Genomic DNA, 215,425 nt, shown 5'->3' with positions numbered 1-215,425 from the left:
TCCTTCCCCCTATATTTTCAAATCTATGACCCCCCAACTTCATTTTTTTAATTTGAGAGGGTGCAGTATAAAGGTTTTACTGTGAATAAGAGAGAAAATGTCTGGAGGCATCTAGAAGAATTCAGAGCAGATAGTAGATTGGACATGAGCAGAGCTGGGAAACAGGAGAGGATAGTGCAGATAGTAAGAGATGAAGAGAGGGAGCATAGCCTGAGAAATAGCTAGAAATAGAGCCATGAGGATGGTGAGAGAAAGGACCAGGAGGCTAGTTTGGGCTTTGAAATGTACTGTGAATGGGGACAGAAGGAACCTGAAGTAGGCCTATTCTTTGATTAATAGCCACAGGGATATGTCAGTGGAAGGCACCCATGTCCTCCTGCCTGACTTAAGAGAAACTTGACAGAGTTTCCCTTTCACAAAGTTTCCATTTCACAAGTCCCTGAGAAATGTTGGATTTTCTAACATTTAGAAATCCTAGAGTCCAGCTTGACCTCATTTATGGTTATTTGGACTACCTGAGACGCAACAGTTGTCTCTTTAAACATTGATGCATAAATAACATAAGCTAAACATGAAAGTACAGCCAGCTAAGTCTTGTTTTCTGTTCTGTTTGTTTCCAGGGCTGGTTGGATTAAAAGATTTTAGGGACTCACCTTTCCTGTTAGTGGTTTTTGTCTCTACCTCTTCATCTAGGGGTCCCAGTGAAATTTTTTCTGATCTATACTAGGGTAGTCAGTGTTATCATTGTTCAGGTCTTAATTACGTGAACCCATCTTTTGAGATTTCATGTGTGTCAGTTCCCTGTCCTACCTACATGGCAAAATTATACAGCATTCATTCTGGTCTTCTGGCTCTTCAAAGTTTTTTTTACTAGTCTTCCTTGAACTTTAGATGTAGTAGTTGTGTTGTAGATGTGTCTCATGGGGCTAGACTGTACACAGGCATTTGCTTGCATCTGATTACTTAAAGCTTTCTTAAGAAGTCTCTACTACAAAAAGAAGCTCGGAGAGAAGCCTTATACCTGTGGGTATAAGATAAATACTTAGAAAGTAATTATGGTGACAATATTAGATTTTCCCCTTGAACCTTTAGCCATGGGTAGGTGGGTAGGTTTGCAATTCTATATTACCCTCCTAGTACAGAAGTCGTTACTCCAACTAATGGACATTATTCTACCTTTAAGGATATTTTGCCATGGCATTCATGGTTGTGATTGATATGCATTATAGATGGAAGGATTATTAGTCTTGTAAAGTCTCCATGACCACATGGTCAGCAGCATAAAAATCCAGGGGAGGCAAGAAGGTGGTTTGATTCAACATGACTAAGCAGTCAGTGTTAGTTCAAACTCCATTACATTGACCTCAAGTAATTTATTTAGGCATGTTTAGGCATATCACAATTTGGTGACTGGTTTTCATTTCCTATTGTGAATATAGCAGCAAAATTCAGATAAAAAATTGTCCTTTGGATACATGTCAAAGACTTGTACAGGTACGATAGATGGATTCATTTTCAGCTCTCACAGAGAATTTCAGTGAAGCCACCAGCTATACAGTAGCTGTACCAGCTAGCAGTCCTACTGGCAGCAAATGAGGTTATTCCTCACATCATCAGCATTTGATTTTAATCATTCTGACCACACTGAGTAATAAATACATGATAGGTTATTTTCCCCACCACCAGTGAAATAAATCAATTCAAGCCAGATTAGAATATGTTAAAAGCAGGTTTATTGACAGGTCACTTTCAGGTGGGTTGGAGTCCAGGGAGGTAGACATGGGAAAAAGAGAAGGAGGGAAAAGAAAAGAGAAACAGCTAGTACAGAGAGGAGAGGGAGGGAGACAAAATGTCTAGATTTCTTTTTCCCGGTGGGGGAAGAACAGAACAGCCCCTGAACTAGAACAGTGTTAGAGATAGGATATGACAGCTACTGAGGGATACTTGGAGAACCTGGAAAGCATGTCTGCTTTGATATGTAAAATATGCACAGTCCTTTGTCCCTGGACAAGGATGTTCTATTTTCTAATTTAAAAAAATATACAATACATTCTGATAAAAATTTTCATCCTTTCCCAGCTACCTAACTCCATGCCCTTTCTTTCTTTAAAAAACAAGCAAACAAGAAGAATCAAACCAAGCAACAAAACCAACAGACACAAAAATAAAACCATAATGTACAAGCAAACCACTAGTAAGAAAAAATTCACAAAGTTCTATTGTGTTATCTACTGTTAGGTATAGAGTCTGTTTTCTAAGTGTGGTTAATAAAACTACTGAGAATTGAAAAAAGTTAATTATCCCTTTGAAAATTGGTGGCAGCTATAGAAAGTTCCATGGTTAGAGATAGGAGGACACTTTCTTCCCTTATTTAGCATTGAGATTGAACCTGTACATGGTGTCACACTGACTTCATATGTACATCAGTATTGTTATGTTTAGATTTCCCTGGAGTCATTCCCCCCTGACCCTTAGAATCTTTCTACCTCTTCCACATAGAGAAGCTTTCGGTGAAGACATACCTTTTAGGATTGAATGCTCCAAAATCTCTCAAGCTTGTTGTCAAGTTGTAGGTTACTTATTTCAATTTACTGCAACAAAATTCTTTGATGATAGCTGAATGATGCACTGATCTATAGGCCTAAAAAAATATTGGGTAACTAGATTGCTATGTTTCTTTAGCAGGACACAAGAATTAAGTGTTTCTAGTCTCAAGGTTGTTGACCACCTGAGCAGTATCAGGCATGGGCTCCATCTCTTAGAGTAGGCCTTAAATTCAATAAGTGGATTGTTAATTTAGTACTATTGCTACATAAGCATATCTTCGAAGCATGTCACCATCATGGTAGATTGTAGGGTTTGTAGTTAGGATGATAGCTACTTAATTTCTTCCTTGATTTTAAACTGTTGAGTTGCATCATTGTACCCTTCCTGTTTAAAAAAAAAATTGTTATGTGTGTTCTCGCCACATGATGAACAGCCATACATTTATGCCTGAAACTCTCAAAATCTGAAAAGCACTTGATTTACTGTGACTGGAAATATAATTTGAGTTTTAGAAATATAATCAGTAGTCTATGGAAATTCAGCAAAAGTAATCTTAATGTCTGAATCATTGTCTTTCTAGATACATATACTGAATTTTCAGTATTTCTCTTTATTGAATTCAGATTGTATATTCTTGACTGGCAGTGGTTTTCAGGTTCTGAATTGCCATCAGCATTTCATTCAGGCTTTATTTTATTTTCCTTAAATATTGGAGGGCTAGAGAGATGGTTCAGTGGTTAGAGCACTGACTGCTCTTCCAGAGGTCCTGAGTTCAAATCCCAGCAACCACATGGTGGCTCACAACCATCTGTAATGGGATCTGATGCCCTTTTCTGGTGTGTCTGAAGACAGCTACAGTGTACTTATATATAATAAATAAATAAATCTTTAAAAAATATATTTGTTTGGTTTGAGGCAGGATATCTCTTGTAGCCCTTGTACTTGATGTGAGTACTAACTAGAGTAACTAAAAAAACTGCCTCTGCCTCCTGAGTCCTGAGATTAAAGGTTTGTGCTACCACACTGGGCTAAATATTTGAAAATTGTGTGTGAATAGGATTCCCTGAAAAAACTAGAGTAATTGCATCCCCCTATAGATGAAGTTATATTGATTTTGAGCCACTTGATGTGGGATGGAAGGACTCAGCTTTAATTATCTTCAATAGCAAATACACATTTTCTTATCTGATAAGCTGTCTAGACTGTGTTGATTTCACTCAGGCATTTATTCTCTAGGTTTACTAAGTTGTTTGTGCCTTCTTCAAACTCTTTGAATTAGTTAATGCAATTTATGGTTGATATTTTATATTCTATGTCCTGAGGCTCATTAAGTTACTAAAGATCATTTCTATAGGAGTAGTAAGTATATTTGAAGCCAAATAATATTTGACCTTTCATATTGTTTATTTATGATAATTTCTGGGCATTTGAATTGTTTATATTAGTTTTGTCTTAAAGACACGGTTGCATAGGGCTGTCAAACATGATGTATTTTCTGAACTAAGTTTGTCTGGATATTTTAGTAGATCATCAGGGTTCCATAGCGTATACTATAGCACAGAGGCGTGGAACCATATGAGTTTGAAGATGGGGTGAGTTCAGGGGCCTTTGGTTTAAGATTCACTCTTTTTGGGTGTAGCACAGGATATGTTAGTAAGGCCAAACTCAGGGATAGATACGATAAGTGCAAAGTCTAATAAGCAGGTTAATAGGGAAAGTACAGGGGTAAGTTTCTTGGATCAAGTAGGCATTTACCTAACTTTATTTATTACACACATTGCCTACAGTTAGCCATTTTCAATAAATAGGTCTGTTATCTAATTTGGTTGTTAGCATGTAAATAGTATACAAATTCTCTCTACCAGGTATATTTCAATAACTAGTCTAATTTGACTGCAAAATGTCAATTACTCTTTCTAACTTTTAGTAGTATATATTGGTCTTTGTCTATTCTTTAGCATTTTTGAGATAGGCTTTTTTCATATTTTTATTGGATATTTTATGTATTTACACTTCAAATATTATCTTCTTTTCCCTACCCCCTTTCTCCCCTCCCTCCACTCCTTGCTTCTGTGGAGATCCTCCCACCCACACTTCCACCTCAACACCCTGGCATTCCCCTACACTGGGGAAACAAGCCTTCACAGAACCAAGGGTTACTCTTATTAATGCTAAACAAGGCCATTCTCTGCTACATATGCGGCTGGAGCCATTAGTTCTGTGCTCCCCCCTTCCCCCCCCCCAGCCACCATGTATACTCTTTTGATGGTGGTTTACTCCCTGGGATCTCTGGTAGTCTGGTTGATTGATATTGTTATTCTTCCTATGGTGTTGCAATCCCCCCAGGTCCTTAAGTCTTTTCTCTAACTCCACCATTACGGTCCCCTTGCTCAGTCCAATGGTTTAGCTGCAAGCATCCTCATCTTTATCAGTAGGGCTCAGGCAGAGTCAGGAGACATCCATATGAGGCTTCTGTCGGCAAGCACTTCTTGACACCAAACCAAGTCACTATTACCTAGACAGTTGTCCCAGGTTCCTGTAATCTCCTTGTGCAATGTGGGCACTTCTTTGGTAAGACCCAGAAAATGAAAAGGCTTTTTATGTGGAGGAGAAACCTGGGTGAGATCAACTTCACCTTCTCATAGGCAACATAGAACAATTAATTCTCCAGGTGTCTTGTTTGTCTAGTTCAGGCCAGGATACTTAAGGCAGTCTTTTCCAGTGGTTATACCATAGATTATAATTTATCTTTCTCATATCTCTGAGGTTTTCGAAGACTTGACTAGTGAAACAAGTGAATTTTTGCTATTGCTTTTAAACTCACTTTACAGTGATTGCTCCCAGCAATCAACTATATGTGTTTCGTGGTGAGTAATTAGACAGGATAAAGTGAAAATATTAAAGTTTATGTAAGGTCTGAGGGTACAAAAGCTTCTGAGAAAATTTTTGAGAGTCTAAAAAAGTGTTTTAAGGTTGGTAAATGAAATTATGAAGGTTGAAAGACTTAATAAACTTAAATGGTGATAAGAAAGTGATCTAAGTATATGAGAGGAATGAAAATGACTCAAATTTCTTCCACTCACTATGCTTTTATATTAAAGCTTCAGAGCTGAAGAGATGGCTCAGTGGTTTGCTCTTCCATAGATACTGAGTTCAAATCCCTGCAACCACATGGTGGCTCACAGTCATCTATATGGAATCCCATGCACTCTTCTGGTGTATCTAAAAACAGCTGTGATGTACTCTAAATCTTTAAAAAAAAAAAAGACTTCGAAGTTCAGATTTTAAATTGTTTTCCAAGTCTCTAAATAATATAGGCATGAGTCTGCTGCTCTTTCTACAATGTGGATTTCAATTCTGATTACAAACAGTGGTAATATTAGTATATCTAAAGTTTATCTCTTTGTATAGAAATTTTAAAAATAAGCTTTAGGAAATCCAACCCAATCCACTCCTCACAGGTCTAATGGACTCCAGTACTGTCAATCAGCAGCCTCTTAACCTTTCTATCTGCCTATTTCTGAAGGTAGCATCTATTCCCTTTTAGACAACCGCCTCTCCTTAAACTATCAAGAGCATAGACCTGAAAGAAACAAATTCACTCCATAAACCCTTTAACTTTGTCTTCTGCCTTTCACATATATATCTCTTCTAGCAGCCTGTCTGGTCCAGATGTTCCTTCAAAAACCTGCATCCAAAACAGCTTAGCTCCAAAAGTTACTAGTCCCACATGGTTTCACAACCTCAACCATAAGTAAAACAGCCTTCTCTTCCAAGACTTGGCCAACAATCTATCATTTTGGACACCTCCTCCCATAGCAGGAAATATTCATAGATTGTCCCATATTTATTATCAGCAAAAGGCTAGGATGTTGGGATTCAGACCCAGGACAAATGGCTGAGATGCATATTTAACATACCAAATTGGACCCAGGCTTCAGGTTCTCCCAACATCCCTCAGTCTCTACCTGCTACAGTGCATGGCTGGCATAACCTCTACCCTGAACTTTCCAGCCCAGATACTGGGCTTCCCCTCCCCTAAAAACTCTTCAATTTATAAAGCAGACATCTTGGTCTCTCTCCCTCCTCTGAGTGCCCATTCTTTTTCTTGCTCCCTTTCCTTTCTTCTTCCCCTATGTCTCTCTCCCAATGGCAACATATTTGGTCTTGTTCCTCGGGGCCAGTGAATCTACCCAAGAGCAGGATCCTAATAAACCTGTGTTGTGGATTGGTTCTCATGCTACTTATGTTAACTTGGGTCCCAAAATCACATAGGAACTCACACATCACACAGAGTCCCTTCCCCCAGTTGGCTTTGATTGTTAATTAGAGTTACTGATGGCCAGTGGCTGGGAAGGGAGACTGAAGGGGAAAATGAATCACCATTGCCAGGAAAAAAAATATGATGCAGAATTGAGAGATGTAGAAGAGAGAGCATACAATCATGTAGAGACTGTCCCACTTGGGGATCTTTCCATGTGCAACCACCAAACCCAGACACTATTGCTGATGCCAAGAAGCGCTTGTTGACAGTAGCCTGGTATAGCTGTCTCCTGAGAGACTTTGCCAGAGAATGACAAATACAGAGGCAAATGCTAGCAGTAAACCACTGAACTAAAAATGAGGTCCCCAGTGGAGGAGTTAGAGATTGAAGGATTGAAGGAGCTGAAGGGGCTTGCAACCCCATACAATGCCAACCAACTAGAGCTCCCAGGGACTAAACCACTACCCTAAGACTGTAGATGGACTGACCCAGGGCTCTAGCTGTGTATGTAGCAGAGAATAGCCTTGTTGGGCACCAGAGGGAAGAGAAGTCCTTGGTTCTACCAAGATTGGACCCCTAGTGTATCGGAATGTCAGGTCAGGGAAGGGGAAGGGGTGAGTGGTTGGGAGGGGTCTCAGCAGAAGGGGGAGGGGAATGGGATGAGGATTTTTGGATGGGAAACTGGAAAGGGGGATAACATTTGAAATGTAAATAAATTTTAAAAATAAAAAATTAGTTAGCAATTTTAAAATTGCAAACAAAGAATTAAATACTAAACCACCATCCAAAGACTATACATGGACTGACCTGTGGCTCCAACTGCATATGTAGCACAGGATGGCTTTGCTGTGCACCAGAGGGAGGAGACAAATGTGGACTCCCCGGTGTAAGGGAATGTCAGGGCAGAGAGGCAGGAAGGGGGCAGCGTGAATGGGTGGAGGAACACCTTTATAGAAAAAGGGGAGGATCAAACAAGTTCATGTTCCCAGGCCAAGAAATGAAGACCTATCCCACTCCAAATGTTTTCTTAATTGTCCATTAATAGGTAAAGAATATAGGAATTGCTGTTATCTAAACTAAAGTGTTTATAACAGTCCATTGGTTATGTCTTAATTAACTACATGCAGCTGACCTGCTCCTTTGACCCCCTTATCAGTCTGACCTAGAGACCCAATGTCTAGGAAAATGAATTAAGGACCTTGAAGCCAAGTGACTGGATAAGATCCAGTCTCCAGGGTATATTCCCATAATGTCAAAAGACAATTTGATAATACTGTAGCTCCCCCACACCCTCAAGCCAATGCTTTGTGATCCCATCCTATAAAAGTGCTTTATTTTCTGAGCACTCAGGGAGATGGCCAGTGTGGGTTCTGAACCACTCTCCCAAAGCAAGATTGTATAATATTTTCATTGTTGTAAGACAGGATCTCCCTATGTAGAGTTGAGTTATCTGTCTGCCTTTACCTCCTGCATTCTGAGATTCAAAGAGATTCACCATTCTGCCTATCTTTGTAGTGAATATTTGTCAGCTCCAGAATTCAGCACAGACAGAAGTAGAAGAAATAAGTCAGCAGAGGAAAATAAAAAGATGAACTACTGGTACTTCAGAACTGTTAAAACCAGAGAATTTTGAAGAGAAAAATTGGTTTTGGACCCTGATACAAGGGACTAAAGTGCATATTTTACATATCAAGGCAGACTTGGTCTTCAGATTTTTCCCAGTATCCCTCAGTCCCAACCTGTTATATCCTACCCACACCCCTGAACCTTCCAGATCAGGGTTTGGGCTGTGTTTACCCCAGATGCTCCGCTCTATATAATTTCCTCCTCTTCCTCTTCTTCTTCCTCCTCCTCCTCTTTCTCCTTTTCTCTCTCTTCCTCCTCTCCCTTCTCCTCCATTTCTCCCTCCTCCTCCTCCTTTTCTCCCTCCTCTTCCCTTTCTCTCCTCCCCTTTCCCTTCTTCCCCTCCTTCCTCTCCTCCTTCCTTCTTCCTTTCTTTTCTTTTCCTCCTCCTCTTCCTCCTTCTCTCTTTCTCCCTTCTCTTTCTGTGTGCATGAGCTTTCTCTCTTTGTTTCCCCACCTCCCATTATCTCTCTAGGACTTCCCTGGTGTCAGTTATTGGGGCCAGTGAACATGCCCAAGAGCAGCTTCCCAATAAACATGCCTATATATAACATATCAAAGACCAAACCAACAATATCCAATAAAAGCAAGCATTATTTAATAGTGGCTTAGAAGTTCTACACTGACAACATTCATATCCAGGATTCCAAGAGAAATGACCCTGAATTTAAACCAGTTAGGTGGTCTTCAAAAAATAATCCTCTACAATTCTATGAGCTTTCCAACTTTGTTCAATCAGGGGCAAGCATACATCCTTATTTACTTCTTGTCTGCATATCTCCCACCTATGTGTGATCAAGCACATATGTGCATTTGGGGCAACAAACATTGCTATTGAGCTAAACACTTAATTTCACAAAACCACTGTTCTGTAAAGTTATCTGTCCTTAGGAAAGTGTGAGTTACACATTAACTTTAAAGGAGGCCCAGAGCTGATTTTTACTGGTTTGAAAAGTGGCAACTCCAAACCAGGCAGCTAATATCTGAGAGTAAAGCAGCAGAGGCTGTACAGATTCTAAGAATCAATTTTTGTAGTGTATAGCAGGCTTCTGGAAGCCCAGAAACTGCTTTACAGGTTAAATTGGGTGCAGGTGGGGAATAGGTACTATTGTTTCTAAAACCTCTTGGCTAAAGGGTAAGAGATAAGTCTTACCCTTGCCTGTTTTTGCAACTTAAGGCTTCCAGGTCTGCAAAGAGTTTTAGTTGCTTTCCAGAATTCCATGGAAACTTTTGCAAAGACTTGGGCATGTTTTGTGAGCCTGGTTTTTGGGGTAGGGAATTTTCTTTTAAGGGACTTAGGTAGCATATGCAAGTCAGTCCTGAACACAATTCAAGTCATCTTAAATTTACAAAATGTGCTATTTCAAAAATTAAAAACAACAAGAAAGAATAACAATCAAACTCCAAAAAATAACAACCAACAAACCAACAAAAAAAGCAAGCTAAAACCCCACATGTGTTGGAAACTTATGATACTGGTAGTAGGGATAGGGAGCGAGGATCATTGTGAAGGTCCAGTCCTAGTAAGTAAAAGTAATACAAACCAATTAAAAATTCTTGAGAACAACAAAACCAGAACTTGTTTTATTATATTTATTATTGTTTTATATAATTGAATGCTCATCATTGGATCATATTTACAAGTGTTTCAACCAAAAGTTCAAAATAAATGGTATTGTTTTCAAATGGTTATTGCATCTTCAAAATGCAATAAGGGATTTTTTTTCATAAGGCATAACCTTTGTGAGGGTCTTTTCCTTCACTATGCTCTGTGGTCTATGGCTAAAGTCACATGACTTAAAGTTTTTAGTTTGATGTGATTGAGTGGATGAGTAATCGATGAGTTATGGTAGTGACAAAACAGGATCCAGTTATTCAATGAAGAATAGCTCAATTGTAACTTCAAACGTTTTGTTTTCTTGAAGTGTGAGTCATTACTTTGTTAAAGTTTGCGAGAATTAGTATTAGGGGACACTGATTCTGGGAACTTCACCGGGGATGTTCTATAGGACAACAGGAATGTTAAAAGCAAACGTATTTGGTGTCTTGGGTTTCATATGTCCTAGGGAAAGATAGTTGATATATTTTTCTTAGTGCTGTTTGTTCCTTGTAAGAGCACTATAGCAATCAAATGAAAGAGCCTGGATATTTAGTCTTGTATAAGAAATAGTTACTAAACTACCTAAAACTTAAATCACTGTGGTCAGCAGAGCTCCTAGGCTGACATCATAAGCTAGCGAACTAGCAAGTTTAGCTGCACTGGTGATGACGTAAGTCAACAAAAGTCACGTGAGATAAAACGGTTGTTTCCATTGGAAAGCCTGGCTTTAGGAAGAGGTTATGGCCTCTGTGTGCGGTTCACACTGACTCGATTATAACAACTTTATGCAGATGCCAGTGAAGTTTGATATTCTAAGAATCTCGGGTAGGTTCTGCAACAATGCCTGCCTCTTGCGTTCATCACCTGCGTGATAATGTGACCAGATAGCTTCTGCCGCTTTCTCCTTTGCCACGGAGTTTATCGTGGCCCACAGCGGCGCCCACAACTGCGGCGGTAAAGTTGGCATGGTGGTTTCAAGCAACGATTGAAGCTATCATTTCAAAAGAAGATCTGGATTGTTAGTGGTGGTGAGCCTAGACGTGGAACTTAGACTTTTTTTACATTTCCGTGAAATCATACGGATTGTCTCTCACTACTGCTGTCCTAGGTAATGAGGAAAAGAAAATGGCGGCGGAAAAGGCTAGAGGCGAGGGCGAAGAGGGGTCCTTCAGTCTCACAGTCGAAGAGAAGAAGGCGCTTTGTGGATTAGACAGGTACGAACTGCTAATACTGACAGGCTGTCTTTCTCTCTTCGGATTCAAGAGACTCTCCAGGAGTCCCAGCTGGATCTTGCTTACCGTGACGGCTCGCTTTCGCTTAGCACTGATACCAATGATTGGAAGGTTTGTTATTAACGTCTTTTGGTGAGCATTAACAAGAGCCATGTATTTCTTCCACAGCAGCTTCTTCGGGTTCTTGAGCCTATGCAAAGATGGCGTCAAGATGAAGACGCTGTTGAACAAGGTAAGCAACTATGGACATAACTGCTTATATTTTTCTCCTAAGTTTTTCAGTGTTACAAACCTGGAGCCTCTCCCTACCCTGAAAATGCTCATTGTAGCTTTTAGGGATCTTTGAAACTTTTTTTTTCTTCCCGGTTTCTCTTTTCTTGGCTTTCTTTCCTGATAGTTTAAGGCCCTGTCTCAGCATACAGCTCTGAGCATGGCTTATCTTGCAGTTTTTGTGAGGTCATCTGTATCTCCGTTATGAAAAAACGCTTGGTTGTTGCAGCCTCTTGTGCTATGCACGTTTTATTATTTTCCCATAAAGGACAAGTTACAGATAACTTAGGGAGATAGTTTGCATACTTAAAAAGATTTTTTTAGGATGCTGTAGTAGTAATACAGAATGATGCAGAAATAATACTGTGAATACTATTTTGTAAAGTTATTTTTTTTTCTCCCTTGGAGTTTTGTTTCCGGAAAGTGAGAGGGGACAAGGCATTTCCTATTTGAAAGTTGGCACTGTCATTTAGTTAATGGCTGCTGGTATCAATCAAGATGGCGGGAAATAGAGGGAGGAGAAATGAAACAGTATAAGAGAGGAAACAGGGCAATTTTAGCAAGAAAATATTACACCTAGCTAGTACAGCTTACTGAAAATTATTCCCCATTACTTAAAAGGAGAATTATCACGTTCTTTTAAATCATTAAAAGATTTTTAAGTATTATATTTAGATACTTGTAAACCATGGCATAAAAGCAAAGATCTGTGACATCTTACATGTTTATAACCATTATATTTTTTCCTTTCTAACTGAAATCAGTGATTATGATTATAAATTTGATAATTTCATGCTACTAGTGAAGTAGTAATTATATTCTTAATATATGGGTGTTGTGTACTTAAATTTATATGTATACATATATATGTTTATATATGCATATTATACACACACGTAAGTTATGGTTTAGTTTGGTTTATTTTGGTTGTGAACCTAGCCTTTAAGGACTGAGTCCAAGGTTTAAACATTTTTAAGTGATATGTATAGAATATGATATGTATATTTCTGTTCATTAATATGTTATTAGGTTCCATGTTCTGTACATTTGATATTTTAAATTACCTCCTCACACTTTTAAGACTTCACGGTAAAAACTTAAAGACCTGGTTCTGTGTAGTTTTTTAAGATATAATTATTTATCTATACCTTAAATTTTTTGATTTTTTTATTTTTTCAGAGTTGTAGTTCTCATACCCTAAAAAAAAAGACTTGGTGTTGAATGTATTTTTGGAGTGACTACTGTAATTTTTGAGACATAGTCTCAACTATGTGTGATCCTGGAACTCACAGACAGAAATATCATTTCTGCTTTCTCATTGCTGAGATTAAAGACCTGTATTACTAAAACTGGCTTCTTTTAAATTTAATAATTTTGTATATATTCATGTCTGGAAGTCATAGGACAAATTGTTGGAGTCAATTCTCTTCTTCCACCATGTCAGCTTTGGCAGCAAGTCCTATTAATAGCTAAGCTACCTCCTTGAACTTTCAACTTATGTGAATAGTGTTTTGACTGCTTGTATGTTTCTTCCACTTGAGTGTCTGGTTCTAGTAAGGAGTCCAGAAAGGACAGATCATAATGAAGTGGAATTAGTGAAGGTTTTGAGCTACTATGTGGGCTTTTGGAATCAAACCAGTGTCCTCTTGAAGAGCTCTTTAGTTTAAGCATATATTTTTCAGGTGCTTTGTAATATAAACTTAAATGTTAGAGAACTGTTGTCAAATCTCAAGATAACAGGTATTGTTTTGAACTCTAGTTCAATAGCATTTTAGAAATGAAGTTCAAAACAAAATATGAGAAACTATCAAGTGCCACTGTTCTTAGAACAGTTATGAGTTGTGGCTTTGTTAACATTGGATAATATGTATTATTATAGTTTTAGGAATTTTTTTCTTAGATCAGTCTTTCTTAATCTTTCTAACGCCCTTTAATGCAGTTCCTCATTTTGTGATGACTTCCAATTATTTTGTTCTTACCCATAACTGTAATTTTGCTACTGTTAAAAATCATTATGTAAATATCTGAATATATTATATGTGACCACAAAGGAATTTTGACCTACAGGTTGAGAACAATTATTTTAGACACCTTGTTCTGTATTTTCTTGCCCTGGGAACTTCAAACTTGTACAAGTATCCATCCCTCAGCCTCCAAGTATTGAGATTTAGACATGAGCCACTAGTCTTAAACAGTTATTAACATGTTTTTCACTTACTCAAAATGTATTATAATTTCAAATGACCCAATTATTAAAAACTGAGGTATATAAAGGGCAATTGATGGATGGTGGTGGTATACCACCAGCACTGTGTAGAAGCAGTTGAATCTCATTTATGAGTTTGAGGCCAACCAAATTTATTTTGAGGCAGAGTCTCACTTTGTAGCTAGTGTAGACTGTAGACTGACCTGGAACTCAAAAGATTCTTCTTCCTTTACAGGAAAAAAAGGCATGTGCCACCCCTTCAAGCCTAAATTTCATTTCTGTTATTTGTTTTATTTGATTAGAATGTATACTGTGTACTTTGTGTTTATAGTGCCAACACAGGGCATCAGATTCCTTGAGACTAGAATTACAAATGGTTAAGTTCCATATAGTTTTTGAAAAGTTTTGAAACTACTAGAATAGCAGTTAAGTGCTCCTAACTGCTCTTGCATCTTTTCATTTCCTAAATCTTATTTTTAAAATAACCTTAGTGCTAGGCTCATATGAGTTAGAAAACTATGTAGATGAGGGTAACCTCCTAGATCACTAGAAGTGATCTTTCTGCCTATATAATGAGACAGGAACTTTGCTACTTTAGCCACATTTTTTTTTTTAAGGTTTATTTTATTTATATATGCGATTACACTGTCTCTGTCTTCAGACACATCAGAAGAGGGCATCAGATCTCATTACAGATGGTTATGAGCCACCATGTGGTTGCTGGGATTTGAACTCAGGACCTCTGGGAGAGTAGTCAGTGCTCTTAAACTCTGGGCCATCTCCCCAGCCCCAAGCCACATTTTAATAAATGGTTTGTTTAAGTTTGTGCATGTTTCTTGTAGTGCATCTTAGTAAAGACAAGTATCTTGGACCGATTTTCATTTTTTTAAACTTAAGCTTCCCACCGCTAGGCCATAATTCTCTCTCTTTTTTTTTAAAGATTTATTTACTTTATGTATATGAGTGTATACTGCTGTCTTCAGACACACCAGAAGAGAGCATTTGGGGGCATAAGATCCAATTACATACAAATGGGAATTGAATTCAGGACTTATAAAGATTTATTTATTATATATAAGTACATTGTAGCTGTCGTCAGATACACCAGAAGACAGTGTCAGATCTCATTACATAGTAGTGCTTGGTGGGATTTGAACTCAGGATCTCGGAAGAACAGTCAGTGCTCTTAACCTCTGAGCCATTTCTCTAGCCCCCTATTTTCACTTAGTAGCCTTTTCCTTTTTTTCCCTTTTTTTTTAAATTTAGATTTTTAAAAAGGTTTTTTGTTTGTTTGTTCTTTTGGTTTTTGGTTTTTGAACATAGAGTTTCTCAGTGTGGCTCTACTGGAACTCACTCTATTGACAAGGCTGACCTCCTGCCTCTGCCTCCCAGCCTGATAACCTCCATTTTTTAAAGGGAAGTTTTTATTGACTGTACAATTGGTATGTAATTGTTGCATTTGGCTTTTTTGCACACCAATATATAGAGGTGTTCTTGTTTATACATAGGCATTTCTTTTTTTTTTTTTTAATTATTGGCTGTGTAATATAATACCACCCTAAGTTTGATTAATTAAAAATCTGTTAATTTGAACTCAATCCATAGGATTCAGGTTTGCTTATTTAAATCAACTTTTATGAATTCTTGACCCTTACAGTATATTAAGGCTGGCTTTTCACTCTTTTAAGAAAGTGTATTTTTTGTGAATGTGAATGCACATGTTTTTATGAGTGTATACCCAAGTCTGTATAGGTGCCCAAGAAAAACAAAAGGCACTGGGTTCCCTGGAGCTGGAGCTGTACAAAATTATGAGTGTGGTTGGGAAAAAGTATGTTTATTTTATTATTCTCATAAAAACTTAAAAGGTTTTGATACTAATGAAAAAAGTTACTTTATGGAATAATAGTCTTTTAAGTCCTTTTTCAGAGGTTTTGGTAGAAAATAAGTATTACTTAGTACAGATTTAAGAAATCATGGGCCTAGGGCATCAGATCTCATTACAGATGGTTGTGAGCCACCATGTGGTTGCTGGGAATTGAACTCAGGATCTTGGGGAGAACAGCCAGTGCTCTTAACCACTGAGCCATCTCTCCAGCCCAAAGAAGTAACAATTTTAGCCACTCCAGCCCAAAGAAGTTACAATTTTAGCCTGTCTGGGTTTTTTGGTCAGTGTCGGGTGGAGGAAGTCACATTTGAATTATTTTTATTTACGTTAATACATGGTCACTGTCTTCGGACACACCAGAAGAGAGACATCAGATCTCATTACAGATGGTTGTGAGCCACCATGTGGTTGCTTCAGATTCTGATTTTTTTTTTATTTTTCTTTTTCTTTTTTCTTTTTTTCGGAGCTGGGGACCAAACCCAGGGCCTTACGCTTGCTAGGCAAGCGCTCTAGTACTGAGCTAAATCCCCAACCCCTCTGATTATTAGTAAGTGTGATTCCACTTTCATTTTTCATTCCCTTCCCTTTTTTTCTGTGTATTTGTTTATATTTAGTATATAGTGTTGGAATGTATTTGAAATACAAGAAAAGTATTAAACATTTGACATTTGTAGTACTTAAATGCTGAAATCAGTTTCTGATAAAATTATATCTTGCATTTGCATAAATAGGCAAATAATTAATTAATAACTGAAGATAGTTCATTAGCCCTTGAAACCACAAAAGATGCTTAGAACAATATGCATTCTTTAAGATCACACCTGCAAAACAGTTCCACTGAGTGCCAAGCATTTAAACATAGCCAAACAGACTATTCTTTTTTTTTTTTTTAAGATTTATTTATTTTATTTATATGAGTACACCATCACTGTTTTCAGACACAGGAGAACAGGGCATCAAATCCCATTACAGATGGCTGTGAGCCACCATGTGGTTGCTGGGAATTGAACTCAGAACCTCTGGAAGAGCAGTCAGTGCTCTTAACTGCTGAGCCATCTCTCCAGGCCCAAATAGACTATTCTGATTCAAACTAATATAGTAGGTTTGGGGATGTTTGTTTTGTTTTTGTTTTTATTTTTCACTATGTAACTTGCTGGCTTTTACTGGCTGAGGTCTTCTTGTGTTCATAAATGCAATTGTTAGAGGAATAAAGTAAAATTTAAAAAAATATAATAAACCCTGTAATTGAATTTACATACATCTCAATTTGTATTTACCATATGTTTAAAAAAATTAACATGAGTATATGGATTCTGAATTTAATATATTCACCCTGCACATGTTTTAGTTCCTTTGTTGTGTGATAAGGACCAAAGTAACAATTTAGCCTTGAAATTCTTGTCTAAATTTAGTTATGTACTCCTTTGTTACTTTATCGAGCTTTTGTTTCTTTTTAAAGTACATTTTAAAAATTATGTGTATGGTATGTTTCAGTAAGTGTATGTTTTTATGTGGGTGTGTGCAATGGAGTACTGGTGCCTGAGGAGGAGGCCACAGGTATTTAATCCCCTGGAGGTGTAGTTTTAGATAGTGATGAGCCACTTGATATGGGTGCTGAGACGTAAATTCTGATTTTCTGTAAAAGCAGGCAAAGCTCTTAACTACTAAGCAATCTCTATCTGTTTTATCTCTGTTTGTTTGTTTGTTTGTTTGTTTGTTTGTTTAATTTTTTAGGCTGGGTTTCAGTATGTAGTCTTGGCTTCCCTGGAATTTACTCTGTCTGGCTTTGAACTCACAGATTATCTACCTATCTTTGCCTCCTGAGCATTGGGAATGTGAGCCATAGACTCTCGTGGTCATAATGTCTGCACTCATACTGTGACAAAATCCTGTCTTTCATAGAGAATATATTGGAGGCTGGAGAAATGGCTCAGTGATTAGAGCACTGACTGCTCTTCCAGAGGTCCTGAGTTCAAATCCTAGCAACCACATGGTGGCTCACAACCATCTGTAATGAGATCTGATGCCTTCTTCTGGTGTGTCTGAAGACAATGACAATGTACTTATATATAATAAATAAGTAAATCTTAAAAATATAGATATTATATTTATGAATTATGACTTTCATATTCATAAACTGTATATAGTTTTTGAGGTAGAGTTTTACCTATTCTAATGTAGAATTTAATTTTAATTTAAATATTTGTATGTTTCATTTTTAGGCAATTCATTGCTATGAATCTTTAATAGTAAAAGCTGAAGGAAAAGTGGAATCAGATTTCTTTTGTCAATTAGGTCACTTCAATCTCTTACTGGAAGATTATTCAAAAGGTAATTCTTTTCTTTTGAAATGTCTAATTTATGTTTGTTTATATAGTTCTAGTAGTTTTGGTTATTGGAGGTACATGCTACTTCATATGCAAATACTCTGTACATTTGATAATTCAGTAAAACTCTTCAATATCCTATAAGTACATTGCTGTTTTGTTTGCCTCTGTGGAAATCTAAGTGCTTTTAAGTCTTAATCATGTTTCAAAGCAACTTTGATACCCTGTCTACCTATACAAATATGGATAATTTCAGGAAAGTGTGGATAATACAGGTTTCTTATTTTCCTTTAATAGTTTCCATTTTAGTCAGAATGTGTTTAAAAGCCTGTTTAACTAGCCAATTGTGAAGCTTTTAATCCTAGTACTCTGAATGCTGAGACAGGAGGACCTAGTTTGAAGCTATCATGGTCTAGTTAGGTAGGACAGGGTTGTATAGTGAGACACTGTCTCAGTCAAAGACACAAATGTCTGTTGCCATATTCCTCTAAAGAAATACACATAGATTGTTTCTTTTGTGTTGCATTATATAAGTAAGCAAATTTCTAAGTCTTTGAAAGTCTTTTTAGAGGCTGGTATCTTGGGATAGTTGTTTAGGGAGTATCTGTTAAAAAGATCATTATTTAGTAACTTAAAATGACTTAATTTTTGTCTATAGAAATATTTCCTTAGTAAAGAGAAAAAAAAACCTATGTTAAAGGCAAGACTATTATAATTTTTGATGCAAGTAATATCTAGATATCTTGTAATTACCAGCAAGTATAGTTGATGACAGTGAACTACTTGTTACGGGGTTAAAAGTGGGGAGTGGAAGGGGTTGGGGATTTAGCTCAGTGGTAGAGCGCTTGCCTAGCAAGCACAAGGCCCTGGGTTCGGGCCCCAGCTCCGAAAAAAAGAAAAGAATAAAAAAAGTGGGGAGTGGGGATAGAACTGAGTTGTAGGAAAGCTTGCTGAGCATGTTTGAAATCCTGAGCTCCATGCTTAATACCTAAGTAAAGTCCATATATACAATGTAAAATAATTACAACTTAAATGTCATTAAAAACAGGAAGTAGGGCACAGTATATCAGCAAAGAAGATGCTTCTTCAGAAAGAATGTCACAAAATATAAATTTCCATGACATTTTTATTTTATTTTATCTTTTGTTTTTATGAGACATGGTTTCTCTGTGTAACAGAACCCTGACCATCCTGGCCATCAAAGACCATGCTGTCCTTGAATCTTGAGATTTATCTGTCTCTGTCTCCCAAGTACTGGCATTTAAGATGTGTACCACTATGCCCAGCTTCATGAATTACTGATGATGTTTTCCACAAGGGTTTAATAATAATGTATTAACTATATGTATGAAATAAGAATAATGCTAATTAAATAGAAACACCCATAAAACAAGTTTATGTAGTAATTAGTGAACATATTATTAGATTTCAGAAGAGTTAAAATTTTGAATTTTTAATGGTGAGTAATTTAAATATTGCTATGTTAGAGTTTAATGTTGTAGACGAAAAATGTTTAATTGTAGATTTGTTCTATAATGTTCTTGAGTACTGATTAATATTTTCTATGAGTTTTTTTAGAATGATAGAATTTTTTACCAAATTTAAAATTTTAAGAATATACTACAGAGGGGTTGGGGATTTAGCTCAGTGGTAGAGCGCTTGCCTAAGAAGCGCAAGGCCCGGGTTTGGGGATTTAGCTCAGTGGTAGAGCGCTTGCCTAGGAAGCGCAAGGCCCTGGGTTCGGTCCCCAGCTCTGAAAAAAAAAAAAAAAAAGAAGCACAAGGCCCTGGGTTCGGTCCCCAGCTCCAAAAAAAAAAAAAAAAAAAAGAATATACTACAGAGTATACCAACTTTAATATAACCATCTCATAACAAAATATTTCAAATTGAGTATCTGTATATGTAACAGGATGGTTTTAATAGCTCTGTAGTTTTCTATTGTTTATAGGAAGTTTGTTTGTTTGTTTGTTTGTTTGTTTGTTTGTTTGTTTGAGACAGGGTTTTACGTTATAGATTTTGTTGACCTGAAACTTGCTACAAGGACCAGGCAGGCCTGAAACCCACAACCTGCCCAATGATTAAAGGCATTCACAACCATTAATGTCATATACAGCGTATATAATCAGTATATTGATTTTTCCATGTACCAGCCAATTTTGTGCTTTTATTAATAATGTTGTATTGTAGATTTTGTCTAATTTTTGTATTATGTTAATTGGGTCCTCAAAATTGTACAAGAATATACACATAAGACATTGATGTTCCCTGCCCCCAGTTGGTTTTGATTGGTTAATAAAGTTGCTAGTGGCCAGTGACTGGGCAGGGAGACACAGGGGGATTTTTAGGATTCCTGGGCAAGGGATCAGGAGAAGGGTGAGAGATAGAGCTGTCATGTCCGGAAAGGAGTAGCTGCCAGGCCTGAGAGCTGCAGAAAAGAGAGCATAACAATCATGTAAAAGCTGGGGAAGGGCAGCCCCAGGGAGGCTTGTCTTAGTCAGGGTTTCTATTCCAGCACAAACATGACCAAGAAGCAAGTTGGGGAAGACAAACATACTTAAGAAGCAAGTTGGGGAGGAAAGGGTTTATTCAGCTTACACTTCCACATTGCTCTTCATCACCAAAGGAAGTCAGGACTGGAGCTCAAGCAGGTCAGGAAGCAGGAGCTGATGCAGAGGACATGGAGAGATGCTGCTTACCTGATTGCTTTTCCTGCCTTGCTCAGCTTACTTTCTTATAGAATCCAAGACCACCAGCCCAGAGATGGTACCACTTACAATGGGCTGGGCTCTTCTCCCTTGATCACCAGTCAAGAAAATGCCTTACAGCTGGATCTCATGGAGACATTTCCTCAATGGAGATTTCTTTCTCTGTAATAACTCCAATTAGTGTCAAGTTGACACATAAAAACAGCTAGTACAGGCCCCCTTTACTGGGTCTAGGGCAACACTATAAAATATGGATTTTAATAATCCAGCCTAATCCAGGCAAGATAGAAAATGGCATAGACCCATCAGAAATGAAGTACTTTTCAAGGAGGGTGAAAATACAGACAGGGTAGTAGAGGGATGTAGTTATAAATATAAACTAAAGCCATGTAAGTATCAGAGGAGAGTTAGCCACATGGAGGTTTGGGAGTGGCCCAGTCACTGAGCTGTTTAAAGCATATTAAAATATAAAGCTGTCTGTATATCTGTCTGGGTGTGGGTGTGTGGGTGTGGGTGAATGTGTCCTCCATTTAGGAACCCATAACCTTGGGGTAGGTAGCAAGAAGCATGCTTTGTTACTGTTGCCAGGTCCATTTGATTAGTTTTAATTGACACAACAATGGTGACATAAGTAATAAAGACTGATATTATATGGTACTCGGGTCCCATGATTGCATGGGAAACACTTTTTTGGCTGAGCCATCTACCCCTTAATAACTTTCTACCACATCACATTAGGATGTCCTTTGAAGATTTTTCTAGTGTATTTTGTACAAAATCATTCAACTATTACTATTTTCTTACAGTGCTAAGATCAAACATAGGACTTGCATATATTGTTTAGGAGCTCCTTCCCTGAAGTATACATTAACTCTTTCCCTATATTTTTTATTTTTTGGACACAGAGCTTTCCCTTTTACCATTTTAGATGTTTATTGATGTTGTCTGTGCTCAGGTGTTGTTTATGCTGCCATATTTGTGAGACTACCATTTTAGATAGTCTTGGGTTTTTGTTTGTTTGTTTTATTTTTGTAGACAGGATTTTTCTGTGTGATCCTGGCTGTTCTAGAACTTACTCTATAGACCAGTCTGGCCTCAAATTCATAGATCTTCCTGCCTCTGACTCCTGAGTGCTGGGATTAAAGGGGTATGCTGCCTTGCTTGACTGATAGACAGAAATCATATGTCCACTCTGTATTGGGGTATATTTATCAGGTTTTTGTTTGTTTGTTTGCTTAAACGAACAGAACTTACAGAATTAGTATATATGTACACTAAAAGATGATTTACTAGAGTTATTTATAGCTGTGGTCCAGGTCCAAAATGGCTGCCTTCCAACTGAAGGACCAAGAGCTATGGTCCTTAACTGTAGTTTAACCCACAAATCTAGATGTATCAGCAATCCCAGTCTAGTGCTGGGATCCTATAGAATTACTAGAGCACTGTTGATCTTCAGACTGCAATGGCTTCCCAAAAACCTACATTCAAATTTCAGCAATAGGATAGATTAACTTGTCCTGTAACTCACTCTGTAGAACATGCTGGCCTTAAAGTACACAAACACTCTGCCTGCCCATGCTTCCAGAATGCTGGGATTAAAGGTGTGCACCACCACTGCCTGGCTGATATCTTTACTCATACTATCTTTTCGTCTTTTCCCCTGAGACTAAATAAATGAATTTTACGCAGATCAATGGACAAATTTGTTGTAGTAAATCTCCAACCCCAATAAGCTCATGCAAAGCCACACAATTCAGTTACAATACTTTAAAGCTGCATACCTAGATTGGGCAGATTTACCACTACATCTATTCTCTAGGTGTGAGATCCCTTGCTATTTTCTGCTTCTCCAGGCCATATGATTCTTCTCCATCTTCCTTCTACCTCATCTTCCTCTGTCCTTCCTCTCCCCTTCCTCCACTCTCTAAAATCTCCAGGCCCACTTTTCTTTCCACTGGTTAACAGACTCTAGCCTTTATTTGACCAGGGAGAAGGTTCACATTAAAATCACCCAAGTATGTGATCCATTCCTCATCAGGGCAACCCCTCTTTTTTTTTTTTTTTTTTTTTTTTAAGATTTATTTATTTATTATATATGAGTACACTGTAGCTGTCTTCAGACATGCCAAAAGTGGCATGGGATCCCATTACAGATGGTTGTGAGCCACCATGTGGTTGCTGGGAATTGAACTGAGGACCCCTGGAAGAGCAGTCAGTGCTCTTCTTTTTTTTTTCTTTTTCTTTTTCTTTTTCTTTTTTTCTTTCCGGGGCTGGAGATCGAACCCAGGACCTTGTGCTTCCTAGGCAAGCACTCTACTACTGAGCCAAATCCCCAACCCCGCAGTCAGTGCTCTTTAACCACTGAGCCATTTCTCTAGCCCTCATAGAACTTTCTTATTCTTTAACAAAGAATAGGCTGAAAGGCAGCTTGAAGAATCAAAATTCTGTGTTCGTAGCTATGTTTTGCCTACAGCTTCTGAGAAGCAACAAAGGACAGCAGCAAGATTTTACATACTTCTGGAAGATACCTGGACTCCCTCGATAGACAACTTGAAAGGATTTTTTAGTTTGTTTTCTTATGCTTAGTACTAGGGATTTTTTTTTAAGACCATTGTTTTATGGGAAGTATTGTCAGCCCAAGTCACATAATTTTAAGGTGTGTGTCTGTGTGTCTGTGTGTGTGTGTGTGTGTGTGTGTGTGTGTCTGTGTGTGTCTGTGTGTGTGTGTTGTGTGTGTGTGTATCTGTATCTGTATAAAGATAAATATATATTGTATATATTTTAGTTAAATATAAAAAATATTTGAGGCTTTATCAAATAACTTTGATGTGTTTTGTTCCTCCTTACTCATCCTTTTTTATTCATATCCCTCCCTACTTCAGTTGGAGATTGCTTCCCAGTTTTCTATTTCCTTTCTCATCAATGATTTCTATTCCCCTTTCAAGTCTCCTCAACCCCACTCCTCCATTACCCTATTCCTGTATTTTTTTTTGCTGGTTTCTGATTATTCTATGGTGTATCACATATGGAGATTTGTTCCTAGGAGTGACAGATTCTGAATTGCCTCATTCAGTGTACCCTCCAGGTCCGTTATTTATCAGAAAATTTCATGATTTTATTTTTCTTTAAAGCTAAATAGTATATAATAGTGTATATGTACTTCATTTTCATTATCCATTTCTTCTTTGAAGAACGTTTAGATTGTTCTCATTTCCTAGGTGTCTTAGAGTTTCCATTCTGTGCAAGGCAACTCCTATGTGACTAGTTCAGAGATTCAGTCTGTTATCATCAAGATGAGAAGCATGGCAGCATCCAGGCAGACAAACTACAAACTCTCCATCTCCATGTCTGATGTAAAATCTTTGTATCTCTAAATCCTTTTATCTTTGTTGACTATAACTAATAACCTTCATCCTCTTAGTCTACTAACAGTTTTCCTTAATAGGTATCCCATGGCTCAGATATCTCTAACATCTTGGGGTATCCAAGCAACTTTAGCTTCACAGCTTCTTATTCCAGTATCTGGGATCCACACATGACCTTCTGGGTTCCTCCAGGGATTGGGTCTCTTCTCCAGTTCTGCTGTCTGGTTGACTCCAATATATTGCTGTAATATTTTTGGTGATCATCCATACTGACATTTCTTTTTTTTTTTTTAACATTTATTTATTATGTATTCATACAGCTTTCTGCCTGCATGTATGCTTGCAGGCCAGCTTTCTGTTGTGCAACTCCTTCACTACCTAAGCTTGGCTGTCTTGAATCTTGTACTGCAGATTGGTTTGAACTCTGAATGGCTGTCTCCTGGGATCACAGGCATGAACCACCACACCTAGACTTAAGCTTTTTTTCACCTAGAACTCGCTCTGTCCCTTGAACTGAGATCTGTTTGCTTTTGTCTCCTGGGATTAAAGTTGTGTACCACCATGCTTGGGCCAAAGTATTCATGACCAGTATTCCTCAAGATCCAGATAAAAACTGTCTGTCTTCTAGCCTCAAGATCTGGATCATAAGGATGACCTCCATTTCCTGATTGTAGGTCCCTCCACCTTTAAAGTTCAAATGAAAACAATTACCAGGCAATAGTGCCTAAGATTATATAACTATTCCTTCTTCAACTGAAGCACAAAAACAATAAGCTTTGCTGGATGGAATCTTGACCCAGTTCACCACTCTCTTAATCTGTGCATCTCCTTGAACATAGGATTTAGCTCCATTCTACTACTTGGTGCCCCTTTATTCTTTGAAGCATACATTTTGTACTTTTCCTTTTGAAGCTTGCAATGCTTGATCAAAATGTTCTTCATGTTACTATACCATAGAACAAAGTCTCTGCTTTGACTTAATTTGTCAATGAAATTAATCTGAATCTCTTTACCTTAGCCTCAGGTAGATTCTTCATACCAGGCAAAATAAGCCACACTGTTCACTAGAAGACCACAAAAATAGTTTTTTAGGCCACATACTGAATTCTTCTCCACTGAAACCTTTGGTCCAGGTCTGCACAGTTCAAATTGCCCTGTGCACCAATGTCTTCCATATTTCTACTAGGATGACCCATTAAGCCTCCCATAAAGCATACTTACTGCGTTCCAAAGTCCCCAAATCTACATTCTTCCAAACAAAAGCATGGTCAGGCCAGTCACAACAATACTCCAGTCCATGGTTCCAGCTTCTGTCTTAGGTACGTTTTCCATTGCTGTGAACAGACACCATGAATAAAGGACAGGATTTAACTGGGGCTAGCTTATAGGTTCAGGGGTTCAGTGCAGTATCATCATTGTAGGAAGCATGGCAGCATCAGGCATACATGTTGCTTTAGGAGCTGAAAGTTCTACATCTTATTCCAAAGGGAACCATAAAAAGATTGATTCATGGATAGTTATGAGGATGGTCTCATTGCCCACCCCCACAGTAACGAGGCCACATCTAATCCGACAAGACTAAACCTCCTAATAGTGCCACTCTTTGACCCAAACCAATCACACTAGGTGTTATTAAGGTTTTTCGATTATGATATCTAGTCTGTTGCTTAGTGAATTGTATAACTGGGTAGATTTATTTTTAATTTTTGTTTTCTCTGTGCTTATTGCTTATTCTTATCTTAGTGCTTATTCCTGTGAACAGACACCATGACCAATGTAAATTTTGTAAGTGTCAACATTTAATTGGGGCTGGCTTACAGGTTCAGAGGTTCAGTCCATTATCATCAAGGCGGGAGCATGGCAACATCTAGGCAGGCATGGTGTAGGAGGAGCTGAGTTCTACATCTTCATCTGAAGGAAGCCTGGAACAGACTGAGCATCCTCAGGCAGCTAGGAGGAGGGTCTCCAAGCCCACCCCACAGTGACACACTTCCTTCAACAAGGTCACACCTCCTAATAGTTCCACTCCCTGGGCCAAGCATATGCAAACCATCACATTGGTTTGTCTTATTTTGTCAAGTAGCCCTGGAATGTCTTGCTGAAGATGAGGCTAGTCTCTAACTCAGAGATCCACCTGCCTGTTTCCCTCAAGTGCTGGAATTAAAGGTGTGTACCCAGTTTTGTGTTTTGCTTATTGAGAACTTTCCATTTTTATTTCTAGGATTTCTGGTATGCTGACTAGCAGTGAATGAGAGAAACTTCATTATACCCACAACCTCTGCAACATCTGTTGTTACTTGTTTTGTTAACATTAGCTATTGATGTGATGAAACATCATGTCCAAAGAGCAAGTTGGAGAGAAAAGGGTTTAATCTCTTGTACATCACTGACTTTGTTCATCACCAAAGGAAATCAGGACAGGAATTCAAACAGGACTGGAGGCAAAAGTTGATGCAGAGGCCTTGAAGGGATTCTGCTTACTGGCTTGCTCCTAATGGTTTGCTCAGCCTGTTTTGTTATAGGACCCAAGACAACCAGCTTAAGGATAGTACTGTCCACAATAAACTGAAGTTCTTCCTCTCAATATTTAATTAAGAAAATGCCTTACAGCCAGATCTTGTGGAGACATTTTCTTAAAATTCCCACCTTTCAGATTAACTGTAGTTTGTGTGTCAAGTTGACTCAAGACTAGTCAGCATAGTATGGTAGTCTAGGTTAACATATTGTGTTTGGCATGCATTGTTTAGGCTTTCTGGCTTTCAGAGAGTTTCTTTTGTATTTTGTTTGTTTGTTTGTTTGTTTGTTTTTGTTTTTTTGTTTTTTGGGGTTTTTTTTTTTTTCCCAGAGCTGGGGACCGAACTGAAGGCCTTGCGCTTGCTAGGCAAGCGCTCTACCGCTGAGCTAAGTCCCCAACCCCTTTGTTTTGTTTTTAAAGACAGCCAAATCTTTTTTTTTTTTTTATTAGGAGAATGGGTCTCTAGGGTAGGGGGTAGGCCCCGGGCCCTCACTGCAAGGCTTGTTCATTGGCACTGCCTCCGAAATTCTGTGGCTTTATCACATCTGGAAGCTCTGGAGGACTAGAGAAGGGCTTGATGAGCAAAGCTTTGAAGGTGTCATCTGCTTGAAAGGCCAGGCCCACTGTGGCTGGGACCTGTGGCCTTGCTGTTGACTAGTGAATCCACATTTAACCAGAGTTTTTCCATCATTGAGGAGCAGGTCTTCCTGAAGAGAGAAGTAGGATTTGTGGAGAGGTCCTAGTACAGCTACTGCATCTCTGGCAGCCACTTCAGTATGCCCTTGAAGATGCGCTTCAGTTCAAACAAGGCGATCTCAACTCCTTGGTGTCCATAAAAATGGTCCATAAAGAAGGTGGTTTTGGGAGTTGGGCATTTAGCTCAGTGGTATAACGCTTGCCTAGCAAGTGCAAGGTCCTGGGTTCGGTCCTCAGCTCCGGAAAAAAAAAAAAGAAGGTGGTTTTGTGGCGCCAGATCATGAGAAACACATTCATCCCAGCGGCTCCTTCTGACTCGACACACCAGTGAGGCTGCCGCTTTCACAGTTTTTAATTAAGAAATTAACTGTTATTTTAGTGGGGTTTTTTTTATTTTCATTTTTTTATCTTAAACCTTTTTTCTTTGTTTTTGTTTTTTTATATGTAGCATTTTCACTATGATATGCCATGGGTATTTTTATCAACTGGGTGTTCTCTGTGTTTCTTGTGTCTGTGTGAATATGTCTTAATTTTAGAAAATTTTTTATTTGCTTTTTTAAAAATTATTTATGTATATGAATACATCATAGCTGTGTTCAGACACACCAGAAGGGGGCATCAGATCTCATTACAGATGGTTGTGAGCCACCATGAGGTCGCTGGAAATTGAACTCAAGACCTCTGGAAGAGCACTGACTGCTCTTAAACGCTGAGCCATCTCTCCAGCCCTTAATTTGCTTTTTTTTTTTTTCTTTTTTTTTTTTTAAAGAGGTAGGGTGTCTTAGTGTTATAGCTTTGATGAAACACCATGACCAAAAGCAAACTGGACAGGTTCATCATTGAAAGAAGCCAGCAGAGGATTCGAATAGGTCAGAAACCTGAAGTCATGAGCTGATGTAGAGGCCAAGTTGCTGCTTACAGGCTTGCTCCTGTGGTTTTCTCAGTCTTTCTCAAGCTTAGGGATGGGACCACCCATCATATCACATTGTGTGAGCACCTTTTCACATGCTTCTGTGACATCTTTACATCTGTATTCATGTATCTGTTTAGGTGTTAGCCTGCCTATTTTTAAATCAAATTGCTTATTTTACTATCGTTGAGTTTTAATCAGCTTTGACAGGTTTGGACAACATTCCCTTATCAGATAAATCTTTTGTAAATTTTTTTTTCTCATGTAGTGGTTGAGAAATTCTTTTCATTCTTTCCATGTGTCACAGAGCAGAAACATTCTGACTGTCCCGGAACTCACTCTGTAGGCCAGGTTGATCTTGAATTCCCGAATGCTGGGATTATAGATGTGTGCAACCGTCCCTGGCCAGAGGCATTTTTTTTTTTTTTTATTTGAGGTTCCTTCCTTTACTGATGATGTTAGCTTGTATCAAGTTGCCAGAAAACAGTCCAGCAAACAGGTTTACAATGAAGTCCTGACTGCTCTGTAACCTGATAGACTGAATGCTAGTGATTCACCACACCTGGCACCTTTTTGCTCTTGTTGAAGGTCTGGTCTGTGCCACTGACCTGGGATATTTCTTATAATTGGGAGATTTAATCTTTTCATGGTTCTCTTACATATTCTAATGTTTGTCTAGTTTCTCTGTATTCAAATCATGCTACTCTATCTTCTGCTTGATTGATTTTACATGTTGAGGCTTTCTTTTGAGCTCTATAGTTGGATTATTACATTTTCAACTCCATATTTATTTCAGCTTGAGAATTCTTTATTCTTTCTCTCTCTCTGCTGGAGTTCAGCTATAGTGGGGTTCAGGTCCCAAAGGGGTTGTGTGTCAGTGAGGGAAGGAGACAGACAAGATCTGAAGGTTAAACAGGATAGCTTATGTGTTTATTCAAAAAAGGAAAGGGGGAGAGTGGCATAGACCTTTTATAGTTGCAAAGTAGTTTAATCACAGGCAATTTTGAAAGCAGACTTAATAATTTCAAGAAATGTATGATCTTTTCACAGACTGTTTTTTAACCTGTTTTATTCCTACTTTTCAATATCCAGAGTGATGTTGGAGCCTGGGGTTAGCCATGCACTGACCAAACGGACAACAGTTTCAGATATAATGAAAATTTACTGATTGATCAGGACCATAGGAAGGAAAAACATACTTGTGGTATTATTTTGTCCTCAGGGCAAAGCCATGTTCAAAAAGTAGTAACTCGGGGTTGGGGATTTAGCTCAGTGGTAGAGCGCTTGCCTAGCAAGCGCAAGGCCCTGGGTTCGGTCCCCAGCTCCGAAAAAAAAAGAACCAAAAAAAACAAACAAACAAACAAAAAGTAGTAACTCCAAAAAGTGGATGAGCTAAATTTCACCTTGTGAGTAACTTGGAAAGTGAATACAAAAGGGCTACAGTTATGTTAAAAAGAGCAGGCAACAACAGTCATGAACTTTATTACAGTATTTTCTTTAAAAGAAAAGCAGTAAGTTCAACAAGCATTTAAGTCTCTATTACTCTCTAAGGTTTCCCCAACCCTTTATATTTCCTCCTGCACAATCTCAGTCTTCATGTTCAGGAGGTACCAGACATTGAATCCTGAGAAACAAACTTATAAGAGCAATTTTTATTCCTCCTGAGGCATGATGCATTGTTTGCACCATGTAGTATAACAAGCATTGAGCTTTTTCTGTGCTCCTATGTGCTTTACTCTTACAATATGGGCCTGTACTCCTTATTCATTTCTCAAAGGAAGGTGCTGATAGCTTACTCTTTCAGATATACCATACCATCCTAACTCCTTCAGGGCACAATTTCTATATGACAGAAGGGATCACATCAGTCTAACTTCTTAACAGAATCTGCTCCCATGGGTCATACTAGGTCTTGCCATTCATTTTGTAAGTCATGTACCCAGGGAATCAATTGTGGGCATTTGCCAGGGGCCAGCTACAGAGGGGATCTTCTTTTTTGTTGGTTCTTCTTTTTTTTTTTTTTTTGGTTCTTTTTTTCGGAGCTGGGGACCGAATTGTTGGTTCTTCTTGAGGCATCAGAAGGCGAAGAACGTCAGTGGAGGGTATGTCTTACAAGATATTTAGGGTTGCTCTACAATAATAAAAAGCTTACTTATCGGGGCTGGGGATTTAGCTCAGTGGTAGAGCGCTTACCTAGGAAGCGCAAGGCCCTGGGTTCGGTCCCCAGCTCCGGGAAAAAAAAAAAAAAAAAGCTTACTTATCTAAGTCTAAGTTATCTTGCTACTATAGCTGACTTGCCTTCTGTGATCCTCTGAGGCACCTAGCACCTTTTCCTAAAGCAGCAAAGAATTAACTAAAGCCTTTCTTCTATCAGTAGGAATTACACCTAACTTTCAGTCTGCTGGTTGGAAGACACAGGAAGAAACAGGGACACTTTGAAAAGTGATTACAGAGTTTATTACTAAGTGTAAAAAGCTTTCAATGAAAGCTATCTAAGGGGGAAAGTGGAAAGATCATGGGATGGGGTTGGGGGAGGAAAATTTCTTCTAAGGGAAAAAAGTTCCTTCTATCTCTCTCATATCTCTTTATTCATGTATTATTTATACATCTTTCAGAATATATGATCACATGCTACAAAGTTCACAAGTTCACACAAAAAGTCAAATCATAAATTGATATAGAAGTTTACAATAATAATGTTTATATTCATATTTATTAGGAGTAATTAATCTATCTAAACATCACCTGTCACAGATCCATAGGTTCAGTGTAAGTTTAAAACCAAAAGTAAGCTATTAGTAAAGATTTGTATAGATAAGCCCAGTCCTATATCTTCTGTCCTAGCACCTATAATTAATAGTTCTCTTTTTATGACCTTTGGTTAATTGGTTTTTTTTTTTAAGATTTATTTATTTACTATATGAATACACTGTAGCTGTCTTCAGACACACCACAAGAAGGAACTGGATCCCATTACAGATGGTTGTGAGCCCCCATGTGGTTACTGGGAATTGAACTCAGGACCTCTGGAAGAGCAGTCAGTGCTCTTAACCGCTGAGCCATCTCTCCGGCCCCTTGGTTAATTGTTTTACAACCTCTTGGAATGGGCTCTGAGTAGGAGAAAGTCTGGTTACCATCTAAAAGCAATTAACTGGTGACACATGGGAGACTGGGAGAGTTCTCACTGCAGTTTTGACTATGAGAAAAAGGACCTAATAGCAGTCCCACTATAAAAGAACTTAATAATCACTGATATTTAGAACTTCTTATAGGATCATCATTAATACTTAAAAAGTCATCTGTCTGTCTATATAGCATCACAGAATAGTACATCTTCATAGTCCTGCAGAGATCTGCTCCAAAGGGGTGTGCTACACACACACACACACACACACACACACACACACACACACACACACACACAGGAAAAGTATATTACTAGCAGGAATCGTTCCTAATATGAGTTCCCCCAAGGCCTTTCTTCATAAAGGTGAACCTGTTGCAGATTATATAATAATCCAAAGCAGGCCATCTCAGGGAGTTCTTAGCTTATTCCATTATGGGTACTTGACAGGCACTATTCTATACTTACTGAGTTCTTGCCCTCAACAGCCAAGTTATTACACTTGTGTGTGTATATATATACACACACACATATATATACACACATATATATATATATACACACACACACACACATATATATATATATATATATATATATATATATATATTTTTAAATTCTTGGTGCATTCAAGGGGTTACAGTGGGGATTCTTGTGTAGAAGTAGGCAGTTTCATGCTGTGTGGTTCCATGGTTGTGGAGACCTTTTCTATAGAATTATTTAGAGATCTGCTGTCATATAACTTCACATTCTCTACTAAAGTCCAAAGAAAACTTTCCAAAGGAATAAAACATAAGGGAACTCCCATAACACATAGTATATAAATCATCAAAGATGAAAGTAAAAGGTTGTTCGAGAATTGTGATATCAGTATGTATGGGTTTGTCAGGTGGTTACTATGCAGTCAGTCTATTCAGTCTCTCTTTACTGAATCTGTTTTCAAATTTTGAATTGTCTTCCTTATTCCACCAGTCTTGTCTGTTGTTTCTTTGCATCACTCAGACATTTATTGCAATTTCCTTGGAGTGCAATGAAATACCTGGTAATTTTTTTAATTAATTGAATTCTTTCTTTTTCTTTTTCTCCCTCCCTACCCATCCACCCTTCCTATAATTTTTTTTCTTTCTTTCTTTCTTTCATAGGGTTTCACTTTGTAGATCTGGCTATACAGGTTTAAAGATGTGTGCTACTGTCTCTAAACTTTTCAAATTCTTTGATAATTGTTCTTTTAAATTTTGTGTCCTAGGGATTATCTTGGCTGTTCATCTACATAGTTAAGAGAAACTATTGATTAATGGGTTTGATGGGAAATAGGCTATAGTTTCCTTTTTTTTCTCTTTGACCTGGTGTAAGGACTTTTTTCTTTGGTCTTGTGCTTGATGTGAGAATCTGGCTTATACAAGGTAGCTGTGTCATCTGAGCTGCGTAAGGTAAGATTGGTAGATGACTTGTTTAATTAATTGTACCAGAGAAAAATGGTTCCTAAACCATGGGTAAGCAGCCAACCTGTGGATATTGAGATGGAAGTTTTCAACAGGAAGGATGGGATGGGAAAGGAGCATCTGGAAGAAAGAGAACTTATAGTTCCTGGGTTTAAGGCTAGGCCTGTGGGTTGTATCTCAGAATTTGGAGAGCCAACTGACAAAGCCCAGAGTATCAGGGCAAGGTGCTTTTTTTTTTTTTTTTTTTTTATTTGGTTCTTTTTTTTCAGAGCTGGGGACCGAACCCAGGGCCTTGCGCTTCCTAGGCAAGCGCTCTACCACTGAGCTAAATCCCCAGCCCCAAGGGGCTTTTTATATAAGGGTTCTGTACAGTCACAGAACTTACAGAATGTCTCTGTATTTTAAAGGAAATTTTGGAATGACTTACGATCTGCAGTTCAAGTATCTCAACAATGGGCAACTGTGAATGGGAATAAGAATCTAGTAGTTGGTCAGTGTCATAATGCTAGGCATTTCAGGTTATCTTCTATATAAGCTACAATCCTGAATAAGTAGGTTCCAATAGATGTGCTGGCAGTAACTTCCGAAGAGAAAGTAATTTCCTTTTCCCATAGTGCTTGTTCTTTCCCAGGCTGGCCTTGAACTCAGAGAGATCTGCTTGACTCTGTAGTCCTTCTATTAAAGGCATGTACCACCTTGCCTGAACCTGTGCTTCAAGATCCAGATCAAAAGCCTGTCTAGTTCAAGACCTGAGTCATTGGTGTGCCTTCCTTTTTAAAATTATAGTTCATTCCAGATATAATCAAGTTGACAACTGGGAATAGCCATTACAGTTTTTGATGAGTTTGGAAGACATAGAGAAAAAGAAAATGCTATCTGAAGTTAGAAAAGGTTGTTATGGTTACGTTATCTTCAGAGATTTAAGAAACCGTATTGGGAGAGGGACTTCTTAGAAGTTTAAGCACATTATCTCATTAAGAAGAGTTCTTTTTAAGAATGTTTTTTAATGTTTTTCTCTGTGTAGCCATGCCTGGCTGAACTCAAATACTCACCTGCTTCTATTATCTGACTGTTGGGATTAAAAGCATGAGTGACCACTGCATGGCTTAATTATTTCATTTTCAGTTGTGCATGTGCTTGTGTCTGTGTAACTCTGCATATTCACAGAACTGCAGGTTCCTTCAGGGTAGAGAGCAAAGTACCTTCCAGTACTATGATGATTAGTTACTAGGGGTGAAAGCTCTAGATAGGCAGAGGTACCAGCTTGCTTTGTGTTCAATGAGTTCTATAGATGTTATCTTCAGTAATAGGACCTTACTACTAGTTATGGAGAGCAACCAGTAGTCTTGGCAAAAAGTCTGAGTTGTTCAGGGACTTCAGTAGGGATGCTTTGACCAACATGTATTAGAATAACTGATTCCTGGCACTGAAAGTGTGCCAGGTGCAAAACATGTAAAAGTGGGACATCTTCTCTAGCGTTTATTTTCAAGATTCCACTTAGATTTCATTTTGTATATTTTGAGAAGTTTCTAGTGTAGTAGATTTCCACCTAACCTCTGACATGGCCCTTGTGTGTTCTTTTGTGTCTGGGTTACCTCACTCAGGATGATATTTTCTAGTTCCATCCATTTGCCTATGAATTTCATGAAGTCACTGTTTTTAATAGTTGAGTAGTCCTTAAATGGGAGCACCAGCATTTTGGTCATCGTTCTTCTTGACCCTCCTGTCACCTGTGGATTGCATCTTGGGTAGTTCGAGCTTTTTGGCATTTAATATCAACTTATCAATGAGTGAATACCATGTTTGTTTTTCTGTGATTGGGTGACCACACTCAGGATGATATTTTCCAGTTCCATCCATTTGCCTATGAATTTCATAAAGTCATTGTTTTTGATAACTGAGTAGTATTCCATTGTGTAGATGTACCACATTTTCTGTATCCATTCCTCTGTTGAAGGGCATCTGGGTTCTTTCCAGCTTCTGGCTATTATAAATAAGGCTGCTGGGGTTGGGGATTTAGCTCAGTGGTAGAGCGCTTGTCTAGCAAGTGCAAGGTCCTGGGTTCGGTCCCCAGCTCCGAAAAAAAGAAAAAGAAAAAAAATAAATAAGGCTGCTATGAACATAGTTGAGCACGTGTCTTTTTTATATGTTGGGGCATCTTTTGGGTATATGTCCAAGAGAGGTATAGCTGAGTCCTCAGGTAGTTCAATGTTCAATTTTCTGAGGAACCTCCAGACTGATTTCCAGAATGGTTGTACCAGTCTGCAATCCCACCAACAATGGAGGAGTGTTCCTCTTTCTCCACATTCTCGCTATCATCTGCTGTCTCCTGAGTTTTTGATCTTGGCCGTTCTCACTGGTGTGAGGTGAAATCTCAGGGTTGTTTTGATTTGCATTTCCCTTATGACTAAAGATGTTGAACATTTCTTTAGGTGTTTCTCAGTCAGTTGGCATTCCTCAGCTGTGAATTCTTTGTTTAGTTCTGACCCCATTTTTTAATAGGGTTATTTGTCTCCCTGTGGTCTAACTTCTTGAGTTCTTTGTATATTTTGGATATAAGGCCTCTATCAGTTGTAGGATTGGTAAAGATCTTTTCCCAATCTGTTGGTTGCAATTTTGTCCTAACAACAGTGTCCTTTGCCTTACAGAAGCTTTGCAGTTTTATGAGGTCCTATTGTCAATTCTTGATCTTAGAGCATAAGCCATTGGTGTTCTTTTCAGTGCCCATGTGTTCAAGACTCTTTCTCACTTTTTCTTCTATTAGTTTGAGTGTATCTGGTGTGATGTGGAGGTCCTTAACCCATTTGGACTTAAGCTTTGTACAGGGTGATAAGCATGGATCGATTTGCATTCTTCTACATGCTGACCTCCAGTTGAACCAGCACCATTTGCTGAAAATGCTATCTTTTTTCCATTGGATGGTTTTGGCTCTTTTGTCAAAAATCAAGTGACCATAGGTGTGTGGGTTCATTTCTGGGTCTTCAGTTCTATTCCACTGATCTACCAGTACCTGTACCAGTACCATGCAGTTTTTATCACTGTTCCTCTGTAATGGAACTTTAGTTCAGGGACAGTGATTTCCCCCAGAAGTTCCTTTATTTATTGTTAAGAATAGTTTTCTCTATCCTGGGTTTTTTTTTTTTTTTTTTTTTTTTTTTTTTATTTTCCAAACAAATTTGCAAATTGCTCTTTCTAATTCTATGAAGAATTGAGTTGGAATTTTCATGAGGACATTGAATTTGTAGATTGCTTTTGGCAAAATGGCCATTTTGACTATATTAATCCTGCCAATCCATGAGGTCTTTCCATTCCTGAGATCTTCAATTTCTTTCTGTAGAGACTTAAGGTTCTTGTAATACAGATCTTTCACTTGCTTGGCTAGAGTCATACCAAGGTATTTTATATTATTTGTGACTATTATTTTATATCCACACACTTTGCTGAAGTTGTTTATTAGGTTTAGGAGTTCTGGTGGAATTTTTGGGGTCACTTAGGTATACAATCTTATCATCTGCAAATAGTGATATTTTGACTTCTTTATTTCCAATTTGTATCCCTTTGACCTCCTTTTGTTGTCTGATTGCTCTGGCTAGAACTTAGAATACTAGTATTAAATAGCTAGGGAATTTTTATTGGGATTGGTTCAAGTTTCTGTCCATTTAGTTTGATGTCGGCTACTGGTTTGCTGTATATGGCTTTTACTATGTTTAGGTATGGGCCTTGAATTCCTGTTCTTTTCAGGACTTTTATCATGAAGGGGTGTTGAATTTTGTCAGATGCTTTTTCAGTATTTAGTGAAATGATCATGTGTGTTTTTTTTTTCCCTTGAGTTTGTTTCTATAATGGATTATGTTGATAGTGAACTATCCTTGCATTTCTGGTATGAAGCCTACTTGATCATGGTAAATGATCCTTTTGATATGTTCTCGGATATGGTTTGTGAGAATTTTATTGAGTATTTTTGCATAGATATTCATAAGGGAAATTGGTCTGAAGTTCTCTTTCTTTGTTGGGTCTTTGTGTGGTTTAGGTATAAGAGTAATTGTGGCTTCAAAGAAGGAATTTGGTAATGCTCTGTCTGATTCTATTTTGTAGAATAGTTTGGATAGTATTGGTAGGAGGTCTTCTGTGAAGGTCTGATATAATTCTGCACTGACCCCATCTGGTCCTGGGCTTTTTGGTTGGGAGAGTTTCAATGACAGACTACTTCTGTAATTTTAGGAGTTATGGTGTGGTTTAAATGGTTTATCTGATTTTGATTTAACTTTGGTACCTGGTATCTGTCTAGAAAATCGTCCATTTCACCCAGATTTTCCAGTTTTGTTGAATATAGGCTTTTGTAGTAGGATCTAATAATTTTTTTAATTTCCTCAGGTTATATTGTTATGTCTCCCTTTTCATTTCTTTTTTTTTTTTAAGATTTTATTTATTGTATATGAGTACACTGTAGCTGTCTTCAGGCACACCAGAAGAGGGCATCAGATCTCATTATAGATGGTTGTGAGCCACCATGTGGTTGCTGGGATTTGAACTCAGGATCTCAGGAAGAGCAGTCGGTGCTCTTAACCACTGAGCCATCTCTCCAGCCCCCTCCCTTTTCATTTCTGATTTTATTAATTTGGATACATTCCCTGTGCCCTCTGGTTAGTTTGGCTAAGGTTTTCTCTATTTTGTTGATTTTCTCAAAGAACCAGCTTTTGGTTCTGTTGATTTTTGTGTAGTCCTTTTTGTTTCTACTTGGTGTATTTCAGCCCTGAGTTTGATTATTTCCTGCCTTCTACTCCTCCTGGGTGTATTCTAGTTCTTTTAGGTGTGTTGTCAAGCTGCTCTCTCCTGTTTCTTTCTGCAGGCACTCAGAGCTATAAGTTTTCCTCTTGGCATTGCTTTCATTGTGTCCCATATGTTTGGGTATGTTGTACCTTCATTTTGATTAAATTCTAAATGGTCTTTAATTTTTCATTTATTCCTTGACCAAGTTGTCATTGAGTATAGCGTTATTCAACTTCCATGTATATGTGGGTTTTCTGTCCTTTTTGTTGTTGTTGAAGACCAACCTTAGTGCATGGTGATCTGATGAGATCCATGGGATAATTTCTATTTTCCTGTATCTGTTGAGACATGTTTTGTGACATTTGAGTCAAGTGACATGTTTTGAGAGGGTACCATGAGGTTCTGAGAAGAAGGAATATTCTTTTGTTTTAGGATGAAATGTTCAATAAATATCTATTAAGTCCATTTGGTTTATAACTTCTGTTAGTTTCTCTATGTCTCTGTTTAGTTTCTGTTGCATAGATGAGAGTGGGTGTTGAAGTCTTGTACTGTTATTGTGTTTGGTGCAATGTCTTGTTTGATTTTAGTAAAGTTTCTTTTATGAATGTTGGTGCCCTTATATTAGATAAATATTCAGAACTGAGAGCTCATCTTGGTGGATTTTTCTTTTGATGAGTATGAAATGTCCTTCCTTATCTTTTTTGATAACTTTTGATTGAAAGTTGATTTTATTTGATATTAGAATAGCTACTCCAGCTTTTTTCTTGGGACCATTTGCTTGGAAAAAATTTCCCATCCTTTTACTATAAAGTAGTGTCTATATTGTCACTGAGGTGCATTTTCTGAATGCAGCAAAATGCTGGGCCCTCTTTATGTATCCAGTCTGTTAGTCCATGTCTTTTTATTGGGGAATTGAGTCCATTGATGTTAAGAGATATTAAGGAATAGTGATAGTTTCCTATTATTTTATTGTTAGAGGTGGAATTATGTTTGTGTGGCTGTCTTTTGGTTTTGTTGCAAGGAGATTACTTTCTTGCTTTTTTTTTTCAGGGTGTAGTTTCCCTCCTTGTGTTGGGGTTTTTCATCTCTTATGCTTTGTAGGGCTGGATTTGTAGAAAGATATTGTGCAAATTTGGTTTTGTCATGGAATATCTTTGTTTCTTCCTCAATACTAATTGAGAGTTTTGCTGCATACAGTAGCCCAGGCTGGCATTAGGTTTCTCTTAGGATCTGTATGACATCTGCCCAGGATCTTCTGGCTTTCATAGTCTCTGTTGAGAAGTCTGGTGTAATTCTGATAGGTCTGCTTTATATAGTACTTGACCTTTTTCCCTTACTGTGTTTTAATATTCTGTGTTCTGTTGCATTTGGTGTTTTGACTCTTATGTAATGGGACGAATTTCTTTTCTGGTCCAATCTATTTGGAGTTCTATACTCTTCTTGTATATTTATGGGCATCTCTTTCTTTCGGTTACTGGCTCTTTAATTTGGGAATCTTCGTTCTGTTCTATACCTTTTCTTAGGTTGGCTCTTCTCACTGTGTCCTGGGTTTCCTAGATGTTTTGGATTAGGAGCGTTTTGCTTTTTGCATTTTCCTTGACTATTGTGTTCATGTTTTCTATGGGACCTTCTGCCCCTGAGATTCTCTGTTCAACCTCTTGTATTCTGTTGATGATGCTTTTGTCTATGACTCCTGATCTCTTTCATAGGTTTTCTATCTGCAGGGTTCTTTCCCTTTGTGATTTCTTTATGGTTTCTCTTTCCAGTTTTAGATCCTGAATGGTTTTGTTCATTCCCTTCACCTGTTTGGTTGTGTTTTCCTGTAATTCTTTAAAGAATTTTTGTGTTACCTCTTTAAGGGCTTGTACTTGTTTACCTATGCTGTCTTGTGTTTCTTTAAGACACTTATTTATGTCCTTCTTAAAGTCCTCCATCACTATCATGAGATGTGATTTTAAATTCAAATCTTGCTTTTCTGCTGTGTTTGGATGTTCAGTATTTGCTTTGTTGGGAGAACTGGGTTCTGATGATGCCAAGTAGTCTTGGTTTCTGTTGCTTAGTTAGGTTCTTGTTCTTGTCTCTTGCCATCTGATTGTCTCTGATGTTAGTTGGTCTTGCTGTCTCTGACTGGAGCTTGTCCTTCCTGTGGGCCTGGGAGCCTGTGTGATCTTTTCAGTGAGAGTGTTTTTGGCAGACTGGTTGTGTGTGAAAGAGCTGTGGAACTGCCCCTTCTGTGAGAGCAATGGAGACTGAAAGGGTCCTATCCTAAGCAGGGCTTCAACGCCCCATGTGCTCCTGGCATGTCTCTATGGACAGTGAATGGAGGAAAAGTGGGGTCCCATCTGTGGGCTCTGGGCTTAGGAGGGAGAGTGATCTTGGCAGACCAGCTCTTTGTAGGCAACTTTTGTGTCTGAGAGCTATGGAACATCTCTGGGTCTTGGAGCAGATGGAGCCCAGAATGTTTTTATGTTTTTTCAAGACATAGTTTTTCTGATCTCCAAGTAAGATTCATCTTCATTAAATATTCATCAACTGCCACTACATCAGAAACTACATAAAGTCTCACCAGTGTGACTGCCTAATACAACCTAAACAAGACAATAGACATGCTAAATTGGTTGACTCTGAGTCCTAAATTTCACACAGAGAATTACAGGCTTAGAGTTGGAAAAACAGTCTTACCCAGAGAAAAACTAATTAGTTATCCAGTATCAAGCAGTCAGCCATAATAATATACACATGTGTTATAATTCTTATTATTTAGGAAAACATACATGTATGCATTTATGAACAGTTAATATTAAAAGAAGCCATGAATAGAAAGACAGTAGGGAGGGTGAGTTTGGGTAGAAAAGAATAAAAGAGAAATCGTAATTATAATCTTTAAAATAAGAGAAAAAATATAAAAAACCCAAAAGAACAGATCAGGGGCACTAACAACCAAGTCTCACATGACAGAAGTAGAGAATCATCTCTAACTAAAAATATTTGATGAGCATTTCTCTCCTAAAAATATTTAACTAAATGTGGGCAAAGATGGCTGAGCTCATAAAGCACTGACTTCTTACATCATTGCAGAACCTATTTGTTGGAAAGAGAAAATGAAACACTAAAATTTATCTTCTAAACTGTGTTTACACAATTTTTTTATTTGCCAGAGTAGTTTGTCTTTAATATTTATTTATTTATTTATTTTAGTTATTCTTGTTACCATTTTTTTCCTGTAAGACATTTCCTCTCTAGGCTTTACTTCCTCCCTATTTCTGCAGCCATGTAACCACATCTGAGTCAGGGTTTGTGGTTGGAATAAGAAATGTAGATCATCTGGGTCCCCCACTATTAACCATTCTTAGTTTTGGATTCACAGAACCTAATGATCTACTCAGTTCATGCATTCCAAAAATCTAAAACAGTTACATAAAGGTGGAAGATAAAGGATTTAGCATTGAATCTGCAGTACTGCATTTCCACAATTAAAACCTTTATTATTAGTCTTATAGAATCTTCAACATGGATTTATTTTCTGAAAATTTTATTTCACAGTACTTGTTTATTGTTGGGAAATGAGAACTTTGTTTTTAGTATCTTTTTGTGGAATCTTGAAGCACAACTGACTAATTATTTTTCTTTTTCAGCATTGTCATCTTACCAGAGATACTACAGTTTACAGACTGACTACTGGAAGGTCAGTGCACATTTCAGTGGTAATTTTGATTTGTGTGTTGAGTATACATTATAGTTAAAGTGTATGTTTTAATGACTAAGAGATGTGGAAATGAGAAAAGGGAAGTGCTTATTTTTAGTTAGATATTATCACCAGACTAATGTACAAAAACCTATGTTGGAGGATGAAAAGTATCTTAAGTTTCTTGTCTGCTTTTTGCTTTTTTTACAGTTATCTTATTTTTAATTATGGGTATGTTTTGTACATGTGAATGCAGGTGCTCAGGGCATCAGACTTCAGTGCTAGGAATATAGTTCAGATATGATTAGAGTCCTGCTAGTGCAGTATTTTCTAATTACTTTCTTGCTTTTCAGTTATTTAACTTTCATTGTTATGATAAAATACTTGACAAAAACAGTTTAATAGGGATTTTGACTATAAGGATGTCTTTTGTGAATAACCAGGTTTAATTAATCAAGGAAAGAGATCTGTCTGTCAGAGTATCTTTGGAGCAATCTGTCACTTTGGGAAGTTACTACAGTTGGATGTCTTCAGTGCTTGCTAAATTACTGCAGGTCAGAAAACAGAGAACCATGAATACTAAGTAGTTGAGTATTTTATACTTGGGACAGAGCTTCCTATATGTAAGAATTTTCTTCCTAAGGCAGTTAACCAATTAGAAACTTTACTGTAATACTTCCTTTGAGTTTGCAGGTGTCCTTCCCTAGTTCTTCTGATTACTTTTGGATTTGGATTGTTAGATCTAACAAATTTCTATACCAGCTTGTTTTGTAGGTTCATTTGCTTGGGATTTCTCATCCTTTATCATGAGGTGATCTCTATATGTGATAGTGAAATATGTTTCTTGGATGCAGCAGATAGATAGAACCTGTTTACTAATCCAATTTATTAGTCTGCATATTTGAAGAGGAAATGAGACCTCTTACATTACATTTTATTTACGAATGATCATTATTGATTCATGTTATTTTATTATTGTGGTATCCCCAGCTTTGTACCCTTGATTTGCTGATTTGGAGTTATTCTTCATGTTTTGTTGGGTGTGGTTATTAAATTCTAGTTTTCTTTCTAATGTGGTATCTACAACTGGATTTAAATTAGGTTTTACTGTAGAATGCTTTCCTTATTCCATTGAAAGTTTTACATAGTAGTCTAGGCTGGCATCTGTGGTCGCTTTCTGTCTAGGTCCATCTGGATTTGAGAGTCTACACTGAGAAGTTATGTTTTAAACTACTAATGAGTCTGCCTTTTGTGTTACTTTGTCCTTTTCTTTTACAGCGTTTTGATTTTTTGTTTGGGTTTTTTTTTTTTTTTTTTTTTTTTTTTTTTGTGGTGTTTGTTTGACATAAGGTTTCTCGTATAACCCTGTGTAATTCTAGAACTCACTCTGTATAGACCATGCTGGTCTTGCACTCAGAAGCGCCTCTTAGTGCTGACATTAAAGGCATGTACCACCATTGCCCACTTTTCTTTACAGCTTTTAATATTCTTTCTTTGTTCTGTATGTTTCGTATTTTTATTATTATGTTTTAGAGAATTCTTTTATACCTTGATGGAACCTCCTTCTTTAATTTGGAAAGTTCATTCTTTGTTTTGTTGAAAATATTTTTCAGAGCCATTGACCTGGGTTTCTTTACTTTTTCTCTTTTGTAGATTTGGTCTTTTCATGGTGTCCTACATTTCTTGGATTTTTTTTTTTTTTAATTTAACATTTTGTTTGAGGCATTCTTTTCATCTAGCTATAGATGCGGGCTAGGAGAAAAATCTTCAATGGCTGAGGTTCTTTTTCATTTCTTGTATTCTGTTGGCAAAGCTTGCCCCTGAGGTTTTTGTTTGACTTCCTAAGTTTGTCATTTCCAATTTTATCAAAGTTAATGTTTTCTTTAGTGATTTTGTTTCTCCTGATAAGACAAATTATTTTCTATTAATTAATTATTTTTTATATGCCCAATTTTGTTCCCCTTCTGTTCCACCCCTACCCTCAGACTTTCACATCCCATATCTCCTCCCTGCCCTGTTCCCCACACTCCCCCACCTCCATACTTCCCCCACAGACCTCCCCTCCCCTCCCCTCCCCTCTCCTCCCACCCACCCTACCCACCCTACCCCACCAGACCTCTAAACTTGTTGGGGCCTCCAGTCTCTTGAGGGTTAGGTGCCTCATCTTTGTCTGAACCCAGGCCCACAAGTCCTCTGCTGTATACGTGTTGGAGACCTCATGAAAGCTGGTGTATGCTGCCTGGTTGGTGATCCAGGGTCTAAGACAGCACAGGGGTCCAGGTTAATTGAGACTGCTGGTCCTCCTACATGGTGGCCCTCCTCCTCAGCTTCCTCCAGCTTTTCCCTAATTCAACCAGAGGGGTCAGCAGCTTCTGTTCATTGTTTGGGTGCACATATCTGTATTTGACTCTTTCAGCTGCTTGTTGAGTACTTTGGAGAGCAGTCATGGTAGGTCCCTTTTTATGAATGCCACCAGTAATGGTGTCAGATCCTGGGAACTCCTGTTGAGCTGTTGCCCATTTTGGGCCTGTCGCTAGATGTTCTCCAGGTCTCTGGTGCATTCTAGAGGATCTTCCCAACCTCCTTCCTTTTGAGGTTGCCTGTTTCCATTCTTTCTGCTGGCCCTCAGGTCCTCAGTCCTTTTCCCCCACCCAAGACCAGATCGTGTTCCCCTCTACCCCCACCCTCATTCCCTTTCCCTCTCCTGTCTCTTCCTCCGTTCCCCTTTGTGGTTACTTTCTCCCCCGCAAGGGGGACTGAGGCCTCCTTACTTGGGCCCTTCAGTTTGAGTTTTATGGACTGTGTCTTGGGTATTCTGTATTCCTCCATCTCAGCCTCTCCCTACCCCCTAGCTAATATCTACTTATTAGTGGGAATATACCTTGCATGTCCTTTTGAGTCTGAGTTCCCTCACACAGGATGACATTTTCTAGTTCTATCCATTTGCCTGCAAAACTCAGGATTTCCTCGTTAATAACAGCTCAGTAGTATTCCATTGTATAAATGAACCACATTTTCTGTATCCATTTTTCTGTCGTGGGACATTTGAGTTGTTTCCAGCTTCTTTCTATCACAAATAAGGTTCCTATGAATATAGCAGAACTACGCCCCTGTGGCGTGGAGCATCTTTTGGGTATATACCTAAGAGAGGTATGGCTGGGTCCTCAGGTAATTCAACGTCCAATTTTCCGAGGAAACTCCAGACTGATTTCCAGAATGGTTGTACCAGTTTGCAATCCCACCAACAATGGAGGAGTGTTCCTCTTTCTCCACATCCTCGCCAGCATCTGCTGTCACCTGAGTTTTTGATCTTACCCATTCTCACTGGTGTGAGGTGAAGTCTCAGGGTTGTTTTGATTTGCATTTCCCTTATGACTAAAGATGTTGAACATTTCTCAGTGCTTCTCAGCCATTCGAGATTCCTCTTTTGTGAATTCTGGTTTAATCGTATACCCCATATTTTGATTGGGTTGTTTGGTTTTTTTGGTGATGAGCTTCTTGAGATCTTTACATATTTCCGATATTAGCCCTCTATCAGATGTGGGATTAGTGAAGGTTTTTTTCCCAATCTGTAGAATGCTAGTTTAAGACAAATTATTTTCATTATTTCATTTTACTGTTGTGGTTTCAGGGTTTTTTTCCCCCCACAGATTTATTTATATAATCTGTTTAGGCCCTTCAATATATATATGTAGTTGCTGTTTTGCTTAAGCTATTATATTCCTCAGCCTACTACCAGTTTCTGATGAAGATATATTGCTGAAGGGATGTTTTTAGTGTTGGTTTTTGTTGTTGTTTTATTTGTGTAGTAGTTTTGTCTAGGCATCTGTAGTTAGGATGTTTGAGTTGATTCTAGGTGATATCTAGCTAGTCTTGTCTTGTCGAATGGGTATTCTGCTCCTTAGTTTTTGTTGCCCTCCCTGTATTTCAGAAAGTGTGGTGGCTGTTGGTTGTGGTAGAGAAAAGAATACCTGTTAAGGTCAGTGGGTGACAGAAAAGAGATGATAGAATTCTCTTCATACCTAGAGGTGGAAGTTGAAGGTGTAGAGGTAGTACCTACAATTACATAGCTATAAGATAGAATTCTCTAGAGAGACAAAGATGAAAGGGCTAGGGAACTCTGAGTTGGAACCATGACTTGGAGTCATGTTAAATTGGGATGAATGCTACCTGTAAGGAAGTTTTTACTGGGCTGAGGTTAAGAATGGAGAGAATGGAGAGATCTTTGCCAGGGTTGGAATCTTAGAGTTCCCTAGATAGTGTTTGTCCGTGTCAGGGACTGAAACAATTGGAATGGATTAGATGGGAGATCAGAGAGGGTTTAAAGGAAGGAGGAATGCTAGTTTCACACCAAGGTTTGACTTTAGGTAGAGTGAATGCAGAGGCCCTGTTCAGAACTGTGGGTGAAACTGGATAGATTGTATTGGAAGGAGAGTGAAAGACCCCTACCTGTGTCCCAGCCTTATTTCTTCATTGGAGTCCCAGTTAGGGTGCTTATGTATGGCAAACTGAGCCAATAATGACAGAATGAAAATGGATTGGAAGGGAAGGCTTAAACAGTCCCTGGTAAGGGCTAGTGGAAAGATTTGACACAATCACCAGGGGTTGGAGCAGTGTTGACCAACTTGTCTCAAAGACACAGAGCCTCACCTAGTCACTAGTAGGTTTCTAAGTAGGCACTAACAGTCTCTCCCTCCCTCCCTCCCTCTACCTCCTTCCCTTTCTGCCTTCCTCCTCCCTTCCTTCATTCTTTGTTTATTTTGTTTTGTGAGACAGGGCTTCTCTGTGTTGTCTTGGCTGCCCTAGAACTCACTCTGTAGACCAGGCTGGTCTTGAACACCTGTCTGCCTCTTCCTTCCTGAGTGCTGGCTTTAAAGGCATTCTCACCACCTCCCAGTTTACAGTATGTATTCTTTTTTTTTTTATTTTTTAGCTATGGTTGGTCTGCAAACTCAGATTTCAACAGAAACGTGATACAGTATGTATTCTTAATTCCATTCATCCTCATATTCTTAACTCCAGTCATCTCTCAAACTCTAGTGGTAGAGTATATTATTTTAGATGCTTATTATCCCTCTGAATTTTAATGTTTTACCTAGTAGAATCAAAGGACCATTTTAAGAAATTAAGGTATATTTTAAGTAGCTGGGTGTCATTGTACATGCCTTTCATTCCAGCATTTGGGAAGCAGAAGACAGGGGAAATCTCAGTTTGAGGCAACCATATCCCAAAAGCAATTTTTTTTTGGTTGATTATTATAGGCTTTCTCTGGTATAGTAATATTCTTCAGGTATTCCTATCATCTGTTTTTGTTCATGGACATAGAAATAATTTAGATAGGACACATACCATTGTACATTTGCATAAAAGCAACTGTTATAAGATCGTTTACTTTGGTGCACAGTACATGTGTTGGTCGTTTTGGGTAAGAGTGATACAATAATCTTTTCTTTATTTTGTGCTAAATAAAGAGAAATTCACTGCATGTTGGGGCAATGGGAACCAAACTGCTTAAGAAAAACTCGGAAAATATTGTGTTCTTTTATCTTATGACTCATGGATTCCAAATCATGTTACTTTGATGTGTTTACTGTATGTTCACTTTGCTTTCTTTTTTTTTTTTTTTTTTTTTTTTGGTTCTTTTTTTTCGGAGCTGGGGACCAAACCCAGGGCCTTGCGCTTCCTAGGTAAGCGCTCTACCACTGAGCTAAATCCCCAGCCCCCACTTTGCTTTCTTTTTATGACTGATTGCAACTAGTATTATTTATGGTAGCAAAGATTTGTTTTATTTTTTTCACTATTGATAAAACAAATTAATACAGTATAATTTTTCAGGGAAATATTAATCAAATTATATCTGATTTGTGGATATTTGTGTGAGGATTCAAGTGCTAAGGGTGACCTTAAGCAGTGTATTTCAATTAATTGAATACAAATAAATGTATCATAAATTATTAGTAATGTTGGGGTCTAGGAGTCACTTCATAAACTACTTGAACATTGATCTCTATCAGACAGGGATAGTTCATTTAATGCTATAGCCCAGGTCTGATCCATCATGGTCCAGACTCAGGAATTGACTATTATGCTGTTTCAAGATCCTATGGGTCTTTGAAGCTTAAAACCTGTGCCAAGTTATTTCACTAAGCAGGATTTAGGGATAAGGGATTTCCTTTGGAACATGTGTTTGTTGTACATTCAGCCTGCTCTCACTGGTTGGGATATTCAAATATAGCAGGGGACTTTTTTGTGTATCATTCATGTCTCAACTTGTTAACCAGGATACAAATGTTAAGCAGGAACAAAATACGACTTTGCTTATAATATTAGAAAGTGACAGGCTAGACAGGTAATAGTTACTAAAGCCTTAAAATTCTACCTAGGCTTTAACAAATAAACTGTGTTTTAGTGTGTGTTTAATTTTTCAGAAATAACTGTCATTATGATAAATCTGATGTAATGAAAGAAATCATTTCTTAGCAGATAAAAGATTTGAATAGGTTACAGTCAGGATGTGGATTATGAAAAGTGGGCCCTTGCTAGAAGAAGTTGATGGTAAATTAAATTGAAAACAATACCTTGCTTACCACAATGGATCAAATATTCTGAAAATGTACTTTAAAATAAGTTCAGTCTCTTAAATTGTCTTACTTCATAGAAATGTGAAACAAACATAGGAAAGGATGGAAATTATTCTGGGTGTAGATGATTTGGTACACAGATCTGATTGAAATTTCATTTAAAAATATTTAATGGTTATTTAATTGTGAGCATATGTCCCTGTTTATTTTTCCAAACCATCATTTGAAAACGAGAATTAGTAAGATTAACAACATTCATGCACTCATTGGTAAGTGGCTATTAGTCCAAATGCTTGAATTACCCTAGATGCATAGAACACATGAAACTCAAGGATGACCAAAATGTGAATGCTTCACTCCTTCTTTAAAAGGTGAACAAGAGTACCCTTACCAGGGAATAGGGAGACAAAGTTTAGAACAGAGGCAGGAGGAACACCCATTCAGAGCCTGCCCCACATGTGACCCATACATATACAGCCGCCCAATTAGACAAGATGGATGAAGCAAAGAAGTGCAGGCCGACAGGAACCAGATGTAGATCTCTCCTGAGAGACACAGCCAGAATACTGCAAATACATCAGTGTATGCCAGCAGCAAACCACTGAACTGAGAACAGGACCCCCGTTGAAGGAATCAGAGAAAGGACTGGAAGAGCTTGAAGGGGCTCGAGACCCCATATGAACAACAATGCCAAGCAACCAGAGCTTCCAGGGACTAAGCCACTACCCAAAGACTATACATGGACTGACCCTGGACTCTGACCTCATAGGTAGCAATGAATATCCTAGTAAGAGCACCAGTGGAAGGGGAAGCCCTTGGTTCTGCTAAGACTGAACCCCCAGTGAACGTGATTTGGGGGGGGGGAGGATGGCAATGGGGGGAGGGTGGGGAGAGGAACACCCATACAGAAGGGAGGGTTTAGGGGGATGTTGGTCCGGAAACCGGGAAGGGGAATAACAATCAAAATGTAAGTAAGGGGGCTGGGGATTTAGCTCAGTGGTAGAGCGCTTACCTAGGAAGCGCAAGGCCCTGGGTTCGGTCCCCAGCTCCGAAAAAAAGAACCAAAAAAAAAAAAAAAAAAGAAATGTAAGTAAGAAATAAGTTAATAAAGATGGGGAAAAAAAAGATTAACAACATTCTTTGAATAATTAGGTTTCTTAGGTTGGCTTATTAAGTACATTTAAATAAAAACTAATTTGCAAATGATGTGACCTTAAGTATCTTAGGACTTTTTTTGTCAGGAAGGGAAATAGCAGGAAATAGGCATCATTGTCATAAAGGCTAAAGAGAGTCACTAAAAGATCAGTATTCCTGGAGGTGGTGTGTGGGTGGGGGAAGATCAGTACTCCTTGACCTTCTCCTTGTGTAGCTTTCTGTCTTGTGTCATGATTATTTCTAGTAGTAGAGCAGTTGTGACCTGTATTGATATCCATCACTGGAATACATGTTCTGATTTGACATATTGTTGTTCCCACTGCTGAGATCCACTTTCAATCAGACTGGTAGTCTGATTTCTTTTTTAAAGATTTTAATTATTTTATATATATAAGTGTTCTATTTACATGTATGTCTGCATGCCAGAGAGGGCATCAGATCTATTATATATGGTTGTGAGCCACCATGTGGTTGCTGGAATTGAACTCAGGGCCTCTGGAAGAGCAAACAGCGCTCTTAACCACTGTGCCATCTCTCCAGCCCCTGGTAGTCTGATTGAGAAGCAGAGTGAGGTGCGAACACTGAAAGTGTGTGGGGAGCTGGGTGGAGACTGTAGGCATTGAGAACTCAAGAAGAAATAGACTTCTTGGAAGGCTGGTTCATGGGGAACAAAGGCTACTTAAACCTTGGAGGAGTGGGCAGATAGGAGTGGGTAGTGTTGAGTATGTATCATTGACGGGTGCTAATTCATTCAAATAAGAAATTTCCAGGCCCTAGCTGGGCATGACCTGATAAGGAGAAGAGAGGAAATTTAACCTGTAACCAGGTTGCCAAATTGTGTGACTACCTCACGGGTGGCAGAGGTGAGGATCATAAGGCTAAATGTACTTAGGACATGCAGGCCCAGGGCAGGGAGGTCTCAGAATGAGATTTTCAGTGTTTGGTTCCCCTTTCGCTTTTCTCTTGCTCCAGGCTGGCTCACTCATTTTTGTTGTGCCCACAACATAAATTACTTTTGTTACTTCTAGTCACAATAGTAGATGAGGGATATCTACCATTAGATTTCTAGATATATATCTACAGATTAGATACAAAGCCAACTACTCCAGAAATTAGAAGAGATAAATTAATAGAAGATAAAATGTTTGAGAAAATACAGAAGATCAAACATCTCAGCCTGTCATTGGGCTATTGACAGGAGTTTTAATTCAAATACAGGAAAAGACAGAGTGAGAGGGACCCATAATTGAACAATTTTGATGACATTTTTGTGTAGTTGACTATTATTTTGAGATTTATTATTGTTTATTTCTTTATATTGATTTATTTAGAGACAGAAATTCTCTGTATGGCTCTAGCTGTCTTGTAACTAACTCTCTTTGTAGACAGGCCTCAAACTCAGAAGCTACCTCTTCTGTCTCTGAGTGCTTGGATAAAGTATGTGTGTGTGACATTACATCTGGCCTGATTTATTACTATTTCTAAACATATGTATTTGTGTAGGTCTCAGGATTGCATGTACATGTTGAGTGCAGGTGGTATCTGTCGTGACAAGAGGAAGGCATTATGTTTGTTGAAGGTAAAGTCCTGATGATTGATTGTGAGCTACCTAATGTGGGTTCTGGAAATTGAACTCATGTGCTTTTCAAGAGCAGTAACTGCTGAGTCATCATCCAGTACTATAGTTGATTATTAGCCCCATCTTGTTTCATAAGGTGACTTTGGATGAATCATTTTAACATGGGGAGGAACTTGGTTGATGACATAAGTGCTTTTTTTTTTCTTTTGTTCCTTTTTCCTTCCTTCCTTCCTTCCTCCGTTCCTTTCTTCCTTCCTTTCTTTTTGACAGAATTTCTATTTATAGCATTGGCTGAAAAACATTCCGTAGACCAGGTTGGTCTCGCTCAGAGATTTGCCTACCTCTGCTCCTCAAGTAATGGGACTAAAGGTATGTGCTACCACTGCTGAACAAGGATGAGAGTGTTCTTGTTTCAGGTAGTTGTAGCCTTAGTCTTTTTCTTGAGGTAATTATTATAGCATAATTACTGGGAACTTGTAAGAGCTTCCCAAGGGCATGAAAGGGGTTATTGTACAAGCTAACAACAAAATACCATGCTCTTATCTTTGTGTATTCAGTTTTGGATGTGTAACCAGACTCTGTCTCAGCAAACTGAGCTGGGCCACTAGTCCTAGATAAACCAAACAAATGATATGAATTAATAAATCCAGAAAGGTTTCATTGTAATTAATCTAAATTTACACCAGGAACACTTCCAAGTCCATCATCTCTAGGGACTAACCTGAGGTTTAAGTTTAAATAGAAGATAGGAAATAACTACACATAAGCAGTTAAGACAAGGAATATTTCCTCCTACCAGTGACTGATTATTTATTCCCACTTGGTCTGAATTTCTTTTCTGTTTGTTCTCTGCTTTAGGATTGTACCCTCACCCAGTGAGATACTGCATCTTTTTCATACCCTAATTTGTTACAGTAAGAAATAATAACACTTTCCATTGATAGCATTTAACCAAGAGTAAGCTCAAGTTTGAATTCTTTTGTTTTCCTGTTTTCTTTCCTCTGTTATATAATCTGAATCTTTGCCTGTTTGTAAGTTGTTTATTGAATCTGTTCCTGTCGCTGTGTCTATATCTTTGTCCTGTTTATCCTTAATAGCACAGAAAGCATGACATCAGAAGCAATGGAATAGTTTACAGAAAACTTTAACAAATTTTAATTAAAATTAAAATAAATTAAATAATTGGCTCCAACTGATCCAGAAAGCAAACTTTGTTTGTTAGCCAGTATCCGAATGTTACATTCAGTATTTGCTGTTATAAAACTGTGACTAAAGGCAAACTGGGAGGAAAGGGAGTATTTTGGCTTGTGTTTCCACATTACTGTTTCTTGAAGGAACTCAGGACAGCAACTCAAACAGGGAAGGAACATGGAAGGAGGAATCGCTTTAGAAGCCATAGGGGAATACTACTATTGGCTTACTTCTCATGGCTTGCTTAGCTTGCTTTTCTTATAGATCACCAGCCCAGGAATGGCACCACCCACAATTGGCTGTGTCTTCTCACATCAGTTACTAATAAACACAATGTTCTATAGACTTGCCTACAACCTGACATTTTGGAGGCATTTTCTTAATTGAAGTTCTTCTTTTCATGGCAGTAGCTAGAGCCATGTATAGTCTTTGGGTAGTGGTTTAGTCCCTGGAAGCTCTGGTTGGTTGGCATTGTTGTTTTTATGGGGTTGCAAGCTCCTTCAACTCTTTTAATCCTTCCTCTAATTCCCCTCAAGGGGGTCCTGTTCTCAGTTCAGTGGTTTGCTGCTAGCATTGACCACTGTATTGCACATGCTCTGGATGTGTCTCTCAGGAGAGATCTATATCCCATCCCTTTCAGCATGCACTTTTTAGCTTCATCAATCTTACCTAGTTTTGGTGGCTGTATATGTATGTATGTGTATATATATATATACACATATATATATATATATATATATATATACACATACATACAGACTCTGAATGGCTGTTCCTTGAGTCTCTGCTCTAAACTTTGCTTCCATATCCCCTCCTATGGATATTTTTTTCCCCTTTAAAGAAGGAGTGGGAACATCTGCATTGGTGTTTCTTCTTGAGCTTCCTGTGGTCTGTGGATTGCATCTTGGGTAATTCAAACTTTTGGGCTAGTATCCACTTATCAGTGAGTGCATAGCATGTACGTTTTTCTGTGATTGGGTTACCTCACTCAGAATGATATTTTATAGTTCAGTCCATTTGCCTATGAATTTCATAAAGTCATTGTTTTTTATAGCTGAGTAGTACTCCATTGTGTAGATGTACCACATTTTCTGTATCCATTCCTCTGTTGAAGGGCATCTGGGTTCTTTCCAGCTTCTGGCTATTATAAATAAGGCTGCTATGAACATAGTAGAGCACGTGTCCTTGTTATATGTTGGGGCATCTTTTGGGTAAATGTCAGGAACAATATAGCTGGCTTTTCTTAGGAACTCTGATTTGCATAAGGTGGAATCTTAGGGTTGTTTTGACTTGCATTTCTCTGTTGATTAATAGTGTTGAATATTTCTTTAAGTGCTTCTTAGTCATTCAAGATTCTTCTGTTGTGAATTCTTGGTTGAGAATACTCTGTTTTAGCTCTCTACCCCTTTATGTAATTGGATTATTTCATTTTCTGAAGTCTTAACTTCTTGAGTTCATATATATATATTTTATATATTAGCCCTCTATTGGTTGTAGGGAAGATCTTTTTCCAGGTTATGTAGGGTATGGTATTTCTTAAAAATCATTAGGGCTGGATTTACAGTTCACAGTTTTGTTTTGTTTTTTTGTCCCTGTTATAATGGCAGGAAGTATGGTACTAGAGGAGGAGCCTAGAGTTCTTCATTTGGATTGAAATGCAACAGGAAGAAACAGTGAGGCACTGCATATTTCATGAGCTTCTGAAACCTCAAAGCCCGCCCCTAGTCACACATTTCCCTCAACAAGGCCACACCTACTCCAAAAGGTCACACTCATTCTAACAAGGCTACACCTCCTAATGGTGTTCCTGAGATGATGGGGTTATTTTCACTTAAACTACCACATCAAACTCAAAAACAAATATCACATTTTTTCCTCACTTAAGGATGCTGAACTCAGTGTTTAAACAAATGTGTTTGCCAGTCATGAAACTACAAAAGGGATTATAAGATCTTAATGGAGGTAAGAAATAGAGATGATAATGGATTACGTGTAAAAGAAATACAGAATAGGGGACTAACTAGAGCAAAGAAAGAGCCAAGTGGAGTAAGAGAGAAGTGAAAAAGACTAATATTGGAGAGGAATGGTTGAGAACAAACTATTACAAAACATATGCATAGGGGTTGGGGATTTAGCCCAGTGGTAGAGTGCTTGGCTAGCAAGCGCAAGGCCCTCAGGGTTCGGTCCCCAGCTCCGAAAAACAAAACAAAACAAACAAACAAACAAACAAACAAAAACAAAAAAATGCATAAAGATGCCAAGATAAAATCTGATTCTTTGCTAACATACAATGCTATAGAAAGGCAGACTAATTAATATTAAGAAATTGAGAAATCCAGTATTTTTTCTCATATTATACTGATTTATTTTTTCTTTGTTTTTTTGTTTGTTTGTTTTGTTTTTGACACAGAGTTTCATTTTGTAACCTTATATGGGTTTCTGTATATAGACTAGACATGCCTCATCACACCTGCTCCACCTCTGTGCCAAGCATAATGAGATTGTAAGGGTCCATGGTTCATCAAAGAATGATATCCCAGACTCAAATAGTATGTAAAAGTAAAAAGTATTTTATTCTGCAGAGGTCTAGCATGCTGGGGTCTCCCATTACCAAGATAGAGAGACAACCAAGTGACCTTGCAGGTTTAGTTTAAAGCATATTGGAATTCTGGGTAGATGAGCTTTATCTTACTTACTCTATCTGTAGGCATTCTAAATCATTATTGGGGGTGGAAACTTACTGGGGAAGTCTGGAAATTATTGCTGAGGAAGTCCAGGGTAGGTGACTTTTATCATACTTCATCTAGGGACATTCCATTGGGACATGGGGGCTGGAACCTGTTACTGGGGAGGTCTGGAAACTAAATAAATAAGCCACAGGTCTTTTCTATGATCCCAAAGTTTGGGTGAGCACCTCCTTTGCTATCCACTGTCTCTGATCCACAAACGGGTGAAAAGGTTTGTGAATCTCCAGGAAGGCCAAGGCCAATACCTCTAATAAGGCTCTTCTTAGAGTCTTAAAAGCCATGTCCATCTCAGGTGTCCATTCTCTCTTTTAAGAGGTCCCTGGTGTCTTTTAACAGTTTGGCAAGCAGTGTCTACAAAACCTGTGAGATCCCAGAAATTCCTGTACTTGCTTTAGGGTTGTTGCAACTGGGATGCTGAGGATGGTTTGCTTCCAGGTGTCCAACAGCATGTGTTGGACTTGCCAAGTTTTTAGGTGTAGTCTCCTAGACTGCCAATTTGAAACCTGCCTTCTTAGGATTAAAGGCATGTGCTATCACTGATCCAACAAAGGTATATGTAAAGGTATCAGTATATGTAAAGGTATCAGTATGAGCCTAGGACCCCCAAGATCAAGTTCTCAGCACAAAGTAGACTTATTTTCCTCAGAGGGAGTGAAAGCAGGGAATAAAAGACAAAGGCAGGAGATGGAGGACAAGGGAGAAGGATAAAGGGATTACTGAGAAGGAAGAGGCTTATTTGTTTCAGAGGGAAACAGGACAAAGGACTGTCTGTGGATAGAGAAAAGACAGACATAGGCATAGGTGGTTTATAAAGGTTTAAAGGGAAACCTCATATTAGGATAAGGTGTTTAATTTTGATTGGGTTAATTTGATGAGCCAAAGGGGACATTTTATTGTTTGACTTCATACTTTGGTAGTTGGAACTTTGAAATCAGCTTCAGGAATAGAAAGTGCCAAATAAGGGACTAGATCTTGATAGCTTTAGGAATGTAGTCTAACAGTTTTTAGCTAGGTAGTAGGAATAAGGGAGAAGAGAAAGGCCTACCAGATCCTTGCTCAGATAGCCATGCTCAGGCTGCCTAGAATCCCTTCACAGTAGTAGCCTACTCTGACCTGAATCCTGCTGATTCCACTGTTTTTGTCTATTCTGTAGGCAAGTGGTATCACAACTTAGCTCAGGAGTTTGACCATTAGGGATATAAACAGTCTTTCTCAATCTTGCCATCCAGTGTGCTTAAAAGAGATTAGGTAGTTGTTGGAGATTTAGCTCAGCGGTAGAGCACTTGCCTAGCAAGCGCAAGGCCCTGGGTTCGGTCCCCAGCTCCAAAAAGAAAAAAAGAAAAAAAAAAGAGATTAGGTAGCTATTGGTGTTTAGATAAATGTGGTTATATGCATAGTTGAGTAGAAGTTAGGCCCTAAGTAAATGAGGGAGGTGGTTAATTATTTTTATGATTCCCCATAGGAAAAGTCACCTTTTAAAAATAAAGATAGCTTTTGCATACATGTTACTAAAACACTTTATATTTTAGGTTTATTGGAAATTCATGTTGTGTGTTATATATTCATGTTGATATGCTCATTGAGGTAATGGTTTAATGCTTTACACCTTATCATTTACAGGATGTATCATTGAATCTGGAGCTCATTGATCTCCAGGGATCTTCTGTCCCTATACCACAAAAACAAAACAGTATTTCTGTATTTTAAGTGGATGGTAGACATTCAAACTCTTATCCTTATTTTATGGGAAAGGTGCTTAACTGAGTTTTCTTCCCAGGGCTAGAATTTAGCTATATTTTTTCTTGGTTTTGTTTTGTTTTGCTATTTTGTTTTTGTTATGAAATTCTTATTTTATATCTTGCCATTTATGTTGACGTCAGAGAACAAGTTTAGGACAGTGTTTTCATGATAAAATTTACATAGTCAGGCTTGGTGTCTTATTTTTTTTTTTTTTTTTTTTTTTTGGTTCTTTTTTTCGGAGCTGGGGATCGAACCCAGGGCCTTGCGCTTCCTAGGCAAGCGCTCTACCACTGAGCTAAATCCCCAACCCCAAAAGGGCATCGGATCTCTTTACAGATGGTTGTAAGCCACCGTGTGGTTGCTGGGAATTGAACTCATGACCTCTGGAAGAGCAGTCGGGTGCTCTTAACTGCTGAGCCATCTCTCCAGCCCCGTCTTATTTTTTTAAAAATGTTTTCTGATTTAGTTTTAAGATTTCTGTCTAATAAGTGGTTGTACATTCTGTTCCAATTAAGGCTTAGTTAGGAAAGGTCAAAGTGGATGTTTGAGTATTCTTTATCCTGGTAGGCAGCCTAAGAGTGTGTGTGTGTGTGTGTGTGTGTGTGTGTGTGTGTGTGTGTGTGTGTGTGTGTGTTTTATATATCTCATGACTAGATGTTCCTGTTATAGTAAATTTAGTTTTTTTATTAGATGGTTTATAAATATGTTTCTTACCTAAGCCAATAGAATATTCAAGATTTGATGCTATTGCAATGTGATGAAAAATTTTGGATTATCTGTGTTTGTATTTTTACTCTGAAGATAGTTAAATTACTGTATAGAGAAGCAACACAACAAAGTGTATACTGTGTGACTTCTCTGGGAAGAGTTGAACAAACATATGTTTATGCCTAATAGGGTAACAATGACAGGCCAAAGACTAGGAGAACCAGTGAAGTTAGTGATTTGATTCCAGGAGCAGAGGTGATTGATACAAAGACTCTCTAAAAGCCCATTCCACCAATAGTGATAACTTAAGAAGTTGCATCTATGGAACTTCCTTTCCTGTACAGTTTGTTGAGAAATTGCCTATGGAGAAAAGCCATTGTGCACAACAATTGTTGCACTTCTGTTACTTTGGGAAAAGACCTAGTGAATATTATGAAAGTTAACAACCTTCAGAAACTTTAGTTTCTGGGGCTGATGAAGTTCTCTCTTTTTGGAAATGTTTTTATTTAGAATAAATGCGTGTACAATAATGTGAAATAATAGAAGCAGCATATTATTTAGGGATTTGAGAGTGAAGAGATCACCCTGTCTTAGAAGCATGACATACTGAAAATGATCATTCAGATCAAATATGCTGTATAAGCATATGGGGAGTAAGAAAGTCAAAGAGCTTAATGGGGATTATGGGCTAAAGACATTTACTAAGAATCTAAACGTACTCAAAATTTCTTGAATTATTGTTTTTTGACCAATAATTATTAATTCTAAGAAGCCATGTTATGTACCCTATCAGTTTATTTAGGGTACAAAGAGGAAGTTTACAGAAATAAAATTGGTCCTACGTAGTTCTATAGTACTAGGAATAGTATGTTTAAGGGTTTGTCTTGAAGGAAGTTAAACTTTTCTAAAAATAGAAATTTAGGCCAAAAATAAATTAAGCAGTTTAGTACCATTAAGCTATGTTTGCTTTGAAAAGAATTAGTGACAAGTTCTCTTTATGTATCCATGGCTGTCTTGAAACTCTGTGTAGACCCAGATGACTCGAATTCATAAAGGTACATCTGCCTTTGCTTCTTAATACTAAGACTAAAAGTGAGTGTTACCAAGGCTGGCTGGCTGGATGTAGGTTATGTATGTATGTATGTATGTATGTATGTATGTATGTATGTATGTATGCATGTATTTTTTCTTTCTTTCTTTTTTTTATTAACTTGAGTATTTATTTACATTTCGAGTGTTATTCCCTTTCCCGGTTTCCCCGCAAACATCCCCCTAATACCTCCCCCTCCCCATCATTATGGGTGTTCCCTTCCCCAACCTTCCCCCATTGCCGCCCTCCCCCCAACAATCTAGTTCACTGGGGGTTCAGTCTTAGCAGGACCCAGGGCTTCCCCTTCCACTGGTGCTCTTACTAGGATATTCATTGCTACCTATAGGGTCAGAGTCCAGGGTCAGTCCATGTATAGTCTTTAGGTAGTGGCTTAGTCCCTGGAAGCTCTGGTTGCTTGACATTGTTGTACGTATGGGGTCTCGAGCCCCTTCAAGCTCTTCCAGTTCTTTCTCTGATTCCTTCAACGGGGGACCTATTCTCAGTTCAGTGGTTTGCTGCTGGAATTCGCCTCTGTATTTGCTGTATTCTGGCTGTGTCTCTCAGGAGCGATCTACATCCGGCTCCTGTCGGTCTGCACTTCTTTGCTTCATCCATATTGTCTAATTGGGTGGCTGTATATGTATGGGCCACATGTGGGGCAGGCTCTGAATGGGTGTTCCTTCAGTCTCTGTTTTAATCTTTGCCTCTCCCTTCCCTGCCAAGGGTATTCTTTTTCCTCATTTAAAGAAGGAGTGAAGCATTCACATTTTGATCATCTGTCTTGAGTTTCGTTTGTTCTAGGGATCTAGGGTAATTCAAGCATTTGGGCTAAAAGCCACTTATCAATGAGTGCATACCATGTATGTCTTTCTGTGATTGGGTTAGCTCACACAGGATGATATTTTCCAGTTCCAACCATTTGCCTACGAATTTCATAAACTCGATGTTTTTGATAGCTGAGTAATATTCCATTGTGTAGATGTACCACATTTTCTGTATCCATTCCTCTGTTGAAGGGCATCTGGGTTCTTTCCATTTTCTGGCTATTATAAATAAGGCTGCGATGAACATAGTGGAGCACGTGTCTCTTTTATATGTTGAGGCATCTTTTGGGTATATGCCCAAGAGAGGTATAGCTGGATCCTCAGGCAGTTCAATGTCCAATTTTCTGAGGAACCTCCAGACTGATTTCCAGAATGGTTTTACCAGTCTGCAATCCCACCAACAATGGAGGAGTGTTCCTCTTTCTCCACATCCTCGCCAGCATCTGCTGTCACCTGAGTTTTTGATCTTAGCCAATCGCACTGGTGTGAGGTGAAATCTCAGGGTTGTTTTGATTTGCATTTCCCTTATGACTAAAGATGTTGAACATTTCTTTAGGTGTTTCTCAGCCATTCGGCATTCCTCAGCTGTGAATTCTTTGTTTAGCTCTGAACCCCATTTTTTAATAGGGTTATTTGTCTCCCTCCGGTCTAACTTCTTGAGTTCTTTATATATTTTGTATATAAGCCCTCTATCTGTTGTAGCATTGGTAAAGATCTTTTCCCAATCTGTTGGTTGTTCTACTACAGTGTCCTTTGCCTTACAGAAGCTTTGCAGTTTTATGAGATCCCATTTGTCGATTCTTGATCTTAGAGCATAAGCCATTGGTGTTTTGTTCAAGAAATTTTTTCCAGTGCCCATGTGTTCCAGATCCTTCCCTAGTTTTTCTTCTATTAGTTTGAGTGTATCTGGTTTGATGTGGAGGTCCTTTATCCACTTGGACTTAAGCTTTGTACAGGGTGATAAGCATGGATCGATTTGCATTCTTCTACATGTTGACCTCCAGTTGAACCAGCACCATTTGCTGAAAATGCTATCTTTTTTCCATTTGATGGTTCTGGCTCCTTTGTCAAAAATCAAGTGCCCATAGGTGTGTGGGTTCATTTCTGGGTCTTCAATTCTTTTCCATTGGTCTATCTGTCTGTCTCTGTACCAATACCATGCATTTTTTTTTATCACTATTGCTCTGTAATACTGCTTGAGTTCAGGAATAGTGATTCCCCCTGACGTCCTTTTATTGTTGAGGATAGTTTTAGCTATCCTGGGTTTTTTGTTATTCCAGATGAATTTGCAAATTGTTCTGTCTAACTCTTTGAAGAATTGGATTGTTATTTTGATGGGGATTGCATTGAATCTGTAGATCGCTTTTGGTAAAATGGCCATTTTTACTATATTAATCCTGCCAATCCATGAGCATGGGAGATCTTTCCATCTTCTGAGGTCTTCTTCAATTTCTTTCTTCAGGGTCTTCAAGTTCTTATTGTACAGATCTTTTATTTGCTTGGTTAAAGTCACACCGAGGTACTTTATATTATTTGCATCTATTATTAAGGGTGTCGTTTCCCTAATTTCTTTCTCGGCTTGTTTCTCTTTTGTGTAGAAGTCTACTCATTTATTTGAGTTAATTTTATACCCAGCCACTTTGCTGAATTTGTTTATCAGCTTTAGAGTTCTTGGTGGAACTTTTGGGATCACTTAAATATACTATCATATCATCTGCAAATAGTGATATTTTGACTTCTTTTCCGATCTGTATCCCCTTGACCTCCTTTTGTTGTCTGATTGCTCTGGCTAGAACTTCAAAAACTATATTGAATAAGTAGGGAGAGAGTGGGCAGCCTTGTCTAGTCCCTGATTTTAGTGGGATTGCTTCAAGTTTCTCTCCATTTAGTTTAATGTTAGCAACTGGTTTGCTGTATATGGCTTTTACTATGTTTAGGTATGGGCCTTGAATTCCAATTCTTTCCAGGACTTTTATCATGAAGGGGTGTTGAATTTTGTCAAATGCTTTCTCAGCGTCTAATGAAATGATCATGTGGTTCTGTTCTTTCAGTTTGTTTATATAATGGATCACGTTGATGGTTTTCCGTATATTAAACCATCCCTGCATGCCTGGGATGAAGCCTACTTGATCATGGTGGATGATTTTTTTGATGTGCTCTTGGATTCGGTTTGCCAGAATTTTATTGAGTATTTTTGCGTCGATATTCATAAGGGAAATTGGTCTGAAGTTCTCTTTCTTTGTTGGGTCTTTGTGTGGTTTAGGTATAAGAGTAATTGTGGCTTCATAGAAGGAATTCGGTAGTGATCCATCTGTTTCAATTTTGTGGAATAGTTTGGATAATATTGGTATGAGCTCTTCTATGAAGGTCTGATAGAATTCTAAACCCATCTGGACCTGGGCTCTTTTTGGTTGGGAGACCTTTAATGACTGCTTCTATTTCCTTAGGAGTTATGGGGTTGTTTAACTGGTTTATCTGTTCCTGATTTAACTTTGGTACCTGGTATCTGTCTAGGAAATTGTCCATTTCCTGCAGATTTTCAAGTTTTGTTGAATATAGGCTTTTATAGTAGGATCTGATGATTTTTTGAGTTTCCTCTGATTCTGTAGTTATGTCTCCCTTTTCATCTGATTTTGTTAATTTGGCCACATTCTCACTCTCTGTGTCCTCTCGTTAGTCTGGCTAAGGGTTTATCTATCTTGTTGATTTTCTCAAAGAACCAACTTTTGGTTCTGTTGATTCTTTCTACGGTCCTTTTTGTTTCTACTTGGTTGATTTCAGCTCTGAGTTTGATTATTTCCTGCCTTCTACTCCTCCTGGGTGTATTTGCTTCTTTTTGTTCTAGAGCTTTTAGGTGTGCTGTCAAGCTGCTGACATATGCTCTTTCCTGTTTCTTTCTGCAGGCACTCAGCGCTATGAGTTTTCCTCTTAGCACAGCTTTCATTGTGTCCCATAAGTTTGGGTATATTGTACTTTCATTTTCATTAAATTCTAAAAAGTTTTTTATTTCTTTCTTTATTTCTTCCTTGACCAGGTTATCATTGAGTAGAGCATTGTTCAATTTCCACGTATATGTGGGCATTCTTTCCTTATTGTTATTGAAGACCAGCTTTATCCCGTGGTGGTCTGATAGCACGCATGGGATTATTTCTATCTTTCTGTACCTGTTGAGGCCCGTTTTTTGACCAATTATGTGGTCAATTTTGGAGAAACTACCATGAGGAGCTGAGAAGAAGGTATATCCTTTTGCTTTAGGATAGAATGTTCTATAAATATCTGTTAAGTCCATTTGGCTCATGACTTCTCTTAGTCTGTCTACGTCTCTGTTTAATTTCTGTTTCCATGATCTGTCCATTGATGAGAGTGGGGTGTTGAAATCTCCTACTGTTATTGTGTGAGGTGCAATGTGTGTTTTGAGTTTTAGTAAGGTTTCTTTTACGTATGTAGGTGCCCTTGTATTTGGAGTATAAATATTTAGGATTGAGAGTTCATCTTGGTGGATTTTTCCTTTGATGAATATGAAGTGTCCTTCCTTATCTTTTTTGATGGCTTTTAGTTGAAAATTGATTTTATTTGATATTGGAATGGCTACTCCAGCTTGCTTCTTCCGACCATTTGCTTGGAAAGTTGTTTTCCAGCGTTTCACTCTGAGGTAGTGTCTGTCTTTGTCTCTGAGGTGTGTTTCCTGTAGGCAGCAGAATGCAGGGTCCTCGTTGCGTATCCAGTTTGTTAATCTATGTCTTTTTATTGGGGAGTTGAGACCATTGAAGTTGAGAGATATTAAGGAATAGTGATTATTGCTTCCTGTTATATTCATATTTGGATATGAGGTTATGTTTGTGTGTTTTTCTTCTCTTTGTTTTGTTGCCAAGATGATTAGTTTCTTGCTTCTTCTAGGGTAATAGCTTGCCTCCTTATGTTGGGCTTTACCATTTATTATCCTTTGTACGGGTGGAGTTGTAGAAAGATATAGTGCAAATTTGGTTTTGTAATGGACTATCTTTTCTCCATCTATGTTAATTGAGAGTTTTGCTTGATACAGTATCCTGGCATGGCATTTGTGTTCTCTTAGGGACTGTATGACATCTGTCCGGGATCTTCTGGCTTTCATAGTCTCTGGCGAGAAGTCTGGTGTGATTCTAATAGGTCTGCCTTTATATGTTATTTGACCTTTTTCCCTTACTGCTTTTAATATTCTTTCTGTATTTTGTGCATTTGCTGTTTTGACTATTATGTGATGGGAGGAGTTTCTTTTCTGGTCCAATCTATTTGGAGTTCTGTAGGCTTCTTTTATGTCTATGGGTATCTCTTTCTTTAGGTTAGGGAAGTTTTCTTTTATGATTTTGTTGAAGATATTTACTGCTCCTTTGAGCTGGGAGTCTTCACTCTCTTCTATACCTATTATTCTTAGGTTTGATCTTCTCATTGAGTCCTGGATTTCCTGTATGTTTTGGACCACTAGCTTTTTCCGCTTTACATTATCTTTGACAGTTGAGTCGATGATTTCTATGGAATCTTCTGCTCCCGAGATTCTCTCTTCCATCTCTTGTATTCTGTTGGTGAAGCTTGTATCTACAGCTCCTTGTCTCTTCTTTTGGTTTTCTATATCCAGGGTTGTTTCCATGTGTTCTTTCTTGATTACTTCTATTTCCGTTTTTAATTCCTTCAACTGTTTGATTGTGTTTTCCTGGAATTCTTTCAGGGATTTTTGTGTCTCCTCTCTATGGGCTTCTACTTGTTTATTAATGGTTTCCTGGAATTCTTTTAGGGATTTTGCGATTCCTCTCTGTAGGCTTCTACTTGTTCTCTAAGGGAGTTCTTCACGTCTTTCCTGAAGTCCTCCAGCATCATGATCAAATATGATTTTGAAACTAGATCTTGCTTTTCTCGTGTGTTTGGATATTCCGTGTTTGCTTTGGTGGGAGAATTGGGCTCCGATGATGCCATGTAGTCTTGGTTTCTGTTGCTTGGGTTCTTGGGCTTCCCTCTCGCCATCAGATTATCTCTAGTGTTACTTTGTTCTGCTATTTCTGACAGTGGCTAGACTGTCCTATAAGCCTGTGTTTCAGGAGTGGTTTAGACCTGTTTTCCTGTTTTCTTTTAGCCAGTTATGTGGACAGAGTGTTCTGCTTTCGGGCATGTAGTTTTTCCTATCTTCATGTCTTCAGCTGTTCCTGTGGGCCTGTTTCTTGAGTTCACCAGGCAGGTCGCTTGCAGCAGAAAAGTTGGTCTTACCTGTGGTCCTGAGGCTTAAGTTTGCTCCTGGGGTGTTGCTTATGAGCTCTCTGTGGAGGCAGCAACCAGGAAGATCTGTGCCGCCCTTTTTGGGAGCTTCCGTGCACCAGGGTTCCAGATGGCTTTTGGTATTTTCCTCTGGAATCAGTAATGTGTGCAGAGTGCAGTCTCTTCTGGTTTCCCAGGCGTGTCTGTCTCTCTGAAGGTTTAGCTCTCCCTCTCACGGGATTTTGGTTCAGAGAACTGTTCATCCGGTTGGTTCCTTCAGGTTCCAGCGGTGTCTCAGATGCAGCGGACCTGCTGCTCCTGGGCTCTCCTCTATGGGAACCCAGAGACCGTATAGAGTTTTCTCTTGTGCCCGGGATGTGAGCAGGGGTGGGCAGTGTTGGTGGTCTCTTCCGCTCTGCAGCCTCAGGAGTGCCCACCTGATCAGGCGGTGAGGTCTCTCTCCCATGGGGTTTGGGAGCAGAGAGCTGCTGCGGGCAGGGATCCGCCAGTTTCATGTATTTTTTCTTAATGCTTATGAGTGTTTTGCCAGCATATATGTCTGTATACCATATTACTCACAGAGGCCAGAAGAGGGCGTTAGTTGCATTAGAACTAGAGATTTGTTGATATGTTGATCTTGGGAATTTATCCAGTGTTTGGTCTGTTGCTATGTATTACAATGCTAAGTTCAGGTCCCCTCAAGACCTGGTTGCCCCAGAGATGAAAGAGTTCACACTTAGATCTAAGTTACTATGCAACTTTACTGCCAAGTTATTTCTGATTGGTAAATAAAGATGCTGACAGCCAATAGCTGGGCAAAACAGACATAGTTGGGTTCTTGGGCTTGGGGTTAGAAGATAACTACAAAGGAGAGAAGAAGGTGAATAGAGGAAGAAGCCACCATGGGTTAGGTGAGTCAAGAAATAATGGCCATGTAGGTTTGCTAACTGAAGTTAAGAGTAGCCCAGATGAAACATGGCAGATTATCTAATGGGATTGTTGGCTGGAAAATAGACATAATGATATAGGGGATAGATACCTGCCCAGCTCTTGTGCTGATTAAGGCATACTGTAAATATATAGGTCATTTGTGTCTTTTATCTGGGAACTAAATGATCAAAGGTGGGATAGAAAGTTCAGATTGGGATTAAATTTTTCTACAAGCGTTTTGTAAGAGCAGATGATACTCTTAATAACTGAACTATTTCTCCAGCCTCCATTGCAGTTTTTAATACATGTAACAAATGGAAAACATTTAATAAAAATTACTTTGCTTTACAGAATGCTGCATTTTTATATGGTCTTGGTTTGGTCTACTTCTACTACAATGCATTTCAATGGTAAGTTTGCCACAACTGACTTTCCTCACTCTTGTGGATTGTCATCAGCTGATAGAATCCACGAGGACAACAGGAGCAGAAACCTTGAATGGGGGTTTGGAAGCCCTGTGAGTACATATGGTGAATAAACTACACTCAGACCCACAGTCAGTAGGTTTACTGAGGGAGATTGAAGGTGTATAAGGGATTAATCTTTGGGGGATTAAGGTTAGGGACATCCAGGATAAGCAAATGGCATTGGCTGGGGGCCTTAGTGTACCTGGAATGCCTCATTAGCATGGGAAGCATTTCAGGACTATCTGGTTCTAGCTGAATAGAATTTGTCAGGAAAAAAGAAATTAATCTTGAAATCAGACTAGGGCTATGTGACATTCCTCAGGTAGAGGGTTTTGAATTCCCCAGCCATGGTCAGAGAAGGAGAATCTCCCATATTGTGCCAAGTCCAGAAGCTATTGGTCATGGTTGGCATCAACTAGTGTTTTCCCAGTGAACTCTACCATGTGTAATTAATACAATATATTAATATGCACAACTTTATATTTCTACTTGTACTGTTTTTACCTTTCTGTGATTCTAATGAGTTTTGATTCTTTATTTCTCTTATAAAAGTATTGGACAGCATAATAATTCTTTGTCAGAAGACAAGAGAATAGTTTAATAGGAAAAATTTTTTTTAATATTTACTTATTTATTATATATAAGTATACTGTAGCTGTCTTCAGACACACCAGAAGAGGGCATCAGATCCTATTACAGATGGCTGTGAGCCACCATGTGGTCTCTGGGATTTGAACTCAGGACCTCTGGAAGAGCAGTCAGTGCTCTAACCACTGAGCCAATCTCTCCAGCCCAGGAAATTTTTTTTTTTTTTTGGTTCTTTTTTCGGAGCTGGGGACCGAACCCAGGGCCTTGCGCTTCCTAGGTAAGTGCTCTACCACTGAGCTAAATCCCCAGCCCCGGAAATTTTTTTAAGTTTATTTTTATTTCTATTCACAGTTATGTTTCAACACTTGAATAATTAGCTCTTTCATTTCTGTGCTGTGGTATGGTAGGCACAGGTACAATGGAACAAGAAAATACTCAAGGATATCATGATGACAATACATAGCTTCAGAGAACATGATCCTAGTAATAACTTAGTTCCTTCATACAGGTCTACCATCAAAGATTTTTCAACAGTGCTTGTACCCTAAGAATCTACTTGTGTGTTAAAATGTTGATTAGATTGGAAGAATATTGTCAACTTGGCTTATGAAAAGCTCATCAGCTGAGCAGTAAGCTTTTAACATATGGACAAATAGTGTTGTAATGTAATGGTAACTAATAATTGTAAATTTAAAAGACACATTCAGACACACTCACACACGTATTTACATGTGTGTATTTGAGTGTGGTTTGTGCATGTGATGTGTTGCAGTACCTGAAGAGTCTAGAAGAAAACATGGAACTGTAGTTTCAGTCAGTTGTGGGTCATCTGGAAATCAACTGTGGTTCTTCTGCAAGAGTAATATGTACCTTCACCATTGAACTATTTCTTTAGTTGAAGTTGTAAATTAAAAAAAAAGTTTTTCTATATGCTTTTGTGTTTTCCTTCACTGTATGTAATGTGCATACCATTTGTACAAGGCCACAGGGGCAGTTTTGGAGTTTCTGGGACTGAAGTAAAAAGAGTTGCCTTTATTCATGAAAAGTATGCCACATGCAGAATGTGGTCACCCATGCCTTTAATCCCAAAAGTCATGAAGAACTCTGAGTTCTAGGCCAGTGAGAGCTAAATAGACCCTGTCCCACCCTTCTACCATTAAACAATGTTTCTTTTTGTTATTGAAATAAAAATATTTTCTTTTTAAATATGATAGCATATAGAAAACCCAGAAAGAGAAGGTAAAAAAATTTCACTTTTCTAAATCATTGTTTTTTTTATAATAGAATATAAATGGTTTGTCACCAGACACCAGATTGTGAAAGGTAAAATAAAGCTTCTAGAATAGCATATTGCAACATTAGCATTCTTATATTCTCATTCTTTCAAGACTTTTTCATTACCTAAGAACAACAAATATTTAGGTATAGGAGTATATTCCTATATTCTCAATAGTTGGGGTATAGAGGTAGGTAGAAGGATTAGAAGAAGTTCAAGGTTATCTAAAGTTACAGAGCCATGTTCAAAAGCTTTTACTCAAGATTTTTATCAGGATATATTTTGTCAGGATATATTTTGAAAAATTTTGAAATTAGATTTGCTTCATTAGTTTCTTTTTGTTTTTTTTTTAACCAGAATTTTAATGAATATTATTAGGAAAGTAAAACACTTCCTGTATAATAGAGAATACATGTGTTGCAGACATAATTTTTTAATATTTTGTGTGTGTACCTTCTCTTTTTAGGGCAATTAGAGCATTTCAAGAAGTCCTTTATGTTGACCCTAATTTTTGCAGAGCCAAGGAAATTCATTTACGACTTGGCTTTATGTTCAAAGTAAATACAGATTATGAGTCTAGTTTAAAGGTAAGTCATTGAAGTTTTTCAGTTGTACTATAATTATATTTACTCTATCTCTGTGACTGTCTTGTTAAATGTTATTTTAAAGTATGGTAGCATTATACAAACATTTAGGATATGAACTAAATTATAAAAAGATGGAGATTGCATTTTAAGATATAGAATGGTTTTAATATGTTTCCTGTGACCACTATTATTGATATTCTGTAGGACTGCTTATTGATACTTTTGTAGTCTCATGTATCCAACTACAATCCCACTATATATAATCACAGCAGTCCTACTGGAAATAGGTTGCTGAAACATTTTACTATGTATATAAAGATAAATGTAATATATAAAATAGCAAATATATGTAGAGGAGAAGGATATGTTTTATGAGCAGCAGGAATGGTTTTGTACTATGGGTATATAAATTAGGTAGTGGACTTTTTTTCCCTGTAAGATTTCAAGCTCATCTTTAGAGGCAGATATAAGAAGGATATTAGAAAAGTGTAAGTTTCATTTAAACTTAGCTGTATAGAGTAGCTGTATAGAATAGTAGCCCACCTAGGAGGGAGCAGTGTGTAAGGATATCTCAAGGGAAGATGAATTGTGAGTTTGAGGTCACTCTGGGATAAATAAGGCCAGTAAGTTTCATTTAAACTTAGCTATATGGTAAGCTGGTATAAGCTTAGCTTAGAGTAGCTGGTATAACATAGCTATATTCACTTTGTGAAGGTTCAAGAGAATATAATTTCTCCTATCCTCTTAGTGACTTTTCAGTCACTAAGCAGTGGTTTCCTGGTGAGGAGAGTATCAGACTCAGTTAGATATCTTTAAAAAAATATATTTTCTCATAATTCCATGAGTGCCACATTTATATCACTCCTTCCTCTCTATACTCCCTATAGTTTTTCTCTTATCCCTTCTATTTCTTCTGCTTGAAATTTTGTATGTCTGTGTGTGTGTGTGTGTGTGTGTGTGTGTGTGTGTGTGTGTAACTGAATATATGTTTATAAATATATCTGTTGTGGTTTAGCATGGCATATTTGTGTTTAGAGAGTATCATCATCATCATCATCATCATCATCATCATCATCATCATCATCATCATCATAATCTGGCTTAGCTTCCAAGGAGAGTGATTCTCCCTTTCTCAGCTGTCATTAATTGCTTATAGCTTTTGTTTTAGTGAACCTTAATAAGAATTATTCTGTGAATGTTGGCATGTTAGTTGTTTTTGGGCAGTTGTGAACCACTCATCATTGGGAAATAGCATGATCTTACATGATGAGTTACCTTTCTTTTTTTTCGGAGCTGGGGACCTAACCCAGGGACTTGTGCTCACTAGGGAAGCGCTCTACCACTGAGCTAAATCCCCAACCCCTATGAGTTATCTTTCTAGACCCAAATTTTAAATATGAAGGAGAATTAATTATGATGCTTCCATTTTTTGTATTATTGGGGAAAAAAAGGGGAGAGTTAAGAATCTAAAGATGAGGGGCTGGGGATTTAGCTCAGTGGTAGAGCGCTTACCTAGGAAGCGCAAGGCCCTGGGTTCGGTCCCCAGCTCCGAAAAAAAAAAAGAACCAAAAAAAAAAAAAAGAATCTAAAGATGATTATGGTGGTTGGTAGAGTTGGATTCTTTCTTCAGTGGAATTTCTGGGATTAAAGATAGCTGGGTTCTTGCCTGGCTAGAGGTTATATCAATAGGAAGAATAGCTCCATTACCCACAATAATAGCCTTGGTGGCTTCCCTGATCTTTCACTTAGAACATATACCAATTTCTTGTTTGGCTGTAGGTAGGCCTGTATCTAAAGATTTTAGCCATTGTATTTTTATGATAAAGTGTTAGAGAATAGTAAGGCCACTTATGAGGGAGCAGTGTGTAAGGATATCTCAAGGGAAGATGAATTGTGAGTTTGAGGTCACTCTGGGCTAAATAAGGCCAGCATGGGTAAGACCTTGCTGCAAGAAATAAGGAAAATAACAGAAACTAAAATCTGGAAAAAGGTTAGGGAATGTATTTTCTGCTTGGTTTTCCTTAGTTGTATCAAAAATATGTTTGAGGTTGCAAATAACTTGATCCCAGCTACATTTGAAGTATTGGACAAGGCATGAGAGTGCATGGCTCTATCAGTGGTAAGGAAACAGAAAAGAAAAGAAGGGCACTTCGTTTTCTAATGCAGGTAGTGATTGTTTTTCTCCTTTGGCTAAGATAGACCTCATACTGTTGCCATTGGTTAGGTTTATTTATTTATTTATTTTTTTTGGTTCTTTTTTTCGGAGCTGGGGACCGAACCCAGGGCCTTGCGCTTCCTAGGCAAACGCTCTACCACTGAGCTAAATCCCCAGCCCCCTTAATTTTGTTTTTTAAGAAATATTATAGGGGCTGGGGATTTAGCTCAGTGGTAGAGCGCTTGCCTAGGAAGCGCAAGGCCCTGGGTTCGGTCCCCAGCTCCGAAAAAAAGAACCAAAAAAAAAATATTATTACTTAGATTAATTTTATGGTTATGAATGCTTTGCTTGTATTTGTTGTGTATGTGCACCCTGTTCATGCCTGGTACCTGCAGAAGTTAGAATATGACTTCACAATCCCTGGAACTAGAATGACAGATGGTTGTAGAAACTAACAATGGGGGAAGGATTTTATTGTAGATATCAGAGCAAGGTTATAAGGAGGATCTGAGGAGAGGGAAATATGTGAACTAGAGAAGTTTAGTGGTGGTGAAGAAGAGCTAGGACGCTAGCATAGATTCAATCTGAAATGTGTTTCTGGTGCTTGTGATATTGAAGGAGGCTGGAGGCCAGCAAGCACTTTGTATAGTAATAGATACAGACAACCTTTTTGATAAGAGAAATGACTCGTTTGATAGAGGGGAACTTGCATCGCAAGAACCTGAGGAATGCTGGCTTGTCTAACTCCTGAATTTGGGGTAATGAACTTTGGTTTGGACCAGACAGCTGTAAGCTACCATATAGGTTTGGTAATGGAACTTAGGTCTGTTGTAAAAAGCAACATGTGTTTCTATCAGTGAACCACCTCTTTAACACCTATAAGCTAATTATTTTCTTTCTTTTTAAAAATTAATTTATTCTTCTCTCACATATTACACTGTGACTGCATTTTCCATTCCCTCCTCTTTCCAGCATTCCCCTTTCTTTGTCCTCCCTTTCACACACCCCCGCCCCTGAGCTCCTCTGCTTTCCCTTCAGAAAGGGCCTGCCTCCCAGGGTTATCTTCTCCCTGACTCATGCCTATAATTTGAAGCTTTGGTTTTATGGTAACCTACATTTCCTGTGTTTTGAAAAAAAAAATCCATAATCTATCTTAGATATGGTATTCCTGGTTGACAGTTGACTGAATTATGTAATTTTTTAGATGTTTGGGAATATTTATTAATTTGTTTTACATCCCAAATGCAGTTTTCCCTCTCACTTTCCTCCCAGTCCTCTCCCCACCCCACCCCCATCCCTATCTGTTCCTCCTTTCCCTTCAAAAAAACCTTTCTGTCTTATTAAGGCTAGATAAGGCAACATATAGACATTTACATATGCAAAGTTTATTCTAGGTTGAAAGCAGGTGGGGTAAAAAGATTTGAATTTTTGTCATAAATACAAATTTTATAGATTTTGATAGAAATGACCAATTGGATTATTTTTACAGGTATGTCATTTACTTTTGTGTGTGAATGTTTTACCTGTGTATGTGTACCACATGTGTAACTTGTGCCTTTGTCAGAAAAGGGCATCAGATTCCATGGACCAGGAATTAGAGATGGTTCTGAGCTATCATGTAGGTGCTGATTTTTGAACCCTCTTCTCCAGTCTCAGAGTTACATTTTTTTAGGATGTTGTAACTATGAACCACCTTATTTTTATGTTTTATTTACTCTTTATTTAAAGGACAACATAAAACCCATTTATCTCCATTTAAGACCACGTTTATTTTCCTTTTAGGGCCAGGTCTGAGTTCAAAAATGTTTAAGGCACCAGCTCCAGAAATAGACCATAAATCCTAGAAAGTAGGTCATAATATACTAGTTCTAGGAAGACAGCATAAAATCCAGAACAAGATCATAAAACCCTCTCCCAAAGAACAGCTCTGGGAATAACCATAGAAATGAAGAAATATCTTATCTCAGAATAGGCCATCTGTGCTGGGCAGTCCTATCTCATCCTGTGGTTAAACATTCATGACATAGGAATGCAGACTGCTGATCATTTGTGACTCCCTTACACCTATCAATGAAATTTTAGATTACATGATCCTTCTAACTAGTTCCCCCAGCTTCCTATAAAAAGACCTTTGTCTGGGGTCACCATTTTGGAGAATGGTTAACCCCTACATGCTGGATGTTTCTGCAGAACAAATGCTCTTTGTTTTTGATTATTATCTGAGTCTCAGATCTTACATGAGTGGTTTTTTTGGACCCTTACATTATTTCTTCACCTCTTCCCCCACCTATCTCCAATGCCCCCTCTTACTGTTTTTTGAGGCACAGTTTCTGTGTGTAACCCTAGTTCTCTTATAACTTGCTATATTGATAAGGCTGGTAGACTCACCTCTCTTTGCCTCCCAAGTACCATCCTCCCTTCCATTATTTGTTTTTCGTTGCCAGCATTTATTTTCCACTAGGCATGGAGAGTAGCCATTCGAATGGTAGTGAATAGTGTTAGATCTCAAAGAAACTCAAGACAAATTGCTAACTGGGATGTTTATTTACCATATCAAAAGAGGATCATGGCTGCAAATCTTGGCAGCTTCAGTACCTACACAGGTACTTGTTACAGAATCAACTTGGTTTTTCTTTTTCCCATCCTAAACCTCATCAGCCCCTGAGCCCCAGCTTCTGTTTTTCTGTAAAACCCAGCCATTTGGGTATTTGCCTTGTTTTTCTAGTACTCTTGGATTCCAAATGTTCTTTTTGTTCCCTCTCTCTTCTCTTCTTTCTCTCCCCTCTTCTTTCTACAAATTACAGAACTTTAAAAGTTAAATGAAGAAAAATAATAATGCTTAATCTATTAATATTTTCTCTTTTTCAGCATTTTCAGCTGGCTCTAAGGGACTCTAATGTCTGTACCTTGTCCAGTGTTGAAAGTAAGTATTTGTTTTTGTGTTTTGAGCAAGGGAATTTCAAATTAAATACACTATTTTTGTGTCTAAGATTCATTTATTTGGGTGTCGTTTTAAAAAAAACTTAATAGGAATGTCCGGTCTCTCAAACATCACTAGAAAACATTTTCACAGTATCAGGCCTTTTTTTTTTTTCCTTTTTTTTTTTTTTATTAATTTGAGTATTTCTTATTTACATTTCGATTGTTATTCCTTTCCTGGTTTCCAGGCCTACATCCCCCTAATCCCTCCCCCTCCCCTTCTGAATGGCTGTTCCCCTCCCCATCCTCCCCCCATTGCCTCCCTCTCCCCAACAATCACGCTCACTGGGTTCAGTCTTGGCAGGACCCAGGGCTTCCCCTTCCACTGGTGCTCTTACTAGGATATTCATTGCTACCTATGAGGTCAGAGTCCAGGGTCAGTCCATGTATAGTCTTTGGGTAGTGGCTTAGTCCCTGGAAGCTCTGGTTGCTTGGCATTGTTGTACATATGGGATCTCGAGCCCCTTCAAACTCTTCCAGTCCTTTCTCTGATTCCTTCAACGGGGGTCCTGTTCTCAGTTCAGTGGTTTGCTGCTGGCATTCGCCTCTGTATTTGCTGTATTCTGGCTGTGTCTCTCAGGAGCGATCTACATCCGGCTCCTGTCGGCCTGCACTTCTTTGCTTCATCCATCTTGTCTAATTGGGTGGCTGTATATGTATGGGCCACATGTGGGGCAGGCTCTGAATGGGTGTTCCTTCTGTGTCTGTTCTAAACTTTGCCTCCCTATTCCCTGCCAAAGGTATTCCTGTTCCCCTTTTAAAGAAGGAGTGAAGCATTCACATTTTGATCATCCTTCTTGAGTTTCATGAGTTCTGTGCATCTAGGGTAATTCAAGCATTTGGGCTAATAGCCACTTATCAATGAGTGCATACCATGTGTGTTTTTCTGTGATTGGGTTACCTCACACAAGATGATATTTTCCAGTTCCCTCCATTTGTTTTGAATTTCATAAAGTCATTGTTTTTGTAGCTGAGTAATATTCCATTGTGTAGATGTACCACATTTTCTGTATCCATTCCTCTGTTGAAGGGCATCTGGGTTCTTTCCAGCTTCTGGCTATTATAAATAAGGCTGCTATGAACATAGTGGAGCATATGTCTTTGTTATATGTTGGGGCATCTTTTGGGTATATGCCCAAGAGAGGTATATCTGGGTCCTCAGGTAGTTCAATGTCCAATTTTCTGAGGAACCTCCAGACTGATTTCCAGAATGGTTGTACCAGTCTGCAATCCCACCAACTGTGGAGGAGTGTTCCTCTTTCTCCACATCCTCGCCATCATCTGCTGTCACCTGAGTTTTTGAACAATATCAGGTCTTATCACTGAGCCATCTTGCCAGTTCTGACTCTAACATTTTTTTTTAAATCAGATGACAGTGAAAGTTAATTTTATATAATTTGTGTTTAGCGTAATATTTACATAGAATTTGAAACAGTTTAGTCTGTAAATGAAAATTTACTTGTTACATTTTTCATTTGAACAGTTAGGTTCCTTTAAATATGTGAAGAATAAAATATGTAGTACTTTGTGAAGGATGAGTGTGTGCTATATAGTAAGTCACTATGGTACCTAAGACTAACTGTAGTATAAGATCAGAATATGAGAAGTATCACTTACCTGTTATTCTTATTTTTCTATTACCTTCATCAGATGTTTGTGTACATAGAGAAATGAAGTTTTGGATTTTGTCTGTTTTTTTTTTTTCTTTTATAATCCTATTTTCCTACAGGAAATGACATTTTTATTATCTGCACTTAATACAGAAAGCCTTTGCTTTTAAACATGTTTAAAATATTACTAATATCAGCCTTATTAGTTTAGTTGCAAATAGGATTTTTTTTTTTTTGGTTCTTTTTTTCGGAGCTGGGGACCGAACCCAGGGCCTTGCGCTTCCTAGGCAAGCGCTCTACCACTGAGCTAAATCCCCAACCCCGCAAATAGGATTTTTGATTGTGTATTCCTGTGTTGTGATTTCTTTTGCTGTATAGGAAATTTTATTATTTAATCTTAATACTTTACAGTGTAGCTTTTGATTTTTATCATGTAAAAGCATCAAAAATGACAAGTTGTTTGATTTTATAAATTAGAGTTGTAGAATACTTTTTCTTTTAGTTTATTTTCTTGAAATAATAGTCTTACTTTGTAGTATAGGCTGTTTTAAAACTCATTATATAGTCCAGAGTGGCCACAAAGTCTCAGATGTCTGTTTGCTTTCTGCTTGCTCTCAAAGATTAAACAAATAACTATTTAACAAATATTATAATAGTATTTGTATTAAAGTAACACGAGGTTACCCAGTAAAGTATTCCCAAATGTTTGTTGAGAATTTAATCTGAGTGCTGAAGAATATTTTTTAAGTGAAGTTTCTCCGGCCTGTAAATAGGGTTACTGAATCTGAATCTTTTCCTTTTCCTGTTTTTTTCTTTTTGGAGTCGTTAATCACAGATTGTGTCTTACAGACATAGTCATTTTTAAGCTCTTGAAATAGGAAATGCCTGCAAAACAAAACGCAAAATGGTCTGCCTTTGACTTTTTGGAGATTACTGTTTTACAGTTGTATTTTTTTTAGTTATTAGATCTTACTTTCATTTTTAAATATTGGAGATTTGAACTCAAGTTCTCATGTTTCTAGAGTTGGGCAGTTTTTTAGCCTTTTATATGAACTCTTTTCTATAAATTCTTTATATGTATTACCATAAATAAGTAAACCAAGTTTTTCACATGATAATTTCTTTTTCTTGTTTTTAGGAGCTCTACTTTGCTTTTTTTTTTTTTTTTCCTGAGTGCTGAGATTAAGAAGGCATATTTCACTACCACCTGGTTTATTTAATGATTTCTAATCAATGTTTTGCTAATGAGTTTATGAATTTTTAGAATGTAATTATAATTTCTCAAAAAAATGTACTCAAGTGTACACTGAATTATTATTGGTTTATAATGTATAAATTATATTATCTTTAAACTTGGCTAAATTGAAATTTACTTTTTTTTCTGATTCATTACAGTTCAGTTTCATATTGCTCACTTATTTGAAATTCAGGTAAGTGTTTAACTTTTTAAATAAGTTTTTAATTTTGTCAGAGTGACAAAATATGTGAGAAAACTTAATAGTGTATCATGCAATTTCAGAGGTTTCATTCCATGGTCTTTTGGCTTTTCTTTGTTTGTACCAAGGCAGAATGGCATGGCAAGGAACTCATGGTGCAGCAAAGATATTTGTTTCATGGTAATCAGGAAACATAGAGACAGGTAGGCAGAAATAATGGATTAAAAATATACCTTTCACAGGTTTATCACATTCTTTCTCCAAATTCACTTACCTTTTAAGTAATTTATGTAGCAGGAAATTCATCAGTGCTCTCTTTTCTGTTAAGCTTAGTATTCTTTTCTTCTCCAATAATTTTATTATTTTTTTATTCACATCATGATCCCATTGCCACTACCTTTCACAGTTCCAACCTTACAAATCCTTCCTCTCATTGCCCCATCTCCTTTCCTCAGAGAAGGGAAACCCTCCCTGGGATACCACCCCAGGGTGGAACATCTAGTTTCAGTAGGATTAGGCACATCCTCTCCCACTAAGTCCCAACAGGCAGTACTGTTAGAGGGAAGGAATACAGTGGCAGGGAACACAGACCCCGCCCCCCAATCCACTTGTTAAAAGAATCACATGAAAACCAAGGTGCATATTGCTATAAATGTATAGGGAGTCTGGTTCCAGCCCCTACATGCTCCCTGATTGGTGGCCCATGCTCTGTGAGACCCAATGGGGGTTAGTTGGTTAAACCTGTGGGTCTCCTTATCAGCACTCTCTTAAATCTAGTCACTTTTCATTATCCCCACCAGCTGTGGACCAATCAATACTTTAACACAGCATTTTGAGACAACATTTAATATTCAGGGCATAAAACTAACATTTTCATCTAATGAATTAAAAATATTTACCATTTTCATCTTTTAAATGAAATATTCATATTAGGTGATTTTTATTAAATTCTAAATTTTGTAGTTTCATATATTTTTAATATATTCATTTGATTAAATAGTTTTGAATTTCGTGGCAAACTTATTAAGATAAATGAAAGAGGATTGTTTTTTGTAGCTCTTTAGTAGTTTTTTTTTTTTTCTTTTCATTTTTTCGGAGCTGGGGACCTAACCCAGGGCCTTGCGCTTGCTAGGCCAGTGCTCTACTACTGAGCTAAATCCCCAACCCTTTTTAGTAGTTTTTAAAATTGGCTCATGTGCTTTTGATTCAATTTATTACCTAGATGTGATACTTGTTGTGTAGCAAATATTGTCATTTGGTATGATTTGCCTGTATGAATATAATTTAAAACTTTCTACATTTTAAAATAGCAATGGCAATTTTAATAAATAGTCTTTTTAAAAAGCATTTGATATTGAGAAACTGAATATACTTATGATAAACTTTGTAGGGGTACTTTATTTTTTTACAAAAGGTTGAGATTTTGCTTAGTTTATTTTACTATTTGAAATGACTACCAAGGTTACCAATATTTACTGTTTAATTTTAAAATACTTTGTTTTGTATTGTAGATTTTGTTAATAAACTCATTGTTGTAAAATAGGGAGAAACTGGCAAAAGATTGTTAAAAAGGAGTGATACTTTGGTGACAAAGGTACCCAAATAGTAGAGCAAATAATAATGATATTCATGTAGTCATTTGGGAAAAAAAAGACCCTGATTCTGTATTTTAAAACATATGCTTTTTTTCCATTTTATTGAACTTTGATTTTATTCTCATACAATATAATCTGAATACAGTTTTTTCCTTCCTCTACTCCTCCCAGTTCCGTACCATCTCCTCTTCCATCCAGATCTATTGCCTTTTTGCCACTCATTACAAAATAATAGGTTGGGGCCTGGAGAGATGGCTCAGAGGTTAAGAGCACTGACTGCTCTTCCTGAGATCCTGAGTTCAATACCCAGCAACCACATGGTGGCTCACGTGAGATCCGATGCCCTCTTCTGGCATAAAGGCATATATGCAGGCAGCATGCTGAACATAATAAATAAATTTTAAAAAAAGAAAATAACAGGTTTCTAGGAGATAAACAAAATGTAACAAAATAAAATATAAAAGACAAAACAAAAGCCATCATATCAAAATTGGACAAACCAAACCAACAGAAAAGTAAGAGTCCCAAAAGAAGATTTAAGAATCAGAGACAAATTTTGGAGTCCCCTAAAAATATAAACTGAAAACTATAGCATATATGTCAAGGACCTGGTTCAGAGCTGTGTAGGCCATGTGATTTCTGCTTCAGTCTCTGAGTTCATATTGTTTTAGAGAACCTTATTCTGTTGGTGGGGTTATTTTATTTTATTGATTTTTTTTGTTTTGTTTTATTTTGTTTTTTTACCAATTATATCCCTCTACTCTTTCCACATTCTTTTCTACTGGGTTCCTTGAACTGTGAGAGAATATATTTGAAGAGACATCCCATTTTGAGCTATGTTCCAAGGCCTCTTTCTCTCTGAGCAATGCCTAACTGTAACTCTCTCTATTTGTTTCCACCTGCAATAAGAGAAAGCCTTGTTAATGGCTGAATAAGGCACCTGTTTATGATTATATCAGAATATTATTAGGAGTTATTTTATTGTTACTGCTTAAGAGATAAGTAGTGTTTTGCTTTATTCTATGTTTGTGGACTATCTGGGTCTTGGATACCTAAACAGTGTAAGCTGTGAATTGTATCTCTTGGAGTAGGCCTTATGTTCAATCATACATTGGTTGATTAGTACCACAAGGTTTGTGCTGCCATTGCCCTAGCATATTTTACAGGCAGAACATATTATAAATCAAAGGTTTTGTTGTTGAGTTGTTAGTCTACAGAGTCACACACTAGAACATAGGAGGGGTGAAGCAAGTCTTACATATTCACTTAGTTATGGGAATGATATTGGGACAAAGAAACCTAGACATCACTTTGTCTTGGTAATACCCTGGATTGTTTGGGGATTTTCATAAAACCTTTTGATTCAATTGGATGAAATCCAGTCTCAGCACTGAAGTTGAGTAACAGGAACACTTTCCACTGTACTCTAGGGTTTTGAGTTTTGCTTGTTTCTCCAGTGGTAGAATTATAGATTTGATCCATAACTTTGTTTACTTTCTTTATTAACTTGTATCATGCCTTTTGTTTAATTTAAATCTTATCAGTTCACGATTTCATGACATATTTCTTCTTTGAGCAGAAGTATTTCACTGTTAAACTTCTATATGAGTTTGTTCGTAGAAGCAACAAAAAAAGTTTTATTGTACTTCTTTGGCAGCTTTTAACGTCACCAAGATCTTGCTGGTTCTAATAAATGTGTTTTGGAGTATGATTTTAATTGCAATTTCATAATGCCATGAACGTTTTAAAGCTCTTACGATGAGTTTTATAAGCAGTAGGTGTATGTCATACAGTAATTATGGGACAAATTATTTGACAGATAATTTATGAGAATATGTGTCATTTAAAGATCTACTGACAATACTTTTTTTTTTTTTGGTTCTTTTTTTCGGAGCTGGGGACCGACAATACTTTTTTGCATAGGAAAATTCTACATTTTATTAAATGTTATTTTATTCTTCATTCAGTGTCCCTTAGGTTTGCAACTTTTTTTTTTAATCTTTATTAACTTGAGTATTTCATCTTTACATTTCAATTGATATTCCCCTTCCCCGTTTCCTGGGAAATATCCCCCTAACCCCTGCTCCTCCCCTTCTATGTGGGCTTCCCCTCCCCATCCTTCCACCATTACCAGCCTCCCCTGCAGGGCTTCCCCTTCCCCTGCTGCCCTAACTAGGCTATTGATTGCTACCTATGAGGTTGGAGCCCAGGGTCAGTCCATGTATAGTCTTTGGGTAGTGGCTTAGTCCCTGGAAGCTCTGGTTGCTTGGCATTGTTGTTCATATGGGGTCTCGAGCCCCTTCAAGCTCTTCCAGTTCTTTCTCTGATTGCTTCAATGGGGGTCCCATTCTCAGGTCAGTGGTTTGCTGCTGGCATTCGCCTCTGTATTTGTTGTATTCTGGCTGTGTCTCTGAGGAGAGATCTACATCCGGTTCCTGTCGGCCTGCATTTCTTTGCTTCATCCATCTTGTCTAATTGGGTGGCTGTATATGTATGGGCCACATGTGGGGCAGGCTCTGAATGGGTGTTCCTTCTGTCTCTGTTTTAATCTTTTGCCTCTCTATTCCCTGCCAAGGGTATTCTTGTTCCCCTTTTAAAGAAGGAGTGAAGCATTCACATTTTGGTCATCCTTCTTGAGTTTCATGTGTTCTGTGCATCTAGGGTAATTCAAGCATTTGGGCTAATAGCCACTTATCAATGAGTGCATACCATGTGTGTTTTTCTGTGATTGGGTTACCTCACTCAGGATGATATTTTCCAGTTCCAACCATTTGCCTACGAATTTCATAAAGTCATTGTTTTTGATAGCTGAGTAGTATTCCATTGTGTAGATGTACCACATTTTCTGTATCCATTCCTATGTTGAAGGGCATCTGGGTTCTTTCCAGCTTCTGGCTATTATAAATAAGGCTGCTATGAACATAGTGGAGCACGTGTCTTTTTTATATGTTGGGGCATCTTTTGGGTATATGCCCAAGAGAGGTATATCTGGGTCCTCAGGTAGTTCAATGTCCAATTTTCTGAGGAACCTCCAGACTGATTTCCAGAATGGTTGTACCAGTCTGCAATCCCACCAACTGTGGAGGAGTGTTCCTCTTTCTCCACATCCTCACCAGCATTCCTGTCACCTCAGTTTTTGATCTTAGCCATTCTGACTGGTGTGAGGTGAAATCTCAGGGTTGTTTTGATTTGCATTTCCCTTATGACTAAAGATGTTGAACATTTCTTTAGGTGTTTCTCAGCTGTGAATTCTTTGTTTGGCTCTGAACCCCAATTTTTAATAGGGTTATTTGTCTCCCTCTGGTCTAACTTCTTGAATTCTTTGTATATTTTGGATATAAGTCCTCTATCTGTTGTAGCATTGGTAAAGATCTTTTCCCAATCTGTTGGTTGCCAGTTTGTCCTAACAACAGTGTCCTTTGCCTTACAGAAGCTTTGCAGTTTTATGAGATCCCATTTGTCGATTCTTAATCTTAGAGCATAAGCCATTGGTGTTTTGTTCAGGAAATTTTCTCCAGTGCCCATGTGTTCGAGATGCTTCCCACTTTTTCTTCTATTAGTTTGAGTGTATCTGGTTTGATGTGGAGGTCCTTTTTCCACTTGGACTTAAGTTTTGTACAGGGTGATAAGCATGGATCGATTTGCATTCTTCTACATGTTGACCTCCAGTTGAACCAGCACCATTTGCTGAAAATGTTATCTTTTTTCCATTGGATGGCTTTGGCTCCTTTGTCAAACACTCAAGTGACCATAGGTGTGTGGGTTCATTTCTGGGTTTTCAATTCTATTCCACTGGTCTATCTGTCTGTCTCTGTACCAATACCATGCATTTTTTATCAGTATTGCTCTGTAATACTGCTTGAATTCAGGGATTGTGATTACCCCAGAAGTCCTTTTATTGTTGAGGATAGTTTTAGCTATCCTGGGTTTTTTGTTATTCCAGATGAATTTGCAAATTGTTCTGTCTAACTCTTTGAAGAATTGGATTGGCATTTTGATGGGGATTGCATTGAATCTGTAGATCGCTTTTGGTAAAATGGCCATTTTTACTATATTAATCCTGCCAATCCATGAGCATGGGAGATCTTTCCATCTTCTGAGGTCTTCTTCAATTTCTTTCTTCAGAGTCTTCAAGTTCTTATTGTACAGATCTTTTACTTGTTTGTTTAAAGTCACACCGAGGTATTTTATATTATTTGGAACTATTATGAAGGGTGTCATTTCCCTAATTTCTTTCTCAGCTTGTTTCTCTTTTGTGTAGAGGAAGGCTACTGATTTATTTGAATTAATTTTATACCCAGCCACTTTGCTGAAGTTGTTTATCAGGTTTAGTAGTTCTCTGGTGGAACTTTTGGGATCACTTAAATATACTATCATATCTCTGCAAATAGTGATATTTTGACTTCTTCTTTTCCGATCTGTATCCCCTTGACCTCCTTTTGTTTGATTGCTCTGGCTAGAACTTCAAGAACTATACTGAATAAGTAGGGAGACAGTGGGCAGCCTTGTCTAGTCCCTGATTTTAGTGGGATTGCTTCAAGTTTCTCTCCATTTAGTTTAATGTTAGCAACTGGTTTGCTGTATATGGCTTTTACTATGTTTAGGTATGGGCCTTGAATTCTTATTCTTTCCAGGACTTTTATAATGAAGGGGTGTTGAATTTTGTCAAATGCTTTCTCATCATCTAATGAAATGATCATGTGGTTTTTATCTTTCAGTTTGTTTATATAATGGATCACGTTGATGGTTTTCCGTATATTGAACCATCCCTGCATGCCTGGGATGAAGCCCACTTGATCATGGTGGATGATTGTTTTGATATGCTCTTGGATTCGGTTTGCCAGAATTTTATTGAGTATTTTTGCGTCGATACTCATAAGGGAAATTGGTCTGAAGTTCTCTTTCTTTGTTGGGTCTTTGTGTGGCTTCATAGAAGGAGTTTGGTAGTGCTGCATCTGTTTCAATTTTGTGGAATAGTTTGGATAGTATTGGTATGAGGTCTTCTATGAAGGTCTGATAGAATTCTGTACTAAACCTATCTGGACCTGGGCTCTTTTTGGTTGGGAGACCTTTAATGACTGCTTCTACTTCCTTAGGAGTTATGGGGTTGTTTAAATGGTTTATCTGTTCCTGATTTAACTCTGGTACCTGGTATCTGTCTAGGAAATTGTCCATTTCCTGCAGTTTTTCAAGTTTTGTTGAATATAGGCTTTTGTAGTAACATCTGATGATTTTTTGAATTTCCTCTGATTCTGTAGTTATGTCTCCCTTTTCATTTCTGATTTTGTTAATTTGGCCACATTCTCTATCTTCTCTCATTAGTCTGGCTAAGGGTTTATATAACTTGTTGATTTTCTCAAAGAACCAACTTTTGGTTCTGTTGATTCTTTGTATGGTCCTTTTTGTTTCTACTTGGTTGATTTAATCTCTTGAGTTTGATTATTTCCTGCTTTCTCATTCTCTGGGTGTGTTTTCTTCTTTTTGTACTAGATCTTTTAGGTGTGCTGTCAAGCTGGTGACATATGCTCTCTCGTTTTTCTTTCTGCAGGCACTCAGAGCTATGAGTTTTCCTCTTAGCACAGCTTTCATTGTGTCCTATAAATTTTGGTATCTTGTACCTTCATTTTCCTCTCTTTCTTTAGGTAAGGGAAGTTTTCTTCTATGATTTTGTTAACATATTTATTGTTCCTTTGAGCTGGGAATCTTCACTCTCTTTTATACCTATTATCCTTAGGTTTGATCTTCTCATTGAGTCCTGGATTTCCTGTATGTTTTCGACCAGTAGCTTTTTCGTTTTACATTATCTTTGACAGTTGTGTTGATGATTTCTATGGAATCTTCTGCTCCTGAGCTTCTCTCTTCTATCTCTTGTATTCTGTTGGTGATGCTTATGTACGGCTTCTTGTCTCTTCCTTTGGTTTTCTATATCCAGGGTTGTTTCCATGTGTTTTTTCTTTATTGCTTCTATTTCCATTTTTAATTCCTTCAACTGTTTGATTGTGTTTTCCTGGAATTCTTTTAGGGATTTTTGCGATTCCTCCTGTAGGCTTCTACTTGTTCTCTAAGGGAGTTCTTCACGTCTTTCTTGAAGTCCTCCAGCATCATGATCAAATATGATTTTGAAACTAGATCTTTCTTTTCTGGTGTGTTTGGATATTCCCTGTTTGCTTTGGTGGGAGAATTGGGCTCCGATGATGCCATGTAGTCTTGGTTTCTGCTGCTTGGGTTCCTGCGCTTGCCTCGCCCTCAGATTATCTCTGGTGTTACTTTGTTCTGCTATTTCTGACAGTGGCTAGACTGTCCTATAGGCCTGTGTGTCAGGAGTGCTGTAGACCTGTTTTCTTTCAGTCAGAGTGTTCTGCTTTCGGGCGTGTAGTTTTTCCTATCTACAGGTCTTCAGCTCTTCCCGTGGGCCTGTGTCCTGATTTCACCAGGCAGGTCATTTGGAGCAGACAAGTTGGTCTTACCTGTGGTCCCTCGGCTCAAGTTTGCTTGTGGAGTGTTGCTTTTGAGCTCTCCATGAGGGCGGCAGCCAGGAGGGCCTGCGCCACCCTTTCCGGGAGCCCCATATACCGTGGTCCCAGATGGTGTTAGTTGTTTTCCACTGGAGTCAGAAATGTGGGTAGAGTGTAGTCTCTTCTGGCTTCCCAGGCATGTCTGGCTCTCTGAAGGTTTAGCTCTCCCTCCTAAGGGATTTGGGTATAGAGAACTGTTGTCCCTTCAGGTCCCAGCGGTGTCTGGAGTGCAGGGGACCTGCAGCTCCAGTGTCCCTATATCCGGTTCCCAGAGGCTGTATACAGTTTCTTCTTGGGCCAGGGATGTGGGCAGGAGTGGGCAGTATTGGTGGTCTCTCCTGCTCTGTACTCTCAGGAGTGCCCACCTGTCTATGAGGTGAGCTCTGTCTCCCAATGGGTTTGGGAGCAGTGAGCTGTGGGCAGGGATCGGCGAGGGTGGGGCTCTAGCCAAAAACCGGAAATCTAGGTTTTGCATCTTAAAAGGTCAACTTAAAGCTAGTATGTATTTTTTTAACTGTAGAAACTCTTAAAGCTTTTATAGCTTTCCATTTTATTTTATTTTATTTTATTTTATTTTATTTTATTTTATTTTATTTATTTATTTTGCTTCTTTTTTTCAGAGCTGGGGACCAAACCCAGGGCCTTGCGCTTCCTAGGCAAGCGCTCTACCACTGAGCTAAATCCCCAGCCCCTGCTTTCCATTTTATACATACACATTTTTTGCTGTTTGAGCTAGTTTTTGTGAATTGTGAGAAGTAAGTCTGGGGTAGATTGGTTGTCTTACATGTATCTATTAGTAGGTGTGTTAAAATTGTTTTTCTCTATGAATTTGTTCCTTTGTCAAGTGTTCTTGAGTCCTTTTATGAACTTGGTTCATTTGCTCACTGAGTATTTGAATCTATTTCTGAACTCTTATGCATCTACTTTTGAATTCTATCACTAATAACATTAACCCTAACCCTAACCCTAACCCTAACCCTAACCCTAACCCTAACCTAACCCTAACCCTATGTGTGTGTGATCAGTCATTGTTAAAGTTTGTGATTGAGTCACAACCCTTCACATTGAGTTGAGTACATTTTGTTGTTATTTAAACATGACATTGCCGAGCAACTCATTGGTAATTTGAGTTAGACTTTTTTAAATATACATACATACATACATACATACATACATACATACATACATATATATATATATATATATCTCCCCACATTTTTCTTGTCATGATCCAATATCAACCAGAATGAATCTTTCCTTGAATATGAGAAATATAAACTATCCTTTCAGGTATTTTCAGTTTTCCTTTTACGACTTTTGTTTCTTAACTTGAGCATTTCATTTTCATCATTTTTTTTTAAGTTTTCTTCTTTTATTTTACGTATGAGATACACTGTAGCTATCTTCAGACACACCAGAAGAGGCATCAGATCCCTTTACAGATGGTTGTGAGCCACCATGTGGTTGTGGGAATTGAACTCAGGACTCCTGGAAGAGCAGTCAGTGCTCTTAACTGCTGATTTATCTCTCCAGCCATTTATTGTTTTTGTTTGAGAGTACAAGTGTTTGCTGCATCAATTTTGTCATCTGTCACTCTGATGAAACTATTAGTTCCAGGAATTTGTTTGTGCCAGTTTATTCAGAATTTCTACGTAAATTATTATATTATCTTTGAATTAATCATTCTGTGCTTCTATAACTTATCTGATTTACTTTAAGCTTTCTACACTAATTATGTTTCTTCAGACATTGGGGCTTTAGACCTTTTGATATCTGCTAAAGGCCATCCTTATCTGTCTGTTGGTTTCAGAATTGATACAGCTAAGAACATTGGAAGAAGCAGATCTTAGGCCTACTTGTATTTTAAATCCTTAATTGCTTAACTTTCATTTTTTCCATGGATGTTTACGGTGTTCATATTGAGTGTGTGTGTATAACACTACTCATTTCACTGAGCATTTAGAAGTCAGAAGACAATATTAAATAAGGATCCTTGCCTCATCTTATGTTTGAGATAGGATCTCCTTTTTATTATTTAATTCTGTGATCACCAAGCTATCTGGTCCATGAACTTCTGGAATTCTCCTGTTCTTCATCCCATTTTACTAGATGTGATTCACTATGCCCAGCTCACAGGTTCTGAGTTAGTTGAACTTGAGTCCTCATATAATAAACACTTTACCTATTGGGCCATTTCCTTGAGTTTTTGTTTTCTGTTAGAATGTACTATTGGCTTTTAGCTTCTAATGTATTTGTTAAAAAAACAGAAATAGTTCATTTTCAGCAGACAAATTTGTTTTAATATAGGAGTTAATGTTCTTTTGATTCTGTAAATCAATAGTATGGAAAATATGCCCATGAACTAACTGTAAAGTTTATATAAAAAGTTGGAAAGACATTTTTAAAAGAAAAAATGCTTATACAAACCATCACATTCCACTCCCTGTCCCCCATAGGCTTGTTCTAACATATGAGTCTATCAGGACCATACCTAGCAATAGCATAATAAAAAAGCACATTTAGTCCAACTACCAAAGTCACCATCGTCTGTAGCAGTCTCAACAATGTTAAATGTCTAAAGTTCAGAGTCCCTTAATGTAATGTAATCACTTAATGTAATCCCCAAAAAAAGACAGGAAACCAGCTGGGCAAACTCCAAACTCTGCATCTCCAGGTCTGATGTCAAAGTACTCTTCAGATCTCCAACTCCTTTTTTATCTTTGTTGACTGCAACAAACTTTCATCTCCTGGGCTGGTTCGACTTCCTGTTAGTAGCTTTCCTCAGTAGGTATACCTCGACTCTGACATCTTGGGATATCCAAGTCAACTCAGCTTCACAGCTTCTTAATCTATTGTCTCTGGTCCACACATGATCTTTTGGGCTTATCCAAGCAGCTTGGGTCACTTCTCTAGCTCTGCCCTCTGTAGCACTCTAGGTTCTGGTTGACTCTGCTCCATTGCTACTGGATGATGATGATCCCATGATACTAGCATCTCCAATACACTGGACTCTTCTGCTGCAACTAGGCTTCTCATAGAACTCTCTTCATGGCCTCTTCTTTGCATGACCCCTTCAGTCCTGGGCTGTCGACTTACTGCAACTGAGGCTGTACCTTTCTCAATGGCCTTCCATGGCCTCTCATACCTTCAAAACCAGTGTTACCTGGATGAGTCTTAAAGAATTACCAAGTCCATCTGCAACATGAGGTATAACCTTGGCTACATCTGGAACACAGCTTCTTTGTGCTTTCAGAAAACACTTCCCAGAAGGTCTCACCTCAATGATGCAGATCTTTTCTTAATCACTGCTAATTTCTTAGCTCCAGGTAACCAAGATCAATTATCCCAGTAGTCCCTGCTATTCTGGACTCTAATGCCAGGTTCCCCTTATTCTGTTACCTGCTTTCTGTTTTCCAACTTCTTCACTGCCTAAGTTTGGCTGTCTTGGAAATTGCTCTGTAGTTTTATCTTGAACTCAGAGATCTGAATGGCTCTATCTCCTGGAATGAAAGATATGAACCACCACACCTGGACTTACAGCTTTCCTTCACCTAGAACTTGCTCTGTCCCAAGTCGGCCTTGAACCCAGAGATCTGCTTCCCTCTGCCATCTGAGATTAATGGTATTTACCACTATGTCTGACCTAAATTTAGCTGGGTACAGTCTTGCTCCAAAGTTCCACACCCGTTTAAACTGTTAACTCCTAGAATATTAGATTCATCTCCATTCTACTTCCTGGCACCCCTTTAACACTGAACCATGTATTATATATTTTTTTCTTTTCTCAGCTTGCTTCTTTTCATTAAAATGCTCTTCATTACTTCAAACTTTAGGAACCACACAACATAATGTATGCCTGGTTGGTTTTTTTTTTGTTTTTTTTTTTGTTTTTTTTGGTTCTTTTTTTCGGAGCTGGGGACCGAACCCAGGGCCTTGCGCTTCCTAGGTAAGCGCTCTACCACTGAGCTAAATCCCCAGCCCCTCTGGTTGTTTTAAGACTTCCTTTTTCAAAGCAGTTAATCTAAGTCTCTTCTCCTCAGTCAGACTCCTCCTCAGTCAAGGGCTGCTTTTTTTTAATAGCCACATTCTTCACCAAAATACCATAAAACAGTTTCTATGCCACATATAGAAATTCTTTCAAATGAACCATCTTGGGCAAGGTCTGAACAGTTCCAATCACTCACAGCATCAAGTCTTCTATATTCCTACTAGAATATCCCATTCAGCCCCACTTAAAGCATTCCACTGCTTTCCAAATCCAAGTCCCCAAAATCCACATTTTTCTGAATAAAAGCATGGTCAGGCCTATCACAGTAATACCCCACTTCTGAACATTCCTTTTTTTTTTTTTTTTTTTTTTTTCTTTTTCCCCCGGAGCTGGGGTCCGAACCCAGGGCCTTGAGCTCGCTAGGCAAGCGCTCTACTGCTGAGCTAAATCCCCAACCCCCAATACCCCACTTCTGGTACTAACTTCTGTCTTAGTTAGGGTTTCATTGCTGTGAACAGACACCATGACTAAGGCAACTTTAATAAGGACAACATTTAATTGGGGCTGCCTTACAGGTTCAGAAATTTAGTGCATTATCATAATGGCTGGAGCATCGCAGCCGCCATGCACCAGAAGGTTCCACCACTGGTTCTGAAGGTAGCTATCTGAAGATTGGCTTTCAGGCATCTAGGTTAAGGGTCTTAAAGCCCACACCTTCGGTGACAGCTTTCCTCCAACAGGGCCACACCTAATCCAACAAGACCACACCTCCTAGTAGTGCCACTCCCTAGGCCCTAAAGCATTATTAGTTAAAATAAAACAAAGTAAACAGTTTAAAAAAAATAACCTATACACCACAGAATGCAGTCATTCCTATATAGATATCAAGGAAAGAATATCTTTAAAATATGACATACAAATGAGGTTGGATAGTTTTATCAGTGTTCTTTATTTGAAATGCTTTGAGTAGATTTCATGTAGGTCTTCCAGAGTTGGCAGGGCTTTTTCCCGTTTTGTTTTTGTTTTTATGTTTTTGTTTTAATTGAGGTATTTTATATCTCAGGGTGGCCTGAAACAAGTTATGTATCTGGGGATGACTTTGAACTTGTGAATCTATAGTCACTACATTTCCTTGTCCTGAGACTGCTGGCATGTCTTACCATACCAGGAATTTATGTTATGTTAAAATCAGGGTGTGATCCATAAAAAGCAAGCAGTTTGACAACTGAACTGTATTCTTACACATTAATTTGGTTTTATGGACATGTAAGGTTTTTGGGTTTTTTGTTTTGTTTTGTTTTGTTTTGTCTTCAGATCTTTTATTTTTGTTCTTATGATATGTCTGTATTTAAAGTCTTTGTAAGGGTTTATTTTTGTGTAGGTGGAATTTGTTTTGCAAACACAATTGTGTCATTCTTTGATTTATGTGAAAGAACAACTTAAAAACATAGTAGTGAGGGTTGGGGATTTAGCTCAGTGGTAGAGCGCGCAAGGCCCTGGGTTCGGTCCCCAGCTCCAAAAAAAAAAAAAAAGAAAAGAAAAAAGAAAAAACATAGTAGTGAACCTATTTCGACTTTTGCTTAGTTAGGATTAATTAGTATTCTGCATTTATGTAGTATTGCCTTAAAATATTGATTTGCTCATTTAACACATTTTGTAGTTCTTAAAATCACATTTTCTTAGAAAATTTTTAAATTTATTTCATATATAATATTTAATGTATTTTATTTTTCTTTTGTTTGGCTGGCAATTTTAACTTTATGGTTAGAACAGCTAGAGATATTAATTCATTACTAATTTTTGATAGAAATGTACTCAAAAAGTTTTCTATAAACAATATAGTAAGAAACATGTTATAAAAATCATTCTAATTTCTTTATTCTTTATGACTTAAAAGAGTCTATTTATAACATAAATTTAAAATTTAAATTAATATTTTTGTTATATTGTTTTTCCAAAGACTGTAGGCAACAAGTAACACTTCTATTGCTTAATGAATTTTTCTCTTTTAAACTCTTTATAGGCTAAAAGCATTGTTATATAATATAATCTAGACATAAATTAAAATATATGAAGATATATATAGATTGTATGCAATACTGCATTATTTTATATGAGAGACTTTAGCTTTTTATATTCCGTGGGTTCTTGAAGAACTGTTATGGATACTAAGGGATGACTGATTACATTGTTTCAATTTAAAATGATTTTTATTTTTCTGTTTTGCTTTTATAGGATAAAACTTTATTGCTGTTTATTTACTGTTAAATTAGGGATATTTATACTAAACTATGTATTATCCAATTTTTTTTCTAAATAACTGTTTCCCTTCTATTTCTTAGAGGAAATACCATTCTGCAAAAGCAGCCTATGAACAACTTTTACAAATTGAAAGCCTTCCATCACAAGTCAAAGCAACTGTATTGCAACAGTTAGGTACATAGAAACTTCATTTTCATTGTGTATCCTATTAATTTATAGAGTTACAGTAAGTCTTTACCAAGTGTTTCTTTGCTAAGGAGTTTATTTTCTTTTAGATATCTGTGTTGCAGAATTAAATGTAGCAGGGATATGTTCTTTAATATATGTAATATTTTCCCTGCATTGGTCTAGAACTAGTGTACTTTTATTTATTGTTGAGCAATATTGCATATTGTTATACTTATAAATACAATTCTTTAATGTGGCTTTTTCTTTTAAGTTTTCACTAGTATCTCCTACTACTAAACCATAGGATGACAGGGCTTGAATACTCTCTTATGCTTCATTTTTCCTATCTTTCTGTTTTAAGAGTTGATTGGAGTAATGGAATTTACACAACTATTTAAGTATACAGTTTCATCTACTATCATTAAATAGTATACTCAGTTTTAAAACATTGCTCAAAAATTACAGAGTATCTAATTATTTTCTTCAAGAAGTTTTACAGTCTTAGACAAAAGAAAGTTTTCATATTCAGTTTGAACAGGTTGTTTAAAAGTTTTAACTGATCTGCTAAATAACATTAATCTTTTTTTTTGTCACTGTTGATAGGTTTCCTCAATACAAATAAAAGCATTCTTTTGTTTGAGTCTTACTTTGATTAAAGATATTCTGTATTGAGTTAGTGACAGTAAAATGTTGAACCTCTTGTATATTTTTTAAAATTTAATTTATGGTACTTGCTTTTTAAGAAAGCATTTAATTTTTGTGAGTAGGTAATGTATGTATGTGTTCACATGCTTGTTACAGTGCCTATATGGTAAAAGAACAACTTTGCAGAGTTCTCTTCTTTTACATGACTTTTCTAGATCATCCAGCTGTGTTTAATACGTTTTGTACCAGTTATATTATCTGTTTTAAACAGTTTCTTTAATTGCTTTGAATATCATTTTTGGGTAAAATGAACTTTTTGACAGTCTGTTCTATACTTTTTTGGTTTTGGAAAGAGTAGAATCACAAGTAAAATTTAATATTTGTTTTCTTCATTGTATACTTCAGGAAAACCCTTGCCTGTTGGGTACATTATTATTTTTTTTTCTTGTAGGGTCTCACTGAGTAGCACTGGCTAACCTGGAACTCACTATGTAGACAAGGCTATCTCTGTACTTAAAGAAATACCCTTGCCTCTGCCTTTTGAATGATGGAATTAAAGACACATCTGGCAATAATTGTAATTTGTAAATTATAGGTTGGATGCACCATAATATGGATCTAGTAGGAGACAATACCACCAAAGAAAGATATGCCATTCAGTATCTTCAAAAGTCATTGGAGGAAGATCCTAATTCTGGCCAATCTTGGTATTTCCTTGGAAGGTAAGGTCAGATTCTTAGACTGTCTATAGTTTATATACACTTAGAAATTGGTTTATCTAATATTATACTTAGTGATGTTTTAATTTCAACTATAATAACTACTAAGAGGTGAGAAGGAATAAGTAATGATTTCTTTTCTTTGAAGTATTTTTATTTTGTTCATTAGATTTTATTTTCATATTACCATACTCTTTTTTTTTTTAATTTATTTTATTCTATGTATGAGTTACACTGTAGCTGTCTTCACATACACCAGAAGAGGGCATTGGATTCCATTACAGATGGTCATGAGCCATCATGTGGTTGCTGGGAGTTGAACTCAGGACCTATGGAAGAGCCGTCAGTGCTCTTAACCGCTGAGCCATCTCTCCAGCCCACCATATTCTTTCTTGAGTTATTTGATAGTTTCTAATTTAGTGGTGAAACAATATTTCTTTTAAATTCTAGAAATTGATTTATATATTTTTGTAGTAAAAATTCATATTAGTCATTTCTAACGAATAGTTCACCTACATGGAAAATTACTATTAACTACTTTTGTGATTTTTTTCTTTTACATACTAATTAGAGAATATATTAGTTAAAGATAACAAATTAATGTACGACTTGAAATCTTTAATTATAAATAAATTAAGTCTGGCAAGATGGCTCACAGTGTAAAAACACTTTGTTATTCAGCCTGAGAATTGGTGTTTAATCCTTGGGCTCTGATTGAGGAAAAGAGAAAGAACCAATACATGAAAGTTATCTTCTGAGTTTCACACATGCTACATGGCATGCAGATGTGCACCTTTACACACAAACACACTAAATAATATAGGTTTATTAAAAGAAGGAAAATTTTAAACTTATGTTAAAATTAAAAAGAATATAGAAAATTGGCTTTTTTTCTTATGATTTAGTTTGAGCATTGTAAAGACTAAATATTTAATGTTGACATTGATATAAATTAAATTTCCCAAATAGGTTTTTTTCTTTTATTTTTGAGACTGTGGTTAACTTTGTAGCTCTTTTTTCCCTGCAACTGGTTGTGTAGGTCAGGCAGGCATTAAACTCTCAAAAATCTATCTGCTTTTGTCTCTAGAATGCTGGGATTAAAGCTGTGAATGTCTATGTCCAATTCCCTTGTTAGATGTTTATATTTGTATAATTTTTTTTCTTTAAGCATTTAGAATCAATGTTTTAAAATTTAAGTGTAATTATATCATTTACCTTTTCTCCATTCATCATCTTCCACATTCCTTCTCTCCAGTCTTTCCAAATTACATGCCTCATTATCCCTCAGATTGATGCTTTCTAGTCCTTCCTTAGTGTGATATACATACATATATACATACATACATACACATACATACATACACATACATACATACATTCATAGATGTATATATGTACTTGATTGGAGAAATGGACATTCATTTTTATTCATATGAATTTAGGGCTGCCCACTTTTTTTTTTTTTTTTTTTTATTAACTTGAGTATTTCTTATATACATTTCGAGTGTTATTCCCTTTCCCGGTTTCCGGGCAAACATCCCCCTCCCCCCCTCCCCTTCCTTATGGGTGTTCCCCTCCCAACCCTCCCCCCATTGCCGCCCTCCCCCCATAAACTAGTTCACTGGGGGTTCAGTCTTAGCAGGACCCAGGGCTTCCCCTTCCACTGGTGCTCTTACTAGGATATTCATTGCTACCTATGAGGTCAGAGTCCAGGGTCAGTCCATGTATAGTCTTTAGGTAGTGGCTTAGTCCCTGGAAGCTCTGGTTGCTTGGCATTGTTGTACTTTTGGGGTCTCGAGCCCCTTCAAGCTCTTACAGTTCTTTCTCTGATTCCTTCAATAGGGGACCTATTCTCAGTTCAGTGGTTTGCTGCTGGCATTCGCCTCTGTATTTGCTGTATTCTGGCTGTGTCTCTCAGGAGCGATCTACATCCGGCTCCTGTCGGTCTGCACTTCTTTGCTTCATCCATCTTGTCTAATTGGGTGGCTGTATATGTATGGGCCAAATGTGGGGCAGGCTCTGAATGGGTGTTCCTTCAGTCTCTGTTTTAATCTTTGCCTCTCCCTTCCCTGCCAAGGGTATTCTTTTTCCTCATTTAAAGAAGGAGTGAAGCATTCACATTTGATCATCCGTCTTGAGTTTCGTTTGTTCTAGGGATCTAGGGTAATTCAAGCATTTGGGCTAATAGCCACTTATCAATGAGTGCATACCATGTATGTCTTTCTGTGATTGGGTTAGCTCACTCAGGATGATATTTTCCAGTTCCAACCCTTTGCCTACGAATTTCATAAACTCGTTGTTTTTGATAGCTGAGTAATATTCCATTGTGTAGATGTACCACATTTTCTGTATCCATTCCTCTGTTGAAGGGCATCTGGGTTCTTTCCATTTTCTGGCTATTATAAATAAGGCTGCGATGAACATAGTGGAGCACGTGTCTCTTTTATATGTTGAGGCATCTTTTGGGTATATGCCCAAGAGAGGTATAGCTGGATCCTCAGGCAGTTCAATGTCCAATTTTCTGAGGAACCTCCAGACTGATTTCCAGAATGGTTTTACCAGTCTGCAATCCCACCAACAATGGAGGAGTGTTCCTCTTTCTCCACATCCTCGCCAGCATCTGCTGTCACCTGAGTTTTTGATCTTAGCCAATCGCACTGGTGTGAGGTGAAATCTCAGGGTTGTTTTGATTTGCATTTCCCTTATGACTAAAGGTGTTTCTCAGCCATTCGGCATTCCTCAGCTGTGAATTCTTTGTTTAGCTCTGAACCCCATTTTTTAATAGGGTTATTTGTCTCCCTGCGGTCTAACTTCTTGAGTTCTTTGTATATTTTGGATATAAGGCCTCTATCTGTTGTAGGATTGGTAAAGATCTTTTCCCAATCTGTTGGTTGCCGTTTTGTCCTAACCACAGTGTCCTTTGCCTTACAGAAGCTTTGCAGTTTTATGAGATCCCATTTGTCGATTCTTGATCTTAGAGCATAAGCCATTGGTGTTTTGTTCAGGAAATTTTTTCCAGTACCCATGTGTTCCAGATGCTTCCCTAGTTTTTTTTCTATTAGTTTGAGTGTGTCTGGTTTGATGTGGAGGTCCTTGATCCACTTGGACTTAAGCTTTGTACAGGGTGATAAGCATGGATCGATCTGCATTCTTCTACATGTTGCCCTCCAGTTGAACCAGCACCATTTGCTGAAAATGCTATCTTTTTTCCATTGGATGGTTTTGGCTCCTTTGTCAAAAATCAAGTGACCATAGGTGTGTGGGTTCATTTCTGGGTCTTCAATTCTATTCCATTGGTCTATCTGTCTGTCTCTGTACCAATACCATGCAGTTTTTATCACTATTGCTCTGTAATACTGCTTGAGTTCAGGGATAGTGATTCCCCCTGAAGTCCTTTTATTGTTGAGGATAGCTTTAGCTATCCTGGGTTTTTTGTTATTCCAGATGAATTTGCAAATTGTTCTGTCTAACTCTTTGAAGAATTGGATTGGTATTTTGATGGGGATTGCATTGAATCTGTAGATTGCTTTTGGTAAAATGGCCATTTTTACTATATTAATCCTGCCAATCCATGAGCATGGGAGATCTTTCCATCTTCTGAGGTCTTCTTCAATTTCTTTCCTCAGTGTCTTGAAGTTCTTATTGTACAGATCTTTTACTTGCTTGGTTAAAGTCACACCGAGGTACTTTATATTATTTGGGTCTATTATGAAGGGTGTCGTTTCCCTAATTTCTTTCTCGGCTTGTTTCTCTTTTGTATAGAGGAAGGCAACTGATTTATTTGAGTTAATTTTATACCCAGCCACTTTGCTGAAGTTGTTTATCAGCTTTAGTAGTTCTCTGGTGGAACTTTTGGGATCACTTAAATATACTATCATGTCATCTGCAAATAGTGATATTTTGACCTCTTCTTTTCCGATCTGTATCCCTTTGATCTCCTTTTGTTGTCTGATTGCTCTGGCTAGAACTTCAAGAACTATATTGAATAAGTAGGGAGAGAGTGGGGCTGCCCACTTTCCATTGGATGATCAATTACAACCTTGTTTCTCCCTTTCTCTGTAGTAATTTGTTTGTTGTTCTTTGTCTAGGAATAGTGTGGTAAGATTTTGTAGGGATAATCTTTTGTGTACTGTATAGAGGCATTACTTGTCAACAGAATGTGGATGGTAATTAGCAAAAGACAGGAAGTAGAAGGTGGGGGTTCCAGTAGAGAGACAGGAGGAACTCTATATGTAGTCAGGTACAGAAGGTTTCACAACTTGGACTCTGAGGTAGTAGGATATATGAGAGAGAGGTAACTAAGACAGGTAACTGGCTATCCATGTGTCAGACAAAGAATAGAGTAACTAGGTTATATAAGTTACAAGATAGTCAGGAAACAAGCCAAAACCTTGTGGTTTGGTTATTGTACATAAACTTCAAAGTCATTATTGGAGAACTGGAACATGGGTGAAAAAGCCCTTGGCTACTAGATTTTTTCTTCCCTTCATGTTTGTATGAACTTATTACTATTGTTCTTGCCTTGTTTAATTAGCCAAATCAGAAGCCAAGATTTTGTGTTTTATAATCTTTGTATCCTTTTCTGCAGCATTCCTGGGTCTTACATATAAGAGTTGTGTTGAAGATATATATCCATTAGGACTATGCTCCCTATAGTCTGTTGATCTCTGTATTATGTGATTTGTGTGTGTGTGTGTGTGCGTGTGTCTGTGTCTGTGTCTGTGTGTCTGTGTCTGTGTGTGTGGTATGTATGTGTGTGTATATATATATATATATATATATATATATATATATATATATACCAATATATGAGTTTCACTATTGAATCTTAAGGGATAAGAGATATCTTGCCATGTTGAGTACTATTGTGCCTTTATTGCATTTTAGTGTGAAAAATTAGACTAAAAACTAAGCATTTTTGACTTTGCTATTGACAGTTTGTAGAATCATTGCTAGCCTATTTAAATGGCTGGAGCTGTCAAATAATTTTCATTGTTTTAGATAAGATTTGATCTCTTAACAAAACTAATATGTTTGAATTATACTATTTCTCACATTTTCTTAGTCAGATAATCTGTTTCCAATAGATTGGGTTAGTCATTTTTTAAATTTCAAATAAATTTTAGTTTTTGTCTTACTTTATTTTCCTTTAAATCAAGTAAACTATGTATGAGATAAATTAATACTAGATAATTTCTTGTTCAAAAGTTATTTGGTTATTGTTGATGGTTTGTAAGAAACATTATCATGGAATTTATAACTTATAGTATTCCTGACTTTTTAAGAGTGTCCTTGGTTTTTGAAATTGTGTAGTTACTATTTTTTGTGTTTATATAGTAACTTTTTTCAGAGAAAAGCCAAGATTTGGGTTACTCTGCAGATTATATCATGTGAGATTATCCTAGAGGTACTTAGGGGGTTTATATTAAAAATATTTAGTTATTGAACTCATATTTTTTCTTAGACTTGATAATCAAATGTTATTATGAAGATGACTACCTGAAATAAGTAAAAAATTATAGTAAAAAATAGAATTGCACTTAGGAACTTTTACAAATATGTACAGGCTGAAGTAGCCTTATTTGTAAACCAAAGGAAAGGCTGGTATTTTATTAGAACAATGAAGTCCACTCAGTTCTTTATAAAAGAAGCCTTGTATATGTGATGATTAAGCAAAGTTGGTAATAGGTGATAATCTAGGAACAGCAATTACTGTATGCATCTAGTCTGAATGTCATAGTTGGAAAGTGTCGTTGAAGCCATTTACTGACTTGAACATAATCTTTTTTAAAAATACATTTAAATAAAAAATATTATACAAATTTATACCCCAGTTGTATTGCCTATTATACTCTAGTGGATGTAAATGATAAACCATTTTAATGTCAGATACTATTTGTCTTATAGTACACGTTGAGATCTATATCTATCTATAGTGATTAATGTTTCTGTTTTATGTCAAAACTGTTGTTTTTCTTTTTTTCTTGTCTTTTTTTTTGTTGTTGTTGTTATTTATTAACATTTCAAATGTTTTCCCCTCCACAAACTCCCTATCACTTTTCCTACCCACTGCCTCTATGAGGATGCTCCCCTACCTTCATACCCACTCCTGCCTGAGTGCCCTTGCCTTCCCCTATACTGAGTCATCCAGCCTCAACAACACCAAGGGGATTCTTTCCAACAGATGCCAGACAAGGCCTTCCTCTACTCACTCTCTCTCTCTCTCTCTCTCTCTCTCTCTCTCTCTCTCTCTCTCTCTCCTCCCCCATATGTGTGTGTGTGTGTGTATGTATGTATGTATGTATGTATGTGTGTGTGTGTGTGTGTGTGTGTGTGTGTATGTATGGATGTATCTGGAACCACAGATCCCTCCATGTGTACTCTTTGGTTAATGGTTTAGTCCCTGGTAGGCCTGGTGGGGTCTGGTTGGTTGATATTGTTGTTCTCCCTATGGTATTACAAATCCTTACAGCTCCTTCAGTCCTTGCCCTAACTCCTCCATTGGAGTCCCCCATGCTTAGTTCAGTGGTTGACTGAGAGCAACCACCTCTGTATTGGTCAGGTTCTGAAAGAGCCTCTCAAGAGACAGCTATATCAGGCTGTCAGTATTTCTTGGCATCAGCAATAGTGTTTGGATTTGGTGTCAGCAGATGGTATGGCAGTTTGTGGATGGTCTTTCCTAAAGTCTCTGCTCCACTCTTTGTCACTGCATTTCCTTTTCATAGGAGGAATTTCAGATTAATATTTTTGGGTTGGGTGAGTGGTCCCATCCCTCAACTGGTTGCTGTGCCTCTCCAATGGATATGATCTCTACAGATTCTATGTCCCCTTTGTTGAATATTTCACCTAACGTCCTCCCTTTTGGGTCCTGGAAACCACTTGGATCCCTGGCATCTGAGACTTTCTAATGTCTGCTCCTAGTTCCCCTTTCCCCACTGCTTCTCTCTTTTCAAATTCCTAATCATCTATACTTCTCCCCTCTTTCCTCCCATATCTGAACTGGCCCTCTTTTCCCTCCCCCTGTGCACTCCCTCTTCTTGCAGAGATTATTTTGTTCCGCCTGCTTAATAAGACTGTAGGATCCATTAGCCATTCTCACTGGTGTGAGATGGAATCCCAGGGTTGTTTTGATTTGCATTTCCCTTATGACTAAAGATGTTGAACATTTCTTTAGGTGTTTCTCAGCCATTCAGCATTCCTCAGCTGTGAATTCTTTGGTTAGCTCTGTACTCCATTTTTAATAGGGTTATTTGTCTCCCTGTGGTCTACCTTCTTGAGTTCTTTGTATATATATATTGGATGTAAGCCCTTTGTCAGATGTAGGATTGGTAAAAATTTTTTCCTAATCTGTTGGTTGCCGTTTTGTCCTAATGACACTGTCTTTTGCCTTACAGAAGCTTTGCAGTTTTATGAGATCCCATTTGTTGATCCTTACAGCATAGGCCATTGGTGTTTTGTTCAGGAAAATTTCCCCAGTGCCCATGTGTTCAAGGCTCTTCCCACTTTTTCTTCTATTAGGTTGAGTATCTGGTTTTGATATGGAGGTCCTTGATCCACTTGGACTTAAGCTTTGTACAGGGAGATAAAAATGGATCAATTTGCATTCTTCTACATGCTGACTTCCAGTTGAACCAGAACCATTTGTTGGAAATGCCGTCATTCTTCGATTGGATGGTTTTACCCCTTTGTCAAAGATCAAGTGATTATAGGTGTGTGGGATTATTTCTGGTTCTTAAACTCTGTTCCACTGATCTATCTGCCTGTCTCTATACCAATATCATGCAGTTTTTATCACTATTGTTCTGTAATACTGCTTGAGGTCAGGTATGGTAAGTCTCCCAGAAGTCCTTATATTGTTAAGAATAGTTTTAGCTATCCTGGGTTTTTTGTTAATCCGAATGAATTATCAAATTGCTCTTTCTATCTCTATAAAGAATTGAGTAGGAATTTTGATGGGGATTGCATTGAATCTATAGATTGCTTTTGGCAAAATGGCCATTTTTTTTCAGTATTATTTCTGCCAATCCATAAGCATGGGAGATCTTTCCATCTTCTGAGATCTTCTTCAGTTTCTTTCTTTAGAGACTTGAAGTTCTTTTTTTTTTTTCTTTATTAACTTGAGTATTTCTTGTTTACATTTCGATTGTTATTCCCTTTACTGGTTTCGGGACCAACATCCCCCATTTCCTCCCTCCCCCCAAAAATCACGTTCACTGGGGGTTCAGTCTTAGCAGGACCAAGGGCTTCCCCTTCCACCGGTGATCTTACCAGGCTATTCATTGCTACCTATGGGGTCAGAGCCCAGGGTCAGTCCATGTATAGTCTTTAGGTAGTGGCTTAGTCCCTGGAAGCTCTGATTGCTTGGATTGTTGTTCATGTGGGGTCTTGAGCCCCTTCAAGCTCTTCCAGTTCTTTCTCTGATTCCTTCAACGGGGGACCTATTCTCAGCTCAGTGGTTTGCTGCTGGCATTCACATATGTATTTGCTGTATTCTGGCTGTGTCTCTCAGGAGAGATCTACATCTGGTACCTGTCAGCCTGCACTTCTTTGCTTCATCCTTCTTATCTAATTGGGTAACTGTATATGTATGGGCCACATGTGGGGCAGGCTCTGAATGGGTGTTCCTTCTGTGTCTGTTCTAAACTTTGCCTCCCTATTCCCTGCCAAGAGTATTCTTGTTCCCCTTTTAAAGAAGGAGTGAAGCATCCACATTTTGGTCATCCTTCTTAAGTTTCATGTGTTCTGTACATCTAAAGTAATTTGAGTATTTGGGCTAATAGCCACTTATCAATGAGTGCATACCATGTGTGTTTTTCTGTGATTGGGTTACCTCACTCAGGATGATATTTTCCAGTTCCATCCATTTGCCTATGAATTTCATAAAGTCATTGTTTTTGATAGCTGAGTAATATTCCATTGTGTAGATGTACCACATTTTCTGTATCCATTCCTATGTTGAAGGGCATCTGGGTTCTTTCCAGCTTCTGGCTATTATAAATAAGGCTGCTATGAACATAGGGGAGCACGTGTCTTTGTTATATGTTGGGGCATCTTTTGGGTATATGCCCAAGAGAGGTATAGCTGGGTCCTCAGGTAGTTCAATGTCCAATTTTCTGAGGAACCTCCAGACTGATTTCCAGAATGGTTGTACCAGTCTGCAATCCCACCAACAATGGAGGAGTTGAACTCCATTTTTTAATTGGGTTATTTGTCTCCCTCTGGTCTAACTTCTTGAATTCTTTGTATATTTTGTATATAAGCCCAGTATCTGTTGTAGCATTGGTAAAGATCTTTTCCCAATCTGTTGGTTGCCAGTTTGTCCTAACCACAGTGTCCTTTGCCTTACAGAAGCTTTGCAGTTTTATGAGATCCCATTGTCAATTCTTGATCTTAGAGCATAAGCCGTTGGTGTTTTGTTCAGGAAATTTTTTCCGGTGCCCATGTGTTCGAGATGCTTCCCCACTTTTTCTTCTATTAGTTTGAGTGTATCAGGTTTGATGTGGACGTCCTTGATGCACTTGGCCTTAAGCTTTGTACAGGGTGATAAGCATGGATCGATTTGCATTCTTCTGCATGTTGACCTCCAGTTGAACCAGCACCATTTGCTGAACATGCTATCTTTTTTCCATTGGATGGTTTTGGCTCTTTTGTCAAACACTCAAGTGACCATAGGTATGTGGGTTCATTTCTGGGTCTTCAATTCTATTCCATTGGTCTATCTGTCTGTCTCTGTACCAATACCATGAAGTTTTTATCACTACTGCTCTGTAATACTGCTTGAGTTCAGGGATAGTGATTCCCCCAGAAGTCCTTTTATTGTTGAGGATAGTTTTAGCTATCCTGGGTTTTTTGTTATTGCAGATGAATTTGCAAATTGTTCTGTCTAACTTTTTGAAGAATTGGATTGGTATTTTGAAGGGGATTGCATTGAATCTGTAGATCGCTTTTGGTAAAATGGCCATTTTTACTATATTAATCCTGCCAATCCATGAGCATGGGAGATCTTTCCATCTTCTGAGGTCTTCTTCAATTTCTTTCTTCAGAGACTTGAAGTTCTTATTGTACAGATCTTTTACTTGCTTGGTTAAAATCACACTGAGGTATTTTATATTATTTGGGTCTATTATGAAGGGTGTCATTTCCCTAATTTCTTTCTCAGCTTGTTTCTCTTTTGTGTAGAGGAAGGCTACTGATTTATTTGAGTTAATTTTATACCCAGCCACTTTGCTGAAGTTGTCTGTCAGCTTTAGTAGTTCTCCGGTGGAACTTTTGGGATCACTTAAATATACTATCATATCATCTGCAAATAGTGATATTTTGACTTCATCTTTTCCGATCTGTATCCCCTTGACCTCCTTTTGTTGTCTGATTGCTCTGGCTAGAACTTCAAGAACTATATTGAATAAGTAGGGAGAGAGTGAGCAGCTTTGTCTAGTCTCTGATTTTAGTGGGATTGCTTCACGTTTCTCTCCATTTAGTTTAATGTTAGCAACTGGATTGCTGTATATGGCTTTTACTATGTTTAGGTATGGGCCTTGAATTCCTATTCTTTCCAGGACTTTTATCATGAACGTGTGCTGAATTTTGTCAAATGCTTTCTCAGCATCTAATGAAATGATCATGTAGTTTTGTTCTTTCAGTTTGTTTATATAATGGATCATGTTGATGGTTTTCTGTATATTAAACCATCCCTGAATGCCTGGGATGAAGCCTACTTGATCATGGTGGATGATCATTTTGATATGTCTTCAATTCGGTTTGCCAGAATTTTATTGAGTATTTTTGCATCGATATTCATAAGGGAAATTGGTCTGAAGTTCTCTTTTTTTGTTGGGTCTTTGTGTGGTTTAGGTATAAGAGAAATTGTGGCTTCATAGAAGGAATTTGATAGTGATGCAGCTGTTTCAATTTTGTGGAGTGGTTTGGACAGTGTTGGTATGAGGTCTACTATGAAGGTCTGATAGAATTCTGCACTGAACCCGTCTGGACCTGGGCTCTTTTTGGTTGGGAGACTTTTAATAACTGCTTCCATATCTTTAGGAGTTATGGGGTTTTTTAGATAGTTTATTTGTTCTTGATTTAACTTTTTGTACCCGGCATCTGTCTAGAAAATTGTCCATTTCCTCCAGATTTTCCAGATTTGTTGACTATAAGCTTTTGTAATAGGATATGATGGTTTTTTTTTTTAATTTCTTAAGGTTTCGTTGTTATATCTCCCTTTTCATTTCTGATTTTGTACCCTCTGATTAATCTGGCTAAGAGTCTGTCTCGTTGATTTTCTCAAATAACCAGCTCCTAATTTTGTTGATTCTGTTAATAGTCCTTTTTGCTTCAACTTGGTTGATTTCAGCCCTGAGTTTGATTATTTCCTGCCTTCTACTCCTCCCGGCCGTATTTGCTTCTTTTTGTTCTAGAGCTTTTAGGTGGGCTGTCCAGCTGCTGATGTATGCTCTTTCCTGTTTCTTTTTGCAGGTACTCAGAGCTATGAATTTTCCCCTTAGCACAGGTTTCATTGTGTCCCATAAGTTTGGGTATGTTGTGCCTTCATTTTAATTAAATTGTAAGAATTCTTTAATTTCTTTCTTTGTTTCTTCCTTGATGAAGTTATCGTCTAGGAGAGCATTGTTCAACTTCCATGTATATGTGGGCGTTCTGTTGTTTTTGTTATCAAAGACCAACCAGCCTTAGTCTGAGGTGATCTGGTAGATTGCACAGGATTATTTCTATCTTTCTGTATCTGTTGAGGCCTGTTTTGTGACTGACCTGTCACATGGTCAGTTTTGGAGAAGGTACCATGAAGTACTGAGATGATCATATATCCTTTTGTTTTAGGATGGAATGGTCTTTAAATATCTGTTAGGTCCATTTGGTTCATAACTTCTGTTAGTTTCTCTATGTCTTTGCTAAATTTCTGTTTCCATGATCTGTCCGTTGATGAGAGTGGGATATTGAAATCTACTATTATTGTGTGAGGTACAATGTGTGCTTTGAGCCCTAGTACGGTTTCTTTTATGAATGTAGGTGCCCTTGTATTTGGAGTATAGATATTTAGGATTGAGAGTTCATCTTGGCCGGTTTTTCCTTTGATGAATATGAAGTATCCTTCCTTATCTTTTTTGATGACTTTTGTTTGAAAGTTGATTTTATTCGGTATTAGAATGGCTACTTCAGCTTGTTTCTTCTGACCCTTTGCTTGGAAAGTTCTTTTACTCTGCGGTACTGTCTTTGTCTTTGATGTGTGTTTCCTGTATTCAGCAAAATGCGGGGTCCTTTTTATGTACCCTGTCTGTTAGTCTATGTCTTTTTATAGGTGAATTTAGTCCATTGATGTTGAGAGATATTAAGGAATAGTGATTGTTGCTTCTTGTTATTTTCATTGTTATAGGTGGAATTTGTCTTCTTTTGGTTTCATTGCAAGGAGATTATTTTTCTTTTTCTTGGGTATAGTTTCCCTCCTTATGTTGGGCTTTACCATTTATTATCCTTTGTAGGACTGGATTTGTAGAAAGATATTATGTAAATTTGGTTTTGTAATGGAATATCTTGGTTTCTCCATATATGTTAATTAAGAGTTTTGCTGGATACAGTAACCTGGCTGGAATTTGTGTTCTCTTAGGGTCTGTATAACATATGCTCATGATGGCTTTCATAGTCTGTGGTGAGAAGTCTGTTATAATTCTTATTATTGGTCTACCTTTATGTGTCACTTGACCTTTTTCCCGTACTTCATTTTTTTTTTTCTTTTTTTCGGAGCTGGGGACCAAATCCAGGGCCTTACGCTTGCTAGGCAAGCGCTCTACCACTGAGCTAAATCCCCAACCGTCCTTTACTTCTTTTAATATTCTTTCTTTGTTTTCTGCATTTGGTGTTTTGACTATTATGTGACAGAAGGAATTTCTTTTCTGGTCCAGTCTATTTGGAGTTCTGTAAGCTTCTTTTTTGTATGTTTATGGGCATCTCTTTCTTTAGGTTAGAGAAGTTTTCTTCTATGATTTTGTTGGTTTCTGTCACTCACTAGTCATTTGCACTTCTTAGAGTTTGGGTCTGTTTATTTTCCCTTTCTTTTACAGATAATAAGTATATGACCATAAAGTTAAAAATAAAGCACTGTAATTTGATAATGATAAACTTGCTATTTTTTCTGAAGAAGTAACATAAAAAAAAGTGTTTGATTGCTTTCAGTTAATTTCAAAAGGTAAAATTGAATTCATTATCAAATTCTGAACAGGTAATTTTCATGTAGATTTAAACTATTGTAATGTTGTGGAAAACCTTGTGCAGCTACTTAAGTATGGGTTTGTATGTTTAGCCCTTAAAATAACAACATTGAGGAAAATAGCCAATCTTTAACTGCCATTTATTAATAACAATGTGTTTAGTCCTTAAAATAACAATATTGAGGAAAATAGCCTAATTTTCAATGGCGTTCATTAATACCATGTGTTACCAGGTCACTTAATAACAATTGAAGAATATTATATATCAGAATTCTTATGTAAACCTACATCTATGTAATGTTATGTAGTCATAAGAGATTGTAATCTTTTCCCCTTTATGATTTGGCAAATAAGTTACACATTGGTAAGATTTTATTTATAACTGTGTATTCCCTTTTTAGGTGTTACTCGTGTATTGGGAAAGTTCAGGATGCCTTTGTATCTTATAGGCAATCCATTGATAAATCAGAAGCAAGTGCAGACACATGGTGTTCAATAGGGTAAGTCTATCTTTCTCTGTTCTGCAACGCACAAACAAATACATAATTTTTACAGTTGATATAAAGATTATTTTAACTAGTGAGTGTGTGTGTGTGTGTGTGTGTGTGTGTGTGTGTGTGTGTGTGTTCCTTGTATGTATATTATTATACTATATGGATTGATTGGTGCCCATAGAAGACAGGAAAAGATGTTAGATCTCCTGGAATTGGAGTTAGAGATAGATGGTTTTGAGCTACCATGCAGGTGCTGGGAATCAAAGCTGTGTTCTGTGCAATAACAACCATTGTTTTTTTGTTAAAGAAAGATTTGTTGATGTATTGATTTATTAAATTTATTGATTTATGTATTTAACATGTGTGTTGTGTACACCTGCCTCCTTGACTGTATGTATTTATACAATAAAATTGCACATGCCTGTGGCGGCTAGAAGATGGTGTTGAATTCCCCAGAACTGGAATTATAAACAGTTCTGTCTAAGCTGTCACATGTTTACTAGGAACCAAATTCTGGTCCTCTGCAAGAGTAACAATTTCTTTCATCCCTGGAGCCATCTCTATCTACATTACCTAATTCATCTATTAAAAACAACAAAGCAATGAAACCAACTGAAAAACTCATTATTTTTCTTTCCAGTGTGCTTTATCAACAGCAAAATCAACCTATGGATGCCTTGCAAGCTTATATATGTGCTGTACAGTTAGATCATGGACATGCAGCAGCCTGGATGGACTTAGGTATTCTTTATGAATCCTGCAACCAAACCCAGGACGCCATTAAATGCTACTTAAATGCAACTCGGAGCAAAAGCTGTAGTAACACCTCTGTGCTTATATCAAGAATTAAGTTTTTACAGGTAATCATGTATGATAACTGAAAAGTCTTAAAATGATTTTTTTCTTTTAGTTATATTCGTTTTATCTGGGTGTTCATATGTGTATCATGGACTAATTTGGAAGACAAAGTACAGTTTATAGGAGTCAGTTCACTATTTTTTTCCTATTGGCCTTGGGAATTAAATTCAGGATCTCAAGTTTCTTACTGAGGCATCACAACAGCCCCATTATTTGTTTTTGGATGTTAAGTTGTTTCATACTAGTTAGTATCTTTGTTACTTTTAATTCTTGTAAGTGTTACTTTTAATTCTTGTAAGATAAGTAGAATTTAAAACATTTTTTCACTTGATACGATAGTAATGTATATCAGTTTACATGCTGTACATTTTTATTAGGCACTTCAATATTATTATCATTCTAAAGTTGTCATAATTTCAGGAAAAAAGAACATGAACTCTGATTTTCATGTTTGGTTGAAAATTCATGGGAAGTACAACTTGAAAAGTGTGAGGATAGCTGTGTTCTGATTCTCTTAAATATATATCAGTTACTTTCTTTAGACTTAGATATTTTTCCAAATCCCTCAATTTACAGTTACAGTCCTGTAAGAATTAATTACCTATAACATTGAGGAAGATTTAGTGGACTTTATATTACTTAAATAGGCTTGTGTTAAATTTGCTTTTTACATAATTTTTCCTAGGCTCAGTTGTGTAACCTTCCACAAAGTAGTCTACAGAATAAAACTAAATTACTTCCTAGTATTGAGGAGGCATGGAGCCTACCAATCCCCGCAGAGCTTACCTCCAGGCAGGGTGCCATGAACACAGCACAGCAGGTGAGAAGTTATCTTCTGTAGGTGCCCAGCTTTTAAGGTTTTTTTCTTTCCAATCTATAATAATCAAAAACTTACTAAATAGTGGATTAGATTCTCTAAAATGTTAAAATATTTAAATTAAAACAATTAACTGTAAAGTAGTTTTTAGATCAAAATGGGAACCCTTTGAGGTGTGAAGTTACTTGGTTTACCAGTTTAAAATCTTCATGCAACTTCATGATTTGGAAGCAATTTTTACTGGGAAGAAGTTTGTTATTAAAACTTTGTTGTGGGGTTGGGGATTTAGCTCAGTGGTAGAACGCTTGCCTAGGAAGTGCAAGGTCCTGGGTTCGGTCCCCAGCTCCGAAAAAAAGAAAAAAGAAAAAAAAAACTTTGTTGTTTTCTATTTTTCAAAGAAGCTATATATTTATTTGTCCAGTGATAAATAAGAATAAATAGAATCATATTCTTAACTTTTTAAAATCTTAATTTCTTTGATTTGTTAGGCTTACAAAACTCATGCTTCAAATGTTGAACCTGTATTGGACTCTATTTAGGTACCACAGCAGTACTTGTTGTTATACATACTTATGATACCAAAGTTATAAGAGCTTTCCCATTTCTACTACAAGAAAAGAACTATTCTAACAAGTGTATAGCAGATACATGTAGTTACTTGCCCTCTTTGTGTTAATCTCTGAGTCTAAAGCAGTATATTTGTCCTTTATAATCGTTGCTTTGGCTCATTCTATTCATATTCATTAATATATTTATTTATTGCTTTTCTTATGACTGTAAAGTAGTTTTACCACCACTGTTTATTGACATTAAAATAAATATGTTTACTGTATAGTGGACAACTTTAACGTTATTTTCAATCATAGATAAGATGTAAACCTCTTAAAAATTTATTTGGAAATGTGTGTTTAGATAGTGTTTTAGTATTTAAAAGTTCATATATTGAAAATATTTCAATGAATAATCATTGTTGTCTCATTAGACATAGTTATATATGGATTTAAATAAATATTTCTAATTCTTTTCTTTTCTTTTTTCTCTATTTCTAATTTTTAAAATAAAATTTTTCCAGAATGTTTCTGATAGCTGGAATAGTGTCCACACAGCTTCACATCATCCAGTACAGCAGCAAGTTTATACACAGTGCTTCACAACACAGAAATTACAGGTATGAAGATTTTTATATATATACACAAACACACACACATACACAAATCTTAGAGGGTTAATTAAAAATGTGTGTGTGTTTTTTTTTCCTTATGTATTTTGTTGTGCTAAAGCACAATTACTTACACTAAGAAGGGTGAGTATGGGGCGGGGGAGTGTATGTGTCTAAGTGCATTAACACAAATTTGGAGAATAGAACTGACCTACAATTTCACAAGCGTAAGAGTATATTGTGGCAGGGAAGCATGGTGACAAGGGCCAAAATACTGATAGGTCACAGTGTGAATAGCAAGCAAGTGGTGAAAGCAGAGAAAGGACATTGGTGATACCAAGAAGCTTGGAAATCTCAAATCCTATCCTGTGACGTACTTCCTACAACAGTGCAGTACAAATTGATCTTCAAACAGTGCTATCAATTGAATAAGTGTTTAAATGTCTAGGTTGTGATGGGTATTTCGTTCAAATTACCACGGTCTGGATTATGTCTATGAACCATGTGCATACCCTACTTCCTAAAAAATCTAGATGAGAGGTGGAAAGGGGGCAGAGGGGCAGAATTCCTGGAACTGGAGTTGTGAGCCATGTTTTCTTGTAATGGGAGTTGAACCTGGGTACTATGGAAACAGCCAGTCTTTTTAACTGAGTCATCTCTCTAGCCTCTGTGCGTCTTTTATTATGTGGTGCTTAATCACAATTTTGAGGTAGTTTAATGAATTTTTTAACTTGAAGGATTTGGCACTAATGTTTTAAAATAAAAATTGGAAGTCTTCTACTACACAATAGAAAAAAGCCTACAAATTGCTTTTTAAAAAGATTATTTTTAATTTATGTGTATTTGAGATTTTCCTGAATATGTATCTGTGTACCACCTGCATGCTTGGTTTCGATGAAGTTTCAGAAGGTTGTGATCTGCCACACGGGTGCTTGGAATTGGAATCTGATCATCTAGAGGAGTAGACCATGCTATTAACCTTTGAGCTATTTATCCATCTCCGAATTTCTGATTAATAATACATAATATTCAGGCGTTTTTCTTGACTGTAAGGGAAGTTTTCAGTAAAACCTTTTCCTATTTTAACTACATTTTAAGACGTGTGTGTGTGTGCACATATATGTGAATGAATGCCATGTCTATGTAGGAGTTTTAAGGTGATTGTGAACCTGGGTGTTGGGAATTGAACTAACGTCAGTTGGAAGAACAGCAATATCACTTAATCTTTGACTTATCTTTCCAGTCACTGAAAGAATGTTGTCTTTTGTTTTGTTTTGCTTTGGGTTTGTTTGTTTATTTTGTTTTGTTTTTGCTTTGTTTTGTTTGTTTTCTGAGACAGACAGTTCTAGCTGGCCCAGTGTTGTATACTATGTAAACAAAGCTGGCCTCCAACTGACAGAGATTCTTCCTCTGCTGATATTAAAGGCATACACATCACATCACATCTGAAAAAAGTGAATTAACACAAGTCGATAGACGAAAGGCACCAATCATTTTCCAAATGATACAAACACATTTTCTTTTGTGTTTGAAGATAAAAAAAGACAAAAATTGCCCAAGTACAAACTTTTAGAATTCTAAATGGACAACCAATACTTGATACATCACTGCCTACAAATTTTGTCTAGCAACTATATGCTGCTCAGACCAGAATACCTAGTATCTGTCAAATTGAAGTTTACTCTGCTTATTTTGAAAAGTCTTTCTCAGGTGGACCTTTCTTCGGAAGCTGTGGCCCTTTTGGCATATGCAAATCTCTAGGAAACACAAATAGTACTATGGCAGGAAAATTTATTTTATGGATAATGGAAATGGGTCTTACCTGCCACAAAGTACATGCATTCTACCTCATAAATGCATAAATGTATAAATACAGGAGGGCCTTGGAGGTAACAGTCTTAACTCTCCTCAGGTAAAAGACTAGGAGTTTGTCAGCTCTTATACTGATAGTATATCTTCATTTGGCTGATTTTGAGAAGATAAAAGAATTCATGGAATAGTTTTAAAACTGCTGTTAAGTAATTCATACTGAGATAAAAGTCTACTGGCTTTGTTATCCAACATGAGCACAAAATAATCATCTATACCTTCTGGACTTAGTGAAGCCATTTTGTTTTCCATTTTCTTTACCAAATTCAATAAATTACAAAAGATATTCAGTTTTTTATTGTAAAAAAAGAATCTGTATTTCATGTCTTTTTCCAGCTGTAGGCTGCTATATGTCTTCAGAGCATGATTACAAAATTGTTGTTAGGGGAAATGCTTATGATCTGTAGTATAATTTTATTTCCTATATGACATCAGTATTGTTCTAGTGTGAGAAGAGCTAGTCAACTTCCATTGCAAGGTACAATAAAATATGAGATAAACTTCCATGTGGTATGAAGCTTTTGAACCTTAAGGGATTTTACAAAGAGAGAAGGCTTTGAAAAAGGCCTTTTTGTTGTTGTTAGAGGATAACTTAAAAAGATGAGTGGTCAAAGCAAGAAAGTTTTGTGAATCTTTCTTTTTTGAATCTTAAGTGGTGCTAGTAAGATTTTTAAGGTACACACATACTCCAATAGTATTCTTAGGCTATACTTTCAAGATGTTTTAGCTGTAGAGAAAACTTAGTAAGAAAACTTAGTAAGTAAACTTATGTCCTCTCTTCACATCTGTATTTTTTTGTAAAGACTTATTTGTGTATGTGAATACAATATTGCTGTCTTAAGACACACTAGAAGAGGGCATCAGATCCCATTACAGATATTTGAGATATGCCACTATGTAGTTAGTGCTAATTAGACCTCAGGACTTCTGGAAGATTAGTCAGTGTTCTTAAATTCAGAACCATCTGTCTAGTCCTTCCCTTCTCCACAACTTAATTTCTCTTAACACTTTGCATTAGGTAATGCAGTCTTCAGAGTAATTAATCCACTTTTCTGAATTTAATTTGTACTTAACAACTTAAGTTGGAGCAATCACTGATAAGATTTTAATGTCTCTGGAGTTTAGCTTTCCCAGAATATCACCTCTGTTTTTGTGCTATACCATATTCCTTCAAGATTGACATCTTTTACTTAAAAATCAACAAATAGTTTTCCCTGACTTTTATTTATACTTTTAATTCTTAAGTGATGTTGCCTCCTATGGATATATGTTTTTACTCTGGTCACTTTTTGATCTACTTATATATTATCATGAGTTAAAAGTTAGTATCATGAATCTGGAGATTTTAAATCAGTGGAATAAATACTTTGTTATCTTGGCTAAGCTAAACAGTACAACTCTAGTTTAACCTGATTATAACATTTTGTATCCCATTTTTATGATGGACACACTATTTCTAGAACTGTTGACACTTTTGAATCCAGTATTCTTATTAGGAATCAAACATTTCACTATTATTTTTAAAATATTTAATATTTAATATTCATTCACATATGCATATTATGTGATCTGATTAAATCTTCCTTTATTCCCATTAAGAGATATACTGCCTCCAGAAAAAAATTGGGTCTACTCAGTATAAGCTCTGAGTTGGTGTGTACAACCACACAGTTGTTCTTCACAGTTTTCAATAATTACATTTGAAACTTTATGAGGAAAGGATACGTAATGTAGAGGTCTCATAATCTCTTCTTCATTGCGTATTACCAGTTGTGGGATCAGGAGTGCACTTTCTTTCATAATCAACCACATATCCTCCAGTAGATGGTCCTAATTTGATGGTGATGATGATTATGATGGTAGTGGTAATGGTGGTAGTGGTGATGATGGTGAGAGTCTCTCAAATGGGTTTCAAAACAAAAGCACATGACGTTTTTTGTAGCGAGAAATGGTGGGCAGAAAAGAGAAGTTTGGAAGGGATGGGATAGAGGGTAATTTTAAATAAACCACATAATATGCATGTATGAATATTAAATAATCATCTACTATAAAAAAGAAACTTCTCTAATGAGCATTGCATCATAAAGACATGATTTGCATCTTATGCAGCAGTTAATTAAGTTCAGTCAAAAAGAAGTTGGGTATTCATACATCCTTTATACCCTTGTTGTTGTTTCTTTAATCTTACCAGTCTAGCTATGTTGTTTCATAGCTGGGTACCATAGAAGAACATTACAGTACTATGAAAGCTAATCATTATAAATGAAACTTGTCACTACAAGATTGATTTCCCACGATCCCATGACTCAGGTGTAAGGTGATTTGAGCAGTATGTCTTAACTGTCCATTTCTGGAGAGTAACTCTATGCTGTGACAGTACCTGTAATGTTTTTGTTTGTTTTGTTTTGTGGGGACTGATGGTGATACTGTAATGGAATGCAATGGCCAGCAACTGGAAAAGAGGTACCATATTTGTTACAGGTCTGTTTAAGCCATGGTGCCTGGGTAGGCATTTGTTTCCCAGTTATAATGTTACTGTCTTTGGTTTCCACATAGGATTGAAAAGGTCTTTAGTGTTATTTATCCCTCTGAATACTCCGTCCTTTTCCCTTCCTTTCAATTTCCACCCTTAACCTTTTCTATTCTGTTATTTTGCTCTTCTCCTTAAACAGGGTGTTCTATACCCTGTTATTTGAAATCTCTCTTCATGATCCCTTCCTAGTTTCCTGTCTTTAGTCAGTATTTTAATTGAAGAACACATAGCGAAGGAGTCTAAGTGAACTTGTGTTGTTATTCTCTCTGGATCATGGCAACTTTGTTCAAAATAATTTTTCTAGTTTTTTTTTCTTTTACATCTGTTTCATTTTTATTTTACAGTGAAATAATAGTCATTTATGTATATGAACTACATTTTTATTATCTGTTTATAAACTGATGGTCATGTAGACTGTTCCTGTACATTGTGACAACAATGTTCATGAATGAAGTCTTTTGAGTAGATGCTAGATCATCTTGAAGATTGGTTTCTAGCCTTTTGAACACTACCTACTCTGATTTTTATAGTAGCTACACCAGTTTGTATAATCTCACCAGCATTTCTCTTTGCCTATACTCACCCAGCATTTGTTATCTCTTTAAATTTTTATCCTGTGCTTTCTGATTTGGATTAAGATTAAATCTTAAGTACTGTTATCATTTCCCCTGCTAATTAAGCATGTTGAGCATTGAAAAGAAACTATTAGTTAACCACATGTATTATTGTTTTGAGAACTCTCATTACCTGCATGCTCTATAATATTTGCCTTTATTTTTATTCACATTTTATTATTTAAAATAATTTTAGATTTAAATGTATCTTGAACAGGTTCCTATCCCCCAATTCCTTCTAGATTCTTTTCCCCTCCATATCCATCCAACTTTAAGATATTCCTCACCAAAGAAAAACACAGTACAAAACTCCTAAAACCAAGAAAACAAAATAAAAGCCTAGATAAAGAATAATAAAACCAAACAGTACCCAAATAATAGCACAGAGACAAAACTATGAAGTGTGTTATATATCGGTTAACTACTACTCAATATGAGACAGATTTGTTCTGTACTAGTTGATAAACTCAATGTCATTTTGTTCGACAAAACTGATTTTTCACTCTCCCAGCAGTTACTAGTGACAGTTCATTTGTTAACCTTTACCCTAGTGGGTAGGTTGGTATTCATTCATTCTTCTTTTGAAAACTGTAACAAAATTAAGTATAGTAAGCTAAAATAAGAACTACTATATCAGATTCGGACAAGGCAGTCCAAAGGAAAGGCACAAGAATCCGAAACCCACTGTTTCCCACATTCAGGAATTCCATTAGAACACTTAACTGGCAATCATAATACAGACATAGAGGATGTGTGCATGTAGAAGAATTTAAATAGATCCATGCTCTAATTTTTATTTATTTTCTTTATTTTAATTATCTGTGTTCTTTGAATATCTACCTGGTAAAGATATTTTTCTCATTCTGTAGTTGTCTTTTCACTCAAATGATGGTGTTTCATGCTGTGTGCCTGCAAGTCTCATGCAGTCAGTTGATGGCCTTAGTGCCTGTTCAGTAAGGTCCTGTTCAAATAGCCTTTGGATGTTTTCTATTGCCTTTTCTATCCAGTTGAGGTTTGGGAGTGTTATATTGAGTTCCCTGATTCATTTGAAGTGGAGTTTTATATGGGTTGAGAGAAAAGGACTGAATTTCATTCTTTCTTCTACAGGAGCTGTCCAGTTTGACTAGCACCACTTGTTGAAAATGATATGTTTTCTCCAATGTATATGTTAAATGTTAAGCTCTTGCACATTGTTGTCATTTTTGTGCTCTTAAAAAACCATTATACTTTTTATGCTTCTTTCCACATCAGTGTGTCAAAGGTAAAAGATGCTACAACTAAGTCTCTGGCCTCCTTATGACAGATAAAAGATGGCCATATTTAGTAAATTTCTAGTGTTGCTTTTCTAATAGTTTCCAGGGTAAATGAAAAAAAAAAAGAATTAAAGCTTTTATGTGTGTGAATATTTTCCTGTATATTAGTTTGTGTATCATGTGTGTCCTTGATGTCCTCAGCATTTGAAGAAGCTAAAGACATTGGATTCCTTTTAACTGGAGTTAGAGTTATAAAGCACCATTTGGATGCTTAGATTCATACCCTGGTCATTTGCAAGAGCACGAAGTGCTTTTATCTGCCAAATCATTTCTGCAGTACTATTGCTGCCACTTTTGTGAGAAGTCTAATTAATTAAATGAATCATTTTGTTTTGGTGTACCATTTTTCTGCATTGGCTATTGTCTGTAGATTTTAATACATGTCTGCTCTTTGTGATGATTATTTGGTTTAGTGCTTAGTTAACTTGTTAAATGTACAACAAGTTCTTTTAACAATTTAAGAATAGTTATCCCTTTATTACTTTAAATATATTTCTTTAGAAATGTAGTTTTAAACATTCAACACCTATTTTAATTTTTGTTTATATTTTGTATTGTTATCAAATATTAGGACTTAAAAATATTACAACATACTCTGTTTTCTAGTTTGTTTGTTTTTTTAATAATTTTATTTTCCGGGTACTTCATATTTTTACATTTCAAATGTTATCCCCTTTCCCTCGCTTCCATAACCCGTTCCTCCTCCCCTTGTTCTATGAGGATGCTACCACTCTCACCCACCCACTCTCACATCAATGCTCTAGCATTCCCCTACAATGATGAAATCAGCCTTCACAAGAACAACCCCCTTTCCTCCTATTGATGCTGGACAATGCCATATTCTGCTACATATGTGGCTACATATGAGTCATGGGTCCCTCCATGTGTACTCTTTAGTTGAATATCCATATTCTTGCCAGCATCTGCTGTCACCTGAGTTTTGATCTTAGCCATTCTGATTAGTGTGAGGCGGAATCTCAGGGTTGTTTTGATTTGCATTTCCCTTATGACTAAAGATGTTGAACATTTCTTTAGGTACTTCTCAGACATACAGCATTCCTTAGAATTCCTTAGAATTCTTTGTTTAGCTCTGAACCCCATTTTTTAATAGGGTTATTTGTCTCCCTGCCATCTTAACTTCTTGAGTTCTTTGTATGTTTTGGATATAAGCCCTCTATCACTTGTAGGATTGGTAAAGATCTTTTCCCAACCTATTGGTTGTCGTTTTGTCCTAACAACAGTGTCCTTTGGTTTGCAATTTTATGAGATCCCATTTGTTGATTCTTGATCTTAGAGCGTAAGCCATTGGTGTTTTGTTCAGGAAATTTTCTCCAGTGCCCATGTGCAAGACTCTGCCCCACTTTTTCTTCTATTAGTTTGAGTGTATCCAGTTTGATGTGGAGGTCCTTGATCCACTTGGACTTAAGCTTTGTACAGGGTGATAAGTATGGATCGATCTGCATTCTTCTACATGTTGACCTCCAGTTGAATCAGCACCATTTGCTGAAAATGCTATCTTTCTTCCATTGGATGGTTTTAGCTCCTTTGTCAAAAATCAAGTGACCATAGGTGTGTGGGTTCATTTCTGGGTCTTCAATTCTATTCCACTGGTCTATCTGTCTGTCTCTGTGTCAATACCATGTTTTTATCTATTGCTCTGTAATACTGCTTGAGTTCAGGGATGGTGATTCCCCCAGAAATTATTTTATTGTTGAGGATAGTTTTCGCTATCCTGGGTTTTCTGTTATTCCAAATGAATTTGCAAATCACTCTTTACAGCTCTATAAAGAATTGAGTTGAAATTTTGATGGGAATTGCATTGAATCTGTAGATTGCTTTTGGTAAAATGGCCATTTCTACTATATTAATCCTGCCAATCCATGAGCATGGGAGATCTTTCCATCTTCTGAGGTGGTCTTCAATTTCTTTCTTCAGTGTCTTGAAGTTCTTATTGTACAGATCTTTTACTTGCTTGGTTAAAGTCACACCGAGGTATTTTATATTATTTGGGTCTATTATGAAGGGTGTCGTTTCCCTAATTTCTTTCTCAGCTTGTTTCTCTTTTGTGTAGAGGAAGGCTACTGATTTATTTGAGTTAATTTTATACCCAGCCACTTTGCTGAAGTTGTTTATCAGCTTTAGTAGTTCTCTGGTGGAACTTTTGGGATCACTTAAATATACTATCATATCATCTGCAAATAGTGATATTTTGACTTCTTCTTTTCCGATCTGTATCCCCTTGACCTCCTTTTGTTGTCTGATTGCTCTGGCTAGAACTTCAAGAACTATATTGAATAAGTAGGGAGAGAGTGGGCAGCCTTGTCTAGTCCCTGATTTTAGTGGGATTGCTTCAAGTTTCTCTCCATTTAGTTTAATGTTAGCAACTGGTTTGCTGTATATGGCTTTTACTATGTTTAGGTATGGGCCTTGAATTCCTGGTCTTTTTAAGACTTTCAACATGAAGGGGTGTTGAATTTTGTCAAATGCTTGATCATGTGGGTTTTTTTCCTTTGAGTTTGTTTATATAGTGGATTACATTGATGGATTTCTGTATATTAAACCATCCCTGCACCCCTGGGACGAAGCCTACTTAATCATGATGGATGATCGTTTTGATGTGTTCTTGGATTCGATTTGCAAGAATTTTATTGAGTATTTTTGTGTCGATATTCATAAGGGAAATTGGTCTGAAGTTCTCTTTCTTTGTTGGGTCTTTGTGTGGTTTTGGTATAAGAGTAATTGTTGCTTCATAAAAGGACTTTGACTTCATCTGTTTCAATTTTGTGGAATAGTTTGGACAGTATTGGTATGAGGTCTTCTATGAAGGTCTGATAGAATTCTGCATTAAACTCATCTGGTGCTGGGCTCCTTTTTGTTGGCTCTTTTTAATAACTGCTTCTATTTCGTTAGGAGTTATGGGGTTGTTTAGAAGGTTTATCTGTTCCTGATTTAACTTTGGTACCTGGTCCCTGTCTAGAAAATTGTCCATTTCCTTCAGATTTTCCAGTTTTGTAGGATCTGATGGTTTTGTTGTTTTTTTTTTTTTTTTTTTAGTTTCCTCAGTTTCTGTTATGTCTCCCTTTTCATTTGTGAATTTGTTCTGTGTCCTCTGGTTAGTCTGGCTAAGGGTTTCTCTATCTTCCTGATTGTCTCAAAGAACCAGCTCCTGGTTCTGTTGATTCTTTTATAGTCCTTTTCGTTTTTACTTGGTTGATTTCAGCCCTGAGTATGATATTTCCTGTCTTCTACTCCTTTGGAGTGTATTTGCTTCTTTGTGTAATAGATCTTTTAAGTGGGCTGTCTAGCTGCTCTTTCCTGTTTCTTTCTGCAGGCACTCAGAGCTATGAATTTTCCTCTTAGCACAGCTTACATTGTGTCCCATAAGTTTGGGTATGTTGTACCTTCATTTTCTTTAATTTCTTTATTTCTTTCTTGACCAAGTTATCATTGAGTAGAGCATTGTTCAGCTTCCATGTATACATCGACTTTCTGTCATTATCGTTATTGAAGTCCAGTCTTGGTCCATGGTGATCTGATAGGATACATGGGATTATTTTAATCTCTTTGTATCTGTTCTAGCCTGTTTTGTGATGATTATATGGTCAGTTTTGGAGAAAGTACCGTGAGGTGCTGAAAAGAAGGTATATCCTTTTGTTTTAGGATGGAATGTTCTATAAATATCTATTAAATCTATTTGGTTCATGACTTCTGTTATTCTCTCTGTGTCTCTGTTTAATTTCTGTTTCTATGACCTGTCCATTGATGAGAGTGGGGTGTTGAAATCTCCTACTATTATTGTGTGAGGTGCATTGTGTGTTGTGAGCTTTAGTAAGGTTTCTTTTATGTTGTTATTGAAAACCATGGTGATCTGATAGGATGTCATTGTCCAACTCTGGCTATTCTCATGGAGACCAAAATGACCTTGAACTCACAGGAAGTCAATTTTATAGCTGTAATAATGTCTGCTTTTTATCTCACACTTTTACTAACTGCTACAAAGTGTTCTAATGGGTTTTTGTTGTTGTTGATGTTGTTGTTGTTTTATCAGGATCACTTTATATTCCGATATATAAAAAAACTAATATCCTGGTTGGAGTGATTGTTCAGTGCACTTGCATTTTTATAGAGGACATGAAACAGTTTCCAGTATCTGCATGGTGGTTTACAACTATCTTTATCTCTTCCATTCCAATATTCTGATTCTCTCTTCTGTCCTCTTTTGTTATTATGCTCATATGTTACACATGTAGGCAAGTCACTCAAAAAACTTAAAAATAAGGAGAACGGAAAAATAGACAAGCGGCTAGGGACCATATTTAAGAGACCAAAGGTCATGAATACAAATACACTATTTCTAAATAGGATCTCATAAATTAAAATATATATATATATATTGTTAAATACATGTAATTTACAAAGTTCAGATAAAAATTAAATTTATCAAATGTATTAAAAATTGTAATTATCTCTTAGTTTATCTATGTTCATGACTGTAATTCATATATATTGTAACTTGTCTATTTATTAAGTATGGTGTTTTTTAATGTTAGAATGTATATGTCAGTATTGAACAATACCAACTTCTCAAATTTCTATTCAGAAAAAACTGGGAAGGGCCATTAGTAAATGGAATCAGGATAAGTATCCAAGTTAGATATTTACAATATTTAAATCAAGATTTTTTTTTTCCTTTCTTTTCTTAGGGTCTTGGTAAAGATCAACAACGTCCGTTTCAAACTGGGTCTACACGGTATATCCATGCAGCTTGCGTTGATAATCAGAATCAGAATGGAAATCATACTTTGCCTCAAAATTCAAAGGGGGATACTCAAAACCACTCTTCCTTACATATTCCTACCTCAGAAGAACAAAAGATCTTTAACTTTACCAAAGAGAGCAAGGATTCAAGAAGTAAATCCTTGAGTCCTAAAACAAGTAGGCAAGATAGAGACACATCTAATATCTATGTTAATGCAAAGGAACATTCTAAAAATATTCATGAGATCACATCAGTTCCTATTTCCAGTCTTAATAATGAAGATTCTGTGTCACCAAATTTAATAATTGTAGATAATCCTCAGCTTTCTGTCTTGGTAGGAGAAGCTATGGACAGTGTGGACCATGACTCTAGAACTTGTGACAAAGTCAATAATGTTCATCCAACCCTTCACAAAAAGCCTGATAATCTTACTGCTTCTTCACCCTCTTCAGCCAGTTCCACAGAAACACTTTCTCTAAAGGTCACTGAGCAGATGCACACACACATTGTTACCAGCTTTATCAGCCCTAACAGTGGATTAGACACAATTAATGGAGGACCTGAGAACTCAGAAAGTTCTATCAGTGTTAGTGTTGGCCTCAGACCTAGACCTCAAATCATACCATCGATGTCTGTGTCCATATACTCGAGTTCAACAGAAGTTCTGAAAGCATGCAGGTTAGTGTTTTTAAAGTTCATACGAAGGTGGAAATGATTGACTACTGTCTACATAAGAAATCATGAAATATAACTGAAACAATATATTATTTTTTTCTTTGTAAAAGATGTGAAAGACTACAGTAAGAAAAAAAAGCACTTTCATATGCAGGGTGTTCTTTTCCTTAGGCTTAGATGTTGTTATATTGCATTTTTGGTTTTCTTTTTTTTTCTTTTGTTCTTTTTGTAGACTTTATCACAGTTATATCTTTTTCTAATATTACTGTCTCTTATGCTTATTACAGTGGCCAGCCATAATTCTGGGGGTAAAGTTAACAGTAAGTTAAATCTTAAGTGGTAGAGAAGAGTAAAGCCTTGACATTCCTTTTTCAAGTTCTTGTGTTTTCTTTTTTTCTGTTTTTCATAGTTTTTGTTTTTTTTTTGTTTTGGTGGTAGCAAATATTGATTCTAATACCACAGACTGCTAAGGCGGTGCTTTTCTTAAATTTGAAGCTAAATTATAGAGGGATTGGAACAGTTGGGAAACCACTAGCCATTCTGGAGCAGCAGTCCTACTCTGTCTGAACTGTGAGATTGAGACTATAGTTATTTAATAGGTTTCATCTTTCTACCACAAAAGATGATAAAGAATAATAGTTTAACCTTTATAGAAGATACCACTACCTTTTTCAAGGTACTTTATACCTTGACTTACTTTCAACTTCTGATAGGTAGTCAAGACCTCTTTTGGGAGTATCTTGGGATAATGCCAAACAACTCAAAAGTGCTTTCTGATTCCTGATAGTACTAAATAATCATGGTAGTAGATAGCGTGGCTCTTCATGAAGCAGTGCCAGCCCAAGTACTCATTTTAAAAAATGTGTGTGTGCATGCCTGCAATATGTGCTTCTGTGTGCCCACGTACTGCTAGTAGTTCCTTTTAAAGTTGTATTAGCACATACTTAAATTCTTTTTGGAAATTCCATAAATTATAGATTCTGAGTTGGCTATATTAAGTACATAATTTGATTTGACTATTAATCTTGAACCTTCACTAAGAATCATTTCATCAAAATTTCCTTCTCTTGTATAGCTGTGTTACTTTTAAGACAGATTCTTGCTGTTTTGCTCAGGGTGGTTTAAGTGGTCCTCAGTCTCCTGTATATCTAGAACCACAGGTGTTTACCTGCATCCTCTTCTCTATCAAGCTATTACTCTCTGCTTATTATAAGGATTTATCATTTTTGCATTTATAACATTATGATTCTTTTGAGATTTGTAGAAATTCAAATGATTCCATCACTCATGGAATATTTCCTCATTTTTTTTCTGTTTTGAACTATGAGCATTTTTATTTTTCCATTGTTTTAACATTTATATAAAGTAATTTCATTTCTGACACATTTATTCTCAGGGTTGCTGCCCACTTGATAATGTTATAAAATATAAGTTTTGGTACCATGCTAATTAACATAAACATTTTCTGAAATAATTAAACATTTGACTTACATATATACTAGTTTAAAATACTGTTTATTACAGACATTGTGGTAAAATATATGTTGTATGTATTCAAACTAAGGTGGCTACAATTTTTATGTTATATGATCTTTTATAAGTTATTCAATCAGCCAGATATCTACTGTTTTTTAAATAGTTAAATTTCATTAGCTTGATTTTATTTATTTTTCCAAATCTATGATCAATATGACCTCTAATCTTTAACATAGTCTACCTTTCAAAATTTAAACTATAAAAACTAAAATATAAGATTTAACTCTAATTTGTGAGTCTTCATAGTTGATACTTAAATATTACTATTAAATTTAGAACTTATTATTAGTGAGTAATCCACATGCATCAGTGGTTTTATAATCTAAAATTCACTGTAACTTCCTAGTTGTAGTTGTGGTAACAAATCATATATATTGAAGGCTATTTTTTTTTTTTTTTTGGGAGACAGGTCTCACTATGAACCCCTGGCTGTTCTAGAAACTATTTCTATCATTAAGCCAACCAAACATTTCTATGTACATAAAGATGTTTTTGGTGTACAGAACTCACCTCCTCCATTTTTTTAAACTTCAGAACACATTGCCCTGTAATTTGGAGTGGAAATATGAAGTAAATAGAGTTTTGACTTTTTTAAAGAAATTTTTTTAGAAATAAAAATGAAGTCATTCTTTATTATCTGATATTTAAAGACAAATTCACACATGCTCATAGATAGAATGATAACCATATGACATCAGTGTATAGTGGATTTTTATATTTTTTTCTGCCACAAACTTCTAAGCTAAACTTTGAAATTAATGAGACCATGTGATGAATTCTCACGCAGATTATTCAAGTGTGCTGTATACATCAGGTAGAGGTAGTCATCATCATCAATTTAGAAATGAAAAAATTACTATCCCTTTTGATAAAGAGTTGACTCCCAGATAAGGAATGTAACTGTCATAAAGGCATCAAAGTGAGTACAGTTTTTCTTGGTGACAGCAAAGGTAATGGAGATAAAAGACAGAAGAACCTCTGGGCTTTTCAGTAATGCTGGATGCATGTTACACCTTTGCAGAAACCCCTGAAGTGGACACAAATAATGGTGTGTAAAAAATGTACAGAGTTCCAATGAAGCTTCATCAGTTGTCTAGGGTCACAGTAGGTTGATTTGGTACATAGTCCTATGAAATTTAAGTTGCTCTAAAAATGTAATCTCCCAGAAGGAGTAATATAAATCCATGCAGTTGTGTTTGATATCAATATCTAAAAGTTTGGTGTATACACTCCTTTTTCTTTTAAAAAAAATACTTTATTTCTTTATGTTAATGAATATTTAGCCCACATGCATGTCTATACACTACACAGATGCCTGTTCCCTAAGAAATTCAGAAGAGGTATCAGATCTCATGGACTGGAGTTATGGGTAATTTTGAGCTGCCATGTTGTTTCTTGGGACTGAACCTAGGTCTTCTGGAAGAGCAGCCAGTGTCCTTAATTCTTGAGTCATTTCTCCAGTTTCAAGTCTTTACTGAAATTTTAATATTTTGAGTTCTATTCCATTGATACTTTTTTTAGGCCTGACTGCTGAAATTATTTGAAAAGTTTAATAGTTTTCATAATTTACTAAATTCTATAGTTAAAAATAAGTCTTATGCCAAAAAATTGAGTTTGAGAATAATCTTTACCATGTTTCTATTAATTAACCTAGTAATTATAACTGTTAGTAAAGACAAATTAATTTAAAATTACATATTTGTATAATACATGTGAACTTGTACTGCCTATAACCATAACGTTAAAAATTAGTATAAGTTGGCTAAATTGATGGCTTTGTCCTTAAGAGCACTTGTTGCTTTTGCAGAGATTTGTGTTTGGTACCCAGTTTCTAGTAGTCTAAATCCAGGGAATCTGCTCTTTTTTGTCCTTTAAGGATACCAAACAGGCAGATACATATATGCAGGAACAATGCTCGTCCACTTAAAATAATAAGTCTTATTAAATATTATACAAGTATCCCTAGGAGAGAATGTTTTGAAAAGATTTATTTTTATTTTCTGTGTTTAAGATATTGCCTATATGAATTTTCACTACATGTGTATGTCTGGGTCTCATGGATTTGAGAAGAGGGCACCGTCTCCCCTGTACTAGAATTACAGGGGTTGATAAGCCTCCACAGGAGTGCAGGGAGTGAAAACTGGGTCCTCAGCAAGAGTAACAAGTTTTCATAATTGCTTAGCAATCTCTCCAGCCCAGAAGATAAATTTGAACAACTCAGAAAAAATGAACTTCATGGATTTTGGATAGTCCAGGAAGCTGTTTTGGCAATAGTTTTTGGTAGGATGTAGGAAAAGAAATGTAGTAGCAATATTGTTGCTAAATTTCGTGTGCATATTTAAAATTTAATGAAAATTTTAGGAAGGAATACATTAGGGTGGTAACTTTAGTTCTTATTTAAACTGGAATTGAGAAAAGAAATTAGGATATTATAACCAGTATAGACGTTTAGTAATTCATTCCATAAATGCATATTAATGCCTTATAACTGATCATTTTGATTTTTTTCTTTAAAAATTAATTTATAGCCATTATATCTTGTTATCTTTTTTCTCTTTTAAAAGGAATCTAGGTAAAAATGGTTTGTCAAATGGTCATATTCTCTTGGATATATGCCCACCTCCAAGACCACCAACTTCACCATACCCTCCCTTACCAAAAGAGAAGTTGAATCCACCCACTCCTAGTATTTATGTGAGTCTGATTAACTAACTAGAAATAAGTCAGTTTTATGGACTAACTTGAATGATATCATAATGTAAATTAATCTTTAGTGAACAATAAATGTTTACTCTTAATCAGTTGAATATGTCAGAAATATATGAGTTGTATTCTGAACTTTAAAAACAGGTGCTTCTACCAGTGGAAGGGGAAGCCCTTGGTCCTGCTAAGACTGAACCCCCAGTGAATGTGATTGTTGGGGAGAGGGCGGTAATGGGGGGAGGGTGGGAGGGGAACACCCTTAGAGAACGGGAGGGGGAGGGGTTAGGGGGATGTTTGCCCGGAAACCAGGAAAGGGAATAACATTCGAAATGTAAATAAGAAATACTCAAGTTAATAAAGATGGGGAAAAAACAAACAAAAAAACCAGGTGTTCCTGATATGTTTATCTTCTAGTCTCTGGCAAAAAAAATTGTTTACCGATAGTTAAAGAATATTTTAAATAGATTATTAACTCATTGAAGCAAAATTTTTCTGTTGTTATCTCATTAAATATTTCTCTGTATCCATAGTTTTTCTAAGAACATTTGTCAACAGTAAAATAGCTGGTGAACATTTATCAAGTTTGTCATACATAAGGATTATAAAATGACATATCAAAATGACATGTTGACTGGATTCAGTGCAACACCTAGAACCAGTGTGTTCTTCATGCTAAGTTTTACACCAGCTAAGAATGCATAGTGAAACTTTCTGAACAATACCAAAGCAAGTCCCCACCCCAAGATAACACATTTTCTTTCTTGAAGTATTTGTATTCCCTATCCTCACTCATTTTTCCATATTGAAATAATGAAAATTCTAGGCAAGTAAGTAATAATGTAGTATAATGCTATACATGTGTATATACATAAATATATACATACATTATGCATATCATGTATGGGAGTTGTATTGTCTCCTATCAATTTTTTTAACACATTACATAAATCTTATTCTATATAAAGGTTTGAAAGAGATGTAGGAGGTGGGGAACTTTAAAAAATGTTAAAAATAAAAACAATCCTTTTGCGCCTAACTAGTTCTTTTTACATTTTTGTTCTAGTTTTAAAAATGAACATAATATTAAGCTCATAATTTAGCACATCTTTTATGAAATATGTGAAGAAAATACACTTAAAGCTTGAAACTGGAAAAAAATTTGAATTAACTAAAATATTTGTCTGTTACCTTTTAAGTCCTAATGTGATATCAGAATAACATTTGAAGAAAATTAATTGTAAAGTTGTCCTTTATAAAGAAATATTGTGGGGTTGGGGATTTAGCTCAGTGGTAGAGCGCTTGCCTGGGAAGCGCAAGGCCCTGGGTTCGGTCCCCAGCTCCAAAAAAAAGAACCAAAAAAAAAAAAAGAGGGCTGGAGAGATGGCTCAGCGGTTAAGAGCACCCGACTGCTCTTCCAGAGGTTATGAGTTCAATTCCCAGCAACCACATGGTGGCTCACAACCATCTGCAAAGAGATCCGATGCCCTCTTCTGGTGTATCTGAAGACAGCTACAGTGTGTACTTATATATAATAAATAAATAAATCTTTAAAAAAAAAAAAAGAAATATTGTAATTCACAACATCATATTAATGGTTAGGAAAGTATTTGTTATGTTTTAAAGTACCAAATTAATGAAAAAATGAAATGTTCACATACTATAATTAGTTTCCTGAGAACTAATGAAATATTTTAACTTTATAGTTGGAAAATAAGCGTGATGCCTTTTTCCCTCCATTACATCAATTTTGCATCAATCCAAAAAACCCTGTTACGGTAATTCGTGGCCTTGCTGGAGCTCTTAAGTTAGGTAAGCTTAAAGATGTTTGACATTTTCATCAGAGAACATTGGGTGGTAGTACTTCATTGCTTTATTTTTATCATGTAGACTATTTTAATTCTATTTATCTATTTTTTGTGTTTTCATCTTTGGTCTCTACTTGTCTCTCAGCTACTACCTGTTAAATTTCTTCTATCTTTCCTGCTTCTTCCTCTTTTCATTTCTTCCTTTGTAGATCTCCTCCACTTCTTTTTCTCATTCTATGTGTCTACCTTTCTCTACTCCCTGAATGTCTCTATCAATTTTTTTTTCTTTTTTCTTTTTTTCGGAGCTGGGGACTAAACCTTGTGCTTGCTAGGCAAGCCCTCTACCACTGAGCTAAATCCCCAACCCCGTCTCTATCAATTTTTATAATTTATTAATCCTCTAAAAATTTCAGAATAATTTATATATCTTTAAATGTGTCATTTGAGCACATTTAACAGTTTAATTAAATATTTGTCTTTAAAATGGATGATTTATATTTCATAGTAGAACTTTTTTTTAATATAAGATGCACTACATATTTGTTTAACCTTTCAGTGGCTAGATCGAGACTGAGTTGCAATTTTGTTACCAAATGGTTCTGACTATTTTGACAGAAACTTACAATGTTCCATAATAAAACTTTAAGCTCTTTAAAAAATTTTATTTTAATGAGTATAATTTTACTTAACAAATGTTATTTTTTATGAAGATCTTGGACTTTTCTCTACCAAAACTTTGGTAGAAGCTAACAATGAGCATATCGTAGAAGTGAGGACCCAATTTTTGCAGCCAGCAGATGAAAACTGGGATCCTTCTGGAACAAAGAAAATCTGGCGGTATGAAAATAAAAGTTCTCATACTACAATTGCTAAATATGCACAGTACCAGGCCTGCTCCTTCCAGGAATCATTGAGAGTAAGTTTGTTTTGCTTTGAAATTGGGGGAAAGACCATTAAGGGAATTTTAATAAAATATTTCACTGTACACTGGTCTGTCTCAGATACACTAATGAATGTTTTTAATACAGGTATAGATACACATGCACCTATGGGTCTATGTGTGTATATGTGTGTGTGTGTCCAGGACACAGGTTGATTTTTGGTCTTATTTTGCAAGAAATGTTAAATTTCTGTTTTAGACGAGGTCCTTGACCTTGCAGAACAGAATATGCTGGATGGGTATTGAGTTCAAGGAATCTGCCTGTCTCTGTCTCCATTCACTGGAATTACAAATTTATGACTCTAAGGACATTGAGAGTTTTTCTCTTGTATAGGTCTGGTAGGCATAGAAATTAAAGAGATCTCATCTGCCTTTCCTCCTAAATGTTGGATTTAAAGATATGTATCACCTTTTTTACCTAAGACATTGACAAATATTAAAAGTATGAATAAATATTATAAAAAAAATAAACTTTGCAAATAAGTGGATGTAGATAATAAAAATTATCATAAAGGCATAAAATTATTTTCAATAGAGTCATAACATAATCTAAGAAAAGAAAGATTCATCCATGCTCAAAGTAGATATAGAACACTAGTAGACTGGAGCAGAAATGAAACTTCTCCCCTTAATATTATTTATAGTTTTTTTTTGTCCTCCCCCGCCCCAACTCTGGAGCTGTGGAACAAATCCAGAGCTTTGTGCTTGCTAGGTAAATGTTCTACCAGTGAAACATTCTACCACTGAGCTAAATCCAAAAGCTGTTAAACTGTATTAATTCACAAATACATATATATATATATATATATAAAACAAATTGGATGTTTTGAAAGAAACAAAGAAGAAATTGCTATTTGTAAAGGCAGAGGGACAAAATACTTGCTCAACAGAAACCTTAAAAGAATGAAGAGTTTCTGATATTATATTAAAAAAAAAATCATGGTTTTAAAATACAACTGCCAAATTAGGGTATCCTAGTGGAGGAAAAAGAAAAGTACTTTATGATAAAACATGGCTAGAGGAGTTTATGATCACTAAGACAACTCTACAAAGGATACTGAAACTAATTCTTCAGACTGAAAAGAAGACTAATTTATTTAAGAGGCTGTCAAAATTAATAAAGAATTCTCAAAAAGCCAATTGGTATTTTTATTAGTATGAAACACCTATAGTTATTGTTCTATTCACAGCATCAAATAAATAGTCTCAGCTAAGATATCTAGTAACTGATGAGTATGTAATAAAAGTACTATGTATGTGAATTTTATTTTGCTTCTAAGAAATAAAACTAAGAAAACTAAGGTTAGGAAACTCCCACTTTAAAAAAAAGGATAGAACTGAAAAAAATATACTGAGTGAGGTCACCAGACCCAGAAAGGCCAACTGTGTATGTTCTCTCTTAGATGTAGATTCTACACTGATTATTAGATTTATTTGTCTTAGTTATTGTGAGGTCAGTGGAGATCAGTAGAAACTTTGAAAAGAATTTTGGTGTGTGTGGGGGAGATGACATCATTAGAACACATTGCTTATTAAACTAGAAATAGGAATATAGGGTAAAGAAATATTTAAGGGTAGGAATAGCAGCTGCATAATTGAAAAGTGGACTTTGTCAACATGTTAACCCAAACCAAAGGTATATGAAAAGTTCATTTGGACACATATTAATCTGTAAGTCAATTATTAAATATAGTACTTTTTAAAAGATTGACTAAAAGTGCTCTTAATGTTTTGTTAATGGAACTCTTATTAACTGTAAGTTGCAAGATGAAAGATTTTAATTCCAGGGAAGTATTATATTACTGAATTTTTAATTAGACATCATATGCTGTATTTTGATCATGTTTCCCCATACCCAATTTTTCCCATGTCCTCTTAGTCTTTCTATTTATATTCAATATTGTTTCCCTCTCTATCCTCTCTTCTTTTCTTCTTTCTAACACACACACACACGAACACACGAACATGTGTGCACACACCACCACACAAAAACTCCTACAAAACACAAAAACATAGATCAAATAAACAACCAAAGGAACACTAAGATTTAAAAAAAAAAAGAAGCTCAAATAAGTTGTAAATGGGACACTCCCCAAAAAATGGTGTCTACTTTAAAGTGTGGAATATATACCCAGATGAGAATATATTGTAGAAAACTGATTTACTTATTACCAAATAGGTATCTAAGGCATATGGTTCCTTGGTTAGGAGTAGAAAGATATGTTGACTTCCCCCTCTGAGGTCTGGAACCCATCTTGAAGTTGTACATGCTGTGACAGTCTCTATGAGTTCATATGTATGTCTTGATGACTTTTAGAATATTTCCTGTGGTAGTCTTTGCATAGTATTGATCAGTGTGAAGTAAAAATAAAGTCCAGTTCAGCATAAGAAGGTAGCTGAGCAAAGGCCACCAGACTAATAACATTCCTTTCCAGCTAAAAGCAGTTTATACATCTCTTCCATGGAAGACACCACTATGTGTTTAACATTCTAGGTTTCCCTACAGGACCTTTGTGCTGTCTAACATTATAACATTTTCATATTATTTCATTTTAAAGAAGAAATTGTGGTTGTTATACAAGTGAAACTTGAGTGCATTGCCTTTGTGGCAAGTCTAGTTAAGATAGGCAAGAATAAGAGAATTATAACAGCTAACAGAGAACTAAGGAAATGGGGAAGCCATCTTAACTATGATGGCAATTTAAAAGGTCATTTGAGAAATTTCATCTCTTTGTCAAATCATTAATTATATGAAAAACATTATCAAACCAACATTATATTCAGCAACAAATAATCTTAGTTCTCTGTTAATGGTTATAATTCTGTATACTATGTTTAGGTATGGGCCTTGAATTCTTGATCTTTCCAAGACTTACCATGAAGGGGTGTTGTATTTGATCAAATGCTTTCTCAGCATCTAATGAGATGATCATGTGTTTTTCCCCCCTGGAGTTTGTTTATATAGTGGATTACATTGATAGATTTCTGTATATTGAACCATCCTGACATCCCGGAATGAAACCTACTTGATCATAGTGAATGATTCAGTTTGTAACAATTTTAATGAGTATTTTTACATTAATATTTGTACGGGAAATTGGTCTGAAGTTCTATTTCTTTGTAGACTTTTTTCATGTGGTATAGTTATAAGTGTAATTCTGGCTTTATAGAATGAATTGGGTAATGTTCCTTTTGTTTCTATTTTGTGGAATAGTTTGTAGTATTGGTATTGTCTTCTATGAGGGAAGGTCTTATAGAATTCTGCACTAAATTCATCTGGTCCTGGACTCTTTTTGGTTGGGAGACTTTTTTTTTTTTTTCGTTTTTCTTTTTTTTCAGAGCTGGGGACCGAACTCAGGGTCTTGCGCTGGCTAGGCAAGCGCTCTACCACTGAGCTAAATCCCCAACCCTGGTTGGGAGACTTTTAATAACTGTTTCTATTTTTTTAGGAGTTATGCTTTATCTGATCCTCATTTAACTTTGGTACCTAGTATCTGTCTGGAAAATTGTCCATTTCATCCAGATTTTCCAGTTTTGTTGAGTACAGGCTTTTGTAGTAGGATCTGATAATTTTTTGAATTTCCTCAATTTCTTTAGTTATGTCTCCCTTTTCATTTCTGATTTTGTTTTGAATATACACTCTGTGCCCTCTGGTTAGTCTAGCTAACAGTTTATCTATCTTGTTGGTTTTCTCAAGGAACCAGCTCCTAGTTTTGTTGATTCTTTGTATAGTCCTATTCGTTTCTACTTGGTTGATTTCATCCCTGAATTGGATTATTTTTTGAGTCTCTTGGGCAAATTTGCTTCATTTTGTTCTATAGCTTTTAGGTGTGCTGTCAAACTGTTAGTGTATACTCTCTTTAGTTTATTTTTGGAGAGACTCAAAACTATGAGTTTTCCTCTTAGCACAGCTTTCATTGTGTCCCATAACTTTGGGTATGTTGTACTTTCATTTTCATTAAATTCTAAGAAGTCTTTAATTTCTTTCTTTATTTCTTCCTTGACCAGGTTATCATTGAGTAGAGCACTGTTCAACTTCCACGTATATGTGGGCTTTCTGTCATTATTGTTGTTATTGAAGAGCAGTCTTAGTGGGTGGTAATCTGATAGGATGCATGGGATTATTTCTGTCTTCCTGTATCTGTTGAGGCCTGTTTTGTGACCAGTTATATGGTCATGAGGTGCTGAGAAGAAGGTATATTCCTTTGTTTTAGGATGAAATGTTCTATAGATGTCTATTAAATCCATTTGGTTTGTAACTTCTTTTAGTTAGTTTTACTGTGTCTCTGTTTAGTTTCTTTTTCTATGATCTGTCCATCGATGAAAGTAGGAGGTTGAAGTCTCCCACGATTTTTTTTTAACCATGACCCCTGCCAGTTCTGAGGCTGAGGCGGGTTTAATTTTTCCTTGTCTGCTTTTATACCATTTTGATTACATGCAAGTAATAAAGTCAGCTCTAGGTTAAAGGAACAAGCAAGACAATAAACACAAATAGTCAAGGAAGAAGCTAAACAATAAACAAAGTTCCATGACACTGTTTCTAAGGGCTTATAAGAATGACCAAGATATCTGAGCCTGCTTCCCTGTCCTAGGCCAACATCATACTCTTTCCTGAAGCCAACTTCTTTGTTGCAGCCTAAAATCAGATTCCTGCCTGAACTTACTTCCCTTCAATGTCAAATTCTTGCCAAGTGGTCCCAAAAGCTCTCCACATCTCTCCCCTTTTTTTTTTATTTCATAAAAAAGACTGTGCTGTCTTAAGTTGTTCTGACAAGAATTCCTTCCTTACCCATTGTGGAATATGCATTATCAAAAGCAATGCACTCATGTCTTAAGTTGGTAAGTCTCTCCAGAATCTTACCTGTCTCTGACTGCCAGCCTCTTAATAACTCTCTCTGGGGGGGTCCGTTTTTAGTTTCAAGCCATGTGTTTTGGCCACCAACATGTTGATGTTAAAGACAAGTTTATCACAATGGGCAGGAGTAAAAGTATTCTCAGGACAAGAATGGCTAGCAAGGTCAAGCTATTTATGCCATTCTTGAAGCTTGACCAAGATGCAGATATTGATTTCAGGTCATGAAAAAAATTTATCAGCACTTTCTGCAGTATCAAAGCTCAGCATAGCATCATTCTTTACATTCATAATCTCGTTCCATTTTTAGAATGATGCCAAAATCCCTACAAGTGTCTTTAAACTATTTCCCAATATAGTGACTATCATTGTAAATTTTTTGTTGTTATTGTTGTTTGAACAGTTTTTTTTATTTTTATTTTTTTCTTTTTTTTTAATTTATTTATTTTTTATTAACTTGAGTATTTCTTATTTACATTTCGAATGTTATTCCCTTTCCCGGTTTCCGGGCCAACATCCCCCTAGTCCCTCCCCCTCCCCTTCTTTATTGGTGTTTCCCTCCCCACGCTCCCCCCATTGCCGGCCCACCCCAACAATCATGTTCACTGGGGGTTCAGTCTTGGCAGGACCCAGGGCTTCCCCTTCCACTGGTGATCTTACTAGGATATTCAATGCTACCTATGAGGTCAGAGTCCAGGGTCAGTCCATGTATAGTCTTTGAGTAGTGGCTTAATCCCTGGAAGCTCTAGTTGCTTGGTATTGTTGTTCATATCGGGTCTCGAGCCCCTTCAAGCTCTTCCAGTTCTTTCTCTGATTCCTTCAATGGGGGTCCTGTTCTCAGTTCAGTGGTTTGCTGCTGGCATTCACATATGTATTTGCTGTATTCTGGCTGTATCTCTGAGGAGAGATCTACATCCGACTCCTGTCGGCCTGCACTTCTTTGCTTCATCCATCTTGTCTAATTGGGTGGCTGTATATGTATGGGCCACATGTGGGGCAGGCTCTGAATGGGTGTTCCTTCAGTCTCTGTTTTAATCTTTGCCTCTCTATTCCCTGCCAAGGGTATTCTTGTTCCCCTTTTAAATAAGGAGTGAAGCATTCACATTTTGATCATCTGTCTTGAGTTTCATGTGTTTTATGCATCTAGGGTAATTCAAGCATTTGGGCTAATAGCCACTTATCAATGAGTGCATACCATGTGTGTTTTTCTGTGATTGGGTTACCTCACTCAGGATGATATTTTCCAGTTCTAACCATTTGCCTATGAATTTCATAAAGTCATTGTTTTGGATAGCTGAGTAATATTCCATTGTGTAGATGTACCACATTTTCTGTATCCATTCCTCTGTTGAAGGGCATCTGGGTTCTTTCCAGCTTCTGGCTATTATAAATAAGGCTGCTATGAACATAGTGGAGCACGTGTCTTTTTTATATGTTGGGGCATCGTTTGGGTATATGCCAAAGAGAGGTATAGCTGGATCCTCAGTTAGTTCAATGTCCAATTTTCTGAGGAACCTCCAGACTGATTTCCAGAATGGTTGTACCAGTCTGCAATCCCACCAAAAATGGAGGAGTGTTCCTCTTTCTCCACATCCTCGACAGCATCTGCTGTCACCTGAGTTTTTGATCTTAGCCATTCTCACTGGTGTGAGGTGAAATCCCAGGGTTGTTTTGATTTGCATTTCCCTTATGACTAAAGATGTTGAACATTTCTTTAGGTGTTTCTCAGCCATTCGGCATTCCTCAGCTGTGAATTCTTTGTTTAGTTCTGAACCCCATTTTTAATAGGGTTATTTGTCTCCCTGTGGTCTAACTTCTTGAGTTCTTTGTATATTTTGGATATAAGGCCTCTATCTGTTGTAGAATTGATAAAGATCTTTTCCCAATCTGTTGGTTGCCGCTTTGTCCTAACCACAGTGTCCTTTGCCTTACAGAAGCTTTGCACTTTTATGAGATCCCATTTGTCGATTCTTGATCTTAGAGCATAAGCCATTGGTGTTTTTGTACAGGAAATTTTTTCCAGTGCCCATGTGTTCGAGATGCTGCCCTAGTTTTTCTTCTATTAGTTTGAGTGTATCTGGTTTGATGTGGAGGTCCTTGATCCACTTGGACTTAAGCTTTGTACAGGGTGACAAGCATGGATCGATCTGCATTCTTCTACATGTTGACCTCCAGTTGAACCAGCACCATTTCCTGAAAATGCTATCTTTTTCCATTTGATGGTTTTGGTTTCTTTGTCAAAAATCAGGTGCCCATAGGTGTGTGGGTTCATTTCTGGGTCCATTCTGTTCCATTGGTATATCTGTCTGCCTCTGTACCAATACCATGCAGTTTTTATCACTATTGCTCTGTAATATTGCTTGAGTTCAGGGATAGTGAGTCCCCCTGAAGTCCTTTTATTGTTGAAATAGTTTTAGCTATCCTGGGTTTTTTTGTTATTCCAGATGAATTTGCAGATTGTTCTGTCTAACTCTTTGAAGAATTGGATTGGTATTTTGATGGAGATTGCATTGAATCTGTAGATTGCTTTTGGTAAAATGGCCATTTTTACTATATTAATCCTGCCAATCCATGAGCATGGGAGATCTTTCCATCTTCTGAGGTCTTCTTCAATTTCTTTCCTCAGTGTCTTGAAGTTCTTATTGTACAGATCTTTTACTTGCTTGGTTAAAGTCACACCGAGGTACTTTATATTATTTGGGTCTATTATGAAGGGTGTCGTTTCCCTAATTTCTTTCTCAGCTTGTTTCTCTTTTGTGTAGAGGAAGGCTACTGATTTATTTGAGTTAATTTTATACCCAGCCACTTTGCTGAAGGTGTCTGTCAGCTTTAGTAGTTTTCTGGTGGAACTTTTGGGATCGCTTAAATATACTATCATATCTCTGCAAATAGTGATATTTTGACTTCTTCTTTTCCGATCTGTATCCCCTTGATCTTCTTTTGTTGTCTGATTGCTCTGGCTAGGACTTCAAGAACTATATTGAATAAGTGCGGAGAGAGTGGGCAGCCTTGTCTAGTCCCTGATTTTAGTGGGATTGCTTCAAGTTTCTCTCCATTTAGTTTAATGTTAAGTACTGGTTTGCTGTATATGGCTTTTACTATGTTTAGGTATGGGCCTTGAATTCCTATTCTTTCCAGGACTTTTATCATGAAGGGGTGTTGAATTTTGTCAAATGCTTTCTCAGCATCTAATGAAATGATCATGTGGTTCTGTTCTTTCAGTTTGTTACATAATGGATCACGTTGATGGTTTTCTGTATATGAAACCATCCCTGCATGCCTGGGATGAAGCCTACTTGATCATGGTGGATGATTGTTTTGATGTGCTCTTGGATTCCGTTCGCGAGAATTTTATTGAGTATTTTTGCGTCGATATTCATAAGGGACATTGGTATGAAGTTCTCTTTTTTTGTTGGGTCTTTGTGTGGTTTAGATATAAGAGTAATTGTGGCTTCATAGAAGGAATTCGGTAGTGCTGCATCTGTTTCAATTTTGTGGAATACTTTGGATAGTATTGGTATGAGGTCTTCTATGAAGGTCTGATAGAATTCTGCACTAAACCCGTCTGGACCTGGGCTCTTTTTGGTTGGGAGACCTTTAATGACTGCTTCTATTTCGTTAAGAGTTATGGGGTTGTTTAACTGGTTTATCTGTTCCTGATTTAACTTCAGTACCTGGTATCTATCTGTCTAGGAAATTGTCCATTTCCTGCAGTTTTTCAAGTTTTGTTGAATATAGTAAGATCTGATGATTTTTTGAATTTCCTCTGAATCTTTAGTTATGTCTCCCTTTTCATTTCAGATGTTGTTAATTTGGACACACTCTCTGTGTGTCCTTAGCCTGGCTACGGGTTGATCTATCTTGTTGATTTTTTTCAAAGAACCAGCTTTTGGTTCTGTTGATTCTTTCTATGGTCTTTTTTGTTTCTACTTGGTTGATTTCAGCTCTGAGTTTGATTATTTCCTGCCTTCTACTCCTCCTGGGTGTATTTGCTTCTTTTTGTTCTAGAGCTTTTAGGTGTGCTGTCAAGCTGCTGACATATGCTCTCTCCTGTTTCTTTCTGCAGGCACTCAGAGCTATGAGTTTTCCTCTTAGCACAGCTTTCATTGTGTCCCATAAGTTTGGGTATGTTGTACCTTCATTTTCATTAAATTCTAAGAAGTCTTTAATTTCTTTCTTTATTTCTTCCTTGATCAGGTTATCGTTGAGTAGAGCATTGTTCAACTTCCATGTATATGTGGGCATTCTTCCCTTATTATTATTGAAGACCAGCTTTAGGCCGTGGTGGTCTGATAGCAGGCATGGGATTATTTCTATCTTTCTGTACCTGTTGAGGCCTGTGTTTTTGACCAATGATATGGTCAATTTTGGAGAAACTACCATGAGGAGCTGAGAAGATGGTATATCCTTTTGCTTTAGGATAGAATGTTCTATAAATATCTGTTAAGTCCATTTGGTTCATGACTTCTCTTTGTCTGTCTACATCTATGTTTAATTTCTGTTTCCATGATCTGTCCACTGATGAGAGTGGGGTGTTGAAATCTCCTACTATTATTGTGTGAGGTGCAATGTGTGTTTTGAGCTTTAGTAAGGTTTCTTTTACATATGCAGGTGTCCTTGTATTTGGGGCATAGATATTTAGGATTGAGAGTTCATCTTGGTGGACTTTTCCTTTGATGAATATGAAGTGTCCTTCCTTATCTTTTTTGATGACTTTTAGTTGAAAATTGATTTTATTTGATATTAGAATGGCTGCTCCAGCTTGCTTCTTCCGACCATTTGCCTGGAAAGTTGTTTTCCAGCCTTACACTCTGTGGTAGTGTCTGTCTTTGTCTCTCAGGTGTGTTTCCTGTAGGCAGCAGAATGCAGGGTCCTTGTTGCATATCCAGTTTGTTAATCTATGTCTTTTTATTGGGGATTTGAGACCATTGGTGTTGAGAGATATTAAGGAATAGTGATTATTGCTTCCTCTTATATTCATATTTGGATGTGAGGTTATGTTTGTGTGCTTTTCTTCTCTTTGTTTTGTTGCCAAGACGATTAGTTTCTTGCTTTTTCTAGGGTGTAGCTTGCCTCCTTATGTTGGGCTTTACCATTTATTATCCTTTGTAGTGCTGGATTTGTAGAAAGATATTGTGTAAATTTGGTTTTGTCATGGAATATGTTGGTTTCTCCATCTATGTTAATTGAGAGTTTTGCAGGATACAGTAACCTGGGCTGGCATTTGTGTTCTCTTAGGGTCTGTATGATATCTGTCCAGGATCTTCTGGCTTTCATATTTTCTGGCGAAAAGTCTGGTGTGATTCTGATAGGTCTGCCTTTATATGTTACTTGACCTTTTTCCCTTACTGCTTTTACTATTCTTTCTTTATTTTGTGCGTTTGGTGTTTTGACTATTATGTTTCGGGAGGTGTTTCTTTTCTGGTCCAATCTGTTTGTGAGTTCTGTAGGCTTCTTGTAAACCTATGGGTATCTCTTTTTTTAGGTTAGGGAAGTTTTCTTCTATGATTTTATTGAAGATATTTACTGGTCCTTTGAGATGGGAGTCTTTTCTCTCTTCTATACCTATTATCCTTAGGTTTGATCTTCTCATTGAGTCCTGGATTTCCTGTATGTTTGGACCAGTAGCTTTTTCTGCTTTACATTATCTTTGATTTCTATGGAGTTTTCTGCTCCTGAGATTCTCTCTTCCATCTGTTGTATTGTGTTGGTGATGCTTGTATCTACGACTCTTTGTCTCTTTCTTTCGTTTTCTATATCCAGGGTTGTTTCCATGTGTTCTTTCTTGATTGCTTCTATTTCCATTTTTAATTCCTTCAATTGTTTATTTATGTTTTCCTGGAATTCTTTTAGGGATTTTTGTGATTCCTCTCTATAGGCTTCTACTTGTTTATTTATGTTTTCCTTGAATTCTTTCAGGGATTTTTGTGACTCCTCTCTATAGGCTTCTACTTGTTTATTTATGTTTTTCTGGAATTCTTTCAGGGATTTTTGTGATTCCTCTCTGTAGGCTTCTACTTTTTAGTTATGTTTTCCTGTGTTTCTCTAAGGGAGTTCTTCATGTCTTTCTTGAAGTCCTCCAGCATCCTGATCAAATATGATTTTATATCTAGATCTTGCTCTTCTGGTGTGTTTGGATATTCCATGTTTGTTTTGGTGGGAGAATTGGGCTCCGATGATGCCATGTAATCTTGGTTTCTGTTGCTTAGGTTCCTGCGCTTGCCTCTCGCCATCAGATTATCTCTAGTGTTACTTTGTTCTGCTATTTCTGACAGTGGCTAGACTTTCCTATAAGCCTGTGTTTCAGGAGTGCTGTAGACCTGTTTTCCTGTTTTCTTTCAGCCAGTTATGGGGACAGAGTGTTCTGCTTTCAGGCAAGTAGTTTTTCCTATCTACAGGTCTTGAACTGTTCCTGTGAGCCTGTTTCTTGAGTTCACCAGGCAGGTCGCTTGCAGCAGAAAAGTTGGTCTTATCTGTGGTCCAGAGGCTCAAGTTTGCTCGTGGGGTGTTGCTTATGAGCTCTCCATGGCAGCAGCAACCAGGAAGATCTGCGCCGCCCTTTCCGGGAGCTTCCGTGCACCAGAGTTCCAGATGGTGTTTGGTGTTTTCCTCTGGAGTCAGAGATGTGGGCCGAGTGTAGACTCTTCTGGTTTCCCAGGCATGTCTGCCTCTCTGAAGGTTTAGCTCTCCCTCCCACGGGATTTGGGTTCAGAGAACTGTTTATCCGGTCGGACCCTTCAGGTTCTGGCATCTCAGACGCAGCAGATTTCCTGCTCCTGTGCCCTTATCCAGGGGAACCCCGAGGCCGTATCTATCAGTGTAAATTTTAAAAGTAACACAAATCCATCATTATTTATAGCATGACAATTGAGATGACTTCTCACTCCTAAATTCTGAATATCCTCTCCAATAAATTTCAATAGTATCATAATAGAGCATCAGAATGCCTAACTAAATCCTCTTAAGTACTCAGAGCGTTAGTTACATTTTTTGCTAGATGATTAACAAAAATAAGTATCTTATTGTGTCAGAGGAATTGCAGAAGTAATGCTGCTAGGTATTAATTATTATTAATTAAAGCTGCTATACCAGCAATAAAGAGCCTACTACCCTCTTGCCTCTGTTTTAAGCCTGACTTACTTCTAGTACTTGCAAACTTTTTTTCAGAATACCAAGGTCCTGTAATACTCATGGGTAATAAAACAAAAGCTGGTTGGTAAACCGCCATAATAGATATGACAGGTTTCAATGAATTAACACAAATAAGTGTACAATTAAGACACCTTGCATTGGGGCTAGGATTTAGCTCAGTGGTAGAGCACTTACCTAGGAAGCGCAAGGCCCTGGGTTCGGTCCCCAGCTCCAAAAAAAAAGAACTAAAAAAAAAAAAAAAAAAAAAAAAGACACCTTGCATTAAATACTATGGAGAAACAATTTAAATGTGGCCAAATAATAAAAGTTTAGGAGCCTTAATACATGCACTAACACTTGTTCAAAGTCCAGATCCTCCCATTGTTCTAATTCTAGATCCTATTCCAATTTTATCTATTGCTAGCATAACTTCATAAATAACTGCAGCTAACTTCCAAATTTGTCTCTGAAAATGTCCAGAACCAGTCTTCCCAAATGAATACTGTTATTTCCAGTATTGGATTGATTTCCAGATCAGTCCATGATTGAGTCAGAATAACTGATCACATTAAAGGAAAGAGAAGAGTCATTATAACTTCTCTTATTTTCAAGGCATTTTCCACAGTCTCAATGTTCTCTGTCCCACAGGTCTAAAAGTTTGAAGCAAGGCAACTTGTCCAATCTGGGATTAGGCAAGCAAAGGTGGGTCAGGAACATACGTCCAGTACAGATTCCCTGTCACCATTGTCAGAGCACTCAGTAAGCTCACTGGTCACCATCATTCTTTGTCCCAGCATCAGAATGTCCCACCAGTCACTCTGGCAGCTAGCACATTTCTGCAGCATCCTGCAGAAAAAGCACAAACATGCAGTCTTCCCCTTGATTAAATACCTGATCAGGATCATGCCATATGACAGTAAGTGGATCCTTCTATTTCACCTAGGCAGAAGTATGTCTAGTTGTAGGGTACCATAGACACTTAGATGGTTCCATGATTTCCAAATTTTTAAATTTTAAAATAAATAGAGTATTATTTAATTGTGTGGCATATAGTAATAAAACTACCCCTTTGCTTGAAACTTTCTTATTGTTTATCTTCTTTGGATCTGTGTGGTCTGTCTTGGGTATTTTGTACTTTATGGCTAATATCCACTTGCCAGTGAGAACATAGTGTGTTTGTCCTTTAATATCTAAGTTACCTCACTCAGGATATTTTCTAGTTCCATCCATTTGCATGCAAAGCTCATGACATTCTGTGATTTTGTTGAACATGTTTTCTGGTCCTTTGAGTTGGGAATCTTCACTCTTTTCTATTTTTGTTATTCTTAGGTTTGGTCTTCCCCCCCCATGTTGCAAATTGTGTGGATTTTTTGAGTTAGGATGTTTTCACATGTAGCATTTTTTTTGATCTATGCATCAGGTTTTTTATATGGTATCTTCTATGTCTGAGATTTTCTCTTCTAACTCTTGTATGCTGTTGGTGTTACTTGTGTGTGTAGTTCCTGTTCTCTTTCCTGGATGTTCCATCCCCAGGGTTGCCTCCATTTGTGTTTTCTTTTTTCTATTTCTGTTTTTACATCTTGAGCAGTTGTATTCATTTCCTTTGCCTGATAATTGTATTTTCTTGATTTGTTTAAGGGATTCATTTATTTCATCTTTAAGGGCTTCTATCTATTTGTGTTTTCTTTATATATTTATATTCTCCTTAAAGGCCTGTGTTATCTTCATGAGATGGCATTTAATGTCAGAATCTTATTTTTCATGTGTGTTAAGATATTCTGCGCTTGCTGTAGTAGGAGAGCTGAATTCTGATGGTGCCATATTTTATTGGCTTCTGTTTATTATGTTCTTATGCTTGTCTTTTGCCATCTTGTGTATCTGAGTTGACTGGTGTGGGTGACCTTTGTAGGAGCAAGTCTCTCAGGAGGCAGGTATGTGTCTCAGGTTTGAGCAGGCCTCCTGGGAAGCAGACAGAACTGTTACAGGGTTAGAGCTGGCTTCTTGTGCTAACTACAGGTATAGGTTCATATGGGAAGGAAGGTGGAGTTCTAATAGTGGGAGGCAGAATCCACGGCTGCTAATTTTGCTAGCTTCACTGAGGGAACAGGATTGGGGTGGGGATGGGGTGTATCACCTGTGTGTTTGGTTAGAACTAGCCTGTCAAAGCAAGCAGAGCTTTGGAGTGGGTGGTGGTTTGCTGATTCAAGACTGCTGCAGATGTAGGTGGGGTCCAGAAGCTTCTATAAAACTTTTTGATAACTACTCCTTAAGTGGTATCAGATTTATTGATTCTCATGAATTGTTTCAATTCACTGATATTTTATATTATGAGATTCTAGATAATAGTTATCTTATAATGTCTAATATTTTCTGATATCTTTAGATAAAACAGGTCTTATAAAATTGGAGAGAAAGTATATAGTCATTTTCACTTGTTTAAAGTTAAGACCAAGGATATTTATTTGTCCAGAGAGAAAGGGAAGGGGATAATAGACTAAAATACAGGTGTGATAGAGGGAGGGCAAGGGGAAAGGGGAAAAGGGATAAAGGTCTGCCTCTGGGGAAAGAGGAGACAAACATGGCCATAGGCAAGTGGCAGTGTATAAAACTAAAAAGGGAAACCCTGTGTTAGGATGAGGTATTTAATTTTAACAGAACATATTAATTAGGCGAGTCAAAGGGAGCTTTTGATTGCTGGACTTCAATACTTTGGTAGCTAAACCTTAGTTATCAGCCTCAGGAGTAGGAAGTGGCTGGATAAGAGAACAGATCTTGATAGCTAGTTTAATGAATGGGATCTAATGGTTTTTAGTTAGGTAGAGGGAATAGGGAAGGAGGGCTGTGCCTGCCAGAGGTATTTTTGCCATACTCAGTCCACATAGAATTCCTTTATTTATTTGGGAAATATTAGTACTATATACAAGTAAATATACTTTTCTTTCATAATGTTTGTTCTTCCTAAGCATGTAACTCAGGCATTTAATATCCCTTGAGCTCAGTATGAGAATTTAATGCATCCAGTTCTGTGTTTGATTTTTTTTTTCAATGTTCATGGTTGAGCAATTGCCATCAGTTTCAGAAACAGGCCTAGAAGTGAAGTTATTTTGACAGAGATCTTACTTAGCATGGTCTGCATTCTATGCTTCAAACTGTGTGTAAATTAAAAAAAAAAGAGTTTATTATTTTTTCTGACAAAAGAATACATCCAATTTCAGTATTGTTATATTATTATATTTTAATATTATTTCATATTATTTTGAAGCTTACACTGTTAATACAATTATGGTGTAATTGTTTCTGTATACTAAACCTACAGAATCATTTGTTTTCATATAAGTTAAAATAAACATAACATTTTAGTAATGCTGCTTTTGAGATTTAAAGTATTTGTCAGTACTTTACTTATGTGTATTTAAATGCTCACATACATCTGCACATTTAAGCAGCATGCATGCCTACGCATTTGCATACCATCTATGCTTTGATCAGAGGACAGTTTACAGGAATTGATTCCTTCTACAAATAAGCCTGGGGAACTGAGGTGGGATTGTCAAGCTTAGCAAAAAGTTTCTTTTTCTGCTGAACTACTTCAACAACAACTCAGTCTTTTGTTAACAGTTTTCATTTGTTATGTAAATTACCATTTGAATCTATCTGTAGTTTCCATTTCCCACTCATACTGTTAGGACTAGCCCAATCCAGGTTAATAAGGTCTGACAGTCTTCAACACACAAACCATGTGTACACCAATCACAGTTAAGCAATAATAGTTTATTGAACACACCATAATACTAACGTCGAGAATCATAAGAAAGAAAGGCCAAATTGTGGTACATCTGTCCTCAGGCAGGGATTTTACATAAAATAACAGGTTCAAACGTTCGAAGGCAAACAGTGAAGTGGTAATCTTTAAGCTGATTGATACTGAATATGATAAGAGTGGTAGACAGGTAACGAACAGAGGACTTTTAGGGTACTCAGTAAATTGAGATAACAGAGTACAAGTGATTCAGGTTTTTGGCTTATTAATAAAATTCTTTAAGTGTCAGCTATAGATAATTGCTTCTGAGATGTAGATTCTGAGAACTTGAACTTAATTTTAACTTATGAGCAAAATAGTGCTGAATACAAAATGGCTAAATTTATGTTAAAAGGAGCAGGCCTCAACACAACTATTTCTGTGAGTATACATTTTATTTTTCTTCAACAGTGTATAATGTGATTGGTAGGTTTTGTAAGGAGTTATTGTGTTATTCGTAGTTATGGTTGCCTGATTTAGCATTTGTGATACTTCATTTACTAGAGTCTGATTTCTCATGTCTTTCTGCTACTTGTTATCTGTTCTTTGCAGTTTAATTACCTAAGTGCTTATAAAACTATGTTTCCTTAAGCATTTTCTCTAGCTGTTATTAAGTATTTTTAAACATATTGCCTATTTGTGGAGCATCTTTTATGAAATGTATACAGAAATTCTGCTTGTGTTTTAATTAGGATATTTACTGTTTATTTACCAGTTCTTGATATTCAAACATTTTTATTTCCTGTTTTCTTCTTTCTTGAGTAACTTCTTTGGGGTATGAAAGCTTTTGAAGCACAAAAGTACTGATTTATATATTTTTACTATGGGGGAGGGAGAGAAAGAGTAGCTGTAGACACATGTATGTGCAGTCTGAATACAATTGTGAGAATAGTTGTCTCCTTCTTCTGTATAGGTCCAAGTGATTGAATTTAGGTGGTCAGGTGTAGACTCCCACATTGGTTAAGCTATCTTGCCAGTCTACTGGGATTTGGAGGATTTATTTGTTGTTTGTTCTTTTTTTTTTGTTTGTTTGTTTTGTTTTGTTTTGCTTTGTTTTGTTTTAAAAGGCCAGGGTCTCATTATCCTTGGTTTGCTGGCCTACACCAAACTATCCTTGAACTTAAAGAAATCACTTTGCCTGTGCCTTTTAATATGCTAGGACTAAAAACATACACTAGCATCTCCTTTTTAAATCTTTTATGTCATTTGTTATATCATAGCCTAGAATAGGTAATTCTTTTTATCAGTATTCATAACAAAATAGATATAGAATACATGCTCGTATAGATATACTGTGTTTTCTTTTAAGAATTTTATAAGTTGTAATTCTTACATTTTTGTTATTATTCCTTTTATATTGTCTTATGTATGATATACTTTTGTTCTGTATGTACATTTCTATAATATATTATTCACATCAAAGAAATGATATGTATTACATGAAGTATTTAGTTTCTATACCATGAGTCTAGAACTTTATTTTTTCTTTGGAATTTATTGTGTCAAAAAGTTAAAGCTTGAAAAGGTGCCTATAGTCTTAACTTTGTTAGTGAGATTCATATACAGGATAACAACAAACAATAATAATAAATAGAAGTTCTTAACTTTGCTTTCTGTATACAGCTAAAGGTAGGTGATTGTAAACATCTTTTCTGCTTTACTCCTTGACATTTATAATAAATACTGGTACATAGCCTCATTTTAAATTTTTCTAAATTTGCCTGCTTTTTGGGAGAGAGGTATTTTTGAAAAGTATCAGAATCACCTATCAGAACCCATAGGGAAATGTGATTGTACTTTTTAATGTGAAAATTGGCTACTAGATTTTTTTTTTCATTATTTTAATTTTCCCATAACAATTTGCTCATTTTTTCTTAATTTTTTTCTTTTCCAGTAGGAACTTGTAATACTGTAGTAACTGAATGTTTTCTTTAATGAATAGGAAGAAAATGAGAGAAAAACACAAGTTAAAGACTATTCAGATAATGAATCAACATGTTCAGATATGTAAGTAACTGATGGCATTCATGTAGTTTTCTTGTCTCAAAGTCATGCCTTCACCTTTTTTTTTTTCTCCTAGTTCCAGAAGGAGACAGAAAGTACCTTTTAAAACCATAAAATGTGGCATTAACATTGACCTGTCTGATAACAAAAAGTAAGTCTAGTACTATTCGTATGAATGGAAACAAAGGGGGTTTCTGTATTGCAATTGTGTATTTTCCTGTTCCTTTCCATGTCCAGTACTTTGATTTAAAACTGTATCATTTTAGAATTATTTTTACAGGTTATTAGTATAGTTTTTTCTTCTGACTAAAAAAAGACCTAAGAGTTAAGGTGTCAACATTTAAAAATAGAAAGTAACTTTTTTTTTTTTTGGTAGGTTATACATTTTATTCTTTCACTGACCTTTAATGTTGGATATTTTTGTCTTTAGAAACCTCATTACTATTACTGTTTATGTATTGACTTTTCCCTAGTAACTATAAGATTTTTTTAAGAACAAGGTAATTTTCATTACACAGAAGTTTTCACTGTAAACCTGTTATTTATTGCAGGTGGAAGTTGCAGTTACATGAGCTGACTAAGCTTCCTGCTTTTGTACGTGTTGTATCAGCAGGGAATCTTCTCAGTCATGTTGGCTATACCATACTGGGAATGAATTCAGTTCAACTTTGTATGAAAGTTCCAGGGAGTAGGATACCAGGTGATTGAAATGACCAAACATCTTGTTTAGTTGAAAGAAGTTAATGACATTTGTAAGAGACAGAGCTAATTTCTTACCATTTATCCATAATTTTTAAAAACAGATATTTTAGGTTCTTTGTTATCTTTGAAATTGTGTAATGACTCTAATAATAAAGGATATAGTACTTTTTTTCAAAGTGTTTTAAATTCTTTTTTTCCTATGCCAAGTACAATATATTATTTTTCAGACTTTTTTTGTTGGCTTTTTTTTTTTAATAATGTGAGTATTTTTCCAGGATATATATCTATGAAAGTGTAAAGTGATCTTGCATTCCAGAAGAGGGTATCAGGAACTGTGGAGAGGGAATTACAGATGGTTGTAACCTTCTATGTGGATACAGGAAAATGAAACCTGGATTCTCTGGAAGAGCAACCAGTGCCTTTAATTGCGGAGCAGTCTCTCAATTCAATGTCATATTGGATTTTTCAAAATGTTTTTTGGCATGGAGTAATGTTGCCAAATACAGATATGAATTTATAAGCATGTTCACTGATGGTAAACGAGCTATTTTTTACTTTATTTTTCTATTTCAGTTTCATTATGTTGTACTTATTTTTTGTTGTTCAAAGTTAGATGTAGTTCATTTGGTAGGGACTGTGGTTGCACACATTGACTTTCAAATATAAAAAAACTTTCTCTACTACAGAATACAGTTTAGGAGGTAGTCTAATTAAAGTTATATACTGACAAAGTGTGAAAAATGGGTTTTATCTTCTTTTGTATTTGAGAGGAAATGAATTATATGAAAGGGATTCATAGCCCTGTATGTTCGGAAACTCATTAATGGGAGTTGGTCTTAAATTTCTGCTTCTGCTTCCAAAGTGCTGGGATGACAGGCATGTACACTCTCACTCTTGATTGACTATGTTTTACAAATATATTTGTTCATTGATTTTTTTCGTGTGATTATGTTCAAAGATCAAACACTATCAACTTCTCTTTCTACATATTTTACTTTAACAATTATTTTCAAGTTTGTATGACTGCAGTTCTATTTGAGATAGTTTTATATCTTTTTAATATTTAGTGGCCCTTTTAGGAAATACTTTTAAAGTCACAAGGTTTCTGTAGCAAAGTGGAGTCACATGACTACCTGATGGTAATAGATTTGGAATCCCATCTGTACATTGAATATTAAGAGCAATATATCCTCTCCATTGATAAGTCAGTGATTTGCTTCTTGGGCAGATAGATAAAATCATACATGTGGCATGTGGGTATGCAAGCGTGTGCACAAGTGTGTGCACGAGTGTGTACGTTCCTCCCACCCCAAACCCCGCCACACACACACACACACACACACACACACACACACTATGAAACTCTGGTTATTAAGCACTTTTACAAGTTTGAAGATCTGACTTTAGAAGCCTAAAACTCATGCACAGAGCTGACAAGCATTATGGTAGCTGCCTGTAATCCCAGCACTAAAATTACAGTCTGTTTATGTCTTTAACTATTCCCTTTTCTTTTCAGGTCACCAAGAAAATAACAACTTCTGTTCTGTTAACATAAATATTGGTCCAGGTGATTGTGAATGGTTTGTTGTACCTGAAGATTATTGGGGTGTTCTGAATGACTTCTGTGAAAAGTAGGTTTCAGAAGTAAATTCCTTTTAAGATAGGTCCAAACTGCTGTAAAGAATAAAGTTAAAAAAAAAAAAAACCCAAAGCTGAGTTTCTTAGTGAAAATATCAATTTTTACTCCTGTATTTTCCATTATGAGTTTGTATAACTTCTATGGAACCAACAACTTTTCACCCCATATAGGGTATTAATGACAGACTAAAGAAATGATTCTATAGAAGTCGAGCTTGATAAGTATGGTGATTCCCTACAGACTTCACAGCAGGAAGGGGAAAACAATCCATGAAAAGGCAAAAAGAAAACTCAGCTCAGCTTGATTTTATGTAACCAGTGCAGGATCAAGACTTCTATAGTCTGGTCCAGATCATTTTATTTAACCTTAGCACAATTTAGGAAAAAAGTATTCAGATAAAAATTAACTTGTTCCCAAGTACACAACAATTTAGGGCATGTTTACCTTGAGATTGTTTGCAGAGTACCTTTGGCTTCTTTTACAAGTGCTGTTTACTCAGAGATAGTGCTGGAGATTTTATATCAAGGGAGCTTGACATAAAACCTGTGGTTGGGGATTGTCTTGGCTCCAAGATTTTATAGAAGTCATATAATCTTAGTGTGTTGTAAAGCTCAGCTGACATCACTTATAAGAATGCATTTATGGTGTAAAAGATTAAAGGTAAAGAAGAATCTGAAATAGGAAAAAAACATAAATTGAAGGAAATATGGGAGAATCATCAGACAGGTTTTAAAAGTGCATCATTCCTGGCATTCAGCAAAGAGCAGCTACACTCCTCACTCCACTGAAGAAATAAGCTATTTTCCTGGCTTCTCCAGTGTTTCTCTGTGTAAACAGGCACTTTTTTGCCTTGTACAAGTAAGTCAGAGTGTGCTGGGGTGACTTATTTACTGGATTACTTATAGTCATATGGATGAGGGGTAACTTGTAGGAGGGTGATTAAAAATAAAATAAAATAAAACCTTTTCTTTGAAGGCAGTTATCAATTACTTATGTGTTTAGAATGGAGCTTCTACCTCCCTTCCCTCTCAGCATTGGGACTCTAACTGACTTAGAACTCTGCAGGCAATATGCATGTAACTATAGTGCCTGTTTCTATGGTGCAGCAATATTTAGAAAGTCTTGTTTCCTTGGTGTCCCTCATCCCCTCTGGCTCTTAAAATATTTATACCTGCTCTTGGGCAGGGTTCTCCCTTAGAGGAGAGATTTGACAGAGACATCGTATTTAGTACTGAGTTTCAAGGTCTCTTATTCTATTGCTCATGTATGGTTCTTTACATTTGCTTTCATCTACTTCAGGTGGAAGCTTCTGTGACGATATCTAAATAATCTAGATAATGATCTATGAGAATCACAGAATGTTGTTTAGTCATTTTATTGCTATGTTGTTTAGACAAGAGTAATATTTGGATTTCCCTGAGTCTATGGGTTCTCTAGTGTCAGGATCTTGGCTATTGAACATTACTGGGGTGAGTTTCATCCCATCTTATTGCATTTCAACTGAACAGGCTCTTAATTTCAACCTGATAGTGCTTGGTTGAAAATTTTTGTACTATTATCACATTTTTTTTTTGTACCACACATCATATTTTGCTAGCAGGTCACAATTGTATAGGTTGAGTAGTTTGGCTCCATTGGTGTATTATCTTTCTCTTCTGGTAGCAAGTAGAGTAAATTTTCTTTACCCATTCCTCTGTTGACAGACATCTAGCTTGTTTCCAATTTCTGGCTGTTATGAACAGGTGTCCTTGTAGAAGCATGTAGAGTACTTAAGTACTTAAGTATCCATCCAGTAGATGGATTTCCATTTTTCTGAAGAACCACCAAATTTTCAAAGTGGCTGTACAAGTTTGTGCTCCCACCATCAGTACATGAGTGTTTCCCTTATTCCATATTCTTGCCTGCATGAGCTGTTACTTCTTTTATAGATCTTGACCATTCTAACTGGTGAGATGGTGAAATTTCAAAGTAATTTTGTTTCACATTTCCCCGATGACTGAGAATGTTGAATTATTTAAGGCAGATTACAGGAAGGCAAATAATTATCTGGAGAGACAGAGATGAAAGGGAGAACCTGAACTCTTGGGCCTAAACCTAGAGTTTGAATTTCATTGAATAGAGGTGAATAAGGATGAGAGGCACCTGTTATTTGTTACTAGACTGAAAGTGAGAATGGAGACATATGTAATGGAGAATGCTAAGGATAGTATAATGTACTGAGTCCTGGTATGGTCACTGGGCTTCTTGGGTAGAAAATGTTTTTAGGTATCAGTGACTGACTGAAAGGAATGGGGTTGCACTATATATAGTTCAAAGGGATGAAGGGAAGGAAAAGCTGGATGCGTTCTGAGGTTCTTGGAGTCCATGGGTAATGGAGGTACTGTGGGATGAGAGGACATTGCAAACAGGTTGTTATAGGGCTTGGTGTCAGAGTGGAGAAATCGTAATTGAGAACAAGAAGGAAAATGCAAATGCTTTCTTGAGTCCAAGTTCATTGTGGCCTAGTGGATTCCAGATAGAGTGTTTCTCAAATTTTATATTGCAATGGAAAACATAATAATATTTTCAGCTGACCAATGGTGATGCACATCTTTAATATACTATAACTCATATACAGAGGCAGGCAGATCTCTGGGGGTTTGAGGTCTACAGAGTGAGTTACAGGATTGCCACACAGAGAAACCTTGTTTCAAAAAACTAAAGCAAAGAGGACATAGAACTTGTTGAGATCATATGCAGAGGTTATTCACCATCACCAATTCAGGGATGGGGCCACCCAACCATCTCAAAAATTTAACCTAGAATTGCTCCTGTCAAAAGGAAATACAGGGACAAAGTGTGGAGCAGAGACTGAAGGAAAGGTCTCCCAGAAACTGCCCCACCTTGACATCCATCCCAAAGCAGCCACCAAACGCAGTCACTATTGCTGATGCCAAGAAGTGCTTGCTGACTGGAGTCAGATATGGATTCTCCTGAGAGGCTGTGCCAGAGGCCTCCTGACACAGATGAGGAGGGTTCCAGCTAACTATTGGATTGAACAAGGGACCCCAACGGTGGAGATAGAGAAAAGACTGAAGGAGCTGAAGGGGTTTGCAACCCCATAGGAAGAACAATACCAACCGACCAGAGCCCACCAATGCTCCCAGGGACTAAACCATCAATTAATGAGTACACATGAAGGGACACATGGCTCCATCTGCGTATGTAGCAGAGGATGGCATTATCTGGTATCAATAGGAGGAGAGGCCCTTGGTCTTGTGTCTCAATGACCCAGTGTAGGGGCATGCCAGGGCACAGAGATGGAGAGTGAATGCGTGGGTGAGTGAACACTCTCATAGAAGCAGGGGCAGGGGGAATGGAATAGGGAATTTGCAGAGGAGAAACTAGGAAAGGATTTGAAATGTAAATAAACAAAATAACCAATAAAAAAGAAAACAAAAAAGAATAATATTTTCAAATTATCTTTGTAACTTAGTAGTGACCCCAGTAGTTGTGTAAGTATATTGCTATTTATGTATGTTGGATAGTTTACCCCAATTTCATTTAAGTCAATGAATCCCCTAAACCCCATAGAAATACACATTCTATATATAGTCTTTTATTTTCTAATAATAATTTATAATAGATATAGGGGAAGTATCTAATTTACAAGGCTTCTCTGTGTAGGTTCTGGTTCTTATATCTTCTGTTGTGATTCTTGTTCTCATGGTTGCATTTGTGATTCTACTCAAGAATTTATATATTACTAATTGATGTAAGTCACAGGTCAATATATAAGTGTAATTTGAAGCTAAGTTTTAGTTGAATAGGATTTTTATGCATTTTTTCTCCCACCTGATTTTATTATGCTTTTTTCTGAAAAACAGACAACTCTGTGAAAACACAAAAATGAAAATCAGAACAAAGACCAAGATAGTCAAAAAAAAAAAAAAGCCAAAACAAAGAAAACAAAGCAGAACCCACCAAAATACCATTGGTTTTGTTTTGTGTTTTTGAATAGTGCTCATTTCTACTTGCCCTCTCAGCCCTGAGATCCAGTCTGGCATGAATCTATTCAGGCCCTATGCATGTTGCTGTAGTATCTTTATGTTCATACAAGTTTCAGTCCTGTTATGTATGGAAGATACTGTTTCTTTGATTCTTTCATCCCCTTTGCTCTTACAATCTTTATAACTCCACTTTCTGAACATCTCCCTGAACCTTGAGGGGAGAGCATTGATGATGATATTCACATGGTAAACATTTCTTGTGAGTCTGTTAGTGTTGAATATGATGTTTGAAACTTTACTTAAGTCAGTAATCATTTGTAGTTTGGATGAAATATTGTACTTTTTCAGTTCTGATGTCTTCACTTTGAAAAAGAAATGCAGCTTTTCCATTGTTTCACAGTTCAATATTTTAATGAAGTAAATATTATAGCATTTTTAACTTACTGGCTCTTTTGACCTTCAATCCGACCTTCAGCACCAGAAGAATCTGAACTAAATGTATGCTTTAAATCTTTAAATTTGCAATTTATATTTTGTTCGTTTCTTTGTTTGTTTTTACTCTGGGTTCTTAAATACTTATTTGTATTCTTCCTTCCTCCTAGAAATAATTTGAATTTCTTGATGAGTTCTTGGTGGCCGAACCTTGAAGATCTTTATGAAGCAAATGTTCCTGTTTATAGGTTTATTCAAAGACCTGGAGATTTGGTCTGGATAAATGCAGGCACTGTTCACTGGGTTCAGGCTATTGGGTGGTGTAACAACATCACCTGGAATGTTGGTCCACTCACAGGTATTTAAAGTAGCACACCAATGTAGATTTTTTTATATTACAGAAGATTTTTCCTTAGAGACTGTGTTTTTTAATTTTTTTCTGTGTGCACTAGTACATATGCCCATTTGATGTATAAAGTTCTGTGCTTTGGTTTCATTAGGTTCTTTGAAGACTACTAAAATATTTTCTTTAGTTATTCAGAATTTAAAGATGTTTAAATTTTTAAAGATTTAGTTAATGCTTATGAGTTTTGCTTGCATATATGTCTGACATTATTTTATGTATTTAAGAGTTTTGCTTGCATATATTTTTAGTGTGTTTTTTGTACCCACAGATATTAGAAGAGGGTTTTGGATTTCCTGGGATTGGAGATCCAGACAGTTGGGAGCTGCCATGTGGGTGCTGGGAATTGAAGCTTTGATTTTCTGCAAGAAAAACAAAAAATCTTAACCACTAAACTGTCTCCCCTATTCTTTAGAATTCTTATTTCAAGTTTCCAGGAAGCCTTAGTATGTCTGCCTGTTTAAAATGAATAAATAATTCTTCAGCACCAGAAGAATCTGAACTAGACATATGTTTTATATTGCTAGACCTCAGTTCACCGACTACAATATTGTGTACTAAAAGTAATCATAATTTGAAATGATGAAACAACAAAATGTAAAAATATCATAGCATAAGGTCTTTAGAATAGGGACTGCTCATTACATGTCAGTCTTTAAACATAATCTATTAGTGCATTTAGACTTTTCAGAATTGGTAGACTTAAAACTGATATAATAGGATTCTCATACATTTTGTTCAGTTTTGTTACTTTATAATACTTATTGTCTTCCTAGCCTTCCAGTATAAATTGGCAGTTGAAAGATATGAATGGAACAAATTGCAAAGTATCAAGTCAGTAGTACCCATGGTTCATCTTTCATGGAATATGGCACGAAATATCAAAGTCTCAGATCCAAAGCTTTTTGAAATGATTAAGTAAGTACTTAATTTTTCCCCCAATTACATTTTTTAAATTGATTTTGGGACAATGTGTACATGCCATATTACATGTAGAACTCAGCGGAAAACTTGCACTGGTTTGATTCTTTAATTCTACCATGTGTATAATATTGATTAAGCTCAGATTGTCAGCCTTGATGCACTGAAAATGTCAACATCCTTAAATATATTTCTTTCTCTCCCCTTCTCCCCCCTCTTTTCTTTTTTTAGTCCTTTTTTAAATTTTTTTGATGTTTTTAAGATTTATTATTTATATGGTGTTCTGCCTGCATGTGGCTTCAGACCAGAAGAGGGCACCAGATCTTATTGTAGATGGTTGTAAGGACCATGTAAACTCGAGACCTCTGGAAGAACAGCCAGTGCTTTTAACATTTGAGCCATCTCTCCACCACTTTCTTCTTTACTCTTGATGTTTTATTCACTGAAGAACTCTACTGATATTAAGTAAACATAGTAATAAATAGGCTTGTCAAAATTATATGAGTATACAAATAATAAAATACTTATAGATAAATATGACCTTAGTGTAATACAGCCATCAATATTATACTAATTCTCAACATTTGCTAAGACAATGATGACTTTATTATACTACAAAATGATTAATATATTCTTATTAAATATACTTTTTTTTATTTTCCATATATTTATTGGCCCCTCAGTTTCAGAGTCATTCTATTTGCTCATTTATTCATTAGATTGCTTGCTTTGATGGTATTTGACTTTTTTTTTCCCTCCATCTTTATTAACTTGGGGGTATTTCTTATTTACATTTCAATTCTTATTCTCTTTCCCGGTTTTCTGGCCAACATTCCCCCCAAACCCTACCCCTCCTCCTCCTATATGGGTGTTCCCCTCCCCATCCTGCCCCCATTACCGCCCTCCACCCAACAATCACATTCACTGGGGGTTCAGTCTTGGCAGGACCCAGGGCTTCCCCTTCCACTGGTGCTCTTACTAGGATATTCATTGCTACCTATGAGGTCAGAGTCCAGGGTCAGTCCATGTATAGTCTTTGGGTAGTGGCTTAGTCCCTGGAAGCTCTGGTTGCTTGGCATTGTTGTACATATGGGGTCTCGAGCCCCTTCAAGCTCTTCCAGTTCTTTCTCTGATTCCTTCAACGGGGGTCCCGTTCTCACTTCAGTGGTTTGCTGCTGGCATTCGCCTCTGTATTTGCTGTATTCTGGCTGTGTCTCTCAGGAGCGATCTACATCCGACTCCTGTCGGTCTGCACTTCTTTGCTTCATCCATCTTGTCTAATTGGGTGGCTGTATATGTATGGGCCACATGTGGGGCAGGCTCTGAATGGGTGTTCCTTCAGTCTCTGTTTTAATCTTTGCCTCTCTCTTCCCTGCCAAGGGTATTCTTGCTCCCCTTTTAGAGAAGGAGTGAAGCATTCACATTTTGATCATCCATCTTGAGTTTCGTTTGTTCTACGGATCTAGGGTAATTCAAGCATTTGGGCTAATAGCCACTTATCAATGAGTGCATACCATGTGTGTTTTTCTGTGATTGGGTTACTTCACTCAGGAAGATATTTTCCAGTTCCATCCATTTGCCTATGAATTTCATAAAGTCATTGTTTTTGACAGCTGAGTAGTATTCCATTGTGTAGATATACCACATTTTCTGTATCCATTCCTCTGTTGAAGGGCATCTGGGTTCTTTCCAGCTTCTGACTATTATAAATGAGGCTGCTATGAACATAGTGGAGCATGTGTCTTTGTTATATGTTGGGGCATCTTTTGGGTATATGCCCAAGAGAGGTACAGCTAGGTCCTTCGGTAGTTTAATGTCCAATTTTCTGAGGAATCTCCAGACTGATTTCCAGAATGGTTGTACCAGTCTGCAATCCCACCAACAATGGAGGAGTGTTCCTCTTTCTCCGCATCCTCGCCAGCATCTGCTGTCAACTGAGTTTTTGATCTTAGCCATTCTCACTGGTGTGAGGTGAAATCTCAGGGTTGTTTTATTTGCATTTCTCTTATGACTAAACGTGTTGAACATTTCTTTAGGTGTTTCTCAGCCATTCAGCATTCCTCAGCTGTGAATTCCTTATTTACCTCTGCACCCCATTTTTTAATAGGGTTATTTGTCTCCCTGCACTCTAACTTATTGAGTTCTTTATGTATTTTGGATATAAGCCCTCTATCAGTTGTAGGATTTGTAAAGATGTTTTCCCAATCTATTGGTTGCCGTTTTGTCATAACAACAGTGCCATTTGCCTTACAGAAGCTTTGCAGTTTTATGAGATCCCATTGGTCGATGTTGATCTTAGAGCATAGGCCATTGGTGTTTGGTGGTTTGTTTTTTTTTTTTTTTCTTCAAGAAGTTTTCGCCAGTGCCTATGTGTTCGAGATTCTTCTCCACTTTTTCTTCTATTAGTTTGAGTGTATCTGGTTTGATGTGGAGGTCCTTGATCCACTTGGACTTAAGCTTTTTACAGGGTGATAAGCATGGATTGTTCTGCATTCTTCTACATGCCCACCTCCAGTTGAATCAGCACCATTTGCTGAAAATGCTATCTTTTTTCCATTAGATGGTTTTGGCACTTTTGTCAAAAATCAAGTGACCATAGGTGTGTGGGTTCATTTCTGGATCTTCAATTCTATTCCATTGGTCTATCTGTCTGTCTCTGTACCAATACCATGCAGTTTTTATCACTATTGCTCTGTAATACTGCTTGAGTTCAGGGATAGTGATTCTCCCTGAAGTCCTTTTATTATTGAGGATAGTTTTAGCTATCCTGGGTTTTTTGTTATTCCAGATGAATTTACAGATTGTTCTGTCTAACTCTCTGAAGAATTGGATTGGTAATTTGATGGGGATTGCATTGAATCTGTAGGTTGCTTTTGTTGAAATGGCCATTTTTACTATATTAATCCTGCCAATCCATGAGCATGGGAGATCTTTCTATCTTCTGAGGTCTTCTTCAATTTCTTTCTTCAGAGTCTTGAAGTTCTTATCATATAGATCTTTCACTTGCTTGGTTTATGTCACACCGAGGTTTTTTATATTGTTTGGGACTATTATGAAGGGTGTCGTTTCCCTAATTTCTTTCTCGGCTTGTTTCTCTTTTGTGTAGAGTAAGGCTACTGATTTATTTGAGTTAATTTTATACCCAGCCACTCTGCTGAAGGTGTTTATCAGCTTTAGTAGTTCTCTGGTGGAACTTTTGGGATCACTTAAATATACTATCATGTCATCTGCAAATAGTGATATTTTGACCTCTTCTTTTCCGATCTGTATCCCTTTGATCTCCTTTTGTTGTCTGATTGCTCTGGCTAGGACTTCAAGAACTATATTGAATAAGTACGGAGAGAGTAGGCAGCCTTGATTAGTCCCTGATTTTAGTGAAATTGCTTCAAGTTTCTCTCCATTTAGTTTAATGTTAGCAACTGGTTTGCTGTATGTGGTTTTTACTATGTTTAGGTATGGGCTTTGAATTCCTATTCTTTCCAGGACTTTTATCATGAAGGGGTATTGAATTTTGTCAAATGCTTTCTCAGCATCTAATGAAATGATCATGTGGTTTTTAATCTTTCAGTTTGTTTATATAATGGATCACGTTGATGGTTTTCCATATATGAAACCATCCCTGCATGCCTGGGATGAAGCCTACTTGGTCATGGTGGATGATTGCTTTGATGTGCTCTTGGATTCGGTTTGCCAGAATTTTATTGAGTATCTTTGCATCAATATTCATGAGGGAAATTGGTCTGAAGTTCTCTTTCTTTGTTGGGTCTTTGTGTGGTTTAGGTGTAAGAGTAATTGTGGCTTCATAGAAGGTATTCGGGAGTGATCCATCTGTTTCAAATTTGTGGAATAGTTTGGATAATATTGGTATGAGGTCTTCTATGAAGGTTTGATAGAATTCTGCACTAAACCCATCTGGACCTGGGCTCTTTTTGGTTAGGAGACCTTTAATGACTGCTTCTATTTCCTTAGGAGTTATGGGGTTGTTTAAATGGTTTATCTGTTCCTGATTTAACTTCAGTACCTGGTATCTGTCTAGGAAATTGTCCATTTCCTTCAGTTTTTTCAAATTTTGTTGAATATAGGCTTTTATAGTAGGATCTGATGGTTTTGTGAATTTCCTCTGGCTCTTTTGTTATGTCTCCCTTTTCATTTCTGATGTTGTTAATTTGGATACACTCTCTATCTTCTCTCATTAGTCTGGCTAAGGGTTTATCTATCTTGTTGATTTTCTCAAAGAACCAGCTTTTGGTTCTGTTGATTCTTTGTATAGTCCTTTTTGTTTCTACTTGATTGATTTCAGCTCTGAGTTTGATTATTTCCTGCCATCTCCTCCTCCTGGGTGTATTTGCTTCTTTTTGTTCTAGAGCTTTTAGGTGTGCTGTCAAGCTGCTGACATATGCTCTCTCCTGTTTCTTTCTGCAGGCACTCAGAGCTATGAGTTTTTTTCTTAGCACAGCTGTCATTGTGTCCCATAAGTTTGGGTATGTTGTACCTTCATTTTCATTAAATTCTAAGAAGTCTTTAATTTCTTTCTTTATTTCTTCCGTGACCAGGTTATCATTGAGTAGAGCATTGTTCAACTTCCACATATATGTGGGCGTTCTTCCCTTATTATTATTGAAGACCAGCTTTAGCTGGTGGGGATCTGATAGGATACATGGGATTATTTCTATCTTTCTGTATATGTTGAGGCCTATTTTATGACCAATTATATGGTCAATTTTGGAGAAAGTACCATGAAGTTGTGAGAAGTTATATTCTTTTGTTTTAGGATAGAATGTTCTATAAATATCTGTTAAGTCCATTTGGTTCATGGCTTTTCTTAGTCTGTCTATGTCTCTTTAATTTCTGTCCTTGATCTGTCCACTGATGAGAGCGGGGTGTTGAAATCTCCTACTATTATTATGTGAGGTCCAATGTCTGCTTTTAGCTTTAGTAAGGTTTCTCTTATGTATCTAGATGCCCTTGTATTTGGATCATTGATATTTAGGATTGAGAGTTCATCTTGGTGGATTTTTCCTTTGATGATTATGAAGTGTCCATTCTTATCTTTTTTGATGAGTCTTGCTTTAAAATTGATTTTATTCGATAATAGAATGGCTACTCCAGCTTGCTTCTTCCGACCATTTGCTTGGAAAGTTGTTTTCTAGCTTTTCACTCTGAGGTAGTGTCCGTCTTTGTCTCTGAGGTGTGTTTCTTTTAGGCAGCAGAATGCAGGGTCCTCATTGTGTATCCAGTTTGTTAATCTATGTCTTTTTATTGGGGAGTTGAGGCCATTGATGTTGAGAGATATTAAGGAATAGTGATTGTTGCTTCCTGTTATATTCATATTTGGATGTGAGATTATGTTTGTGTGCTTTTCCTTTTGTTTTGTTGACAAGATGATTAGTTTTTTTTCTTTTTCTAGGGTGTAGCTTGCCTCCTTATGTTGGGCTTTACCATTTACTATCCTTTGTAGTGCTGGATTTGTAGAAAGATATTGTGTAAATTTGGTTTTGTCATGGAATATCTTGGTTTCTCCATCTATGTTAATTGAGAGTTTTGCTTTGTACAGTAACCTGGGCTGGCATTTGTGTCCTCTTAGGGTCTGTATGATATCTGTCCAGGATCTTCTGGCTTTCGTAGTCTCTGGCGAAAAGTCTGGTGTGATTCTGATAGGTTTGCTTTATATGTTACTTAACCTTTTTCCCTTACTGCTTTTAATATTCATTCTTTATTTTGTGCATTTGGTGTTTTTACTATTAGGTGACAGAAGGATTTTCTTTTCTGGTCCAATCTATTTGGAGTTCTGTAGGCTTCTTTATGTTTATGGGTATCTCTTTAGGTTAGAGAAGTTGTCTTCTATGATTTTGTTGATTTTGGTCCTTTGAGCTGGGAGTCTTCACTCTCTTCTATACATACCTATTATCCTTAGGTTTGCTCTTCTCATTGAGTCCTGGATTTCCTGTATGTTTTGGAACAGTAGCTTTGTCCATTTTCTGCTATCTTTGACAGTTGAGTTGATGATTTCTATGGAATCTTCTGCTCCTGAGATTCTCTCTTCTATCTCTTGTATTGTGTTGGTGATGCTTGTATCTACAGCTCCTTGTCTCTTCCTTTGGTTTTCTATATCCAGGGTTGTTTCCCAGTGTCCTTTCTTTATTGCTTCTATTTCCATTTTTAATTCCTTCAACTGTTTGTTTGTGTTTTCCTGGAATTCTTTCAGGGATTTTTGTGATTCCTCTCTATAGGCTTCTACTTGTGTATTTATGTTTTCCTCCGTTTCTCTAAGGGAGTTCTTTATGTGTTTCTTGAAGTCCTCCAGCATCATGATCAAATGTGATTTTAAATCTTGATGTTGCTTTTCTGGTGTGTTTGGATATTCAGTGTTTGCTTTGGTGGGAGAATTGGGCTCCGATGATGCCATGTAGTCTTGGTTTCTGTTGCTTGGGTTCCTGCGCTTGCCTCTCACCATCAGATTATCTCTAGTGTTACTTTGTTCTCCTATTTCTGACAGTGGCTAGACTGTCGTATAGGCCTGTGTGTCAGGAGTGATGTAGACCTGTTTTCCTGTTTTCTGTCAGACAGTTATGGGAACAGAGTGTTCTGCTTTCAGGCTTGTAGTCATTCCTGTCTACTGGTCTTCAGCTGTTCCTGTGGGCCTGTGTCCTGAGTCCACCAGGTCACTTGGAGCAGAGAATTTGGTCTTACCTCTGCTACAGGGCCTGAAGTTGCTCCTGGGGGTTGTGTTTGAGCTCTCTGTGAGGGCAGCAACCAGATGGGCCGGCCCCGCCTTTTCCCCAGGCCCCTGTGTACAGAGGTCCCAGATGGCATTAGGTATTTTCCTCTGGAGTCAGAAATGTGGGCAGAGTGTAGTCTCTTCTGGCTTCCCAGGCATGTCTGCCCCTCTGAAGGTTTAGCTCTCCCTCCCCCGGGATTTGAGTGCAGGGAGCTGTGACTGGGTCCCTTCAGATCTGGTTGGTGTCTCTGGTTAGTTTTTAAAAATTGAAATTAAATTTTTGTTATCCAATTAAAACATTTTACAATTGTTGATTCAGTTATAAAGAAATTGTTGACTTCTGAACGAATAATGTTGCCCCCTTTTCCCATATTATGTTGTATTTTATAAGTTGGTGTGTTGGGGTTTTGTCAGTAGCCACCTTGTCTTGAATGCTAAATGTTTAATATTATGCACACAGAAGAAAACAGTCTTGTAAGAACAATTTCACCAATATAAAGAAAGCACTTTTAGAAATATAATTAAAATAAAGTTAGACATTCTGATACAGTACACACACACTCACACTCACACTCTACAACACAGATGTACCTCAAGACCGGTTATAAGAGTAACCAGACACAAAAAACCATATGTTGTGACTGTACCTGTTCACTAGCCCTGGGAAGTTTGCTAGAATTTTCTTCTTTTGGAGTGAATCCTCAGTCCAATTAAGAGTGTTGTTGGTTGATGCCAAGATATGTGTGCCCCTACTGCACTCACAGGGTCATCATGCCATGCTGATGGTGATTGTGTATCAAAGTAGAACTGATGCTACTTACCTCCTTTGGAAGTTTGGAAAGAATGTTGCACAACATTCTTTCTGTTATTAGTCACTTCTTATTCCTATTCTTTCCTTCAGTGTTGCCCTTCCTCTCTCCTTCACAGTTAAAAATTCTCCACAAATTTTCCCATTCAAATCACTGTCGATTCTTCTCTCTTGATCCTCCTTTATCTTCGTTAGTATTTCTTTTACATTCCTACTTATAGAACATGGTTTCTCTGTGTTGTATGTTCACATATGAATATTTTGAGCTAGGATGCACAGATTTTTATTGCATAGATTACCCTATTCATTATGTTCTTACTTTAGCCATTTACCTGTAGATTTCATTTTTCTTTCTTTAAAGATTTATTTTAATTTTAATTATGTGTATTCATTTGTGTCTGTATGTGAGGGCAGATTTTCATGGAACAGGAGTTAACAGGTGGATGTGACCCACTTAATATTGGTGCAAGGAACACCTGTGTAAGAGCTCTTAAACATTGGCAATAAACATAGCTAAGCAAGTATGTATGAGTCAGGATGTTGAATCCTTTGGTATATACCAAGGAGTGGGATAGCCAAATCATAAGGATTCTCCATAGTTATTTCCACAGTGGCTATACCAGTTTGCAACCCCACCATTAAGCATTTATTGCCAGTAGTTGGTTCTACTCATTTTTACTGGGATAAGATGAAAATCTCAAGGTTGTTTTAATTGCCTTTTAATCATTGCTAAAGATGATAGATACTTTTTGAGATCTCACACATTTTTATTTCTTCTTGAAAACATTGTACTGAGTCATTTGTATTTTTAGTTCTTTGTATAATTTTCACATTAATCCTTTGTTACACATATTGTTGGTCAAGCTTCCCTTCACTCTATGAGGTTCCTCTTGTGTTGGTTGTTTACTTAGCTGTACAGAAGTGATTTTTTTTATGAAGTCTCATATGTCAAATGTTTGCCTTAATTCCTTTATAAACAGAACCATAAAAGTCTCTTTCCACACTTTTTTTGTTTTGCCTTCACCTGTTTTATGTTTTATGGTAATAGTGGTTGCGTTGAAGGACTTTCGATTAAGTTCATTCTGTTTTTATTTCTTTTGAATAAGTTCTGAAGTATTGCTTCAGAATATTTTTTAAAAAATGGTTATAGAATTCTGCTATGGATTCATCTGGTAGTTTGTGGTCAAAACACTTGTCATGAGTCTGTTTCAGTTGTTGATCTTTTCTTGGTTTTAATGTTGGTTTGAATAAATCTAAAATCTTTATATTTTCCAATTTAAAGGAGTACAGGTTTTTAAAATATTTCCCCAAAATAGCGCTTTGTTGTCATAATGTTTTCCTGTTTACTCTGGACCCTATCAAATTTGGGTGTCTTTTTATTTGTTTCCTTCATTACCTCTTTCACACTTATGGGTAGCTGATAATCTTGTTGATCTTCTCAAAGAGCAAGGACTTAGATTGTTTATTACACTGCTTTGTTTGTATTTCTTTAATTTATGATGTGACTTTTATTGTATCTTACCTCCTTTTGGTTTGCTCTTGTTTGTCCAAATTTTTGAGCTACATTACTGAGTCACTGTGCTCTTTCTGAGTTCATAAATTAGATACTTAAAGCTATAAATGTCTCTTCTATTAGCTACTTTTAGTGTATTCTGAAGGGTATTTTTGATTCTTATATCATTTGAAATTATAATTTTATCATTTCCCCTTCTTTTTCTCCCTTAAAACCCTCCTATATGTATTCTTTGTTCTTCAGATTCATGACCTCTTTTTCATTAATCATTGCTGTTTCTGCTGCTGCTACTGCTTCTGCTGCTGCTGCTGCTTCTGCTGCATGTATAGCCTAAATAAGTTCTTGCTTAGTATGTATAATGTTAGTTGTATGTTTCTTTTCAGGGATGACTACTTGGTGTTAGGTAATCAATTGTTTTCTTCCTTTGGGAAGACAAATGGTCTCTTGACCTTAGTTAGCATTTCTTAAGTTGCCTGTATGCCTACTTTTGTCATCCTTGTTCATTTCATATTTTATATTAGTAAAATGTAGCTTGGACTTATTAGGAAACAGTCTCTTGGCAAACTTTCTGTTCTCTGGCTCTTATAATCTTTCTTTCAACCTTTGTTCTTCTTAGTGTGGTTTGAGACCTGGGCTCCATAACTCCAGAAGTTCTTTTTGTAATTTACTTTTCCCCCCAATAGTTTATTTACTCTGCATCCCAAACAGGCACTTTTCTGCTCCCATTCCCCCACCCCTATCCCTCACATGGCCCTTTTCTCTTGCCTTCTCCTCTGAGGAGGTGGAAACACCCCCTGGGTACCATCCAACCCTGGTGCATAAAGTCACTGCAGAACTAAGCATATTCTGTCCCACTGAAGCCTGACAGGGCAGCACAGCTTGAGGAACAGGATCTACAGAGTCAGGAACAGACCTGGGTTTCATTGTTGGGAGACACACAGAAAGACCAGGCTGCATATCTAATGCATATGTGCAGGGCCTAGGATTAGCCTGTGCTTGCTCTTTGGTTAGTGGTTTGGTCTCTGGGAATTCCCAAGGGTCCAGGTAGTTGACCTTGTTTGTCCTTTTGTAGAGTCCTGCCCTCTAGGTCCCTCAGTCCTTATCCCAACTGAAAGATGCAGGTATTGTTTTCTAATCCTTTCAAAGTCCTTATTGAAATGTGTGTTAATTGCTTGTACTTTTCAAATACTAGTAGAGGGGGCAGGGCCACTGAGCACTAAAAAGATATGTTGTAGCCTCAGGTCTTGGGGTTAGAGATAGTTCCAGGTTAAATACCCAAAGCTCCCCAGGCCTTGGACTCTGGATGTAAGACTAGGATAGAATTGAGAATTTGAAAGAATGCAAGTTTAGTAGCATCAGGCAGACTTAAACAGATGGGGCTGAGCCCTGAGTGTTTGGCTAGGCTGGACTTAGAGGTTGGACGTGGTGCAGGAGGCAAGGGAAACTAGAATTCTTAATATTTAGTGTTTAATTTCTCTTTAAAATTCCCCCATTGTAGATATTGTCTCCTCAAGATTCTAAAGCAGTGTCAAACTTTGAGAGAAGCTCTTGTTGCAGCAGGGAAAGAGGTTTTGTGGCACGGAAGGATAAATGATGAACCAGCTCCTTACTGTAGCATCTGTGAGGTAAGTACCCTTTCTTATGGTAATTGATCTGGATTCTGTAGAGTTGGTTTATCTAGATTTTGAAATATGATCTCATGTCGCCTACAGAGGTTTTGAACCCTAGAACTTTTTGTCTCCACCTTATATCTAATGGGATATGGGGTAAATAGCATATCAGGGTCAGTTTCTCTTGTTTGTAAATGCCCAGTCTTATTTAATTACTTATTTACTTACATTCTAAACAGATTTGCTTACATCCCCTCTCCTTTGTTCACACCCCCCCCCCCACTTTAGCAGAGTCCCTCCACCCAACCACCCTTCTCTGAGAGGATGGGAGAGGGACAGTGTTACAAACCTCTCTCCTCCCTGGTACATGAAGTCTCTGTGGGTTAGGTGCATCTTCTCTTAATGAAGCTAGACAAGGCAGCACTGTTGGGGAACATATTTCACGAATAGGCTACAATTTAAATTTATTTATATCTTTATACCATGCATTTTATAAGTCACATATTATAATTTTAAATTTTTATCTAAAAACTAAATATTACAGTATATGTTGGCCTAGAATTATCTCCTAAATAGGCATACATGCAATAACTTCTTGCCAAATGACAATTATCTCAGAATTTCAAGATATCAGTACACACTGAAAACACAGATGGTAGCAGAATAGATTTAGTGTACTGCTAGTCTAGACAGATAGTCATTAAGCCCTTGTCTTAGGGTTTTACTACTATGAACAGACACCATGACCAATTCAAGTCTTATAAAGGACAGCATTCGTTTGGGGCTGACTTACAGGTTCAGAGGTTCAGTCTATTATCATCACAGTGGGAACGTGGCAGCATCCAGACAGGCATGGTGCAGGAGGAGCCGAGAGTTCTACATCTTCATCTGAAGGCTGCTAGTGGAAGACTGGCTCCCAGGCAGCTAAGATGAGGGTCTTAAGCCCACACCCACTCCAACAAGGCCACTTGTCCTAATAGTGCCACTCCCTGGGCCAAGCATATACAAACCATCACAGCCCTTTACAGTACTTTTTATGGTTGGTAAGGATTCTAGAATTTTTTATCCCAATAGGAAGAAAGATGAGTAATTCCACAGTTGAACTCATATGAAAGGTTTTAGAAACAACAGCAACACATGGCTGGAAATGTGGCACAAGTGAAATAGCATTTACATATACAGCATGAGTAAATTTGGGAATTCAATTTTTCTTTAACTTTCATTTAATTCGAAGACAAATTACAACCCACTATGGCCCTAATATATGATTGAATGTGAAACTAGGCAGAATAAACCATTTCTTCAATACTTAGGAGAAATGGTTTTTCTACTTGAGATAGAAGGGTACACAGGTCTTGGAACATTCAACTTTCTTTGAGGGTTTAGTTTCACCAGCCAAAGTGGATTATTATAAAATGTTTTTGTCTTTGGGAACATTCAAAGAATGAAGAAGGGGTACAAGTAATTTCAGTGAGAGAAAATAGTGTCTTGTTTGACGTAGAGGAAGAATGTTTATGGTAGAATGGGCTTATATATGCCAAGTGGCATACTTCTGAGATACATCTCTAGCTGAAGTTAGACTTCAAATTCTTATCAACATTAGCAGATATATCTAAAATACACTCAAGGTACTGAAATAAGTGAAGTGTTTGGTAATCAGAGAGAGTATACACAGACATGTCATTAATTTGCAAGTTGTTGGAATTACCTTCAGACATATTTGCTAAGGGGGGACAAGAGTTGTCCTTTGACCAGCCTGCATGTGTACATACAGACACGTATACATTTTTTAAAAATGATTTTTATGACAACTAAAGTCAGTAAGGTAATATGATCAGATAAAGCTCGATGACAAGTTATACATGATTCAATTTTTTTTTAAAAAACTCAGGATACTAGAATATTGTTATTAGCTGATTGGAAATTACAGAAAATATAAATAAGCTGTCTGTAAAATAAAAAGTAATTTCTTTTGAGTAAGAAATTAAAGGCACAATTTGGGTTTTATTAGTTTTTATTTCAATTTTGCTTTTTTGTTTAGCTGTGTGGGTTTTTTTGTTTTTGATTTGTTTTTTGAGAAGGGGACAAAGATTAGCAAACACATGCAGTTTTATGGATTAGGGAAGTTGGGAGCATCTGAAAATGGGAAAATATAATCAAATATATTATGAAAAAACTAAAATTAAGAGTGCTGTTGATGGCAATTTAGCTCAGTGGTAGAGTGCTTACCTAGCAAGCACAAGGCCTTGGGTTCATTCCTCAGTTCCAGAGAAAAAAGAAAAAATAGAGTACTATTCTTTCCTTGCAATAGAGCAGCTTGTTTTGGGATCAAAAACATTTAAGGTTTTCTATACATTAGAAAGTGAATCTATATCTTTCCTAGTATTAGTACATAAACTTTATAATCTTATTTTTTATGGTATCTGAACTTCTATAACTTTTCACTGTTTCTAAAATGTTCTTATCATGTCAAAGATCAAAAATTATTCATTGAAATATATTATTTAATTGTTCTGTTTTTTTTTCCTGGCATTATTAGCCAAGATGAAAGCAAACAATGAAGTAATAAGTTATTAGGACTCATACTAGAAAAATAAAAGGAAAATAATAAGTTGTATCTGATTATACAGAGATGTTTAGGGTAAATAAAAATTAAATTAACTAATTCTTGTGAAGTCAATATAAGCTTTCTTATTTAGACAAAGTAGTTAATTATCCTAAACTGAATGTTTTATTGGAGAAGACAATTTCCATTTTTATTGATATCTCATTGTATTTAATGATTTTTTTCTTTGTATTTTCCTCTAGCTATATGTTTAAATTCGAACTGTCTGTCCCTTTCTCTTGTGTCAAAATAGGTGGAAGTTTTTAATTTGCTTTTTGTCACAAATGAAAGCAATTCTCAAAAGACATACATAGTACATTGTCAGAACTGTGCACGAAAAACAAGTGGGAATCTGGAAAATTTTGTGGTGCTAGAACAGTACAAAATGGAGGATCTGATTCAAGTCTATGACCAGTTTACATTAGTAAGTGATTTAAAATGTCACTATATATTTAACTGGGTTTAAAAGGGCAGTTTGAATTTTGAATACCAATAATCTCCTTCGGTCCAATAGGTAACATTGTACTTTATTAACTTGACATTCTAAGTATATAAATGCATATGTATACTTTTTAAAAATGAAAATGTTGTCACAGTTAAATTTTAAAAATCTGCTTTTTACAATATTATACATGTTGTTGAGCCTACTTGATAGAGTTAATTCATTTTTCTCTAGTAATTATCCACATGAAAGTAGTATTTTTAATCTAATTGTATTTATTTAAAATGTAATATTTCCTATTGCTATTAACTTCATCGAAATGGCTTATGGATCAGAGTAAATGTGAAGTTCTTGTCAACATACAGTGTTTGATAAATTGCACAGGTTTGTGTGTGTGTTTGGGGTTTTTTATTTTTTGGGTTTTTTTTTTTTTAAGATTTCTTTAGTTTTATATTGTGTTTGGGTATTTTGCCTAAATGTATGTCTATATACCATGTGCAAAATTGCAGTTTTTAATTTCAGTAAAATATTGTTTGAGATAGCATTTACTCCTACTTCAAGAAGTTATGTCTTTAGAAATACAATATGAATTGTAGGTTTTATTTTAGGAGCTTTATTTCTACATTGGAAATTTATTTTTAGATTTTTGTTGTTGAAAGCCATCTTGCTTGAGGAAACTAAAGAACAACATGGAGTATTTAAAATAACAGAATAAAAACACTGATTATCTTTCTATATAATTATGCCAATAACCAGATGATAGAATGTTTATTAAATTTCTCATTGTACACTTAGAATGTTAAATAATTAACTAAATAATACTTCAAAAGTTTTTGATTAAGTAGAAAACTACAGAAAAATAATGCAGATTTTGGTAGTGGAATCTTGGGAATAGGATTCAGTATGAATTCTCATTTAGCTGACTATTAAGATTTTCTTTCCAACTGAAGCATAAACAGGCTGTTAGTATTATTAGTGTTATTAGGCTTATGTTACAAAACAATAATATAATTCTCTTTTATTTGTAGGCTCCTTCATTATCTTCTTCATCTTAACATTGTTCCAAAAATACTAAGACTCTTCGTGAAATATACTACTCATCTTAATGTTATTTCATATGAGACTGCTATCTCAAAGCTGTCTATGCACCCTTTCAAGAGTAGAAAATCAGGAGACTAAGCAGAAAGCATTACTTCTATTCCAAGATTTGCAAAGTTGACCCAAATGTATTTCATAATTAAAAATTAATAGTAATACCACATGATTTGTATATATCTCACAGAAATGCCATTTTCACAAAGACTAATGGCTTGAAAACAACCCTTTTTATGTCTGCATTTCTGGGCTGATGGATTGATTTCTTTATGCTTGTAAGTTACCCTTTCAAATTTTTTCTTCAGAATCAAATAGCATCTTACTTGGCTACTTCTTTTCAAGACAACTAACAAATTAAAAAACTTTTTTTTGCCAATTTTTATCTAAAACCAAAATAATATGAAAATGTTTATAATGCTCTGTCACTATTGTTTTGAAGTCACAAAACATTAACAACCAAGGTAAAAAGATTATAGGTTGCATATAAATAATTTCATATTTGTGGTTTTTTATTTGTTTTTAATATTGACACAAACTTAAACTATTTATATATGTATATTGCTTGAAAATACTTGTGGATTGAATGTTATTTTTCCTAGATTCCCTTGCCATTAAATATTAAGAAGTTGTGTAATTTTAAATGCCACAATTAAATTTTCTATGTGTAAATAGAGCTACTTAACATTGTACATAAACTTTTATTAAAATTGTTGAGTGTTTAAAGGATTTTGCAATGTTTGAGTTTTGAAGACTATATAGATCCACTCTTTGTTCTTTTTAAAAACTAATGAATATATGTATTTTATGTGTCTGTAAACACATGTATTATATGTAGAAATCTCAATATTTCACGCTACAAGGAAATCCAAATTTTTCAACTTTTTTATGTCTGATAGTTTTTGAAGGTATTTGTTTACAAAATATGTATGCTTATTTTTAAAGACCATAAGTATCTTTTAGTCTGATTAGGTTGCATCTTATACAATGACAACTAGTAAGTAGTTGCTGTCAGAAATATTTTTTAAGGGCAGAAAAAAAAGTTAAATTAAGTTTTTTATAAGATACATATAGATTTGACAAATGCTTATCATTTAGAATTTTGCTTTAATAGAAAAGTTAATTGGAATGATAACCTCTATTTTAGAGTATTAATATACTTTTTTAAAAGTTAGATAATTTTAAAATTCCATGTGTTCCTGCTTATGTGTTGTTGGGAGACAAAGGCATTAAAATTTGTTATTCGTAAATCTTAACAAGGTCTATGAAGACTTTATTTCATATTTAAAAATTTACTTTTTTACTTACAAGCTTAGTTTTACAGTTTAACAAAAAACATTCCTATTTTCTTCTGATTTTTGAAGTATTAGCCTTACATTCTCATTTTATTATTTGTACTTTCCAAAGTGTTTTTCTAAGAATTTTATTGAAGAATTGATGAAGCATTCTAAGTGAAGTCAAATTACAAATTTTTATTTCTTGGTGGTAAGCTAGCTTGATTGAATTATGATGTTTCCTATATAGTTTGAAATATGTCATCATAGAAATAAAAGAGTCATAAATATATATATATTATTAAACAACTTGCAAGTACTCATGGTTAGTGACTATTATATAAGAAAGAAATTGTTATAATTTTTTGTTAAAGGATATGTAGTAAGCGTGTGATGAAATGATTTAGTAGATAAAGCACTTGCTTTGAAATCCTGCCAACTTAATTAAGATTGGTCCCTGGACCCTATGTTCACGTAGGAGAAAACTGACTCCAGTGAGCTATCCCCTGAGTTAATACTTATGCCACAAAATTAATGTTACACTCAACACATACAAATGTAAACAGTATAAAATATTAAATGATACTGTGTGTTTTAAGTGGCTAAATTCTTTCATTTTCTGAAATCCAGTTCAAAGGCTGTAGCAAGAAAAATCCTTATTTTTAAACAAATTGCAAATCAGTCAAGAGAAAATAAAGATTTTTGTATTATATACAAAATTTTTTCTTATTTGCTCTGATTTACATTACTTAATCTTATTGTTATCTTAAATTATTCAAAGTTAGGTCATTTCAAGATCAGCATAAATTTAGCTTAATGGATTTATTTAGAATTCAAAAAGGAGTTAGTTTTTATTGACTGCAATTATATGAAACAACACTTAGAGATAAAAAGAGAGAGACTACAGCAGACACCAAGGAAATTCAGAAAAATCTAAGGATATACTTGAAAATTTTTTACTCCAGTAAGCTAAAAAAAACTTTAAATTTGTATTGGAAATTTTCTTTAAATATATATTTATAGGAGAATAAGTTCCCTGATACTTACATTAAAAACCAGGTGTAGTGGTACACACTTTTAACATCAGTCTAGAAGAAACTTATTTTTGATGTCTAAATAAATCCACTAAGTTAAATTTAAATTTTGAAAAATTTAAGACAACAATAAATTAAGTAATGCAAATCAGAACAAATAACAAATTTTTGTATGCAATAATCATTATATTCTATTGGCTGATTTGTAGTCTGTTTGAAAATAAGATTTTTCTTGCTTAAACCATTGAACTGATTTTCTGGGCTTTGCTTGATAGCTAATCTGGCCGTTTGGCAAACAAGGTGATAGCTCCTGCAGAATACCAGGGTTGACCTCTGACCTCTACAAGCAGTCCTATACAAGTGTACATCCATTATTATCTTTTTACAGTATTCTTCCTGCATGTATGCCTGTACTCCAGAAAAGGGTACAGATCTCATTACAGATGGATATAAACTACCATGTAGTTGTTGGGGATTGAACTCAAGACCTTTGGAAGAACAGTCAGTGCTCTTAACCTGTAAGCTATCTTATAGCCCCTTGAAACATTTTCTTAAACACATCACAGAAAAGTATGTTTGGTATAACTAAGATGACATCAAACGTTCAGATTTTTCTTGCTATGAGAATTGGTACAGTTGACTGTTTTTAAACAAGAATGTATGATGGAATATATAAAAAATATGTAGACTATATAGCATACTCTGTGTGCTGTATATGTTTTATAGAGAAATATTTCTTTATACAGAAATTCAAGACAAGTGTCTGCACAAATTTACATAAACATAAACAACCGTTTCTATATTCAGTCTGTATTTTATTACGAATTATAATCTATGTTCATAAAGAATAGTGGCCTCTAATTTTGTATGTGTGTGTGTCTATGTGTATGTCTGTGTATGTGCGCGCGCGCGCGCGTGTGTGTGTGTGTGTGTTTGCCAGGTCTGCTTATGAGGGTAATATGGCTTCAGAAAACAGATTAGTCTATATTTTCTAGGGTAATTTGAGGAGTGTTTGCATTAAATTTTAAATTTAAATTTTTGGTTCTTTATTCATAAATTTGATGCAAGTTTACAAAATTTACTGTACATTGCCAAATAAATCTGCAATGAAAAAAACAAAAAAAAAAAAAAACCAAGGATGCCAAATGTGCAGCTGTCATTCTGCTAGCTATTAGGAAATTAGAATTCAATAATATATTCAAGATTTTGCCTTAGGCATAAGGAGCTTCATAATGAATTCTGCCTTGTCACTTGTCATCTGAGTCACTGGTAATCATTTATTTAAGGTAACCAAGTGACCAAGAATATCAGATATCTTTATTGCCCTCTTTACCAACAGAATCAAGGGAAACTAAAATCACACATAAAATGTACAACTGCCACGTCTCCTAGATGTGGTTTACAAAGTTTAAAAAAAAAAATCCCAAATCAAATATATAGGAAATACCATTGAACTTTGTATCGGTTTGTGCAGGAAAATGTGCTTCTGGGTTTCTTTTTAAAAGTGCTTAAATAGCTAGATTTAAATCAAACATGGGATTATTAGAAAAAAGAAATCTATTGCCAACCAAAGAGGACTGATTCAGGTAAGGCAATAAAATGCAAAGTACGTTGATTCATGTCACATTTTATAAAAGAATTAACATAGGCTGAATTCCTACTAGTCTTTTGATGTAAAAGTCACTGCATGACTATAGGAAAATTTAAGGATCTCCAATTTAGGTAATTTTGCTCCAAGAGTCTGTCTTTGTGCCAATCATTCCATACGTTTATTAGCTTATCATCAATTGCAACACCCCGCTAATAAATGGAAAGGTAAATGACCTCATACTTTACAACTGCTGGTTCTACACTGTGGCTCTTCCTCACAAGAAATGTTGAACCAATAGGAAGCAGGTTCAGTTCAACAAGACCCTGCTGCTCCAGTGGGAATTACGGTCACAAGTGGCTGCCTGGCTTTGCTGTACAATCGGACTTTTAGACTAGTTCAAACCTTCACACAACCATGGAAAATGTAACAAGTTAATGAAGAGGCTTCCTGTCATAATTTTACCAATAAAGTGACAGACCTGAAAAAGCTATGGTTTAGAAGACCTAAAATTTCTAAACCAGTATTGACCATCAGTTAAACTTTTATTGGCTCTAAAAGAACAAGATTTTTCAAATCTTCATACCCCATAGGCTCAATATAGAAAGGTTACTGTAAAATCACAGCTGCAGTAAACTGATGCTGACTTACTTGCTTAAAAGATTTGACTTTTCAAGAAAGAGGTGGTAGGGAGTGGCTAGTGTGTGTACTTATCAGGAAAAATACAGTAAAGGCCCAGATACCTAAAGTGAGCAAAATGAAAAGACTAACTGGATGTCAGTTGACAGACTATCCACTAAGTGATCTATTAGCTAATGTCTTCGGTACTGCTGTTATACGGGCACTCAAAAGGTTATGTTTGTACGTTGGAACGATTTTCTTTAAAGCAACAGTGGTCGAGACATATGCCAATGTAGTTAGCTATCTTCCTTTGGAGGTGTGTCCCAGCCGTTTTTCTCATGTATCTGTACAATGGAATTATAGGATTGTTGGGCTCGTGCTAGATTATACTGATTCTTATTTGCTCCAAACTGCACCCGAGCTTTGCCTTTCACTAAGGTGGCATTGATCTGCATGATGACAGATTCTATTGAGTAGGCACTGCTCCAGCCCTGTTTTGTGAGAAGTTCCATACACAGTGCTCCTCCGCCCAACACGTGTACCCTCCTGAGAGAACAGGTAACACCACTCAAGCAAACGGGGATCAAATGGGAAATTATCCTTAAAAGAGAAGCAAAATATATTCTTTTAAGAAGGATAAATTTTTCTTTTAAGATCTGAAGATCACTGTGCAAAGGACTATCAGAGTCAACCTTGTGTAGTTTGACGTGCCAGTCATATAAGCTGTTAATTTTTAGCTTCAATGAATAGATCCCTGCCTTGTAGCTCTGTGATCTGTAGACGTCCCTGAGTTCCTTCATGAGTCTATCTGATGCTTGTACTGACCCAGATACCGCACCATTTAAATGGTCTTGCCTTTGAGTCTTCCTGATTTTCTCCAATATTGCCAAATTTTCTTTTTCAATCCCTTCGTCCTCTGACTTTTTCCCATTAGTAGGCTCTTCTTCCAGAAGGGATGAGGAAAGGGAGCCGGAGCCGGGGCCGGGAGCCGCTCTCACGGCCAGTACCGCCCGCGGGGTCCGCCCGGGCCGCGCTCTCGCGGCTCCGCCTCTCCCCGCCGCCGCGACCCGCGTCCGAGCGCGGCTGGAAAATGGCGAGGAGCGCGAGGCCTGGGCGGGCGGGCGCCAGGCCGGCTGCTGCCTTTGTAACCGACTCCACCCGCAGGAGGCGGTGGCCCCGCCGCTTAAAAGGGCAACAGCGACTCCGCCCCCACCGCCGCCTGGGAGGGGGCTGCCCCCGCCCCGGTTCGGGGAGGGCCTAGTAGAATTTTATACTGTATCCTTCAGGCTCTCAGCTTTTTTGGTTGGAAAGTTTTTAGTTAGTGCTTCTATTTCATTAGGGATTATGAATCTCTTTAAATTCCTTCCTTGGTCTTGATTTAACTTTGGTAGGCTATATCAACCAACTTGCACTTTTAGTTCTTCCGTTCAGTAGAGTCCGAGAATTTTAAAATATATCCTTATAATTTTTTTAATTTCCTTGCTTTCATTTCTAATTTATTTATTTGCTTATTTGTTTTTTCTCTTTATTTTGATTATTTCAGTCCTAAGTTTGATTATTTTTTCCCATTTACCCTTTTATTCACTGTCATTATTCTGCCATTTATTCACAACTTCATTGAACTCTTCAGTCAACATTATTGCTATTACTTTTCAAATCTTAATCCACTTTTTTTTTTCAGTTGACATGTCTATGAGTATACTGATTTCTGGTGAGATCTTGCTTTTGGTTATGTGAGTTTTTATATAGGTGATTGGGAGTAAGGCATCTATAAGCAGTTGGTAGTATTTCTTCATTGGAAATCTTGTCCCTCTTTAAATAGGCCTGTCAGATTCTTCTTCCTCTTACCTCAACATGTCAGATGGTTTTTCTTGATGTAGGCTGAAGACCATAATTATCAGTGGATATGAAAACAAATATTTCTAGCTATGCTTGTTTAGTAACAACCATGACTTCATTGCTTTACATTTCCAGTACCAGGCATAATTTCCCTTTTGTTGAATGAGTGTTAAATCCAATTACAGAGCTCTAGGTTACTGCCAAGATATGTACCTTGAGGATATGTGGTTCATACATTTTGTACATTGGTAAATATGTTGGTTGCTTCCCTCATTTGTAAACTTGTGTGGCACTGTGGTTCCCTGAACATTAAGGAGACATTAAGTTAATTTCACCATGGTGTCTTCACCAAAAAGAACTTGGCTTCCACCTCTTGAGGTATAGTAAGAGCAACTAAAATAGATTATATGCTTGGGCCCTAGCCATCACCTTAGAAAAGAGCTCCTCATGCCCTGTATTAAGAATTTTTGTTGGGGCTGGGGATTTAGCTCACTGGTAGAGCGCTTGCCTAGCAAGCACAAGGCCCTGGGTTCGGTCCCCAGCTCTGAAAAAAAAGAAAAAAAAAGAATTTTTGTTAAGTGGTCTTCTAAAGACATATTTATTTTATGTATGTGAGTACATGGTAATTGATTTCAGACACACCAGAAGAGGGCAGCAGATGGAGTGAGTAGGGCTGTGAGCCACCAATGGGTAGTCGGGTATTGAACCCAGGACCTCTGAAAGAGCAGTCAGCACTCTTACCTGCTAAGCCATCTCTCCAGCCCTACTCACTCCATTTTACCAAAATTTGTTGTCAGTTTTTTCAATGGTCTTTAACATTTTGACTGGGGTAATAGGAAATATCAAAGTTGCCTTAATTTGAGTTTTCCTCATTGATACAATAAACGTTTTTGAATTTGTGGGTTTTTTTTAAAGTTTCATTCCTTTTTCTTTAAGATTCATTTTATTATGTATACAGTGTTCTGTCTGCATGTATGCCCGCAGGGCAGCAGAGAGCACCAGATCTCATAGATGGTTGCTAGGAATTGCTAGGGCCTCTAGAAGAGCAGCCACTGCTCTTAACCTCTGTGCCATCTCCCCATCCCTCTAGATATTCTTAAATATTTTTTTTCTTTCAAGAATTCTCCAATAAGGTTCTAGACCCATTTCTTTAATGGGTTATTCATTTTTTTAATCCCTATATATTTGGATGTTAAGCCTTTGTAGTTGTCCTCTTCACCTTATTTATTATTTCTCTACCTGTGCAGAAGTTTTGTAATTTCATGAAGACTCATTTTCATTTGTTTGCCTTAATTCCTGGACAAATGGAAGTTCAATTTAGGAAGTTCTATATCATGTAGTTCTGCCTGTATTTTCTTTAGCCATTTTAGTATTTTAGGTTTCAGTGTTTAGGTCATGGATCCATTTTAGTTAATTTTTGTGCTAAGTGAGATTTTTAGGGTTTACTTTACTTTAGATATGCCACCATGGCTAGATCTGGAGCATTATGAAGTACATCTGAAGAGGAAGAAGAGGTAAACTCATCCAGTAATATCCTAGAGAAGGATGTCACATCTTTTCATTTTAATCACTTAATATTTTGAGATGGTGAAATAAATGAATTCATGCATGAAGTGTATTGAGTGACTGAGGCATCTTTGAAACTAGACTTTCACAATGAACTCAAGGGCCTTGCATGAGAAGGAATTCTGATTCTTATTATCTGAGAGAACACCTGCTATCCCATATCCCCTCCCCCTTCTTCTATGAGAACCCACACACAACCCACACACCCCTTCCTGCCTCCCCTCCCTGATATTCCCCAACACCAGAGCATTGAGCCTTGGCCAAGGGCTTCTCCTCCCATTGGTACCCAATAAGGCCATCCTCTGCTACATATGCATATACATCCCTGAGTCTGCTCATGTATAGTCTTTCAGTTATGGTTTTTAGTCCCTGGGAGCTCTGGTTGGTTGATATTGTTCTTACGGGGTTGCAATCCCCTTCAATTCCTTCAATCCTTTCTCTAAGTGCTCCAATGGGGCCCATTCTCAGTTCAGTGGTTTGCTGCTAGCATTCCCCTCTGTATTTGTCAGGCTCTGGCAGAGCCTCTCAGGAAACAGCTATATCAGGTTCCTGTCAGCATGCACTTCTTAGCATCAGAATATGTCTGGGTTTGGTGGTTGTATATATATATGAGCTGGATTCCCCAGGTGGACAGTCTCTGGATGGCCTTTCCTTCAGTCTCTGCTCCACACTTTGTCTCCATAGTTCTTCCTATGGATATTTTTGTTCCCCCTTCTAAGAAGGACTGAAGCATCCACACTTTGGTCATCCTTCTTACTGAGCTTCATGTGGTCTGTGGATTTTATCTTGGGTAATCTGAGCTTTTGCTTTTTTTTTAACTGTTGTGTCATTGTTTTCTATGGTGTCTTCTGCTCCTGAGATTCTGTCTTCTATCCCTTGTGTGTATTTTTGTGTTTCTTCATTAAGGGCTTCTACTTGTTTGCGTGTATTCTACTTGTTGTCCTGTATTTCTTTAAGGGAGTTATTTATGTCCTTCTTGAAGACCTCTGTCATCATCATGAGTTGTGATTTTATATCAAAATCTTGCTTTTCCATTATGTTTAGATATCCAGTAGTTGCTGTGGTGGGAGATGATGCCAAGTAGCCTTGGTTTCTGTTAATTAGGTTCCTGTGCTTGCCTCATCTGCTATCAATGGAGTTACCTGGTCTTGCTGTCTCTGACAGTGTCTTGACCTTTGAAGCCTATGTATCAGCACTCCTGGAGACCTGCTTTCTTCCCAAGGGATTTGGGTACAGAGAGCTGTGTCACAGGGTCAGCCCTGGGTGCAGGCAGAAACTGGAAGGATCCTGTTCCAGACTGCTCCTTGGTTCCTGTGTCCTAACTGCTCCAGGTGGGTTCCTTTTGAGCCAGGAATGTGAGTAAAAGTGGTGGTCTCACCTGTACTCTCAGGATTGTCTGCACTTCTGAGAATCCAGCTCTCTCTCTAGGTACACAGAACTGTGGCACAGGGTCACCTCCCATAACTAGTCTTTGTGTGTGGTATGCTTCAGTAGAAATCCATAGAGGTTACGGGGCAGCAAGTGATCTCCAGGCCAACTTTGGTGAAGACCAGGGTATAGTTTTACAGTCCTCTAAAAGTAAGCACTGCATACACTCATTTAAGGAAAATACATAAATGTAGTTAAATTTTCACTTTTGGGCATCCCCATCAGGAAAGCTTCACAATTTCCAGAAAATATCTTTCCAGTCTCTAGTGTTGACTGGGAAGTACATGAACAGCTACAAAGTTGCAGGAGTTCCTTTGAAGTTACAAATAAACTACAGTATATCACCACAGGATTTGGTACAGAAGAATTGTTCTAGTTTGCTTCAACTGGCAACTTAATAAGGGCTAGAGTCTTGATTGTGTGGTTGACCACATCAGTGGGTTTTCTTGTTTTCAAATAGATACAGAACAGCCAAGGCTATGTAAGAAAGCTACCTAAGAATGTGCCCGTGGATGAACCAGCAAGTAGGGTTCATCCAGTGTTTCTACTTACAGCTCTTGCACTGTAATCCTACATATATATAAGATTGTGGATTAGTAGCATGAAATAAGTTGCTTTTGTTAATGATGTTTGCCAGAGCTACAAAAAGAATATACAAATAAAACCCCCTCTTCTATGTTCAGTGTAATGCTTGCTCAGCATTTCCACACAGCTATTTATTTCACTTACTTTTTCATGGTTCTCAACATAGATTTCGACTCACAGAATCTGAGGCTTAAGATTTGATGCTGAAAGTTGACATAAGAGAAATGATTCTGAAACTCCTCATTTGGGTGAATTTTATTATAGGTGACTTAATTTGAATACTTGTTTCCGCCCATGTTTGCCATAATATTCTTTACAGTACTACCAGTCATCATCAAGAGACTTGACAATTGTTGACTTTCATTAAAAGTTTGGTGACAGCGTTGCCAGAACATATTGCAGAGCATTTCATGCCCAATATCCTTTTTTTTTCTTTTCACTCCATCCATCCTCAGTAGTAAAGTAGCATTACTAAGCATACAGCCCTGTCACCATAGATGTCATCAGGATATGCTTTATCAACTAGTTTCATATTATGTCCCATACTATGAAATCTGTGAGTCAAATGTACATTTGTATCTATTGTTTTATAAGCTGTGTATCTTCATGTACCTCCAAAATGGCCTTGACCTCTTCAAAATAACAATGTGAAACTTTACTAGCATGAGCCATATAAGAAGAATAAGAATTAAAATTTTTCATCAGGAAATGCCCAAACTATATACATATTCATGACACTATAATGATAATATCTTAATACCTAAATATGCCCATCTTTTTGAAAAAAATCACTGAAATGGTAAGTAATGAACACCCATGGGTTGTATCAATGATTGAAGAGTTAAGTCTACAAACACACTTGCCCTGCTATAATATACGTAAAGACTAAAATTGATTATTATCAATTTCTTTGTTTCATTTTCAGAATATATTTCAATTTCCAATCAAGAAAACAAGCAAGTCCTTTATCCTTTTAAGCCATTAACATTTTTCCTGATTGACAGAAAAAGGGTACGTGTGGGAACGATCATCCATCCTAATCTTGCTTTTATGGGTTCAAGGTGTAGCAATTGAAGGAAGAGCAGCAATTATTGAACTTCTATACCCAACTTAAGCAACATTCCCTCCCACTTGACCTTAAGACACTCACTCACTATTCCTTTGTGGATTATGTCTATAGTTCGTTTCCTTGATACATAGACTGTGATTTTGGGCTCCCAGTTAATGTGTCAGGCATTGAAGAATGTCTGTGGAAACAAAATAACTTAATAAAAATAATCCTTTAGTGCCAGAATTAGTTCTCCGTTCTATTTCATAAATATTGTTGTTTTTTCTGTAGCTGTGAGAGAAGCCTATTCTGCTCCTATTTTATTAAATAATATACCATTCACCAGCACTCCTTCACTTTGTTATAATCCTCAAAGCTTAACTTCCAATGGAATCATTTTGCTTATAGTTCTGTGCATGACTTGAGAGATGATTCATTCTTAACTTTGCCAACTGAGTAATACATTAGTTTATATGAATCCTGCTTAGGGAGAGGATTTTCTCTCTCTTTTCTTGGTAGAAAGGTGTGCAAGAAGCAGACCTAATGACCAAATGACATCATCAACAGCTGCATGCTTTACAAGGACAGCCATTCAGTAGATCACATATGTGTTCATCTGACCAATGAGTAAAAGTATATCAGTTATAGTAAACTACAATGGCACTCCCAAGTATTTGCCAACCTGTATGTTTCAGGGAGAAATGACATTGGGGAATGGGTTATGTTGGTGTTTGGATTTCCTCCGTTCTACTCACTCTCTGAAAGAAGTCGTGACCTCTTCAGGGTCACAGGCAGAAGCTTAAGGACACCTGGAGAAGTGGTACAGGACCAGAACCCAGGGACTAGGTGAGGGTTTCGATCACCAGACTGATCTGGTTCACTGAAGAAAGTGAGTCTGGTAGTGTCTTGCATGCAGTTGGCATAATCATGCTCAGCCTGTCCAATCCACTCTATTGTACTCGAATTTGACTCTTTGTATCTTGTGGTAGGGGATGTGGTGAACCCTGTTTTATTCCATAGTCCTTTTCCTCAGGATACAAAGAATCAGATTCACTTTCTTCAACTGGCTGTGTGCACACAAATTCCCTGGCTCCAAAATCCTGGTTCAGGATTGCTGAGGTTGGCTTTCTCTGACCATTCATTATCTTCTAGGGCCTGGGTGGATTACTCCTGGGAATGGGATTTTTATCTTCTGCCCTCCTTCCAATCACAGATAATCATGGATGACTTGTGGCCAAATCCTCTTTACTACTACCCTAAGGAAGACCACTCATGAAGAGAGAATTAGGACTGTGCCAGGTGAATAGACAGGTATACTCTGAAATGGTGTTTATCTGGGGCCTCAGTGAAGAATGAGACATGGCCAGGAACATTTACATGTGAGAGAAAGTTGTATTAGTAGACTTTACATACCTCTAGAGGTGATAATTGCACCCCCCACTCTGTGGTGGATTAAATACATTCATTCCTGTTGAGAATCCTAGATCAGAATGGTTCACCCAGGTTCTTGCCTTCAACTACACGATTTTCCATCTCAAATCAGCATGGTTCTCTGTGTGATCCTCTTTGATATCCTCCCACCTGTTCTCTAGGAATTTCTACTAATCCAGGCCTAGAGAACCTGTTTAAATAAATACCTTGGATATACAGGGAGAGAATATGAGGTAGTCAGGAAAACAGAAGGCATCATAAAAAGAAAACCTTTTAAAGGACCTAGGGCCACTTCCACATGTCCCAGTGTGTGTGTTCATATGTAGATGCATATCTCGTCTGTGAGTATAGATGTCTGAACCCAGGTGCTGTAGAATTTTGAAAATCACCAGAGCTAGGGCAACATCCACAAAGAACTGGGAAGTATTTAGGAAGCAAAGATGGTGAATATTCACCTTGATTCTCATTTTTTTCTACAGGATAAAAAGCAGAGCATTTCTGACTGTAGACCATTAATGAAGATGCTCATCGTGTAAACTGGAATTGACTGAGATAAATACTGGCAAAGGTCATCTAGCTTCCTGTTGATTATTTGTGGAGTGTGGATAATCACAGAAGTAATATCCAAGCCCCTGGAGCTAAATTCTCTTCAGCCAGAGTCTCTGACCAGACTAAGGACTTGGAGGATAAGGGTTGAACAGGAGATGGATACATTGAATTGCCCACATTCCTCACAAACATGGGGCCTGTTTCCACTGCTTGGTACTAAGTAACAGAGATCCCTAAGGCCTGCTTAGATACTGTTGAACAGTAGTCCATTCCTTATCATTCGTTTACCCCAGTGAATTCCTTGGCCATTGTGTTGGCCTAGCTTTACCTGCATCCAGTTGAACATCAAGTTGTTGGTAAAATAGGAACACAGATAAAATGTATTTTATAAGGGTAACCCCTTCACATTGGTCATTTCCCCAGTGCTATAAGAATTGCATTAAATGATTTCCTTAACTCCCAGATAAAGAGAGTTTAGGGCTTGCATCTCAGCCAGTACAAGGTGACAGTGCCCTAACCATAGGAGTATTAGTACAAATCCATTTTGTCTGAGGTAATTGCCATGTAATGTCACCACTGGCAAGATGGGTACCTACTCCTTCCCCCAAATCTCTTTAATACAGGTCCCTTCCTGTGTTAATTCCATCTGAGATCGTCATGCTGCAGATGTGTGGAGAGACACATCAGGGCCCAAAACCTAGCTTTGCCTTGGGGGAAGTATTGAAGGAGAGATCTTTCTAGAAAGTTGCAGAAGGTCTTTCTAGAAGCACCTTCCGCCAGTGAGTGGGTTTGTTTTCCAACAAGCTTCAGCTCCAGTGGGTGGATATTACATTGGGTGTCCCACATGTCCCTCAATGTTTTTGTGTACGATGTCCCATCCACTAAACAGAGATGCTGTCTCCAGTATTTACAATAACGTCCAGCAACCCTCCACCTCATACCTCAGCTGGAATTCGAGTAGGACTTGATATGAGCAGTGACACTTCAGTTTTCATACTAAAGACTGTTACAGTGGAAAGATAATTCCCTTTCCCCAGTTCTTAGGAGCATGAGGTGTCAGGAGCTGTTTGAAACATCTGGCCCGGAGAAGAGATAGTCTTTATGTAGGAAGGATGGGGATAGTGTCCTTTCTTAAATACTGTTTTCACATCCTCCCACACAGGAAGGAAAAATGTTTTATCCCAGCTCTTTGCTTCTCCAAAGCAGGATGATGATCTCTGCATTCCTACCCAGGGGACTCACTTACCATAGAACTCCCTTGCAAATATGGAATTATAGAGGAACATGAACAGAGAATGATGGCCACCTGAATCTCCCTGTCCTTGGTGACTAAAAAAGAGGTAACAAGACAAAATTTGTGTACAAAAACCATGGAGGCTGTTTTGTGTTTTCTATCTACTCAAGGAAGGCATAGGGTCTAACATGGAGTGTTGTTGATAATGATAATGATAATGAACCCAATGATAATACACTGCCAAAAACTGATTTTTCCTTTCCAGCAGATATGAATTGCAAATAAGTTTTTGGTTAAAGCCAGGGGTTTTTGTCTGCTTGCCCTTTACAGTGTTGGAATTTTGAACTCCTTCGTAGATGTTATCATAAACTCTGATTTTATATGTATATCACTCCTATGTGACTGGAAAATGCTGGTCTGTTTGTTGGAGTCATGCACCACAGTGGGCCCTTAAAAATCATCCTATTCATCTTCCATATAAAGATCCTGGTCCTGGAGGGATCTCACTCTATTTACATTCTCTAGATGTGGATGTTACTTGTGTATCTATATACCTCAGCCCTCAACAAAATACAACTACTAAGAAATTCCAACTTAATGAACCAAGATGAGCTATATCCTTCAGGAGCATAAATCTGTAAATCATAAATCATGTAAGCCACCCAAAAGTGTGTGCAGCTCAAAAACTTGGGATCTGTAGCACATTGCACAGCCTGCAGGCAACTCAACAGGTTAGAAAATATCTTTTCTATGTGACTCTTTCAGTGCGTGCTTGTGTGCATGCGTGCACATGTGTGTGTGCGTGAGTGCATGCATGTGTGTATAAGAGAGAGACAGACAGAGAGATTGTATGTCGTATGTGTGTTTTTTAGCTTGTTGTGTGTAAGTTTGACTCTCTTACTTATTCTTGGAAAGAAGGGTCCTAATGAATCTGGTCCATTTTGGGGACTTTCTAAAGCTGTTTTGAGTTGTTGTGTTGAATTGTTGTCTTAAGGAGTTTCACTGGGAGATGGGATGTTTTAACCTTAGAAGAAACTTTTACATAATATTGCACTGTTTCCTCTGACTTAACAGTTTTTTCGATTTCTTCTTCAATGAGCTCAGAGGCTCAGAGGGGTGACTATACATGTTCACCTACAAATGAAGGATTAGGCTAACATGCAACCATAACAATCATTTGTTCTCAAGAGTTTTATCTGTGATTAGTTGTTGAGGATAACAACAATCATCTAATGATGCAAGAACACCTATATAGAAAAAAGTTTGAAGGTATCTCCTGACCATATAGTTGAGAGAGAGAGAGAGAGAGAGAGAGAGAGAGAGAGAGAGAGAGAGAGAGAGAGAGAGAGAGAGAGAGAGAGAGTTGCATCTACATATTGGGATCAACAACCTCCACAGAATTTTGATGCTTTAGATGTGAGGTCCCTTTTTTGGAACAAGCCTTAAATTTAATTGAAAGACAGTCATTATTGCATACACATGCACATCTTTGCCTAGCATGTCAGTCTTTTCACATGTAGGTTCTCTCCCTGAGCAACAATGTTGGTGACAATTCTTCACCAGCAGCCTAAATAGTCTCCCTGGTTCAATGAAAACTAGTTGGCAGGATGGGCATTTCCAGTTTAGTTCCAGCTTAACTTATCCATGTTCTTCAGTCAAATTATGTGATACCTTCAGCAATAGGGTCTTATCACCTAGTTCTGGCATACAACCAGTAGGAGGCCTCAGGGGACTCTGGCAACAATCATGAAGGAGATATTCCACCTTTAACATTGGGATTTTTGGGGTTGGGGATTTAGCTCAGTGGTAGAGTGCTTGCCTAGCAAGCACAAGGCCCTGGGTTCGGTCCCCAGCTCCGAAAAAAAAAATTGGAAATTTTATTCATTAACTTTATGATCTATGGGAGGGTTCTTTCACATTCATGGATAGTGTCTTTTGGATTTAAATTTGTTATTATCCCTTCTTAAAATCTTTTTTTAAATATTTAACTTTTATTGGTTCTTTGTGATTTTCACATCATGCTCCCCAGTCCTACTTTTCTCTCTGTCCCTTCATACCTGCCTTTGCAACCTGCTCCTCTAAAGAAATAAAAATCTCTGTGGAAATTATAATGTATTACAGTATGTTACAAAGTATATACCCTTTTGTCCATACTACTTTGCTGGCAAATGCTCATTGTAATGAGTCATTGGTCTGGTTTAAGACCTCTTGGCTTCTGTTACACTATCAATAGGTATCTTTACCAGGACTCCTTTAGCATATCCTGTTTTCCCTGTGTCATGGAGATCCAGCAGTTTTGAATGAGTAGGACCAGTCAGTTTTCATGCTCTAGCACTTCATTGATGGGGTAGATCATGGGCCAACTGTAGGCCTGGATCTGGACCTGAGTGATAGCTGAGTTGGTCAGTCTGCCATGTCTCCTGTACTTTCCAGCACTGCCCCAGCTAGCTTATCCAATGCTACAGCCAGCTTTCCTGTTCTCAAGCCCTTGATGTTGACACATCTGGAAACCCTGCTCAACTGTGCTTACAACCCTAAAATATCCATTTCTGCCTCTGTTCATTGTGCATACATTCTTCTGTTCCTTTCTCTTCCATTTCTCTACCATTTTTCTTGTTCATCTTAGTGGTGGTATCTTGGGACCTTTGTATGTTTTGAGTCATCATCTCAATAGTGGTCTCAGGAACATCATGTGGCAATGGGCAGGAGTCACCTCAGATATGGTCTGCCTGCCCAGGCCAGTGTAGGCAGTCTCAGGCTTGCTCTCCATTCAGGCCCTGTGTCACTGGAGTATAGAGTGATTTAAGTTTTTTAGCTGTTGTTTAAACAACATATTTTTCCTTTCAAATTAACCCAGACCCAGTAAGGTTATAAAGGTAGGTAGAAATACCTTGTTATTTTCCATCCCAGTTCTTCACATCAGTGTTAATCAAAGGTACTGTCAGTATTGATTCTTTGTGGATGTCCACATACAGCATTTTATTGGGTAAGACCCTAAATGGCTTCACCTGTGGCTTACTTGCGTACAAATGCCTGTATGAGACCTGTGGCAGTATCCAAACAGGGTAGGTCATTTTTGCATCTTCCACTCACAGGCAAGAGAAGTCCTGCTAATCTCTCATGGGAGAGGTTGACTTATGTTCATGTATTATCTATTTTTTAAGACTGTAATTAGGAACAGACCTCACTTTTGGACAGAATGCAAAAATATCATTGTATTTCACAGGAATGACAACAGCCTTGGCTACTTTCAACATATTTTGGCTCTCCAGATTTTATGTGAATCTAGTGGGTAGCTTTAAAGGATACCTCAGGGGAGAAAATGGCCTGTACCTTAGTAAAAGTATTCGTTTCCTGATTTCTGTGAGGGCTTAATGGATGCAGGCTGCCATATGGAAAACTACAATGGATTTAGATTTCTGTTGAACTCTTTGTTATACATTTGTTTCTACATTTGTTGCTCCATAGTGGCCAATCCAGCACCAACCAGTGTTTTCCACTGGACCATCTATAAAGTAAGGCCTCTAAGTATAGCCAAAATGTCTGTATAGATTGTCACAGTACAACTCTTATCACTTATTACTAGTCATCTTGTTCTTAACTCACCTCATTTTCTATTTTTTTCTTTATAGTCTCATGATATTTGTACTCATTTGTATTCTACTACCAACTCTTAGTTGGTGTGCCTACTTCATACTATATGTGGATCAGGCATCTATAGGGATTGGTGATATCCTTTCCAGTACTATATCTGGTTCATTTGCTATTGAGTGCTCAGTGGCTTTACATACACTAATCCTATTGGTGATGGGGCTTGCAAATTCCTCTACTCATTGCTGTAAGTATGCATTTGACCCTTATAGAACTTAACTCTACCACATCAGAAAAAAAGTTTGCCAGGAGGCCTTCAATTCAGCCCTTTATTCATGTAACTGTTTTTCCAGGCACCGAGGTAGAACAAAGTATGAATTCTGCCTATTACAATGCTTTATTCTAGTAATAGTTGTTGCTCTAGTATTGTACACCAAGGTTCTGGTCCCTTTCCATGGATGAAAATGAAATAGTTTGCTCAGATTGCTTATACCATATCGTTTATCTGTAGTCATCTGATTTCTGAATGACTTTTAGGAGGAAAAGACATTGAGATCATATGGCAGACAGATGGTTTACCCTGTCCTATAAAGATGTTAGTCTGCTTAAAAGCCTTTTGAGGTTTTCTGTACCAATATCATGTAACACTCTTCATCAAGTTATCCAGAAGATGAGTTATCCTTGCATGAGCAAGATGGGCTGTGAAAAAATGCCAACATCCCAAGGGACCCCAAATGTCTCCTTTATTTTTACAGATAGAGATTAATGTAGGAATTTTTTCAACAGCATTGTCAGACTATAATAATGCCAAGAGTTTTACAATTGTGTCTGTCTCTTGCACCTTGTGCAGATCTCCCATCCTTGTTTATTTAGATACACTTTTACATCTCTTTAGTGGATTTTCAAATCTTTAACTCAGAGGTTAGCATCCTGCCAACTATATAACAATACCTCTTACAGGTTGCAAGGCAAGACAACATCTGGAGCCACCATCTCAAAATGAATAGTGGAATTATAAAAATAACCTTTGTAAAGCACTTTGAAAGTACAGAGTGATACCAGAATCTCACAACTAGGGAGGGAGATAATAAAGTAAAACAGAAGTGAGGTCTAATACAGCTTAGAAAGGCTAAATTTATTTCTATTGTTTTCTCTACAGGTCAAGGTTGGGGACATATAATTAATTACTTCTCCATAATTTTTATTCATTGTCTATGTACCATTACTTTAAAAATTCTGGAACTCTTCCATGGAGCTTCCCTATATTTCTCCATATCTGATGAAATAAGTAAGCTTGACTTCAACTCAGAGACCTAGGGCCAAAGGGGAAAGTGATCCTGTTCTTCCCTGCTGAACCTTCTGGCTTTAGGTCAGAGAGGCCCGGCATTTACCTGTTGCTCCCTTATTCAATATACCTGTTCTTGGGGAAATTCCTAGCTTGATAAATCATTTCCATTCCTAGCACCAAGACTAAGGCAACTCTTATTTTTTTTTTCATCTTTATTAACTTGAGTGTTTCTTATTTACATTTCTATTGTTATTCCCTTTCCCGGTTTCCAGGCAAACATCTCCCTCCCCCCTCCCCTTCTCTATGGGGGTTCCCCTCCCCATCCTCCCCCCATTGCCGCCCTCCCCCCACCAGTCTAGTTCACTGGGGGTTCAGTCTTGGCAGGACCCAGGGCTTCCCCTTCCACTGGTGCTCTTACTAGGATATTCATTGCTACCTATGAGGTCAGAGTCCAGGGTCAGTCCATGTATAGTATTTAGGTAGTGGCTTAGTCCCTGGAAGCTCTGGTTGCTTGGCATTGTTGTACATATGGGGTCTCGAGCCCCTTCAAGCTCTTCCAGTCCTTTCTCTGGTTTAGGGCAACTCTTATAAAGGACGACATTTAATTGCGGCTGGCTTACAGATTGAGAGGTTCAGTCCATTATCATCAAAGTGGAACATGGCAGCATCCAGGCAGTCATGGTGCAGGAGGACCTGAGTTCTACATCTTCATCTGCAGGCCTCTAAGAGAAGACTGGCTCCCAGGCAGCTAGAATGAGGGTCTTAAGCCCACACCCACAGTGACACACCCACTCCAACAAGGCCACACCTGCTAATAGTGCCACTCCCTGGGCCAAGCATATACAAACCATCACAGTACTAAAGTTCCATACCAGCCTTGAGGATCCTGCTGAATTAATAAACTTTTTTTAACTCCTATTTGAACATGGTTTTATCTGGCCTAGTGATCTGGGCTTTAAATATGGCTTCACTTGTTCCTAAGGCCTTTAATAGCATCTATCTCCCTCTATTATTTTTCATACCCAAACATTTATGGGGAGTTCAGATGCAAATAACCAAGTGTTACTAATGGCTGATCAGGGAGGAAGTGATTTCCCTCCTGTCAGCTTAGGTTTTGAAGCCTTTTGGAGGAATGGGAAGTTACATTACCTAGTCTTTCTGTCTCCACATCTGCTCCCATACTCCACAGCCTCACAAGCCAGGTTGAGATAGGTTCTCCATTTTCTTGTTTAGAGGTCTTCCCCCAGTTCCAGCAGCTCAAGTACTAAACATTCAGTGACTAACATAGTTTCCTGTACTGTACCATTTTAAAGGGTCCTATCTATATGCTGAGTCACAGATTTGCCCTCTTTTTCTATCAACTTCAAAGTTGAGAAGCATTTTCTGCTTTAACCACCTTTCATCCTCTTGCTTGTCTAATTTACTTGCCAAATCAGAGGCTAACATGGAGGATGCTACTGCACCTTCCTTTATTGTTGTAATTCCTCCTTTACACAAATAACTCTGGCTTGGCTGCCATCTTGGCCACAGATGCATTTCTAACTGTACACAGTAGTGATCAGGTAACCTTGGCTTCTGCTTGCTGACAATCTCAACCCTTCCTATGGTAATTCCAAAAGCTCTTTAACTGTTTTGAGGATATTTCCATATTCCTTTGGCAGACTGAAGCACCCACCTCGACCAGCAAGGAAGACGCAACACCGTTGGATTCTTCTCAACAGCTTTTATTGCAGGAACACCTCATTTTTAATACAGGGGACCCTGGAGAACAAAGGCGCCTTAAGTACAAGACAGGCTGTGGCTGTAAACTTGTCCTCTAGGGATTGGTGGAGCATGAAATACCTCATTAGCATGAATATCACTCCAGTCTGATAACTGAGAAATGCAAACACATGCGCATTGCAGGTGTTTATCACCAACGACCACGACCACTGGACCACTGGACCACTGGATGTCAGCACCATCTTTAGCCGCTCCCTACAACAGACTTCACTCATCAAGCAGGCGTGGAAGCTATACCACATAGATAAAGACTACCATCTTAGGATTGCTCCGATACACATTCCTAATTCCAATGGCTCAGCCTTAGTTGTATGTGGTACTACCCAGAACATGATCTATGCAACTACAGTTGTAGAACAAGGGAACACTATAAGATAGAGAAAATGATAATTTTGTATCAAAATTTTCTCTGCACATTTCCTAAAGTTGCTCAGCTTCAAATGCATGCTTTGCTATCCATATTCTCAACTCATCTTTAATTCAGTTGGAGCCCTGTTTAGGATATATGCATACACTGAACCCACAACACAAAAGAATGAATACAGTAAAATTACAGCTTAGTGAAGCAATTAGTTTTATGGGGATTATTTACAGGAATTTGGCTGTAATAGCATACACACACACACACACACACACACACACACACACACACACACACACACATGAACCTGAAGACATACCTGCTTGGGTTAAAGTGGGCAAATCCACTTCTAGTTCAGACCTTTAAGGAGGAAAAACAAAGGCTTTAGATTTGAATCTTATGATGGGAAAAACACATGGGTTGAATTCAGATCTTGCGGTGGGAAGACAAACACTCCTTTAATGTGGGCCAAATCTTCTGCTGGGAGTCTATATAAGAACATGAAGAAAACTTTTGCTTTTTTCTGTTTGCCCTCACCTTGATAGCACTTTCATTCCGTCACTGGCATTGGAATCCACTTCTTCAGGATTTCATCATATACAGAAGAGACAGATGAGACATCCAGCATTATGGGACTGAACAAATACTGGTTATCTGCACTCTAATTCACATCTGACCAGTGTTAGATTAGCTAGACTACAACGTATAAATCATTCCAATGTTGCCACCCATTCATTCTATAAATTCTGCGACTCCAGAGATCTCTAATGTAGGATATTATAAATATTCATAAACCAAGTTTATTAAAAATGGAATTAGAATGAAACCAAGCCAATATTAATAAATAATGCTATTGTACTACTTTATTCCACAGACAATCATCTGCAGAAAACAGATGCATTAGAAAGAAATGACAACTGGAAGCTCTCAGAGCCACCAAAGAGCATATGTGGGCTGGACTGAGGCCCCAGTACATATGTAGCAGTCAAACAGCTCAGTCTCTATGTGTGTCCCCACAACAAGGCTGTCTTGTGGGACAAGATGTGCCTAACCCTTCAGAGACTTGATGGGATAAGGGGGATGGTGTACCACCCTCTCAGAGGAAAAGGGGAGGGAATAATGGGAGAGGGATGCTGTAAAGGGGAGACTGGGAGGGGACAGTGTTTAGGATGTAAATAAGCTAATTTTTTAACTTTATTATTATTTTATTTATAAACACCCTACTCTCGATCCCCCCTTGCAGAGTTCTTCACTATATCCATCTACCTCTTCACCTCTGGGAGGGTGTCTCCCACCCAACCCCACAAACCCCCTTAAATCAAGTCTCTACCGGATTAAGCACATCCTTTCCCACTGAGAGGAGACAAGGTAGATCTGTGCTATGTAAGTGCCAAGGAACTCGGATCACCTCCTGTACGCTCTTTGGTTGGTGGCTCAGTCTCTAGGAGCTCCCAGGGAGATCAGGTTAGTAGACACTGTTGATTCTCCTGTAGAGTTACCATCCCTTTCAGGATCTTCATTCCCTCCCCCAATGTAGGGTTGTGGGTCCTGCTTCTGCTCCTCCACAGGGCTTGGGCACTCAGGAAGGTAGGACACAAGAAGTTGATTGAGCTTGCCAGTACGGAAGCCCCAGGAAACCACTCTAGGGATGGAGAAGCTCAATCCTTGGTGAGAGACAGCGAGACCTGATATGGGGTTGGGGTCCCCGAGCCTCCCAGGAGGCATGGGGCTCATCCTCAGGCTTTTGGACATCCAGGCACTATCTTCTGAGTCGGGGGAGGGACTCAACTCCCAGAGGAGAAAAGGAGAGGGAAAGTACTGTTGAAGGGGGGATTGTGAACAGCATATAAAGTGGGGGGGGGGGAGGAAGGAAGTAATGTCAGACAACAGGTTAGAGAAATAGATTTCAACGCTATCAGATCATGTGCAAATAAGAATACTTAGACTTCTTCCTTTATAGTTTGTATCCCCTTCATCTCCTTTAGTTATCTAATTGCACTAGTTAAGATTTCAAGTACTATATTGGATAGATAAGAATAGAGTGGTCAGCATAGTCTTTTCCCATATTTTAGTGGAATTATTTTGAGTTTCCGTTGAAATACTTATTAATTAATCCTGGCAGTGGGTTCACTACCCACCTCAATGGTTTATGTTCCTGAACAAAGGACATACATAGCCTTTATATTTTAATATATGTATTTAACACCACGAAACCTTGGCCACTTCCTAATCTCCACTGCTTCTGATCCTGAGTTACTACTTACTAGTTCTATGTTCTATCTTGGCTGTTCTAGACCCAATTGGGCAGTCCTCTGGCACCTTCAAATGGTGGCTATGCCTCCCAGTCCTCCATTCTTCTTTTCCCCATACTCTCCCTGCACTAAAATATTAAGTTACAAGTGTATATCATATCTTACAGTTTACATAATTGTTATAATTATGTTCAATGTATATTTGAGAGAAAAGAGCCTTTTATAATTGGACAAAATGGGGAAAATGTAGCTGCTTATATTATGAGTGCTAGTTATGTTCCCCAAAATACTGTTGATATAGTTTCTGGTAACCCAATTAGTTCTGATTGTTAAATAAAGGTGGCAACAGCCAATAGCTAGACAGCAGCAGAATTTTAGGATTCCTGGGCTTAGGAACTGAAGGAGAGAAGAAAAAGATCCTTCATGTTTGGGGAAGAGTGTGGACACAGGAAGAACACAGAGGCTGCAATAGGGTAAAAAAGCAACAAGAGCTTCCTGATCTCTAGACTAAGAAAGCAGTCATAGAACCAGGTCCATGATTGTATCATTGATTCTTGTTTATATTTTATTGATTTCAGTCCTGAATTTTATTATTGCTTACTGTATACTACCCTTAGGGTGTAATTAACTTTTTTCTAACAGCTTTTAGCTGTTAAGTTGTAGTAAGAGATATTGCTAATTATTAATTTATGCTATAAAACAATTAAACTTATAAAATCTTAAATTTAGTCTTAATACTGCTTTCACTATGTCCATAAGTTTGGGTATGCTAAACCATCATTCTTTATTTCTGCCTTGATTCAGTGATCATTGAATTGGCAGTTGATCATTTTCTGTGAGTTTGTAGGCTTTCTGTTATTGTTGAAATCCAGCTTTAATCCTTGAAGGTCTGATAGGGTTTAGGGGCTCATTTCACATATATTGTAACTATTGAGACATGGTTTGTGACTGAGTATGAGGTTAGTTTTGAAGAATGTTTCAGAAGGTTCTGAGAAAGTATATTCTTTTGTGTTTGAATGAAATGTTCTATTGATATTTATTAAGTCCATTTGATGTATAACGTCTGTTTGCTCCAAAATTTCTGTCTACTTTTTGTCTGATGCTCTGTCCATTTGGTGAGAGTGAAGTATTGGAATCTCCCACTACTAATAATGTCTCATGGGTCGTTTGTGGTTTATGCTTTAATAGTGTTTTCTGTACAATTATGGGTTCCCTTGAGTTTAGGGCATAGATGTTAATAATTAAAAGATTATCTCGATGTATCTTTGTTGGGAGCAATGCCCTTGAAGCCCTCCATTATTGAAGTTAATATTATGGTTAGCATTAAGTGTGACTGAGATCATGGAAAATCCCCAGCCAGCTGCAGAAGACTAATACAAATCTGGTGGTCAGGATGAATAATGATATGATAAAGTTGTGACCTTGCTGAGAAATACATCTGATGTCAAGATACCCAATGCAATGACTTGTAACCTTTCTGAAAAATCAACATCCTTCTGACTAATAGATATGACAAACCTGTGCCCTTTCTGACATCCAGTTGACATCAGCTGACCACACGAATACTGTGTCCTTGGCCTGTGCAAATGTTTCACACTTCCCCCCTCCCTCTGTTACCCATGTTATGGTATAAATTCAGCCTTAGGAAAAAATAAAATTGTCGCCTTGATCAGACTCTTGTCTTAGTGTCCTTCTTCATGTCTCTTGTCCCCCATTCTCTCCCAGGTACACTCTGCCCCTGTCGTTGACATATCTTTCTTCTGAAAGGTGTGAAACAGCCTTGCCTCTTGATTATTTTTTGCTTGAAATTGTTTGTTAGCTATTAGAATGGCTACACTAGCTTTTTTCTTAAGTCCATTTGCTTGGAAAATACATTTCTAACACTTTACTTTGAGGTGTTTCTTGTATATAGCAGTGTGCTAGATTCTGTTTTTACATTCATTCTATTGTTCTGTGACTTTTAACTGTAAATTTTATTAGAAATTAAGTCCATTGAGAGATATCAATGGTCAGTGATTGCTAATTCCTGTTATTTTGTTATTGTTTTTATTGGTTTTGTGTTTGTGTGTGTGTGTGTGTGTGTGTGTGTGTGTGTGTGTGTGTCGTATGTTTAATATTGCTAGTGTGAAATTACTTCCTGCATTTTTGTGGGTTTAGTTAACCTCCTTAGGTAGGAGTTTTCCTTCTTATACCTTCTGTAGGGCTGGATTTGCGGATATTGTTTAAATTTGACTTCATCATGGGATATCTAGATTTGTCCATTTATGGTGATTGAAAGTTTTGCTAGCTATTACAGTCTGGCTGGCATCTGTTGTTGATGCTTTATAGAAAGCATTATCTGTCCAGCTTCTTCTGTCTTTTCAAGACTTCATTGAGAAGTCAGGAGTAATTCTAATAGGTCTGACTTTATTTCTTACTTGGCGTTCTTCCCTTGCAGCTTTTAATCTTTGTTTTTACTGTATGCTTCATGTTTTTATTACTATGTGCAAGGAGACTTTTTCTCTGATTAAATCTATTTGATGTTTTGTAAATTTCTTGTCCCTTCATGGCTATGACCTTCTGTGCGTTAGATAAATTTTCTTCTGATTTTGTTAAACATTTTTTGTGCCTTTTAGATGGGATGGTGGTGGTGGTGGAGGTGGTGGTGGTGGTGGTGGTGGTGGTGGTGGTGGTGGTGGTGGTGATTCTCCTTATTCTTATTCTTCTATTTCTATTATTTTTTGGTTATTCTTTTTCATTGTGTCCCAGATTGGATGTTTTTTGCCAGAAACGTTTTAAATTTAACATATTCTTTGACTCATTTATCAATTTCTTCTATGGCATATTCTATATCTGAAATTCTCACTTCCATCTCCTATATTCTGTTAGTGATGCTTACATCTGTATTTCCTGTTCACTTACCTAGATTTTTCCATCTCCAGGATTCCCCCAATTTATGTTTTCTTCACTATTTCTATTTTCTTTTTCAGGTCTTGAACAGCTTTACTTATACCTTTACCTGCTTGCTGTTTGTTTTTTTTTCCTTGACTTTCTTTAAGGGAATTACTTGTTCCCTCTTATTATTTCTGTTTTTCTGGGCAGAAATTAATTCCCGTAAGGAATTAAGGGGATTTTTTTCCTTAGTGACTTTTTCCTTTAATACAGGCACTGTTAATTTTGTTGGTTTTGGTTGTTTTCCTTTGTTTTGTGTTTCAGCTACTTTGGGATATTCCAGACCAGCTTTGGTAGTATATTTGAGCTCTAGTGGAGACAGAAAGCCCTGACTCTTTCACTAATTGTGATTTTTTTTTCCAATAACATTTAGGCAGCTGAGATTAGGTTGATTAATTATTAATAGAAACAAAATAGCATGTAGGCGGTAATGGTGCTGGAGAGGTAGCTGAGAGTTATACATCTAAATTATGCAGCAGGAATAAATGCTTTCCCTAGATTGAGCTTCTGAAACCTCAAAGCCCACACTCAAGGTCACACTTACTCCGAAAATTTCACACCTCCTAATCCTTTCAAATATTGTCACATCCTATGAGCCTCTGGGTACCATTTTTATTCAGATCACAACATTTTACTTTCCTGTAACCACTCCTCTCCCCCATTCCCAAGCTCCTAATCCATCAGACCCTCCCACTCCCTAGGTCCTTAAGTTGAGGGTTGGGTGCATCTTCTCTCACTGAGGCCAGACCAGGCAGATCTCTGTTGTATATGTGTTGGGGACCTCATATCAACTGGTGTATGCTGCCTGGTTGGTGGCTCAGTGTCTGAGAGATCTCAGGGGGTTCAAGTTAGTTGAGACTGCTGGTCTTCCTATGGGCTTGCCCTCCTCCTCAGCTTCTTCCAGACTTTCCCTAATTCAACCACAGGGGTCCCCAGCTTCTGTGAATTGGTTGGGTTTAAGTTCTGTATCTAACATTCATCTGCTTGTTGAGCCTCTCAGAGGACAGCCATGCTAGATTCCTCTCTGTAAGTACATCAATAACAGTGTTAGGCCTTGAAGCCTCCCCTTGAGCTGGATTCCAATTTGGGCCTATTACTGGGCCTCCTTTCCCTCAGTCTCTGCAGTTCTTTTAGACAAGAATAATATCTGGGTTAGAGTTTTGGACTGTGAGATGGCAAAACTTCCCTCTCCTCTTGATGTCCTGTTTTTCTACTGGAGGTGGACTCCACAAGTTCCCCCTCCCTACTTTTGGATATTTCATCTATGGATTCCGTTTGAGTCCTGAGCATCTCTCAACTCCCAGGTCTCTGATACATTCTAGAGCATCATCCCAACCTCCTACTTCCTGAGGCTGCCAGTTTCCATTCATTCTGCTGGCCCTCAGAGCTTCACTCCTGCCACACCCCCACATTCCCACTCCCACCTCTACACCCTCCCTGTCCCTTCTCCTGCTCAGGTCTCTCCTTCCCTCTGGCCCTCCTCTCATCATGATTGGTTTCTTCTCCCTCCCAAGAGACATTGAGGCACCCTCACTTGGGCCTTTCAGCTTGTTAACCTTCTATGGTTTTATCCTGGATATTCTGTACCTTTTGGCTAAAATCCACTTTTTACTGAAAACATACCATGTATGTCATTTTGGCTCTAAGTTACCTCACACAGGATAAAATTTTCCAGTTCCATACATTTGCCTATGAATTTCATAAAGGCATTGTTTTTGATGGCTGAATAATATTCCATTGTGTAGATATACCACCTTTTCTGTATCCATTCCTCTGTTGAAGGGCATCTGGGTTCTTTCCAGCTTCTGGCTATTATAAATAAGGCTGCTATGAACATAGTGGAGCACGTGTCTTTTTTATGTGTTGGGGCACCTTTTGGGTATATGCCCAAGAGAGGTATAGCTGGATCCTCAGGTAGTTCAATGTCCAAATTTCTGAGGAACCTCCAGACTGATTTCCAGAATGGTTGTACCAGTCTGCAATCCCACCAACAATGGAGGAGTGTTCCTCTTTCTCCGCATCCTCGCCAGCATCTGCTGTCACCTGAGTTTTTGATCTGAGCCATTCTCACTGAGGTGAAATCTCAGGGTTGTTTTGATTTGCATTTCCCTGATGACTAAGGATGCTGATCATTTCTTTAGGTGTTTCTCAGCCATTCGGCATTCCTCAGCTATGAATTCTTTGTTTAGTTTTGTAACCCATTTTTAATAGGGTTATGTGGCTCTCTGGAGTCTAACCTCTTGAGTTCTTTGTATATTTGGGATGTTAGTCCTCTGTCAGTTGTAGGATTGGTAAAGATCTTTTCCCAATCTGTTGGTTGCCGTTTTGTCCTAATGACAGTCCTATGCCTTACAAAATCTTTGCAGTTTTTATGAGGTTCCCATTTGTCAATTCTTAATCTTAGAGCATAAGTCATTGGTGTTTTGTTCAGGAAATTTTCCCCAGTGCCCATGTGCTCGAGACTCTTCCCCACTTTTTCTTCTATTAGTTTGAGTGTATCTGGTTTGATGTGGAGGTCCCTGATCCATTTGGACTTAAGCTTTGTACAGGGAGATAAGAATGGATCGATTTGCATTCTTCTACAGGCTGACCTCCAGTTGAACCAGCACCATTTGCTGAAAATGCTATCTTTCTTCCATTGGATGGTTTTAGTTCCTTTGTCAAAAATCAAGGGACCATAGGTGTGTGGGTTCATTTCTGGGTCTTCAATTCTGTTCCACTGATCTACCTGCCTGTCTCTGTACCAATACCATACAGTTTTTATGACTATTGCTCTGGAATACTGCTTGAAGTCAGGGATGGTGATTCCCCAGAAGTTTAATTGTTGAGTATAGTTTTTGCTACCCTGAGGTTTTTGTTATTCCAGATGAAATTGAAAATTGCTCTTTCTATCTCTATTTCGATGAGGATTGCATTGAATCTGTAGATTGCTTTTGGCAAAATGGCCATCTTTACTATATTAATCCTGCCAATCCAAGAGCATGGGAGATCTTTCCATCTTCTGAGATCTTCCTCAATTTCTTTCTTCAGAGGCTTGAAGTTCTTATCATACAGATCTTTCACTTGCTTGGTTGAAGTCACACCAAGATATTTTATGCTATTTGGGACTATTGTGAAGGGTGTCATTTCCTTAATTTCTTTCTTAGTCTGTTTATCCTTTGAGTAGAGGAAGGCTACTGATTTGTTTTGAGTTAATTTTATACCTACCCACTTTACTGAAGGCAAGCGCTCTACCCCTGAGCTAAATCCCCAATCCCAACTCTTTTTTTTATTGTATTTTTTAATTTACATTTCAAATGTTATCCCCTTTCCCTGTTTCCTGTCCATAAACTCTCTATCCCATCCTCCAACCCCTACACTGGGGGTGGGGTGGGGGTGGAGATTGAGCCTTGACAGGACCAAGGGCTTCTCCTCCCATTGATGCTGTGAGGTCCAAATTGATTCCAAATTTAGGACCTCTTGAATGAGACTCAGGGAGGCAGTGATTGATGCAAAAATCAAGAGGAGTTTAATTCCAACATGTGTGTGTGTGTGGGAGGTCATTCCACTTCAAGGGGAGACAACCCTGAGCAGACTCTAACAGGGAGTTCTATACCTTGCAAACAATTGGGGCAGAATTCAAACAATAATAATTAGGCAGGGTACTATTGATGGGGCGAAGCAACTTTCAAACTAAAGTCAAGGTCAGTGGACCATTCTGGACTTTCCAGGGTGGGTGGTTGAGAGTCAAAGGGGGCTGTTGGGAGTCACAGGTAGCTTTGTTTGACAGTTTGTCTTGCAGTTGCAACAGGAACTAAACTAGCCCTACCCTCCCTGGAAGGAAGGGGTCTTTGTGCTTGGAGGTTTGTGGTGGAATTCTCTCACAGGCCTTAAATTGACATCAATGCTGGCTCTTTCAGTCCCCAACAAGGCCATCCTCTGCTACATATGGAGTTGAAGCCGTGGGTCTGTCCATGTGTAGTCTTTGGGTAGTGGTTTAGTCCCTGGAAGCTCTGGTTGGTTGGTAGTCATATGTATAATAGTCAGAAGCTGGAAAGAACCCAGATGCCCTTCAACAGAGGAATGGATACAGAAAATGTGGTACATCTACACAATGGAATATCACTCAGCTATCAAAAACAATGACTTTATGAAATTCGTAGGCAAATGGTTGGAACTGGAAAATATCATCCTGAGTGAGCTAACACAATCACAGAAAAACATGCATGGTAAGAGGATATTACATGATAAGAGGATATTAGCCCAAAAGTTCAAATTACCCAAGAAACAATTCACAGACCAGAGGAAGAAGGATGACCAAATTATGGATGCTTCAGTCCTTCTTAAAAGAGAGAACGAAAATACTCTTAGGAGGAAGTATGGAGACAAAGTTTGAAGCAGAGACTGAAGGAATGGCCATACAGAAATTGCCCCCACCTGGGGATCCAGCCTATATACATACAGTCACCAAACCCAGACAATATTGCTGATGCCAAGAAGTGCATGCTGACAGGAACCTGATATAGCTGTCTCCTGAGAGGCTCTGCCAGAGCATGACAAATACAGAAGTGGATGCTCATAGCCAACCATTGACTGAGAACAGAGCCCCCATTTTTAATAGTTTAACTTGTATATTTACAATACATACCTGAGGATCACTTAGGAGTCCCAGTTCTCCTGCCAGAAGTGCTGGGATGACAGACATGCAGTTCCTCATCTATTTTTATATGGTAGGCAACTATATCACATGCTAGCACATCATGACAGGGACTTAATCCTCAGAATGGGATGAGAAGAGAGCTAGAAATCAGTTTTGAGTTGTGACTCAGAGGCATATATGTAGACCCATTTGAACTGTACTATCAAGGACCAGCTTTGGCTTAGAGTGCTCTAAGACCCCATAGTGGCCTTACCTCAAGAGCACAACCCACACAGCACAGATTGACAAAGTGACCACTGCAATAGCATGACGGTATAAGGTTTTTAATCCATATACATGGGGTTGCTCATCCACACAGGGAGAGGCAACCCTGAACCCAAAATCACACAACTTTTATTTGTTACAGAGGGCAGAATTCAGCAACAGGGTTAGCTAACCTATTCTATTGGTGGTACACAGGACAAAGGATCTGATCAGGTATTGGCCGGCCTGCTCAAGGGTCTGTTCTTGGCTCACTTTCCTCATCCAGCCCTGCCTTGGAGAATCGCTGGGAAAAGGCTAAGTTGGCACGTCCCTTAGATGTGGGGGTGAAACTGGGTGGTCGGGCAAGGTCAGGATGACATCTTGTTGTTGTTCTTGGAATCTACCACAGGGACGGGTAGGGTGTCTTTCCAAGAACAGTTGTTTTTGTTTTGTCTTAACTTTAGCTCAGTCAGAATAGCCTGGTCTTCTGACTCAATATCTTGATCACCAAAACTTTGTCGTAACAATAGGCAACCTGATGTCAGGTGTATCTCTCAGAAAGGTCACAAGTTTGTCATACGCATCCTGACCACCAGATGTATTTCTCAAAACCTTGTTTTTACAACTTTGTTTCTCATATCTATGAAACTATGAAACATTATGCCTGCAAGAGATGGGTTCCTACAGCCAGAATACAGCAAATACAGAGGCGAATGCCAGCAGCAAACCACTGAACTGAGAATAGGTCCCCTATTGAAGGAATCAGAGAAAGAACTGGAAGAGCTTGAAGGGGCTCGAGACCCCAAAAGTACAACAATGCCAAGCAACCAGAGCTTCCAGGGACTAAGCCACTACCTAAAGACTATACATGGACTGACCCTGGACTCTGACCCCATAGGTAGCAATGAATATCCTAGTAAGAGCACCAGTGGAAGGGGAAGCCCTGGGTCCTGCTAAGACTGAACCCCCAGTGAACTAGTCTATGGGGGGAGGGCGGCAATGGTGGGAGGGTTGGGAGGGGAACACCCATAAGGAAGGGGAGGGGGGAGGGGGATGTTTGCCCGGAAACCGGGAAAGGGAATAACACTCGAAATGTATATAAGAAATACTCAAGTTAATAAAAAAAAAAAAAAAAAAAAAAAAAAAAAAGAGATGGGTTCCTGAGAGAAGGGGTGTCTGGGAGAGACTCAAAGTCAAATTGTGGGTTACAAGCTGACAACCTGTGTTCTGCTCAAGACAGGTTTCCAGGTCTCTCTCTCTCTCTCTCTCTCTCTCTCTCTCTCTCTCTCTCTCTCTCTCTCTCTCTCTCTCTCTCTCTCTCTCTCTGTTCTGCTTAAGATAGCTTCTCAGACCCTCCTCTGTGTGCTCTGCTCAACATAGCTTTCTCTTGCTATTCTATTCTAAAACTTCTCTGGATAGCTTATCTCTTTCAGGTCAAAAGCCTAGTTTTTTTATTTACAAATCAATTCAGTCATTACCCTAGGTTCCCTTTTGATTATTCCATGAATCAGTATCACATGACCCCAGCTCATTGATTCTTAGAAACAGCAAGCACAAGCACAGATAGCTGGGTGGGACCCAGTCCTGAAACTACTCCAGACTTAAAATCCCTCTGTCCAAAGATTATCTTGAACTCAGGAACCGACTTGTCTTTGCAAACAAACAACAAAAAATACTTAGCTGGGTGGAATCCTGTCCTGCAGTTACCACTCCTTAAATCTTTTATTTCCTTCTTAATATATTTCTGACAAGCTGGCTCAGTGTTCAGCAGCATATGTTCCTTTAGATCTGTAAAGCTCCTTATACAATTTATATTGAATCCTTATATTTTACATATTTGAGAAAATATGTATTTTTGAACGCGTGTTTTCAGTGTTCTTTTCCACAGCCTTAAGGGCTGACCTGAAGTGTTCTACCATTTTCTAAGACATAGACATGCACCTGAAACCTAGACTTGTGCTGTCTCTGATTATCATGTAGTCACTAACCTTGGAAGAAGGGAAATTCCTTGAAGGAGGAATGTGAAAAATATGTACACTATTATACAAACAAGCCTTAACACCTGTAGCAACCATCAATACTCATGGAGGCCCAAGCCCTGTTGCCTCTGTTCCAGGGATGGGAACCATGTCACACCATTCCCACCATGGTCATGTCATATTTGGCAATGTACAATATAGTGTGTATGTTCCTGTTTTTGTTTGTTTTGGATGTGTATGTGCAAAAACCCCAGGAACTTGTGCATTCTAGGAATGCCATAATGTGGGAAGTTACTATCTTTTTGGAACCTTATTTCCCATAATAGGACCTTACTGGAATTTTTTTTTCTTTTCAAACTATAGGAAGAACTCTTAATAATAACACTTTTATGCAAACTATTGCTAACTATACTGCTGCACAGGACATGTGTACACATTTTCCATTTTGGCACAGTAGGTTACTTACTTGCCAGAGGCAAAGTATCTCAGGGTGATGGAGGTGAGATCATTCAGTTTTCTCATACGAAGAGAAGAGGGAAGAAAAAAAGGAGAGAGGGGATAAGGAACGTCAAGTGAAGGCTGTTGAGAGACAATTGATCTTAGGCATGGGCAGAAGAACGGATATTTTCACCTCCTGAATTTTAGTTGCAAATAAATCTAAATTCCACCTTCAGGCATGCATGTCTGTGTACCCTAGACATCCTTCTCTCCTGTGAGAACAACACAGTTATTTTGAGAACAACTATGTCTTCTCTTTTTAGATGATAGAACATGACTTTGATTACTTGTTGAAATGACTACTAATCTTTGCTTTTCTTGGCAGTCTTGGATGTTCATCTCAGTTATTAAAGTTAGATGTTTTAGGATTTCTTCTCTTCATGATATCTTCAAGAGAATAGAAACAAATAGGTCTTTAAAACAGTTTTTAAAACAAAACACTTTAAAGGTAGTTGTCTAGTTCTAATTCTGATGTGTGTGTGTGTGTGTTTTCGTCCATTCGTCCGTCCGTCCATCTGTCTGTCTGTGTTATGAGTGTCTGGATTGATCTGAGAACCTGTGTAGTTTTGTTTTCTTGCAAGCTTAGCCCAAACTTGGGAGATCTGAAAAAGGAAACCACAATTAAAATGCCTTATCAGATTGGTTTATTGGGCAAGTTTCTTTCACTAATGACTAATGGAGTAGGGCCTAGCTCACTGTGGCACTGGCTTGTATGAAGAAGTAGACTGAGCAAGACTTGAAAAGCAGGGCTAGAGAGATGGCTCAGTGGTTAAGAGCAGTGACTCTTCTTCTAGAGGTCCTGAGTTCAATTCCCAGCAACCACATGGTGGCTCACAACCATCTGTAATGGGATCTGGTGCTTGCTTCTTTTGTGTCTGACACAAGACAACTACTGTGTACTTATATATATTAAATAAATCTTTAAAAAAAAGACTTGAAGAGCAAGCTAGTAAGTGGTGTTCCTTCAAGGCCTTTGTATCAGTTCCTTTCCTTTAGTTTTCTGTGTTGGAGTTTCTGCTCTGACTTCTCTCATATGGGATGATAGACTACCCTCTGAATCAAACTGTTTCCTCCACAAGTTACTTTTGGTCATGGTGCTTGCCACAGCAACACAAATGGAACTTGGGCATGTTGTGCAAAACACTCTTACCACTAAGCTACATACTGAGTAGGATATTTTTTTCTTTTTGAGTGCATGATAGTGATGAGTAGTGCCCCCATGTCTGTCCGTCTGTCCTGTCTATCCATCCCTCTCCCTCTCCTTCACCCCCCCCTCTGTGTGTGTGTGTGTGTGTGTGTGTGTGTGTGTATAGCAGGCTAGACTGGTTTATCAAATGGATACACTTATTTCAGAGATCTGACTGCTTAGCCCTGAGATTACAGGCTGGGCTTTTGTAAATAAGACTCATGTGGCTTAGGGCTTAAACTGTAGTCTTACAGTTTGTCCGAGCTTTTTCTCTTGTACCCAAAGTAATGTATTACCAGTCATTTTATAGACATCAGAGATAAGTATGAGTAAAAAACACTGAGGAAAAGCAATGTGTCTCTGAGTGTTTAACATCATGGATTCTATTTCTTAAGACACACAGTTGCATTGTCTTTAATATATTAAAGTTACCTGTAGTAAATAATCATAGGCAGTCTTTACCCTGTGATAACATAAAGCTATATAGCCTTCATAGTTTTTAAAGCATTTTATGAGTTGCTATATTATTCATTACAGGTTATTACACAAACACACTGAATAGAGTGTTGCATAATTTTTATTTCACTAAGCATTAACACAGAATACTTTGATAGTGTGCATTAGTGGCTTATTTGCTGTTCCCCATTCAGATAAATAAATTCTCTACATTTTGATTGCACAGGTGATCAGTATTGGCTTCTGAGCTTATTATCTATAAGGTCAGAGCAGAGCTAATTGTGATTATAATAGGATCTATGACAGTATTTCTTGATGCTTCTTTCTCATTATGATAAAGGTGCCTTTGCCAGGAGGAAAATGGCTGCAGGTCAAGCAGTTGCCTGAACTTTTTTTTATAGCTGCCATAGCTTTCCCTTTCTTTCCAATGGCAGGAGAAAACATTCAAGGGCTGAAATACATTTTCTAAAGTCTATTACTCAAATTTTGAGTAATCCTACAAAGGTACTGAGGTAATAAATACATCACTGATCATTTTTTCCATTAGCACACTCCACTAATTCCTTGCCAAGTTATTAGTTTTCATTTAACCATTTGAAACTTTCCTCTTTATAATTCTTCAGCTCATTATGAGCAAAGTGGAATGCTGGGAGCATGGTGGATAGTTGAAAAAAACCTATTCTTCAGTTGACTATGATCTTGAATTATATATGATAGTGATGGCACTATTCTTAGGTTTCTCAATATAGTAGAACTTGCTCTTGTAGTTAGTTTTTTTAAAAAGTGACAAAATATACTATGGCTGAGTAGGTAAAGGTGCCTGTTTCCAAAACTAATGGCCTGAGTTCAATGCCAGGATCCATATAGTAGAGAGAACAGACTCAGATTTTTACATCCATACGAACACACACAATGTGGGGAAAATGCAAGCATGACCCCCGCGGCCAGGCTACCTGGCATACTATATGAGAAGGATGACACACTGTGTTTCTGAGTATTCCCAGAAAAGAAAACACAGTACCTGGTCTGCTCGTGAATCTGCCCTCTCCATGTCTCCTTATATATGCATCTTCTGCATAGAGACCCTGGTGTTATGATCTTTCACTCTCCAATTCAAAGCAATGTGCTAAGAAATCACTGTCAATAGGTTTCCACTATATACATAGTTAATAGTACTTAATAGTTACTTAAAATAAAGCAGATGTTATTCCCTGATACCATCTCTGAAATGGTTCATTTCTGTACCTTTTGATGATCCATTGGCAGTACTGTCTTATCTAGGAGTAAGGATGCCACATATACACAATGAAATGAGTAAATAGAATAAATGTAATTTTAAAAATAAAAAAATCACATGTAACATTTGTTATCTTAGTCCATGCCACTGTCTCCTACTCTACCTATTCCATCCTTTTCTTGTCCCTCCTTCCTTTTCTCCACTTCCTCTTCCTCCCATTCTCTCCTTCTCTTTCCCCCATTCTACTCTACCTGTTCCCTTCTATTTTCCTTTCCCCTTCTCCATTTTCTTTCTCCTTCTTGTCCTCCCCTGCTATACCTCATACCAGTGCTGAAGCTTAAATTCAGGTCTACGCACACATAAAACTCTATATTGCTATTCCCACTATTTTGAAGATGTAATTTATTATTAACTAATGTGTAACACTACATAATTGATCCACTACCCCTACTCATGAGTTCTTCAAGTCTACATTCTGCCCATCATTCATTCCCTGACTCTTTCTGTTTCTAAGATTTTCATTGTTCCAAGACTACATTCTTCCCTGACAATATTCTCTATTCTCCTATGTATCTATTTTCTTTACGGACTTTGTTTAATGCAATCATTCAATTTTGCTTCTCTTGTGACTGGTTCACATAGTCAGTGCTCTCATGTTATTGTTCACATTGATTGTCAAATTGACAAGATCTGCAGTCACCTAAAACAAAGGCTGTGGATATTAAAGAAAAGGAAAAGCTTGGAGGCTGGATAAAGACTTCAGTGGTCAAGAACATGTATTGCTTGCCAGTCCTTCCCTAGCAGCCTTCAGAAGATATATAACTCTCAGTTCCTCCTGCACCGTGCCTACCTAGAAGCTACCATACTCTCCTATTCATGATATTGAAAGACCCCTAGAGCGGGGAGACCCTTGCTCAAGTCTTAGGATGACATGACCCCCCAAGAACTCACATGAGACCGTCCTTGCTGTAATCACATGAGGTTTATTAACGGGAACCAGTGCACTGGGGTTGAGACTCGTATCCCACGCAGGGGCAGTGGGGTTCAACCCCCAGAGGCTGGGAGAAAGGGTATTTAAAGGGAGAAACCACAACCGAGGGGGCAGGGATGGCATCATTGGAAAGTGTGTAGAATAACAGTGAACAATCACAAGGAAAAACTCTGTTTTTCAAGATTGTTTAACTTCATGGTCTGCTAATTCCTAGGAGAAGCGTCTTGCTTCTCAAGATTGTTCTCTAAGATTTATGGTCAGCTAGCTTCTGGGAGAAAGATGTTTCCTCCTTCTCAAGATTAACTCTATGGTACACTAGTTCCTAGGAGAAGCTTCTTGGAACATACAATTCTGAGGCCTAACCTGTTTCTTCTGCTCTAACTATGTGTCTAGGGGGCCAACTTTAAAACTTTTACCTTTCAATATTGGCCTGAACCTCTGAACCTATAAGCTAGCCCCAGTTAAATGTTAAATTTATAAGAGTTGCTTTGGGAAAAATCGCATGGGGAAGAGAGCTGAACACCCAGAAATGCATACATCCTGAGACCACAGGACAGACTGCCACTTCTGCCCACCTTTGCCTGCATCCCTGGTCCAAGAAGAAACTGCACAGTGCCTCTGGACACAGAAATATAGTAAGTTAGCAGCAGGTATCTGTAATTCTGGTCTGCACCCAGAACTGAATTGAACCGGCCAAACAGTTCCCTGTACCAAAATCACTTGGGAGAGAAACATCAGGAGTGTGGACATTCCTGAGAAGTCAGAGAAGACTACCCTCTACCCACATTCCCAACCAAAGAGGGAATAGCACAGTGCCAACTGTGCTCCCTGGGTGCAAAACGTAGGAGCTGTACGGGGCAGGACCCTTCTGATTCCTGCCCATGCCTAGAACTGAAAGACAGTCTCCAGGAGTGCCTACACACTGGACATCAGAGCACCTGTGATCAGAAAAGGCTGAAAGAAAACAGTTCTACAGGAGTGCTGAAACAAAGGCCTACAGGAGAGTCAAGCCATTCTCAGAAACAGGAAGGCAAGGAAACACCAGAAACAACCCAAAGGCAAGAGGCAAGAGCAAGAAGTTATGCAACAGAAACGAAGAATACTTTACATCATCAGAGCCCAGTTCTTCCACCAAAGCAAATACTGGATATCCAACCATATCAGAAAAGCAAGATTTAGATTTAAAATCACATTTTATTATAATTATGGAGGACTTTCAGAAGGACATAAAGAACTCCCTTAAAGAAATGCAGGACAGGCAGTCCAGACACCACCCAGACGTGAAGTCAGGAACCTGTCAACAGTTCTCTGCACCTTCAGAGGGACAGACACGCCTGGGAAGCCAGAGGAGACTACACTCTGCCCACATTTCTGACTCCAGAGGAAAACACCTAACGCCATCTGGGACTCCAGTGCATGGGGGCTCCCAGAAAAGGCGGGGCAGGCTCTCCTGGTTGCCGCCCTCATGGAGATCTCAAGAGCAGCCCCCACAATCAACTTGAGCTGCAGGACCACACGTTAAGACCAACTTTTCTGCTCCAAGGGATCTGCCTGGTGGACTCAGGACACAGGCCCACAGGAACAACTGAAGACCTGTAGATAGGAAAAACTACACGCCCGAAAACAGAACACTCTGTCCCCATAACTGTCTGAAAGAAAACAGGAAAACAGGTCTACTGCACTCCTGACACACAGGCCTATAGGACGGTCTAGCCACTGTCAGAAATAGCAGAACAAGGTAACACCAGAGATAATCTGATGGCGAGAGGCAAGCGCAGGAACCCAAGCAACAGAAACCAAGATTACATGGCATCATCGGAGCCCAATTCTCCCATCAAAACAAACATGGAATATCCAAACACACCAGAAAATCAAGATCTAGACTTAAAATCACATTTGATCATGATGCTGGAGGACTTCAAGAAAGACATGAAGATCTCCCTTAGAGAGACGCACGAATACATAAATAAACAAGTAGAAGCCCATAGAGAGGAATCACAAAAATCCCTGAAAGAATTCCAGGAAAATACAAACAGGTGAAGGAATTAAAAATGGAAGTAGAAGCAATAAAAAAATGACACAGGGAAACAACTCTGGATATATAAAAACCAAAGGAAGAGACAAGGAGCTGTAGATACAAGCATCACCAACAGAATACAAGAGATAAAAGAAAGAATCTCAGGAGCAGAAGATTCCATAGAAATCATCAACACAACTGTCAAAAATATTGTAAAACAGAAAAAAAAGCTACTGGTCCAAGACATACAGGAAATCCAAGACTCAGTGAGAAGATCAAACCTAAGGATAATAGGTATAGAAGAGAGTGAAGACTCAAAGGACCAGTAAATATCTTCAACAAAATCATAGAAGAAAACTTCCCTAACCAAAGAAAGAGATACCCATAAACATACAAGAAGCCTACAAAGGTCCAAATAGACTGGACCAGAAAAGAAAATGTTCCCGTCACATAATAGTCAAAACAGCAAATGCACAAAACAAAGAAAGAATATTAAAAGCAGTAAGGGAAAAAGGTCAAGTACCATATAAAGGCAGACCTATCAGAATCACACCAGACTTCTCACCAGAGACTATGAAAGCCAGAAGATCCTGGACAGATGTCATACAGTCCCTAAGAGAACACAAATGCCATCCCAGGATACTGTATCAAGCAAAACTCTCAATTAACATAGATGGAGAAAAGATATTCCATTACAAAACCAAATTTACATTATATCTTTCTACAACTCCACCCCTACAAAGGATAATAAATGGTAAAGCCCAACATAAGGAGGCAAGCTACACCCTAGAAAAAGAAAGAAACTAATCATCTTGGCAACAAAACAAAGAGGAGAAAAGCATACAAACATAATCTCACATCCAAATATGAATATAACAGGAAGCAATAATCACTATTCCTTAATATCTCTCAACATCAATGGCCTCAACTCCCCAATAAAAAGACATAGATTAACAAACTGGATACCCAACAAGGACCCTGCATTCTGCTGCCTACAGGAAACACACCTCAGAGACAAAGACAGACACTACCTCAGAGTGAAAGGCTAGAAAACAACTTTCTAAGCAAATGGTCTGAAGAAGCAAGCTGGAGTAGCCATTTTAATATTGAATAAAATCGATTTGCAACTAAAAGTCATCAAAAAAAGATAAGGAAGGACACTTCATATTCATCAAAGGAAAAGTCCACCAAAATGAACTCTCAATCTTAAATATCTATGCTCCAAATACAAGGACATCTAGATACATAAAAGAAACCTTACTAAACCTCAAAGCACACATTGCACCTCACACAATAATAGTAGATTTCAAAACCCCACTCTCATCAATGGACAGATCATGGAAACAGAAATTAGACAGAGACATAGACAGACAGAGAAGTTATGAAGCAAATGGACTTAACAGATATTTATAGAACATCCTATCCTAAAGCAAAAGGATAAACATTCTTCTCAGCACCTCATGGTACTTTCTCCAAACTTGACCATATAATTGGTCATAAAACGGGCCTCAACAGATACAGAAAGATAGAAATGATCCCATGCGTGCTATCAGACCACCACGGCCTAAAGCTGGTCTTCAATAACAATAAGGGAAGAACACCCACATATACATGGAAGTTGAACAATGCTCTACTCAATGATAACCTGGTCAAGGAAGAAATAAAGAAATTAAAGACTTCTTAGAATTTAATGAAAATGAAGGTACAACATACCCAAACTTGTGGGACACAATGAAAGCTGTGCTAAGAGGAAACCTCATAGCTCTGAATGCCTGCAGAAAGAAACAGGAGAGAGCATATGTCAGCAGCTTGACAGCATACCTAAAAGCTCTAGAACAAAAACAAGGAAATACACCCAGGAGGAGTAGAAGGCAGGAAATAATAAAACTCAGAGCTGAAATCAACCAAGTAGAAACAAAAAGAACCATAGAAAGAATCAACAGAACCAAAAGTTGGTTCTTTTAGAAAATCAACAAGATTTTGATAAGATAAACCCTTAGCCAGACTAAGGAAAGGACACAGAGAGTGTGTACAAATTAAAAAAAAATCAGAAATGAAAAGGGAAACATAGCTACAGAATCAGAGGAAATTCAAAAAATCATCAGATCTTACTACAAAAGCCTATATTCAACAAAACTTGACAATCTGCAGGAAATGGACAATTTCCTAGACAGATACCAGGTACTAAAGTTAAATCAGGAACAGATAAACCATTTAAACAACCCCATAACTCCTAAGGAAATAAAAGCAGTGATTAAAGGTCTCCCAACAAAAAAGAGCCCAGGTCCAGATGGGTTTAATGCAGAATTCTATCAGACCTTCATAGAAGACCTCATACCAATATTATCCAAACTATTCCACAAAATTGAAACAGATGCAGCACTACCAAATTCCTTCTATGAAGCCACAATTACTCTTATACCCAAACCACACAAAGACCCAACAAAGAAAGAGAACTTCAGACCAATTTCCCTTATGAATATCGATGCAAAAATACTCAATAAAATTCTGGCAAACCGAATCCAAGAGCACATCAAAACAATCATCCACCATGATCAAGTAGGCTTCGTCCCAGGCATGCAGGAATGGTTTAATATACGGAAAACCATCAACGTGATCCATTATATAAACAAACTGAAAGAATAAAACCACATGATCATTTCATTAGATGCTGAGAAAGCATTTGACAAAATTCAACACCCCTTCATGATAAAAGTCCTGGAAAGAATAGGAATTCAAGGCCCATACCTAAACATAGTAAAAACCACATACAGCAAACCAGTCACTAACATTAAACTAAATGGAGAGAAACTTGAAGCAATCCCACTAAAATCAGGAACTAGACAAGGCTGCCCACTCTCTCCCTACTTATTCAATATAGTTCTTGAAGTTCTAGCCAGAGCAATCAGACAACAAAAGGAGATCAAGGGGATACAGATTGGAAAAGAAGAAATCAAAATATCACTATTTTCAGATGATATGATAGTATATTTAAGTGATCCTAAAAGTTCCACCAGAGAACTACTAAAGCTGATTAACAACTTCAGCAAAGTGGCTGGGTATAAAATTAACTCAAATAAATCAGTAGTCTTCCTCTACACAAAAGAGAAACAAGCTGAGAAAGAAATTAGGGAAACGACACACTTCATAATAGTCCCAAATAATATAAAATACCTTGGTCTGACTTTAACCAAGCAGTTAAAATCTGTATGATAGGAACTTCAAGAATCTGAAGAAAGAAATTAAAGATCTTAGAAAATGGAAAGATCTCCCATGCTCATGAATTGGCAGAATTAATATAGTAAAAATGGCCATTTTATCAAAAGCAATCTACAGATTCAATGCAATCCCCATCAAAATACCAATCCAATTCTTCAGAGAGTTAGACAGAACAATTTGCAAATTCATCTGGAATAACAAAAAACCCCGGATAGCTAAAACTATCCTCAACAATAAAAGGACTTCTGGGGGAATCACTATCCCTGAACTCAAGCAGTATTACAGAGCAATAGTGATAAAAAACTGCATGGTATTGGTACAGAGACAGACAGATAGACCAGTGGAATAGAATTGAAGACCCAGAAATAAACCCACACACCTATTGGTCACTTGATATTTGACAAAGGAGCCAAAACCATCCATAGCATTTTCAGCAAATGGTGCTGATTCAACTGGAGGTCAACATGTAGAAGAATGCAGATCGATCCATGCTTATCACCCTGTACAAACCATAAGTCCAAGTGGATCAGGGACCTCCACATCAAACCAGATACACTCAAACTAATAGAAGAAAAACTAGGGAAGCATCTGGAACACATGGGCACTGGAGAAAATTTCCTGAACAAAACACCAATGGCTTATGCTCTAAGATCAAGAATGGACAAATGGGATCTCATAAAACTGCAGAGCTTCTGTAAGGCAAAGGACACTGTTGTTAGGACAAAGCGGCAACCAACAGATTGGGAAAAGAACTTTACCAATCCTACAACAGACAGAGGGCTTATATCCAAAATAAACAAAGAACTCAAGAAGTTAGACCGCAGGGAGATAAATAACCCTATTAAAAAATGGGGTTCAGAGCTAAACAAAGAATTCACAGCTGAGGAATGCCGAATGGCTGAGAAACACCTAAAGACTAAACATCTTTAGTCATAAGGGAAATGCAAATCAAAACAACCCTGAAATTTCACCTCACACCAGTCAGAATGGCTAAGATCAAAAACAGAGTTGACAGCAAATGCTGGTGAGGATGTGGAGAAAGAGGAACACTCCTCCATTGTTGGTGGGATTGCAGACTGGTACAACCATTCTGGAAATCAGTCTGGAGGTTCCTCAGAAAATTGGATATTGAACTACCTGAGGACCCACTTGTACTTCTCTTGTGCAAATACCCAAAAGATGCCCCAACACATAACAAAGACACGTGCTCCACTATGTTCATAGCAGTCTTATTTATAATAGCCAGAAGCTGGAAAGAACCCAGATGCCCTTCAACAGAGGAATGGATACAGAAAATATGGTACATCTACACAATGAAAAATTACTCAGCTATCAAAAAACAATGCCTTTATGAAATTCATAGACAAATGGAGGGAATTGGAAAATACCATCCAGAGTGAGGTAACCCAATAACAGAAAAACACGCGTGGTACGCACTTATTGATAAGTGGCTATTAGTCCAAATGCTTGAATTACCCTAGATGCACAGAACACATGAAATTCAAGAAGGATGACCAAAATGTGAATGCTTCACTCCTTCTTTAAAAGGGAAACAAGAATACCCTTGGCAGAGAATAGGGAGGCAAAGTTTAGAACAGAGGCAGAAGGAACACCCATTCAGAGCCTGCCCCACATATGGCCCATACATATACAGCCACCCAATTAGATAAGATGGATGAAGCAAAATGCAGGCTCACAGGAACCGGATGTAGCTCGCTCCTGAGAGACACAGCCATAATACAGCAAATACAGAGGCGAATGCCAGCAGCAAGCCACTGAAGTGAGAATAGGACCCCTGCTGAAGGAATCAGAGAAAGGACTGGAAGAGCTGAAGGGGCTCAGGATCCCATATGAACAACAATGCCAATCAACCAGAGCTTCCAGGGACTGGAGCCAAAGACTGACCTTGGGCTCCAACCTCATAGGTAGCAATGAATAGCGTAGTAAGAGCACCAATGGAAGGGGAAGCCCTTGGCCCTGCCAAGACTGAACCCCCAGTGAACGTGATTGTTTGGGGAAGGTTGGTAATGGGGGGAGGATAGAGAGGGGAAGCCCATATAAAAGGGGAAGGGAAGGAGTTAGGGGTATGTTGGCCCGGAAACTGGGAAGGGGAATAACAATCGAAATGTAAATAAGAAATACTCAAGTTAATAAAGATTACAAAAATAAAATAAAATAAAAAGAAATGCAGGACTACACAAGTAAAGAAGTTGAAGCCTTTAAGAGGGAACAGTAAAATCCCTGAAAGAATCACAAGAAAACAAAGCCAAACAGGTGAAGGAATTGAACAAAACCATTCAGAATTTAAAAATGGAAACAGAAACAATAAAGAAAGCACAATGAGAGACAACCCTGGAGATAGAAAACTGAAGGAAGAGACTAGGAGTAGATACAAGGATCACCAACATAATACAAGAGATAGAAGAGAGAATCTCAGGGGCAAAGATACCATAGAAAACATTGACACAACCATCAAAGATAATGTAAAACACAAAAAGCTCCTAGCCTAAAACATACAGCAAATCCAGGACACAATGAGAAGATCAAACCTAAGGATAATAGGTATAGAAGAGAGTGAAGACCTCTATTAAAGGGCCAGTAAATATCTTCAACCAAATCAAAGAAGAAAATTTCCCTAACCTAAAGAAAGAGATGCCTATAAACATACAAGAAGCCTACAGAACTCCAATAGACTGGATCAGAAGAAAAATTCCTCCTGTCACATAATAGTTAAAACACCAAATCCACAAGACAAAGAAAAAGTATTAAAAGCAGTAAGGGAAAAAAGTCTAGTAACATATAAAGGCAGACCTATAGAATCACACCAGACTTCTCACCAGAGACTTTGAAGGAAGAAGATCCTGGACTGATGTCATACAGACCCTAAGAGAACACAAATGCCAGCCCAGGTTACTGTATCCAGCAAAACTATCAATTAACATAGACGGAGAAACCAAGATAGATATTCCATGACAAAACCAATTTACACAATATCTTTCTACAAATCTACCAAACAAAGAATAATAAATGGCAAAGTCAAACACAAGGAGACAAACTACACCCTAGAAAAAGCAAGAAAGTAATCTTGCTCCAAAACAAAGAGAAGCAGACAAACATAATCGCACCTATAGATGCAAAAATAACAAGAAGCGACAATCACTATTCCTTAATATCTCTCAACATTAATGGACTCAATTCCCCCAATAAAAAGACACAGATTAAGAGACTGGATATGTAAAGCAGACCCAGAAATTTGCTGCATACAGGAAATACACATCAGAGACAAAGACAGACACTACCTCAGAATAAATGGCTAGAAAACAAATTTCCAAGCAAATGGTCAGAAGAAGCAAGCTGGAGTAGCCATTCTAATATCAAATAAAATCAATTTCCAACTAAAAGTCATCAAAAAAGATAAGGAAGGACACTTCATATTCATCAAAGGAAAAATCCACCAAGATGAACTCTCAATCCTAAATATCTATGCTCCAAATACAAGGGCACCTACATTCATGAAAGAAACCTTGAAGCTTTAGCTCAGATCACACATTGCACCTCACACAATAATAGTAGGAGATTTCAACACCTCACTTTCATCAATGAACAGATCATGGAAACAGAAATTAAACAGAGACACAGAGAAACTAACAAGTTATGAACCAAATGGATTTAACAGATATTTATAGAACATTCCATCCTAAAACAAAAGGATATACCTTCTCTGCACCTCATGGTACCTTCTCCAAAACTGACCATATAATTGGTCATAAAACAGGCTTCAACAGATACAGGAAGACAGAAATAATCCTAATGGCCCAGGTGCATGCTGTGTGTGCTCATCTTGGAATCAATGTAGTAACTGCACAATAATAGTTCAGATTAATGCTTGACTTGCAAAGAAACTTTAAAGGATTTATAGAAAATGAATTAGCGCCAACATTGGGACTCCAAGAAAGGAAAAATTTATTGAAGTAACGAAAAACGTTTTATATAACATTTAACAGTGGATCCTAGATAAGGAAGTATAGAATACGTAAAATTACATACTAGTAAACTAAGTCAAAATACAGGGACTCTTAGGAGAGTCATTGTGTGCAAGGAATGTAAAGCTAGCGGAACCACTGAGTTAACAGTTAACTTGATTCTTTCTGGCCACTGCCTGGCAGCTTTGCCCATGTCATTTATCATTAGAGCTTCCCAGGAAAATGCAACAAGCTGAGCTTGGAGCTCTGAGCTCTGAAGTATAATAAGTTAAAAGTTAAAGTTTAAATAATGACAAGCTTACAATTATTATTATTTTGGCCATAGGCCTGGAAATAGGGGAAACTTGAAACTTTGGGGAACAATTGTAATTCTTAATTCTTTGTGCAATGTGGTTATTCTTTGAATTTGATTTGGCAATGTTTATTACAATGTCTTTCTGCCTGCTTTTGGATTATCAATAAAAGACTGGGGCAAGAGAAAGGGTAGAGAGCATGAGAAGAGTGAATGAAAGAGAGCATGAGGGAGCAAATGTGAGAGCTAATGAGAGAGCATGTGAAGAGTGAGTGAAGAGAGAATGTGAGGTGTATATGAAGATTGTGTGTGTGAGTGAAAGGAGAGTGCATGTGGTATGTGTGACATATGTGCGAGGTGTGTATGAAGAGTATGTGTGAGAATGAAAGGGTAATGAACAGAGGTGT

At 37.4% G+C, this 215,425-nt stretch overlaps 1 protein-coding gene and 1 pseudogene across 18 annotated transcripts; one reads left to right on the top strand and one right to left on the bottom strand.

The window, feature by feature from the left end:
* Positions 1 to 10,601: 10,601 nt before the first annotated feature.
* Positions 10,602 to 170,984, top strand: Uty (ubiquitously transcribed tetratricopeptide repeat containing, Y-linked). Of its 18 annotated transcripts, none has more exons than XM_039100671.2 (30): positions 10,649 to 10,859; positions 11,143 to 11,248; positions 11,438 to 11,498; positions 17,850 to 17,958; positions 41,117 to 41,166; positions 46,100 to 46,144; positions 65,286 to 65,344; positions 67,732 to 67,852; positions 72,876 to 72,930; positions 75,992 to 76,026; positions 76,165 to 76,235; positions 90,473 to 90,561; positions 91,801 to 91,927; positions 105,543 to 105,641; positions 106,276 to 106,495; positions 107,179 to 107,313; positions 108,383 to 108,478; positions 119,502 to 120,235; positions 124,333 to 124,462; positions 126,175 to 126,280; positions 126,987 to 127,192; positions 144,941 to 145,005; positions 145,079 to 145,153; positions 145,554 to 145,702; positions 147,221 to 147,335; positions 151,935 to 152,122; positions 152,944 to 153,085; positions 163,626 to 163,752; positions 166,596 to 166,766; positions 167,813 to 169,132. In XM_039100671.2, the coding sequence occupies exons 1-30, from the start codon at positions 10,820 to 10,822 to the stop codon at positions 167,837 to 167,839; spliced, it is 3,753 nt and encodes a 1,250-aa protein (XP_038956599.1). In that variant the 5' UTR covers positions 10,649 to 10,819; the 3' UTR covers positions 167,840 to 169,132. The 18 variants fall into 18 exon arrangements, 17 of the variants coding, with proteins under 17 accessions (XP_038956604.1, XP_038956599.1, XP_038956601.1 ...); XM_039100673.2 differs by having other exon boundaries at positions 10,650 to 11,062; positions 11,435 to 11,498; XM_008773695.4 differs by having other exon boundaries at positions 10,651 to 10,859; positions 11,435 to 11,498.
* Positions 170,825 to 173,658, bottom strand: LOC103694572 (ubiquitin-conjugating enzyme E2 Q2 pseudogene; annotated as a pseudogene).
* Positions 173,659 to 215,425: the final 41,767 nt, after the last annotated feature.

This window comes from Rattus norvegicus, chromosome Y (genome assembly GCF_036323735.1).
Source record: "Rattus norvegicus strain BN/NHsdMcwi chromosome Y, GRCr8, whole genome shotgun sequence".
In the NCBI taxonomy this organism is placed as follows: domain Eukaryota; kingdom Metazoa; phylum Chordata; class Mammalia; order Rodentia; family Muridae; genus Rattus; species Rattus norvegicus.
This window is presented reverse-complemented; position numbering and strand designations above follow the sequence as displayed.

Excerpts from the sequence above, each read along its gene's own strand:
- Uty (XM_008773695.4), top strand. The coding sequence starts at position 10,820 with ATGCAGATGCCAGTGAAGTTTGATATTCTAAGAATCTCGG. Across the intron at positions 72,931-75,991 it reads TACCTTGTCCAGTGTTGAAA|TTCAGTTTCATATTGCTCAC; the intron begins GTAAGTATTTGT and ends GATTCATTACAG. Across the intron at positions 166,767-167,812 it reads TCTATGACCAGTTTACATTA|GCTCCTTCATTATCTTCTTC; the intron begins GTAAGTGATTTA and ends TTTTATTTGTAG.